This window comes from Drosophila bipectinata, chromosome 3R (genome assembly GCF_030179905.1).
Source record: "Drosophila bipectinata strain 14024-0381.07 chromosome 3R, DbipHiC1v2, whole genome shotgun sequence".
NCBI classification, from domain to species: Eukaryota; Metazoa; Arthropoda; class Insecta; order Diptera; family Drosophilidae; genus Drosophila; species Drosophila bipectinata.
In genome coordinates this window covers 10,755,752-11,018,049 of record NC_091739.1, presented here as the reverse complement: position 1 = coordinate 11,018,049, position 262,298 = coordinate 10,755,752, and the positions used below count along the sequence as shown (strand labels likewise).

General features: G+C 41.5%; 40 protein-coding genes and 3 long non-coding RNA genes across 57 annotated transcripts in view; 26 read left to right on the top strand and 17 right to left on the bottom strand.

Annotated features, from left to right (window-relative positions):
• Positions 1 to 18,579: 18,579 nt before the first annotated feature.
• On the top strand, positions 18,580 to 19,482 carry LOC108129429 (uncharacterized). Its single transcript, XM_017247411.3, has 2 exons — positions 18,580 to 18,771; positions 18,834 to 19,482. Exons 1-2 carry the CDS (start codon positions 18,654 to 18,656, stop codon positions 18,944 to 18,946), a joined length of 231 nt encoding a protein of 76 aa, XP_017102900.1. The 5' UTR covers positions 18,580 to 18,653; the 3' UTR covers positions 18,947 to 19,482.
• A 13,831-nt stretch (positions 19,483 to 33,313) lies between these two features.
• On the bottom strand, positions 33,314 to 75,980 carry Ino80 (chromatin-remodeling ATPase INO80). Of its 2 annotated transcripts, XM_017247811.3 has the most exons (14): positions 75,601 to 75,979; positions 75,348 to 75,541; positions 73,104 to 75,292; positions 72,914 to 73,054; positions 72,661 to 72,853; positions 72,258 to 72,598; positions 71,936 to 72,197; positions 71,710 to 71,877; positions 47,384 to 47,542; positions 46,770 to 46,872; positions 46,616 to 46,704; positions 44,434 to 44,728; positions 34,937 to 35,221; positions 33,314 to 33,643 (listed from the first exon to the last, which is right to left on the bottom strand). In XM_017247811.3, the coding sequence occupies exons 1-14, from the start codon at positions 75,887 to 75,889 to the stop codon at positions 33,381 to 33,383; spliced, it is 4,971 nt and encodes a 1,656-aa protein (XP_017103300.2). In that variant the 5' UTR covers positions 75,890 to 75,979; the 3' UTR covers positions 33,314 to 33,380. The 2 variants fall into 2 exon arrangements, with proteins under 2 accessions (XP_017103300.2, XP_070137084.1); XM_070280983.1 differs by lacking the exons at positions 33,314 to 33,643; positions 34,937 to 35,221; positions 44,434 to 44,728; ... (1 more) ...; positions 46,770 to 46,872; positions 47,384 to 47,542 and adding an exon at positions 71,510 to 71,647 and having other exon boundaries at positions 75,601 to 75,980.
• LOC108129652 (uncharacterized) lies at positions 37,466 to 38,490 on the bottom strand. Its single transcript, XM_017247820.3, has one exon. The coding sequence runs from the start codon at positions 38,309 to 38,311 to the stop codon at positions 37,550 to 37,552; it is 762 nt and encodes a 253-aa protein (XP_017103309.2). The 5' UTR covers positions 38,312 to 38,490; the 3' UTR covers positions 37,466 to 37,549.
• On the bottom strand, positions 38,644 to 39,637 carry LOC108129651 (uncharacterized). The gene has a single exon (XM_017247819.3). It carries the CDS (start codon positions 39,510 to 39,512, stop codon positions 38,718 to 38,720), a length of 795 nt encoding a protein of 264 aa, XP_017103308.2. The 5' UTR covers positions 39,513 to 39,637; the 3' UTR covers positions 38,644 to 38,717.
• LOC108129653 (uncharacterized) lies at positions 39,713 to 40,902 on the bottom strand. The gene is made up of 2 exons (XM_017247821.3): positions 40,464 to 40,902; positions 39,713 to 40,411 (listed from the first exon to the last, which is right to left on the bottom strand). The coding sequence occupies exons 1-2, from the start codon at positions 40,688 to 40,690 to the stop codon at positions 39,910 to 39,912; spliced, it is 729 nt and encodes a 242-aa protein (XP_017103310.2). The 5' UTR covers positions 40,691 to 40,902; the 3' UTR covers positions 39,713 to 39,909.
• On the top strand, positions 48,191 to 50,027 carry LOC138926694 (putative serine protease K12H4.7). Of its 3 annotated transcripts, XM_070281701.1 has the most exons (7): positions 48,191 to 48,335; positions 48,383 to 48,588; positions 48,641 to 48,867; positions 48,952 to 49,087; positions 49,142 to 49,356; positions 49,418 to 49,687; positions 49,748 to 50,027. In XM_070281701.1, the coding sequence occupies exons 1-7, from the start codon at positions 48,195 to 48,197 to the stop codon at positions 49,855 to 49,857; spliced, it is 1,305 nt and encodes a 434-aa protein (XP_070137802.1). In that variant the 5' UTR covers positions 48,191 to 48,194; the 3' UTR covers positions 49,858 to 50,027. The 3 variants fall into 3 exon arrangements, with proteins under 3 accessions (XP_070137802.1, XP_070137801.1, XP_070137800.1); XM_070281700.1 differs by having other exon boundaries at positions 48,644 to 49,087; XM_070281699.1 differs by having other exon boundaries at positions 48,641 to 49,087.
• Positions 50,150 to 52,236, top strand: LOC108129646 (putative serine protease K12H4.7). Its single transcript, XM_017247812.3, has 7 exons — positions 50,150 to 50,492; positions 50,640 to 50,821; positions 50,883 to 51,118; positions 51,178 to 51,409; positions 51,467 to 51,639; positions 51,700 to 51,990; positions 52,053 to 52,236. Exons 1-7 carry the CDS (start codon positions 50,226 to 50,228, stop codon positions 52,157 to 52,159), a joined length of 1,488 nt encoding a protein of 495 aa, XP_017103301.3. The 5' UTR covers positions 50,150 to 50,225; the 3' UTR covers positions 52,160 to 52,236.
• On the top strand, positions 52,681 to 54,452 carry LOC108129648 (thymus-specific serine protease). Its single transcript, XM_017247814.3, has 5 exons — positions 52,681 to 52,935; positions 52,997 to 53,178; positions 53,238 to 53,705; positions 53,759 to 53,925; positions 53,987 to 54,452. The coding sequence occupies exons 1-5, from the start codon at positions 52,708 to 52,710 to the stop codon at positions 54,382 to 54,384; spliced, it is 1,443 nt and encodes a 480-aa protein (XP_017103303.2). The 5' UTR covers positions 52,681 to 52,707; the 3' UTR covers positions 54,385 to 54,452.
• LOC122321592 (putative serine protease K12H4.7) lies at positions 56,701 to 58,521 on the top strand. Its single transcript, XM_043212163.2, has 5 exons — positions 56,701 to 56,950; positions 57,006 to 57,187; positions 57,258 to 57,725; positions 57,783 to 57,964; positions 58,018 to 58,521. The coding sequence occupies exons 1-5, from the start codon at positions 56,720 to 56,722 to the stop codon at positions 58,434 to 58,436; spliced, it is 1,482 nt and encodes a 493-aa protein (XP_043068098.1). The 5' UTR covers positions 56,701 to 56,719; the 3' UTR covers positions 58,437 to 58,521.
• On the top strand, positions 62,217 to 64,085 carry LOC108129650 (putative serine protease K12H4.7). The gene is made up of 5 exons (XM_070281947.1): positions 62,217 to 62,480; positions 62,536 to 62,717; positions 62,788 to 63,255; positions 63,313 to 63,494; positions 63,548 to 64,085. Exons 1-5 carry the CDS (start codon positions 62,250 to 62,252, stop codon positions 63,964 to 63,966), a joined length of 1,482 nt encoding a protein of 493 aa, XP_070138048.1. The 5' UTR covers positions 62,217 to 62,249; the 3' UTR covers positions 63,967 to 64,085.
• Positions 66,858 to 68,692, top strand: LOC108129647 (putative serine protease K12H4.7). The gene is made up of 5 exons (XM_017247813.3): positions 66,858 to 67,122; positions 67,181 to 67,362; positions 67,425 to 67,892; positions 67,955 to 68,136; positions 68,193 to 68,692. Exons 1-5 carry the CDS (start codon positions 66,892 to 66,894, stop codon positions 68,597 to 68,599), a joined length of 1,470 nt encoding a protein of 489 aa, XP_017103302.2. The 5' UTR covers positions 66,858 to 66,891; the 3' UTR covers positions 68,600 to 68,692.
• Positions 70,345 to 71,641, bottom strand: LOC108129649 (probable transcriptional regulatory protein LSEI_1022). 2 transcript variants are annotated; one of them, XM_070280984.1, is made up of 2 exons: positions 71,302 to 71,441; positions 70,345 to 71,248 (listed from the first exon to the last, which is right to left on the bottom strand). In XM_070280984.1, exon 2 carries the CDS (start codon positions 71,120 to 71,122, stop codon positions 70,559 to 70,561), a length of 564 nt encoding a protein of 187 aa, XP_070137085.1. In that variant the 5' UTR covers positions 71,123 to 71,248; positions 71,302 to 71,441; the 3' UTR covers positions 70,345 to 70,558. The 2 variants fall into 2 exon arrangements, with proteins under 2 accessions (XP_070137085.1, XP_017103305.2); XM_017247816.3 differs by having other exon boundaries at positions 70,345 to 71,641.
• Positions 75,981 to 76,183: 203 nt separating the features above from the next.
• Positions 76,184 to 78,406, bottom strand: LOC108129979 (uncharacterized). Its single transcript, XM_017248305.3, has 6 exons — positions 78,170 to 78,406; positions 78,013 to 78,113; positions 77,820 to 77,954; positions 76,976 to 77,460; positions 76,808 to 76,897; positions 76,184 to 76,741 (listed from the first exon to the last, which is right to left on the bottom strand). Exons 1-6 carry the CDS (start codon positions 78,262 to 78,264, stop codon positions 76,319 to 76,321), a joined length of 1,329 nt encoding a protein of 442 aa, XP_017103794.2. The 5' UTR covers positions 78,265 to 78,406; the 3' UTR covers positions 76,184 to 76,318.
• Positions 78,407 to 78,454: 48 nt separating this feature from the next.
• Aptx (aprataxin) lies at positions 78,455 to 81,389 on the top strand. 2 transcript variants are annotated; one of them, XM_070281696.1, is made up of 5 exons: positions 78,471 to 78,688; positions 78,746 to 78,971; positions 79,067 to 79,241; positions 79,349 to 79,538; positions 79,740 to 81,389. In XM_070281696.1, the coding sequence occupies exons 1-5, from the start codon at positions 78,536 to 78,538 to the stop codon at positions 81,057 to 81,059; spliced, it is 2,064 nt and encodes a 687-aa protein (XP_070137797.1). In that variant the 5' UTR covers positions 78,471 to 78,535; the 3' UTR covers positions 81,060 to 81,389. The 2 variants fall into 2 exon arrangements, with proteins under 2 accessions (XP_070137798.1, XP_070137797.1); XM_070281697.1 differs by lacking the exons at positions 79,067 to 79,241; positions 79,740 to 81,389 and having other exon boundaries at positions 78,455 to 78,688; positions 79,349 to 79,532.
• Positions 81,390 to 83,244: 1,855 nt separating this feature from the next.
• Rpn5 (regulatory particle non-ATPase 5) lies at positions 83,245 to 85,431 on the top strand. The gene is made up of 4 exons (XM_017247244.3): positions 83,245 to 83,544; positions 83,617 to 84,674; positions 84,742 to 84,898; positions 84,960 to 85,431. Exons 2-4 carry the CDS (start codon positions 83,623 to 83,625, stop codon positions 85,260 to 85,262), a joined length of 1,512 nt encoding a protein of 503 aa, XP_017102733.1. The 5' UTR covers positions 83,245 to 83,544; positions 83,617 to 83,622; the 3' UTR covers positions 85,263 to 85,431.
• A 344-nt stretch (positions 85,432 to 85,775) lies between these two features.
• Positions 85,776 to 87,281, top strand: Hpf1 (Histone PARylation factor 1). The gene has a single exon (XM_017248416.3). It carries the CDS (start codon positions 85,886 to 85,888, stop codon positions 87,209 to 87,211), a length of 1,326 nt encoding a protein of 441 aa, XP_017103905.2. The 5' UTR covers positions 85,776 to 85,885; the 3' UTR covers positions 87,212 to 87,281.
• On the bottom strand, positions 87,209 to 88,199 carry PSMG1 (Proteasome assembly chaperone 1). Its single transcript, XM_017248417.3, has 3 exons — positions 88,016 to 88,199; positions 87,537 to 87,964; positions 87,209 to 87,474 (listed from the first exon to the last, which is right to left on the bottom strand). The coding sequence occupies exons 1-3, from the start codon at positions 88,114 to 88,116 to the stop codon at positions 87,296 to 87,298; spliced, it is 708 nt and encodes a 235-aa protein (XP_017103906.2). The 5' UTR covers positions 88,117 to 88,199; the 3' UTR covers positions 87,209 to 87,295.
• Positions 88,200 to 88,331: 132 nt separating this feature from the next.
• Positions 88,332 to 92,487, top strand: LOC108129889 (zinc finger protein 800). Its single transcript, XM_017248179.3, has 5 exons — positions 88,332 to 88,778; positions 88,882 to 89,028; positions 89,112 to 89,574; positions 89,636 to 89,783; positions 90,107 to 92,487. Exons 1-5 carry the CDS (start codon positions 88,620 to 88,622, stop codon positions 92,139 to 92,141), a joined length of 2,952 nt encoding a protein of 983 aa, XP_017103668.2. The 5' UTR covers positions 88,332 to 88,619; the 3' UTR covers positions 92,142 to 92,487.
• A 3,856-nt stretch (positions 92,488 to 96,343) lies between these two features.
• On the top strand, positions 96,344 to 105,119 carry LOC108129916 (uncharacterized). 2 transcript variants are annotated; one of them, XM_017248224.3, is made up of 4 exons: positions 96,344 to 97,210; positions 102,547 to 102,594; positions 103,347 to 103,736; positions 103,897 to 105,119. In XM_017248224.3, the coding sequence occupies exons 1-4, from the start codon at positions 97,102 to 97,104 to the stop codon at positions 104,370 to 104,372; spliced, it is 1,023 nt and encodes a 340-aa protein (XP_017103713.2). In that variant the 5' UTR covers positions 96,344 to 97,101; the 3' UTR covers positions 104,373 to 105,119. The 2 variants fall into 2 exon arrangements, with proteins under 2 accessions (XP_017103713.2, XP_017103714.2); XM_017248225.3 differs by lacking the exons at positions 96,344 to 97,210; positions 102,547 to 102,594 and adding an exon at positions 103,006 to 103,147.
• On the top strand, positions 98,214 to 99,123 carry LOC138926681 (uncharacterized). The gene is made up of 4 exons (XM_070281647.1): positions 98,214 to 98,302; positions 98,625 to 98,729; positions 98,790 to 98,943; positions 99,005 to 99,123. The coding sequence occupies exons 2-4, from the start codon at positions 98,652 to 98,654 to the stop codon at positions 99,121 to 99,123; spliced, it is 351 nt and encodes a 116-aa protein (XP_070137748.1). The 5' UTR covers positions 98,214 to 98,302; positions 98,625 to 98,651.
• Positions 105,120 to 109,031: 3,912 nt separating the features above from the next.
• Positions 109,032 to 110,206, bottom strand: LOC138926503 (uncharacterized). Its single transcript, XR_011443059.1, has 2 exons — positions 109,383 to 110,206; positions 109,032 to 109,313 (listed from the first exon to the last, which is right to left on the bottom strand). It is a non-coding gene; the product is annotated as an uncharacterized lncRNA (long non-coding RNA).
• Positions 110,207 to 110,394: 188 nt separating this feature from the next.
• LOC108129888 (uncharacterized) lies at positions 110,395 to 114,701 on the top strand. Of its 2 annotated transcripts, none has more exons than XM_017248176.3 (5): positions 110,395 to 110,672; positions 110,777 to 111,168; positions 113,315 to 113,884; positions 113,979 to 114,014; positions 114,078 to 114,701. In XM_017248176.3, the coding sequence occupies exons 2-5, from the start codon at positions 111,115 to 111,117 to the stop codon at positions 114,597 to 114,599; spliced, it is 1,182 nt and encodes a 393-aa protein (XP_017103665.2). In that variant the 5' UTR covers positions 110,395 to 110,672; positions 110,777 to 111,114; the 3' UTR covers positions 114,600 to 114,701. The 2 variants fall into 2 exon arrangements, with proteins under 2 accessions (XP_017103665.2, XP_017103666.2); XM_017248177.3 differs by having other exon boundaries at positions 110,395 to 110,712.
• Positions 114,702 to 114,750: 49 nt separating this feature from the next.
• Hpr1 (THO complex 1-like protein Hpr1) lies at positions 114,751 to 117,213 on the bottom strand. The gene is made up of 5 exons (XM_017248175.3): positions 117,031 to 117,213; positions 116,288 to 116,971; positions 115,941 to 116,227; positions 115,580 to 115,882; positions 114,751 to 115,528 (listed from the first exon to the last, which is right to left on the bottom strand). The coding sequence occupies exons 1-5, from the start codon at positions 117,106 to 117,108 to the stop codon at positions 114,751 to 114,753; spliced, it is 2,130 nt and encodes a 709-aa protein (XP_017103664.2). The 5' UTR covers positions 117,109 to 117,213.
• Positions 117,214 to 117,420: 207 nt separating this feature from the next.
• Positions 117,421 to 118,922, bottom strand: Sec20 (vesicle transport protein Sec20). Of its 2 annotated transcripts, XM_070281372.1 has the most exons (3): positions 118,733 to 118,922; positions 118,035 to 118,676; positions 117,421 to 117,971 (listed from the first exon to the last, which is right to left on the bottom strand). In XM_070281372.1, exons 1-2 carry the CDS (start codon positions 118,811 to 118,813, stop codon positions 118,074 to 118,076), a joined length of 684 nt encoding a protein of 227 aa, XP_070137473.1. In that variant the 5' UTR covers positions 118,814 to 118,922; the 3' UTR covers positions 117,421 to 117,971; positions 118,035 to 118,073. The 2 variants fall into 2 exon arrangements, with proteins under 2 accessions (XP_070137473.1, XP_017103885.2); XM_017248396.3 differs by lacking the exon at positions 117,421 to 117,971 and having other exon boundaries at positions 117,987 to 118,676.
• Positions 118,923 to 118,972: 50 nt separating this feature from the next.
• LOC108130043 (uncharacterized) lies at positions 118,973 to 120,437 on the top strand. Its single transcript, XM_017248395.3, has 4 exons — positions 118,973 to 119,130; positions 119,199 to 119,529; positions 119,587 to 119,679; positions 119,744 to 120,437. Exons 1-4 carry the CDS (start codon positions 119,104 to 119,106, stop codon positions 120,187 to 120,189), a joined length of 897 nt encoding a protein of 298 aa, XP_017103884.2. The 5' UTR covers positions 118,973 to 119,103; the 3' UTR covers positions 120,190 to 120,437.
• A 468-nt stretch (positions 120,438 to 120,905) lies between these two features.
• dgrn (degringolade) lies at positions 120,906 to 122,036 on the top strand. Its single transcript, XM_017247415.3, has 4 exons — positions 120,906 to 121,161; positions 121,215 to 121,517; positions 121,599 to 121,718; positions 121,778 to 122,036. Exons 1-4 carry the CDS (start codon positions 121,050 to 121,052, stop codon positions 122,008 to 122,010), a joined length of 768 nt encoding a protein of 255 aa, XP_017102904.3. The 5' UTR covers positions 120,906 to 121,049; the 3' UTR covers positions 122,011 to 122,036.
• Positions 122,037 to 122,130: 94 nt separating this feature from the next.
• On the top strand, positions 122,131 to 123,052 carry glob2 (globin 2). Of its 2 annotated transcripts, none has more exons than XM_043211995.2 (3): positions 122,131 to 122,426; positions 122,486 to 122,708; positions 122,749 to 123,052. In XM_043211995.2, the coding sequence occupies exons 1-3, from the start codon at positions 122,197 to 122,199 to the stop codon at positions 122,809 to 122,811; spliced, it is 516 nt and encodes a 171-aa protein (XP_043067930.1). In that variant the 5' UTR covers positions 122,131 to 122,196; the 3' UTR covers positions 122,812 to 123,052. The 2 variants fall into 2 exon arrangements, with proteins under 2 accessions (XP_043067930.1, XP_017103739.2); XM_017248250.3 differs by having other exon boundaries at positions 122,133 to 122,426; positions 122,766 to 123,052.
• A 52-nt stretch (positions 123,053 to 123,104) lies between these two features.
• On the top strand, positions 123,105 to 124,607 carry glob3 (globin 3). Of its 2 annotated transcripts, none has more exons than XM_017248251.2 (3): positions 123,105 to 123,322; positions 123,380 to 123,584; positions 124,011 to 124,607. In XM_017248251.2, the coding sequence occupies exons 1-3, from the start codon at positions 123,105 to 123,107 to the stop codon at positions 124,209 to 124,211; spliced, it is 624 nt and encodes a 207-aa protein (XP_017103740.2). In that variant the 3' UTR covers positions 124,212 to 124,607. The 2 variants fall into 2 exon arrangements, with proteins under 2 accessions (XP_017103740.2, XP_070137321.1); XM_070281220.1 differs by having other exon boundaries at positions 123,196 to 123,322; positions 123,388 to 123,584.
• Positions 124,521 to 131,644, top strand: LOC108129933 (facilitated trehalose transporter Tret1-2 homolog). Of its 2 annotated transcripts, none has more exons than XM_070281219.1 (6): positions 124,521 to 124,661; positions 128,951 to 129,065; positions 129,126 to 129,326; positions 129,753 to 129,938; positions 129,995 to 130,239; positions 130,308 to 131,644. In XM_070281219.1, exons 1-6 carry the CDS (start codon positions 124,638 to 124,640, stop codon positions 131,076 to 131,078), a joined length of 1,542 nt encoding a protein of 513 aa, XP_070137320.1. In that variant the 5' UTR covers positions 124,521 to 124,637; the 3' UTR covers positions 131,079 to 131,644. The 2 variants fall into 2 exon arrangements, with proteins under 2 accessions (XP_070137320.1, XP_017103737.2); XM_017248248.3 differs by lacking the exon at positions 124,521 to 124,661 and adding an exon at positions 128,180 to 128,500.
• LOC108129936 (uncharacterized) lies at positions 128,546 to 129,259 on the bottom strand. Its single transcript, XR_001773587.3, has 2 exons — positions 129,124 to 129,259; positions 128,546 to 129,058 (listed from the first exon to the last, which is right to left on the bottom strand). It is a non-coding gene; the product is annotated as an uncharacterized lncRNA (long non-coding RNA).
• A 1,880-nt stretch (positions 131,645 to 133,524) lies between the features above and the next one.
• LOC108129930 (facilitated trehalose transporter Tret1) lies at positions 133,525 to 138,362 on the top strand. Of its 2 annotated transcripts, none has more exons than XM_070281199.1 (4): positions 133,525 to 133,719; positions 136,518 to 136,690; positions 136,803 to 137,216; positions 137,289 to 138,362. In XM_070281199.1, the coding sequence occupies exons 2-4, from the start codon at positions 136,546 to 136,548 to the stop codon at positions 138,203 to 138,205; spliced, it is 1,476 nt and encodes a 491-aa protein (XP_070137300.1). In that variant the 5' UTR covers positions 133,525 to 133,719; positions 136,518 to 136,545; the 3' UTR covers positions 138,206 to 138,362. The 2 variants fall into 2 exon arrangements, with proteins under 2 accessions (XP_070137300.1, XP_017103731.1); XM_017248242.3 differs by lacking the exon at positions 133,525 to 133,719 and adding an exon at positions 135,820 to 135,939.
• Positions 134,744 to 135,659, bottom strand: LOC138926574 (uncharacterized). Its single transcript, XR_011443135.1, has 3 exons — positions 135,403 to 135,659; positions 135,091 to 135,197; positions 134,744 to 135,015 (listed from the first exon to the last, which is right to left on the bottom strand). It is a non-coding gene; the product is annotated as an uncharacterized lncRNA (long non-coding RNA).
• Positions 138,363 to 138,448: 86 nt separating the features above from the next.
• LOC108129421 (uncharacterized) lies at positions 138,449 to 139,457 on the top strand. The gene has a single exon (XM_017247403.3). The coding sequence runs from the start codon at positions 138,568 to 138,570 to the stop codon at positions 139,303 to 139,305; it is 738 nt and encodes a 245-aa protein (XP_017102892.1). The 5' UTR covers positions 138,449 to 138,567; the 3' UTR covers positions 139,306 to 139,457.
• An 868-nt stretch (positions 139,458 to 140,325) lies between these two features.
• Positions 140,326 to 141,359, top strand: LOC108129247 (farnesol dehydrogenase-like). Its single transcript, XM_017247202.3, has 2 exons — positions 140,326 to 141,011; positions 141,104 to 141,359. Exons 1-2 carry the CDS (start codon positions 140,439 to 140,441, stop codon positions 141,281 to 141,283), a joined length of 753 nt encoding a protein of 250 aa, XP_017102691.2. The 5' UTR covers positions 140,326 to 140,438; the 3' UTR covers positions 141,284 to 141,359.
• A 1,203-nt stretch (positions 141,360 to 142,562) lies between these two features.
• Positions 142,563 to 143,698, top strand: LOC108129302 (farnesol dehydrogenase-like). Its single transcript, XM_043211913.2, has 2 exons — positions 142,563 to 143,181; positions 143,470 to 143,698. Exons 1-2 carry the CDS (start codon positions 142,609 to 142,611, stop codon positions 143,647 to 143,649), a joined length of 753 nt encoding a protein of 250 aa, XP_043067848.1. The 5' UTR covers positions 142,563 to 142,608; the 3' UTR covers positions 143,650 to 143,698.
• Positions 143,699 to 143,893: 195 nt separating this feature from the next.
• On the top strand, positions 143,894 to 144,586 carry LOC108129248 (uncharacterized). Its single transcript, XM_017247203.2, has one exon. The coding sequence runs from the start codon at positions 143,894 to 143,896 to the stop codon at positions 144,584 to 144,586; it is 693 nt and encodes a 230-aa protein (XP_017102692.2).
• Positions 144,587 to 145,810: 1,224 nt separating this feature from the next.
• Positions 145,811 to 151,983, bottom strand: disp (RND transporter family member dispatched). The gene is made up of 7 exons (XM_017248255.2): positions 151,426 to 151,983; positions 150,335 to 151,351; positions 150,097 to 150,188; positions 148,721 to 149,266; positions 148,019 to 148,657; positions 146,989 to 147,963; positions 145,811 to 146,928 (listed from the first exon to the last, which is right to left on the bottom strand). The coding sequence occupies exons 1-7, from the start codon at positions 151,579 to 151,581 to the stop codon at positions 146,691 to 146,693; spliced, it is 3,663 nt and encodes a 1,220-aa protein (XP_017103744.2). The 5' UTR covers positions 151,582 to 151,983; the 3' UTR covers positions 145,811 to 146,690.
• LOC108129941 (uncharacterized) lies at positions 149,287 to 150,099 on the top strand. The gene has a single exon (XM_017248257.3). The coding sequence runs from the start codon at positions 149,366 to 149,368 to the stop codon at positions 150,086 to 150,088; it is 723 nt and encodes a 240-aa protein (XP_017103746.2). The 5' UTR covers positions 149,287 to 149,365; the 3' UTR covers positions 150,089 to 150,099.
• Positions 151,984 to 152,233: 250 nt separating the features above from the next.
• On the top strand, positions 152,234 to 153,549 carry ECSIT (evolutionarily conserved signaling intermediate in Toll pathway, mitochondrial). Its single transcript, XM_017248174.3, has one exon. It carries the CDS (start codon positions 152,312 to 152,314, stop codon positions 153,530 to 153,532), a length of 1,221 nt encoding a protein of 406 aa, XP_017103663.2. The 5' UTR covers positions 152,234 to 152,311; the 3' UTR covers positions 153,533 to 153,549.
• Positions 153,550 to 153,552: 3 nt separating this feature from the next.
• LOC108129885 (GTP-binding protein 2) lies at positions 153,553 to 157,755 on the bottom strand. 2 transcript variants are annotated; one of them, XM_017248173.3, is made up of 4 exons: positions 157,491 to 157,755; positions 155,243 to 155,927; positions 154,308 to 155,185; positions 153,553 to 154,246 (listed from the first exon to the last, which is right to left on the bottom strand). In XM_017248173.3, the coding sequence occupies exons 2-4, from the start codon at positions 155,910 to 155,912 to the stop codon at positions 153,974 to 153,976; spliced, it is 1,821 nt and encodes a 606-aa protein (XP_017103662.2). In that variant the 5' UTR covers positions 155,913 to 155,927; positions 157,491 to 157,755; the 3' UTR covers positions 153,553 to 153,973. The 2 variants fall into 2 exon arrangements, with proteins under 2 accessions (XP_017103662.2, XP_070136948.1); XM_070280847.1 differs by lacking the exon at positions 157,491 to 157,755 and adding an exon at positions 156,501 to 156,518.
• Positions 157,756 to 159,970: 2,215 nt separating this feature from the next.
• Positions 159,971 to 247,215, bottom strand: side-III (sidestep III). 2 transcript variants are annotated; one of them, XM_070280845.1, is made up of 18 exons: positions 246,243 to 247,215; positions 228,125 to 228,796; positions 195,168 to 195,300; positions 185,311 to 185,449; positions 185,160 to 185,229; positions 184,814 to 184,924; positions 179,876 to 180,082; positions 179,665 to 179,810; positions 179,279 to 179,429; positions 177,590 to 177,720; positions 177,371 to 177,530; positions 172,022 to 172,270; positions 171,304 to 171,429; positions 169,027 to 171,165; positions 166,671 to 166,805; positions 161,436 to 161,594; positions 160,988 to 161,235; positions 159,971 to 160,837 (listed from the first exon to the last, which is right to left on the bottom strand). In XM_070280845.1, the coding sequence occupies exons 2-18, from the start codon at positions 228,285 to 228,287 to the stop codon at positions 160,226 to 160,228; spliced, it is 5,079 nt and encodes a 1,692-aa protein (XP_070136946.1). In that variant the 5' UTR covers positions 228,288 to 228,796; positions 246,243 to 247,215; the 3' UTR covers positions 159,971 to 160,225. The 2 variants fall into 2 exon arrangements, with proteins under 2 accessions (XP_070136946.1, XP_070136947.1); XM_070280846.1 differs by lacking the exons at positions 177,371 to 177,530; positions 177,590 to 177,720; positions 179,279 to 179,429; ... (6 more) ...; positions 228,125 to 228,796; positions 246,243 to 247,215 and adding an exon at positions 175,828 to 175,873 and having other exon boundaries at positions 159,972 to 160,837.
• A 799-nt stretch (positions 247,216 to 248,014) lies between these two features.
• On the bottom strand, positions 248,015 to 248,730 carry LOC108129452 (uncharacterized). The gene is made up of 3 exons (XM_017247431.3): positions 248,454 to 248,730; positions 248,222 to 248,272; positions 248,015 to 248,165 (listed from the first exon to the last, which is right to left on the bottom strand). Exons 1-2 carry the CDS (start codon positions 248,589 to 248,591, stop codon positions 248,249 to 248,251), a joined length of 162 nt encoding a protein of 53 aa, XP_017102920.1. The 5' UTR covers positions 248,592 to 248,730; the 3' UTR covers positions 248,015 to 248,165; positions 248,222 to 248,248.
• A 12,009-nt stretch (positions 248,731 to 260,739) lies between these two features.
• Obp83a (Odorant-binding protein 83a) overlaps positions 260,740 to 262,298 on the bottom strand; it is a 2,579-nt gene continuing 1,020 nt past the window's right edge. Inside the window, exons 2-5 of the mRNA XM_017247222.3 lie at positions 261,398 to 261,587; positions 261,259 to 261,334; positions 260,866 to 261,122; positions 260,740 to 260,813 (exon numbers count right to left, since the gene is read on the bottom strand). Coding sequence (XP_017102711.1) covers positions 260,796 to 260,813; positions 260,866 to 261,122; positions 261,259 to 261,334; positions 261,398 to 261,499 — 453 coding nt within the window. The 5' untranslated portion in view covers positions 261,500 to 261,587 and the 3' untranslated portion in view covers positions 260,740 to 260,795. The remainder of the gene's footprint in view (positions 260,814 to 260,865; positions 261,123 to 261,258; positions 261,335 to 261,397; positions 261,588 to 262,298) is intronic.

The following is a 262,298-nucleotide window of genomic DNA, read 5'->3' as shown; positions in this document are numbered from 1 at the left end:
TCCTTGGGCTGCCACTTTTTTCGATGTGATAAACAATGGAAGAGGAACAACAGTAAATACACCTGTTGACGGGCCGTCGAAGTGACTGACTTGTGGCTACGCAAGCGCAACAACAACTTGCGACTTCTCGACGATTCCGGACCTCAGCCGTGGGCGCAAGTGAGAGGTGGCGACTGTGAAAGCGAGATGGGCAAACGGAAGTTTATGGGCATAAACAGACACACCGGATGCAGCTTGCTTCCAGGACACTGACGAAAGTACGAAAAACGAAACTTTAGGCAACAAAAATTAATTTCAACTGCAACAGGTTGGAGTAAATTATTTTTTGTTTTCGGGCTCCCTCGTGGGGGAAACCCGTTTAGGCTTATCTCGCCGAACATCCCCGAAATTAAAGCGAGCGAAAATTTTTAATTTTGCTTAATCTTGCTTGAAAAACGGGGCAGCTGCAGCTTTACGACTCTTTTTGCAGATCCCCAGCGGCCACTTTCCTTGGACTTAATCTGTTTGATATTTTACCAAAACTGATTTTTCATTATCATAAATGACAAAATGCATTAAGTGCCGCCCGACTCGCCGATTCCCGATTCCCAGTGAAGGGAAATATTTTGATATATCATTTAATATTTTCTCAGCGGCATATCTGGGTCAGTGATTAAGATTTTTAAATGCCAATTATCTGAGCTGCCGATGCCGACGTGTTTTTTTTGCCCTAAAGAATTCCGCCTTCCGACAAGTCGCAAAATTATTTCAAAATATCTGCCCATCGAGAGAAAAAATATTGACAGAGCTCAACGGGCAGACAGTCAGCTCGTGCTAAGCTTTTGCCAAATGCCACAATAAATATTTGAATTTCTATATCGATGTGTCGACGTTCCGAGAAATATTGGGGTTAAGTTCAGTTTCGCCGCAAACGCTCAGGTAGCACCTCAAGTCGAACTCTGAAAAATCGGAAAACAAAATGCCAGGCACTGATAAGGCTGTCGGGCGAATAAGATAAGATAATGGATATGCAATCTAAGCAAATACAAACACAAATACAAATCGAATACGGAATGTTGAAAAGTTTAAGAGTTCCTCGTAAATACGAGGTTTTCGTACGTTATCAATCCTTCAGGCAGCTGTTCCCCAAAGATAAACTAAAAAGGCACGCGCTATACCCAGAACAGAACCATTCCATTACCAATATGTTTGCTCAGTAGTGCAATAAAAACTGTGCCATATCCTTCCGCCTGGCATCTGTCGCAAGGATACGATATGTGCCTTTTATGGCTGCCCAGTTTTATGGCTCTGATTATGCCATTTGAAACTAAGTTGCGCCTCATTAAGTGATCTTCCAGTTTTATTGGTTATGGATAGTTAAATTAAAATTATTTTTAAGACTTTTATGGCCCTAAAGGCAGTTGACAGCTAATTTAGAAGCGATCGTTTTGGAGTTTGTATTTTTATGGACCACCTTGAAGAGAACTCTATTTTTAGTTATTTTTTAATTATTGAAGAAAGTTTTTAATCTTTGGCAATTCTTCTCTTTGGCATTCTTTTCAGGAGCTCATCTGTATCAGATCTATTTCGCCTAAAGAGACCACAAAGATGACTGCAAGCTGTGTTTGATATTGATACCAAGTCAGTAGCCCAAACAAAGGCCCATAAACTCGGACAAAAGATCATTCCTGGATCATTCCCCCCCCAAACTCATTCCTGTCTTTGGCATCCTATATTCTTGAGCCTTTCTTTGATCCACCCCTGAGCAGATGAGCCGACGCCTCCGATCCTGTCGTCAATGGCAGCCCATCTTCTGATCGAGTTTACATCATCTTTTGTATCTGAAAAATGTTATACATTTCACATTAGATTTCTTTGGACGCATTGTGTCCGACTGACTGACTGACTGCCTGTCAATTTCTTGCCTTCTGTTTATTGCATTTTGTGGTCGATCACGGCAGGATAAGCCATTCTGGCTGTTCAGTAGTCCATCCATAATTACAAGGATAATCGCTTGATTGGTTATCCATCATGTAATATTTCAATATAAATTTCCATAGATAGCCGATCCAATGCTCGAGTGGTTGGCTAAGTGCTTGCATCTTGCATTTTGATATGGTTGGCCAGATAATAGCTTCGGGGTAAAAGTGCGATCAGCCAGGCAGCTGAGGTAACACGATGATCATACGCATATTTTATAGAAATTTGGGTCAAGTACAAAGGGAATATCGTTTAACATATTCCTTTAGTATCGAATTGAATATGACGTAAAATTCACAAGATGTGGATGAGGTATGGGAATCTTATAAATCCATTATTTTTGCAAGGGGCTCCATCAGATATAAAAGAAAAACAATTAATCGAAATTTTATTTTAAGAATTTAATGTAGAATAAGGGATGCCCTATTTACAAATCGTTTAAAGATTCCGCTCCAGGATCGGATAAAAATTGTCAAAGATATGGCTTGGGGCCATATATGACTATCCTGGTTTTGGCAGGGGCTTGATCAGGAAAATTATGAAAAAAATCGATCGAAAATTTGTATCCTAGATTTTGATGCAGATTGATGGAGGATCGATCCACGAATCGTTTAAGGTATTCCGCTCAAGGATCGGATAAAAATTGTCTAAGATATGGGTATGGCTTGGGGCCATATGTAACTATTTTGGTTTTGGCAGGGGCTTCATCAGAAAAATTATGAAAAAAATCGATCGAAAATTTGTATCCTAGATTTTAACGCTGATTAATGGAGAATCAATCCACAAATCGTTTAAGGTATTCCCGTCAAGGATCGGATAAAAATTGTCTAAGATATGGGTATGGCTTGGGGCCATATATAACTATTTTGGTTTTGGCAGGGGCTTCATCAGAAAAATTATGAAAAAAATCGATCGAAAATTTGTATCCTAGATTTTGATGCAGATTGATGGAGAATCAATCCACAAATCGTTTAAGGTATTCCGCTCAAGGATGGGATAAAAATTGTCAAAGATATGGGTGTGGTTTGTGGCCATATATGACTATTCTGGTTTTCGCTGTAGCTTCATCAGAAAAATTATAAAAAAAATCGATCGAAAATTTGTATCCTATATTTTGATGCAGATTGTAGAGAATCGAATCGGCTCAAGGATCGGATACAAATTGTCAAAGATATGGGCTTGACTTGGGGCCCTGGTACATCCAGGTTTTAGCAAAGGACCCCATCAGGAAAACTGGCAATTAAATTATGGTTATAAAAACCTTAAGAAGCAGTGAAGCCCCTGATGAATATTATATGCTTTGCCCTAAACTTAACTTAATAAATGACGAAGCCTTCGGAACACCTCAATTGAGGGAGGGCAATCTTCTTCACTCCAAATTACTTTACGGCTAATCGCTTGGCGCGCAACAAGGGGCGAGATAAACGGAAACCAAAAAAAAAAAAGTATTCTTATATAAAAATAAAACCAGTAAAAGAGTGAAAAATAGAACATATTGCTGAAAAGCTCGTAACAGGCGTAAAACGTTGCCGGCCGTTTCTCTGACCCCGAAGGCAACCCCAGCGGCAAGGCAACTCGGTTACCCAGAGATCCCCATCCCACAGCTACATCCATCCACATCCCGATCTCAGCCAGAAACAACAGTTGGTGTCTGACAGCAACCTGACTCTCTGATCACTCTGGGGTATGCGAACTAAAACCCAGACTCGGACTGTGTGAAATTGCCAATGCGCATGCGCGCAAACAATAACAACAATTTCCACATTTAATGATAATAATGACGGCGATAATAGTCCGAAATTAGTTAAACACGAATTATAACAAAACAAAACAAGAGGAGGGAATAGCAAAAGACACCGAAGCTTTAAACATCCTATCTTAGTATCTTAGTTCTTTGTAGCATCGGAATAACATGTATTATAAACCATAATAAGACCCTTATAGCAGTATGATTTAATAGTTCCCTTTAGTTTAATTTGTTCTAAAATTTTATTAAATTTGATTAAAAGAATTTAAGAAATACTAACATTACTCTAGTAATGGCTTAGACCATTTATTCAAGCTAATACCCTAACCACTTCTTTGTTAGAGTATAACCAGGAGAAAGATATTGTAGCTGGGACTTGTGATGGAAAAAGGGTGCTCTGGATCAACTATTTGAGGCCTTAAGTGCCGCCAGCTGTTGCCGAGAGCAGAAAACAGAAAAGCTTCGACCAGAAAGCAGAAAACACCGAACGGCGAGCGAGATTGCTTTAGCCGACTTTGGGCCCAACTTAATTTGGCTCAGGTGGCGCGCATTCATGGAACAAATTTATAACAATTTTCAGATCAGCATGAACAAAAACAACAACAAGAGCCAAATAAGGGTCTGAAAATGACTAAAGGGTTACTAGGCAATCCAGCAATATGTCCGTTCATTAGCGGAAGTATTCATCTGGAAAACAACATTCATTATAAGCGATAAGAGTTCTTACAATTGAAGGGTCTCGACTGGCGTGTATTTTTGTCACGTCGGAGTCAAGAATTTCCATTTAGCTACTTTATGACATACTTGCATTTACTCTGGGGATTTGAATTTACGATTGCATTTACGATTTGAATCCCCACCTTTTGACCTGTTCGGGGTTGACTATTTCAAACGGACTTTGAAGTGACCGCAAGTTGGGCTATTAATGGGGTTTTACTTTAACGATTCATACGTGATGTTCTGAGCCATGGCTATAAACGATCCATGGATGTTGGCCGTGTTCTTTGGGTTCATGTTAGTTCTATCCATTTATCTCAAAACTGACCACACGCACGCTACAATTATCAAAATTATATCGGGGACTCAATACTCGCTTTATTTTAGAGAAGGGGAATCTCCCACTGGGTGAAAGAGTAAAAGGTCTAAACGATCTGATTACTGATTTTCACGGAATAAGCTTAGGGCATCAAAATCTATTTTAAAATAGTCCAACTAATTCCTGGAGTTATGGGTCATGTGATAACTTAATTGCAACTACAAATGGAATAATTCTACAAATGTCCAGCTTCTGTTAAACATTCGATACCCAGCAAAAGAACATGTTGAACAATTGCAAACACATTATTGAAAAATAATACGAATCGAATGCGAAGAATGCATTTTTGCTAGGCCTAAAAAGAAAAGGACCTGAAACAAAGGAAGGACGAATGGACAGACGTTGAAACCGCAGAAATGACAAACGTAAACGGCACTGCAGGAGTCCTAGAACTAGTCAGGACCTTCAGGACACCAGACGCCCGGGTGGGTTGAGCCCAACAACACCCACAGTCGAACCGTGATTCGTGTCCTGTGCCTTTTGTTTGTGGCAAGGGTCCAGACACATGCGGCGTTGCAGGCGGCGCTGGTATAAGCCACTTGGAAGGTAGGTAGTATGGACCATGTCACTGATGCTTGACCAAAAAGTACACTGAGAAAAGGTCATTTTCCTACATAGTCCATTTTAGTCTCGTATTGTCTCTTTTATTAGTATATTTTGGTTCTTAGGAGTATTTTCGTTAAATATAATGTCTTATAGTTTTTTCTCAGTGTCTGGTCTTGGGTGACTAGTTAGTTCCGTTGAAAATCAGGCAATGTCCAGACTTATCCATATGTCAGCAACAGCAGTTGTTTGAGTTGTCCCGGCTACCGATATGGATATTGATATCTCTTCGCCTTCTGTCTCTAGCTGCTCCCTGGCCAATCTTTGTTAGTTTTCTTTGAGATCCTGCAATTGTTCAATTTACTGGCAACTTTTGGCAAATTGCAGCTACCAATACTACCAAGGACCAACCGACCGAATATATCTCGAACAATCTTAGCCAGAGATACTTTGTTAACCAAATTTACACGCGACAGGCGGCGGCTGCAACTTATCACTCGCAACTGATCGCCGAGGCAACCTGCAAAATGCCCAAAAACGAGACACTGTCGAAACCCTTCTAACCGCGCTCACAAATTCAATTTCGGGCCAGCTCCAAATCAAAGGTGTTGCTTGACCCTTCTGCGAAGGATACTTAGCCAGAAAAAGCAGAAAGGGTAGCCGTTCGAGAGCATCTGCCAATGAATGCGTAATGACCAACTGCCAAAAAGGAGTGAGGGACAGGGCCCAAAGCAGCAGCAACTAAAACTCGAGACGGCTAATGAACGACGATGTTGAAAATCTACAACGTGGCTAAAATAAAAACCGAAGCCCTTGCGCTTACAGATGCCAACGAATTATATGCCAACGGGTTGGACACGAGAAATTCAAAAAAAGGATCGACTGAAAAAACGAAATGAAAACAAAACAGTTGCCGAAGGGTTCGAGTCAAAGTCAGTCAAATGATGGCATGGCGCAATTATCGGGCCGGGTTAGGGATTTACCACCTGGAGTCCTCCTGGTCCTTGCTCTTGACCAGCCGGCTAGAGCCAGCAGCAGCAGCCGTTTTTCCTGCACTCCTAAAAATAATTATGGCCAAGCTTAATGAAGAAGGATCGTATTTTATTTACAATTATAATTTATGGCAAGGGGACCTTTTATAATAAAAACTTTATTGTAGTTTATAATAACTTAATAAGCCTCTATCTATATCCTTTCCATAACTTAATTTTCTCACAGTGTAAGACTACCAAAAAAAGGGTTTAGTCTTAAATTTAATTGAGCCGTATCTGAGAATCGATTCGAGTTGGCATCTGCGGCCATCTCCATCGCATTTCTAAGTGGAACAAATGTCTAGCGAAGGGCACGTGCCCGGCTTGACTTCGAAGATATTTGGACCTTGGCAGGCCGAGTCAACTGTACCAGGGATCGTCCTTGCAGCGGCTTCATTTCATTTTGGCCGTAAACAACAGTGACTGACACCAGGTGCTGGCTGGATGGCATTTTCTTGGTCTTATCACTAGGGCCTTAGTCCTTGGTCCTTTGTCCGGTTTCGAGTGCTTCGGCGCCCATTGTGCAGCTCTGTCGTCACCGTTTTTGTTCCTCGCAGCGTGCGTGTCCTTGCATCTTGGGCCATTGTTGTGATTCATTTTGTCAAATTTATATAAAATTTATTACAACTCACGCTACTCGGAGCGTACGCTGCTCGGCTAACCGAAAATCTTAGTTTAATGGTGTCAAAATATGGAATATCAGACATTTCTGGAAACTTTATGGGGGAAGAATCCATTGAATCTTATGCAATGCAAGGGATGCAGGATCACGGTTCACTGGTCAACGATAGAGCACAGGATGCAATAAAGAATTTACTATGCGGGAGATTCCATAATCTAGTTTGGAAGATGATGGAAGATGCAATTCAAAGAACATTCAATAAGGATTTTAAAGAAACGAAATAGTTGGTTCTTTTGTAGTCTAACCTACTTTTTGGAAAACATAATATATCATTAAGTTTTTGGTTTCATCATTTGGATCATAGTACTTTTCGTAAGAACTCTGCTTAATGGGTTTCTTAGTTTCCCATTAGTTTCAGTTTCTTATCGTAATCCACTGAATTTGTTATAATCCATAGCTAAGGAACAAGAAACAATATAAAGATTCTTGAAACCTTGTTCGATAAGAACAATTTTGCACTAAAACCCCCCAACTTCAAGGTTTAGATTTCCGATAACATCTAGTTGGTGCCTAATTACAGGAAAGGATCAACAGAAAAACACCCACGAAGAAGCGAAAACGTAAGCCAGACTCAAATATCCTGGCCAATATTTAAGCCAGGCAAAGGTCATTTTGGCCCACAAAAGCACGTGCCATTGTCGGAGCTCCGGGGCAGGTGAAGCGTATGATAACACCCACAGTGCGTGCTCGTATGCAAATATTTTCCAAGAGCCGGGCAGCTGCAAGGCGCTTAAAACTAAAGGAAGCAACAGGCAGGATCAAACAGGGTCGGATTTGAAACCAGGACAACGGCAAACAATGATGAAACGCACAGAACCTGCTGGCCAGGGATAATTTGCTTCTCTCGGCCTTCTCCCGGCTTGAGGTATTTGCATTCTGGCCAGCCGAGATGAAGCGGCCAGAACAGATGTATTTCCACATCTATTGAATAACAAGCGAGCGCTGAAGTTAATACCCGGAAAAACATTCACACATCTACCTTGTTTGCGTAAAAAATCACGCTCAAGTGTGAATCAGTCTATGATGTGGATTTATGGCTTTATAAAGAACTCTTCTCAGAAAGGATTTCGTCCAATATCACGTACCATCTGACAATACTTCACGGAAAACTCAATTCCGACTAGGCAGATGTCTTCTTTGACTCCATGTCTACAATCATGCCTACCAATTTGATTAAACAAACAGTCGGGACTCCTCCTGGTCTTTGAAAAATGTGACAAATCAATCTGGAGCATCGCAGCGAAAGGATTCAATTGAAAGAGTAAACATTTGCCCGTCATGTTTGCGTAAAATTCTGCCGGGCCGAACAATCGGAGAATGTCACAGACAAGCTGCAAAAATTACAATTGATCGATTGAATGATATATCCTCATATATGGGTAACTAGTGTAGGCAATTCTCGCCCTTGACAATAATGGGTTAATTCAGTTGCTATGCTCGCTGTTGGCAAACAATGTGGAGGCGCTAGATACAAGATACAAATACAGCTGTCTATGAATTCACGCAAATTTCTGAAATGGGGTAGGTTGTTCCCTGAATAAGTGGATCATTATATTGGGGTTTGCAAATACTTGATAACTTGATACATTATTTCAAGGGAGAAGTCATAGAAAATTAGGTCTTTCAGTGTTCAACATATATCAGAGTAGCTCCAGCTCTCCAATAATTAAGAATTTTTACTTCCTAGACATTTCACAATTTCTTATAAAAATACATTGCTTACTCATGGCTAAAAAACATCTGAATCTTGGCCAGCATTTGCTGCATAAACCTGAACTGAATACAAAATGAGAACCTCGAATGTTTTATTTTGAGAAGCCCTGAATCATCGGATGGCAAGCCGAAAAAGTAAAGTTCTTTCGAAGGCTTCGAAGACACCCGCACTATTCTGGAAGGATCTCCTGCTGGGAGAGGTCCTTCCTTTGGAGATGATTCCTTGATTCCTTTCAGCCGAAAGAGATTTTGCTTTTTTAAGAACTCGCACAAAAGGAAAAGAAGTCGGCCAGCATTGTGCGTTGTGCGTGGAGGACAATGCTCCAGGACTAAAAAAAAGGACGAAGGACATGAACTGATCATGCGTGGTGTTATGTACGCTGTTTGCAGCCTGTTGAGGAAACATCTGCCCCGCTCAATTTTTTCTCTCCTTATTTTTTTATGCTCCGTTTTTCTTGTGGCCCGTCTCCATCTTCTTGGTGTTGTTGCTGTACGCACACAGGACCTCTTGCAACAGGATACTTACAGAAAGTAAGAAGAAACTCTAAAAAAACAACTCTTCACTGAAGAAAATTCAGAGACTCAAGAATGAAATGGAAAAACGATACTCAAGCGAGAATATCTTTCAGGATTGGACACAATCTTTTAAAATTTCAAAAGACTCCCTTTTTTCTTTACGTGTATGAGAGAGTCGGAGGCAGGCTGTACATGCGCTCTACATAAAACACAGGCTCTGTACAGTCCTCGGCAAAGGACTTGCCTGTCATCTAGGAACAATGTCAAGGTCAAGCGGAGCGCGTGTCCTTCCCCGCCTACGACAATTTCCTCGCTGTTTTTTAATAGAAAAAATCTCTCAATTAAGCAAGGCCCACGCAGGATATGCGTATCCTGCTTTAGTTGCATGTGCGGCATGTGCTACTCGCCGGCAGCTGTCACTGGCAATGATCGTCCTGTCACTTCATCCTTGGAGCGTGCGTATCCACAAAAGGCGACTAACAACAAAAAATAAAGCCCGCAAGTGCAGGATACTGAGCGGGAGTGAGGAAAAAAATGATTTGATATTTTTTAGTCTATTTCCTGCGGCTCAGCTGCCGTACATTAGCATATTGTCCTGCACCCACATAAAGTTCTCGGCCAGCAGATGTCTGCTAGACCCCCTCCCGGCCCTTGAGCATCTTTTCAATTCAATTTTTGGGGACTATTTTGGCTTCTGCCAATCCTTTCAGGCTGCCAGGCGACAATTGCCAGCATTTGACGCAAAATTCATAGCACAATACCCGGATTATCCTCTAGTCCCATGCAATCCTTTCATTGTTGTATACATTTTGATACGCTGCTGTGTTTGCTCAATGGCCTTTGACAATTTTGCAACTGTTTGGATTTCGATTTAAAAGGGGACATGGTATTGGCAGATGGTTTTAGGAGACTATCTTAGGAAAGAGTTAAAGCCTTTTGAACGAAGAAGCCTTAAGCTCAACCCTTGATTATAGAAGTATCTAAAAATACTATATCCAATACAAAAATCAACAACATTCATTCTTCTACCAAGAATCACACGTTATCGCTATTAAAATAACATTTAACATCAAGATACAATCTTTTCAAGGGTCATAACTTATCAATTTTTATCAGAATATTCGAAAAATATTCCAATTAATTGAGTAAAAAATCAATTGTGACCCTCTGGGTTTCTCTGGAATTTGTAGAACAGACATTTGTTTTTCTTTTTTATGAAACACGCTCAGGTGATAGAGAAATATTTAGCGTGGCGATCCCCTGCGTCGCTTGACCATGTCATGGGCCTCGGCCTTGGCCATGTCCTAATCTCTAATCGGCCGTCACGCTGGCAAAAGAAAAGAAGACACTGCCAGGACTCATTTGAGACGCTTTAAACCAGCGATAAACATCGGCAGGTTCAAGCCGCCAGGGGCCAGGGGATAGAATCCAAGAAGGAGGAATAGCAGGTAGTCCTGACCCATTGTCCTGCTCACGATTTCGTCCTGGCCAGCAGCCGGTCGCTGGCAGCCGGCATTTAAAATGTTGCAATGTGCATTGTATAATTTATATCATAATTCTCCATGCATTGTGCCGGTGGTGTTGCGTTCTTTATGGTTGTCCTGCAGCTTTATCCTGTTGCTCGGGCTTATCTTGATTTCAATTGTTGCTTCCCAGGACATGCGAGCATTGCTGTTCGTGTTGGTTTTGGTTGTGTACCCCTTAAGGAGACTTAAATTAAGACATTTCAAGAAGTATATGATTATAGGAAGGTATATGGACTGAAGAAAGATAATTTTTGTATAAAAAATTATTATTAGTAAAAATATAGTTCTCGAAGTTTCTCCAAGACAGATCTCCAAAATTTTTCCTCATCGTTCCTTTGTTCTTTTGTGTTTTCTTAAAATCCTTGTAACTCCCATAATCCACACCTATCCAATTATAAGTCCTTTGAGAACCAAATGCTTCTGGGTGTCATCTTTCCATCTCAAATGAGCAAACTACTTCCTTCCGATCATGCAAATTTTCCGAAAGGAAATACTGGGAGACCTGTTCCGAGATCTCCTTGAACCTGTAACTGATAGGTTCCTGGGAAACTCTATGACCCGCCCCGTTGTAATTTGCCGAAATCCGTGATCCCCTAATGATTTCAGTTTGCCAAAGACACAAAAACTTCCGGTTTGGCAAAGTAAAAAAATAAATGGATGGAATACAAAAGCGGGAATAGGAAGCGCCCGCTGCGGATTCGGATGCGGATTCGCATCGACGGACAAAAGATGCGTAGGTATACAGCAGGAATACTGTGTACCTGTCACGATGAACGACAGATGCGTTTCAAGGATATTGAGGATGCGGAAGCAAGCCCGCAGAATCAAAACAAAACCTTAAAAATAAGAATGAGAATGCGAGAATCCCGAAAGCGGAAATAACAGCAGTCCCGATTCGAATCCAGTTCTGAGCAACAGTTGTCCCTGCACTCCCGAAATCACAACTGTTCACCGGCCTGTTTTGAATTTATTTCCATTTTTACTGCTGCCATTCGGGTCCAGCATGTGTGAAGAGCATTAAACATGGCCCAAAGATGAAAAAAAAAAACAAAAATCGAGGAGGAGAAGGATGCTGCGGTTTGATAATGTCAAACATGTGTCCACCAAACCGCTGTGCATGCCTAATGAGGATGCGATGGCTGGGAAATATGTTAAGTCCTAACGGCAATCCTTTCGTTTTGTGGGAAGATTTCCATTGTGATTGAAAGTAGTTTCTTTGGTGAACTAAAAATCAATAAAATCAAGCAGATGTTTGGAGATTACGATATAGCTTAACCGCTTTTTGGGAATGACTCACCCCACTGACAGCGCCACTTCATAGCCATTTAAAATCCACTCACAACTTGGTCATTTGCATTTTGTCCAAAACGCCAAAACGAAAATGGAGCAGTTCCACAGGGCCATGGGCATTGAAATGCCCGATGCGAATTTATTGCGCCAAAAACCCCGACTGCATGCCTGATTAAAGCCGAGTGCAGAAATTAAATGTAACATGCCGGGAGATATGCCATCAAATTATGCACAAGGAATAAATATAAATCGGCCAAAATAATGAGCCATATTTTGTCACAATCAAATGGAAAGACAAAGACGCGGATAATTCGAGGCTGGGAATCGATCCTGGGTGGGTGCGTGATGATTGTATTTTAATGAACAAATTAAAAATCAATGCCTGCCTGACGGAAGACAACACGTACATTGTACTTAAATTAACCAAATACTCATCATAGTGGCCAAGGAGGCGGTGTGGGCATGAGGGAGTCAGAAGGGAGCCGATAAAGAACTGTCGATCGAACACCGATCGTGAGAATGGAAATGGCGACAATGTCGAATGCCGCCGTCTTCGCCTGCCTCCTGAACCCCATAAATCTTCATAAGCTTGTCACGTTTCCAGTGCAACAGCTACTCGTAAATATCTGCCGGTCTAACCACTGACGAAGTTCTTCCACCCAAAATACAACAAAATAAAATAAATAATAAGCCCAACTGACCTTCAAAACGAATTTCAGATGCTCTTTGGGGAAGGCTTCTAGTTTAGGTTAAGATACTTTTACTTTAATTTCCGTATGGAAATAAATACAAGACACCGAAGAATCCCATTCTTTAAGAACCCTATAAAAGGGTCTCAATATAATAATAATATCTCCATAGAGACTGGAGACTTCAAACCTAATGATTTCAACATGGTGTTGATGGTACCTCTTTCGAAACTTTGGATATTATTACTCCTGTTCTTCCTTCGGCTACAAACACCCAATTCCACCTTATAGAGTATAAAGAAGCTACTGCTTGCCGGATTAACAATTATTTTGACATCAAATAGCCGCACGCCCGAATCAACCCAGCGTTTTGGAGCTGAAGAGGAGCTCGGTATTTTGGTATTGGTGTTGCTTTTGGCCACATTCAAGTTCGTGAGTATGGGTGTGAGTCGTTCGGGCCAAGATGCTTTCTGGACTACCGTTTTTTGTGGCCGGATTGACTCTGATTTGGCAGTCGGGACACGTGTGAGGGAGCCAACGTCTCGCCTCCTCAATTTGTGGCAACATTCAATGAAATTCGGTCGTAAAAGTTGTTGTTTATCATTAATGTTTTGCATTTCGGAAATGTTGAAGTTTAGAGGACAAGGGGAGGTTCTTGGGGGTAATGAGTGCAGGAGTTCAACAACTTTAAATGGTATTTCTGTTGATTCATAAAATAAATGAAATTCTTTAAAATATGAAAAAATTTCAATAACAAATAATCATATAATTAAATAATATGATTGACTTGTTGTCCAATTACCCTAGTTCTTACCACAAAAGATGCCGCAGCAAATAAATAACTTTCTTAACTCTCCCCTTTTGGTGTTGGATCGTCAGGAGAAAACTTTTCCCAGGCATGGCCCAAAAGGAAAAAAGTCGTCCCCCACCAAGTCGAACGGTGACAGCCCCAGTTAGTGGCAGAAGCCAATTGGTAAGCCAAACAAATGCCGACTCGGACGGTCCACTCGGCCACCAGATTGACATCTTCATCATAAATAAAAGTGAAAAACCTGCTGCTACAGTTTTCCCAAAGATCTCAATCTGAATGTGGCAAGTGAATGCCAATCAAGGAGACAAACAAACGGACAAGTTGGAGCTGCAATCATAACAATAACAATGCCATTGACATTACAATTACGATCGCTATTACAATCGCAATTACCATTTCAGCTGGCAATCGGGTCTAATGAAGACATGTTTGAGAGCAAAAAAACCAAGCAGGAGGACAACACATAATTACACCAAAATATTACGCCTGTCCGCTAATGGGAAAGCAAATAGAGCACAGCTTCACTAAGTCAGTTACACATAGAAAATGGTCTCTAAAACTATAAGGAAATATAACAATAGGTCCTCTTCAAGGATCATCACAATTTTGGATGTAATATTCTAGAAAACTTCATGGTAAATCCTGTATATGAATTTTCTCGGAGTGTATCTTTGACGTGACGCATACATAATTATTGGTAGATGGCGTGGCACGCCCGCCTCGTTTGGGCTAGGTGTTAACAAATTCATTTCACTTGGCAATCTGTAACTGGTTTGCCCAGCGTTTGCTCGGCTTCTTTCAGCTCCATCACGTATGTATGCTGCTGCCCCCGGAGCCTCCATCAGCAGTGTTCTCCTTCACGGTGGCTATATCACAGCCGCTTGGCTCTTAATCTTGTGCCAGATGGGCGGCAACATTATTTGCATGCTGATTAGCCTTCAATGTTGGACGGAGAGTCGCCCGACAGGTTGCACCTCACTTTCCCAGCCCCATCAGCTTGTCTATCTCCTGCTCCGATTTTCAACACTTTTGACGTGACTGTTAATTGATTTAGAGTGCCAGTGGCTGAGCCGGTGCGAGTACCAGGGCCCCCACCATGTAAGACTCCGACTTCAGCTCCATCTCGATCCCCATCTCCATGTTGGGTCCATGATTATAGAGCGCCACTTGCTCGTTATGGCCATCTTTGGCTCTGGCCACTGTAATGACTCTCTGCCGTTGCGACTGGTAATTGTTGGCCATTTTACTCTACGTGCTGTCTCAGGGGGGGTCGCCCCTGCTTTCGGCTTGAAAATGTTTGCTTAACTGCTCAATCGTGCAGAAATGACAACTTTATTAGCAGTTGGTGGGCGGCAACGACAACCAGCGATTAGATTTAGGATTTATTAAAAATAAAAGCCAGAAAAACGAGATAATTTTCCTACAAAAAATGAGTTAAATCTGTTATTGAAATGGAAAAGTTTCTAAGAAAAGTGTACTTCAGCAAAGTGCTAACTCGAAAGGAATCTCCTGGCAAAAATGGAAAATCCTTAACATATTGAAAAACCAAGTACTGTACTAACTTCTCTAAGGGTTCCCCTAAGTGGCAGCAACATGTGGTGGAAATTTCCTCCATTGAACATTCCGCGAAAACAGAAATCACTCCAAATGTTTAGAGAGATACTGAAGAACAGGGTCAGTGAAACACCTTGCCATCGTCATGGCATCAAATTCGGTTCGGCATTATTTTTTTACGCTCAACAGGAATAGGGATTCGAGATTCGGGGATTTGAGAATCAGAGACATGTGCAAGAGCAACAGATTGCCGAGGGGTTTCTGGTAGTAGGTAATTGGTAAACGTGCAACAAATGAAACGAATCTCTTAGGGCAGGCAGTTGGTGGCCACAGCAGGTACTTTGCTTAAATTCGACCCAAGGATCAGCTGGATGCTGGCAGTGCAACAGGCTGCACTGGCCCAAATGGATTCCTTTTTTAACATGCAGGAAAGATTTACTTTTGTGTTATTATTTTTTGTTTTGTTCAGGTCCTGGTGGCAGCTGCAGTTCCTCTGGGTTGTTGGTAGAGTCCTGCAAAATGGCAGCAATCACAACAGAGGCAGTTTAGAGGTCTCTTAGCTAGACAAACATCTGCATTTTAATTAATTTTGAAGACTAGAATTAAGTATTACTTGATAATGCTTAAATTCCATCACTTCACATCTTGGATTGAAATATTCCTGTAACAATCAGACGTTTTGGCCAACGCCCCATCGATTTAAAAGCGTTCAAATAACTACGTTGACCATTTGCAATTTCCAATGAATTTGTTAGGTACGATGATGGCTTGATTTGTATTCGTGTCTGGATTGTTTACAGGGTTTTTATGCAAAGCAGTTGATGTCTACTGGGGAAATGAGAAGTAACACACAGCCAATCGGAATGTCAAGCAGAGGTATGAAATGGCTTCCTAGAAAAACCAAAGAGGTTAAAATAATCAAGTCTATAGTTTGACAAAGAAGTTTCTCTTTAAAGAGGTTACAGATTTAACCAAACTTAAATCCCATTTTAATAATGACACACAATGTACTGGGATATTAAATTGAAGCACGGAAAACGGACATCATACTTAAGGATAACACTTTCTACCGTAATGCTTCATAAACATTAAAATAAATTATATAAATATTCAAAGAGAGCGGTGCCAGACAAGTTTTTAAAGGCGAGCTTAAATTTTATTGCCAAAAGTTATCGTGTGGAATGTTTGAGGCATGATGTCGCTCGTTTATGCCACACACGAAAACCTACAAAAAACTGAAGCAAGTGCAAAAAATCGAGGAGCATACGTGAAGTGAAGCCTGATGGTCGCCGGCTGCCACGAGAAGGTTTTGGTTTGGTTTACTTTTCCTTTGTTTAGGGCAGGCCGCGAAGCCAATCAAAATCTGGTCACCGGCAGCAGCAGGTTGAAAGTGGATTTTGGGGCAGGCAGCCATGCCTCGTACGCAAATAAGTGATCAGCGTGCAGCGGCGATCAGAGGGTGTGCGGTTTTTAATTACACCGGGCCGGGAGTTGACATTTCGGGCCATGGGCATATGGCACGCGTTGGAGAAGAGATGTATCTAGACTGGAGCAAAAAACCAGAGGTTAGTGAGAGTTTGTTGACACTGGAGCCAGCTGCTGTTGCAAAATGTTTGAACAGCTTAAAGTTTGCCGAGCTGCTGCGTGTTAACATTGCGCAAACATGCCACAAAGGACACACAGTTGCCCTGCTCTGTCTGCCCTGGCCGATGATTTCTGTATAAATGCACTTACTTCCTTTGTGGCATCTTTTTCCCCCTAAAAACAAGCCAAGAAGTCAAAGAAAAAGGAAATCATACTGTTTCTTATTCGCATTTCTTACTTCCACCCCAAACTGTGACGACTACTGTGTCCTTTGTCCTGGCTCCGTTTGTGCTGGAGTTCTCGTTTTCTTCATTTCTCTGACTGACATATTCCATACAATGGCCTGGCATTGTGTTGATTTTCCATGGCTGTTAAATTGATGGATTGCTGTGCGACTTTTGACACCGCACACAATTGCAATTCCCCATGCTGTCACACCCCCCGAAAGGAAACTCCTCAAGGATCTCCGGGGAAAATCTTAAGCAAGCATAAATAATGTCGGTGACAACTGCCGTTCCTTGGATCCCTCTTCGAATTATAAATGTGAGAAACTGACATTTACTACATTTTTTGTGGACATTTTTATAAAGGTCTAGTTACGGGGAGCTAATGAGTAAAGTATAAGGAATTGGGGCCATAAATCTATCAATCATAAATCGGAAAATCCAATAGGTTTCAATTTAAAAATAGTTGAAAAGTTTCTATCAAATATACGTAAGGATTTTGTATTTGAAACATCTGGCATTAGTCAACCCTTTATTCTAAGACGCACTTGTTTCACTTCAGACTAAGTGCAGATGTATCTATTACTTCCAGAGGTCTTGAGTTTCTCGGCCTGACTCGGTGGCAGATCGTCATCCTACTCATGAAGATGGAGCGGGATAGTATAGCCAGTAACAGAGAGAGACTGATGGTGAGGAAAGCCAAGAAAGCGGACGCAGCCACTTGAGAAATCCACCTGCACGACTGGAAACGATCTCCGATCTCCAACTATACATATACCCCTCCAACCTCAATGCCTGGAGTTTTAATTTTGGTTGCGTGGTTCTTCAGTTGACGCTATAGCTGCTGTATTCCCGACTTCGTAGCTGCTGTTTCTACTTGAGCACACTGCAGATTACCAAGTTGAGCCCTTAAGTGTGTTCCATATCAGGTTTATCATTCGCTGTCATTGCTCCGAGACAAGCATTCGCTTCACTGACCGAACGGATTAAATATATCATTTTAGTTCCCTTTTTAATGAAAGGGTTGAGCTGAATTCAGTTCGCTTGGCTGGCCAGTTGGCTGGAAGCTCTCGGCTAACACCTGAAAATTGCAGCTTACCCGAAAAAGGAGAACGGTTTATAAAAATATATGTACTCGTAAAACGGAAACTTTGTGTCGGGGACAACGCACTAAAAATGCATTATGAAGAAAGTCTTGGCACGGATATGGCTAAGGGGTTGGTAATATAGCCGAGCGTAATGATTGATATTGAGGAAGTTGCCCTGCGGTTAGATTACAAAATATCCTTTTTAAGGGCTGCACTGAGAAACTTTATTGAAAAAAGCAACATTGATTGCAATCCATTGAATTAATCTATTCGTAAATCGAAGAGTATGTAACATACATCTATATCTACACATCTATCTATAACACACTAATATAAACTACATAAATTTTAACTAAATGTATAAAAAATACATATATATATTAGCATAAATGCTATATATGGTATAATTTTAAATTTCTTTCAGTGTTTGATTCGTTTGCGTTATTTGGGCTAATAAAGTCCTTAGCAAAAAGTTAACAATTAAGCAAAGAAAGAGGACACTGAATAGGGTGCCCTTTTAAAACTTAGTAACCTCAAACACATTTTCATATTCTGAACAATTTTTATAAATATTCAAATAAAAGTTAGACACACATTATCATGCAAGTAGCTTGGAGGACCTTTCCCAAATTGATTGTTGTGCTTCCGTTGCTGCACTACATCCTGGCCCAATGTGTGAAGACCGAGTCGGAGGAATACACACGCCGTAAGGAGCTGGGTGAGTAAGCTATTGTTTTGAAAAATTCATAAAGATGCTTAATATGTATATAATTTTTTTAGAGAAAGAAAATCCTTCGACTGTTAATATAGCATGGCTTATGAGACAGCAAAGGTTGATGGAGGACGACTCGAAACAGGACACCCTGTTCGGAAGCTCAACGTCGAGGAAGTAAATGCCCACAAATTACCCAAAGCCTTGCCCCAAGAAACTTATCGACAAGCCTCGTTCGAACTGAAACGGAAGCAGAAAGTCAAGGTGCAAACCAAAAATCATTACACCTGTTCACGAACACAACAAACCATGGAAGATGTGAGTGTAGAAAGCAAAGAAATCGAACGGGCAGTGGAGAATAATGCGATGCACGTCAAGCCGAAAATTTAACGCTCGTAGTTCATCCGCAAGGGTTGAAGAAGTTCTTCACGGAGTTGGGGTTACTATAGGTTTATACGTACAAGTGTAGTTTTTTTATATCAATGTTGTCTGTTTTCGTTTTTTCGGGGAAAATTGGTCACGGTGCATGGATCGCCGCTTTCTGTTGCATGTGGCAGGCGACACAAATGCAAAGCAAACGAAATTTTCAAGTCTTGATATCAGAAATTAATAAATTTAATGAGCGGCCAGCGACAGATAGACATCTGCAACAGGTTCAGCTTTTGGCAGCTGCACAGCTCTCCTTGCCAAATGATTTTGCACGAAATTGCATTTTAATTGTTTCGTTAAACTTCATTTTTGGTTGTGGAAATTAGCGCTCTTTAGCAGCTGCCTTTCTTTATTTGGGAGAAGAGGAAAGGTGTGTTAGAAGAAAGGGTTCTTGTGTTAAAGGTATAAATTAAATTTCTTTTTGGACAGGTTTTTTTTTATAATTTATTATCTATTCATCAAAAGTTGGTTGCTCCAAAAGGGTTGAAGTTGCTCAACTGTGGCAGATGCAGTTTTATTAAATATATTATTATGCCTTAATAAATTCATATTCTTTATTTATATAGCCCCCTTTATATTTAAAGTAAATTTTGTATCATAAACTTAAAACTAGGCTGGTTAAGACCTTGCAATTAAAACTGAAAACAAAAAGCTGTAACAGCTCAATTCAGGGGCAACATAAAAGTTTCCCACCAGAAGGATCGACGTTAAGATCCTCTACGATATCCACCCTTTTTCAGTTAAGTATATAATTTGCATGCCTTATCGGCTGGAAACTCGTATTCCCCACGCTTATCAACTTTATTACGCAATACTATCGAAATTATGGAAAAAAAAACTCACTCGGCAACAAAACGAATTAAGCCTGGAAGTTCCTTTCAGATCCGAAGGAGGGCAGAAATTACGGCATTGGGATATTACTTAATCATACATTTGACTGGTCACTATAAATGCTATAGGCTGAACCGAGTCGAGAGCACCTTGCACCCGAAATGGGGGAAATTGAAATGACAGTTGAGTTTATGATGGGGCGAATACGAACCGAATGCGTATTTTTGGCAATGCGTCAGTTGCAATTACAACTGACAGGAGGATGCACCCGGAGAGGATATATCAGTGGGTGGGGAGGCATGGTAGAGGGGATCTGGTCGATGACAACCTGCAACTGTCAAAATGTCCGACAGTGGCAAAAACTGTCAGCGGATGGCGGAGGAGAGACAAATGTGACGCCATATAAAATCAATAAATTATGAAAGCCGAAGGGAGAACAACTCCCTATAAAGCACGGTAAAAAATGTGATAACTACTGAGTTCTGGAACTTTAAAAATAGTTCCAATATTTTATTACAGTATAAACTGCTTATAAAGCCTTTTGATGGCTAAACTTTACATAATTTTCCCTAGTTAACGTTTTAGAAATATTAAGTTTTTTGGCACAGTGCATCAACAGTTGCATAACTTATTCTAAGGACGCCAAAAAGGAGTGACGACAAACCGGTTGCAACTCCATCAGGCCGTGTCCTTAGGGAACCTTTTGATCGTCTGTATTTGGCGTTGATTGATTTAGTTAGTTGCAAAAAACACTCTTTGCTCTCTTCACTCGTTTTCCTTAATGAATTAATTAATGTAGGCTATAATTAAATTTGCACTTGGCCCGGCTCAGCACTCGGCCTGCAGTTATATGGTATGCGCTAATTTATGAGTTTTTAATTATTTTCGCAATTAATATTTTTTGTGCGCAAGCATTATTATTATTTCCCGAGAGCAGGATCAACAGGATATGCTGCTCATTTGTCAGTTGTGAAGCGTTAAATCGAGACCCCAAAAAACAAGCTTCCTTTATCCGAAAAAAACGAAAGACTCAGGCAACGAACTTGTTTTCAGTTTGGGGCGCCAAAATTTAATTTTTTTTCAGTTTTCGCTTTTTGCAGCTGCTTCTTCGTGTCTGCTTTGTATTTTTTTGGTAATTATTTAAAAAAGTATTATTTTCTCTGTGGCCCGGACAATAGAAAGAGCTGCGGGCTCAGGTGCAATGTCAGCTCTCGGCATTGTTCCAATTTCCAACTCCCATCAAGGAAAATTGTCATTTCGAAAACTCAATTGTTTGGAAATGCTTTTTGTGCGGCAGGTACTCATAGTTTCTTGCGTGGTTTTGATCTTCGTGTTCTATACACTTTTTTGGGGTTGAAACAACAGAGATCTTCTTTCCTTTATGGTTTTTGTGAGCAGTGTCTCTGCTGCAGGTGGGCAGCTCGAAATGTTCTCAGGCCAAAGTGAATGCCTCTTGTTTGGTACAGTTATAAAACTACTATAGATTTTCTTCTCTGCTGTTTTTTTTATATTTATTTGCAAAACGTGGGAACTGAGTTTTGCAACAACATCGAAAGTTGATGAATAGGTTTCAGTCGCACATCAAAGCCAGGTGAGGCTGGAACTATCTATATACAGCCGATGGGGGCAGCGATGAAATATTTTATGTGTTTTTTATTTTTCAAAACCAAAAACGCCTTTAATTCTGACAATTTTTTCCCATTTTCTTTTTAATGAAACTCTTAAACACTTTCCATTAAGACTGAAAAAGCAAATACTTTTCTTGGCATTACGGGTACGAAATATTCTCATAATTTGTAAATTTCCATTTATTTTCAGACACTAATTTCCATTTTTCCATTCACTCTTTCTTTCGATGTACAAATATTTATGTTATGCATTAAATGGAATGTTTTTTGTTTGCTCACCTCACTTTCCTAGCAATTTCACTCCGCCAGCAGCTGTCCAATCTCCGATCCGCAATCTGCAATCAAATGACTCGACAACTTTGCCAAAGATTTCATAGGATTTCAGTTTTCTTTTCCTGCCACAGCTTAATTGTTTGCAAATTAGCTAATTAGTTAATTAAGACGTGATTACAATGAAAATGGCAAGGGCATGTTGTATTCTGTGAGATTTCAGGGTTAGTAACCAGATTTGGGGCTTTATGAGATGGAAGTGCCGCGGTGGCCGCTTACAAATTTCCGCCATTTCATTGGAGATGAGATGATAAGCAAAACTAAAAACAAAGCAGCCATAACCATAAGAAAATTAAGCCGAAAATTTGAAAACAATGAGCTTGAACAACTTAATTGAGACATTGAAGCTGCAGGCCGACCAACGCCGCTTAAGCCCGGTCCCAGCTGGCTTCTTGTCATCGTTAAGGAGTTAATTTATTTATTATCCCCAGATTTTTACGGCTCCATTGTTTTTCGCTTATTTTGAGTCGGGGGCTGGACCCAAGAATAATAAAATATTAAACGGCAACAACAGCAGCCCAAAAAGACCGAAAGAACCGGCTTTGGCTAATTAGGAGCTTCGAGGAAAATATATGTAACACCGAAAACACACCATCTCCACTCGAAAATGTTTCTTTTTATGGATGCTCATCTCTGTGCATGTTTCTGTTGTCTCCAGTCAGTTTACTTCCCCCTGAACAGCGGCTGCTCCGTTGTATTTCCACTTTATGATGTCGAGAGATTTTGCACCTTATGAGAAAAATCTTAAGATTCGTCCGCCGAAGACGACGTCGCTGCCAATCTTGTTAAACTTGCCTCAAAGCCGCATTGACACTTTGTTGCGCTTACTCGTTACAATCCCAGAGTTTTCGAGCGGGAAGTCAGTCGTCCGGCTTTTTGGCTCTTTGCTTGTTTTTTTGTATTTTATTTTGCCTTTGGCTCCATGTGGTTGTATTTGAAAGTCCGTTTGGCTGTCAAAAGCGTTAATTTTTAAGTGCCTAGTGAGAGTTTTTTTCTCCCATCTGAGTTCAGCTTTAGTCTTGGCTAACAACGCCATTCAGGCCCGGCTTTCATCTCAGAAGCAGCTGCCGTATAATTGTGTGGGTAACTGTGTGAGGCTTAATGAGAGCACGGGTTCAAGTGGCAAGTGTCTTGTCTATTTTTTATTTGCAGCATTCTTTGGTCCAAAGTGAACTCATTAATTTGTTGCTCCGAATGGGTTGCCAACTTGACATTTTTCTCTTGAAGTTTTCCCACTAACTTGGCTATTGACCCAGCTTTTTTCCTTTGAAAATAAGTCAAAGTTAGTTATAATATAAGTTATAGTTATAATAAGTTAGTCAAAGTATTTAAGTTTGGAGTTTATATAGAAGCTTCAGCATATTAATAAATTCTACATTTTTTACACATTTAGAATCTGATATTAAAATGTATATTCTTGTATCCCCCAAAAACCGTGTTTGTAGATCACGTTCCCACCATAATTTTAATTCCATTCTTATAATATTTCCTACCCCCGATATCCAAAACCAACAAACCTGTAAGCAATTTACATATTTTATATGTTCTGCTCAGCTAATTGCAAATAAAATGTTGACCTAAAAATTAAACGAACAAGAGAGGTATTTCAAATTTCCGTGGCATGTGAGAACCGTCTTCAAGATGTGGCCAAAAAGAAATGTGGGCCTTCATATTTAATTATTTCAGAAATTGCATTTTCCTTAGTTTTTTTTATCATTTCACATTTATGTTGGTATGTACATATCCCGGTGAGTGAGTGTCATTAATTTGGCCAACAAATAAAGGGAAAGGGGTCGTTGGAGGGGGTGGTGGAGGAGGCCGAGCATGACAAGCGGAATGGAGACGGCTGAAGGAGAATTGGACAAGTTGTAAAGGAAATATTTTGATGTTACCGTTATTTCTGTGGCAAGGTAGCTGCTCTCGATGTCCGCACCGAATTTATATATATATGTATGATTATATATATAAATATTTTTATTTTTGTTGTTTCCCAGGCCACTGGGAAGAGGCTAATAAACTCAATTAAGCGGAGTGTAAGCGTGTCCAGAGCTCTGGACCCTGGTCAAGTCCTGATGGCTTGTGGACAGTACATGGCACTTAATTGACCAACTTTGAGTTGCGTTTTTAGCCAAGTGTCTTTGGTCGCAAAAAAAAATGTATATGTATTTATGGCGGTTAAAGGATCATAGCGAATGCAAATCCAAGACCAAAAAACCAAAATCGAACGCATTATCATCTCCATAATTCAAATACTGGCAAAGACGTTGCATGACTCAGTGTGATCAGATAAGGACCCAGCGAAAAATTGTTTTCCACACGAGCATAAAAAATGTGACACTGTAATAAATATAAAAGCCACATTATAAATAACAATATTAGTGCCAGAATATATTCAAAATTTAATAAAGTAAGGCTGAAAATGGTGAAGCGTCTGTTGGAGGCTCAGACTTTAAGGATGGTACCCAAATTTTTTTTCAGTGCCAAAATAAATATGAAGAAAGGCACAAATAAAGCTTTCCGTGGCCAACGTAGAACGGTAGCTGCCAAACGCTGTTGACACTTTTTCCAACAGCTTTCGGTAGATAACGCCATGCGATGCCCAGGAGCTCAGCGTGAGTCAGTGGCAATGCCTTCCCATCGTAGATCGTCGCAAACGGCGTGAAAACTGAAAACTGAATACTCGTAAGGCCAAACAAAAGCAACGCAATTTCTATCCATGACTATGTGGAAAATAGTTACATACGTCCGTCTGGCTGCAACTCACTGCACAGCATGCGCCAATTTCTCAAGAAACTCAAGTTGAGGGAGCCCCTGCCTGGCAGGGCTCGGTAAATATTTTGCCACTGTTTTGAATTTGGGTTTTTTTTGTTTATTTTTTTATTATTTCTGCTGGTATGTCTTTTGTTCTTGGCTTGACAATCCAACAAGCAGATGCCAACGGTTGTCGAGGGAGTTGGAAAAGTGGCAGAAAAGTTTAAGGGAAATGATCAGACAGTCTTGGTCTAAATATTTCCTGTTTATAAACCCCCTTGGGGGTCATAAATATACTTAGATTATAACAAAGATTAAAGGGAATATTTTCTCTTAGTTTTGGGCTAAGGTTCTTGTAACTTTGAAAGCTGTTTGTGGATTACAATTTTAGGTTCAAAACACACACAAGCACTTTAGGGCTTTAAACTACATAAAATGGGAATGTGAAAATATATAAATGTTGAACGGGCCATTAATTCTTCTTGATGAATTATCCTTTTCTGAGATGCCATTCTTTGGTATTTTTTTGACCGGTCCGCAATTAATCGATGTCGCAGTTATTCAGGGCGTTCATCACACGTTAACACTGGCAACGCCCCAAAAGCGGAACCTCTTCAGCGCGGCTCAATCGATTTTACAGCACTCTCTCTGACCAACAACACGCAACCCCCAACCCCCTGTTCCTCCGGCTAATGCAATCCTGGACATCATTCATGGCAACCCGAAGACAATGCGTTGACATTTGCGCCTCATGTAGCTCCTTGGGTCCAGAGCTGCTGCGGCTGTTGGCCCTAAATTATGACCAACAGGCAAAACAAACAGAAATCAATAAGGAGAAACGCGACAAAAGGCCCTGGCATTTTCTCCGCTGGCCTATTGTGCGTGTGTGCCTTCTGTTTACATTCGCATCGATTGTCCCCCGGTGGAGATGTAGTAGCGTGAAATATCGCAACAATGGCAACATATATTTTCCAAAAACTCCTCCATCTTTGTAATATTTGTGTGTCAGACCCGATGCCCCGATGATGCATGAGCGCCGCATCTAACGGTTAGCCAAAGCATGCGGCCTCGGCCCACGAAAAACAAAAGACTTAGGCAACAAACTTTGGTCAGGGCATGGCCACGGTTCGGGCAATCGATTAGGTGGTATCCTGCAAAACCCACCCAGAGATTGGGTCATTGCGATAAAGCAGAGAGTTCGGCTTGAATGCAAATAATCCTTTCTAAAACAGAAAATATTCTTGCTAGATTTTTTAAGTGTATTTTTCAATAGCCAACATTTTTATGTAAGAATTTGGTCTTGAATTTGGTTAACTGACTTTCAATTATAAGAAAAAGGTATTTTAAGAAATCTTTCAGCTGCCAAAGCCATGAAAGCATCAAGTCTAATTTTCCCGATGAGAAAAACTAACCTAAATCTTACCATCTGCCTGCTCTATCACTTTTCCTAAACCCCAGCTAACGTTCCCAAGATTCGAGCCCCAGTCCGAAACATTTCTACAGGCTGTCGACCCTTTCACTTCACGCCACTCAAAATTTAATGCGTACGTGCCTGACCACACAAAATATGGCTTTGAAAAAAAAGTGGCGGTACAAAAATCTCAACAAACAAAAATACTCAACAGAAAAAGATTTATTATATTAAATGCACGCATTTAGCGCCACTTAAGACGCCACTGTGCAACAGCAACAACAGCACTGGCAACAGTGGCGGCAGCCACATTTCAAGCGGAGCAGGAAGTCAACATAATTCTCATCAATATCAATAATAGTTTTTGTTCAGCTTTCGTTTTTGTTTTTCCCTCTGCTGCTTAGCCACTTGTAATGATTGTTATGTTTATATTTTTGTGGAGAACGACGTGAGAGCTTGGCAGTTGCAAGTTGCTGGTCACTAGTTGTTGGTTGTTGCTTGCTGGTTACTGGATTGCTGGAAGCGCCAGCGCCAAACTTCAAATGACATTGCCAGAGGGGCAGAAGCGAGCACATCAAATAATACTAATAATAACAATAATAATAACAACAAGCAATTTCATAAAATGCTCCACGTCTCTGGCCACGAATCGAAACAGCTTTGATGATGGTTGCATTTGCTGTGGCAGGCAATGCAACTTCAACATCGGCAAGCGAAGTCAATAACAAGAGCCATGACAATATCGAAAAAACCAGCAGGAGAACCAGAAACAGGCTACTGGCTTTAGACCAAGTTTCCTGGCTGCCTAGATAAAAGCAAAAGGCCAAGTTGAAGTCAGTAAAAAGTGATTTGAATCTGGAAGGAGGGAGAAGAACATAAAAATTAAATATAAATTATTTTTATGTACTGGATATGAATAGAAGCATACTTCACCAATAAATTCTACGTATAAGATTAGGTTTCAAATTTATAAAACTGAAGAATCTTTGAAATTACTTCCTTATGGCTTATTGAATCTCAAGTTTATGAAAGAGGCTAAAATAAATATTTGTATAAAAATAAATATTGGCACTAAAAATAGATATGGCAAAATTTTCGAATTAAGCAAATAATAAGCACTTTAAGCCATTTTAGCTAAAAATTGCCCTTTTCATTTTCCCTCGACAATTTGCTACGCTTTCCTTGCTGGACGGTCGCCATCAATGTTCAGTAGCTGATAATTATGTTTCCCTGCGGTTTCCCTTTCATGGGGCGTTTTCAATTTAATTTAGCCCCGGTCATCCTGCCGCGGACCTTTCACAATCTGCGCCTCGTCGTGTGACTTTTAACGCACATTTTCAGGCACTTTAACCCCGCCGACCATGGAACTGCAATGGAAGCTGGACCGAGGAGGGCAAAGGCGTCCAGCAAGGGGATCGCATTGACATAACACCTCATAATTTGCGCTACACGTTGAAGGCTGCAACCACGCCCCCTGCACACGCACAACTCAGGCAGCGACTTTCGCCTTGAGAATTCTCAAATTGCTGCCGGCCGGCAATGCACTGAAAAAAATGGTCCAAATAATGCGTAGAAGATTTCTCAAAAGAGGCTAGTATATCATTGGTATAGTATCGTTGGTATGGCTTCCCTCAAAAATATATCACTTTAAAAAAATATAGGACACTATTTTTCATGGTGCCCCCTTTCTGGAAGGTGGAAAAGAAAGTGTCGTCATCAGCGTCAACACTTGGGAATCGCCAGGGTGTCATTGTTGGCACCGCGATCCGCGGCGGCGACAGCAATATCCGCGGGATCTGTGGCACTCTGCCCTGGCCGGCGCTGGACCACGAATCCGCCACACCCCGAATCACTTTTACATGCCCCGAAGGCATCGCCAGGCTCTCGCACTTTCTTTTACGCGTGTCCAGCTGGGATCCGAGTGAGTTTTGTGATGTTCACACTTTAGGAAAGTTTGGTTTTGGCCCTCTGAGGCCGGGAGGTGCGAAAACATTGTCGCCCGAAGTGTGGCCATCATCATCATCATCGTCGACCTGGCTTCATCATCGTTAACAGCTTTCGGGTCTTGGTAGCAATTGCCTTTTGTTGTTGAACGTAAGTGTATATAATTTATATGGAAATTGCCTGGGCCGGTAATGTTATGCATTTAATGCTTAATTTATACAGATTTTGCAGATTTCTGTTTTATTTTCGTTCCCTGCGCAATTTTCGGGTTTTCGTGGTTAATACATTAAATATTTCGCAGAGTCTACATATAAACCTGAAATGACTGGCTTGGGAAATATTTAATGGTTCATAAATATTTTATCATACAAACTATGAATTTCATTTGGCATTCCCAGGGAAACTAATTTTTCAGCAAACTGCCAACAGTCATTAGCTGGAGACGCTCTAATAAGCACAAGCCAAACAATGCACACTAAACAATGTCTTAAATTCGTTTAAAAAATTAAATTTAAATTTAAGCTTTGATCAATAAATAAAGTACAAGTAGATACTTTTGATTTTGTTACAAAGAATTAATATTTTTAGGATAAACTCTGACTTAATCTAATAAGTTAACCCACTGTACCCAACTGTCATGCCCAAAAATGTTAATAAAATCATAATTAGTCGGCAAGAAGCTAGCTCTCCTAGATGGACACGCAAACATTTCACCCAAATGAAACCCGCTGAGGACAAACAAGCCCAAGACCCTCTACCAAAATCACTAATAATAAATGGTGGAGAGAAATTGCCTACATTATTGTATTGTCTTGTATTAGTTAGTTTTAATTATAATTCTGTGAAGGGAAATTGCATGGCATGTGGCCACGAATGGCGCCACTTTGACGTCTTCGACTTGGAGGACTTTGACAGACCTCCATATGAAACCTCCTCCCACAGCTACGTGCCCCGAATGGGGAATAAAGTTGCCAAAGATCCGAACGGTTTCAGGCGTAACTAATTACAAAAACATGGCCACAGGAAAGATGCCAAATAAATACTAATTGGTGGCTAACTCGATTGTTAGCTCTAAACTATTCTGTAAAAATGAATAATCGTGTTATGCTAAGCATTTGTGACAGACTTGGTTTAGGGGCTGCTTAATATGCAAATGATTTCTCTTCTATTTTTAACAACAGCGAAGCTCGATCATCGTTTGAGATAAAGCCGATAACCTGCCGAAAGGGCGTGGAACAAATTGAAATGTTTTATGGAAACTATGGTATCGCGATTCACACGCTTAAAATACACGCTTAGAGTAAATAAAATAAGAAATACGAAAAATTTTAATACAATTTAATTTGCTACCATTTCTTTAGTGCCCCTTGCCAGTTAACATTCACATTTTCATTTCGCGTAATTGCAGAGCCACCTGAGCCACAAAAAACCATCGAAGAGGGTCCCCGAATCGGGGTCGCACGACCAGCTCCTCCCTTTGCTGACTGAGCATGTCCATCCAATAGAGCACCTTGGGTATAATTAGACCTGAAAGCATATTTGTCAAGTTTCGGTTACAGTGTGGGGATCTGGGGATCGTCGTCCAGATCAACAGGATGAGATATGTTAATGACAAAAGAGTGGTCTGTAACTTTTTGGCTTGGGGAGTCTTTTGCGACAAACTCTGGGGGAGAGGAAAGGAGTTCCAAATTGAATTTCAGACAACTTAGTACTTCGAACATTTAGTGATTCCTAAGATACAGCAAACTCCTTTGATTTCCCACATTAAAAAAAGCAAAATGTTTGAAATCTCCAACAGGTTAATTGATTTTTTTACGATATTGAAAAAAAAAATGAAAACCAAACAAAGAAAAGGATTAACACTAAAAAGTCGATCATCCAAATACTTTAAAACGAAAAGTAATTGAATTTGTTTTGAAAGCCTTGATACAAATCTTATATACTAATAAACCAATTGTAGTTACTTAACAATCTTTAGTTTTATGTTTGAGTAAGTTTGTAGTGTATATGTCGATACCCCTAATACTCTTTAAAAAACCAACGTGACCACAACTAATCCAATAATGAACACATATCAATAAACTCACAGCGCTGCTGTGGAGAAGTGACTCGGCCTGGCTTTCAAAAACACTAATCACGAGCTTCCAAGATGCCCCGAGCAGGCAACAATTTGTGCAAAAAATAAACGTAGAAAAACAAACAGATCGCAGCATGTTGCCTGACAGGAGTAGCAGGAACAAAAAGCCACCAACAGCAGAAATAATTAAAAGAAAAAAGTTTAATTGATGCATTAAAGCTGGTAACGTGTTTTCCACTCCCGGGTTCCCGTGCAAGTTTTTGTTTTTTTTTTAACCTCCTCATCGACTTTCTGTTGGCAAGCTCTGTCTGCACTATTTTTAAATGACTAGGACCTCAACCTGAAGCAACCTGCGAATCAGGTTGAGGAGCAGATCTCATTATGTGAGTCCACTAGTCGTGGCATGTTGTTTCAAATATTTACATTAAAATAGTTTGCATTGCCTTGGCGAATATTCCTGCTGGGCGGCAGATCAGTTGGGTTTTATCTGAACATTTCTGAAATACTGATTTCCTTCCATAAAAACAAATGACTTAGGAAACGAACTTTTCTTGAGGGTAAATGATTTTTTGTTTGACAAAAAAATTATTGACTTGAAAAGCGACCTCTAAAAAAGTCTATATAAAACAAAAAAAATTAAATACGAAAATCACTGCATTAGGAGAGGATCTTAGAACTCAGATACCTTAAAGTTCTTTAATTTTCGCTGACGTAGACAACAGCCGCCTAAAAAACATTGAAAGGACATCTGCCACTCGAGTAAAAAGTTCCTTTATTCTATCCATTATGCGGAGTCTGACTTTGTCTAAGATAAATTGAATTAGAGACGCCAAACGCGCACATTCATCATCCATCCGGCCGTGGGGATGGGGACACATGATAGATAGTCGCTGGAGGGATGCGCAGGGACCATAAAAAAGCCGAAGACACGGCGAAACCGGGGCCGTACCCTCGCAGACAAATAGTAGGAGTAGACATTTTAATTTCCCAAAAATAGACTGCCAGATGAATGGAATCCCACTGCGTACCTAGCCTTCTTTTCTTTTCTGATCTTCTGTTGTTCTTAAGTGGCAGGGAAACTAGAGCAGCCTGCGATCCCTTCCTTTTTTTATTTTGTAAGGATGATGAGCTAAATGTAGAAGTCTAAGCCGCTCAGATGCGTAGGCAGAGTCTGAAAGGAGTGGAACTTGAATTTCCCCTTTTTTGTGGCTCGCTTTTGAAGAAAATCTAATCCTTTTGCTTATTTTTTCAAGGTGTGGCCACGCAATCTGCCCTGTGTTCTTCATTGTCCGTGGAACATCTTGGCCGGCTTAGATTGCTGGGGAAAGGATTCGAGTCAGGCTTCTTGCGGCTTATTAGTTGCGCTGGATTAAATCAAAAGAAGGGATTTGGAATGAGTTTCTTGGGTTGTGCCCGCTGCTCATATGGAAGCAGCTGCAAAAGGATTAACTTTCTAAGGTTTTTTGTTTAGAGAAAAAGTTTCTGGCAACACAGAGCACTGCTCTTAGATATACTACTAACTAGCCAGGTTAACTTTATCCAACTTATTAAACGACGCCAGTAAGACAGGCTAACCTGCAGCCGGCTTTTCAACAATTTTCTTTTCCTGCATCAACCACACTGGCCAGTGCAAGGCAGACGACAACGATTGCAATGCTGTTTGTGATTTTTAATTGAGTAAAGAACTGGAATTAAAGGACTCATCATGACACCGAAACTGCGGTTACTCTTTATATTAAAATAAAATAACAATTATTTATTATTAACTTATATTTAACATAGCTAATGTATTTAGTTAAGAATTTCATTTAACAATGTGAAGAGTTTACAAAACATCCATCTAGGGTGTCCATTGATAGGCTCTGGACTTTATGCCATGGGCCGCTAATTAATAAACGCACTGGTCCGCAGAGTGGTTGATGGGGGGCGGAGAAAAAGGAAGCCCGACTGGCTGCCCGACGCCGCCGCAGATGCCACTTGGCATAAATGCACACTTTTAGCATTTCTCGGATTCTCCAACTGCAGTGAGTACGAAAGAATCGTGCAGCTTTATGACAGTTCGCCAATGTCGCCAACTGGCCGCCGGCGACTCTAAAAAGCAGAAAAAAATAGCCACCGAAAGGAAAACAAGTTGCAGTTGGAATATTAAGAATTGTCATATTGAAAAGTCAAAGATGCCACGAGAGTCAATGCCAAGTTATAGAAAATCCGGTCTTAAGAAGTTCACGAAGACGTTATACTCTAATAGTGATTTAAAATTAAGTCAAATTTTCCAGAGACAAAAGGCAAAGAATACCTTAATTATTTGAGCATGTTTAAGAAATTTTAACAGAGCGTGTCTTACAAAATATAAATATTTTAAAATTTGTAACCCTTTTTTTTATTAATCAGTGCTGCCAACAATCAGTGCCATTATAGAGTATAGACTCAAATCCAGTCGAGCAAGTTCTGCCTGTTGGTATCTGTGTTGATTTTAGTATTTTTGAGTTATTGTTTGGCACAGAAGCGTGTCCTGTTTAATTTATAAGTCGGCTACCTTAACATAATTCCACCGTTATAAAAGAGTTTGTAAAATTTTAATAGAGAACATAAATGTCTGGCCAAGGAAATCTTTTGTACCGGGAATCGTGCTGCGTAACTAATTGCCCAAATATGACAATGATTTCACCACTCTTTCTCACCGAGGTTTTCTCATTTTGGTTAATTTAATTACGACTTTTATTTGGTTGGGCCGGATGGTTGCGCTAATTTCAGTTTCTCTCCTAGTGTTGATTACAACAGAAACAAATTTTAAGAAATTTTTATTACACCTCTCATTTGTAGGTGCTTTTGTTTCACGGTCTTCAATTATTTAGACGACTGATGCGTGAAGTTCTACCAAAAGTCTGGTACTACAAACTGGAAAAGGCCTAATGCGACAAGTGTCAACGGAAATGCTTTAACAGTTTTACAAGTTCATTAATTTATGATTACAACTGCCATAAAAAAGGAAGTTTCAATTTGAGTCGTTGATCATATGTATTCTGATGAATGATAACGTGGATTTTTGAACTGAAATTTAAGTAAATCCTAGCCACTTTTATGAAGTACCAATAATGGTCTATTAATGGTCTCTAATGGTCTATCGAGAAACTATTTTCTTTAGGATATTTTCCATCTTTATTAAACAATTTATAAAACTATTTTTTATTAACAAAATCTTGTTCTTTATTTCTTATTTTTCTTCAGGTCCAGTGGTTCCTTGAGAAGGACTTGGGGCTCGACTTGTGGCGGGACTACTGCCAGGAGGCGTGGCATCCGGACTACGACCCAAAGGAACGAGCAGCGGTCCCATGGGTCGACGGGCCCGAGGTGCTCCACGGGTGCCTCGGCTGATGGGTGTGGCAGTCTTGGAGCGGGGTCTTCCCGGTCCCCGCTTGGCAGCCATTCCAGGAGACTGTCCAGCAGGAGCAGGACTTACGCCGGGTGTGAAATCAGCTGAAATGAATAAAGATACATTATATTTTTTAAAACTTTTTTGTGCATTCCATTAGTTGAATGAAAAAGGGACTCTGGATATTGAATAAAGGATTGGCTACTTTCGTAGTAATTCCCTTGACATTTGCCTCCGCACGTTTGGACGAATCCTGGCTGTGGCAATGTGTGCAATTGTGGTTTTTTAATTGCCAAAAGTCCCCGGCACATTTAAGCCCAACTCCTCCTGGCCAAGTGTAATTTATGCAACGTTGCGTATTTGCCATTGCGATTATGTCTCCATTTTCGGACAACAGCAACGGAACGTGTTCCTGTCACGTGTTCCCCCTCGCTCCGCATCAGAAGTCTGGGATTTTAAGCGGATTTATTCAATTATCATTTGTCGTGAGCCCGAAAATACAACTGAAAATTGCCACATTGTTGCAGTCTTATGTGTCCTTTAAATCGAATTTGTTTGACTTTAAAATCGTTGAATACCCCATGTAACAGATGCGAATTACTTTTGAAAATTACGAATCACATTGGCGGCAGTCTGCTTGTAGTTACGTGTTCTTGGAAGTAGCCCAGGCATTAGGAATGACATTTTACGTATAAATTAGTGCCAATTTCCCCCCAAAACCAATTCAATTAACAGCAATGTGGAATGCGACACGAGGGGGAAAGATAATGCAGCCAGATGCAAATCTTTGAACAAATATTTGGCTTGACTTGCCGTCGCCTGAAAGGGGAGCACCCCAAGGGGTGTTTTATCTGAAAGTATTTTTCAGTGGAGAAATATTGAAAATGTTTGTTTAATTCCAAAACGCCGGGTACTGCGTTAAAATTGTCACGTACCACAAAGTGGCGGCATTATTCCTGCGGGCTGTAATCGAGACATTTAAAAAAAAAATGTGAATGCCACGAAGGGGGGCACTACCGGTAGATCAACCACAAAGTAAGGCAAAGATAATACCATGAATATGGGGAGAAAAGGAGTGATTACCAAAAAACAAAAAAAATACTTGTTCCGGAAAAGGCAGCGATAAACGTGATTATGACAAGCGATTAGCGACAAGTGACACTCGGCTCAACAGGAGGGGGAAATCCTTTCGGAGGGTTAGTTCTTACAAAGGGATGAGTTGGCAGGCGATACCAAGTAGCTTTTACAGAGAAAATAATATAAAATAGAAAAATTTAAAATAGGACAGATTCTTCCTTTTGAAACTAAAGATCAGCAAGGAAAGCTTCTTCAGTTTTTTCCAATTTCTTTAAAATTTTATCACAAATAGGGGTATTTTTTTGTACCAGTGTACTAACCTTCTTCGCCGGCGTTCTCGCCACCGCCGCTTACTTCCTGTTGTGGCAGGGGTGAAGACGCTACCGCTACCGCTCCGGTTCCCGCTTCTGCTGGCGCTGGCGTAGCTGCTACCGCTCCCGGTACCGATACCGATCCCGCTCCGGTCTGCGTCGGCGTTAGCACGCGCTGCATCGAGCCGTGTCCGCCGCCCCGCCGCGTGCTGCCCCTGGGACGACCGCGCTTGGTGCCGCGCGGGTGGTGACGTCGCCGCATCGGCGAAATGCCGCTCAGGTCGCCGAGGAAGTCTGCAAACGGAAATTTATAGGTGAGTCGTTATTGATTAATTGCGGTTAGTGCCGAGGCCGAATCCAGAAACATCTGGCCCAATATATAAACCCAAAAAACAAACATTAAAATTGGAGTTTCGTTACATTTGCCACAATTTTATGGCCAACCGACAACCTAAATGGCTAATTAATGGGGATGGTCTGGATGGGTTTCGGCCGGCTGGCAGTCGTGGATCCCTTCTTGGGTTTCCTGTGGCAGAGATCTCCATTTCGAGCACCCACTAGCCAGCAATCCACCGGCACACCATCGTTATTTGTGCCATGACCATATTGGTGCACTTAACGTGTTACTTTTTATGCCCCAGAGACAATGGCAACTGAAAACTAGTTCCTCGCCAAGACCAACCCAAATGCCAAAGCAAAAATATGCGAATTTAGATATTTCCATATTGTAATGCTTAACCCTTAGATAAGCTATGGGGTTTCATACTTTTCTCCTATGTTTTTCCTTATATTTATCTTTATATAGTTGACCAAAAGTTTAGCTATGAGCACATGGGTTAAACCTTTTCATTTCACTCAGTTATATGTCACTGACTTTAGCTTAACTGTAAATTGCATAAATAAAAACCGAGACTTCCACCAACAAACAATAAACAAGAGCCAGTTAAAAAAAGTTGCAATCAGCGGGCAGACGAACATTGTCAGACAACAATGTTGCTGTTCTACTGGTTCCATTTCTGCAGTTAGTTGTTTGGTATCTTGTCTGGTGTTTGGCGACACTGCCTGGCGCTTGGCTATTTTGGTATGCAGTACAACACACAAGTGCAGCCAGCCTCCGGCCATCGGATGATCAATGATCATCACCGCATCCCAATGCGATACCAAACTCATGATCGACATTGTCTAGTCAGTACAGTGATCATCACCATCGGCAGACGCCAGAGAAATTGTTACTAAGATACCTACCTACCTATAGGGAGTTCTTAAACTCTTCAATTTCATGTAAAACTAGCTATACTATTACATGCCCGAAAAATCAACTACAACAAGCTTTGCTATTGAACTGAACTTTGATTTTCAGCCATAAGTTTTATCAATAACATTCAATCCAAGGCAATTCACACAGCCCGAAGAGGTTTCTTGGCTTTTCGGCAATTTGTTCTTGTTTTGTAGCTGCCTTTGGCATGTATTTCGGTCAAACGTCGCGGCATTGCAGCAAAACATCAAACCCGAACAAAAGTTTCGCTTTTTAGCATATTTAAGCTGTCAGCGAGGGGAGGATACGGGTGGGGAAATTCCAAAGTCAATTGAAATGTTTGAATTTATATAGGTTAGGTTAGGTAGTGGGCTTAAGAATAAATAATAAAATATTACAAAGATTTCTAGACAGGTTAAATTTCTATAAAGCCTATAAGACCCTTCTCAACCCACTAGTACTTATCCAAAAATCCTTTCCTCAAACCATTGATTAACCTATTGTATAGGCCCTTTACCATCAATAATACGTACTCCCTTTGCTCTAGTTGCATTTATGATTGTAATAAATATTTCGCTTTTGCCTGAATTGCTGCTGTTTGTCGGGTAACATTCACTTTGGGCTTGGAACCTGGGGCTTGGGGCACATTCATATTGCCAATTGGCACGAAAGGCCGCAGATATATAACTGCAAGCAACAAAAAATGGAAAAATATGCAAAAAAGCGGGAAGTAAAAAATATATATACAACTGCCAACAAGGAGGTTCAGCAGCAGAGGAAGAATAAGAATCCGGCGAACATAATCGGATTTTACAAATCATTCATTCAATTATCTAATTGATTTGACTGATGATCATTTGTGAACCTTGATCCTAGCACTAGGGTCCCGGTGCCTGGTGCCCAGTGCCCGATGGCACAGCCAATGTGACGCATGTTTGCTACGCCTGATAATGAAATGAAAGAAGGGAATCTCAGCTCCGAGGAGCTCACCTTTGACTGTAATGCGCCGGCCATGACTAAGTGGCTCTTTGACTTCTTGCCGGGCCCTCAGTACGCGCTACCTCAGCTTGCCATCGCAGATTTGCAGGCTTAGATTACATTTTCTCCTCCGGTTCCTACCAGCGCTACTGTAAGCCATAAAAAGTCAAATAAATTTGCGATTCTTATCTGTGTGTGAAATTGTTCATTTTTTAACGGATTTGATGGCCAAGCCTGGCCAAGAACGGCAGTTGCTAGCTTTTTCCAAACTATAATGAGAAAACCCCAAGAATTTGTCGGCGATATTAGAGGGACAAGTCCATTTACTAGCAGCAAGGAAGCAAGCAAAATACCAACAAGAAGGGGCGTCTTATCCTTCAAGGATAAAACTACATATAAAAGTATTCATATTCAGGCCGCGTCACAGGCTTCGAGAGGTAGAGCAGGCGGATTTGGTGGAGACGCCAGCCCTGGGACGTGAACTTCTTGCGCGGCGGCGGCGGCACATCCAGCACATCGTAGACGTGCTCCGGAATGATGCAGTGGGGCGGATAGGGCGGCATGACCTTTGGCTTGGAAATGCTCAGGATACGGGGAGAGATCCTGGCCTTGAGGGCTGGCTTGCGGACGGCGAAACGCAGCTCGGCCCAAAACTTTCCTTCGATGTCCTCGTTGGGGAAGCACTTTGGCACCTTCGGAGGGTCGAAGGGTCGTCCCTTGTCGTGCAGCGGCGGTTGACCCCAGACGATTATGGGAGAGTAGGGGTGTACGGGGTAGACGTATTGGTGCTTCTCGCTGCGCTTCCGATCCAGAGGCGTTGACAGATATATCATTTTCTGGGCAAACTCGTCCCAATCGGGGGTCTTCGGCTTCCTGGCACAGGGTAAGTACTTCTTCAAGCACGGTATTTTCCTTGGCGGCGGCTCCGGCAGCTCTTTCGGCATAGCCCGTTTGCCGGCCCATTCGTAGAAGTACTTCCAGTCGGGTTTCTTCATCGGACCCGGTGTCTGCCATCGGGTGGGGACCACCCTTTCACGGACAATCCTAATGCATTTCGGCTTGGAATTTCGCTCACACCACTCCACCCAGCTGGGTGGTGGCTTCGGAGCGGCGAAGACGCTCGCAGGCCTCTCATCCGGCATGATACTCATCTTGACTTTTTTGGATTTTTCGGTTTTGCTTCGGGGTTTGTATTCCAGCTACTAACGACTACTCTATCACTTAGAATTTTGAAATAAAAACCAATCGGATCAACATATATTTTTAATATAAAATTAAAACTTTTAAATTTGAGGTCTGCGTAGTACGACTTGTAAAAATGGAATGGCATGTTAAAGGACTAGTCCACATTAGCTAAACTGATGGCTAAGGCAAGGGCTACTTGTGTAAAGAATTTCAAACCACTTTTCTTTGATTTGAAAACCAATCACAGATTTTTGAAAATTAAAACAAAGAGCTTAAATAAATTAAAATTCATTGTAAATAAAATTATTATTCCGAAAGAAAATATTCATAATTTGGCAAAAACATGATAGAACCAAAAGCAGCAACCTTGACTCACGCCATGTAGAAGTAGTCATAGGACGGCCTGGTGATCGGTTTGGCGAGGTACATCAGCCGAATCTGGTGGTGGCGCCATCCACTGCGGGTGAACTTCTTGCGCGGCGGCGGTGGCTCCTCCAAGGGAGCCAATGGTCTTTCCGGGATGAGACAGTGTGGAATAGGTGGGTACTCGCGTGGCTTGGCCAGACTAACGATTCGGGGGCTGGCCAAACCTAGGAGGGCAGCCGGACGAATGGGAAAACGCAACTGAGCCCAGAAATCGGCTTCGACCTCCTCGGTTGGGAAACATTCGGGAACGTAGGGAGGCTTGAATGGCCTTCCGGGGTCCCGGTGAGGCGGTCGACCCCACACAATCGCCGGGGAGTAGGCTGGAGGATTGTAGATCCTAGCATACTTCTCGGTGATGGTGCGGGGTGTGGATAGCGTTTCCAACTTTTCTTGGCGTTCGTCCGGATCCAAGGGTTTTCTTCCCCACTTGTAGCATGGCAGGTATTTGGCGGCACAGGGCAACGGAGTTGGCTCAACCTCAGCTCGCTCCCGGGGCATGGCCCGAGTTGCCGCCCAGGCGCTGAAGTGTTTCCAATCCTTCTTGCTCATCGGACCCCGCTTCTGCCATTTGGTGAGTTTCCGTGGGGTCGGGGACACCGCTCTGCATGTAGGCTTCGAGTTGCGTTCACACCATTCCACCCATGATGGCGGAGGGGCAGTTTTCGGCGCGGATTCAGATTCAATGGCGAAGCCATCTGAGATTATATCACCCTGGCCCTGCATCTGATCTGAGCTCTTCATTGGCCTCCAGTTCCAAAGGTGTCACTTGCAATTTTTTTTTGTATTTTTCTATTTACTTACTTCTGAAATTTTACTCAAGGCTGTGCCCTAAAGCTGATCTGGTTGGTTTTTGGAACCTTGTTATATAAAACATTTTTGTGGCCTACTGTAGGCCTACTATGACCCGGTCATAGGTCATACGACTTTTCCACGCTTTAAAATATCAACAAAATTATATTCTTTATTAAGCTAACAGATTATTAAGATTTCACAGAATTTCTTGAGTCTAATCAGAGTCATGTTTATGGTCAAATTATTAACACCAGACTACAGTTCCAATAACTAACCTAGATAGGAAGGGTTACCATCCAGCTTAGTTAGTGGTTCTGTAGCTCTGTGAGAATAATTTGTGCCACAATTAGATTTTGGTGCAATGGCAGCCCCCCAGGGCAGCCAAAACCCGTGCATTTGGCTTGGCTAGGAACTCCAGGCGCTGCCGATGGAGTCGCCACTGATGGGCCGTCATTTTGTTGCGACGGGGCACGAACATATCATCCGGTCTGAGGGGAATGGGACAATGCTGAGGTGGCGGATACTCCCTCGGCTTGGACAGCGCAAGTATCGACTGTCTAGGCACGGCTAAGAGGGCCTTCCGTGAAATGGGAAAACGGATATTTGACCAGAACTCGATCTCTAGATCCTTGTGCTGGAAACAGCAGGGCACTTTTGGTTTCCTCACGGGTCTGCCCTTTTCCGGCTGTGGAGGATGACGTCCCATGATATGCGGGCGGTATGGAAATACCTCTTTTTTTGGAGGAACGTGTTTCTTGCGCTGCCACCTAGGTTGGCTCAGGCGTTCAAAGACATTGCATGAATCGTTTCCTCTTGCTGGTGGTTCCGAGGCTTTTTTGTATACTGTCCTGGAGAAGTGTTATGGTCTGGTTTAAGGACTCCTTTATTTTGGTTGTTTACCTATTGGAGTTTACCCGGCCACCAGCTTGCTGTCGTGCCATTTCTATCCTCGAGCTACCCTGATACTGCTTGTGGAAGTTGGCCCAGTCATCCCGACCCATGGGTCCTGGTTTTTGCCAGCGAGTCGGATTCGGTCTCGTGAATGGAGTGTAGAACGGAGGCTTGGGCTTCGAGTTCCGTTCACACCACTCGCGCTGTGACGAACGGACTGATCGCGGATCCGCCATGGTGCTGCTTAAGGCCCAAGAATTTCAAAAAACTGGTACTCAGCCAAAGGGAATTTGGAAATTCTTGAAAAAAGTAGGATTTCGATAGAATTTGTAAGAACTTTTTTTTCTAATTTTTTCATTGAGCCTTTTAAAGATTTTTTTAAGAAACATCTTGGCAGACCGTTCACACTTCTCCATTTCGAAGCAACAATATTTGTGATTTGTTGGCATTGAATAGTTGACACAAAAACTGAAAGTTGGGGCAAAGAAAATCACATTTTCCTTTTTTCATTTTCACGTTTTTTCCAACGGCATTCAAATTTTCTAGCAAAATATATGTACATTCTTCAAAAGCCTGAAAAATGTTAAAGAAACTGGCTATATTTTAAAGCCGCATTGAACCCAAACGGCTCAATCACGAGCCCAGTTTCCTAGTGACTAGAAGCTGCTTTGTGGCATTGCCCGTGGCGACACGCATTCGAGGTCATAACCCAATTCCTTTCGTGGCTGGCCAACTGCAACTGTATTCCCCATTTGCGATGCGATCCTCGATCCTCTCCTGCAGCCAATTGAAATTCGGTGCGCATTGTTATCGATCGCACTTTTTGCCTGGTGATTGTCGTCTGCCGGTTTCCAGTGCCCACTCTTCTGGCCTTTCTAACTCTGTCGTCTACGCCTGGGCCCGGTTGGTAGTTGTGGTCTCTGTTGGCCATGTCGCCCATCTTCATCATCGTCTTCGACAGCGGCATTTGATGAGCAGCAGTTGTGTTGTCGGCGGTTTGTTCGCTGCCATTGTTTTGATTTGTTGTCGCCAGTTTTCCTGTTTTTCGGGCCGAAGCCCGAAAGTCATTAGCCGGACACTTCCTGGCCGGAACTGCAAAGGAGCTGACTATGGGCTGACTAAACCACAAAAAAATAAAAAGGAGTCTTCAATCTGGCAACCGCAAAGTGATCATAGCATGTGTGAAATTGACACCACAGATGGGACTCGAACTAACGGAAACGCCAACAATTTTACGCTACATTTGCTTGATGACCAAAAAACCTCGCTGGCAGATGGTCCTGCCCGGCCCTGTTTCCTTTAATATTTTTTGGTGGAGCCGGCGACTAAAAAATATACACACATCCCCTGGGCAACACCCCAAAGGATCGACTTAAAAGGGAACTAAAATTGGAAACATTAGGGGTTGAAATGTAATTGGAATGCACTTATGCTTGTGGTCTGATTATTTTGGAAACATCAACGAGTCTTTAACAAAACTTAGCAGCAGGAGTTTAAAGTATAAAATATTTCATTTTCAAAAAATTTCAAGAATTTAATTATTATTATCAAATCCTAAACAGCTTTAATTTGTATTTCAATCAATCAAAGTGGTCTTAATGTGGTTTTGATACCCCATTATTAAGTCAGGCATTTAAATCCAACCCACTCTGTCTAGCTGCGAATTCTTGAGCGAATTCGTTTCGTTTTCACATTGCAAATATGATTAACCAATTTGAGTCAAAACCACTTTAATTATAGAGTCTCAGGCCGGCTTGGACAAGTGGCCAACTGCAATTGGCCAAAAGGAAAAACAAGGCAGCGCTGCGATCCCCGGCACGTACTCACTATGGGCGCTATGGGGGCCAATAAGGTGTAAATTTATGCGCTAAAACTTCGGGCTAAAATCGACCGGGCCATTAGCAAACCGAGCCTATGTTGAATACTTCTATGCTATGCTTCTGAACGAAACGCACATTTTTCATATGCCTATGGATGATTGGCATTCGAGAATGATTTTTTAGGTTTTGTAATTACCTGGGTCTGTGTGAATTTTTGTGGCCAATCAAAGTTTTTGTTCGCAGTTTTGATTTGCTGCCAAGATCTCCGGCTTACGGCGTAATTGCAACTCATGGCTAACTTGTATTCTATGAGATACTTTTTTGCCGCTGTTCCCTGTGAGCTGCGAGTCAAAACAATACCGGTACGCACTCCGTACTATGGATATGTTAGACAAGTGTTTTCGCTTAATTATTTTCATGTCTCACAAGCTCCGCTGACAAAGTGGACAAGGATCTATGATCTAATGAATATTTAATTCGATTTCGTTGTATTCGCATTTTCTTTGGGGTGGAGTAATGGCATCGTTTAGTAATCCGCTCCGGTTGCATTTCGTTTGGACGACTTCATGTGAAAGTTGCGCATTTGGCACGTGTCCCAATTGAACGGCATGGCATCAATTAAGAAATTGTTGCACATTGTGTTTGTTACACAAGACGACAATTAAGTGGGCTTTGAGGAAAAGTGGTGCACGCACTGGCAGCAGCTTCATTTGAATGATGCCAACACACACAATTCCACAAAAATGTGGACAATTGGCCCGTCCTGCTGCATCAAATTCAACTCCCGCCATGGAATGCCGTCAAGTGAAACATTTCGCTCCAGTTGAGTCTGCAAGAAGTCAGCATTTCTTCGGAAAGAATTTCTAGACACAGTGCCCACCTCTTCGGATTCATGACAATGCCTCATTTCGCCCCGAGACAGCAATAAACGGCAAATAAATGTCGGTTAACATTACGAAATCAAAACAACAAAAGCAACCTGCTCGGATTGCCAATTTATGTAGCCACAACACGTGAGCTCATTGATTAAATTAGCCAAGTCTTTCGGACAAGCCCTGTGCACATAAAAAACAAAATATATTTATGAGCCGCGATTCAGTTCGTTTTTCTTACTGTCTTTTCCCCGGCATTGCTTTCCTTGCTTTTTTGTGGCATTTTAATGCTAAACAAAAACCGAATATCAAACAAAAACCAAACGACGAGTGACAAGCTAACCAAACATAATCAACTTCGGCCACAATCAATTGGGTTGCGTATGTCTTACAAGGCTGGGAAATACTGTAGAAGTTGGGCCTACTCGGAGTTGATTCTTTTTATAATTTTTACAAAAATAAATCGACAAACTAATTGGATAATATGAGCTCAAAAGTTTTATAAAAGCTAATATTTATATCTATTATTAATGGTAAAAAGTATCATTATTTTCGTGCAATCCACAGAAGAGCGGGAAGTATCAACATCGACAACAAGTCGTAATGAAAACGTAATCAAGCGACAGGCGAGCGTTTCCAGTAACGAGATGAAACCGGGACATAGGCAAAATTAGCTGCGTTCGCAGGCGAATTGCAGGCCAATCAGTGAGTGTGCCACAATTTGGCCAACCAAACAGGCAAACAAACTGGCAACAAACTGGTCAAGTCACAGATGCCATCGTAGCGTCTTGTTGCCACAGCCAGCAACTTGCAACTTGCAACTTGGAGCCAGCATCAACGATCTGCTGACGTCGCACTTGTCGCGATTTCACATCAGTTTTGTTTTTGCTGTTTTTCAGCCATTGCCTACTTTTCAACGTCTTGTACTTTCGATTGGTTAATTGTTAAACAAATTTGAAATGTCTGCGGCCTGTGCATTGCAGCACCTCATTTTCCTCCGCTTATCCTCTCGAATGCAAATAGCAAATCGCATGAGCTAACAAGCTGCAATCGTTGCACATCCCACATGAAACTGGCCCCTCATAACAGCCGACATGCTAGGCTGGTAGACCACATTTTCGGCTGCCTGTGCATTGGAGGCGATTACCAAATAATATGAGTTATTAATCACTAACTAGCCACATAAATATTTGAGTTTGAAATGCTAGGCGCCCACATTATGAGATCTTGTATGCGATTCCCAGAAAAGGATTGGTTTCCGATTGACATTCCTATTGATGTACTCACTCAGGGATTCATTTTGTCCCATTATTGTGGGACTATCGTTGTCAACCACGACGGCATCGTTGTCCGATTCGTTTTCCACACAGGTGGCTCCCGGCACATATGTCTCCTGGCTTTGGGTGGGATGGTTGCTGTCCGTGCCGACACTGGAGGCCGAGGAGGTGATACCCACGTCGATGAAGTCCTCCTCCGGGTCCAGTTTCGGGCGCTTGGCCGCCGAGCTGCAACTGGGCACATCGTCATCGGGTTCTCTGGCCACCACTGGGGCAGGGGTGGAGGTGCCACCCATATTTACATCCTAAGACAATAAAAACAAATATGATATAAAAAGGTTATGCCTTAATTCCCGAATGTAACAATCAAATCAATTAGCATTTTAATGGGCAACGGAAGTGAAACATCTTTGTTGTTCCTGCGATACAATCTTCGGGCCGGGCCCTTGTAGCTTCCTCCCCTTTGAGCCATTTATAATTTATGCCAAGTTATCTCCGCTCCCCCGCCACCGGCCAGGTGGCATAAAATCATTCATGCCAAACTTGGCCAGAACCAAGACCTGAGTTATGGGCCGGTCAACTCGCGGGGGTTAGTGTTAAAAATGGGCCGCATTCGGAGGGAGGGTATCTGGTAATTGCTATGCTTGAGGAAATTGTTCGGAAGTAGGGTAAAGAGTTTTGCATACATTTCGCCCAGATTTTGATGGCCAATTGCTGGGAAAACAGTAGCAATTTTCCAACATGCACTTAGCTGCTTGTTAAGTCGCTCAGAGATTAATGATATTAGGCTGTTAAAGTTTGAAATAGTTTGGCTGCTATGAGAGCTTCTTCCCCCTCACATATTCATATTATAAATGATTATTAAAATTCAATTAAAGCAAAACTTCTACCTTCGATCGCTTACCCTTACTCTACCAATAAAACCAACTGGGCATAAAGCCTTCTAGTAAATTACAAGTCATTATATCAGTAAAGAAAATAAACCGTTCTATAATATACAACTGCGACACATAAATCTGTTCCAATTGAATGCCCTCTCTTCGATCAAAGGAAAACCCTGCCAGCACTTAACCTGAAAACATGAAAAGTACTCTATTCGCATTCGCGCATTGGAAACTTGAACTTCCAACCGTAAATGAATTGACAAGACGTCCGAAAGAGGTGAGGAGGGGATAAAGCTGCGTGCCATTATGGTATTATGGTATAGTATCGCATTGTGTCGACTGCCGGTGGCATATGAACTTGAGTGGAGTACAACTGCAAGTCTGAGTGCCCAACTCACTAAATGGAGGAGCAAGCAGTGCCACAGAACCAAAAACGGAGAGAAGCCACCAAGACGGAGACTCAGACTTGGCCAAAAGGCAGAAAAGAAGCAACACCAGCACCAGACCATAATCAGTGTTCCATTGAACGCACAAAATCATTTAGCGAAACCAACAAAAACAAAAACAATAAGAAAGCACAAAGAAGAGTCAGGGCCCGAGTTTGGAGGTGGTTAGTAGCAGCAGTTTTGTCAGTGGTAGTAGAGCCTGCACCCCAAACAAAACCAAACCAAACCAATCCGATCCGATCCAAGCCAAAAGGCACTTCAAACTGTTTTTTAAAAGAGTCTCCGAGAGACTGCGACTGCGAGTCCAAGTAGGGTAAGGCAAAGTGTTTGCTTTGGAGAGTAGTAACTAGTGGGGAATATGGTTACACAGAGAGAAATACTAAAATATATAGGGGTAGACTAGGTATAGTTCTAAGAAGATTTTATTCTCTGTGCACTACACTTGGATGAATGAATACAGTGGGCTCATGGGCCATGGAGTAGGTTCAAAGCACGCTATGGTACCAGACCAAGACCAGCCAAGACGATGAGTTGAGTTTTGTAGCAAATTGAATTGTCTTTGTTGTTGCTTTGGTCGTATGTGTGTCTGATATTGCATGAATCACGTGACCATGACCACCACTGCAATGCCAGAGGCCAAGAACAACAGAGCCGGGCCTCTGTCTCTGTATATGGCCGGTATTCGCAATTTGAACCTCACTCAGAAGATCATTTACTTTCATTAGGAAGCGAAGACGAATCTTGTCGTGTAGCAAGTGCAAACTTGGTCTAATAAACGGCCATTAGGTAGGAAGTCGGCTTGGATAATGCATGAAATGACCAACACGATGTTCCTTCTATTTTTGGGACGAATCTTTCTCACCTTATTGGGATTTCGTCTTTTGCGTTCGCCTTGAGTGGCAGTGGCTCCTGGTAGCGGCGAGGACGAGTGTAGCTTGGCCTCCTGTCGATCTGTTTGAAGAATAAATAAATGTATATTAACGCCATCGGGTATTAATTTTATTTTCTAAACTCACACTTCATTTCGATTTCCTCGTCGTCCAACAGCAAGGAGACCACTTCCTTGGGTTTGAGGGTATCTGGTTTGAAATTGCCGCCACTTATGACCATGCGTTGTATCTGAAATCGGAAATAAAAAGTATTCAATATGCAATTGAATATCCAATTGAATAAAATTAGAAATTCAGGGCAGGAAGCGAAACGAAACACGTACGAAAATTCGGGGTTAGCGCCAAAGTGTACCCCGAATTTTCTCGTCTGGCGGCCCGAAATGCTTTTATATGATAATCAGGGACATTCTGGGTTTTGTTGGCTAAACCAATAAATGCACAAGAAAGCGGAAAATGCTCGTACTTATACAGAACCCAGGAGGCGTAACCGAAATGTCGCCTAACCAATTGTATAATTAATTTCCGGTGTTGGTTTACCATCTCAACTCATTCCAATCGCATCTGTGAACACTGGTAGTCGTGTTTCCTATTGGTAGCCTAAAGTACCTTAGGAGGGCCTTTTTTTTTGTAAGCCCAACAAAAGCACGTGCCTAATATGCGTTTAAACAAAAGGAAAACCGAGCGAACTTGAAGACTTTGCGGTTCGGTTTCAATGGGGCTTCCTGTAGGGGATCACTCACCTCGCTCTTCTCCCGGGCCCTCTGTAGGATCCGCTCCTCGATGGTTCCCTTGCAGATGAGCCGGTAGACGGTCACCTGTTTGGTCTGACCCAGACGATGGGCCCGGTCCATGGCCTGTTGATCGACTGTGGGATTCCAATCCGAGTCATAGAATATGACCTAGAAGTACAAGGATTTAAAATTATTTTTAAAGAGGTTCTTACAATGTTATTAGAGGAAAATATATTGAAGAATCTTCTAACCGAAATGCAAATCACTGCTGCACACGCACATCCTTTTGCCATTTCATTGATTATTTCGAGCCTGCATATTAAGTAGTGCTTCCTCGAATTCCTCTACTCTATAATCCACTTTGTAGGGCCACGAATTCTACGCCTTTCCTGTCTATTATCTGGAGTAGGAAAAACTTCCCCCACCAGGCATAACCCTTTGTTGTCCCAGTTGAACCGCCACTTGGTACGTGTTTGGTGTGCAAGTGTTCAGGAATTCCTGGTCGGTTCCTCAAGGGTTGTCAAGGGTAGTGGCATTTCCGGCCGATTGATGGGACTAATTAAAATCGAAAGAAAATCATAGGCATTGGATGTTTTTCTCTTTTTATGTGGAACACGTGTTGTAATTTCTATTCAGAAGTGACATAGGGAAGACTATCGATTGAAGTGGAAATTATATTAAAAGATAGCAAGAAGCGAGAGCAGTAACTTCATATTTCTAGCCATGAAAATTAAACCATTAAATTTTAATTCGATATGGCTTTTGTAAACCCTATAAAAGCAAATAAAGTATTAGACTCTCAACAGTAATATTTAAAATAATGGCTTCTGGAAAGCTATTTATATATTTATTAATATCATTTTTTATTGGCATTCAATCAATCATATCTCCCATTGAATTCAGATGGATAGAACAAAAGTTAGATCATTTCAACGACAGTATTCCGCAAACCTTTCAAATGGTGTGTGTTTTTTTTTTACTTCTTGAATTATTTTTTCTGTTTTTTAGAGATATATGGTTAAGGAGGACTACTTCAAGCCGAATAAGACTATTTTCTTTTTCATGGGCGGAGAAGGCACTATTCTCTCGCCAGCCACAAACGTTTCAAAGATTATTCTAACCGACAGTTACATGCACGATTTGGCAAAAGAGTTTAATGGATACCTTATCCACAGCGAACATCGTTACTACGGAGAAAGTAAACCCAAAATAAGGTAGAGGTACTGCAAGTTATTTTGACATTTAAATAATTTAATATTTAAATAGTAGAGACTTGACAGTGGAGAACCTCAAGTACCTCTCAGTTGCGCAGGCTTTAGCAGATGTTGCAACATTGATTAGGTTTCAAAAAGCCAATACCACCCACTTTGGAGATTCCAAAATATTTCTTGTGGGTGGATCGTATACTGGGTTCTTAGTGCCTTGGTTTGCCAAACTCTATCCAGAACTCATGGACTTGGGATGGGGTTCAAGTGCACCCTTCGAGTTTAAAGGTAATTTTAAAAGCTTTTTTGAAACTGTGTTTAAAATTATAGTAAAAATTGGTGGATCAAAGTGTCACGAGAAAATAATAAAAGGCTTTAAAGCTATTGATCTTCAGCATTCGGAATATTGTGTCCATTTGGAGGGAGAACATTGTAAAGACTCTTTGGAAAAACAAACTATATTTCAAAGATTTACCGTCTTGTTTGCATATTTAGTTCAAACTGGAAAGTAAGTAATTAAATGAATATTTTTTGTCCAATTTCTTATTATTTTTCGATTTAGCAAAACCACCATTCGAAAGGCCTGTAAGGATATATTGGAAACCCCTTTTATTTCGTTTTTAAGAAATCATTTAATTCACGACTTTAAGTGTACTTATCAACAAAATAGAAATCTTGAATATAAAAACCTGAGTTTTTTCGAGAAATTGGGAATAAATTATACCTGTTTAGACCTGACGAGGACTCTTAAGAATGAGAGCTATACGACGGATCCAGGTATGTTGGCATTATCTAGCTTCTATTTAATATTCGCTACAAAGTTAAACTTACTCTCTAGCTCGCCTTTGGTTTTATCAGCAATGTTATGAGCTTGGAAACTTCCAAACTACAGAATATGTTCCTCTCCAATTTTATTTAGATTATTGTAAAGACATTTTTCCAGCACTACCACAAGCATATATGTTTGAGAGAATACAAAATTCTGATATAGTTTTTGAAGATTTAGACGAAAACACCAAAGTTAGTGAAATATTTCTAACTCAAGCGGAATACGATCCTTGGTCCGGCACAAAAGTGAGGAATCACAAGCGGACTTATTATTTAAAAGGTAAGGGACCTTTAATATATGTATTGTTAACACCATTGATTGAATGATTGATTTACGCAGATGCATTCCACTGCGAGGATCTAAGAGCAAAAGCTGTGAATAATAATCCCTCTATAAAAAAGTTAAAGAGAGATATTTATAGAGAAGTTCAAAAGCTGCAATTAGTTTAAAATCATACATTCGATGGAAAATATTTAATAAATTTTAAAAAGTTGTTTTTTTTTAATGAAAGGGCATGTCAGACACCTCTTATACATGACAAGAACAAGTAGTACTTGTACTACAGCGTGTAAGCTCTTATCCGAGTAACTGTATTACCTACATTTGAAGTGCCCTCGACTAGAGTGAGTGAACCACAATGATTGATAATCAAATAGGTGGTGGTGTTCGATAAGACGCCGCATGGCGTTTAAGGCTAATAAGAAACAACATTAAAAGCCCAACAATCTATTTAGCCCAGTTGACTATTATTTACTGGCTTAACAAACAGCTAATTAAGTACCTCTTGGCGATAAGATTTGGCTTTTAGCTAACCTAAATGAATCAGTTTGCACAAAAACTGGTAGAGCTTGATCAGTTCCATTTCGAGTCTCGACGGTCAACGATGAAGTTCTGGTTGGGAATTGCTTTGGTCCTTCTGGTCTTTGCCCAGAGCAAGGCTTCCATATTCCAAAGGACCTTCAAGAGGCTACACGATGAGCCTCCACTGCCAAGCAACCAAAACAGGGCCGATATAGTGCAGACCCTATGGATCGAACAGAAATTGGATCATTTCGACGAAGCGGAAACGCGCACCTGGCAAATGGTAGGAGCGATAGGAGCTTATTACCTAATTCCAGACTAGAGATTAAGAAAATTATTACCACATTTGGAATGGGGCTCCTAATACGGATACATTCCAAATTCTTTGCTATCTGAACTGCTATTTCAACAATTTTTAAACACTTTTTAGCGTTACATGCTCAACGATGCCTTGTACCAATCGGGTGGACCCCTGTTTATTTATTTGGGAGGTGAATGGGAAATATCCTCCGGAAGGATAACTGGGGGCCATATTTATGACATGGCCAAGGAGCACAATGGACTTCTTGCCTATACCGAGCATCGCTATTATGGACAGAGTAAGCCTCTACCGTAAGTAATGTCTTCACAGATACCTTTTAATTATTAAAATATTTAAAACCCATTTTTTTAGCGATCTTTCCAATGAGAATATCCAATATCTGACTGTCAATCAGTCCCTGGCTGATCTGGCTCACTTCATAACCACCATCAAGGCAACCCATGAAGGGCTTTCCGAGTCAAAGGTTATCATTGTGGGTGGATCCTACTCTGCCACAATGGTCACCTGGTTCAAGAAGACCTACCCCGACCTAGTGGCCGGTGGCTGGGCCTCCAGTGCCCCACTGTTTGCCAAGGTGAACTTTGTAGGTGAGTGGATTAAAGATTGAATTTAAATTACTTTCTAACCACTTGATTCCTGATTTTAGAGTACAAGGAAATCACTGGACAATCCATTGAACTAATGGGTGGCTCAGCCTGTTATAAACGCATCGAAAATGGAATTGCCGAATTGGAGGACATGTTCGCCACCAAACGGGGAGGAGAGGTCAAGGCCCTGCTGAAACTATGCGAACCCTTTGATGTCTATAGCGATCTGGATATTTGGACCTTGTTCAGTGAGATTTCGGATATTTTTGCAGGTGTTGTGCAGACCCACAAGTGAGTTTCAATTGAAAATATTCTTAAGAATACTTTTCTTACCATCCCATCCCATAGCGCTGGTCAAATCGAAGGTGTTTGCCAACAAATAATGGCAGGATCCAGTGATCTTATTGGTGTGGCTAGTTTTCTTCTAGACGAATTCGCAGAAAGTGGTGGCAAGTGCTACGATTTGAGTTATGATGGTATTACCGGAGTGCTTCTAGATACTAACTACAATGGCAATATCAGTGAGTGATTTCGTTAAACTTTAATTTACAATCACTTAATCTCTTAATTTATGATTACAGTGCGTCAGTGGATTTTCCAAACATGCAATGAGTACGGTTGGTACCAGACCTCCGGCTCCAGGGATCAACCTTTTGGAACCAAGTTCCCAGTGACCTATTATACCACCATGTGTGCCGACCTGTACGGATCGAAATACAGCAACGAGTTTATCACCAACCAGGTGAGCACCACCAATGCATACTATGGCGGCCTGACCCCTGGCGTGGAGAATGTCTACCTCACTCACGGACAACTGGATCCCTGGAGGGCCATGGGAATTCAGGATGCAGACCAAGCTACCATCCTGCCAGGTGAGATTTTCAATATAGGAGTACCTGAAGTTAAAAATAACTAAGATCTTTTTCCTATTTAGAATATGCCCATTGCAAGGACTTTAATTCTATCAGCTCCAGCGATTCAGCTGAAATGAAGGCGTCCAAAGAACGCATTGCCGAGTTGGTTCGCGAGTGGGTCAAGTAAACGTGAAATTAAATAAATAAACAAATAAACGCAATGTAACTATTAATTAAGTAAATAAACATGTACACAACCTACAAGCCATTTATTAATCGAATGAGACGGAAAGATAAGATTAAATATACTTCCAATTAATAGTTTTTATTTCGAGTAGATGTTTTCCAATCACTTGTAGGAAAGGCCATTGAGATTGCCAAGTGGAGGTACTTTAAATAGTATACTTTGTCAAGGGTCTTCGAAAAATCTATCGATAAACGTGGAAATTAATTAAAAGCGTGTTTCGCGCGATTGTGATTTTGATTGGAGAATTATAAATTAGGATTCCCAGAAAATGACAGTAAAGGTTTGACTGGCTTCCGATCGATTTATGGTATTCTGAAAATACAGTTCCTAATCGCACTTTGGAGGCTATCATATCATGTCGCTGGTCACTTATCGGGTCTGAGAAATTTACAATCCTTATCGTGGCCGCAAATTACTACATAACTCTCCCGTCATAATGGCTAACTTAAAAGCCAAAAGCCAACTAGTCGGTTGGTTCATTTGTGAAAATGGCTGCGATTCGTTTGGTTTGCCTTGCCGTGGTCTTGGTCCTTGGACTTGGCCAAGCATTGGACTTCTCCAAGGTCAAGGATGTGCCTGTTCTGGTCAAGACTCTGAAGAACTTGAACCGCGGTCCACCACAGCAGGTGGTGACTAAGCGCGCCAATGTCGAGGAGAAATGGATCACCCAAAAGTTGGATAACTTTGACGATAGCAACACCGCAACCTATCAGATGGTACTTGGAGATTTATATCCTTAAAATATAAAATATTATATTATATACTTGTACTTTACAGCGTTACTTGATCAACGATGAGTTCCAAACGGAAGGCAGTCCCATTTTCATTTATTTGGGCGGCGAGTGGACCATCGAGTCGAGCATGGTCAGTGCCGGCCACTGGTATGACTTGGCCCAGGAGCACAAGGGAGTCCTGGTGTACACCGAGCATCGTTACTACGGCCAGAGTGTGCCAACCACGTGAGTAGCCTGGACATTAATCTTCCTTTCTATAACTTAAAGATTCATTTGATTTTCAGCACCATGTCCACTGAGAACCTGCAGTACTTGCACGTGAAACAGGCCTTGGCCGATGTGGCCAACTTCATCACCACCCTCAAGTCGGAGAACGCTCAGCTGGCCAACTCAAAGGTGGTGTTGGCCGGAGGTTCCTACTCGGCCACCATGGTGGTCTGGTTCAAGCGTCTCTACCCCGACCTCGTTGTCGGTGGCTGGGCCTCCAGCGCTCCTCTCCTGGCCAAGGTCGACTTCACCGAGTACAAGGAGGTGGTGGGCAGGGCCTTCCTCGAGCTGGGCGGCCAGCAGTGCTACGATCGCATCCAAAACGGCATCGCCGAGCTGGAGTCCTTGTTTGCCAACAAACGTGGCGCGGAGGCCAGGGCCATGTTGCGTTTGTGCAACAGCTTTGATGACCAGAACGACTTGGACCTGTGGTCCCTGTTCAGCAGCATCTCGAACATTTTCGCCGGTATCGCCCAGTACCAAAGGTAAGATAGCTAATTTGGTTCTTTTCCTTCACTTCATTCCTGTCCACCCACAGTGGTAATGACATCAACGATTACTGCGACTACCTACTGAGCTTCCGTGATGATGCCACGGCCATTGCCAACTTGGTTTACTGGGCCTTTGGTGTTCCCACTTGCATTGATGCCACCTACGCCAGCTCAGTGGAGTACTACTTGTGGAGCGTGGAAAACTTTGACGCTGGTAAGTCACTGAATAACTTAAAAGCCTAAAAAAAACTATACCAATCGCATAACCCCGACAGGTCGTCCTTGGTATTACCAGACCTGCAATGAGTACGGATGGTACCAGAGCTCCGGCTCCAGGAATCAGCCCTTCGGCACCAAGTTCCCCGCCACCCTGTACACCACCCTGTGTGGCGATGTCTTCCACTCGCGGTATGGCAACGAATTCATTAGCAGCAATGTGGCCCAGACCAACGTAGACTTCGGCGGCTTGGAGCCCGGAGTAGAGAATGTCTACATGACCCACGGAGCCCTTGATCCCTGGAATCCCATGGGTCACGGAGTGGCCGAGGGAGCCACAGTCATCGCCAACGCCTCCCATTGCTCGGACTTTGGATCGATCAGGTCCACGGATTCCGCAGAACTGAGAGCCTCTAAGGAAAAGCTCGCAGAGTTGGTGCGCGAATGGTTGGCTTAAATATTTTCAAAAAAATTTTACATTTTCAATTGATTAAAAACCAATAAATAAAAACAATATAAAACAAGAAAGGAAAGCTAACTTCGGGCGGAGCCGAAGTTTATATACCCTTGCAGCTAAAACCGGATATATATCGCAAACATCGGATATAGTTGGCCGATCCTTATGAAATTTGGTAGGATGGATCAAAATATAATCTGTACCAAGTTCCAGCTTTCTATCTTCAAAAACACAAAAGTTGGGTCATTTCCGATCGTTCAGTTATATGGCAGCTATAGGATATAGTCGGCCGATCCTAATGAAATTTGGTAGGTTGGATCAACTAACCAAAAATAGAGTCTGTACTAAATTCCAGCTTTCTATCTTCAAAAACACGAAAGTTGGGTCATTTCCGATCGTTGAGTTATATGGCAGCTATAGGATATAGTCGGCCGATCCTTATGAAATTTGGCATGTCGTATTATTTTGCCAAAAATAGCTCTCATGTCAAATTTGAACTCTCTAACTCCAAAAACACCAAAGTTATACCATTTCCGATCAATCAGTTATATGGCAGCTATAGGATATAGTCGGCCGATCCCGGCCGTTCCGACTTATATACTGCGTGCAAAGGAAAGAAGGGTGTGTGCAAAGTTTCAAGACGATAGCTTTAAAACTGAGAGACTAGTTTGCGTAGAAACAGACAGACGGACAGACGGACAGACAGACATGCTCATATCAACTCAGGAGGTGATCCTGATCAAGAATATATATACTTTATAGGGTCGGAGATGTCTCCTTCACTGCGTTGCACACTTTTGGACAAAATTATAATACCCTCTGCAAGGGTATAAAAAATTTAAATGGATAAAATAATGGGTATTATTGGGTAAAAATAATGTAAATAAGCATTTTGAGGCACAAGTTTTACTAAACATCTAAGAATACAAATCTATATATGATAATCGTATTAGATTGTAGATTGTATTATGATAATGATTTAGTTTTTGATTTTGTCCCAATAAGTGCTAAAGGGTAAACCTTCGACATCTTTATAGTTACCAGTCAACATGAAGAAATACTCTGTTCCATTAAAAGTAAATATTTTAAAGTCCTCAGACTGTAATGGCGAAAGTTCTAATATTCAAGCTTTTACACAGCGCCTTAGCGTATGCAATGAAAAATCTTTTATACTAAACACGAGCCTGCTTAGTAAGCAGGCTTACACAACTAATTTCAACTAGAAAATAAACTGTTAAGAAGTAAAGAGGACGTTTGTACTGATTTTATTATTAAATTATCATCTCAATTCGAACTTAAATATTTTTCATTAAAAAAAATATTTACAAAGACACAAGCCTATGAATAATTGTTCGGGGTTTTTAATTCTTTACAAACTTTAAGTATTATTTAATAAATTTATTAATTAATTTTTCCTTTCTCGCGAACTTTATAAAAAGTTCACTGTACTTGATAAGGCAACCGATGAACATGATAATTGATTACGTTTGTTGAGGTGGTTTTATGTCTAGATACCTCTCTCTTACATCATGATAACACCCCAGACTGTTGTCCAAGGAACGTAAACAAATATATATTTTTAAACAAAAAGTAGTATTGATTGTTTATAATGAGTTTAATAGGCCATTGAAGATGATAGCATTGGCTCGTGTAAAGTGTACACTGTCCAACGAGGTAACGATTGGGGCAGTCCACTTATTGGTTATATTTTTAAACAATTTCAGATTTATTTGAAACCATTTACAATATTTTTTGTTTAATAAAATCGATTACAATATTATTTGATATCTTCTGTTTTACCAGCTTTGTCGTCTATTTCTAACTAAGTACATTTTTTATAATTTTTCCAACTATGATAAAAAGTAAAACTCCACATAGAATTTTATGATTGAAAAAGCATTATCCATTTTTTATATCTAAACAAATTCTTAACTTGGGTCCTTTTTCTCCTGATTTCTCCAAATTACATAAGGAAAGTGAAGACTTTAATTGTACTTATTGGGAACCTCATTACCTATATTAAAATTTCTAAGATATAACTAATCTGACAAAAACAAGTCAATTAGTCTATTAAATAAGATGTTATTCAAACTATAACTAGGAATTTTAATGAACGTAGCCGCGGCAACGTGATGTAACACGTGAGCCAAACGAAGAACACTTGACTTTATCAGAGCCATATATTTTCCCATATTTGTTTGCCTTCCAATTAAGTCCCTTCAAAGGCCCTATCTTCAAATGACTAAAGCGCATTCCGGCAGCGAATATTTTTTGAATAAATAGTCCACCCATTCGATGAGGAAATCATTCGCAAACTTGTGAACTATCCAGCAATATGAAGTATTTTCTCGGAGCTTTAGCCATACTGGCTGTCCTGTCTCCCCCCACTGCAGCCGCCAGGTTGAGAGAACCAAAGCCCAAGGCCAATGCCTTTGTTAAAACCCTGAGGAACCTGCACAGAGGTCGTCCGCAAGAGCTAATAATGTCTAGAGCCAAGGCTCAAGAGCGCTGGATCACCCAGAAGTTGGACAACTTTGATGACAGCAACAATGCCACTTGGAAGGATGTAAGAATCCTAAGGATCTAAGGTATCCCTTAGATTTACCCGTTTTTTTTACCAGCGCATCCTGATCAACGAGAAGCACTTTGTCGAGGGATCGCCCATCTTCATCTACCTTGGCGGCGAATGGGAGATCCAACCCTGGGACATTACCTCCGGCCTCTTGGCGGACATTACCAAGAAACACACTGGTACCATCATCACTACCGAGCACCGATTCTTCGGCAAGAGCATTCCCATAACGTGAGTGTCTCCCATTAGATATCCCTGATTAATTTGAATTATCACTATATAAATAATCATTTTTAAACAGCCCACTTTCCACCGAAAACCTCCAAAAGTATCAAAGCGTCAACCAGGCTCTGGCCGACGTCATCAACGTTATCAACACCCTGAAAGAGGAGGACAAGTATAAAAAATCCAAGGTTTTGATCGCTGGCTGCTCCTACTCCGCCAGCATGGCCACCTGGATCCGTAAACTGTACCCTGACATTATTTTGGGCAGCTGGGCTTCTTCGGCTCCGATAGTGGCCAAGGTAGACTTCAAGGATTACTTCAAAGTGGTTGGTGAGTCGTACAAGACTCTTGGAGGACAGAGTTGCTACGATTTGATCAAGAACGCCACCTCCTACTATGAGGATCTCTTCGCAAACGGAAAGGGAGACCAGGCCAAGAAGGAGCTTAACTTGTGCGAAGAGTTCAATTCTGACAACAAAAGGGATCGTTGGCAAATATTCAGCACCATTGCCAACATTTTTGCAGGAATCGCCCAGTATCAAGTGTAAGTAGCACAACCACACCAGTACCTTCGACTTCTTAATTAAATAAAATCCCATAGTCCGGCGAATAAGGACATTTCCAACGCGTGCTCGAAGCTAAGGGGCTTCAGCGACGATGACGCTGAGGCGCTGTCCAAGTTCGTTAACTGGAAAGTTCATGAAGACACTGGCGAGTGCATCAGTGCCACCTTCGACGGAACTACAGGATACTATGAATGGTCCAAGGACAACTACGAAGATAGTAAGTATTGAAAGAAACATTCAGTTGAGACATTTTCTAATAAACAAAATCAGGCGACCTGCCCTGGTTCTTCCAGACCTGCAGCGAGTTTGGATGGTTCCAATCTTCCGGTAGCAGTCAGCAACCCTTCGGATCCTCCTTCCCGTCCAAGCTTTACGAAGACACCTGCAAAGTAGTCTTTGGCTCCAAGTACGACACTGCTGGAATAAACGCCAACGCCAAGGCAACCAACGCCGAGTTCGGAGGACTGGACATCGACGTCTCCAACGTATACTGGGTGCAGGGTGGACTCGATGGCTGGAAGAAGGTGGGAGCCGGAGTGCCGCAAGGTGCAACCATCATTCCACAGGCGGCTCACTGCTCCGACCTTGGTTCGATCTCCGCCAACGATAGTCCCGAACTGGTGGCCTCCAAGCAGAAGGTTATCGCTCTGTACGATGCGTGGTTGGCGGAAGCCGATCTTGAAATTTGAGAGTTTTCGTCTGAGAGATTTGAAAACTATCCTCTTTTACCTATTACGTACCTTTAAGCGGTCTCAAAAACCCTCAAGCATCTAATGTCTCAATAAAACAAATAATATAACTTTAATAAGAAATCTTTTAATTACCCTACAAAATTTCTGTCGCCCTTAGAGAAAAATGCATAAAATTTAAAGCATTCTATTATAGTTATACACGGGATTCTTATAACTACGGTTTCAGTAAAACATAAGACTTGAAAAGGATTGAAATTTATAAATTTAAATGAAAATTGAATTCATTATTTTTACACCGTTGCAGAATTGTTTATTTGTTTGAAATTATAGATCAATTTAAAAAAAAAAGTAAAGCCTAGCAAAAAAGAGTATGCGGTACTTTCTGCCTAGAAGGGCCTGGGATCCATGTGAATGGTGATATATATTTAGACCATTGTGTACAAAGTCATAGTCAGCGTCGCCATCTCAGTCGGTTCAGTCAGTCTTTCAGTTTTGAAGCTATCGGCTATCAACCTTGTACGAAAAGTTTTCTTTTTCTCCGCTGCACGGTTCAGTTGACTACAATCTACCTACATAAAATTGTCATATAATCGATCAAAAATTTCATAAATTTGGGGGGTTTTTAATTAAGAAATTGAAAAATTCTATGTATTTTTCTTTTGTTTTATTGATTCAACATCTTGTGCGGATCTTACATTTTATGTATATGGATTGGGCGACCATTTCCTAGAGCTGTCATATAACTGCAAGATCGGAAAAGTCTTTACTTTCATGATTGTGTGATAATATTTTACTGGTCATAATACCTATTAAATAGATCTTAAACTTCTTATTCTTAATAGAATCGACTCCCGATGTATGTATATTATATATGCGACTCGATTATACCATTTTCACACACATTTAACTGCAAGGGTACTTCGACGACTTTGGTTCCGCCCAAAATTAGTACTCCATTCTTGTTTGTTATACAGGGTGACAATAAACAACCCGGACAAACATTTTTGATCATAACTTTTTAAGGAACTGTATTTGAGAAAAAATGCAGATACACAACTATTAAATAGGTATTGTGTTAACTTATATTCAGCTGGTTTCGTAGTGGCTTCCTTGGGCTGCGATGCAGAGCCCTAAACGTTTCTGGAAATTTAGCGCAATGGGCCGCAGGAGGTTCTTCCGATAATCGATCCCATTCTCGGAGCAATGATTGCTTCAGCGCCTCCAAACTTATGTGGCATTAAGCACATGCCCTGGACTCCAAAATAGACCACACACTATAGTCCATCGGATTAAGATCTGGCGAGTAAGGTGACCGTTCACTGCATGTGATAAAGTCCGGGAAATTGGCTTTGCACCAGTCCTGAGTCAATTTGGCTCTATGGGCTGACGCTGAATCCTGTTGAAACGTCAACTCCGTATCACCGAAGTCATTCGTAAGAAGATGCATTTTTTGGAGCTTGTAGGGCTGGAGATTAAGTTCATTTTTTGCTATCTACCAAACACTTTCTCGATTCACTCCCATTTTACGGGCTATTTTTCTGACCGAGACTCTGCAATTCCGAGTGATCCGCGTCTTCACTATCTGGCGAATTCTGGAAGTGTTAGCGGTAAGTGTCTGCCTCGTCCGGGACGGTCACCTTCATGGCCAAGCTCATTAAATCGCCGGATAGCGTCAGAGACCGTTTGTTTTGGTATTCCAAGCAAACGAACAATGTCGCATTGGCGATTTCCTTGTTGAAACAGTTTTAAAATTTCACTACGATTTTTAGACATCCCGAAACAAATATCAAATTGATGGGAATCCCAAAAATGTAAATATATTTGTTTTAGAAAAGTACAAGCTATCGATAAATGCATTTTTTTAAGGTCTGCATCATAATACATTTATAATAGATTGCTTCAAAGTTTGTCCGGGTTATTTATTGTCACCCTGTATAGATTTTAAAAAGATTTATTTTGAAAAAAACGGCTTTAAACAATCATGGATCACCGCAAAGGTTATGGAAACATTAAATTTATGCATGGAGTAAAAATAAAAAGATTTCTTAAAGATTTTTATAATCCGTAGCAACCTAATCGAAAATTGCAAAACTTTTGGGATCTTGAAATGTGTAAATTTTTTTTTCCAAAGGCATATATTTTCCAGATATTTTGTATATATTCTGAATTTTATTGCATAAAATTTCTTTTATACATATGCTAAAACTATATTATTTACAATAGTAATAGAAATTGCTGTTACAAAACTTACTGCTTGGCTAGCAATTACTTAAGCACACTTTATTAAAAGTTCACTGTACTTGATAAGGAAATCGATGAAAAGATAATTTTATTACGTTTATTGAGGTGGCTTCATTTTGAGACACCCCTCTCTTACATCATGATAATACTTCAGGCTTTTGAACAAAGAAGGCAAATAAAAAGGTGTTTGTTTAATAAACGGTAGTAAGGATTGTTTATAACGGGCTTAATTGGCCATTGAAAAATGATTTCATTGGCGTGTGCACACTGTCCAACGAGGCATTGATTGGGGCAGTCCAGTTATTCAATAAGCATATGGCGGTTGAATAAAGGTCTCAAAAATAATTCAAAATATTGAAGTGTTTCAAAATATTATCTATAGGGAATAGATTCACTAATTTTTGATGGTGTTCCTCTAGAAAATCGGATCGATTTTAGCAAAGATGTGGGCATTGTTCCGCCTGATATATAAATATCCTACTTTTTGCAAGGGACTCCTCCATGGGAAAATCCGAAAAATATGGATCAAAAATATCGTTCAGAGGTTTTGATGCAGATTGATGGAGAATCGATCCACAAATCATTTGAGGTATTCCGTTAAAGGATCGGATGAAAATTAACCAAGATATGGGCATTGTTCTGCATCATATATGAATATACTACTTTTTGCAAGGGACTCCATAGGAAAATCCGAAAAATATGGATCAAAAATATCGTTCAGAGGTTTTGATGCAGATTGATGGAGAATCGATCCAAAAATTATTTGAGGTATTCCGTTAAAGGATCGGATGCGAATTAACCAAGATATGGGCATTGTTCTGCATCATATATGAATATACTACTTTTTGCAAGGGACTCCATAGGAAAATCCGAAAAATATGGATCAAAAATTTCGTTCAGAGGTTTTGATGCAGATTGATGGAGAATCGATCCAAAAATTATTTGAGGTATTCCGTTAAAGGATCGGATGCAAATTAACCAAGATATGGGCATTGTTCTGCCTCATATATGAATATACTACTTTTTGCAAGGGACTCCATAGGAAAATCCGAAAAATATGGATCAAAAATTCCGTTCAGAGGTTTTGATGCAGATTGGTGGAGAATCGTTCCACATATAATTTGATTTACGTATTCCGTAAAAGGATCGGATGAAAATTGAACAAGATATGAGCTTTGTTTGGCCTCATATACGAATATCATACTTTTTGCAAGGGACTCCAGTAGAAAAATCGGAAAAATATAGGTCGAAATTTTCGTTAAGAGGTTTGGGAACAAATCCCACAAACAAGATTAGACTATTAAATAAGAAGTTATACAAGTTTTTAACTGGAAACTCTTATGAACGTATGTAGGTTCGGCAACGTGATGTAACACGTGAGCCGACGAAGAACCCTTGACTTTATCAGAGCCATATATTTTCCCATATTTGTTTGCTTTCTAATTAAGTCCCTTCAAAGGCCCTATCTTCAAAAGACTAAAGCGCATTCGGGCAGCGAATATTTTTTGAATAAATAGTCCACCCATTCGATGGGGAAATCATTCGCAAACTTGTGAACTATCCAGCAATATGAAGTATTTTCTCGGAGCTCTAGCCATTCTGGCTGTCCTGTCGCCTCTCACTGCAGCCGCCAGGTTAGGGGAACCAAAGCCCAAGGCCAATGCCTTTATTAAAACCCTGAGGGACCTGCACCGAGGTCGTCCTCAAGAGCTTATAATGTCTAGAGCCAAGGCTCAAGAGCGCTGGATCACCCAGAAGTTGGACAACTTTGATGACAGCAACAATGCCACTTGGAAGGATGTAAGAATCCTAAGGATCTAAGGTATCCCTTAGATTTACCCGTTTTTTTTAACAGCGCATCCTGATCAACGAGAAGCACTTTGTCGAGGGATCGCCCATCTTCATCTACCTTGGCGGCGAATGGGAGATCCAACCCTGGGACATTACCTCCGGCCTCTTGGCGGACATTACCAAGAAACACACTGGTACCATCATCACTACCGAGCACCGATTCTTCGGCAAGAGCATTCCCATAACGTAAGTGTCTCCCATTAGATATCCCTGATTAATTTGAATTATCACTATATAAATAATCATTTTTAAACAGCCCACTTTCCACCGAAAACCTCCAAAAGTATCAAAGCGTCAACCAGGCTCTGGCAGACGTCATCAACGTTATCAACACCCTGAAAGAGGAGGACAAGTATAAGGACTCCAAGGTTTTGATCGCTGGCTGCTCCTACTCCGCCAGTATGGCCACCTGGATCCGTAAGCTATATCCTGACATTATTTTGGGCAGCTGGGCTTCTTCCGCTCCGATAGTGGCCAAGGTAGACTTCAAGGATTACTTCAAAGTGGTTGGTGAGTCGTACAAGACTCTTGGAGGACAGAGTTGCTACGATTTGATCAAGAACGCCACCTCCTACTACGAGGATCTTTTCGCAAACGGAAAGGGAGACCAGGCCAAGAAGGAGCTCAACTTATGCGAGGAGTTCAATTCTGACAACAAAAGGGATCGTTGGCAAATATTCAGCACCATTGCCAACATTTTTGCAGGAATCGCCCAGTATCAAGTGTAAGTAGCACAACCACACCAGTACCTTCGACTTCTTAATTAAATAAAATCCCATAGTCCGGCGAACAAGGACATTTCCAACGCATGCTCGAAGCTGAGGGGCTTCAGCGACGATGACGCTGAGGCGCTGTCCAAGTTCGTTAACTGGAAAGTTCATGAAGACACTGGCGAGTGCATCAGTGCTACCTTCGACGGAACTACGGGATACTATGAATGGTCCAAGGACAACTACGAAGATAGTAAGTATTCCAAGAAACATTCAATTGAGACATTTTCTAATAAACAAAATCAGGCGACCTGCCCTGGTTCTTCCAGACCTGCAGCGAGTTCGGATGGTTCCAGTCTTCCGGTAGCAGTCAGCAACCCTTCGGATCCTCCTTCCCGTCCAAGCTTTACGAAGACACCTGCAAAGTAGTTTTTGGCTCCAAGTACGACACTGCTGGAATAAACGCCAACGCCAAGGCAACCAACGCCGAGTTCGGAGGACTGGACATCGACGTCTCCAACGTATACTGGGTGCAGGGGGGACTCGATGGCTGGAAGAAGGTGGGAGCCGGAGTCCCGCAAGGAGCAACCATCATCCCACAGGCGGCTCACTGCTCCGACCTTGGTTCGATCTCCGCCAACGATAGTCCCGAACTGGTCGCCTCCAAGCAGAAGGTTATCGCTCTGTACGATGCGTGGTTGGCGGCAGCCAATCTTGAAATCTGAGAGTTTTCATCTTAAAAATTTGAAAACGATTCTCTCTTACTTTTTATGTTTCTTTAAAGTTTAAACGGTCTCAAAGACTAATGTTGGTCTCAATAAAACAAAAATTTACTATAATAGAACATCTTTTGATTATCCTGAAAATATTTCCATTGACTTTACAGAAAAAGTGCATACTTTTCTGCTGGCTTACTTACTTTTTGAGTACAAGGATATATTCCATTCCGTAGAATGTATGGTACAAGGGTACAGCAACGTTTTGGACTTCAAAAATTGAGTTTTGATTTATTTTGGTTAAAGGAGACGTACAACTTCGTTTAAAAAGGACATATTTTTTTATACAATATAAAAAGAAAAAGTTGTGACCCGAAATATATTATAAAAAGGATTTATGCCTTACATGTGCTTTGTCTAAAATTCGTCCCTTAAATGTTCAATTTTTTAAGTTTACTGTGAAGAGTTGAAGTTTAAAGTTTAAAAGAAAATAAAATTAATTTTTACCCTTACAAAGGGTATATCCATATTATGCTATTTATTTTGTTATTTGGTATTTGTAATTTTTAAAAATTTTAATTTTTTTTAAAAAAAAAAGATATGTATTTCTCAAACATCTCTAACGCTATTATAATAAACCTGACAAGATTTGTGATCTTTTAATGTATACTAAAAACTGTACAAAAGCTTTGGCGGTGAAGCCTCGGAGATTTATTTTATATATTTACCTTCTTTAGTATAAATTTCGATTTTTCTTTCTCTTTTTTAGCCATTACTCAAGCAAACTTTATTAAAAGTTCACTGTACTTGATAAGGAAATCAATGAAAAGATAATTTTATTACGTTTGTTGAGGTGGCTTCATTTCGAGACACCCCTTTCTTACATCATGATAATACTTCAGGCTTTTGAACAAAGAAGGCAAATAAAAAGGTGTTTGTTTAATAAATGGTAGGTAAGGATTGTTTATAACGGGCTTAATTAGCCATTGAAAAATGATTTCATTGGCGTGTGCACACTGTCCAACGAGGCATTGATTGGGGCAGTCCAGTTATTCAATAAGCATATGGCGGTTGAATAAAGGTCTCAGAATTAATCTAAAGCGATGAAGACAGTTTTTTTTTTCTTTCTTCCAAAAGTATTTCAAAATATGATCTATAGGGAATAGATCCATTAATTTTTTAAGGTAACCCCCTAGAAAATCGGATTGATTTTGGCAAAGATATGGGCTTTTCTCTGCCTCATATATATCCAGCTTTTTGCAAAAGAATCCATTAGGAAAATTCAGAAAAAAATATATACAACATTTCGTTTTCAGGTTTTGCTATAGTTACCAAGATATGGTTATGGTTTGCCGTTAACTATGAATATCCTGGATTTTAAAACGAAATATATCAAGAAAAATTGGAAATTTATCGACTCCATATTTTTTTTACAGGTATTTAAAGATTAGAGGAGAGGAATGGATCTCAAATCATTGGTACATTCAATCATTCTTTTTTCAGGACAAATTTGAATAAATTAGAGAAATATGTAAAATGAATCGATTACACTGCGCAGTTCTGTAGGGTAGAAATCAATAGTTCAAAATTTTTAGAGTTACTTTAGTAAATACACAACAAAGGGCGACAAAGGTCGATATAGCAGATTTTCTTCAATAAACCTTGTTATGAACCATTTCCTTTTGTTAAACTTTAATTTGAAGACATTTTTAAGATACCACATTAGTATTTTTATGGGCATACCAGTGTTTTTACATAACCGACTAACTAGTATGCTGAAAGCACCATTTTGGATCCCCGATTCAAAGGACGTGTATTTAAATCTAAAGAAGCGTACAAAAAATCAGTTCATAATTTAAAAACAAAATTGATATCCTTTTAATCGGCCGCTGCTCAGACTGAATCTGTTTTGATGGATAATGCGTGTCAAGTAAATCTGGAAGGATTATGACACAACTTTGCTAAAAGTCAGTAAGCATTCCAACTAGATAAATATCTAGCCGAGGAATACTTGTACATCATGCGAACAGATGATCCATTGGTCTGATGGGATCAGCGGGAATCCCAGTATTCGCTGTTATACGCATATATGATTAAACGGCCTTGTATAGTCGCCACATAGTAAGTATATATGTAGTAAGTAAGAAACTTGTATAGAAAGTTTAAAAATTAAACATGAAACATATATTATATTTTTGAAATTTCGTTGGCTTGATAATGCATTGACCAACCAGTGAGCAACTGAGCTTCTGATCAATGAGCAACTGAGCAATGTACAGTGAGCTCACTGAGCAATAGTTAGTAATGAATAGTAATAAATAGTTAGCAAGTGAGCAAGTGAGCAGTATGAGTTGGGGCAATTTATGAATGTCCTTTATTTTTATGAGAAATTTGAATAAATTAGAGAAATATGTAAAATAAATCGACTTCACTGCGTAGTCTTTAGGGTAGCAATCAATAGTTAAGACAGTTTAAGAGTTACTATAATAATTGCACAACAAAGGGCGTCAAAGGTCGATATAGCAGATTGTCTTCAATAAACCTTGTTATGAACCATTTCCTTTTGTGAAACTTTAATTTGAAGGCATTCTTAAGATACCACGGTAATATTTTTATGGGCATACCAGTGTTTTTACATAACCGACTAATTAGACCATTAAATAAGAAACTTATAAGACACTTATCCATGACTTTAACTAGGAAATCCAATGAACGTAGCTTCGGCAACGTGATGTAACACGTGAGCCGAACGAAGAACACTTGACTTTATCAGAGCCATATATTTTCTCATATTTGTTTGCCTTCCAATTAAGTCCCTTCAAAGGCCCTATCTTCAAATGACTAAAGCGCATTCCGGCAGCGAATATTTTTTGAATAAATAGTCCCCCCATTCGATGAGGAAATCATTCGCAAACTTGTGAACTATCTAGCAATATGAAGTATTTTCTCAGAGCTTTAGCCATCCTGGCTGTCCTGTCGTCTCTCACTGCAGCCGCAAGTTTGGGAGAACCGACGCCAGTAGCCAACGACTTTATCCGATCCTTCAATGACCTCCACAGAGGTCGTCCTGTCGAACCAACGATGACCCGTGCAAATGTTCAGGAACGGTGGATCACCCAGTGGTTGGACAACTTCGACGGGGACAACAACGCCACTTGGGACGATGTGAGTCACCCAAGATGCCATGGTAATTTCAACACTTATAAGCTTTCTTCCTTACCAGCGCATTCTGATCAACGAGGACTACTTCGTCGACGGGTCACCCATCTTCATCTACCTGGGCGGTGAGTGGAAGATCCAACCCGGTGACATTACCTCCGGACTCTGGGTAGACATTGCCAAGCAGCACAATGGTACGATCGTCACCACCGAGCACCGATTCTTTGGCGAAAGTCTTCCCATTACGTGAGTTTTTTCTTTTAAAATAGTTAGGACTTGAGTCCTAAATTCTAAAACGTTTCTTTTAGTCCGTTCTCGACCGAGAACCTCGAGAAATATCAAAGCGTAAATCAGGCCCTGGCCGATGTGATCAACATTATTGAGAACCTAAAGGAAGAGGACAAGTACAAGGACTCCAAGGTTGTTATTCATGGCTGCTCCTACTCTGCAACCATGGCTACCTGGATCCGTAAACTTCACCCAGACGTTATTGTGGGAAGCTGGGCTTCCTCGGCTCCGCTGTTGGCCAAGGTAGACTTTAAGGAATACTTCAAAGTTATCGGCGATTCGTACAGGATCCTTGGAGGACAGTATTGCTACGATTTGATCAACAATGCCACATCCTACTACGAGGATCTCTTCGCGAACGGAAAGGGAGACCAGGCCAAGAAGGAGCTCAACTTGTGCAGCAACTTCGATGTGGACAACAAAAGGGACCGTTGGCAAATATTTAGCACCATTGCCAATATTTTCGCCGGAATCGCTCAATACCAAAAGTAAGTAGCTCTGTTGTAGACAACCAACAAGGTTAAATTTTTACGATTGTCATGTTCATTAGTCCAGCGAATTATGACATCGCCCAGTACTGCTCGGTGCTGAGGAGCTTCAGTGATGATGACTCTGTGGCCCTTTCCAAGTTTATTAACTGGAGAATCCATGAACACACCGGCCAGTGCATCAGTGCCACCTTTAAAGGAACTACAGATTATTATGAATGGTCCAAGGATAACTACCAAGACAGTAAGCTCTTTGAATACAAAAACGTTGAACAACTTTTGACCAACCATCGATTTCAGGTACCCTTCCCTGGGTCTTCCAGACCTGCAGCGAGTTCGGCTGGTTCCAGTCTTCCGGTAGCAGGCAGCAACCCTTCGGATCCACCTTCCCATCCAAGCTTTACGAGGACACCTGCGAGGCAGTCTTTGGCTCCAAATACAACACTGCTGGAATTCGAGCCAATGCCAAGGCAACTAACGCTGAATTCGGAGGTATAGACATCGACGTCACCAATGTGTATTGGGTGCAGGGTCAGCTCGACGGTTGGAGAAAGGTGGGAGCCGGAGTCCCGCAAGGAGCAACCATCATCCCATACGCCTCCCACTGCCCGGATGGAGGATCCATCTCCGCCAGTGATAGTCCCGAATTGGTGGCTTCCAAGCAGAAGATTATCGCTCTGGTGGCTCAATGGCTGGAGGAAGCCTAATCCGATATAGTTTGATTTACATATATCTCAAAAGATTAGGTCAATTTTCCGTTTTTGGAAGTACGATATCCCTTATTCTTTAATGTATACCTAACCTACAAGCCTTTAAAAGATATAATCACAAACATTTGGTCTCAATAAAAAAAATAAGAAATATAAACCTTATCTTTTTAATATTAGCCAAGAGGTATTCCAGCATAACCCAGTTCTTCTCTATTCAAGATTCTTAATCAGCCTTTGTTATTTCCAAGCTCAAGGTATTTGCAAAAATGATGCAATAAAACTGAAAATTTATGTAGCCCACAAATCCATCAAAAATATTTGAAAAGGTGTGACCACTACGACAGCCCCTCACGGACCCGAAAAACGATGGGGTTGAGGGGGCCCGAGGGTTCTCCTACACCCAATGTATTGCACTAAATCCAGAAACGTGCTGGGCATATCAAGATCCCTAGACAGCCGGCTACTTAAAGACTTTGCAATGCTTTAGAAAATGTCATAAATCTTGGGAGCCGAATCCGAATCCGAATCGAGTCACGCATTATAATGACCTGACCAGACCAGGCCCCAACAGATCCCCAGTCTACTTGGCTTTCTTATAAATAGCATTAAGTACAATTAATTCGTGGGTCTCGTATCGTTTAAACTGTAACTGGTACAGTTCTTTTTCCGCTTTCAAAGGTTTGGTTTTTTTTTTAGAAAACCTTAAAGTCCAAGAAATGCCAAAGTGTTGAGTTGCTGGTCAAATTATTTTGGTATGCACCACGGACATGAACAGGAAATACTTTTGCCGATGTTGAGGACAAAAGGGGAATTTTTTCGTTGGTGTTTGAGAAATTATATTGAAACAGAAATAAAAATTCTTGCCATAATTTGAAAGTTTATCGAAATTGGCTTCCTTCTGAGATAAATTTGTATTATTTTTGCTGAGAATAGCAGCTATATTTTGTACAAAACAAGTTATATTTAAAATTTAGTAAGTTGGCTTAAATAATCTCTACAATTTCTAAATCATCCTCGAAGATCTTGATCTTCTTGGACCTCTTTCAAAGATCCGCTGGTGGAGAACAATCAAAGACGAAAAATACCAAGATTGAATTAGTCAGCACAAGCCATAAACCTGGGAGAACGAGATGAAAACAAAGGTCTGAGCCTGAGAACCTGGCAATAAAATGACAGAAGAGTAGGAGCCGAAACCAAATTACTCTCGACCAGGGTGCGCAAATAACAAATCAAAACCGGTGACAAAATGATTTAGGAACCGGGCAAAAACGTTCACACGGAGCTGCCGATGCCAGAGGATCATGGCCATAGCCGATGAAATCGAATGAGAGACGGGCTGGTGGCTGGTGGCTGGGGGAGCAACATGCAAAGATTCTGTTCGATATTGTATCCTTTTCGGGCTGAGCATTCCTCTACGTGGCTGCCGAACTTGGCCGGATTGGTGGGTCTCATTGTTAAGAAGCGATAAAGATCACAAGAGTAAATCATGGCCATCGAGCCCCTTGATCCCCCTGGCCAAGATTCAGCCTTGACTGCTGCAATGCATGAACAAGTAGTTGAGCAAATGGATACACGAACCACACAGGGTTTTTCCGTGTCGCAGTGGCTTTTCATTTTCAACCAACTCTTGGGTATGGGTAATGGCTTTCAATGTCAATGACGATGAGGAAGACTTAGTTCTCTCCCTCTGTCTATGAAGAAGACTCACTGGAATATGCTTTTTTTTTGCATCCTATCAAACCTCAAGTAATGAATGTTTATTTGAATGCATTTATACATGAAGTTTTCTATTGTAATCTATAATGTACATGTGTTAGATAAAAAATAGTTCCTTGAGAACAGATTTCAAATATTTTAAAAATTATTCTTAAGCAGATTAGCTGATTACTTTTAATTTAATCACTGTTACCAACTGTTCAATCACCTATCCTATCTGTTATCAACTCTAATTCTTTACTAAACACGCACATTGTCATAAACTCTTACAACATCATGGTCCTGCTGGAGCTGTTCGAGGAACTCCTTGTAGCGCTTCAGTTGTCGCTCGGGGAGCTGGACCAGCGCCTTTTTCGGGCTGTGCCCCAGCTCGGAGTGAGTGATCTTGTAGCCACAATCCCTGAGCTTGGCTTTAACCTCGCGCAGGTCCAGTGGAGCACACTGAAAGGTGACGGTGCCCTTCTCGTAGCTGTTTGTGGTGACACTCGTGGCCTTGCACCACAAGGCATCTGTTTGCAGGGTCTGATTGAAGTCCTCGAGGCTCAACAGCACCTTGTCCGGGAGAACGGCTTCTATGAAGCCAGCTTCTTTGAACAAATGGCGATTGACGAAGCGAGCTTTATGCTGCCTTAGTATGACTGACAATCGAAGCCTCAGGTCACTGAGATTATCAGTCCTGGCTTTGCAAATCAGCCCCACAGCCTGGCGGCCGTAGTCTATGGGCAGGATGTAGGTGGTCTGATTCCGCTCGTAAAGCTCGCACTCTCGCAGGATTCGCTGCACCCGGCTGTAGGGCAACTGCATAGGAGACAGGCGAACTCTCAGCTCTGAATTTCGCTCGGGATCGATGGAGCCACCACCACGATGAACAGCCAGACGCAGCTCATGGGCCAGTCGCACCTCGTCGGGGGTGTCCGCGTCGAATTGAATCTGTTTGGTGCTTCGTGGAGTGATATATGAGGCAGGTCTGTCTGTGAACTCACTCGAGCTCCTCGATCCGTATGTTGGAGCCCATCGCACCCGCTTCACGGCCATCTCGTACTCCTCCTCGGGCAGCTGGATATCCAGGCCATTGCGCTTGTCGTTCTCCAGCTTGGGAGAATCTGACCGCGTAAGTGTCGGCTTTGGGCGATATGGCGTCACACTTGCCCTCAGCTGTGGCAGCTTCGAGGACAAACGCTGATCCATTGGTTCTAGGCAGCGGTTTTTCGACATGATGCGCTTACTTTAAATTTAGATTACAAATGATTTCCCTGCGAGGTCAAATAGAATGCTAATGCACGAACGATTTTTATGATAGATATCTTCTAGAAAAAGCCTACCCTTTTCCTAATAAAGTAGCTACTAAAGTATGAAAAATTATAAAGAATATATCTGATCTGAGTACTTACCGTATCGGCTGCTGTTAAATTAATGCCAAGCCCTCCAGCTCGGGTAGACAGTAGGAACACAAAGATATCCGCTCGTGTCTGAAAATCGGCAACCATATCCCGACGAGCTGAGATCTTACTTGAGCCGTCCAATCGCATATAACGATGCTTTCGGTGCCACATGTATTCCTAAAAAAGAAGTAACGATTTTTAAACAAAATTTAAATAAATCTTTCATTAAGCTCACCTCCAGCAAGTCGATCATCTTAGTCATCTGTGAGTAGATGAGCACGCGGTGGCCATTAGCTTTAAGACGGGTTAGCAGTGTATCCAAAACGAAAAGCTTTCCGGCATCGGTGATCAACGTCTCCTTGTCCGGCACCACAATCGAGGACCAGCCACCATTTGGCTTACACAGAGCCAAGCCGCTGGAAAAGAGCTCCCTGCCATCACTGTTTTCGCACTGTTGGTGGCGGATCTGAGTCCAGGCGGCAGAACGACTTTCGCAACTGTGAAGTAAAGGATAGTTTTACACCAAAGACTACAAGACTTAAGCACAGAAATCTTACTACAAATGCCTGTTTACGGCGTGTACTTTTTGGCCCAAATCATAGAGAAGGCGCGGCATCGATAGAGGCTCGCACTTGTAGCTCCTCGGCTTTCGTGGTCGATGGGGAAATTCTGGCAGAAGCAGAAGCTTGGTCACCTTAACATCACTCTTGGTGTTGGATTTCGTTTGCACTTCCACCGATTCCATCTCGAGCTCCTGCTTGGAATCTTCGGAATACTTATCGATTAGACTTGTCCTTTGCGTTAGAACCTTGGAGCGAATCACCCGATGCTCAATGGTCTCCTGCATGTTGTAGGTGAAATAATTTCCAAAAGCATATACACTGCTTTCGTTAGCGGTCTACCAAGAGAGAATTGTGTTTTCAATATTTTTATTTCGAAAAAATAAAGTTCTACAATTACCATGGCTGTGAAAACAAAGTTTCGCAAGACACAGCTCGGAAGCATATAGTCGGGAATCAGTTTGTTTTCCAGCATCGGTTCCAGGAGTTGATATCTGGTTGTTATCCAGGAGCTAGCGCGGTTCTTTCTCCACCATTCCCGACGGTAAGCCAGAAGCGGATACTTCTCAAGGATAACACGGTAATGTAAAAGGCTGCAATCGAAATTAAAATAAAAATAGCAATAAAGAATGATTTATTGTCAAAATACTCACAAAGTAATCAGTCCATTGAGCGTGACATCCACCATATCTCCAACTGATAGATCACAGAAGCGTGTAAATCCAAAGGCGCTGTCCACATTGACGTCCTCCCAAAGAGACCTCTGCATGTACTCCGATTTAAAGATGTTGAAACTATAAAGAATTGAATAAATTTGCAAAATTTTAAATCGCATTCCCCTACCGATTGTACAGCAGGTGCCGTCGACTTGGCAGGGCTCTGTGGAGCAGTCCTTCCTCGTACACTAGTCTAGGTATTACATACTCCGAACATCGCATGAAGAACGGACTCCTTGCGTCCCTTCTCTCAAACAACTCCGGATGGTTGCACACTTTTCGGAACTGCATGACCAGGTTCATTAGGTTCGAAGCAGACGAGGAGGATGAGGGAGCGGAGGATCCGCTGGTCAAATGCAGGAGATCCTCAATCCTAATCTTTTGCTTCAGTGCCCTGTAGAGTAGCTTCTGGCGAATGGTCAGGGGGCAGTATACCATTATTTCAATCTTGTCCGACAACTCATTCTCCACGTCCTTCTTAATGCGCCGCAACATGAAGGGCTTGAGGATCATGTGCAGCCTAGAAATTTGCTTCTCATCGATACCCGTCTTGTTCTCAGCATGCGATTCAATATCTTTGGAGAACCACTCGTTGAACTCATCGTGCGAATCGAACAGGGTGGGCATGATGAAGTGCAGCAAAGCCCAGAGCTCAGCCATGCTGTTTTGGATGGGAGTGCCACTGAGAAGTAGTCGATTCCTACAGCTGAACCCAAGAAGTAACTTCCACCGCTGCGATGCCGCACTTTTGATGGCCTGTGCCTCGTCCAACACCATGTACTGCCACTTGATACGGTTGAAGTACTTGTAATCGCTAACCACCAGCTGGTAGGAAGTGATGACTACATGGAAGCTGGCGTCCCGAGTGTGCAGGTGTTTTTGGTCCCAAAACTGACGTAGAATTTTTCTTTCTCCCGGCGAACCCCAATAGGGCACCACATTGAAGTCAGGAACGAATCGGGACATCTCCTGCTGCCAGTTGTGGAGCGTGGAGGCGGGTGAGATCACCAGAAACGGCCCCCACACTCCGTAGTGTTCCGCTATGTGGCAAAGGAACGCTATGGATTGGACAGTCTTGCCCAAACCCATTTCATCTGCCAGAATGCCACTAATTCCCTGATCATAGATGTTGGCCAACCAAGTCATGCCTTTGATTTGATACCCCTTGAGGGTTCCTTTAAACATCTTTGGTTGTGGCAAATCTTTCATCTCCTGGCGGGGAGTGGCATTGGTTTTGTCCTCGCCTTCCTGCTCCTCCGGTTCTTCCGACTCTTCAGGCTCTTCATCCGGCTCTTCCTTCTTAACAACCACATCAAATGCTTTGGTTTTATCCAAATCCCTCTTCATGGCAGCCTCGGCATGCTCTTGGGCCAACAGCTTCATCTCCCCTGCATCGTAGTCATCTTGCACCGATAACCTGGCATTTGTCTCTTCGTCCAACTGACTAAGAATACGTAATTGATCTTCCTCGCTACCTTGACCCAATTTTTTCGACATGAAATGGGCATACAGTTCGGTTTGGGTGATCAGGAAGTTTAGCTTTCGCTGCTGACGCTTCACTTCGATTAGTTCCACGTCCTGTTTCCGCTGCTCCTCCGCTTCACGTTCCTGCTTGCGCCTCTGATCTCGCTCCACTCGCTCATACCGTTTCCAGTATGTAAGCATTTCCCTGGTGAGACGCTTTGCCCGCCACACAGTCTCCTTCATTATCCTTTGCGAGTTAAGGGCACGCTGCCGCACCACTTTAGCACACATTCCAGCTACCCTCTTGCAATTGGCCAGCATTTCTTTGTGGTTGTTGCTCTTGATGCGCTGGAGCCTACCAGATTCCTTCTTCGACATAATCTGCCAAATGCGACGACGGCGTGCGGCCAGTGCTGCGGGATTCTTCCGCTTGCGTCGCACTTTTGTCACCTGTCCCTCCACGCCTCCAACGACATCCACTTCCTCTTCGATTTCTTCTTCCTCTGGGTAATCTAGGGCCAAACTAGCGAGCTCCCGTTTATAGTCCACCTCACCGCCGTCTTCATCTTCGTCATCGTTAGTGGGCAGTGTGTCGCCGAAGGTATATCTTCCGAGTTCCGAGGGCGGAACCTCGCCGGATTCAGGCGATCCCAGAATGTCCCGCTTCTTGCGACCACGTCTTCTTTGTTTGGGCGGCTTGGGACCAGCCTGAGCTTCGGCCAGGCGAGCCATCAGGATCTCCTGCTTAGTGCGCCGTCGTCGCTTGCGCACCCCGGCAGTAGCTTGTTGGCGCTCGGCGAAGACGTCATGGTTAGACAACAGGCCACTGGAGTAGTAGGCGAACTGCGCGTTCTGTGGATAACACTTTGAAACTATCCTTAACGTTTCTTACTTTTAGTTTACTCACTGTGGCCTTTTTGTAGTAGTTCTTCCGCTGGCGCTGCTCCCTTATGTGCTCTCGGAGCATTTGATGGACATATTCATCCTCGGTTATGCTTGGATCATCGCTTTCGGTGTCACTCAGCAACAAGTCGTACAACCACTCCCGATCGCTGGTCAAATCGTTGAAGTTGTATAACTGAGCCTTAACACTTTGTCGCTCTGTAGAGTACAATGTCAATAGGGGCTTTATTCATTTCTGCATGAGATTCGGAACTCACCCTCCTTGCTTCCTAACAGATGCTTCTTGCTGCTATGCAACTGCCTCGTTTTGACAATTCCAACCATAGACGAGTCATCGGAATCTACCGGCTCCTCTTTTTTTATTTCCAACTCCTCGCCGCTGTCCTCGCTGCTCAAGGGTTTCCTTAAAGCTTGTTTGGCCATTTCCATGAAGGGTCGCATATTGAGAGCCGCTTCCAGCCGCTGTATGTGCAGAGGCTCCGCTATGGCCCGAGGACGTTGCCCGGGTACCGTCGCGTTTCCGGGCTTGGTGTCCATGCCGGCCATTCTGTTAAGCCCGTGTTAATCTGATTTTACACTATATTTTCACGTAATTGCAAATTCGTCCGGCACGCGTAAAGGTAAACAACAGTATGACCGTCGCTGGTGCACGCGGAAAATACCAGCATGGAAGCTTCAAATACCAAAGAAATACTAAACTAGAATGGAGGCTACAAAAACATAGAATTTGAAATTCTAGAAACATAGAAAGATTTGAATTTATTAAATCCGCTTTAAAATAAGGATGTTATGTATTACATAAATTAGTTAACATAATAATATCATAAAATAAATTAACTCTAAATCAGAATCGTTTGTTTTATTTGTGTCAAAAATAAAAAAGAATTCAATTTTTTAAACAAGGGAATAAAGATATACTTAATAGTATACACCTATAAAATATCATATTCCAACTATAGTTTAATTTTCGCTCCTTTATAAAGTGCAAACAGTGAAAATACCTTTGCAGACCTTGCACTTTTCACATGAGATCATTTTGTCGCTTGAGTTTAGAAGCAGAAATTGGCGCTTTACCTTCTGAAGAATTTGAAAATGATGTGCTTTTATAAATTCGTATGACTTTTCGCGATAGTCGGTCAAAACAATCATTAACAAACGGGTCAGCACAAATTCAGTGGAAATAAAGAATTTTACCGACTCTGGCAGCTCATTCAACATTTCGTTTAGAAAAGTTCCAGTCAGTTTCAAGATGAAATTAAAAAGTTTTGGAGTTGCAGTCTTTGAGAAGACGCGAACTTTCTCTGGGAATGACTCGGCATTGGCCACGTACTTGAAGATAGCATCCCCATAATCATTAAGATTGAAGGACGTCTTTTGCATTTCTCCGTCCATAGCATCCTGGAAAGCCAGAGACTCGTGAGTGGGTATGGGTATGAAATATAATGATTCATGAGATTAGCTTACAATTACAATGTCCACGATGCCATTTGCAACACGTGTACCGGAAAGTGCCATCGAAGTTATGGTTCTTCCCTTGTCCGTCCATTGGGAGAACTTTAAATATATGACATATAAAAGTAGTGTCAGTCTTAATGTCCATTTTTCAAAATAGTTGCATTGTTATTAACTCACGGCTTTTGTGATCCCGGCAGCAGCTATACCGACGATACCACATATTGCAGTCAACCAGTGCCTGCGTGCCTCTTGGTCGGTCAAATTGATCAACTGCTCGTGTGTGGAGCGATCCACTAGTGCCATAATTGACCGGGTCGTAGCATATGCGGCAATGGCAAGACTCACAAATCCGAAAATGCCCATCACTACAGCCGTGAAGGGAAAACCACACACTGCCACAATTGAGACTCCCGCACAGGCAAGCCCTCCAATCGCAAAACTCTTATCAAGGACTTGAAGAGTTTTGCTACCAGCGCTACCCGCCGGTGTTTGAAACTTGTCCAGGCGCAACTCTCCTCCCACCAACTGGTATATTCCGGATTTTGGGACCACCATGGTACCGGGAGGTAACACATTGGTATCCACATAATGTTTCCAATTTTGGTAGACGCGAGCGTTTTCGTCAACAAACAAATTGCAGCAGTTGGAGCTGCCTTTTCCACCTTGAAGAAAAAGGAATTTTATTAGCTTTACAAAATGGGAAAAATATTTTCACTATTAGGGTGAAGAATATCTGTTCATATCATACATTAAGTTAAATCAATGATAGAGTGTTAGAATTACGGCGGGTATGGAGAGAAAATAAAAATGTTAAGCGCCTAATCTACAAGTAGTCGAAGAATTCTCGGAATACATCGAAACTTTTATTTTCTCATTTGGAAGAATATCCGACTATGGAAGAATATCTGTTCAAATCATAAATTTAGTTAAAAAGTCAGTGGTAAATGGTTCTAACCATAAGGGCGGGTCCATAAATCGGAAATTGAGATAGAAAAGATTTGAGGAAAATAAATAAACTTACTCATGCAGCGGCGGGCTATGATCACTGGGTGACAGGAGAAATTCGTACTTTCCTCAGCGGCATCAAAATGTTCTTCCTCTGGGACCACAACCACACAAATTATGGCTGTCAGCGATTGTCCGTTTGTATATTTTCCTTAACATAAAATACATAAAGCTAATAATCAAATGATAAAAAAATTGCAAATTCTTACGTTGATTCCACACAGCTGAAAACATGGAGTCACGAATTTTTTGGACACTCGATAATTTTTCAATTTTTCTCTTCAGCAAATATGGTTGATCCTCAGGGACCCTTCATTTCGATGGAAAATATATTATACTTTTTAAAAACTTCGTTTTTATACTTACAAATCCCAGACTATTTCCTCCTTGTAGCCAAGAGATTTCGCAAAATAATTCTGCAATTCTTTAACGGTAATCCTTTCATTATGAATCAGGGCCATTTTGCAAAGAAATTGTTCAAAGCGTCAATTTTGTACTTTATTCTTAGAAGAAGCGCAAATGAAAGCGAATTCCGGGCAAATTGTCCAGTGTAACCAGGTACTGGGACGAATTTCGGTAAACTTGCACAGTGTGACCAGGTATGGAGAGAAATTCCGACAAAATTTCCCAGTGTGACCAGCTACTGGGGCATCAAAGATGCTACAATTTAATTCTTTTTGTGTTGGTGTTTTGTTATGATTTTTAATTTTTGTAATCTGTTTGCAATTTGTAATGTCGTGGTCAAAAAATTTGGTTAAAGAAATTGTAAACTCCAAGAAACACATTATTTGCACGGAACTAGCCGTAGTCATTGCGGACAAGTTCCCAAAGGCTCGCCATCATTATCTAGTGTTGCCATTGGCCGATATTCCCAGTATATTCGAAGTAAGGAAACCAATCACGCCCTATAAGAACTCTTATATGTAGATCCGTATGTTTCAGTTAAATCGAAGTCATTTGCCATTGTTGGAGGAACTTTTTCTTTTAGCCCACAACGTTGTGGAGGTAAAAGGCGCTCGCTGGGAGGATTTTAAAGTGGGATTTCACGCGGAGCCTAGCATGCAAAGGGTTCACTTGCATGTCATTTCAAAGGATTTTGACTCGCCCTCTTTGAAGACCAAGAAACATTGGAACAGCTTTAACACCGACCTCTTCGTTCCTTTCGAAAGTAAGTATTTTTGGATAAAGTCTTGCCTGACTTTTGCAATAGGAAGTTTTATAGGGTAATGAAAAGTAGCAATCTTCTAATTATTGCATTTTTAGAACTTTTTGCCCAAGTGGAGAAGGACAATTGTTTTACCCGCTTGCCAAAAAGCCTGAAAGATGAGCTGTTAGCCAAGCCGCTGCTTTGTAACCAGTGCCGATTTACACCTACAAATTTACCAACACTTAAAGAACATTTGGCGGAACATTACCAAGAAAAAAAAGCCCAGAACTAGTATGTAACACTGAACCAGTTCGATAAATTTTTTTTAGCAATTGACAGGTCTTCCTTTGCAATTCTTCATTCGTGTAATTCACAAAAAATATTTCGTTTTCTCTAAGCTATTTGGAGCAAGAAATGGGAAAAAACGATTCACTAGATTATTTTCGCGACGAACTGTCGCGAAAATTAAAGGATAAGAAAAATTTTATTATTGAAAGCGATCGAGCGGTGGTAATCAAGGCGGATTTTCCGAAGGCCCAGTATCACTTCCGAGTTGTGGCCAAAGACGAGCTAAGAGATGCTACTAAGGTGCGTTTCTTTTAAGATATAAAATATATATAATATTTGTAGTCTATCAACTAGTATTAATAGTCTTATAAAATTTAAAACACGTAATTTTTTATTATTTTGCGTACGCACAAAAGCCGGTATTCAAAAAAATTAATGAATGGAAAAAAATTACTTTTTGTCGAAAAATCTGAAAAGTATTTATCTATGTTCTCTTTCTAGTTAAATGCGGACCATTTGCCTTTGCTGGATCACTTAATGGACCTGGCCCATCAAATTATCGAGAAGCAGGACCATTTGGAACCGCACCACTTTCGCATTGGCTTTAAAGTTAATACATTCTGGAACCGCCTTAACTTACACGTCCTCTCAGATGACTTCTACTCGGTGGCCATGAAACGTGTTCGTCACTGGAATAGTTTCAACTCTGAGCTATTTATGCCCTTTCATGTGGCCCACATGATGCTAAGCTTGCAGGGCTCCATTGACCCCATTTCGGATGAGAAGTGCAAAGAGCTGCAGAATAAGTTACCATTGCACTGCAACCAATGCGAATTTGAAACCAATTTACTGCTGGATCTCAAGTTTCACCTATATCAGCATTGGCAGGCTAGAGAAAAGGACCGTGAACAAAAGAAAAGCCTCGACAAGATTTTAAGCATGTTGGAGACTTCCAGCATTAGTGATGCCGCATCTGGTAATACTTCTGAAATGGGAAAAGAATTGGTGGAAAGCCCAGATAGACCGTTACCAACGCCACTACGATGCCAAGCCAAGGAGCAGGCAGCTACTGGCTATGCTGAATATGTTGCCGGGCCCCCGGTAAACATGATGAACATTCAAAATCCCAACAACCCTTTCCGGAACACTCCACCGTTGAACATCAAACCATTGGATCCGCCACCACATAATCATTCAAGAAACCACATGACTCATGGTCCTAGGGGGTCCGGCTTTGTTCCACGCATGAATATGGCACGTGGACCTCGGCCCTTCAAAGCCTCTCGGGGTCCTCCAAATCAGGAACGTAACATGCAACCGAGATTCAGAGCACCAATGTACCAGCAGGGTCATCAGCCAAGGGGTCCCAACACCTTCCGGCCGCCACCACCAATAAACCAGCCGGACTATCATCTATTTAGTGGTGGACCTGTTCCAATGTTTGGGTCTCCACGGGGTCCCAACTCCCAACACACACCTACTCAAGCAGGTGCGGTTATCCAAGCTGCTTCTACTGGTCAACATCACGGGGCTAGACCAAAATGGACTCCAAATAGAGGAAATAATACGAATTCAAATCAGGGCAATCCAAGTCAGCAAAACCTTCAGAATTCGAATCGACCAACACGTCCATACAAAAATAATAATAACAACAATAAGAACTCAAATCAACAGCATCGCCAACATCCTAATCAACAATCGAACCAACAAAACCGTCAAATGCAGAACTCTAATAACAATCAACCTATCCAGTTTCAAGGAGCCTCTGGAGCTCAGGGTCAAACAACTTCAAGTCAATCGAATCAAACCAAAAGTGGCTAAAAAGTTGAATATTCTATTTTAATATTGCATTTAAATATAAAATATTTTTCTCAAGCTCTCTGAGCTAAACTTCCTACAACTTGAAACAATTTGGATAACACTAAGAGTTGATATAGTTTTCCATGACATGCAGAGCAGTAAATTTTCCTTAACTCTATAAATATCACATCCAAGAAGGCCAAGAATGTGTTATAAAGTAGTTAGGGTAATAACTACATAGGGAAAAATAATTTTGTTAAAATAAATAATACTAACATATATGAATTTATTATTTTATTTTAAAGAATGCATTTTCATGCATTAAAAATATATAGACATACCTTAACCTTACACTAGTATCATTTGATTTTAATTGGAAATTAATGGGCCTTGGAAATTAATCCCCTATACACGTCTTATCACAGTTATTTAAGGGGTTATATACAGTTGTGACAAATGAAAAAATCGATTTTTTTTTTATTACATATTCTTTAAGTATATTCTATTGGGAATACTCTCACAAAAATTCTTAACGATCGGAGCATTAAAACCGAAGCTGTAACTATTTATAGCGCACTATCTGCATATAAAACTTGAACAAACTTGAAACTTTAAACGCGATTATCTCAGAATCTTTTTTTTGGGAAATTACCTTTGCGGTGGACACGATTACTAAAAAACTACTAATCCGATCAACACCAAATTTTGACCACTTATTTATTATGATATTAGCTAGTCCGTGAACGAGGGATTTTCAATTTTTTTGAAAACTCCTTTTTTAAAGCACAAAAAACGAAAATCTTATACGTTGAAAAAGTACATTTTTTGTTAAAAACGTCGCCATTTTTTTTTTAATCAAAATTTTTAAAAATCCTTCGTTCACGGACTAGACAATACAATTTACTAACTAAACTTTTTTGAATTTTGGATTTCGGATGAACCGTTTTCGAGAAATCTTGTCCACCGCAAGACACCATCGAAAAAAGACGATCCGGGAATTCGGCTATAACATTTTTGTTATGTAATATTTTTTTATGAAAAAATTTAATTAAGTACCCAGAAACATGTACTAAACAACGTCGGTAAAACATTTTTCATAAATATTTTCTATGGTGTCAAAAAAAAATCGATAAAAATCCATATTTTTGCGCGGTACAACTGTATATAACCCCTTAAACAAACACCGAGCCACACATTTCACTGGAAAAAGGAACACCTGCGATACACCAGTAATGCCTCGATATCGTACTGCAAGCAGGCGTACGATTTCAATTACAATTATTTATTAAAAAACAGATTTATAAGTTTAGTTTTATGTACTAATGTACTATGTACTAACTAATGTAATTAGTTTATGTAATTAGATCATTATTTTACGGACATGTTCCTAACGCCATTTGTTTTAAAGGAAATTTGGGTAAAAACGAAAACAAAATTGCAAGCAAAATATATAATTATAAATTAAAAGAGTATAGAAATAGAAATCAACTTGTTTTAAAAGTTGGTTTGTCCTAATAATAAAAATTTAATTTTTTAATAAAAAATAATAATTTAAGAGAACAAAAATTATTCGAAAATTGTTGGGTTCGAAAATTTAAATTCTACATTAAGTTTTTTCGATATATATCCTTGCAATATCCGGTTTTCAGACAAAAATTTACTTTAATCCCAGATCCTTTTCGATGGCGTGCGAGCACATAGCAATCATCTGATCCTTGACGCTTATGAAATTGTGAACTGTTACGGGCTTAGCTTCTGGCCAACCGGCAAGGTCACTGTTGATGGGGCGACAGAACTTTATGCGGAAGTACTGAATTGAAGCACAATTATGTATCAAAATATTTTTTAGATTTTTTGTCCATTTTTGGTGATGGGATCCCTTGAAAACGGGGTTTTCCCCTATATGGCCCACTGTGATGGCTACATCTTCCCCAATTCTTATCCGATTCTTAAGCGGAGTACCTTAAACGATTTCTGGATCGATTCGCCACCATTCTGCATCAAAATCCTGAGAAAAAATATTTTAAAAGCTTCGCGCCATAACCCATCACTAATACCAATCATTCTAGAATGTATCGTATCGATATTATCGATAAACATTTTACAGCATGACCATATGGCTATACATAGTTGATTTATTTTTTAACAATCCCTTTTGAAATTTTCGTTTTATTTTCATATTTTATATGCTACAACAAAAGCTTAATTCTGTTCAATTTTTTTTGGTTGTGACATTTAAAATTCTATCTACATTTACATTTTAAAATCGCTCTGTCCCGCAAGCGTTTTCCAACACTCATACTCACTCGCGCAGCCAACTTAACAAGGCATTTGTAAGCAAAATTTGCGAAGGAATTATTTTTATAAAGAAAACCCGCTTTCGCAAGAAGAAACTTTAAGGGAGGCTTAAGAAGATTTAACCAGTTTGCAAAGAAGCCAGCTCGCAGTCTTTTGCCCAAGAGACCAAGTTGAATCTTATTGTGTACCGAAACGAGACAAATACAAGGTGAGTATAGAAAACTGCATAGTCATAGCGGCAAAAATAAAAAATACTTCTGGTTTATTTTTCTTATTTTAGATAATAATGGATACCTATTTGTTCGATGGCGGCCGCATCACCAAAATGGAGGTGGACTATGAACCGGCTTGCAATGAGAAAATCCCGCTGGCCAAGGAGTTGGCTAAGAAGAACCCCGATGCCTTCCACGAAGCCATCGAAATGATGTTGCAGTTGGAGAAACAGACGCGACTTGGCGCTGACATGGTCTCCTGCTCGCGCGTTCTTGTGGCCATTTGTCAGATTTGTCTTGATGCATCCAACTGGAATGCCCTGAATGAGTACGTTAGCCTGCTGGTGCGTCGGCGATCTCAACTCAAACAGGCCGTTGTAAAAATGATCCAGGAGTGTTGCACTTACGTGGAAAAAACGCCCGACAAAGAGACGAAGCTGAAGTTAATCGACACCCTTCGCTCGGTTACTGAAGGTAAGATCTACGTCGAGATCGAACGTGCACGACTCACTAAGATCTTGGCGGATATCAAGGAGGCCGATGGAGATATCGCCGGAGCGGCCACCGTCATGGAGGAACTCCAGGTGGAAACATACGGCTCGATGGATAAGCGAGAAAAGGTTGAACTCATTCTGGAACAGATGCGCCTGTGCTTGCTAAAGGAGGACTACGTGTCCACCCAAATAATTGCCAAGAAGATCAGCATTAAGTTCTTTGATGACCCAGCGCAACACGATCTCAAGCTTAAGTTCTACAACTTGATGATTCAACTGAACCGGGATACCTCTTTCCTGAATACCTCCCGTCATTACCAGGCCATTGCAGAGCCTCCGCGCAAAAAGACTGGTCTCACACCCGTCGATTCCTCGCTTTCCGCTGACGAGCAAAAGAAGAAACAGGAAGAGGATAAAAAGAAAAAGGAGGAGGACTTGAAAGAAAAGAAAGTGGAGCCCGTCGCTGAGCCTGAGGTGGAGATTGAGTTGACTGAGGCCCAGAAGAAGGAGTTGACGGAAAAGCTAGTCAGTGCCGTGTTGTACTGCGTTCTGGCGCCCTTCGACAATGAACAGAGTGATATGATGGCACATTTATCGAAAAACAAAAAGTTGGAAGATGTTCCAGTGTACAAGTAAGAAGCTTAACACCTACCCCAATCATTCATGGTATAATTATTCATTTTATTAATTAATTTACAGAGAAATTCTGCGTTTGTTTATGTCCAAGGAGCTTATAAACTTTGACACTTTTAACGCTGAATTCGGACAGGTCCTAGCTGAAAACGAGATGTTCAAGGACAGTACAAAGCACGGAAAGAAATGCATCACCGAACTGAAGGATCGTCTTATAGAACATGTAAGCAGATAAAGGAATTTTGCAATTTTTAAACAGTTAACTTGATTATTATTTCCTGCAGAACATTCGAATCATTGCAATGTATTACTCCCGCTTGCATTTGACGCGCATGAGCGAACTGCTTAATCTGCCCAGCAGCCGATGCGAGGAATATCTCTCGAAGCTAGCCAACAGTGACACCATACGGGTGAAGATCGATCGTCCAGCCGGCATAATTTACTTCACCCAAAAGAAGAGTGCATCGGACATTCTCAACAACTGGGCCACCGATGTGAACCAGTTGATGTCCCTGGTAAACAAGACTTGCCACCTAATCAACAAGGAGGAGTGCGTCTACTCGGTCATGTGCGCTGTTGAGGAATAGCCAACATAAGAAAATTTAGTTTTCCCTCTGAAACGCCTGCCTATTCATTCTGTAATTGTAATCGTACTAACCTCCCAAAAAACATAAATACTTCGATTCTCTTCACAAAGTTTGTATTCATTGAATGAACTACAATAATAAAAACAAACCCCGTAATATCCATTTAAAACTGCATTTTCGTAATGTTTTGATTTTTTCCAGCACTCTTCAGGGATTTTGCAACACTTGCAAGCGTTTGTTGCTTCTTCTTCCTCACGCTTGCTTTTCATGGGCGTAGTTTAATTAAATTGAAATAAGGGATGTTAAGAAGAACCATCTGAGGTAAAATGGCCTCATTATTAAAATATAAAGGCCACAAAAGTTTTTATTTAATGAAATATTAAAAAACATCGTTTTATCAAATTTTAAATTCATGAAATATTAAGAAGGCTTTTGTGATTGTTATATATTATATGAAAAATATTTATTAATTTTATTTAAAATAAATATAAACTCTCAAACCTTTTTAAAAAATATCGACATCATCCCTCTAAAATTTTTAACCACGCCACTGAAAGCTTGTTATTCATTGTAATTGTATCATACTGCATGTATTGAAATTGTAAATATTTAAAACTCGCAAAATGCCGAAACAAGACTGCAAATACTGGGAAAAGTGTTATCAGCGAAATCCAGACCATTTGTCAAAATATAATCATCCCCCAAAGGAAGAAAAGGAGGAAAACGGCTCGGATAGCAAAAAAGTGGCGCCAAAAAGAAGTGCATCCTCGCAGTCAGAGGAAAAAGATAAGCCAAACACCAGTAGCTCAAGTGCGGAGAGTGGAAACATAAAGGACATTCAAGAAGAGCCCCGGGGAAGCTATGAATCTGAAACCGCCGAGCTGCATAGAGAGGCCATGAACAATATTGCTGGCAAGAACTATATGGAAATTCTGGAGAAGCGCATCCGATTATCAGTCCAGCAAGAGTACGATAATCTCTGCCAGTCCAATGAATTTATCCGGCACAAGTTCTTGGTTGAAATGCCGCCCGACTTTTACGAATTCTGGAAATTTGTGGGCACCTTAAAGAACGACCAGTCCGAGAAAAACACAGCGGGTCTGGATCATCTGGAAAAAGTATTTCAGTTGCAGCTAGTGGGTCCCTTTGAATTCCTGGCCGGAAAATTTCATGGGGCCAAGATGGGAGAACCTGGAGACTACTTGCGACACTGGCGTTTTTATTACGATCCTCCAGAGTTCCAAACCATTTTCGTGCGCAAGAACACGGGAGTCCACTATGGTTACTGGAGAGATGTGCCACAGGATAAGGATAACCTGTTGATTGCCAGAAACGATTCCACACAAGGATGTGAATTTACGTTCATAGCTGGAAACATTTTCGATGCATTTTTATATTATTTGGAGAATGATTTTGTGGGTACACCGTTCACGGCAAACCAGGTTGCTGGAACAAAGAAATCGGTTCAAAAGTACTTGTCGGATCAGTCCCTCGAATTGCCACAACTGGATCGCCTTCAGAGGGATCGAAACAAGCGTGTGGTGGCCAAAACATTCCATAGAGCTGGAATTGTTGTGCCGCTCGATAAAAAATCCCAAATGGGGTACCGCCCGCTTTCCGTAAGCGATGCTGAATTAAAGAAAATGCTGGCTTTGCTCGAACGCAAGGACATCGATAATGGATCTGCCAAGCAGGCAGTGCTGGAGAAACTTCAGCCGATAGCCAATGCGGCCACCATTGCAGTAGACGAGTCGGATTTTGGAACCGCTCTAGAGTTCGGCATCGACATGTTTAGCAGTGGCCACAAGGAGTTGCACATGCTTGCCTCCTCCTTGTTGGTTCCTGCATATTCAATGCTCTCCCGGCCGCAGTTCATCGCAATAGCCAAGGCGCACATGGAGCAGCGGCGAAGGGAGCTGAACCTCAGCATATTTGAAGTACTAAAGTAATTATATTGAAATATATTTTTATTCCATAACCGCACCATTTTTAAATGAATTAAAGTTATATGGAAACACAGCCAAACCAGTTGTCTACATGTACAGATAAGAGTTCTCCTTTCGGGGCGGGATGTAACTGGATGTGCAGGCCACACCAACGCTCTGCAGAAGCTTAAGAACAGGCTGTGCAGCAGTCGAGTCCAAGGGGATCTTGTCAGTGTAAATAACAAAGGAGCTGATCGGCAGATCCTGCTGATCCCTCCAACTGGCAACTAAAACGATACATTTTTAATGGGCTATAATAAACGATGTATGCATAACTCGTAGGGCGTACCTCCAGCTGCCACACCGGCTATGAAATTTGGAGCTTCTAGTTCAGTTATGCCCTTCTCATTGGCACCCACACCTCTCACGATGGCAATGTCATCGCTGTACAACTGTATCTCCTCGCTTTTGAACTCGACCTTTGGTTTAAGCGTCAGGGTGACCACTTTCTTGGCCACCTTTGCAAAGGGAAGCAGTAGCTCTGTAACTTCTCCGCTCTGGGTAAGGTCATCCTCTAGGATGGCCAAAAGTTGTTTGTTTACAGGATTCCAGTGTAAAGAGGATGTCTTGGCGGGAATGCTGCACACACGTTTAGAATCCTTAGCCAGCACTGAGGTGCCAAAGTGAGAGATTTGAGAGCCTTCGATGACTACCAGAAGATCGCTTTCAAAAGCTGCTTTACTGCCAGCCCATTCGGCCTCGAAATTTAACTCCAATCTGCGAATCTGAGGGATTAATGTATTCAATAAACATTTTAAAATAACTTACTTCTCAGCCGGCGTAATGTTCTCAAATTCATCTTCGTCACAGTCGTCCCAAAAGGCGCGTGACGAAGGAATGTTTAATTCTCCAAATCCTGGACAGCTCATGGTGTTTGTTTTAAATAAATTTACAGGTGAAATTCAAATAAGATCTTGAATCCGGTCACTGTGTTTTGTTCAAGTCATCAAACGTCGGCTCTAGAGATGGTACCGATTTCGATAAATAAAATACGAACAATATTGGTATTTAAATACCATTTGAATGTAGGCAATGTTTTGATAAAATTATTAAATAAAATTATTAAAATTATGATGATCCTTTATTTTTGTCAAAGCGGTGAGATAATATGAAGAAACATCCTCGCGGTATAGCCGATCTGGGCCAGGAACCTTTTAAGGCGTTTCATACTTATTTTGGAAAATACGGTGGTCACACTTCGTCACCAATTCCTGCAACACACAAAAAATGCAAGATGCAGGCGTGAATTCGAATTGGAAAAAATTCTCTGATTACAGCCCCCTGATTAATTGAAAGCCACGCGTTGCCGAAACGGCAGCCCAAGTGCTCTGAGCGAGGATTGTGCCCAAAAACGCGTTCGGAAAGCAACGCCATGCGGAAGCGCAGCTCACGGTGTAACTCTGATACTTTCAAGGAGCACCAGATGGATTCCAACGGTGGTGACGACATCAGCCTGCTGCAGCGACCTTTGCGCACCGCCCACACGGGATTCGAGGAGGCCCGTCGTGCCTATGAGGATGGCACTAGTGAGGTTTGTAGTTTTCTTTAAGTGGAGTACGTGACTCAGCTTGGACCAGCAATGGCGAACGCTCCTTTGCTGGAACCTCTTAACAATTTCTTTCACCTTATTGCAGGTGCGCCAGTTACTCAGTATGGAGTGCAGCTTGATCTACGAGTGTAAGGTGTGCCGGAATATGTTTCGCAGCCTGGCCAATTTCATCAGCCATAAGCGTGTCTTTTGTTGCGTCAGCGCCCGCTTGGCGAATGGTAATGGATACACAGTGAGTGCGCAGTAAAGAACCCTTTTATCCTTATACCCAGCACCAAATGCATGTTTGAAACTCTAACTACACCGCCTTCCTAGGATCTAAACTCGACGATGATAATACAGCCCGGCAGCGGACCTTCTTCACAAGATATAGAAAACATGTTGCGCAGCAGGAGTACAGGTTGCTCGCCAGTGCCGCGTCCTATAAAGGGGGGAGGTGGAGGAATACGCGATCTCAGCGGCGTCATTGAACGTTTGCGTAGGGAGAAAGCTCCAAAGCAAGTTCGAAGAACTTCACCCACAGTCCTGCAACTGGAATCGGTGCCCACCTCCAGTCAGGCCGTTTATCAAACTGTCAAGGTTCAGGACCAGCACGACAGCATACGAACGGAACTGGACGAGGTGCATCGCATGCTTAATCCCAACGACACTGTAGTGGGACCCGATGGAAAAGCCATGAACCCAGTTAAAATAGAACGCCACACTGGCAGCGACTCTGGAGAAACTGGGGAACAGTCAATCAGTGACGAAACGGATACAGGAATCTTTTGCGAAAATTGTGAGTGTGACTATCCAAACAGGCTTTGACATTTGATTGGTGACTTGTCTATTTTTCGCAGGCAATCTGACGTTTCAGACGCACAAAACGCTCGAGCTGCATATTCAAAAGCATCATACGTCCTCAGCATTTGCGTTCCAGTGTCCGGCCTGTTCGCTGACTTTTTTGCAGGCTGCTGCTGTTATTCGACACCTATCCAAGGACCACAAGTATGTAAAGACATGATCGGAGACATTCCTTTTATTTGGGACTTTAAAGAATCAAAATCTTAGACAATAAAAGACATTCCTTTTTGGGAAAAATTTATAATTTTCAAAATTTATTTCTATTCCAAATTGTATTAATTCTTTTGAAAGAGTCTTGGTGTTTATGAAACCAAAACTCTTAACTCATGAAGCTATGAATCCGAGTCGTACTTATTTTTTTGTTGAAAGAACCACTTTTCTTTGAAACTATCTTGTTTATTTTTCATTTATGAATCATAGCCATGGAGTAAACAGAACTATTACTTAGATTCTCGTATTCTTTCTAGAAAACCAACCAGACGCATTCGCATGATGAGGAATACGATCCTCAAGCGCCGCGTTCAGCAAGGCGATGTTCAACCCAAAGGACCTTGCCGTGAACTGAAGCGGCTGAAAATGTCCGATGATGTGGTAGGCTACGAGCCAGAGCCATTAGGTGCTGGTGGTGAGAAGCGGAAAATCATGTCGCTGTGCATGTACTGCGAGAAATCCTTCGAGCGCCGCGCCGCTTTGTCGACCCACTTACTCAATTGCCGGGCGAAACAAGAAGCCAGGCTGGCCAAACCCATAGCCTGCGCGAAAAAGTTGAAAGAATCCAAGAGCAATGACTCCAGTTTGGATGCAGGCGACGAAGATCCCTCAGCCACCATGGATTTGCCTAAAATAGAGATGGATGCAGAAGAGCCTCCTATCGAGAAGTTTGAAAACTTAGCAGAGCCGGCTAATTCGTTTCCCTCTGGCCTGCATACAGTCTCATTGGACAAGCTGCAGATACCCAACGAAAGCGATTCAGCCAGCGATGAGGCCTCCAACAGTGAGGACGAACCGGAAGCCGATGCCGAAGCTCCAGCCGGCCCTGAATCTAATCCCGATGCTGACAATTCCAAGGTGAAGGGGAAAAAGAAGCGCAATGTTCCGGTGGAGAAGCAGTTGCGGTGTCGCTGCAAGATCTGTCACAAACAGTTCAATGCCCTCGGCAACCTGCGTCGTCACATATCCATGTTTCATTACCGCGCCCGCCGCTTCGGCTGCAATTTGTGCGAATATCGTGCTTTTCGGCGCTATGATATTGTAAATCACCTGGGTTTCACTCACAAAATCGAGGGCGATCGCGACAAGCTGACGGAACAGTATGTGTCCACGCACGAGTGCGAGTATTCCCGAGATGATGTCGACGGGGATATAATTCTACTGGATAAGGAGGAAAAAACCTCACCAGAGAACGAGGGCAAGTCTACCACAAAGGCGAACGAGACCAAGCCTCTCGTTAAAACATACGAAAAGCGCTTCAAGAGGGTCAAGACAATTACAGAACCTACTGGGGGAGAGGAAGGACGCATATCTCCTGCCATGGAAATTAAAGAAGAGCCCGTCGACCAGGAGCGGGTAGAACCGCCCCCCCAAGCTTCGAACAAGAAACGTCGCAAGTCGCGCAACCAAATATCGCCTGAATCTGGCGATCATCACCACCCAGAGAAGCGTCCCACCCGCAAACGGGTGAAGGCAGTTAACAAGGACTTTGTCTACGACATGGTTAGCTTCAAACCCGATGCTTCGGGTCAACTGAATCCAGCTGCCCAGGGCGTAGACTCCATGCGGGCCAAACTTCGTCGACACCCTCCCACGACGACGACAAGCGGAAATGAAGAGAACAAGCCCAAACAGTGGGAGGATTACATCACGGAGGCCAAGAGGCCGCTGGTGCTGGGCATCACGCGGCGTATCATGCTGGAGCTGGTGAGTCAAGGCCGCGCCGTGTCCGCCACTTTGCCGGAACTGCCCGCCGAGCGTCCGCAGATTCGGCCACGTCTAGTGTCGCACACCCGCAGCGACGGTGGCCAGCAGCCAGCCCAACCTGTGGAGGCTCCTGCTCCGGAAACAGAAAGCTTCATCGAGAAGATTGCCAAAAGAACGGCGGCAGCTAGCAAGGACTCGGCTGTTGTTAACAACCTGTGGAACAAGGTCAACACGGCGATTGCCCAACAGAATCAGAACCTAAAGGAGGAACCCGGCCAACTACCGAAACGGGAAGTGGAGAAGGAGCAGGTGGCGGAAAATAAACCTACCGAAGTAGAGAGACCAAAAAGCCCCCCGCCCTTGCCGACGCCTTCGCCCTCGCCAGCCCGCCATTGCCCCAACGAACCCATACCTGAAACGTTGGCAACCACTGGGATGGAATGCCTGGACGGCAAGGGCAGTCAAGCGGGAGCTCCGACAACGTTTCCGGCCCTGCCCAAGCCGCCATCCGTTCTGCAGGCAGCTGCCAATGGAACCATCCAGCTAACGCTGGACAGTCTGCTACGAGCTGCTCTGCAGAACTAAACTAAACGGAACCGGAAATGGAAGCCACCACAATCTCTGTCATCATTTTTCCAACGTTCGCCTTTTCCTTTCTAATGAATTTTCGTCGAACTTTTGGCTGGTTGGCTGGTCGCTTTCTGGTCTCCCGTTTGAAGGTAATTCACTAGTGTCCTTATTCTAGCTGTAAAACCAACTAAATAGGAACTAAATCAAACCAAGAATCCCTAGATGATAGAAACGCTTTTGAGTATTACGCGGTAAACAAAAACAACCAAAACAAATTGAAAAATCGTAGCATAATTTTCGGCTATTAGCAAATCTTTGTTGTTTGTGTGAATTGAGAAAAAAGTAATAAGATTTTTTAAAATGTTATAGTTAATAATACTGTATATGTACCTAATTTTATAAATCCACATAAAAATAAGTCGCAAGTGTATGCGGGGTTATATGCGGTATGTGCTGCAGACTGTACTGTCATCGAACAAGTATAGGGGTTACGACTATATTTAAATTCTAACAAAATAAGTTTGTTTTTTTTTTATAAACTACTCATTCCCATTTATTGTATAAAATTATTTAATATATTATTTTGTAATTCCTATGCTCGAATCATTCGCACTGGATTAGGCACACCCTCTATTTTAAGTATATGTATGGGTATATGTATAGATGGAGATGAGATGGGTCTTGGATATTACGTTTGTTGACGCCTAATCTTGCCATCTATCATACGAATCTATCGCACCCCCCACCTATCGTCCCACTACCATCTAATTAGCATTATTATATTCGGGAACACAACAGCTGAGTTTGAGCCAAGAACACATCCAACGACGGACGACTTCTGCATGATGCTGCATAAATTTGTTTTGGAAAATGTTAATTGCAAACTAAGCGAAAGTCAGCCGAAACTCAGCCGGGAGTACAAGACAGTCTGCTGTACATACCACCCCAACCCCATACCCCAGATACATGTTTGTATATGTATTTTATACATACGCACTGTTGACTTGGCAAATATTTTGCCAGAAAGCAACAGAAGCTACAAAAAAAATTAAGAACAAAAGGGAACGAAGCTCTCACACAAACATTCAAATAAAAAAAAAAAAAAAACAAAAAAAATGTAAGAGTCCTGATCTACTCAAGTAGTTCAATGTATTTATATATCATTGTATTGTACAAGGTAGAGCCTTAAATCAAATCACCAAATGATAATAAATCCTACCATAATCACCGACAAAAACAAGCTGAGAAAGTGTATTGATTACAGGCCAGGCCAACAAGTGTCCAATTTCCAGTGGCCAGGGCACCTGGTTTTTTGGGTGCCCCAGATGAGGAGCCAAGCAGTCCAGTGAATTGGAGCAGGTCTCAGATATGTACCCATAGGATGCCTCGGCCATTACTTGCTGCAGATGCTCGACAATAGAAATTGTGTCACGGTCAGGAGTCCACGCCCAGGACATGGGGATTTTGGACTGAGCGTAGGGATGGCTTTGAGGGCATAGGGTGTATGGTGTGGCACGGATGGTGGAAAACCGAAACCGGGCCACACTTTAAAGCTAAGCGTGTGCGTATCTGTGCGGGAATATAGAGAGCATGGTGGCCCAAAAGAGTGAGATGGGGCATGCGGATGGGGCAACCAGAGACAGAGAGAGAGCGAGTGCTGGCGAAGCGCAACTGTGTGTAATTGGAAACCGAAAGTGAAAACGCCCAGGCCTTGAAAGACTCAACTGGGGCCGCACAGATATGAACTCGAAATTTATTTATCAAGAGGTGCCATGCCACACCACCCTCAAGCCATGTAAACTCATTGCTTTTCAATTTGATGATTTTTATGGAAAAAGCAGGATGTTTTTGGGGGGAAAATTGTTCTTGTCCTTGTCCCAAAGTCCTTGTTAAATATATTTGAAGTTTATGCATGTCATAAGGATAAACTATCAATATAAAAGGTTCTTAAACCTTCAATTTCAACTTAAATTTAAATAAAATGTTTAGAAGAAAAAAGTCGAATTTATAGAAATTTCATTAGTGCTGAGGTCTGAACTGAAAGGACGCCATCAGCGACATCAAATTAATGCCACTTACAAAGGCATTACGTTCGAATAGAGCTCCGAGCACCCCCATAGCCGAAAGCGAGGGCGACGGCAATGTCAATACCAAGTCCTACACCAATACCTCTCTGTAGTGAGACCCAGACTCAGACCCAGGCCAAGCCCACTTTGCTGAGTAAATTTGTGCTGCATAAACTGATTAAGTGATTTTAGGTTCATGTCCAGGTTGTTGTTGATGTTGAGGTTCAGGTTCAGGCAGGAGGCACATGCAAAGGCGCTAGGCATCCGGCATCCACATTCAACTCCGAACATCAACAATACACCGCTGGGAACAGCCAGCTGACATGGAAGAGCAAGGGCTGGGTGATGGGGAGGAGGGACAAAAACACACACACACCATATAGTATATGCGTAAGTGGCAGGTGGTACTGGCACTGGGACTACTGTGTTGTAAAGAGATCCCTTTATGCAGGGTCATAAACGCGTTTTCCTCATAGAAAGTGCAATTGCAAAGGAAACCCGGGAAACGGGGAACTCGGAAATGGAGATGCCAGGAACTGAGATTGCTTTTAAGGAGCTTATGCCTTATGGTCAATAAAGACCAACTCACTCTCGTGCAAACAGCAGTTGCCATTTATTGTGCAACGCAAAATGATATGATTTTCTGTTCTTCCTGTACTGGGTACTGGCTGGGGATAGTGGTGGTGGTGCTGGTGGACAAAGTGATTTGCTGCTGGCGGTGCAAGCAAAAGTATCAGTAGTGCTATTGACAATTTAATTAAAAAATTAATTGACAATCCGGCGACTGTCATCCGGACCTCTTCATAGCCTCCAGTGATTTTCCATTGCCTCAAAAGCAGTCACCAAGTGTATCCTCTGTGCTTAAAGTGGTTCCTGGAAACGATAAATGTTGCATCGATTACATTAAATATTTAAAGTGGTATTCAAAAGGATTTCCAACCAACTTTAATAGCCATAATATCAATAACTCATCATAATATATCTAAAATTTTGAAACTATTTTGAAACAAAAATAACTCATACGCCCTGGGGACCACAGCAGCTCGACTCCCCATTGGGCGCTACTTAAAATCAAATTAAGTTAATTAAATCGACTTCGTGCAGCTCGGATATCTTTCAATTTGGGTCACACAGCCACTTGCATGGAGCAGCCAGCTACCCAAGGGATCGGATTGGAAGGAAATGTGGGGCTAAACAGGACGCCTCACAATTTTCCCACGAGTTTTCCAGTAGCAACAGCTGCGTCCTGTAAATTCTTTTCCTTCCTTCTGCTTTTTTTTTTTTTTTTGGGACTCAGCAAGTGTTCAAAGTGTACTAAGTACTGTTTATTTACTTGCCGCCCATTTGAATAGTGGCAGAGCGCATTATTACCGATTATCGCCGAGCTGGAGCAGATGCTGCCGGAGTCGCAGTGGGTTGCCAAATAAACATGGACAGCGATGACAGGGCGGGGAGGGAGGACGAAGCAAGGGCGAAGGATGGCTGATGGCTGGATCTGATGGGTGGGTAACCTACTAACACAGACAGCCATGAAGAGAGAAAGTAAGAAAAAAGCTCGGGAGAAAGTTGTGAAGATGAGTGAAAGCAGCCGCACTGGCTGTCATCTGTTGGCGGGTTCGTTTGCCGACGTTAGCGACCCGCGACGTGTTGTTGCCGTAGGACGTTGAAGGACACCAGTACCAGCATCATCAGCATTAGGACCAGCAGCAGTAGCAGTGACAGTATCAGGAACAGGAGCACCAGCAGCAGCAGCATCACCGAGTTGTTGTCCTAGTCCTGGCCGAAAGCTCTCGGCACTACGGTTTCGGTATTCGGCTCTCGATTACCAGCTCTCGGTATTGGTGAAGGCTTCTCGGCAGCCCGGAGCTTCGTCAGCTCAGTCAGTCGAGTTTCGGCCGTTTAACCCAGCAGAGGTGTGCAGCGGACAGCCAATATTCCACATCAACATCAGGAGCAGAAGCAGAAGCAGACAGAGCCGCACCAGTAGCAACATAAACTGAAAACGGAAACAGACACAGAAACAGAAACAGGAGAAATAGGACATAGTAACAGGGCATAGAAACAGAAACAGAAACAGGAGCAGACACAATAATTACGGCGACAAAAGAACAACTGCCTGACTGCCTGCCCGACCGCGTCTGCCTGCCTGCCCAGCCTGCTAGCCTACTTGCAACTTTATATCCGACAGATACAGGACCTCCTCAGCGGTATCTGCAACTGCCATGTTGAGCTGTCAGTGACTGACCTGCCACAGCAACCTATTGACAGACCAGACCATCCGTATTCATTCTACTTCGAATCGTATTCAACTGTCAGTTTCGCCGGATACGTTTGTGTGGCTCCGGTTTCAGTTCCATCATCATTAACCACAGCGCCGTAAAGTAGGCAACACGGACTGGAAATCTAATTAGCGACGTCAGTGTCAGGATCGGTAATCCATTAATTTCGTGGCATCAACAACTTTTTCGGGCCGAAAACAACGTACCACAAAAAAAAGGCGTTTCTCCTCTGACAACAACAACAAAATTCAGGAAAATCGGGAAAAAATTACACACAGAAAAAAAAGAGGGAAAGCGAACACTTTTGTTTCTGTGCGTCGGTGTTCGTGTTCCCGCGTTCGTGTATGTGAGCGCGTTTGTACGAGTGTGTTTGTACGAGTTTGTGTGTGTTTGCTGATAACGCGAGCCTGGTGCTGACATCACTTTCACTTCAAGCCAAGCCAAGCCAAAGCCAAAGGAATCCAATTCCCATCCTTAGTCTTGGCCCCAGGAAGAAGCTGCCAATCGAAACGCTGCACAGCAACAAAATCAATTAAACTACCAACTCAACTCAAGAAACAGCAACAACAAATCTGCCAATAGCCAATTATCGAGCAGGAAATCCTCCCAAGAAAAAAAGAAAAACTCAAGATGTTTTCCATGTGCAGCAAGGTAAAGTCGCGAAGTGCGGATATGGATGCGGATAGTTCGTTTATGCAGCAATCCCAGCAGATGCACTTGCAACAGCCCCAGGCGATGGGTAAGTGAATTTTTCGGCCGATTTGAAGAGATTTAAGTGAGGTGGGAAAGATGGGTTGAGAAAAGCGGAGAAAGTGAAACTGAAACTGTGAAACGGTGCCCTCATTTGGCGGAAAACCCTTGAACTCGTTTTGGCTGCCCCACCCCATTTCGAGTCCCTCACGGCTGCCTATTTTTCTCAATGAATTCACACACAGGCGCAGCTGCGCGTCTGTCTCCTACTTTCTCTTTCTTGTTCTCTCCTCCTCGCACACACTTTCTCCCCCTCCCGCTGCAGACTGACACACACACACAATTTATACACACTCTTCCACAACCGCCCACAGCTCGATTACTAAAGCGGAATCCAGAATGCGGTTTCATTATGCTGCAATTGTTGACAGTGCCACGCCCATTGGCCAGTTTATGCACTGGTCTGTGTGTGTGTGTGTGTATGTGTATTTGTATCTCTCAGATACCCTTCAGTACCAAAATTCCTTACCCCGACGATTCCTGGCGACATTGTCGAAAAACAAAAACAAATTGCATGGGCTTCGTTTACTCAAGTCCGAAACGAAAGGGGAAACGAAACTTCTACCTGCTTTTGGTTTTCGACGATGATTCTCGAGGCTTCTACGTCATAGTTTCGGAGCAGAGGCACGCGACAGAGAGACAATTAGAGAGATGTAGATGGAGGGAAGGGAGAGAAAAAAAATCTGTGCCGAAAACCAAATGAATGGAAGCGACGTCAGAATACCCTTTTTAAAATATGTTGAAATATTTTTATATATTTAAGATTATATTTAATACATTTTTCTTTTCTAATCATATGGTATATTGAAATGTATTAATAATTTGTGTTAGGCAAAGCCAATATGTTCATGTTTGATTATTAGCCTTGTGCGATTCTAATTACAAGGCATTGCTTTGGTCGACTATACCCTGGCACGCGCCAGAATTTTCGGTTGTCAATTTTCGGTTTCGTCTTGCCTCTCCCCTTCTCCTTTGCATTTGCTGTTCAATTTGCATCGGAATTACACGCGTTTGTTGCGTTTAAAGTTAAATTTTTCAAAAAACATTTACATAAGTGACCTAGTGATACTAACTAATTCTGGTGAGTAGTGCATATAATTAACTTATTTATTAAATACCGAGCGGCCGTTCAATATATGTATGTACATATGTACATATATTTATTAAACGGCATTAGCCGCTCGGAAATGTGTTAAATATTTATATACAGTATGTCAAGTAATTGTTTGCAAAATAAAAAATTTTAATTTTTGAATTAAATTAAATTAATTAAAAAATAATTTAAATTAAATTTTTGTGCCATTTGTATTTAGCAAACAATTACTTGAGAAACTGTATACATATATGTATATGTACATATATTTATTAAACGTTAAGGGAGTTAACGTTATTTCTTTGTTAAGGGAAAGGCCTCCAGCAATGCTGTCAACATGGAATTCCCGATTGCCACCGACGAGGCATTGGCAGCGTTGGAATTCGTCTTAGGCCGCGGCATGAAGGAAGAATGTGTAAGTATAATATTTATAAATTAAATATAAAAAAATTTTAATACCTATTAATTTTTGCAGACCACCGCAGTGACGAACTTATTGAAGCGCGGAGCCCTTACAAAGTCATTAAAATATATTTTCGCGGAGGACCTGATCGTCAATTACAATATTGACGGAGTAAGTGGTAAGAGGAGATTAAAGTCGTTTCCAAATTTTTATGGAATTTTGATTGGTATGTATTTTAATTACAAATAATGTAAGAGATATCTAATTTCTATTTATTTTATTTACAGATAGTATATCTATGGTGGATCCGGGGAAACCGCCGGAGAAATTGTTGGGGCACGCTTTGACGGCCATCAAAAATAATAATAATAAAAAAAAAATTAAAATAAGTAGTATAAATCTTTAGAATAAATAATAAATAATAATAGATTATAACAATGTATTATAATAATAACAATATAGATTATAACAATTCATAATTTCTTGTATTAATAAAATTTCAAATAAAATAATAATTTTGGTTGAAAAGGTTGGATGGAAAGGGGGGGGGGTGAAAATCCTTACAGTTCCTCAGTGAATCCCGTATGAATCCCACCTGAATTCCCGTAAGATTCCTCACGGTATACCTCAGGGATTCCTTGGGGTATTTCCTCAACGATTCCTCAGAGTATACCTCAGGGATTCCTTGGGGTATTTCCTCAACGATTCCTCAGAGTATACCTCAGGGATTCCCTGGGGTATTTCCTCAACGATTCCTCAGAGTATACCTCAGGGATTCCCTGGGGTATTTTGTTCGAAATCCTCTTCGAATACCTACAGGAATCCTGCAGTATTCCTTGAGTTGTTCGAATTCCTCGATGTGAGGAACTCTTCTATGGAAATTCCTTGATGGTTTGTATGAAACATACCTAGAGGATTCCTCGGGTGGCAATACTAGTACCTAGACGATTCCTTAAGGAATCCTTGAGGTATGGTACTGAAGGGTACTGTCAGTATGCCAGTGTGGGTGTGACAGTACTTGTACACTGCATTAAATCATTAAGCAGAGACAACACAACTATGTACATTAACATCAGATTCCGCTTTAGCTCCAGCACTCAAATTTCAGGATGGCAGGGCGGGATGGTGTACGGGGGGGTACTGTGTGGATTTGGATGTTTTCGAGCCCGGGAAAAGGGCGAAAATGAGTTAAAGCCCCGCTTCAGGTTACAGTTGCAATAGAAGCTCGGCCCTTGCATAAATCATGCAGCTGCACTGCAGGAAGTCGGGGGCTAGGTCCTGGATATTGAAGAGATTTTATTTCTCTTCTGTTTTTTAAGATCTGTACCTATATTTTATACATTTTTATCAAATAGATTTTACTTTAAAACAAATTAAACATGTATCTTAAAAGTGTATGTCTTTTATATTAAGTATACGCCCAATGGGCCGAGCATAGTTTTTTTATCCCTAACGAAACTCTTCTAGAAAAGATTTTATTTCCCTTCTTTTTTTTTAAGATTTATACATTTTTATTAAATATTTAGGTTTTACTTAAAAACAAACAGATATTTTAAAAGCGTATTTATTTAATATTAAGTATACGCCCCATAGGCTTAGCATAGTTTTCTCATTTGTGACGAAACTCTTCTCAGTGCACAAACATTTCTATGCACATACATAGCCAGGCCCTTTATCCACTCTCATATCTTAGCCAGGCCAGCAATTATGCCTGTACACGTTGTCGTTGCCGCTGTCGTTGTCTTCGACGCCCTTCGCGCCCGTCCTGCGTCCCGCACGGGTACGGGTCCGGGTACGTTGTCTGTGGCAGCCACTTGCAATTCTAGCTGATTTGTCATGTGCATGTGGATGTGCGGATGTAGATGCACCCATACCAGTGCATGCGGGGACGCGGATGTGAGTGGGCGTGGATGTGTGCGGTTGTATGCGTGCACTGAAGTGGCACACATGATGTCCGCTGCCTTGTCCCCATCCCTTGCATCTGCCATAGTAGCAGCGCTGTGTCCTTCGGCGGGCTCATCCGCCCACTACTCACCATTCCACCCAGTAACCCAACGGCCTTCTCCTCATCCTATGGTACGTCTCCACTTGGAGATGATCGTCTGTCGTTGTTGTCTACATTCCGTTTGGTCGCTAGCTACACAGAGAAAAATAAGGTCAAGTTTTTAAGGCTCTAGTGATTTATAGAGTTTCTCGCTTAACGATTTACTGAATTTCGTGAATTTTTCTCAGTGTTTTGAAAAGAGAAAAGAGCGTTTTGAGGGCAAGCAGTGTTTTTTAAGCGAGCCGTGCCGTGCCTCGAGCGATTTTCAGTGCCTGTGCCCATCCTGCCCATCCCATCACCATTCAGCATTCACCATTCCCAGCCAGAGCAAATTGTCGCAGGCCACTTTGGCCGTAATCAGTTTGCTGCAAAAGCAACTTTCTCGAGTGGTCGAGTGCGGCCAGAATGCCAAAGAGGTTCTTCAATCCCGAAAATGCAACTATTCTGGTCGGGGGACCTTTAATCGCTTATCAATTTCCAGAAATTGAATTCACTTTAATGGTTTTGTGAGAAATGCAATAATATGTCACAAATAATGAAGATGTTACTATATTACGTATACGCCCCATGGGTTAATCATAGTTTTTATGTTAATGAATATGATTAATTATGAATTATTAATTGATAATTCTACAAGTTTTGATCAAAACCATTGCAATTGTTTTCCTTTTTTCGGATTTTTGATAAATTCAAAGAAAATATCAGATATTAAGTATACGCCCCATGGCTTAACCAAAGTTTTTATGTTAATAAACATGATTAATTATGAATCGAATACTTATTTATTAAATAATTCTGGAAGTTCTGATCAAAACCATCGCAATAGTTTCTTTTTTTATGGCTTTGTGATAAAATCAAAGAAAATAGAAGATATAAAGTATACGCCCCCTGGGTTATTCAAAGTTTTCATTTTGATAAACATGATTAAACATAGTGATACTTGAATTGAAAATTTTAATTGCTTTTATTCGAAGCTCTACTCAAAATCGATCTCTATCAATTACCGAAGTTTAACTAAAAGCCCTAATGAATGCCCCAAGGTATTATGGTTACTTTAAACGTTTAAAACTTGAATTTTAAATGGAATTCCACCAACCGCCACCTGAAACCGGTATAGTAGTATAAACGTACAATGGTTTTTAAATTAAGTATACGAAGTAACCTGAAGCCCTTTGCCATCTTTATTGAAATAATTAATTCAGTCCACCGCAAGCGTCGTATTTGCCACTACCACTGGCCGAAACCCAGTATCCTGTAGCTGCTCCACGCCGCACTTTCTCCACGTCCTGGCAGCCGACATTCGACTCTCGGCTCTAGACCAAATAAATGGGATGCCTGTGGTAATGAATTTGAAATGAGAGACCAGGCGAACAGGGCAGCAGGGCAACTGCAACGGGGCAACGGAGCAACTGCATCGGGGCTGGCTGATTGAGTTGCTTTTGCTTTTACTGCAATTCCGAGGGAATAGCTAAATGAATTTTCGTGTTTCGCTTTAGCTATTTGTTACCTGTCCCCCATCCACTGCCACTTTTAACCCGCTTCTGGTTTCGGTTACATTTTAAACTCGCAGCTCCCATGGTCCAGGGATTCGGGCTTTCACTGTTTTCGGTGCGTGGGCGGCGAGAATTTAGTAATGGAGAGGAATCCTTGAACGGGAAATGGGAGCCAGTTGCTTCCATCTATTCAATTAGGGGCATCCTGTGACTGGACACCGAACAGCGGATGCAGATTGGATGGCATATCTGCGACTCACCCTAACTATATTTCTTGATTCTATTTTTGCAGGAACTGGCGGGAAACAAATCAAAGGCGGCTACCTATTGCGCTACAAAAGTGAGTATTTGTTTTTAAAAATCATAAAAATCATGCATAGAACTCATCAAACTATGCAAATATTCTTTGAAATACTCCATTATATTTAAATTTCCTGGGGAAAAAATAGTTTGAAACGGAAGCTTTACCTGCAGGAGGATTTTTTGTCAATGAAATGCAGGTTTTTTTAGTACAATGCAACGTCCTTGAAAGGACAGTCCAATTCAGACCTATTCGTAGGGCTGTCAGCACAGTTAGCAGGGTCCGTCCTGTCCAGGGACGAACCCTCGCAGTCGGCAGAGCTGAGACGACAATCTGTCAAATCAGCACAACATACCGCCACCCAACTCAAGCTCAACAGGATGACGCAGCAGGCATAGACGAGGTAGATGGTAGATGGATGAGGACCACATAACTGGGTGGGGTGTAATCATTTCGGGGTCACATTCAAGTGTAATTACTCATGATTTGGCAGCACAATGGATGCGTCATTGTCAAGTTCCCTCTGACAGTATTCGAAACAATTTCGTGCTCAGCTTTCGTTCAAATTAGTAAGGAAGAATACAAATATTTTGTAAGTAATTGTGGCTTGATTTTTGTTGCTTCATTTTTGTTTGGCAAATATGAAAAAAATAGGAGAGGAGACTGAAATTGTTTGCCTTTAATCTTCAAAAATGAGATGATATTCTAAAGCAATTTAGCAGAAGGGCTTTTAAAGGATAGGGAGGAGATCGTAATACCATTAAAACAAACTTTCTAATTTAACTTTCAAGAGCAAATGTTTTGGAACCGCTGGGCTGAGGAGTGGGTAGTCCTGTACGACGACTCGACCATGGCCTGGTTTACGGAGCCAGGACGGTCTTCACCATCTGGCAAGATCCTGGTTAAGGAGGCGCCCGAGATGCTGGCCATCGCCCACTGGACCGGCCAGATTCCGCGTCGCCCTCCACTCCCGGCCGGAGTTAGTGTCTCCCAGCTGATTGCCCTCGGATCGCAGCGAAAGCGCTCGAAAGTCTACTGGATGCTGGCCAAGTCCGAGCAGGAGGTGGGCGATTGGATCGATGCGATTACCAAGACCCTCCCGCCGCCCCCTCAAATCGAGCTGGTGGTGGACAAGCCGCATCTGATGAACGTGCTCCGGCGCCCGCTAGTGCGCATTAGACGTAAGTAAAGACTTTTAATCCTTTCTAAGTCCTTTTTGGATTATGGAATACTTCCCCAAAGCCTGAATTAAAATATTATCTTTTTTTGTGTTCGGGTGGAAGCTTAAAAACTGAATGAATAGTTTCTACTATAAATTTGTGTATCCATTTCTGCTTCCAGCTGCCACCCAGTCGGAGGTGAAGCAACGCAAGGTGTCGCATCACGGCAGTGGAGCGAGCAGCAGCAAAAGTCACCGATGCGGTAACGGCTCCGGAACTTCGTCGGCGGTGAGCACACGTCTGTACCGCCAGGTCCAGAATCCTTTGGTGAAGAGCGACGCAGCGGTGGCCATTCTCAGCAAGAAACCCGACTCGAAGGCATCCTTGGCTTGCGCCCTGCCTTGGGGTCACGGATGGGGATGGGCCACCCTGCCCAACGGGGTCTGGAGCGGAGGCCTGACATGGTCACAGTGCGAGGACACCTTCACCCTGCACGCCCTGCCCACCACCCACTGCACCAACCTGATCGACACCTCGTGCTCCGGAGCGGTCTACCACACGGACATCGGCGGCTTTGACTTCCACTCCTCCGGCGTGGACGACATCGGAGGCGAGGATTTTGACTATGCCATGGACTGTGGCGACTTCATATTTTAAACGTACCCCGTATTCGGCCAGCCAAACATCCACCCACCCGAGGGACAGGAGCCAGGGATCCTGGGCTCTTGCCCCGCAAAATTTTGTCTTCGATTGAAAGTGTAAAGTTAGGAATTAGAGTGTTTCCAAGGACTTACATAGATAGTATTTAGCTGTGCTTACGTTTACCCTCTGAGTGTTAGGTGTTGCAATAAGTTCGGACTAGGGCGGGGACATGCCGCGGGGGGCTGGCTGAAGAAGGACAAACAGTCACGTTGCGTATACGCCCCATTAGCACCGACATGTCCGTGTCCCGGGCCGGTTAACTATCTCGCTGTTCATGTTTTCGTGTTTAACTTTGTGTGCAGCACTAATTGCATTAAGCAGTTAAACAGCAACCCGCGTAGTGCGTTCTAGAATAACTATGATAGCAACAGGCCCGTGATTATCCTGTCCACGAACAGTTGCGGTCAAAGGATTACGTAAGCCCAGTTCTCTGGGGACTAGCTTTGAGGACTCTTGGAAATTCATATTCAAATATTTTTCTCCCTCATTTATTAATTTATGAATATTAATTTATTTCTTCTATCTCCATGACATTGAAATGAATTTCATTTAAGTGCCACCTTCGTTTTGACCGCAACTGTGGTCGTCTGACATCCCTGCGGCCGATAGATACATATGTATGTATGTATGTATGTATTTATACGAACTGTGTGTCTGCCAGTAGATAAGCATATTAAACCACACATTTGCCCCGCTTCCAGACACGTATGTAGACCTCTCGACTGCACCCAGTCCCGTGCCCCGTGAGGGTGTTGTTGCAACCACAAGCATTTGAAATGCGAAAATATTTTCGCATCGCGCATATAAGTAGGCTACAACATATTTTTGCACTCGACAAGCAAACAAATTACAATAAATAATGCAGACACGACGCATACGACCGACTAAATTAAAGTGAAAAACAACCAAAAAAAAACTGCATGAGATTGAAATACTTTTGTGTATTTTGAGACTTTTGAAATTTATATTGATGTTTGTGCAATTTGTAATGGAAACACTTTTTCAAATTGTTTTGCCATGATTTTCTAGAATTTTTGGAATCGATAGTATACAACCGCAAGCCACAAACCGAATACCAATTACCCAACGACCTCTCAAATCCTCCTCCCGTCTCCCAAGAGTACTATATAACGCCCTACTGTCCCCCTTCGAGCAGATCCATTTTTGTGTGTAAATTTTTGAAACATTTATACAGAAAGAACGCGCGCGTAATTAAGTCATCGGAAAAATCGATAAATGTTTAATATAATTGTCAACGCAAATTTTAAATTGGGGCATTGCAATTTTTATATAGCGTGTTGAACAAATACGACAGCAAACAGGAAAACCAGGTAAACAAAAATTAATTAATAAAGCGAACTCTAGATGTACAAAAAACCAAGTTAATCAACCACACACTCTCATGCAAAGTCATGTCTTTAGTGTTAGTGTTAGCACTTAAGCCATATGACATCCTTAAGACGAAATGTCAGTTAAGTTTACGAAACTAACTCACACAGATCGACATACCCACCCGAACTGATGTAAAGTTTATAAAACGAATCAATCAACATTAAACAAACAAGTTAGCAACCCAGGAAATAATCGCACCATATAAAAGCCAAAACACAAACAATTACTATTAATTAGCATATAAGAATGCACCCGAAGTCATACGACACGTGCCACACGCCTCATTCAACGTCAACAATCGCCACATGCCACATCGATTCGATTTTGAATTTGATTTTGAAGAACTTTCGCCAGAAAGGAAAACGCCGCTACGGACACCTTGAACAAAAAAAAAACCAGCCAGTTACCTTTAACGGTAACTGTAACTGTAGTTGTAACTGTATGTTTAGGCATATATAGATGGTATAGTGTGTATGTATAGGAAACTAGGATAAGTCGGAGATGCGCGAATTGCGGTTAAGCTCTATATGTATATGTATGTGCAGGTTTTCAAAATGTTGCATGCCACGCAAGTCGCTTAGAGATAAAACAAAAAACACAACGCGAAATATTATGTAAAATACGGGTAACAGGACACACACAGTGTCCCCAAAGCATCTGTTGCATGTCCTTGTCGGCGTGTCGAGTGTGTGCGAGAGGGCACAGCTGCAGCCGTATATATAGGTATATATATTTATGTACTGCGAGTAACGAGTATATATGTATATGTATTCATTGTATGTACAACAACAATAACCAAGAGCAAAGCTACACGAAACGGAAACCTTAAACCTGAGCCTACTACAGCCTTAGCTATCATAGACACATACAAACACATGGCCCACACATACGCAACTATATAGTATTTACATATGTATGCATGTATACAACACCTATAGCTATAGTCGAGAAACCCGAAACCGAAAACCGGATAAGAATAAAGTAACAGAACCGAGGGAAGTGACTCGCATCGGGCATCGGGAATCGGGAATCGGGAAATATATAATATATATAAAAACAAAAAAAAAAAAAGAAATAAATGTATATGTATACCCGCCTCGTAACGTAACGTAAATGAAATGTAGACTAAAAGACTTAAGCAATTGTCGTTTAGACGTTAAATTAGAGAGCATTGAATGTTGGCTTATGCTAGTTGTAGGCAAGGAGGCGAAGTGCGAGAGCGTTTAGGAACATATTTAAGGACATCCTCAGCAAGATGTTTTAGTCTGAAGCCTAGCCCGAATAAAATGAAACGAAAATTGTTAACTACCGGAGTAATAGAGTTTACAACACAAAAAGCAAATCGATTCCCAAAAGAACAAAAAACTTTAAACTAAACATAAACATAAACGTTAACGTAAATGTTAAATCAACCTTGGACAATCAGGCATAGGAAAAACGGATTAAATAATGTATGTAAATTGTTAAGCCTTGAGTCGGAAGCGATTAAAGAAGAACGGTAGCTTGTTTGGCATAGTCTTAGCACGTCCAGCATGGAGTCCGCTATGGACTCCGTGAAATCAACTAATCTATATAGACACAAGCACACGTACGTACACATTTAAATAAAGGATACGATTCGATTGAGGGCTCGAGCCCAGCCAAGCTTCAATTACGTGTCAATCCCCGCAATGCTCTTCTGTTTGAACCGAAAAGTATTTTTGTAATCTTTATTAACAAAACCCCGAAAACAAGATCGAAAAAACAACAAAAAAAATTAATGAATGTATACATAACATTTAATATAATAACTATGATAGACACGAATATGAATGTTTTAATAGCAAAAGTAAGCAAATGTAAAACAAAAGTATACTTTAGATGCAAATTTTTGTAGTATAATTGTACACGTAAACTGCATTTCCGATGTTAGCTGAATAACCGTATACACATGAAAACATTTATATAAATGTATACATATATAAAGATATATATGAATGCATATGAATGCGGTTAAACATAAAGTCGAGCGATACGCCCATTTTTATTGTGCTGAGCATTTTCAGCAAGCGGTTGAACTGTGAATAGTACCTTAGGTAGTACTGGCATCGCGTGTAAACCGCATTTGATGTTACGAATTATGAAATTTTAGTAAACCAAGGTGGATGCGAAATGATCCGCAAGCGAGAGAGGCATTGAGAGCGACAGGGGCCCAGTCATCGGTTGTAACCGGAAACGGAAGCAGGCTTCCAGTAATCCGGCCATCTTGGCAGTCACGTTACGCATACGACCTGTGGTCACCTGCCGGCTCGGTAATAGCTAACAATTAGGTTAGTAAGTTCGCGTTGTTAGTTACCAATCGTCAGTTGTCAGTTGTCGGTGTCGTTGATGTTGATGTTGAAATTGAAAATTGAAATAGCAATTGCCGTGTCATTGTTAAATGTATTGAAATTGTAATCCGGCTAGCTGCCGGCTAGAATGCAGTATTTGGTATTAGAGACGGTCGGTAGCAATGGTCGGCCCTCGACCTCAGCATATTATAAAGATTATACAAGCAAGCATATACATAAACAAGACATCGGTGTGCATAAATATATACATATACTCATTGGTGTAAAAAGCCCCCCAAACACACACAACACGTTGAATCGTACCAGGAAGTTTTAATCCACTTAACTATTTCGGGTCTTCCGAATTAGGCTCACCTTGCCAAGAAAAAACTCTTCCAAATCCCCTCGAGATTCATCTCAAATGTCACTCCCCAAAGGAAAACCAAAGAATAACTCGAACAGCCGAAAAGTAATTAGCAAAGTAACTACGTTATTCTATAGATGTGTATGTGTCTATAAATATATTCTGAGGAACTTCACTCACAAGACGCCGCTCAAGAAAAGCTCAAACTTAAACCAAGGAGGCTCAACAGCCCGCCGCAAGAGATCTTTTTAGGGGCTTTAGCCGGTTCATTTTCAATCAACTCCAGTCAAGAGCCAGTGCCGCTACTCTTTTGGCCAAAACCCCAGCTGTGGCTAAGAGAGCGAGCGTACGCTCTTCCATGGTTTCAAAACCGCAGCCCAAAACTAACGACGAACAATGAACGTTTGAATAATTGTTATGAAAACGATGAGCAAATAGACGCTAAGCGGCCAACAAAGAAGTCATCAAGTGAATCAGAAGGCAAAATAATAAAGATTTTTTAATACACTTTTTTAGTTGAAAAATGTACAATATTATTACGACAGAATATTGAAAGATTAAAGGCTATAAATTTATTTAAAAATTATTTAATAAGCAGATTATTATTATTTAAAATCTATGTATTATTAAGTCAGTATTCTCCAGCTCCTCTGAATTATGATTAATTGAGATTTGGCCATCGCACTGGCTAAAAATACACATTTGTCCACTTAAACTTGATTCGATGACTTCAGATGGGCTCGAGGAAGAACAGTGAATGGCGAAAAAACATCTGTGAAGCGTCTGAGTTGATAAATGTAAAACAAAGCAAATAAAGTTTAGCAACAACATCTGAGAGAAAGAAAACAAAAAACAGTCATTGAGCGATAAATACTTGTTTTTCATCGCATGCACGCATACCGAATACATGGATGTGTGTTCGGGGCTTCTGGGAAAGGGGCTGGCAATGATATATGAATGTACATACATATGTACATAACTATGGCAGGGGTGAGGGGCAACCGACACGCCATCATCCACAGATCAGTTGGCGGTGCAACGCTCGATGTCGCCAACTTCGCGACTTGTTCGGGCCCCGTCATCGCTGTGGTATCGGAATGGTTAGCGGAATGGAATCTTGTCTCAGTTAGCGCGCAAACTTCTAAGCAAACAGTCGCGGGGCTCCACGGAACTCAAAATCCAAAATAGCTGAGACACGCGGCGTATACGTAATTACCGTCCGTCCATCCAACAGCTGGCTAGTTGCCCACCAACGACCCCGCCGCCACATGCCCCGCCGTCCTGCGGTGACCCACTTTGAGCTCCAGTCCGGCTCTAAAGTTCAATCGTCGTTTAAGTGCCTCCTTTAGTGTGTCAATAAACTCGCGTGCCCAGTGTCCACTCCTCTGCCACCAGTCCTGGCTGCCACCAATTTTCCACTCCTGCCAAACTCAGCACACTTTCAAAGTCTGGACTCCGGAGGCTTCCCGGCTTCGTCGACCGACCCAGTTGGTAAGTTCACTTCGGTGTTATATGCAAATCGCAGCTCCAAACAAACAAACAAAGCCAGCGGAGAATTAGTCAGCGCGAAAAGACGTGTGCCAAAAAACCGAAAAAATACATAAATTAATGCTATTGTGAGCGAGCGAACGGAGCGGATCGAGTGGGTGTGAATGGTGGTAATTGTATGCCCTAAAATGAAGTTTTGAAAATTTAAAGGAGTTTTCTATAAAATAAAACCAGTGAACTTTCAAAGAAACAGAACAAACCATTATTTAAAAAACCTGCCAGCTGCTTTGTGAATTATGTTTTGAATAACTTGACTGAATAAACAATATACGATATAATATATGTATCTCACAATAAAATCCAATCTTATTAACATAAAAAATCACCGGTTTATTGAATACATTTTTAAAATATACCATATCAGTTGGCTTGGAAAATAATGTCAATACTAGAGGAGTTTGAAAATCAAAATTACATTTCAGATCCTAAGAAAACGTATTACACTTTTGGCCAAACATTGTATCTCAAGTATACCAAAAAATTTCAAACTTCTTCAATACTTTTTTTTTCGGTACTGAATCTTAGTTTTATAAAATAACCTTTCATCAATTTCATTTCGATTTGGGCGACTTGGAGTGAATTCAATTGAATTGGTTTGTTCATTGATCGCTCCGTATTTGGAGCGGACATCGGCCCACAATCGTAAGTCTGAGAGTCTGGGCTTGGGTCTGGATCTTGATCAGTTAGTTGGGCTTGATCAGTATATGATCAGTATATAAATATTGTACTTGTACTTCCACTTCCAGATTGGCACCCACATACATATCTGAGTTTCTACTAACGCCTCCTGGCGACAATTTGCGTGCCCCGCCTCTGTTGCTGCTGTCGCTGCTGCTGTTTTGTAGCATTTTTATTATTAATTTTTATTCGCCAACTCGCGTGACTCACTGGAGGTGCAAGTCTGAGCCGGGTCTACGGTAACCAAACACTCCAAGCCAAGCTCAATCGCGTCATTGCCTTGGCCGGTGCCCACACACGACCGAGATCTTCGCATCCAATCGCATCGAATTCGATCCGCTTAGCGTAGATCGACCTAAAATTGAATTGAGCCGGTGCCTCCGACAAAAGTTACCTGTGTTTGGAGATGGCGTCAGAGGGTTCCCGAGATCCCAGGACCTCAAGGTTGGCGCAAATGCAGGTAAGTGAGCCACAGTTTCTTAGGATTTATTAGCCATGTTTCTAACAAGTTGGATAATCTTGATTATTAGGCTTTCTATAATAAAAAGCTTAAGTATAATATTTATATAGGTATATTTAAAAGAAACCATATTTATGATAGAATGAATCACAAAGTTTGAAAGAACATATATATTAATTTATTTGCTGCTGCCTTTATTTGTCCAGCATTTAGTTTATCAGATCTCTGTTTTAATTTCCGTGATGCTCCATAAATGGACTGGGTCGAGTCGGGCTTTCTCGATTTTTGGGGAGTTCTATTTTCGGCCGCCAACACTGAAGTTTCCCAGCGAAAAACCAGCTAATTAAATTGTATTTGCTGGTGCTCATATTTGGTAATGGGAACTCTTGTCGCCCCCGCAACGAAACAAAAGGCGCTCCTTGAACCCCGCCATCTGTTAACGCCACACAGAGGCGCCGATATGTAGAAAAAGGGGTGGAACGATTCTCCCCAATTATAGGTGTAATTACAATAGATTCAACTACGCCGCTGGTTGAGTGGCTCGATAATCAAAAAGGGTTGACATTAAGAAAGCAAATAAACATTAGGGCACTGGGAAAAATATTTAATTGGGAGCTGAATAAAACATATAGGGATATACTATTATCATTAGAAAATAGCCGAATGTTAGTAAGAAGGATAAATATAAAGGGTTTCAACCTTAAAATTACTTTATTTTCACAAATAGGCTTTAAAAAAATGTAATCTTTAAAAGTTTGCAATGAAAATGATTTGTTTTAGTGTCGGGAGATTACTCTTAAAGGTTCTTCTGCTAATGCAAATTAATTTTATTGAATTGCATATTTATTTTTTCATTCCTAAATGGTGCAACATTTGTCATTTAAGTTTTGAATAAATTATTTTTCCCGGTGATCTCACAATTCATATTTTTCGCCCAACCACAATTCATCAATCAAAAATATTCAGCTGGGAAAAGAGTGGCGCGCGCGATTTTTATCGCCCATTGATTCGGGGGGGTGACGGGCAGAGAAAGGTAAAGGACAATGCGAAGGTCCTTTGTCACCTGGGCGCTGCTCGTCCTTTTGCGGCATTCAACAATTGCTTGAACCCCTACAGAGCCGAGGGTGTGTACGAGTGTGTTTCCCATGTGGCATGTGTCATGGCAACGTTGCAGCCATTGATTTTTTGTTGTTATTGGCATGCAGGGATAACAACAAAAACAAGCCATCCAGCAAAGGGAACAAAAGGACAGCCAGCTAGGATTTCTCAAGTGTCCGATATTCACAAAGAATTTCCATTTGTTTTTTTATTTTGCTCAACGGTTGACTTGCCAGGTGGCCATGGCTGAGTTCGAAGGCCACTACCAGGAAAACAGACGCCGAAGACAACCGCAATTACACGGCTAGGATAGAGGGACACTCACAGTGCGAGGGAGCATGCCCACTGCTACGCCCACACCCACTCGCACAGCCCATTCGACGGGATACTTTGCCCCGCCACCGGCACCGGCGAGGGGTCGACCGGACAAAGTTTCCTTCGCCCAGGCGGGTCGAGTGGCGAGGGGCTTTATGTACTGGCGGCACGTAAGTGGGCACGGATTTATTCGGAGGATATACTCGTAGGGGTTTTGGGCAGGGGTGCAAGTGGTGGGAGGTTCGCCACTACCTCATCGCCATAATAGACAAGTAAACAAAAAAACAAACACACACCCACACACACCTGTGAGTCCTGTGCACTTAATGACTCCACTCGGGCCAAATGGACGCGCTAATGTCCGGTTCCAGTTCACTCAGTTGACACGCGTTCTCCGCTCCGGAATGTTGCAGTCGCCGGACGTGGACGAAATCGAAATCGGTGGCCATCTCCACCACTACGACTTTGAGTCAGAGTTTGGCCAGGATCATATCCTGCCACTCAAGCTGAACGAGTCCTGGGCCGCCAGACGCCTCATGGAGGCACTGAGTCACCTGCCACCATGTGGCCCACCAAATAACAGCAATTCGGCTCCTGTAAGCTGGATAATGTGTGAAACTAAAAAGAATTTTAAAAAACTTATAGAATTAAATATTAATTTTAAATAAAATAATATTTTAAGACATATTTTTCATAAAAAATCTACTAATTTAAAAAATAAACTTCTTTTTAGATGCGTTTCCAGCAACGAACACAGCAGGAGCAGGAAGTGCGACGTCGGGAGCTTGTGGCAACCAAGACACATGCCGATGAACTGACACCCATAGGAGCACCCAGTGCTGCCACCAGCCGGCTCATCGGCAATGGAAAGGTGCGCCAGATGTTCGACGAGCGTCGCCGTGGTGCGGGCATTGATCGCAGCAATCCCCTAAAGCCAATTGGCACCCTGCCATCGCCCCCAGCCCAGACCCAGACCCAGACCAAAGCCCGGACACAACCGTCCGTGAATCGGCTGGCAAAGGGCATATCCACGATGAGTTTGAAGGAGCCGGGTACGATCCAAAGGCGTATCGTCAACGATAATAACAACAACAATAAGTACGGCACGCCCAGGAATGTGAATGCCAATCGCAACCTGAAGCCGGTGGTGACGCGGAAAACGCCACCTGTTCAGGAGCCCATGGGACGACGATCCGCCTCCTCGCCGCAGACAAGCGCCAGAGCGTCAAAATCAGTACGGGTGGTGGGTGGAGGAGTTAGTCCGCCGGCCGATAAACGAATGTCGCCGCCTATGAGTCGTCGGGTGAGTTTAGTGATCATAATGTCTTGGCGTTTTCCGTCCACTTCTAACCAGACAAAAATTTCCTGTTTCTCAATAAATGCACAAACCGGATCAGGCCGAACCCAAATCGCCAGCCAAACAAGTCAGGATGGTAGGTATCTGCAATAGTTGGATGACCAACACATCTAATATAATCCATGCATTTCGTCCACAGCAAGGACCATCAACAGCTCCTGAGGGAACTGCACTATGTCGGTTCTGTGCAAGACATTTCAACACCGACCGGTTGGCGAAGCACGAGGCGGTTTGCCAGAAAACCCTGAGTACCAAGCGAAAGATCTTCGATGCCTCCAAGCAGCGCGTTATGGGCACGGAAGCCGAGAAGTTCAATAAGAAGCCATCCAAGGGGATGCCTCGATCCCAGTCCTCGTATAGCAGTGCGGCCCAGCAGAAGGGTCTGACCACCGGCGTGAAGAAGAACAACTGGCGGAAGAAGCACGAAGAGTTCATCCAGTCGATACGGGCTGCCAAGCAGGTGCAGGCTCATTTAGCTCGTGGTGGGAAGCTCAGTGATCTGCCGCCGCCTCCACCGTCCGAGAACCCCGACTACATTCAGTGCCCGCACTGTAACAGACGGTTCAATCAGCAGGCCGCCGAGCGACACATACCCAAGTGTGCAACGATGATTCATAACAAGCCTCGACAGAATGGCCCGCCTGCTCCCAAGAAGCGCTGAGAGGTAATTGAAGATCGGTAACAGCTGATCTCTGGCTGGGTGAGAGAGTGATCATACCCATACTTTTACTTGTGATAAAGAAATTTGATGATTGGAACGAAACTAGTGCTGTCTTATTATTAACTAATGGGAGTTCTGGGAATTAGAGATCCTAGTCGGAGAGCACTTCCACGTCGTTGCCATCCGAGCTATCTACAAGGTTGGGCTCTGTCGCTGAACCAGACGACTTCTTTTCGCGCTCTATAATGGCCTTCACCGCTTCGGCGGCTGTGTTCATCTCCAGTCCCTCCAGCATGTACGCCCAGTTGTCCAAGGTAGCATCATCATCTTCCGATATCCAGTTGGTAAGCATCTGAACACAGGCTATTGTTGCTGTTGGATGTTCCATCTGGAAGTAAAGAAGCTCGTCGTTCTTGAAGCCAATCTTCTTGCCGACCTTCATCCAAGGCTCGCCAATCAATGGTGCCACTTCTTCGATGTGTTCGCGAGTAACCATCAGAGGCTTCTCATGGGACGGTGCCTCATCCGTCTCTTCTACTGGTTCAGTGTCCTCCACCTCGAGACCTTGCTCCGGTTCAAGTGCCACGGTCGCGTCCTGCTCGCTCTCAGGATGAGGATTTGTGGCTAGGCCATTGTTTTGGTCCGAGTTGGATGCTGTTGTCACAGTCTTGGGTTCCTTATCACGAACGAGCCGCTTGCGTACTTGTTCCAAATAGTCGGATATTTTGTTGGACGGCAGTGACAATGAAGTAAAGAAATGGGGTGTCTGGCGGGCCAGCAAACGCAGCGCTCGCCACTCAAATGCGGGATCAGTCTTGTCGTGCGGTGTCTCCAAGTATGTTTCCAGTAGGGGCAGAAAGTTGCGCTGCTCACTCTTGCAAGCCTGCAGATTGTCCGGTGAGTAGTTCCACAGTCGAGTCAGGTTCTCACTAAAAATGAACTTGTTGATTTGGCCTCCATTTTTAATTCGTGATACTTACTTTCCCAAGAAGAACTTGCCCTGACGAGCTGCATCTCGCAGTGAATCGCCCAACGGGCGTCTAGGTCTCTTCGCAGGTGGGGGCTTTAAGTCCTCGTCGCCGGTGGAAGGTTCCTCCGGCTTCTTGAATTCCTTGCAGCCCTCGTTCTTCCAATTGTTCCACATCTCCTCCCGCTGAAGCATATGACTGACCGTACGGGCAAACCTTCTGCCATAGGGAGGCGTTTCTTCCAACAACTTGTAGACACGTGTTTCAGTGTCTTTGATAAAGTCAGTCTGATCCGTTGTAAGGGTATACGAATCGCTGCAAGAGTTATTATTTAGATAGGTGTCTTAAAAGATTACAATTTAGTGATACTTACTTTTTGAACTTCACAGTAACTTGAAGGTATTGGAAAAGTATAAGAAACTGTACAAGGATTGCGCGTCGGAAATTTGAGTCAGACAATTGAAGCGCTAACAATTTCGGGTTTGTTAGAAACTTGGCAAAGAAGTGGTTGGCTTTGTTGACTGTGGAAACGGCCGTAGAGTCCACAGCTTCGTCGTCAATTTCCATTGCCTGGCCAGACTCACTGGCAGTGTCATTGGTACTTTGACGCAAATCCTCCAACTTGAAGCTGGCGAACGATTGGAGGATATTCTCAGTGTGCTGAAAGGGGATAGTTTTAAATTAGTGAATTAAGGGGTTGCATGTTTTTCATCCATTTACCATTTGAAACATTTTCCACTGTGCCTTGCTGTAGCACTGGTTGGGATTGCGGAAAAACTCCTGCAGCGACCAGAATTTGCAGTACAGGTCGTAGTCTATTTTCAGCGGAATGTCCTCGGCAGTGTCCTCCAGCTCCTTATTATCGTTGTCATCGTGGTCCTTGCTGTCTAACCCATATTCAGTGTAATTATCAAGGTTAAACTCTGACACTATATTAAGGCCCGAACGCTCGGAGAATGGAAAGAATTTGGAGAGGAAGAGCAGAATGCGGCCGCAAAACACAGTGTTCTGAGTACGCGACAAACGGCGCAGCAGGTCGTTGCACATTCGCAGAATGTTGTTCTTGCACGACGCAAAGAATATGTCCTCTTTCCAAACTTCGACGAGTTCCTCGACAATGCAAAAGATCTCCTGGCACTTGTCCAGGGTGACCAATTCAAAAGTGTCAACCAGGAGCACTACAGGATTGGTGTTTGACACAATCTCCGCCCGCGTGGCTTCCACAGAAAGACGCACCAGGTCGCCAATACTCTGCACATCGTCCTCCAGTCGCTTCATCAGCAACACCCGGAACGCATGGTCCATAGGAAGACGCTTATCGTTGTCTGAGTTGGATGCAAAGCTTTTGTAGGCTTGCACCAACAACTCTACGTTTTTGTCGGCAATGGCCTGCTCCAGCGTTTTCTGAAATTATTATTATTTCATGAGTTTTTTTTTGCCGGTTCAGTAGCAGTATTTCTTACCTCAAACGACGTCTGCAGCGCAAAGTAATTGAGCAACTTGCCAGCATCTTTGCTAGCCCCCTCAACAGCGGTGCTCATTTTCCTTAAAATTAGAAAAACCTTTGAAGAAAAGAAATAAACGGAGAAATTGATATTTTTATAAAACTAAACACAAATTGCTGGCGCTGCCAACTTATTTAATCCAGTGTTGAAAAATGTTTGCACATTAAATACCAAATATAAAATACCAGAAAATTATCAGGGCGGCTAAAAAATTTATATTTAAAAATAAATCCTAAAATAAATTGTGTTTATTTTTAATAAGTTTATTAGATTTTTATCTTTTGTAATATTTATTATATTTATTTACCCAAAATAAAAAACTTAAGCATATTTACATCGTCCAACATTTGAAACAAACAATGTCACACGAGTTTGCATTATAATTTTTCTGTGGACTGAGGTAGGCAATTCTGTTATCAGCTTCCCAAGCAAATCAGAATAGACTTGACCTGTCGTTTACTTTCCCACTCCGTACAAGGTCGCGGAAGTTTCATAAGTGGGGCAGATGAATACAATGCAAATCGCCTATCATGCTATGTTATTCGGAAGTTGAATCTTGGACAGAGTAGCCATGCGTAAAATAATTTATACTCTGGTGCTGTGCATTCTTGTACTTAGTCACGTCAGCTGTAGCACTGTGCTGCAAAAACTATTTCCTGGATTTGGTGGCTACTATTATCCAACTGCTCCAGCCCAGCCTTCATACCCGGCTTACTACGAAAGTGCTTATAGACAAACACCACGACCTCGACCTCAGGACCGTCAACGCTCTTACAAGGACATTTGCCGCGTGGTCAACACTAATGGCTTCACAAATCCGGGCGGAGTACCCAAGTGTCCCTTTTAGCTTGCTCTATATTTAGCATAAGCCATATTGAATGTACATCTTCGAAATATCACTAAATAAATATAAATACGAGCGGTTAGGTGCTTATAATTATGGTCATGTGCGCAGCACTTACTCTAAAGCTAATTCTTAGGCAACAAAAGGAATCGCTGGTCTAGAACAGACGCTTCTGCACAATGTAAAAGACACAAGCGAGGAATAGGGAGAAGGCAAAGAAAAGCAGCATTTTATCGGTGCACTCGCGGCGTCCATATTTTTTTAGAAGCTTTCCAGACATTGAAATGCTGCCGGCCGTGTTCTGCAGCTCATCGCTGGTGGCCTCCACATTTTGAGAAGAAGCCACTAATGTCTCCAGCGTAATGGCACTTTTCTGAGTCGTTTCCGACAGGTGTCGAGAAATAGCCAACATCTTTTCCGTAACGTCGTTTTCTTGCGACACCAACGTGCCTTGGTTGTGACGTGCCCGTGCCGTCGTCCTCTGGCGTAGCTCACTCTCTCCAGTTATAGCCATTAGTTCCTCGCGGTTGGCTTTCTCTATCTCCAGCATTGTGGATACGTTAGCCTTCCGGAACGCTTGCAGAGTTTTGGAGAACTGGTCGCGATGGTTGTCCACTTCCTTGGCTAGCAAAGCGTCTGCAGTGTCCCGTGCCCAGTCATCTAACCTCTCGATGCTCTTTCGAATGGCGGAAAGTTTGGCTCTACCTGCTTCGTTCAACTCCTCCAGTTCAGCGATCGAAGTGCGGCTGTTTAGTATATCCTGAAATTTGGAGCTTAGACTTTGAGTTCTTCGATGCTGCCGTCTTGTATATTAACCTGTATTATGGCCTTTGCCTGAAGATTGTTATCGATGAGGTTCTGCCGGATGGACTGCAGCGTAAAGGTGTCCTTGTCCATTGTTTTACTTACTTATGTACATTGGGATCGCGAAAATCAAAAATATTATTTATTTTGACTGGTGACGTGCCGGTAGTGTGACCGTGTTGCACCTGCAAAAATCCCCAAGACTTTCAGAATTATACTAGTTTTTGTTTTCAGAACCATACTAGTGTTATTCCCTGCTCGATTAGTTGGCTGTTATTAAAGTGTCATCACTAAAAGCAAGCCTCGTATGTCACCCCGCGATTTTGTGAATATTTCGTAAACTTACTAACAAAAATAAAAAATTATTTGGTAGAGGATATAAGATGTCTAATGCATCTTCTAATTGGTTGGTATGTTTTCGTTTTTGAGTGCTCGCTGTGCCAAGAGAATTTGTTGTAACCTTTGTTTTACTTAATAGGAACTGGAAATTGAAGACTCTTACGAAGTTGCCGGCATTCGCTATAGTCGTAGCTCCTCCAGAGCTAGCCAGAGCTCCTTCGCCGAAAGTGTAACTTCCAGTTCAAGTTCAAGCTCTTCAAGTTCCAGCAGTTCAAGCTCAAGCGATTCGTCCACAAGCTCTTCTTCCAGTTCAATAGCCTCAGCTTCAGGCTCCAACCCACTTAGATTTTCCTTTCAAGTTAACTCAATAAGACTTAGAATGGACAGTTCGTCTGAGGACTCACGTAACAGAGATTCAGTATCAAATTTGTCAATTGACGTAGCCCAAATGGAGGCTGAAATAGATCGCAGTATGTCCCTTCTCTGTTGATCATGTTATATTTTTTACTTCAGTTACCGATTTTCAGTTAACCGCTTTTGCGAGGATGTTATTGCCCAAGTTGAAATTGTGCCTTCCACCTCCACCCCAACGGCTGAGCGATCCGGTCGTCGTACATTCAGTAAGTACAATTGCAAGATTATCAACAAGGAAGAATTGACCTTTTCACTTTTTAAATGTTTTAGATATAACTTCACCAGTTGAGGTGATTGATTTATCTAATTTGGAATTGGCTCCACCACCACGCTCGGCTAGAAATCGTGTTCCTGACGCTGTAATCGATTTATGTACCCCAGATGGGCCCTCGGGCGGTCGCCGCACACGTCCAGCTACAGGTCCCACAGGAAATATGCGCCGCAGTCTTGATCAAGAAATTTCATGTGTGGAAGTCGTAGATGATGAGGGTATTTCGCCACCCAAGCGCCGGCAGCTTGATCAATCAAAGGAGGATGATACTTACAATTGTCCGGTCTGCTTGGATAGTGTTCGTCGCCGTGAACCGGTATCCACCAAATGCGGCCACGTTTTCTGCCGCGTGTGTATCGAGGGTGCCATACGCACAACTCATAAGTGTCCGATGTGTAACAAAAAGATCCCGTCAGTCCGTAATCTTTTCCGCCTATACCTATAAAATGTTTGCGTTAAAGCTCATCATTGTTGCATCTCTGTGAGACCAATTGAATTATTTAAAAAATATGTCATTAACTTTAACTTTAAGTTCTTTTGAATTGCGGTTCGCCAAATATACTTTTATACTCGTTACTTTTCGTAACTCCTTATCTAAAACAATAAGTTCATGTGTTCTGCAATTATAAGCATATTAAAAATTCAACATAAATAAAAATAAAAAAAACCTCCTATTACGATTAAGAAACTAAATATGTGTTTTTTATTTTAAAGAGGAAAATTCTACAATATGTACTTATTTATTATCAAATTATTTTTAATAATAAGGATAATTCCAAGAATAAGTTCTTTGGCTAATTCAAAACTTATCAGCAGAGCACTTTAAAGTTTTGCAAGTCATTGACCTACGACGTCATAGATTCGCCAATTCTGCTTAGATCGATGTTATATTATTCAACACTTTTTAGACGTTGTACTCAAAATAAAAAATGACAAAAAAAACCGAACATATCTTAGCCCTCCTAAAAAGCCCAAAAGGCCGGATGTTTCAAAAACAGTATTGGGTAACTCTTTAGAAGTTCTGTATTTGGTTGCCCTAGTCCTTTATATTTTCATGGCCACTTTATAAAAGTTTTCAGTAGAAAAACATTCTATTAGGTTTTGTTGTTGAAAAAAAAATTGCTTACGTAATTGTTTACAAAGACTTTTTTCAAAGCCTAAAGGCCTCCTAAAAGCACGCGGTAACAAAAACAGTGCTGGGTAACTCTAAAGAAATCAATACTACATTTAAGCAGCCCTGCTTTTTGTCTTTTCGGCTTCTTAGCTGTCAGTTAGAAACAAGCTTTGTAAATATAAAATATAAAAATGATTAATAATAACAATAACGAGCAATTAGATCGAAATCCAGGGGAAATTTCTGAAGACAATAACACTGGAAGCAACCAAAATAGTGTTCAAGTGTTTGCAATTGTTGAAGGTGCGAATCAGTGATAAATGGTTATGTGTTAAGGTTTTTTATTACTTTTCTAGGCGTAAATGAAGCTGAAATGCCGACTGGTAATGGAGAAAATCGTCCGGAAGCGGCATCAGCCGGTTCTACCACGTGTAATACGTGTGGCAGCCGCACTACCAACCCATCGGTCGCGAGTAATTTGCGCAACTGCAACGTTCTCAATGATCCAAACGAGGGCAACAACGTATCCATTTATATTTCGCGCTCCAGTCAGCCACCGGTCGGGGAATCATCATCTGTCGGACATCAGGCATCAGTGCCTCCAATTGAGATCAGTATAAATGTGTCCTATGCTCCACCAATTACCGTGGGCACATCTGGTTAGTATAAAACGGATCTACATACATATGTATACAAATTCAATCCTTTTAATTCGGTTCTTGGTTTCCTTAAAAATTTAGGTTTACCTGGAGGCTCGGCGGGCACTACTAATGCAAGGCCTATTCCTCCTCTAGCTCCGTTGAGCTCATCAAACCGCAGTCCTCAGAATGTCTACGTTCAGATACAAAATGGGCCCACAGGTAAATGTTTTTTTTTCACATTTTTATTTACTATACACAAAAAACCATTTTCTTATAAGCTGCAACATCGCCTTCACCTCCTCCATCGGATTTCTATTTGCCCACAAATTATGAAACACTCGTTCGATGCGCCATTTGCTTCCGTCCGGCGAATGTTAATCATCCGCGGGTTACCACCTGCGGCCACGTGTTCTGCGGCCCCTGCCTCGAGCAGGCTCTCAGAATTCGCTTCAACTGCCCCATTTGTGGGACTACTCAAGAGTTTCGCCACACTTTGCCAATTTATTTGTAACTTGATAAATACTAATAAAAGGATCTGATTAAAAAACGGTCTTATTTTAATACATTTTGAAGAAGAAAAGTTCCTTTCCATTTTTTTTTTCTCATTTTTATTGTTAACAACCTTAGCCTAAAATTTTCAGTCAAACGAAGCATTCAAACGATAACATTTTGTCGAAACAATTCTCGGTAAACAAAAATGAGTCGAATAACCCTAAAAAAAGATACAGTAATAGCAACATCGCATACAAGTCTTGTGGAAAGAAGGCATGTGGACTTGCCGGTTTATCCTAAACCGCTGCCGGAACGAGATGTATCATACAAGCTCGATGAGAATGGATTCACTTTGGTGGAAAAGGCGGCTTTGCGCAATGCATGGCGGTTCATTGAGCCCTTCCAGCGACGTTTCGGCAAGGATAACTTTTACAAGTACGTATTTTCTTCTAATTTCCTTGACTTCTACTGTTAATCCTGATCGTTTTTTTTAGCTTTCTCACCCAACACCAAGATTTAATCCACTACTTTAGGGCCGATTCCAGGTCTAGCGACTCCCAAATCAATCTGTCTAAGCTCCATGGTCATGCATTGGCTATGATGAAGCTAATATCAAGGCTGGTTCAAACATTGGATGTTAATTTACAATTTCGGTTGGCCCTCGATGAAAACTTGCCCACACATTTAAGGAAAGGAATCGATTCATCTTATATGAAGGTTCGTAAAAACATAAATAGCGTCTCTAAGTTTATCCTAGCTGCTGGAAATTTATAGATGCTGGCTACTGCCCTCAAGAGATACATATTGGAATCGGCGGTAATACAAAACCATTGTTCATTTACTTTAACTAATGCTTTGACACAATTGGTTGGAATAATTGGGGACTATGCTGTGGTCGAAGATGCCAGAAAACGTGCTATGTCCACGGCCTTAAGGACATCGACTTTTGTGGATACGAAATTTGATCTTTCGAAAGATTCCTTTGCTTGAAAAATGATTAAGTATGCTATGGAAAATATTGCAAGGCTAAAATAAAATTATATCGTTAATATTCATTGGAATTAGTTAGTTTTTGTTATATTTAGTTTTTTTTAAGATTTTGTTTTTTTGTAAATGGAATTATTGGGTCTAAGTTCATCTTCAAGATCAATCAACAAAGTTCGATATGGAAATTTGGCGAATGCTATATACCCCAAACGTATTCCAAAGATTAAGTATGGTCCTGTCATGGACGAATTGGGATTTACGCTTAGTGAGAGGTTGGCGCTAAGGCAAGCATGGAATATAATACGGCCTTTTTCCCGACGATACGGACAGGATGTGTTTTTTAAGTGAGTTTGCAACTAAAATTTAAATCGACTTTTAAAAAGTTACATAATTTGTTTCAGTTATCTAGGTGACGCCTATTTGGATATTCTTAAGTTCCAGCATAATGGGAAAATCAATCTACACGCTCTTCACAACCATGCTAGAGGTTTTTTGTTGTTTATTGGAAGCTTGATTGAAGAACAGGATCCTGTGATGTTTCAGTTGATGCTGAATGACAATAATATGACACACAGCAGGTGCAATGTAGGATCCGTTTTTATGGTGGTAAGTTGTGGGGACTTAAAATTAATGAAGAAAAAGTTATAAAATAAGTATACCTTTTTAATCATATAATAAATTAAAAGAAAGGTGCATTCCATTCCGGCTGGGAATAAATTAAATCATTACCTCTGCGTCACCAACTATTATTATTTTCTTCTGGCAGGTTTAAGGCACGAAATAATCATAATTTAAGATTAGAAAAAAAGTATTTGACAAACACATACTTTCAAGAGCAAGAAAAAACTGAAAATTCTATAAATAAAATCAACTGTTTGTGACGCAAAAAAAAGCACGAGAAAAAATTAGCGTAAAAAAAGAAGTCCAGACTATATATTGTATAATCGCCTTTTTTGTTGTCGAAAATCTAGTTGTGTGAATTGATATTCGTCTGTATAATATAATCTTTTTCTCATAATTCTAAAATTGCAGGAACTGGCTAAAGCCATGACGGATTATATTCTAAAGGTTTTCGAGAAGGTGAGCTCGGCATCGCTAGAAAGTGGATTTCGAAAGATTGTGGAAAAGTTCCAGGGCTACCAGGATATCCAACAATATCATACGGGAATGACCTACAATCGCGCCCGGACCAAGGCCAGTAGCAGAACATCTAGTAGTATCGCTTTGCATTGATAATCTAATATTTGGCTTTTCGAAAACCCCTACATTATCTGTGGATTTATGTTTTCGGCTCTCCAATGCTCCCCCGCAAATGGAAATTATGCCGCTGGTTCGGGAGCTGCCTCGGCCTCTGCCACTGCCATATAGTGCTCTCGTTTGATATGGGGTTAGCTCTGTCGCAGTCGCAGTCGTCGTGGACGTCGCCCTCGTAGCTCTGCCGCCATTGGTACCGCCGATTTCGTTTATTTGCTAAGCGAGTTTCCTTGGAGAAATTCAGTTTTGTCCGGGCGCTCATCGCGTCCATTTGTCGAAGTGCTGCCATTAATTTTGAACTGATCACGGCGGTTGTACTATAACATTAAATAAAAAACTCTTGGAAATCTCGCATTAGCGGGTGGAACATTTAAATAGTGTTGGTTTTTTTATCTATCGAAGAATATGGTGGCCACCGAGGAAATAAAGGTATGCAAAGTTCGAATCGGTAAGATAAGAAATGTGTATTACGTATACGCAGTGTTGTCCAAGAATTTTGGTAATGATGATTAGACAGTTGCGATTAATGTACAGTGGGGAATGTCTATAAACATTCAAAGACAACAATATATTTTTTTATTATCGTCTATAAAAACAGCAAGAATTTAGCAAAAATATTGTTTTAAAATATGTATTCTCATTGGTATAATTAAATCAAATAATTTTGGTTTTTTCAGTACTTAATGAGCTGTATATAATATTTTATTGAGCATTTTTGAATACATTAATGAACAAAAATAGGTTTCTTACAAAAATATGTTTTTCTTTTGTTTTAATATGTTTTTTTAATTGGAGTTACTAGGCACCTCCTAAGCGTAATCTCATGACTTCATATGGGTGTAATTAGTAACATTTGAGCTTGTAAAAGTTCTTGTCTTAAGGGTTTGCTTCCTCCACGCTTTAATCGGACCAATAAACTTAGAAATCGATCAGCTACTTTGTTTGGTTAATACCTGAAAATAAAAGTGTGCTACCATTTTAATTACCAAACACTTAAATTTGCATTTATGGTCGCAATCTTGCCTTCAATCAATGAACTAATTTATTAGGCACTAATTTCGAAACGCTTTCCAAGTGGCCTACACAAATATCTTATCAAAATTCTGCCCCTTGTGAAGAAGTTTACACAAAGTTCAAGATTTATACAAGCTACTCCGGCCTGAACAGTTTTGTTTACGATGCAGTTGGCCAGGTTGCCAAGCTATGTTGGTGCTATCAAGGGCCATAAACCAAAGATTAGAGCTGGCTTAGGCCATGGAGGGTGTGCAGCATCAAGAGTTTTGTACTTGGGGGTGCTGGAATTCGATATTACGAGTAGTGTATTGCCCTTGGCAGTGGGACAGACTAAGCACAATTTTGCGCCGATTGATTGATCGATTGCCCGGCCACTCGACAAGGCTCCGATCTGACTCCCTCAAGTGGCTCTTGGTGAATTACCAAACAAATCGATGGGACATTAGGCTATTGCTATTGCTAATTGAGCACGGGGCCAAATAGCTCTTATCGGAGAGTGTAGGCCATAAACACGGTCAAGATTTTGGGGGTAGCAGCAGCCTGCCAGGTGATCGGTGATCACTGATCCTAGCGTCGTTCACGCAGCCACTAACTGCTTTCGATAATGGCCAATTAGCTGATACCTTTGAGCATGACGTTGGCTTCTTTATTTCCAGATTTTAAAGACTTTCGTACGAGCATTTTCGCCTAAATGATTCATTTACCTGCGCTGATAAGCACTCGGAATTTTGGTTATTTTTATGCGGCTACTGTTCCATATTGCCTGCTGTATGTTTTATCACGTCGCAACAGTAAAATAATAATCGCTGTAGTTATATAGAAACTTGGTCGCGTGCCCATCACTGGGCGTTGTTTATGTTTCCGGACGTACATATATACGCCGAGTTTATCTGGCTTGTTCTGAAATGTCGGGCAATCTGCAGGGCAAAATAATATTTACATATCAATAAGTTGTGGCGTTTCATGGCCGTTTATATCCTGAAAAATGAGTTGATTTTACAAAAACAGCCATTTCCTAAAGTTCAAAGAGCACTGTTTACATGATTATGAATTTATTCTATACTATAAGGTACTAATAATCATCAGAAATGAATGTACTGTATATGACTGTGATGCTGTTTGTCACTTCTTGTTAGATTTCTTATATACATATTGTTTTGAAAAGCGATTTCTTTAATATCATTTCATATCATTGTGAGTAATTAACTAGTCAACTTTCAAGTGAGTAAGAGATTCTTACTAAGAGGGAAATTCTTGGGAATTGTTTTATTTATCATTTAATAGTTACTGAAACAATAAATAACCCTTTGTCCTTATTCATTAATTTCTCTAGTGTAATGTAAGCCTCTTAACAGTAACATTTATAGGTGTCTTTGCAAATTCCATAGTCTATATTTACGAGTATTTAAATAGGATAAGCGATTCACCTGCAACACACCTTGAACCAGAAGGAAAACAATCCCCCACAGAAGTATCGGTTTAATTACAGCATGGCCAATGGACTTGAGCAAATTAAGGGAATTGCCTCAATAAAAGATATTCTCTGTCGGGCGAGTGAGCTCCAATGGCACGGGCCGTAATAAAGACAAGGGAAATGTGGGCGTGTAAGCGGAAACATTGAACATGAAAGCCAAGCACCCTCCTCTCTAAATATGCATAAATCCACTAATACTTGGATATCTGATGGCAAGTGCATCGGAACAAGCCTCCTCGAGTCTGAAAACAAAAACAAATCGCACGAGGAGCACATGGCATAGGGGCTCGCTGAACTTGAAATCGGGAAAACAACAATCACTGAGCAAAAGCCATGTTAGTAGAGCAGTGCCAATAGTGCAAACTAATTAGGGAAAATATGCGGATAATTTAATCGGGAGTCTATAAAAAGAAACTGAAAGAAATACTTATAAATACTTATGTCCATACGTACAATAGTTTTGTAGAAGTTTAACTAAAAAAACCTAATAGAATTCATTTAGGAATAAATAAATTGAACTTTCTAGAATATGAAATATTTCAGCACAAAAGACTATTCGTAATACCTAAATTTATATGTAAATCTATATTTAAAAGATTTCTCTCAGTATAAGGTGGGTGTGTCTGCTCTTCAGACGGCTTGTTCTGACCCCCTTATAGCCATCTCTATTGCACGTTCTCTGCCTCTCGCTCGCTCTCCGAGGATTGACTTGTTTGGGTGTGAATCCGGCGACAGGTTTCTTTTGGCATGCACTTGATGCCATTAACATTTACGTGTTTCCATTTATAATTAGACATTCCAATTTAATAACATTTTAAACGGTCGTTTGCACTTTCATCAAGGAATCATTTTCGTAAGGAGTGATTCTATTGTCACTGTCGTCTAATCAGTAGCAGGTTTCTATTTATAGGCAGATAATACCTGATAGTTTCGGTTCCCGCTGCTGGCATTTGGCAACAGTATAGAAAACGCATCGAAATGCATTAAGCAATTTAATTTTAACCGGCGAGCGCAATCTCGGAAGTATTTTGTTTTTGCGTGGACTTTGTTCTGCTCAGGTGCGGTGGCGTATGCGTAATATCTTGTTGGATTCTCTTATAAAATCGATTTTAATAGGGCTCTATTAATATGACCATGCAGATTAGATCTACAAATATCGATCAAACTCGTTTATATACTTTTCTTTTTAAATGGAAAAATCCAAATATTCCAACAGGTTGTTTTTTGTTTGCAAAAATATTTGTTTGTGGGTGTATCGGAAAATTTCAAGACCAAATCTCTGACGTAAAACAAAAGACTTGGCTGCATCTGATGAGCGTAATCTTCTGGCAAACCATTGAAATGCCGAAACAAGCGCCAGATAATATAAAAGTTCTATGCACAATAAAAGAATTTTCGCAAAGATTCGAGAGGAAAATACGCTTTTTCGAAGAGTCAAATGTTTCAGTCGTCTCGAGGTGTTCGCACGAGACAAACCATCTCCGCCGAGTCTCTAACTAAAATTAGCGGAGAAATCAAAACAAAATAGATTTTCTCATATATATAAAAATTCGTTTTCCTAAGATAATTAATGACAAAAGATAAAAATAAGCAGAATACAAGCCCATATATACAAAGCATAACATAGTGTTTTTTTTAACGCAACCAGAGTGTCATTCATTTTGGCACTGTGCGTTGTTTTGCGAGATCTTCTTATATAAGGTATATTAGAACCCGGAAATCGGCCGAGTCTCGAATGGATTCGGAAAAAGTAGTTCGCGCAATGGCTCGCTGGTGGCAGGTAAAAAACTTATTATCAATATTGTGAATAAAACGATCACAAAAGTTCATTATTATGCAGTGAAGAATAGTTCATTTTTATTTTAGTTGGATTTTAGTTGAAAAATTAAACATTTTATAGTCCGTTTATGCAAGAAAACTGTTTATTTTGCAAAAATGTTTGTTAAACCTATCGCCAAAGTTATCATTTGAGCTTTTTTTTCAATATTTCTTTGGCCTTTCCAAGTGTCATATCATTATATTGAGCTTTCAAGTCGCTGTAGCTGGGAAACTTCTTAATAGCTCTTGCCACCTTCACTCCAGCATAAACAGATTTTATCACAGTCCAAGCGGCCATAATCGTAGTGCTAATTATCTTAAGTATTCCCCAAAGGAATAAATTCAAGGCTGTCAGGGAAATCATCGTAAAGTCCTTGGAAAGATTTTTAAAGTTATCCTATCTTATTTTTAGACTGTTAGTCAGGAGGATGGTGAGGGAAATGCCCACAATCCTATGCTCTACGATCCTCTGCAGGATGGAGTGGTGAAGACTTCCAAGGGACGTCAATATCTGGCTGCTCTGATAAGTAAGTAAAATTGTTTCTTATATCGAAAGACTTTAAATTAATTTGAATAAATATTTACAGTTTGTTTGGGTGCGGTTTCTGCCGGTACGGCCTTAGCCTGGACCAGTCCTGTGCTGCCTCAGATTACTCCAGACAAATCGAATAATTCAACAAATTCCAATTCCACAACTAACAACCTCTTGGGCAATTCTTCAATTGTCAATGCAATTGCAAATGGAACGGACTCTACTGACGATAGAATTATACTGAGTGTCAGTGAAGGTAAGTGCATTACGATTAGACATTATCTTTTGATAGACCAGGCCATCAAAGGGTTTGCGTTTAAGAAGGGTAACTTCAAGGAATATTAGACAATAGTTTAATGTTTACCAAAAAAAGAGTAGTGTTTCAGAAATTTGTCTCTGAGTAATTTATGGTGTTGCCTTATAATAATATCTGTGCAATTTTTAGTAAGCCCAGTAATGGGTATCCGCTGATTTTATTATTATAAGCTCTGGAACTAAAAATACTCAGATAAAAGAACAAGTACTGCGATTTACGTGACATGAGCGTTATAAAGATAACATAAGTTCAGACAATACGTCATTGATATAAGAAAAGCTCTCTCCCAAACTGTTCCATTGATTACCTATCTCTGATTAGTTATAATATAATATATTAGTTGTTAATAACCTTGTGCTTTTGCAGAAACATGGGTGAGCTCCCTATTGGCCATTGGCGCCTTTTTTGGGGCTTTGCCAACTGGATATATAGCCGACACGATCGGCCGGCGCTACACAGCCATGGTCATGGACGTGCCCTTCATTTTGGCCTGGATCTCACTTGGCTTTGCCCAATCAGTTGGCTGGTTGTATGTGGGTCGCTTCCTCATTGGTAAGTTATTGCTATAAAAGTGTACTATAAGTATTAATTTTTAAATGTTTTCTTAGGTGTTGCTACGGGTAGCTTCTGCGTGGTGGCTCCCATGTACATTTCGGAAATTGCGGAGACTAGCATTCGTGGAACCCTGGGAACATTGTTCCAACTTCTTCTTACCATCGGAATTTTGTTCATTTATTTGATTGGATCTCTAATCTCCTGGCACAATCTGAGCTTGCTCTGCCTCATCTTTCCCGTTCTTCTGCTGGCTGGACTTTTCATCCTGCCCGAGACTCCAGTCTATCTTTTGAAAAAGGTAAGACAATGAAGAAATAAAAACCATTACTTCTTAGTTGATTACAATATATTATATTTATCTTTTAGGGTCGTCGCTCTGAGGCTGCACTTTCCCTGAAGTGGTTGTGGGGTCGCTACTGCGATTCTCGTAGCGCCATCCAGATCATCCAGAACGACTTGGACCAGGCTGGCGACGATGCATCAATCTTGGACCTGTTCAGCAGCCGTGGCTCCCGCAACGGTCTTATTATCTCTGTTCTCCTGATGGTCTTCCAGCAATTCTCCGGCATTAACGCGGTGATCTTCTTCACGGAATCAATTTTCAAATCGTCGGGAAGTACCCTGGACTCCTCCGTCTGCTCCATTATTGTGGGCGTGGTTCAGGTGATCATGACCCTCTGCTCTTCCCTACTGATCGAACGGGCCGGACGCAAAATGCTGCTGCTTTTCAGCAGTACGGTGATGTGCATCTGCCTAGCCATTCTGGGGGCTTACTATAACATGTTGGAGAGTAAAAAAGACGTCTCATCCATTGGATGGCTTCCGCTGTTCTGTGTTGCCTTCTTCATCATCAGTTTCTCGGTAGGATACGGTCCAATTCCTTGGCTCATGATGGGCGAACTCTTCCTGCCGGACGCCAAGGGCAAGGCCGTCTCCCTGACCGTCATGTTTAACTGGGTCTGTGTTTTTGCCGTCACCAAGTGCTTTGCTTCGATGAACGCAAGCTTTGGATCAGATGTAACATTTTGGTTCTTTGCCACCTGCATGGCCGTGGCCACCCTTTACGTTGCCCTTGCAGTGCGTGAGACAAAGGGAAAGACTGCTGGCCAAATCCAGGACTGGCTAAGTGGACACTAGGAATATTCCCGAAGGTGCAATATGTTTTCCTTAGTTTAGATTAGTTAAAGTCCTAGAGAACTCGTAGGTGAATAAGCAGCCAATGCCAAAAAATAACAAACGAGATTCATGTCGATCACCAAATGGCCCGATATCTTTGCAAAAAAATTAAGGTCTTGATACATTTTTTTTCATTGGCCACCCTTTCCTTGTTGTTATTTGCTTAATATTTATTTTTTTTAATTTTTGCAAAGATATTTTAGTCATTGGTATCAAGGGACAATATTACGCAAAAGTTACAATTTAACTTATCGATGTTCCATAATGTTTGAATTGACTTTGAGGCTTACATTAAGTGTAGTTCAACTAGTTCCTAAGTACTCATGTATACAAAAGGCTTGGTAACGCCCCCCATTATTTCCAGATAGTTGGACGGGACTTGAGAATCGATGGTGTATATTTTTCTTTTTGTAGTATTTTTAACTATTCACTGTATATATTCTCCTTATAAAGACAAACATACTTACATGTGCTTATATATTTGATGTACATATATTTGATAATAAATGTAAACTGTGTGGAAAATCGTTATTGTGGAAATAGTGGATTGATAAGACATGATAACCCCTGGGGCGGGTACGCCCCTAAAAATGCTAAATTAGAGCACTATCAGTCCTATCAGACTGATGTTTATGGGCGACCGGCTGGTCAGACCACGCCCACATGTGGCGCCAGTGTCTCTTCTGCTTTCCATGGTCAGTGTGAAGGTCATCGGGCTTGATTGATTGATCGACATCGGAACACCGAAGTCGACGCACAAAATGCAAATTGAAATCGTGCCAGCAGCCCGGCATTTCTATGCAAATATTTGATGCAATTGCAGGAAGCCCATCCAACTCTGTATTTGCTTGGATGTTTGCTTGGATATTTGCTCACATGCTCAACAGGTTGTCGACAATCGGCTACATGTGTGCAAACGCCAAATGACAAATATGTTTTCCAGGGGACTGACGACTGACAGTGGGGGTGGTGCTGTCACTGGAGATCATTAGGTGTAGTTTATGGCCACTGCCGATAATTACAATTGTCGAGTGCCTGGCAAATAAAAAGGGGATTAGCTTGTAAAAATCAAGTGCCTAAATGACAATAATAAGGGTAATAACTATATTAAGTTGGCGGCTTAAGGTATCAGGGCAATAATTAATATATATTTTTTTTTCGCTGATTTATTTTCACTTTTATGAAAATTTTATTTTAGTTTAACCATATTTATAGTAAACAATATTCTACTATGCATATCGTAATAAATAATTAACAAATAAAGCATTTAAACGTGTTACAATATTGGCTATTCAGATAAAACTACAAGCTCTTTAATCGACTTTATTTGCTTTTTCTATAATTATCTTCATTTTGTTGAGATAAAAAACAAGCTGGAAAAATAATAAATATTTACATTATCACATCAAAAAAAGCGTTTTTGTATTGGGGTTATTTTTAGCTCTAATATAGCTCTTGTAATATTATTGCTTTTTAATATAAAAACAAATCAAATAAAACTGGCTGACAATTCGGTAAAATGCAAATTATTGTAAGCTCACATTTGCGAATAAATTTTGTAACCAGTTTATATCAAATTTAAAATGCACAGATATTGTTTCGGAAGGAAGTCAGGCCCCCGATAAAACTCACATTTATGATTTAAATTTAGCAGAACCTCATAAGTGAATGCATCGAGCTTTGTAAGTGGAATTCCCATGTATATCATACGGCCAGTTCCGGATGGTGTTAACCAGAATCCCCTAACCGATAAAAAACATTTAATGTGCGTACACCGGAGACATTTCAATTAGGAGGTGAATGCGGCACGCACATTAACCGACTAGCCGAGCGAATTAATTGAGTATGTACTAACTGTATCGTTAGGCCATCGAAATAAGTCAATCCCCTGGGCCGGATCGGGTCTGGTGCATGCTAATTAACTTCCTCAAAATCTGATTCACACTGTTACCGTCTGCCGGAGATACTGATCGGTTAAATTGCTCAAAAAAGTTTTCCACACACCATCCCCATCCACTGGCTGTCCGGAACTAGAGGTCTACGAACACCTTAATCGATTAAATGTGTTTATTGTTTATTTTGTCGGAGTGTCGAAATAGGCTGCGAGAATAGTGGCCAATTGTGCGATTACGGGCCAGACAAAGCGCTGATAAAAATCGCTAAAAATTCCGAGCTCAACTCTCTCGGCTGAGCTTAGTTCAACGGTCGCGTTTAATTCGATATGATAGTTGCTCATGTCTGCGATATGTCTGGGTTTCAGCCTATAGAATTCTCTCCATAGCTGGCAATGTGTGAGTTTCCTCCTATATAAATTTATATAAAAAATGTATTATCTAGCGACTAAGCAGAGTCTCTGGGTATAAAAGCGTCTGTCATAATTCCGCAGCTCAATTTTTTCATGCCCAATAAAAAAAGCGTCAAAACACTCGCGTTCCGGCATCATTCCAATTCCGGCAGTCAAACCAAACAGACACCTCTGCTTGATCTCTTTTCAGTGAGATACGGTTTTAATTTCCACATTACGTATCCGCCGCGTATTACCAGCATACCAGATACTGTTTCATTGATTGCGCGCTAATTGATAATTTCGGCTTCAAAATGGGTGAGTCGACCCACTTGATGGGCTATATCGAAAAAAAGTGCTTGGTTCTTTTTGCCTTTGATTTATATTTGTTGCCGCGCTGCCGAGTGCTGATAAATTGATCATCAAGTGTCGCCTTGAATTATTACAAATATCAAATATGATAATGACTAGCGATTTGATTAGGAGCCTAAATCGAAGCCATTATCGCTGGTTGGTTGATTTCCCAAAAATCTATAAGCTGCGTATATTATGCCTGCATTTAGTGAATTATTATAAGTTAGTGCGTTGAAGCGATCGGATCACTATATATCACTAATAGTGCTGTAAGTGCAGAAAGTATCCTTTAATCCTTATAAATATTAAACAGGTACTAAATAATATTATAAAAGTGCTTTTAATTAAAGATCTGGTAAGAACTTTTACTAAGTGCTGGTAAGAAAATAAATAAAAATATTTACGGGCTACACAGTGACGAAGTAACGAGCCTTGAAGATCGAAACCAAGTTACCTATTTATTTATCTATCAACAGCTGTTAGTCAACATAAAAAATTAACTTCTGTGTCTAATATAGATTTTTATCTGCAGATACTTGTATCTTGTTTACTTCCTCGAAGGAAAAAAAACAATACATTTTAGGCGCCCTCTTTCTTACCAAACTTGGTCTAATAGGATTTTGAGATAATCTTTCGATTGAAGCGATCTAAAAAAAAAAAATTCTTTTTTTTTGGCATTTATTTAAGTAATAGTACAAGTTACAATTAAAATAATATATTAAATCATACATTAATGTCCTGGTGGCAGAGTTGGCATAAAATATTTCCGATAACCTTCATAGGAAAAAGGTTATAAAACATTGTATATTCCCAACGAATTCTTTGAAGAGCTTATCGTAAAAATCCCAATCCGGTCACTTGACGGCTTCCAAAGATTAGGGAAATCTGTTTAAATTATTACCCGATCCCTAGCAAAGAAATATTTATTATAGTGCTCATAAATTAATGGCGCTATAAGTACCCTATGGAAATTCTTTTTGAATTAATGATAAACTTTAAAATAGTTATCACACCTATTAGAAATTACAAAATAACAATAAAGACAACTCATTGTGTAGGATCAATCTGAAGTATTTGATTTAGTTGGCCCAGGTGTTTCTTGGCCACCAACTTGTCGAGATTTCACGGCAGTTATGACAATCGGCGCCTTATTTGAGAGTATGTCACACCCCCTTCACGTGTCTCACCTTACTCACAGAAATTGTGTCAATAGTACCTTCGAACTGGAACTAACTAAATAAATATCGCCAGAATTTATCACTACAGAGGTGAAAACAATTATCGGAAATTACTCAAGAATTACCAATCAGAATCGAAGCTGAAAACTATACTTACGCAATTTGTTTTTTGTTTGGCCAATGTAGTTGGACTTTTTCAAGGGAAGAGACCACTTGAAGATTAGGGCCTTTATTTTCCTCTGAAGGGATATGGACAAAACTGTACTATACAGAGAAAAAAAAATTGTTTTTTATAAATGTATTGTTTCCTCATAATACATAATGATACAATACATATTTTGTGTTGATAATTATATTTTGGCTAGTAGAAGGAGCTGATTTTTATGAAAGGTTTTCAAGATTATTTTTAAAGGAGATTGTTAAGTTTTCTTTAATGTTGCTTAATACATTTTTTAATGTGCATATATACCAGAATTGAAGTGGGGCGGTCGCCCTTTTGCCAGCAGGTCGGAAAAGCAAACAAATTGAGATTGGGGCACAATTTTAGCTGCCCGCTCGCTTACAAATCCTTATCACGTTACATTTTGTGCGAATATGTGGTTCAAGTGCAAAAATGCACACAAATGGCGCAATTCCGACCAAAACACCCAGCTCAATCGGTACAACAAAATAATAAGATTCCGATCCGGTGGGAGAGCAGCTCCTATAGCTCCGATGATTCTACCCATATTGAGTACATGTACCTCCTATAGATGGGATTGCCGTGGAACGGGAGAAGGTGCTTCCCTGATAAGATATTGCACGCGTAAGAGCACTTGTCAATTCGAGTGTCGTTGAATATTATTGGATGTGTATTGAATTCACATATAACACGGAAAATCTTTAAATTCCCCCGATTCGGCGATCCGAACATCATTACAGTTCTCAAGTGAGCCGCCAGCGGTTTGGATTTTAATTACGCATCCTGTTCCCACTGGATTTACTTCGTTTTGAAGGATTTTTTTCTGTAAGGATGTGACGTAGATCTCTGCTTATTAATCCGAGGAATAATTAGTTATATTGTGTTACTAATCATTTCACCAATCTGTGAAAAGTGTCAACAGTGATTATATAAATGAAAAAAGTGAAATATCAGCACCATCGGCTGATATTATTTTAGTGCAATTAAAATAATTAGGAAATTTATAGCATTAAATAATAAAATACAAATTAAACTTCCGCATTTGGTTAATTTATTTATTTTTTAATACCATTAGCTCAGAATGATGAATTTAGATTTTTCCAACTAATGATTCGATAGCGTAATGATATTAAAATTATCCGATAATGTGACAAAATTTTAGTGACTAAAGTGAAATGTGAAATATTTTTTGGTTCCAATTATATAAGTTAAATATATTGTATATATCTTTACAACAAAATTAAATAAAATTATAACAGAAATGTAGGGCAGCAATTTCAACTTCTAGCCATTTGCGATTTTCAGACGATTGAATTTCAAATGGGGATAGAATCATTAATCCATGTCAAGTGAATTTTTAATGACAGACTTTCGTTTTTTTTTATACGGCTTCGCTCTTGCAGCTGCTCTTGTTTTAGCCACATCAGCCAGATGCCGTCAGTAAGCCGGGAAGAAGAGAGAGGTGGACAATATTCCTACACGGAAGTCAGTACGTTTCAGATAAGCGAAGGAAACACTCGAAATATGGCACCAGAGCCCGTCAAATCTGGCCGCATTTTTCTGGCGGCAGTTGCAGGTAAGCTTACTTATTTAATGAATGAATTTTAAAAATTAAATAATACAATATTTACTAGAATATTATTATTAATCACTTAGAATTAACAATAAAACTTTGATTTATTTTTTAGCCAATTTATCCGCCTTTGTGGTGGGAACTACCTTGGGATGGACTTCCCCCATCGGTCCCAAACTTAAAGCTGAGGATACCTCAGATTCCCCACTGAGCAGACCCATCACCTCTGATGAAGATGCCTGGATTTCGTCTCTGATCGCCATCGGAGCCCTAGTAGCTCCTTTTGCAGCCGGTCCTCTGGCTGATAAAATCGGAAGAAAGTGGGTGCTGCTGTCCAGTAGTTTGTTCTTTGTCCTCGCCTTTGGTCTGAACATGGTGGCTTCCGAGGTGTGGATCCTGTACCTGTCTCGCCTGATCCAAGGATTCGGTGTCGGCTTTGTGATGACAGTGCAACCAATGTATGTGGGCGAAATTTCCACGAACAACGTACGAGGTGCCACAGGATCGTTGATGCAGCTCTTTATTGTGGGTAAGTTTACTTGTTCCTGGATCCTGGGATTACTGTATACCCAGATGCGATGTAACACTATTTTATTTCCAGCTGGTATCCTTTATGTTTATGCCATTGGACCGTATGTCTCCTACCAGGCTCTCCAATGGTGCTGCATCGTGGTGCCCGTGGTGTTTGATGTAGTCTTCTACACGATGCCCGAAAGTCCGTATTACTTTGCTGGAAAAGGTCGCAAAACCGAGGCACTGCGTTCCTTGCAGTTCCTCCGCGGTCAGAGTGCCGACGGAGTTCACGACGAGATGACCGAAATCCAAGCCAGCGTTGAGGAGGCGATGGCCAATAAGGGCACCATGATGGATCTGTTCAAGAACGCCGGCAACCGAAGGGCTCTGTTTATCTGCGCCGGATTGATCTCCTTCCAGCAGCTGTCTGGTATTAACGTGGTCCTGTTCAACAGCCAATCGATTTTTGAGAGTGCGAACACAGGACTGGATCCTGCTATTGCCACCATTATCATTGGATGTGTCCAGGTGGCGTCTTCGGGACTCACGCCCCTGGTGGCCGATCGCCTTGGCAGGAAGGTAATGCTCCTCTGCTCCTCCAGTGTGATGAGCATTGGCCTGGCGGCCCTGGGATGGTTCTTCTACAAGCAGCTGGTCCATCACGACATCTCCAGCGTTGTCTGGATGCCTGTTCCTGCCTTGATCCTTTATAATATTGTCTACTGTACCGGATTCGGGCCACTGCCCTGGGCGGTGCTGGGAGAGATGTTTCCGGCCAACATCAAGTCTGCCGCTTCCTCCCTTGTGGCCAGCATCTGCTGGACCCTGGGCTTCCTGGTAACCTATTTGTACCCCAGCTTGGATGCCCTCGGCTCCTACTATGCTTTCTGGCTATTCGCCGGGTGTATGATTGTGGCCTTCTTCTTTGTCCTGTTTGTTGTGATGGAGACGAAGGGTCTTAGCCTGCAGGAGATCCAGGATCGACTCAACGGCAAACGCGACTAGCAAGGTGCAGTCCTGCAGATGTTATCTTCTGCTTATGTTTAAGGTCCTATATGCAAGTATTTTATTGATTAGTGTCTTAAGCCAAAACTCAATTGTTACATGCTTTGTATGTTTAATTAAACCAAACTATAGTCATAAATAAATGTTAATATAAATATATTATTTAACAAGAATTTATATTTATTGGTTGGCTGAAAGGTTCTGGAAATACAAAATTTTGTAAATACAAATTTCAAAATTCCAAAAATGGTTTCCTTTTAATACCATTGCCATTTTAATCAAAAAAGTTATATTCTTTTATTTACAAATAATACTCCTGTCTTCCTGTCAACAAGCTACATTTCCAGAAAATTCAATCAAAAATGGAGGGAAAAACGCGAGAGGAGATATTAGAGTCTATGGACCTGGTTTTTGTGGACGCAATTCTACCGAGGGTCCGTAAAGGACTCGACACCACCAATAGGGCCCACTACAAGGACCATACAGCTGAGATTAAACGAGCCAAGTCGGCATGGCGACCACAAACCGATCCCTCTCTCATATCTGGACATTTCGCGCACAATCTGAAGGTTAGTGGCCTGCAGATGAAAACCAGAACATGGCCCCGTTCCATGGATTGGCGTGAGGAGTATAAACAATTTGTAAAGCGCAACAAGTGGTGCAACCCTGAGATCTACAAGTTGTTTTTCGTATGTCCTCCCATCCGCTACGAAGACGTAGTGAACTACCTTAAGGATCTGCTGAAAACCACTTATATGTCTGATTACTCACCGAACGAGTACAAATCGCTTTTCAGTCAACATCGGGTCGTTATGGGTCCGGAGGATGGCAAAGATGGCATCGACTATCAGACTACCTATGGTAACTATTACAATCGGATTCAGGAGGAGAATCCTTTCAAGGATTCCCTTTACAAGGATCCAGAACTAATTGCAAAAAAGATGTCGGTCCCAGAATTTGCAAAGGCAATGCGAAAGCTCTTCACCAAATACAACCTGACAACGTATTACGAAGAAATATGCCTTCCGACGCTCATAAAGGCCAAGAATGGCATAATGCCGTCTGGACCCATCGATCGTTATACTCTTCGGAAGCAATAGACTTTCTGTAAATTTTTCGACTATTTTGTATCTTTACAAATGGTCTCCTGATAAAATTTTGAACAATTTTGCAAGTGTTCTGAAAGCTTAAAGAAAATACTATGAATTTGGCTAAAATGAATATACAGATAAAATAATGTTTTAATTTTGAAGTCTTAAGTTGTATTTTAAATTGTGGTTTTTAGCAGTAAGTTTAGCTCGTCACGTCGCACCATTTAAAAATGCCTAAAAGTATGTTCTAAAAAAACCTTACTATTTTTTAATTAAACGTAAAGGGGTTAACAAAATCAAACCACAAATAGCAAATAATTTTAAGGTATAACAGGAAATGTCTTAAGACCATTGAAGTTTAATGTTGTTAGCACTTAACTTACTTCTTCAACCCTCTAAAAATTATGAAAAACAGCTAGATATATTAGAAATCATATGTGATCTAATCATATTCAATAAGCGGATAAAGGATCGATAGAATAGCCTATTTAGATTCTAGAAACGTCGATACAATGACAAGCATTGATTAATAATACCTTCAGCAAATTAGATTTCTAAAGACTTCAAGATAACTAAAAAACGCAAGCACGTATGAAATGAAACGAATGATGAAATAAGTGCCCCAAAAACTAAATTACAAATTAACTTAAATTATTAAATTTTCGTATACACAACATCCCCAAAGATTATTAAAATTTAATTAAGCCATTAGGAAAAAGAAAATTCTTTTACCCTTTCAATAAAATTATTATTTATGGACTAAGTACCTAAAACAATGAATAAAAAAATAATCTAATAAATAACAATGACAAGCCTTTTTGTTTGGAAAAACTAAAAAGCCACAATGAAGAAGAGGTTGGCTCTCAGCATTATTTGAAGAATTGTTTGCAAGCTTTTTGAGACACAAAAGCTAGTCATGAGTATTCCGCATTAAGTTCAGCCATCCTGACGTATAACGATGACAAGCTGTTTCTCTTCGGATTTTTTAGCAATAGACTCTCTTCGAATTCATTAATTAATTGCTTGAAAGCTTGATATACGATTTCCAAAGCTTGAGGTGCCTATAAAAAATAGTTGTTTGGTAGAGGAAGATCAGTTACCCGGAAAAATTTTAACCGCGACTATTCAAAAATATATTCACTATGGATCGTTGGCAGAATCGCGTAGCTGTTGTTACTGGAGCCAGTTCGGGAATTGGAGAAGCCTGTTGCAAGGACTTGGTGGCCAAGGGCTTGATCGTTGTGGGACTAGCTCGTCGGGAGGAGCGCTTGACGCAGCTGAAGAAATCTCTACCGGCGGATCAACAGGCTCGCTTTCACATTCGCAAATGCGACGTCAGTGTGGAGCAGCAGGTGGTGGATACCTTCGCCTGGGTGGATGAGACTCTGGGTGGGGCAGACGTCCTTGTCAATAATGCCGGCATACTTCGAGAATCCGAAATTACTAAAGCTAACAACTCCGCTGATATGCGCGCCGTCCTTGACACCAATGTCCTAGGATTTGTCTGGTGCACCCGCGAAATATTTCTATCGCAGGAGAAGCGAAATGTCACCGATGGCCACGTGGTGGTCATTAATAGTATAGCGGGTCATAAAATTCCCATCGTTCCGGGTCTGAGCACGAATATGTATGCTCCATCAAAGTTTGCTGTCACAGCATTGGTTGAGGTCCTGCGCCAGGAATTTCTACAGAAGAAAACCCAGACTAAAATTACGGTATGTTCAAACACTTTTAATCTGCTAAAAACCCCGAAGACGAAAGTTTTGTTTATAAATATATTTGTTTTAATATATTTTGAAATTTTTAGAGCATTAGTCCCGGTGCCGTTGACACGGAGATCATCGATGACAAAATCAAAGCGAATCTTCCGGATTTACCCTTGTTGCGATCAGAGGATATTGCTGATGCCGTTTCCTATTGCATCCAGACTCCTCCAAACGTGCAGATCCATGAGTTGACCATAAAACCTGTAGGAGAAATGTTTTAATATATAAATTATAAAATGTAAAATATATTATGTTCTCTTTTATTCAAAAAATATATATGTAACGTAATATATTACGGTTCCTATAGAAACCCGTTTTTGTATTTTCTTTTACATATAAATGTGATTAAAAAAATCCAAGTAAATCTAAAATATATTAATCTACAGAAAATAAAGTATAAACATATTCCACTCGAGAGTCGGATGATTATTGGAAAACAATTGGGACCATTTTTGAAGATCTCCCATCCATGATCCATGCCTTTTCCCCATTTTTGAAGGCGACCCTCCAGAAAATTTGACAAAAAATCGAAAAAATAATTTCTTCCTAGATTTTGATGCAGATTGATGGAGAAACGACTTATAAATCGTTTAAGGTATTCCCCTGACGAATCGGATGATAATTCGTTGAGATATGGCCTTCGCAGGTGCCCATATTGTCGATCCATGCCTTTTCCCCATTTTTGTAGGGGATCCTCCAGAAAATTTGACAAAAAATCGAAAAAATAATTTCTTCCTAGATTTTGATGCTGATTGATGGAGAATCGACTTATAAATCGTTTAAGGTATTCCCCTGACGAATCGGATGATAATTCGCTGAGATATGGCCTTCTCAGGTGCCCATATTGTCGATCCATGCCTTTTCCCCATTTTTGTAGGGGATCCTTCAGAAAATTTGACAAAAAATCAAAAAAAATATATTTTTGTTCCTAGATTTTGATGCAGATTGATGGAGAATCGACACACAAATTGTTTAAGGTATTTTCCTGAAGAATTGGATGATTATTCGCTGATAAAGAATCGGATGTTTATTTGCTGAGATATGGTCTTCACAGGTGGCCATATTGTCGATCTATGCTTTTTCCCCATTTTTGAAGAGGTCAAGAAAATACATCTACAAATCGTTTATGTTATTCCGCTCATGAATCGGTTTATTACGATTATTGATTATTGGCACAGACATGGGCCCCTTCCATATCTCGTTTCAATAATTTTCCGAATTTGTAAGGGGATCCCCTAAGGGAATATTTCCAAAATATATTTCAAGCCCATTTAGTAATTGAAAAAGCTAATGAAATAGTTGTTTTGCATATTTAATTTAGTTGACCTTCTATACGAATAACGATGACAGGCCTCTTTTAGGGAAAATCTTAATCAAATGCTGAAACAATGAATGAGAAGAGTCTTCCAGAAGACTCTCTTAGCTAGCAATTGTTTTAGAGCTTTCTGAATCTAAAAGCTACTGGAGACCTATAAAAGCGAACGTCTTGCTAGAGGCAGATCAGTTGTCCGGCGGAATTCTTCGAAGTTTAAAAAACAAATACATAATGGATCGTTGGCAGAATCGCGTGGCTGTTGTTACTGGAGCCAGTTCGGGAATTGGAGAAGCCTGCTGCAAGGACTTGGTGGCCAAGGGCTTGATCGTTGTGGGACTAGCTCGTCGGGAGGAGCGCTTGAAGCAGCTGAAGGAATCTCTACCGGCGGATCAGCAGCCTCGCTTTCACATTCGCAAATGCGACGTCAGTGTGGAGCAGCAGGTGGTGGATGCCTTCGCCTGGGTGGATGAGACTTTGGGAGGCGCCGATGTCCTTGTAAACAACGCAGGCATTGCTAGAGATTCCCAAATTGTCAAAGCGGATAACTCCGCCGACATGCGTGCCATTCTGGACACCAACGTTCTGGGATTTGTCTGGTGCACCCGAGAGATATTCCGATCGCAGCAAAAGCGAAATGTTACCGACGGCCATGTGGTGGTCATCAATAGTATTGCGGGTCACAAAGTTCCAATTATGCCGAACTTTAGCTTCAATATGTATTCGCCATCGAAGTTTGCCGTGACAGCTTTGACAGAGGTCCTGCGCCAGGAGTTTTTACAGAAGAAAACCCAGACAAAGATTACGGTACGTTAACAAAAAAAATTAAATATAAAATAAAAGAATAAAAAACAAATTCATCCGAATCGTTAAAAATAATTTGTTATCAGTTCTGTTCAGTGAAGCATTGTAACAACCCTGATAAGATATGTATACTATATTTATCTATAAACAGTAGCAAAATAGCGATACATATAGCGATACAAATCATATAATAGTTTCGTTGTTAAAAAGAACATTCATAAAGTTATACGATTTGTATCAGGAGAAGGTGACCTTTTAGTAATGTACTGTATTTATTTGTTTAATTTATAGAGCATTAGTCCCGGTGCCGTTGATACGGAGATCATTGATGAAAGAGTTAGGGTGAATTTCCCTGAATTCCCCATGCTACGAGCGGAGGATGTTGCCGATGCCGTTTCCTATTGCATCCAGACTCCTCCAAATGTCCAGATTCATGAGTTGACCATTAAGCCTATAGGAGAAAACTTTTAATTTGATATTAATAGCTTGTAATATATATATATATATGTGATTAAAAAGAAAGAAAAAAAAATGTTGACAAGAATTTGTACTTATTTTTAGGGTACTATATTTCAAAAGTTTTTTAACTCATATTTCAGTCACACATAAAACACTAAAGGGTATACAAAAAACACAAAAACACTACACAAACAAAAAATAAAAAAAACCTAAAAATAATAAAAAAGAAAAACATAAAAAATATAAAAAACTTAAAATGGAATCTTATGTTATAAAGTGCCTTTTGCCACCTTGCATTCCATACGCGAGCATCAACAGAACGGATTACGTGGATCGCACAAAAGGCTTTGTCCGCACGCGGCCCATTCGGGCCATTCAAGAGGATCCATCTCTGATAACTGGTCACTATGCCCACAATCTGAAAGTTAACGGGATTGAAAGGAAGACAAGGACGTGGCCCACAGCCATGGATTGGCGCGAGGAATACCGACAGTTCCTCTTGCGTGCCAAATGGTGCAATGAGGAGCTCTTCGAGTTGTTTTTCGTACACCCTCCCGTGGATTATAAGGTCATGGTAGACTATCTGAGAGATAATCGAAAATCCATTTACATGCACGATTATTCGCCTGAAGACCATGTCGCTTTGGTAGAAAAGAAACGGATTCCTAGAGGATCCATTGGCAATTTGGGACCAGGCGACTATCAGACAACCTACGGGCACTTTCACAATCGTTTGCATGAAATGGAGCCGTTTCGCAGTCATTTGTATCCAAAGAAAGCTAAAAAGAACTTGTCCCTCGAAAAGTTCGCGGCTGACATGCGAAAACTCTTCACAAAGTATAGTGCCTCCACATATTTTGACGAATTATGCGTTCCAGCCCTGCTGAAGGCCAAAAATGGCATTATGCCGGCTGAACTAATCGATCGATATCAGTTTCGTAAATACTGAGTGAGAGTTTTCATTTAATTTGTCATCTTTTTCCATCCAGGAGAAAGATCTTTCAATCAAGGTTGTAATTGGCGCTTTAAACATTAAATAACTCATGCAAATACTAAAATATTTAAGTTGTTTCATTATATTCTCCATTCTCCATGTTTGTTTGAAACATATACTATATTTTGGTATCGCTTAAAGCTTATCTATTAAGCAAAATATTAGTTGTTGAACTCTGGTTTAATGAAAAAAATATAAATAATTCTATCCAGGGCCGTAGCTAGGGCCTCGGGGGCCCTGGGGCAACAAGTAAATTTGGGGCCCCCTATACGGAAGTCTTTTGCCCCGGCGGGGCCCCTTCCCTTCGGGGGCCCTGGGGCACCGCCCCACCTGCCCCATGCTAGCTACGGCCCTGATTCTATCTTTCATTTAAGAATTATCAATCGTATGTCTCTGGAACAGTGGTTCTTACTAAATATTAAAAAATTCCGAGTTCTATCTTAGACTCTTCTAGAAACGTACTTTTGTAGAATACTTACTACAATTATATAACAATTATATAATAAATTAATTGCAATACCTTTTTCAATTTTTTGAGACAAATAGATCAATAAAATATATAAATAATTATTGCCAATAAATCAATTCTCTAGGTACAATAACTGCAATCAATTTTATATTCTTAAGTTTCACTGTTCGACGACTATTATGTGAAAAAAACCAGATATCAGCGTGACTTGCTGGTTTTTGCAAGCAATTCAAAGCTTTTTTATATCTCTTTGATTTTCTTAAGAGAAAACTGAAAACAAAACATGTATCAGTTATTCTTATCAACACAAACATTAATTTATAAATATCGAAGTGTTTGTATCAAAACATTGACGGTGACAAGGCATGACGACGAAAAAAGATTATTTGAAGATTTAAGATTTCTTTTCAAGTATGAGAAGCTTTCCAAACGCAGTTAATATACTTTTAACTAGTATAGGAATATTGATATAACGCAGTTATATATATCTTAAAATACTCAAGATACTTTCAAATAGAAAATAAATACTTTGTATTCAGTTGTATCCAGGGTCCTTATTAAGGGCTCTTTTAAGAGTTACCCACCAAAGCCACCATCTACCAGAAAAACATTAAAAATTAAAATCACTCTCTCCTATTTAGCACTCCCAATCTTACCTCAAGGAATCTATTAATTACCACCACAATACACAAAATTAAACTTTTAGAGTATATTGTTATACAAGTAACATTTATTAAATCTCTTCAACACACAAGTTTAATGAAGGAAGTACAGTGTCATTTAGTTGCAGTTGCAGTTAATTAAAATACGTCGTTTTTTTTTTTTGGGGTATAACCCTTTGTCTCTATAAACACCGATTTCTTTGAGTTTCTCACCTTCTGTATCACAGTTACATGGTAATTACAAACGTGAGGGCGTGTATGTTTGTTTATGTTTTGAACGCATACAACTAGGATAGACAACAATATGCTTCAGCACACGCAACGTATTAATATATGCATACATTTGTGAGCATCTCTTGCAACTAGCATATAAAGTAACTACATCTTTGCTGGAGTCATCAAAGAGACCCAACTTAACATCTAATAAAAATCCATAGTATAAATAGTTTTGATTACAGTTAAGTACATAAACAGCTTTTGAAACGTTTTGGCTAAAAACTAATAATACCTTCGCATTATGCAGTCCCAGTACCTACGCTAATTGCTTCAGTTTACAAATTGTATTCACTTGGCTGGAGCATCAAACTTGCATTAACGAAAATAATAAAAGCATATTGCAACCGTCTGAAGTCTTTTGGAAATAGCACACTAAGGAGAAGTTTACAAGTTTTAGCATCGCTTAAGTCTACCAATTACACATATATCTAAACTCTAGAGTATATTAATGTAGAACACACTTAACTCACATGCTTACATGCAGCCAAGTACATATCTTTAATACTATATATGCCTACACTGGGCTTGTATATATATATATAAACGTTTTTCGGGACAGACTACAACGCCGCCGTACCCTGTATAAAAATGCAGTGCCATCTCTTAACTTTCCTGGCAACACAACCCACTCTGGCTGGAAATTGTAAACAACTCAATTGGATGCAGACGGATACGTTTGATATTTGGCCTCTGGCTGCGTTTGGAAGGAGTGTTCCGTATCCCGCATAAGGGAGGATAGTGCATGGCCGCTTTCCGTTCCGGAAATGGTCTTGATCAGGGTGTTAGAGTTCAGGGATTCAAGTTCGTGTGTCTCCGAGTTGACCAGCTCCACAATAGCCGAGCTAGTAGGGGTTAGTAGTTGTTCGCTGGCTATCACCTGGCTTGGTTTTCTAAATGAAAAAGGAAAGGTATTAGTTTAAAATAATCAGGGACCTATTTTCTTATCTCACCGTTCGTAAAATTTGTTGCTGGCACTGTTTCGTTTACTCCATTGTGGTCTTTTCAGTTCAAGGAAACCGTGCTGCGGTCCAGCCACTCGCAAAAGACTCATTAGGAAAAAAGTGGCATAGAACCAGCTCACAACCATCACCACGATCAGGAAGACTCCGATTTGAATATAGGGTAAAATGTTGGAAGCCATCATGATTCCACCAGCCATCCCCGTGGTTGTTGCCGCCATCACTGTGGGTCCAATTATTCGCGACAGCACAAACTGAGTGGCGGCTATGCGCTCTTTCACGGGAGACATTCGGTAGTGGATTCCGTAGTGGAGGCTGAAATCCACCGCAAGTCCGATAGCTGTACTAACGGCAATGCTTTCGAGGATGTTGAGTTGCCAGCCCAACAGGATAAGAACCGCCACAGTGTTGAAGATACTGAGGGATACTGTTAAAACAGCGTAAAAAGATATCAGTATATTGACCGTAAAACAAAGCAACACCGCCAGGGAGGCAGCCATGGCCAGGCAGATAGCAACTAGGGTGTCCTGCGATAGGGTGTCCTGCACATTGTAGAACTTTAGGTCGCTGGTAAACCAACCGCCCCGAAGTTCCGGGGGTGCTGACATCAGTTGTTGCTGAAACCAGGTCTCAACTGCCTCGTAAAACTCCTTGATATTAGCGTAAATTGTGCTATAGGCCACATTCGATTCAAATTCAATAATGATGGCTTTGGCCACTAGAGGTGTGATGGATGCAGTTAGTTCGACACTTTCGTTGCCCTCCAGACCACGGTAATCTTCCGACTCTATACGATGGGGATCTGCAAATTTGGGCCCAGCTAAGCCAGGTCGAAAAAACCATGTGTCGTACATGTTGGAGATGCCTATAGGAAGACACAGCTCGAATATGTGCGGATCGAAGGGAAACTGCGCCTCGCAGCAGGGTGAACGATCTTTCCGGGTGATATCCATGTCATCTACACATCTGTCAAATATATACATATTATTACATTGGTTTTAAAGAGATTTGTAAATGTTACCTTCTTTTCATAAAATTAATGAGGTTCTCGATGAAACAATTGGGCAACAACATGCCCATTGTCTCCTTGTAAAAGGGCTGCTGGCGCACACTCTGGCAGAAGTCGAGTATCCAGAGCTGGGCCGACTTGCTAGATATATTAAAATTATTGTCATAGTGCAAGTTGCCATAGGAGTTGGGATTTGTATAATCGCCATCGTCCACCGCCTCAATTCCCCACACAAAGTGCATGGGCATCTTAAAGTTATCGTACGCTTGGAGAGGTTTTTCAAACCAAAACTGCTGCTTCATAGTCGAGTACATCTCAAATGGATGCTGCGAGACGAATAGTTGAAAGTGTGACTTCTCCGGCAGCTGGAGTCCTGGATACCACAATACAATGACGGCACTCGATGCCCCCAAAGCGCCGAAGATTAACAGCCAGAGATAGGCATAGTTCATGATGCTATGAGTAATGAATTCCTCAAATATTTGACAAAATCTATTAATTGACTTTTTGGTGGCATGGATGAGTTTCTGAGCCAATGGCTGACGACAGGAAATGCGGCTGGCAAAGATACGTTCCATGACTGATACCGATGCGGGCAGCCAAGTGATCATAAGTACGTAGTTTGTTGCCACCACAGTTCCCGCAAAGATTCTGAAATTACGAAAAAATAATTAAATATAATTTTTCCAATTATTGCAGTAAAACTATACTTACCCGAAGCATTTAATGGCTGTTATGGAACTGCTGTAGGACGCGTAAAACGCTCCTGCTGTGGTCAGTGATGTTACAAACATGGAGGCAGCAGCGTGGCGCATGGTAAGTGCCATAATATTTTCCAAGGACTCTGTGTGATCAGAGTTCTCCAAGGGAGATGGTAGAGCACTTTGCGACTGAGTGCTTAAAGTACACCTTGTGCTGAACCTCTCAGCCAAAACGCATTGCCAGATTTTTACAAACAAGAACACATCGTCCGCTCCGATTCCAATGATAACCACAACGGCCAGTAGGTTCATGTAGGGAAAGAACTCAAACTCGAGAACAATGGCGTAAAAAAAGTATGCCAATCCCAACGAGAAGCAGATGGCAATGCACGACATTAGAGTGATGAATGCGGATCCCGTGAATAACCAGACGCTGGCCATGACGAAGGCGCCTCCGAGGGAAACCAGCCAGACATCGGTCAGCAGCAGTTCGTTGAAGAGCTCATTCTCCAGACCCAAATCCATGGCGATTACTTTTACCAGCTCGTTTTGGAGCTCCCTGCAAAAAATAGTAATATTTTTAAACTCATTCAATCAACACGAAAAAAATAAAGTATTTTCCAAAATTGAAAAAATATTTTGTATAAAAAGGAATAGAATGGATCCTAAGCGAGGTAACCGCGATTCGGTGACTCTTTTTATGAAGGAACTTTTCCCCAAGAGCAGGGTGCTGATAACTACAAACCAAGCCGATTATGTAAATCATACGGAAAAGCTTATCAAAAATCCCCCTGTTCGCCAGACCCAAGAGGATCCGTCTCTTATAACTGGGCACTATGTGGAGAACCTGAAAATTCCCGGTGTTGAACAAACGACGAGGACCTGGCCCAAAGCCATGGACTGGCGTGAGGATTACAAACAGTTCATCAAACGGGCCTCATGGTGCAATGAGAAGATCTACAAGTTAATTTTTGTCAATCCGCCCGTTGATGATAATATTCTCAAAAAGTATATACGGGATTTACGAAAATCGATCTACATGCAGGATTACTCGCCCCAGCATTATGTCTCTTTGTCGAGTCGGCGTAGAGTTTCCCACGTCAACGATCCATTTGAGTTCAAAGAGGACGACTATTTGACCAATTATGGTTGTTACTACGATCGCCTGCAGGAAACTGAACCGTTTAAAAGTGTCCTATATGAGCCCAAGCCCAGAAAAGACTTGACGCTGGAAAGCTTTGCGTCTGCAATGCGCAAGCTATTCACCAAGTACAATTGTACCACATATTTTGATGAAATCTGTGCTCCAGTTCTCTTAAAAGCCAAGGATGGTGTAATGCCTGCTGGTTTCATAGATCGGTATCAGTTCCGAAAATATTGAGTACTTACACGTCCTCCCATTCGTGGAATAGTGGTAATACCCGATTGGATTGAGCTACCGGAACGAATATCACGGCATATTTTAGGTATTCGCTGGAGTCCTACAAGAAAAAAAAACAATTAAAGAGTAAAGTACACTAAGTAAAGAGTATAACCATCTAAATCTATAAATAAAACTAAAAATCAGAAAATTGAAGTAATTGGTTTAAATGATGTAGATGGGTTTTGAGTGATTAGGACCACTTACATTTGGCTTAATAAAGTTCAAGTCGCTGAGATAGTTTAAAACGTTAAAGACAATATTGTGGCGCTGGCACTCTTCGGGAGCACGGCAGTGTGGGATCTCGTTGCAGCGGTTGTCCATCTTGAGATCGTGGAAGTATTCAAAGCAGTTGGTAAGAAGACTTTTGAATGCGGTAACGTCCTCGGAGGTAAGGTCAAAACAGGAACTCTTGTTGGCTAGCACGGCAGCGTAATTTGGCAACGACCACGGCCGACAGCACTCGGTGGTCTGCATCTCCGGTTCGCAAAAGGCTCGGTAACTGGGCACGTTGGTTATCTGATCCTGTAGCTGGCACATGGCCAGGAGACCGTTGAGGTCGAACAGCGAATCAGTGGCATTAGGTCCGATGCGCTTGACCACAAAATGTGAGTATTCCTTGCGCGGGGAAGAGTCACAAAAAAATCCTCCACTCGGCTGGTGTGGATGGGCATCCGCCCAGCTATCCGTGGGCATGGTGGCGGCCTGTTTTATTAAACGCCATGTGCTCTTCTTCGTCTGTACTCGCTCCCTGTGCTCTTCCTCATCCACAGACGTCGTATTGTGTCCATATTCAATTTTTTCGGTGTGTCCAGTGGGTTCCAAAGGCGAAGACACGTCTTTAGTTATTTCATAGTCCCGGAACACTCCAACACTGTCGCCCATCCAGACATCTCTGTCCAGATCGGTTACAGGAGGACTTGTGGCCTTCAGATGTTTTGTGAACGTTTCCAACATCATTTTCTGGGACACCTCCTGCTTATCCTGACTTTTAGGATCAACATTCTGTTCCTTTCGTCGTTTTTTGTTTTTCCTGTTTTTGTGTTTGTTTTTTCTTCTTCGCGGACTTGGAAAATTGGAATCTCCATTTCCGTGGTCCACTCGTCGCTTCTCCCATAAATCCGAGGGATTCGAAAAGAGTGCGCCATGATGGTCTGTTTCCTGGAGGAGATTGTGCCAGGCCGTAAGCCTTTTTCCTATCTTGGTGCCTCGAGTCTCAAAGCCCTGAAAGAAATTGAAAAATTAAAGTTAAAATTTAACAAAATAAATCAAAGATTAATATAAAACTTTAGAATTACCAGTGTGGGGTCACTGAAGTCGGGCAGCTTATTGAGCATAAAGGCCACAATGATGCAGGCGATGCTGTAGACGGCGACAGAAACGAGCACCAGATAAGGACGTCTGGCCAAGACATGATAGTACCAATTCATCTTCTCCGAGTCGAAACACAACATACTTGTGGAATGCAACTCCTACATTGGTTTTTTATCTCATTTTCATAACATTGTGGTATTTAGTCATAATGTTTCCCTTTCAGTGCATTCTGGCGGATGGAAAAGTCTCAAATAACCTTGGGCTTCCTGGGACAGGGCCAAATGCTATTGTTTTCTTTGTACTCTCTGTTTGTGTTATATACACTGCCTGGGGACCAGTTCTTGCAGGTGGAGTTGCACTTGTTGCATTGCTTGGCGTGGGGGAACTAACTGAGGGCTTGCAACTAACTAAAGCAACAAAAAAACAACCAAAAACTATGCGAATAAGGATAATGCAGAAGACGATGGAATAACAACAAAAAAACAGCACAAAGGATACACTGAAGTCTGGGCGCAAGTGCTGGAGAGTTCTTGGCCAGATCTGGCACTAAAAACCCAAACAGCTGTTCTTGGCGGGAAATTTAAATTAAGCTGCAGAAAAACTAAGAAGATACAATGAAGCGCACCTGAAAGATTAAACATAATATAGAAGATAATTTATGCTATTTAAAATTAACTCAATAGGTTGTTCAGGTATAAATAATTATAGCCAATTTAAATATTGTTAGCGGGAAATAGCTCACCTGCCAGCGCAGCCTTCAGAAACATATGTTTTCTACCCAGTGTTGGAAAATGCCATAAATCGTAAACTTGTGCAATGTTTTGTAATCGTATTTATCAAATGGTTTAAACTTATTTTTATAAATTAGAAATGCTGCGAAGAGTGCAGTGTTTGATCCGGTTGCATAGCAATGGACGTCCGGCACTCCAGTTTAGAAGCTTCGCTACGGATGGGTCCAACACCAAACAAAATCCCAATCCCAATCCCAAGGCTCAAAAACAGGGAAGCAAAAACCTGCCGGCTGTGAGGAATCCCTTTGCCACAGCTCAAGACAGAACCAAGGACTCGTATCTCACCATGGTCGAAATCTTTAACGAGCGCGACGTTCACCGACGCAACCATGTGGAGTTTATCTACGCCGCGCTTAAGAACATGGCAGACTTTGGAGTTGAGCGTGATCTGGAGGTTTATAAGGCTTTGATCAACGTGATGCCCAAGGGAAAGTTCATCCCCACCAATCTGTTCCAAGCTGAATTCATGCACTATCCCAAGCAGCAGCAGTGCATCATTGATCTCCTTGAACAAATGGAGGACCTGGGTGTAATGCCGGATTACGAGATGGAAGCAATGCTGCTGAACGTCTTCGGCCGACAAGGGCATCCCTTGCGCAAGTACTGGCGTATGATGTACTGGATGCCCAAGTTTAAGAACCTGTCCCCATGGCCTCTGCCTGATCCAGTTCCCGATGATACCCTAGAGATCGCACGCCTGGCGGTGGAGCGTATGTGCACGGTGGACTTGCGATCAAAAGTTACAGTTTTCGAGACCAAGGAGCTGAAAGATTCTATAGACGACACATGGATTGTAAGCGGAATGAGTGCTGAGCAGGAGAAGCTCTTGAGGGAGCACTCCCGTCAGAAGGCCCTGTACATAGAGGGACCTTTCCATATATGGCTCAGAAACCGTCGGATAAACTACTTCACCCTGCGCGCCGATCCGGACACCGAGTTCCTGGCCCAGTTGGATGAGCGACAGCTGGACGATGATGATGTGTCAAATATTGAAGTTCCGTTCTTTGGAAGAGCTCCACCACGGCGTCACAACCAGTTGGGCAAACTGCGTTCGGTCCATCAGCAAGATGATGGCACTATTCTGGCTATCTGCGCCACTGGCACCTCCACCAAGGACTCTCTACTCTCGTGGATTCGGTTTTTGGAGGCCAACGGTAATCCCTCCATTGGCGAGGTGCCCGTGCTCTTCCGGTTTACATCAACGATGCCCGCCAAAGCCAAGGAGATCGAGGGCTCTGCCAGTGTGCCGGCCACAAATGATAGCCGAAGTAGGGAAAATGGACAAAGTAGAAGTGAATAAATCAATTGTTGAAGAAACTCTCCAGGTGTGTTGGTTTTTATTTCATTTAAGTCCAAACTGGTCTCTTCTAAAAGCATTTTTTTAACAGAATTTCTTATATTTGGTTTGCTGCAGTTTTTAGTGGGCCATGCGCGCAGTATTAAGTCATAATCACTAGTGATTATGTAGGTGATATATTTAAATTTGTACCAAATATGCTTAAAATCATCTTTACAATTGAGTAATTTTTTAATTATGAGGAAAATTAAGGAGGATCCACACAATAATAGATTGTGAGCTGAGCTTAAACGAAAAATCACAGAACCCGAAACTAAGTGTACTGAAGATCTGCCTAGGATTTAACGCCTGTCTCTAACCGCTAGTTAAGTAATATATACATGTCAGATATATCGTAATATCGATGGAACTGTCCACCTGGCCAGTGTCTAGTTCAAAGCTTATCTACTTTGTGCCTGTCTTGTTAACGGGGAAAACTTGGGTGACCACACCAATGCCCTTGCTGGTGCCCTCGCGGAACAGGATGCGCATTCCCGGCCGGACGTATTCTGGGTGGCCCACGAACTCGAACATCACTGACGCGCAATCGTTCGTGCCCAGCCGTTCGCCACCCATGATTCCTCGGATCACCGCCGTCTGCCTGATGCTGCCAATGTGCACCGTAGTCTGGAAACCCACATAGATGGCCGTGGCATGGAACAGCACGGAAACTTTGGCCTGCAATTAATGTGGAAGATTATTAATTTTTGAAAAATAGTTTCTAATTATTTTTACAAACTTGAAAGAAATATGTTCCGTAGGGCTCGTCCAAGCCATTTCCAATGTCTCCAAGCAGCACCATGCCACTCCTGAGTGTAGGCAAATCCTGGTCAGGAGTAAAGGACAGCGATGCGCTCTGACCGGCTCGCACTACCCGACACGGCGCTTTATTCCTGTGAATTGTGTTCACATTCACGGGATGGAAACTTCCATCCGGCAGTGGACCAATTTTCATGGGCATATTTTCGGTGAGCACGCCCTGAACCAGCAGGCCACCCACCACAGGTCCCACGTCTGTGACCCGGAAAATCTCATCTACTTGGAACTCACAGGACTCCTGTTCGAGGCGATCCTTCTCGGCATTGCTGATGCCCGGCGACAGGACGTATAGAAACTTTGTGACTAGATTGAGACCCGTGCCGGTGACATTTGACACGCAGAATATGGGCACAATATTCTCGGAGACCTGGTTGGACCCAGCCGATATGGCCTCATCAGTATTGGTGACCACAAAGGGCACCTTGCGGCAGCCAATGGTGGTCAGCAGATTGCACAATTCCTGTACCGTGGCATCCGGTGATGTAATGTCAGTTTTGGTCACCAGAATGAAGAAGGGCATGTCCAGTGCCCGGACAATGGCCAAGTGCTCCTCGGTGGTGTCGTTGCAACCACTTCCGGCTGACACCACCAGCATAGCGTAGTGAGGTGAGTATCCACTCAGTGCCTGGACTGTGGTGCGCATGTAGCGTCGGTGGCCTGCCAGATCCATAAAGGTAACCAGCTTGCTGGAGCGGTCACTAATCTCCTCGGCCGTCATCATCTCATTATACTTGTAGTTCACCACGTTTCCAAGAGCATCAAAGCCGAGAGTCTCGTGGGAGATGCAGGAGGTGCGACCTAAGGTTAAAGGTTAAGTTAGTTTATTAAATAGTATTATTTATCAAATATTCTTACCCGACTGAATCTCGTGCATGTGCCGGAACATGTTAAGCCGCGCTCGTCCGTGTCCATTGTCCAACTCGTCCTGTGTGAGCACGCCCAGAAGTGTGGACTTTCCAGCATCGGCTCCTCCGAGCACCGCCACCCGCACCTCAATGTTGTGCTGGTCGTCGGGGATCTTCCTCACTAGAACCTCAGCCACAGCCCTCCGTGAAGCTATGGTCTTCCTTCGGAGCACAGAGGTGCTCGCTCCCAGGCGGTGTGCCATCTGTTTCAGGGTTGACAGCGATGCATTCATGTCCTTGTCGCTTAGGCCTAGCAGAAGACCGGCATCGGAGACCCCGATCTCGTAAATGGCCTCGCCATTACCCTCCCGTAGCCGCCACTTCATCTGGGTGACCAGGTGCTCGAAGCGCTGCTTTGAGGGATTCACCAGCTTTAGCTTGTACTCCACATTCCCAAGCTGTGGCTCTGGAGGCAGCATTCCCCTCTCGAAGTCAAAGATCAGGTCTCCACTCTCCGCGATGACTCCCTTTCCCATGCTTAGGGGACACTCATTGGCATTGGGATCTGTCTCGTAATCGCTAATACTGCTACCAGTTCCGCTGCTGTTTCCATTCAGCTCCGGCTCCTCGTCGAAGCCATCGTCCTGATTCGGATCGAAGAGGCTCAGAAAGGACTCCATGGTGTTTTTAGATGTCTACAACATAAATATACATATATATTTATTGTTAAATCTTCATTATGGCAGGCGATTTTTGCAGCCTCTAAACAAAGAAACGTTTTGTTTTCAAAAAGAACAACAAATTTTTTGGCCAATTGCGACATTGAAGGCATACGTAAGAACGTAAACAAGAGTCTTCCACAACTGTGTTCAAAATAATAGCTTTAAAGATTTGAAAAAAATATTTAAAATATTCATTTTTGAATATTAATTTGTAAAAAAATTTAAAATATTCATTTTGTGGAGAGTAACATGAAATAATTGTAACCATAACGTTAAAATGTATCACTTTATCTTACAGTAACTTGTGAAAAATCCATTAAAAATATAATATTTTATAACCACATAAAAAAAGATTAATATTTTTGAAAAAATCTATTTTTTTTTTAATTTTAAAATCGTATCTGATTTTTTTTTGGTCGTCCCCTTTGACTTGCAGCGACCTTGAAACTCTTGTTTATGTTTGCCTTTGTTTGGATACACAAAAAAGGGGGGTGCACAAAAAAAACAATGAAAATCGAATGCTGAGCGAATCACTTGACCTCTTACCGAATAAATAAAGTTTTTGCAGTGGGTTTAATTATTAAACTAACCCGTATAATTTATGTTTTTGAGCGGAAAACGATAATGGTTCCTGTTTGCGCGCGGGTCTGGCACAAATTATTGATTTTGGCAGCGCTTTTCATTTGCCCAGGTCGAAATCTGTTATTTGGCTATCTGGGCCTCTCGGTTCTGAATTCTCGGTTCTGTGTACTTGTGCTTTCTGTTTTTGGCTGCCTTTCGATTTTGTTTATAAACTGGCTCTGCTTTGTGCTCAACAGCAAATGGGAATGAATGTGTGCGAACTAAATACAGCCACAACTGGGGGGGTCCCAGTACACAGTACAAGTTTATAGAGAGCTTTTCGTAATACCCTACAGGTGGAGTAATGAAGTACTTCAATAAATATTGTATAGGATTTCAAATGGTACTTTTACTCATTTTAAAGAATGAATTCTTTAATTCTCTTAGTTAAGAATTTTTTATTATTTATTTCAAACTATTTATTTAGATAACATTTTTTAGAAAAATAAACTGTATTGTTTAATTTATTCTAAAATAACTATAATTTTCTCTTTAGTTTTTCAGAATTTTAACTTAAATTAAAAAAATAAATAACTATTAAACTTCCTGGAAAACGCACCTGCCAGTCGACCTGGCCCGAAGCTTATTGGCGCGTTTTTATGCCACAGCTTTTCGCGTCCCATCTTCCTCTCAGTTTGTTTCAATTCTGGTTCTACACAAGGTTTGTTTTGATCGGATCAGCTGGGAGGAAGGTGACGCTATATCTCAAAATTAATTAGAAGCGCCAAAAGCTTTGCTCGAATTACGGGGAAATACTAGTCTACGTGTCAATAATAAACAATTGAAAAATATTTTGCAAAGCGTGAGTGGAATTCACCAGACAAAGTGGGGAAAACTATGAGTGTTTACAAAGGGGATTCAGATTTCATCATCCAAACGCAATGTCAACGCACTCCTCCATACTCTTTTACTCACATTTCACAATTAGTGCAATGGGCCAGCTAAAAACAGGTTTCTGATGCAATAGCGACGCTTCCAAAGATCGTCTTCAGTTCACTTCTTTAATTCAAATATAATTCACACTGCCATGGCTATTGATGAATTTTTATGTCTAGTGCTGTGGACAGGCACTGGTTAATTTTGGTGGGCGCGATTGATAACTCGCGATTAAATAAACTTTACGCACATAAACAAATCCTCCTACATTTTCAATAAACACAAACAAACTAAGCATAGAGGTGGACCAACATTGAAACATCGATATACCGAAAGTTTTTAGAAATCGATAGATTAGAAGGGGGAGCTATAGACACAAATTAAAAGTTACAAAAGAAATGTAATACCTCTTTTTACTTTCAAATAGGATAAAATGTTGCCATAGTTATCTATATATGTGATGGAAATCTTAAGAACACAAATTACAACATTTAATATCGTGGAATTTAGCGCCAAACCGTTTGAACTTCTGTAGATGCTTACCAACACTACTTTGGAACTGCCAACTTGTGTCCAGCAGATACAAGAAGTATTAGCGGTCTATTTTTCTTTTATTTAAAAATGAAAGTTTTCTAATCTTTACGAAATTACTTCAATTTGGTATTTTTGAAATTTTAGTAAGAATTCCAAAGGGAATCAAGTAAAACAATTATATATCATTAATATGTTTACGTTTTATTTCTTACCATTAACATTATTACTTTATCACAAATATTTTAAGCATTTTTACATATGTAGTTAGTTACAATGATGTGTATATGTTTTTTAATGGGGTTGCCTTTATGCATGTAATTATTTACAACGTTTGCTCTCTTCGAGGCTCATAAAATACTTTTTGCTGACCGCGACATAAGGGCGTGATTCTACAGGTTTCGGTTCTTTTTAAAAATGTTTACTATTCGCACTCTTTTTTTAGATATCTACAGCGGGGACTTTTGCCTATAAATATGTATGTATAAACTTTGAGAAAGTTTACTATTTGCTTTTTGCCGGGAATGCTATAACTTTTACATTTAAACATTACATTGATCTCACTAGTCTCTATTGATGATTTCTGCTTAATATTTATTTCCATTACCAGTTTCGTTGGAAAGTCAAGACGTTATCGAAAGGAATGCTAAAATGATATGACAAACTTTTGAACACTTATAGTCGTTTAGCCCTTGTCTATGATATACAAATATTTATATTTACTTCCTCTAGCATTTTTATCTGCTGACTTTCAATATGAATTTATCTGATATGCTAATGCCTTGATAACAATTGCCAATGAAGAGTACAAGAATGGAAAGAGCCACAACCAACTATTTGAACTGCTCCCGAGTTCATAGCCCATAAATAATATGTACAAAATACTTTCGTTGTGAGTGTGTGGGTGTCTATAGGTCAACTGGTAATCAATGAGGTGTCGGCCAACTGCCAACTCCTCCGGAAGTGGCCAAGACGGGCTCATCAAATCGCCATCTCGTTGGGTGTTCGGTGTGCTTTTTATCCCGACTCGACCCGCATAAATCATTTTATTAGCTTATTAAAAACTTTTCCATTTATTGTCATCGTTTTGCGCTATCGTGCGCACAAATCCGTGCCCAGTTTTATTGTGTGCTCTATACCCATTCAATCGCTTGTGAGCTTATTACTGTGGCTGGGGTTTCTCGGTATCGTTTTCGGGTGGCTATCCCATATTTTTCTAAACTTTTCTTTATTGCTCACTTGTTGGCTGATGCTGCCTGCTAATAGCAGGGCAAAAAAAAAAAAAATAGGGCTTGCGGGGAGCGGCTGCTGTGACCATTAAATTCAAATCTGCTGCTGTTTTTGGCGCGTGTTTAAAAGTTAAATAATGACCAGCACTGGGCACGCAATGACGCAAGACGTGTCCAATATAACTTTTCCTCTTATTCGGGTCGGTTCTGGCTTTGATCTTGGGCTCTGCGTTGGCAGTTCAAATAGTTGTGGTTTTTTTCTGTCGGCTTAGGCAGGAGAGGATATGTTTTTGGGCATATATTTAAAGTTTTGTTTTTTTTGTTTTTATCCCGGACAAACAAATTCAACAACAAGTTTCGTTACGTAGTAAGAGCTTTCTACTTCCAGCATCTTGTGTAGTTCAGGGCTTGGAAGAATAGTTTCACCTTTTTGGGCAAGACCCCTTAAATTAAAAACTGAACTCGCTTCAAGACGCCGGAACATAGACTCCGATTTACACCAGTCAAAGTATATATAGTATACAATTACAGCTACGATTACACTTATCTTAAACATTTACAAACGAACAGAGACACAGACACACGCATTACATATTACATATTCATATTTTAGCTACTTTTCTAGGACTAAGAATTATTTCTAAGTGACGCCGCCGAACAGGAATTCCATGGAGTATTTTGGTCAAAATGAAAAGGTATTGAAATCGATTAACAGCAAGTAAAACTATAAAATCAAAAATAGAGTTTTCGAAAACATTGTTCGTTGTTTAAATACTGTTTTTTTTTAGATTTTTGACTAAGCCTTTAACCTAATAACCCAATAATTCCTAACAAGTTTCCAGAAATAAAGTTTAAATAATTAACACTAACAATTATTTTGACCACATCTCCATGTTTCTAGTTAGTAGTTCGCAGCCACTTTGATTCGGCTTTTATTTGGGGCTACTGCTGTGCGCCAGTCTTTTGGTTGGATGCCAGGATGCGACAGGATGCGCCCGACGGGCGGTCCCCCCTTTAAACGCAGCTCTCCGGCCCGGGCAGGGTGTCGGTGATTATGTGGTTGCGCCCTGCCGCCGACTTGTGCGTGATGGTATTCAGCTGCGACGGAGAGAGGCTGGTACCCGCGGCCATCACGGAGCTCGCGCCCATGCCAATGCCCATTCCCAGGCCCATGCCGAGACCCTTGGGTAGCGTCATGTGCGCAGCGGGCGGTGGCTTGTTCAGCCCGTAGTCTATCAGGCTGCTGGTGGTCAGGTAGTCAGCCAGGTTGAGCGGATCACGGTGCTGCTGATGCTGCTGCTGCTGCATGCTCCCACCCGGCTGCTGGGCCAGGTTGTGGGGCAGGGTGTGATGGAGGTAGCTCCCTCCCCCGGTGGACGGCCCATTGGCAGTCACTGTACTGCCGGCGGAGCTCAGCGTGCTGCTGCTTCCGCCAGTTCCCGCTGTGCCGGCTGCATAGCTGGCCATGCTTAGACCCAGTTGCTCGTAGCGACTTAGCGTGGGCATGGCATCGTACAGCAATGGGGGCGCTGTTCCGCCCCTCACCCCATTCGCTGCAGGATCACTGTCCAGTTTCAAAGTGCTCGACTGCGAGGGGGGGCTGCTCAGGTGCGGCGCATTAGAGTCCTGAAAATGATCATATGTTAGAATCGAATTGGTCTAGTTTGGTGAGTATTTGACTTTAAATATTAAAAGTACATTAAAAAAGGATAAATATTCATGCACAAAAAGAGGTCAGTTAGTTTGCAACGCCTACTCCTGGCTAGGGGCACTTACATAATCCCCGGCTTTGTGTCCTGAAACATTGCCGGCAATGGGAGCGGTCGATGCACCACCTCCGCCAGCGAACAATCCACTCGGCCGATTTCCCAACGGCGACGAGATGTCACCACCGTTAGTGGCACTCTTCTGGGCACTCAATATGTCCGGCTGCTTCTCGATTCCTTGCTTCAGGGTGTAGGCCACCACCAGTCGCTGGTGTCCAGCGCCTGTTTCCAGAGGCGCGGTTACCGTCACATCCATGCCTGTCAGGGGTTTGAAACATTAGTAACATGGCTGGGGGGATAGCTGCGTGAACACACGATTTGAATACCCTTGCAGATATATTCTATGCAGGAATATAGCTTAAATGCTTTATTCTAGCTTTATTCAATTTTATTTCTTACTAGCTGCAAGGGTATAAACTCAATCTGCAATGGATATCCAATATATAAGGAAAACTTACCCAGGTGCTTGTCTTTGTCATCACACATGTTGCGGGCACCTTGGCCCCTTCTCCGGCGAATGGCGATGACCACCACGGATAGAACTGCGATGCCCACTGTAAAGAGGGTGCCGGCAAGTAAAGCAGCCAGGGGCAAAATGGACAGACCCATGCGTCCATCTGAAAAAAATGGAGAATGAGATGATTTGTCAATAAAATAAAGTACTTAAAGGACTTTACAGCAAATAGTTTTATTTATTTAATATTCGATGATAAATGTCAATGATTAGCACTTAAAATACAATTTATGAAATAAAAAACACGTGCGTAAGTTATTTGCACGTTTATTTCCATGGTTTCTGACGATGAAAGCAATATCCCGGTTCTTTGTCCGACTGAATTCGATAAATAGCCATTGGTCGTTGAGGGTCCACTTGAATGCTGCTCGCGCAGCTCTTTTTCAGCCGAGCCAGCATCCATCCGACGCCCCTGTATGCGCTATACATCTCTATATGTACTACGTCCTCCAAACCCCTCGGATATATGTACACCTCACTCCTCTCACTCTCATATTTGCTGCTCCCATAAAACGCACGTCGCATGTCAAGTGGCTGCCACAGGCAGCGGCATTTCAGCGGCTGGCTCGCTTAGTTTGTTGTATTTGCGAGTGCTTTAACGTCGGCGCTAAGCATTTCAATTAAAATCCGTTTCCCAGCTGGATTTTCGGCCGATTCAGGGGGAAACGTAATTGAATATGCATTACAAGGCCGAACGCCACCCACACACACAGTGCGTATACGTAACCAAAACGATGAGACGCGACTTCCATCTTTGTACGTGTATGCATGTGTTGGTGTTTCAAATTCAACCAAATCGTGCGCGCCTGCGGATATGCAACACAGAATTTCAATAAGCAAACATAAGAGGCCGCCAATATTCGGAATACCAGGAACAGTAGCTATTACTTGTGAGAAACTGAGATATTTGCTTGGAATTTTGCAATAATTTAGCAATAGAATGGATTTCTGTTTCTAACAAAATGTTAAAAAAAAGGAAACTTTTTCAACCATATTTAACCTTTATTAAGATATCATTATTTAGCTTGTTAGTGCCGACTGTTTCAAATACCGGGCCTTGTCAGCCAAACGCCAAAGTTACAAATCAATAAATATTCTTTGGTGGATGCTGTTTCTACTGCTACTGTTTCCAAATGTTGACGAAACTGCGCCGCTGGCGAAATTGCTCATTTATGCATGGCTGCGTCTAAGCGAAAACATACATACGAATACAGGCACGACCGCAGTGTTGCAAATATATGTACATACATACATATATAGAATAAAACACCCACAGTAGCCATCGTTTATGTCCAATTTGTACGTGTGTTGTAATTGCTGGCACATGACTTTTAAAAAAAGGATAAACATGTATATTTCGCTCGTACAGCTCGATTCACAAAAGTTGTGCGGTGTTTCTATTTAGTTAGTTTATTTATGGCGTGTGCGTTTTAGATCAAAATTGTATTTTTCATGTTACTAAACCGTAAATATAGTAAATATTTAAAATGCTAATAAACTAGCCCCGTGGCTAGCACAGAAAGTGTGTTGTTGAAAGTGTTATGGTTAAATAGGATAGTTAGATTCAAACTTTGGCACCATGGTGTATTTAAATAAAGCGCCAAAGCACCAGAGGAGAAAATCACATGTAGGACAGCTAACAAGCTGACGTCCAACATTTTTAATTTTAATTAGATCAGGCTAAATGCCTGGCAATTGCATTTAACGAACGAGAAACGGGCCAGCGAATTCTGATTGGGAAAGCGGCGGCATCAATCATCAGAACTGTTTGCCTGGCCTGAATACAACGACCTTAACTAATTTCAAATTAGTGAGACTTTCCATTTAGTTACCCGCCATATATATACATATATGCACAACATAATACCGATTCGGAATTTATTTCTTAACGCTCATCCAAGCAGATAAATAATGTTTTATTTAATTTCGGGCTGTTCATGTAGCGTTTAAATGATTTATGAATCGATGCGCAGATTGGCGATGGAATGATTTAAATTAAATTCGAAATTTATTCGGTTTATTCAATGTCATGCCAAAGTGGAAATGATAATTCATTATAAATTCATCATTTCGTTTGATATTCGCCGTACACATGGCGGATACGTAATTTACTATCTCATTTGCGACAGAATGTGAAGAATTGGGCACTAAGACAGGCACGACCCAGCCTCCCCAACCACTCCCCCGTTCAAATTATCCACTTCGGCCCCCATCCGGCGACAAATCCCCAATCGCATCAGAAAACCCAACACAAAGGGCATAAAGGAATATAAAACCGAATCGAGCAATCGCTTGCCAAATAAAATGTATATTTGGCAACCAGGAAGAGGGCACTTGAAACCGAAACTGAACCGGAGAGCGACGACTCCAAGGACTACAAGGAGGACGACGGCACACAAGATGAGATGCCAAAAAGAAAAAGAAATTTAATTTAAATATAAGCACACTGGCGTAATGAAATTTTCACACTTGTGCAAATATTTACCAATAAAACCACCTGGAATGGTGTGCCAACGGAGCTTCCGGGCCACGATACTCTATGCACATGCCCCAACTTAAGCAGATAAGCCAGACAACCAACCAAAGAGCCATCGAGCGAGTCAGTTCGTGTGGGCATACCTGGTATACCGGGTTTACATTGGTCTGTCTGGTGTCTGGGTATATCGTACCGCATAACCACCAGGTCCGGAGCCAAGACCAAGCACCACTATGTGGTAGCAGCAGGATCCGCTTGAGCTGGAGCCGGAGCCGAAGCCGGAGTCCTGCGTGCCGCTCATAAGCCAATTGTTTGCATGGGTTTCATTTGGATGAGTGCAGGTCCTGGCTATCCTCCTTCCGGCTGCGTCTTCTCATAAGCTTAATTCGATTTAATGCTCCCGTTTGAGATATAAATGATTCGATGAGATGATGAAAAAGTGGATTGGTTAAAATGTATTGGGAATACTTCAAGCACTTGACAAAAATGGGGTGGACTTTTGAAGTGAAATTGAGTCCTAGGAGAAGCATTGTTGGTGTTCCTATGACTCCATAGTTTTAAAGAAAATTTCTCTCAGTGCCCGGCAACGTGCCCATGTGGGTTTTAAGAAGGGAATGCGTTTACACAAAGTAAGCATAAATAAAGAAAATGCTGTCTGCGTTTCAAGGAAACAACGTAGACAGCGGTGGAACAGAAAAAAATAAGAAGAATTGGGTGGGGCTGTCATCTATTGCAATGGCGGTCACATTTCCTTGCCGCCATCCTCCCTCAACCGCCCCTCACTCCAACCAAATTCGATCCGAGCTGTAACATATAATTTTATTTTATTTTACTTCACTTTCTGCACCGTTGTCTTTTGGGATATTGTATTCAGATAAGACATGTTTAATGTATTTTTTCTTGTCGTACAGTAATCGTTTATATTTTGTGCGCTTGGGCTTTGGGCTCAGAGCTCTACCTGTATCTGTATCTGTGTTTGTATCTGTATCCGTATCAGGGGCTCTTACAGTATCTGAGTATCTGAGAGAGGCTATAGCTCCGGAGCTCAGTGTCTGCCCGGTATCCGCCTTGAAGGTGTATGTGTGTGTTCGCATATAAACTGGTGTGGTATAATGTAACTCCTGGGGAATCTCTGTGTGTCAGTTTAGCATAACAAGATATTTCTTTTCTCTGTTGGGGTTTTACTTGCCATCGCTTTTTTTGGCTAAAACATGAAATTGATTATATTTACATTAATGTGGCATCAAGTGTTGCCATTGTAAAATATTTTGGTCTGCCCCCACCCCACACTTTTGTGCCAGAATTCTATATGGTTGTTGGCAGAAAAGCTTTTAGATTTACCAAAGGTGCAAATATTGACACTTGATGTAGGTGTACTGCATATATAGAGCATGTACTGCAAGTCTAAAAAATTAGGTCGCCCACATACGCATTGCCACTGGGAAGAAATATCTGAAGCCGGCATAGCTACTAGAGTTGTGGGATAAAACTCAAACTACTCATTTTTCCCAAGTGTAATCCCCATATCTGATAAGCTGGCCAGCATTCAATCTATCTCACACTCCTAAATAATGGCCATCTGCTGGAACCATCTCAATGGGCTGGATTGTGTGTCTGGAGCGCATTAAGGAGATGATTGAGTGGATTTGTTGTCCATGGTGATTGGCAACCGGACCGTTCAAATATGCAATTGTGCAGATAAACATTATTGGCTGACCAAGTGCGGACAGTATTTGGAGCCCAAGTAATATATATATAGCTCTCGATGCCGTCCAAATGCCTTCCATCATAATGACCATAATAATGATGTCGGTCAGGTAGTGTTGGCATTCGAATTGCACATGAAATAAATACTCGAAAGCTGCTCTATAATTTGCACATAATGATATTTGGTCCATTGAATGCCATAATTATTGTTGAATGCCAAATATTATAATATTCTCCACAAAGAAGAAAATTATTTCAGGTCTTACAATTGCCCGACAATCTTGGGAAAATTTGAGAAGATTATTTTGGTCTAATGTATTCTAATTAAATCCGATTCAAGAAAATGCTATTAAAATTTGATCAGATCAAAGTGTTTTGTATTTCAAATATGCCAACTGCTTTTATAGAGAAATATGGTGAATTTAAGACAATATATGGAGCACTCATTCTTGCAAAAAGTAATAGCATGTTTGGCATATTATTTTATCCAATACAAAAGGTAAAACAAGCTTCCCCCACAAACATACTCTTGAGAAACAAACACTTTTACACTTTTTACCTCAATTGTTGGATGAGAAGAAAAACTTTTAAAGAAAATTAGCGTCAAAGTTGAATAACAAAGCATGAATAAGAAATCTGTGTGTCACTACTTTGGCTACCTTGTAAAGGACGAAGGACGATGGAGGATGAGCTGGGCCAAAGTGGAGTTGCAGTGTCGCCCCAGCGTAAACAAAACTCGTTAAATAAAAGAGCAATTGTACTAACAGCGACAGCAACAACAACCGCACCAAAGAAATGAATGAAAGAAAGAAACTAAAACGGTTAAGCGGAATATGCAAATACTTGAATGACTTTTTAAAGGTGAAATGGCGCTTAAAAAGCAATGAATGCTCTGGTCCTTGGTCTAGGAGGGGGGCTAAGTTTCCATTCATTTTTTCACTGCCAGCTGGAAAAACTTTGGCGCAGTAGTTTCATTTTTTTTTAATATCCACCTACCTGAACGCTTGTCCGCCTCATTGATGGGCACATTCTCGAGGACAATCGGCTCGGAGCGTCCTTTCTGATTGACGCTGTAAACGAACAAGTGGAGGGCGGGATGGCCATCCGGATAGCTGTCCATGGGCATCAAATCTGGCGAGGAGAAAGATTGGCGGAAGGTTGATTAGATTGTCGGTCAATTCGTACACTTAATTTGCATAAATCGGATTATCGGCATTGCCGACATGACCTAATAAATTTTAAAATATTCCACTTCCGAGATTTTAGATTAATTGGGTTCGGAATCTCTGGCTTAATTAAAGAAAACAAATAAATCAATTTAATTTAATATTCTATCTAATATTCTGATGGCGAGGAGAGATAGTTGGACCCGGTTTTGATCATTAATTTCAAACTTGGTAGTACTGTGCCAACTTCATTAGGCAAACAGGCATTTAATTAGCACGTCGCGGTGCAAAAGTTCGGTCCCATAAAATGAAAAGTTCTTGACTGCGTGGATTTTTTTTTCGCCCCAGCCCTGGCCCCAGTCCTGACTCCTGATGCTTTCCCGATTCTGCTGTTTTTCCCTGTTTTTCCGTTTTCTGGTTTTTCTTAATGTGCGCATCAAAAGTTTTGTTTGTGGAAAGCTCATGCTCTCCTTGCACCGATAGCAGCTCATTAAAATGGCAACTACTGCAAAAGGGTGTGAGGCCGGGATGAGGCGGGGCTGAGCGCCAGGACTAATACGCATACATTGGCAAGCCGCAGGAACAAAAACAAATTCCCCCGATCCTTGCCCGACTTAGCCCCACTCTGCCCCCGCTCCAATCCATCCGACAGCGTCGTTAACACGCCTGTCTAACTAATCGTGACTTTACGCTTCGTTTGACTTTGCAAATATCGCTGAATACCAAACACCCACCCACTCACTGCCCTCCGTCACCCCTGAGTCATCGATATGGCACTAAGGCTTATAGTGGAAAAAGATGCCACTGCAGCTCAGGGGGCAAGGCGGCTAAAAGCCAACACCCAGGCCAGCAAGGATCAGATCTCCTTCGGCTGCTGCTCTTGCTCCTGGGAGGAGCTCGTTGCCAAGTTGCCAACTTTAATAATCCGAAATGTGGCTCATTAACTCGCCTCATACCCACCGAATCAAATGTAATATTATAATTTTCGGTTCCCTGTTGTTAACCTCCATGATAAATCTTGCTTTTTCAACAGCTCGATTCGAATTTTTGGCTCTGCTCTCTTTTTTGGTTTCGACGTTGGTATTGCCTTTGGGGTAAGCCACGCCTCCCCCGCCTCCAGATCCGCTGGAATCCTCTAGCTGGATGGCTGACTGGCTGGATGGCTGGCTGGCTGGCAGCATTCTATTTCATCCAATTCCCCACCTCAAAACGCCATTGGCATAAAAGTTTTGCTGACTAGCTAAAATTCATTACAACAAAACAGGCAGCAGCATGTGCCAGCAATGGTTCAGGGACATGAAATGTGGATGGAGCGGAGCGGGTATAAGGTCCTGGCAGCCTCAACTAATTAATCTGCGTAGTGCTGGCTGGCTAGCTGCACTGCTAAAAATAATGGTATTCTTTAAGTCGATTTAAACTTGTCTTACACATTAAAATAATAATGGTGTTAAGATGTTAGATAAAGTTCGGAAAGTTATTCAAGAAGTACTTTTGATACCTTATTTTCGTGAGCTTGAATCGAACATGGAATAATCAAAACTTGCTATAATGTCTAAGGACATAGAAAGTCATTCAATTTTATAATTTATTTTATATCGTATATAAGCCATTTTTTTCTTAGTGCAGACTTCCCCCAGACTTTCTTGTTGTCTTGAAGCCAACGCGCAATTTTGCCAGCTCAACTTTTTGCTCAGTTTGTTACTTTGATTTGTTTTTGTTTTTACTGTTGGTGCTACTGCCTCATGCCTCATGCTTCCTACCTCCCGGCACCTCTATAGTCCTGCCCCTTGTGCTTGCCCCTTGGATTGTTGTTGTTTTCTTGTTGCTTCTGGCCGCATAAAAGTCAAGTCTTTAGTTTGCGGCTTTCGCAGAGCACTGTAAATATTGTAGCGCCAACACCCTGGGCCTGGCCAGGTCCTGGGCCTCGTGATTTCTAAGCCAACCTCATTTAAATATAATAATGCATAAGCATCGTGTAATAAAACATTGCTTTGGGGGGCTGGAAATCTGCGGAAATATTGGATTTCCTTCAGCCATTAAAGTCCGAGCAATTGAGTTGCTGTCAGTGGAGCTTACTATTTAAATAAGTTGTTTAATGTTCACGGATTTTGTTAACAACAATTTAAAACAATTAATGCATTTAAAACTAAATAAAAACTCTCTTTAAAAATAGACTTTTCTGTTACCTGACAGATCTATTCGGAAGACTGGCACGTCCGCATAGGTGCTGGTCATGTTGAGTCTCAGCTTCCTCGATTGGGAGTCGTACGCCTCCAGGTAGAACTTCTGCTGCAGTCCACCGTCGTAGCCGGGCAAGCACTCCAGTTCCATCGTTGAGTAGATGATGTTGTCGTAGTTGTCGAAATTGATGGTTCCGCCCCCGTAGCCATCGTGCCCGCCTCCGGCCCCTGAACCACCACCACCTGAGCCACTGAGCAAGCTCTGGGTGACGACGCCATTACTAAAGCTGTACTCCATGCGTGAGTAGTCGAAATGCGGTTGCTGCCACTCGGCAGGTTCTGTGGTTCTTGTGCTAGTCCTGGTTTTCGTTTGTCCTGGCAGCGGAGTGGAAACTTTGATGGAGCTGGAGGAGGTCACCGCTGTTGCTGGCGTTGAGTCGCCGGCAGTGGAGAGAGCCACACTGGCCACAAAGTCATCATCGCTAACATTGTACATATCATCGACCTCGTCATCCTCCCCCTCCTCGGCTTCCTCCGCCTCCTCCACATTGTCCTCGAGTGACTCCAGATCCAGTTGCTGTTCCAGCGAGGACAACATGTCCTCGTGCGTCTGCCGTTTGCCATTCACCACCTCCACCGTCTCATATTCGCTCAAGTCGGCAGGGCCATCGGCCAAGTAATCGCCATCGGTGGCCAGCTGGGCAACATCTTCATCCAGGTCTGCATCGTCATCGCTGGGGTCTCCATCCGTGTCCGCATCCGCATCCATATCCTCGTCCTCATCCTCATCTTCGTCATCAGTATCCGTCTCGCCATCTGTCTCTGCCTCATCATCATCATTATCGTCGTCGTCGTCGTCGTCGTCACCGTTGTCGTCTTGCTCGTTTTTGGAGGACTCCTTGGAAGCAGTCGTCTCTGCAACAACTGCAGCAGCAACTGCTGATGTTGCTTCTGTTTCCTTGACATTGTTGCTACTAATTGCTGCTGCTGGCTGGTTGCTTATTTGTGGAGCATTCGGCGGCATCAACTGTTGCTCCTTCTGCTGCTGCTGAAGCATCTTTTGCTTCTCCTGTTTGTCACTGCTGGTTAAGGATTTGCGTGCTCGTTTAATGCTGCTTTTGCTGCCGCCACTACTTGCAACATCCTTCTCGATTTCCAGCGCCGTGGTGGCCGTGGCCATTGCTGCCAATGAGGTTGCGGACGAGGCAACTGATGATGTCGGGGAGGCTGCCGCTGCCACAGTCGCTAGAATGTCATTTGCTGCCTGCCGCTTTCTTCGCCTCAAAGTTGCATAATGATGGATTGTGTTGCCGTCGTGCTTCTTTGCTGGCTGCAGCTTCTTTTGCTGTTTGTGCATGTTTTTCTGTCGCTTATTAAAATACTTTTCTGGCACTTGGCCATTGTTGTTGGCTTTGCTTCTGCTGTTGCTCTTGCCATTGCTGTTGCCTACATGTGACATTGATAAATTTGATTTTGCTGGCTTTCGTTGGCTTGTTATTGATGCTCCTGGCTGGAGTAACTTCCTCTTGTTGTTGCTGTTGCTGGTGTGTGCATCCAGCTGATGTTGCTCCTTGTTTTTCTTAGGAATTGGCTGCTGTTGCTGCTGGCTGGCCCGTCGCATTCGCTGCTTCCCCGACTGTGCCACCTGCAATCCATCAGTTCTGCTATCACTGCCTTTGGACTTGCCAGCAGTGGCCTGTTGTTGCTGCTTCTGCTGATGTTGCTGCTTCTTCTGCTGTTGCTGCTGCTGGGACTGTTTCTTCTGACGTTGCCGTTCGATTGCCGCCAGTGTCTGTGACGGTGTGAATGATGTCCGCTTGTTGAGTCGCTGCAATTGCTGCTGGGTGAGTTTCTTATTATTAGATTTGACCTGGCCAGCACCCGGCTTGCCCCTCATATTTTTATTGGTGGCATTGTTTCGGGATGTGGCATTGTTGCTCCTCTGGCTGTTGCTGTTGCTGCCATTACTATTGGCATTATGGCGCTCACGTACGTACTCCATGTGCGGATAATTCGACTCGTGTCTGCCGTATTGTGTGGGCAGCATTTGATTGGCATGCATTGTCGTCTGATTCGATGAGTTCAGCGAGGCGGAGGTCACCACATACGGCCGGAGAGTACAGTTCCGTAATGCCCCTGGCTTAGCTACAATGATCGATGGAGGAAATAATACAGAAATAGTGTCAGTGTGTCTCGAGAGATTGCGGAAATGAGTTTATATTTTATATACAATTTCAAAGTTTAATTTCTTGGTTTAGCTTCTAATATCATTAGATTCCTTACCTGCTGGCACCACTTGAAAAACACACGGATCCGACTGCTTTCCAATAGCATTCCGGCCGTAACAGGCCAATGTTCCGTAGTCCCTCTCACCTTTTGGCGTGTAGATCAGCTCGCTGATGGTCTCCACTGTTGGGCGAAACAGAAATAAGAATACAGGTGTAAATTGCAATTCAGTTGTGGCTCTTATTATTACGTTAAATTGCCCTTTTCGGCAAAGTTAAATGAAATAAGTTCTGCTTGCCCAAGCAGCTCAGTCAAGCCAACTGGGACGATGGCAGATAATCCAATTTACGGCTGTGCGAGTACGAGAGTATGTGCATGATATTGATAAAAGTCCGTACACTTTAGGCCACCCGCCCACCTTCATTGTCTCCATTATGCTGTATGCTGTATGCTGTATGCTATATGTAGCAGCCACCTCTGGCCAAACTCTGGCCTTTGCGAAATGTTAATTTCTAATGCCTGCTCAAGCGCAAGCACATGCAAATGCCTCTCCACTGCCTATGCCGCAGAGATGCAGATGCTGCAAGCTCGCCTTCGGCTCTATGCACTATAAACCATGCCAAGTGGCAATGTATTTTAATTGAAAAAACTTCTCAACTCTTTTGAAAAAAAAATAAAACCAATTGAGCAATTTCTTTTATAAAATTAAAATATTTTAAAGTGATAAATAAATCTTAAATATTTTTTGAAATATTTTCGCAGTGCCTTTACTTACCATAGCTCTCGAAGTGCGTCTCATTGGACTCCACAACAGTGCGCCTCACATCGCTGGTGGTGGTCATGGTGGGATCCTGAATGGTGGCATAGTGGCCCGAGGGCACCTCAAAGTGTTCGCCACTGGAGGAGAAAGTCCATTCGAAATCAATTTCGGGCGGATCCGAGTTGACGCGGCAGGGAATGGGCACGGCCTCCTCCAAGGAGGCGCCAATCACGGTGATGGTGCTGCTGCTGCAGACGGGCGCATCTGTTGGCGACACAATTGAGAGATCGAATTTAGAAAGGACGAAGGACTACTGGAAGGATGGGAACTAGGGCCAGCAAAATGCAAAATAATGAGCAGCTGCAATTGTCCGATTGTCCTTTGTCTTATATCAAGTATTTATATTGCAAACATTGTGCTGACAGGCCAGAGGGATGGGGAGTTCCGGCCAAATTGACAGCTACGATTTTCAATTTAAGCCAAGCAGCTGACGTACAATATTGGCGCAGGTATGAGGTGACAACTTAAAGCTTTACAATTTAAATTTTTACAAAAGAAAACTCAAGGGGTTTGCAACTTGCCATTACTTTATAATTGATAAAAAGGCTTTCAGACACCGCAAATTAGCTTCAATTAGTCTGTTAAGCGGCTTAAAAAAATTAGTTGTGCTCACTCCACTTCCAATTTGAGACATCTTTAAGTTAAAGACTTTAGAAAATATCGATTCCCAACCTCATCCTAATCCGGTGCTTAAAAGTTTTTGTCATAGCTTGGAGAGACTCCCCCTACACGCGACTCATGATTTATTCAAAGTAAACTCATTTTGCGTTTTTGGCTACAAACGATTGAACTTGAAATTTTATGTTATACACGCGGCATGCCGAAAATGTCGCCCCTTTCCCCAACAACACACACGTGCTGGGGGTCGGCAAAAAAAAACTTTTGCTAGCAACTTTTCAAAACTGCGCCAAGTGTGCGATGTGCGACGCATTCTGTTTCTTGTTCGTCCTCCGGCAACGGAATTTCGCCATAAACAACCCAGCAACAAGACAACAACAGCAGGAGGAGCAACATCAGACAACACACGCCTCGCTCTAAGCACCTGAAGGCATTTATTACCAAAGCCGCAACACTTTTCGTTGCTTTTTTATTAAAAATTATTCGAAAAGTTAGTATGTGTCGCAGGCATAAGCCGAAAATCGTGTAATGAGTTTGTATACAAATATTTGAGCACTTTTCGGGAAAGTTATTCCAGGAACTACGAAGAAATATGTGATTAGCTGAAGGGGACATCTTAAACCCTTTTTAAAATGGATTCAAAAAAATAATCTATTAAAAAAGTGATACAGCAAAAGCAAGGCAAGGTCCCCTTCAAAAATAAGGATAATGCATTGAGCCCCGAAAAGGCCTCAAGCGATGGCCATATCTTTGACAATAATCATCCGAATCTTGAGCGGAATATCTTAAACAATTAGTGGAAGGATTCTCTATCAATCTGTATTAAAATCTACAAACGAAATATTTTTTCGATTTATCGTCAAATTTTCTGGATGGTCTCCTTCAAAAATGGGGAAAAGGCACTGAACCCAAAAATGGCCCCAAGCGATGGCCATATCTTTGCCAATAATTATCCGATTCCAAAGCGGTATATCTTAAACGATTTGTGGAAGGATTCTCTATAAATCGGCATTAAAATCTACAAACGAAATATTTTTTCAATTTTTTTTCAAATTTTCTGGATGGTCCCCTTTAAAAATGGGGAAAATGCACTGAACGCCGAAATGGCCCCAAGCGATGGCCATATCTTTGCCAATAAGTTTCCGATTCTTGAGCGGGATATCTTGAACGATTTGTGGAAGGATTCTCTATAAATCGGCATTAAAATCTACAAACGAAATATTTTTTCGATTTTTTGTCAAATTTCCTGGATGGTCCGCTTCAAAAATGGGGAAAATACACTGAACGCCGATATCTTTGCAAATAATTATCCGATTATTGAGCGAAACTCTTAAAAGATTTGTGCATCAAATCATGATTCATGGGCGAACTGACGTTTTTTTAACTGAGGACTTAAGTGGGCAGCTGACTGTTTATTTACTGCACACAAGGACCTTTGTGATTTGGGTTTTTGCTAACTAGATATCGTTATCCAGTAGTGTTGGGCACAACTGATTCTCTGCAACACTGGCAGCCCTGGATGGTGGAGGGCAATTCGCTGGATGAGCACGTCCAGGAACCACGAACTAAAAACCACTAAAAGTGCCAGACGCATTTTTAAGCAATTGTTATTAACTGAAGTTCAGGCCATAAATTTTTTCATGCAAATTGGAGTGAGTGCTATGAATCTGCGGCATAAGTACGCAATTTCGGATTATTATAAATATTGCGGGGGATAAAGCTGCAGTTGATTGCTCAGTTTTATGATCCCATGGACTAGCATGCAGTGAAATGAAGAATTGCCACCCCGAAAAACGCCGGAGTCTATCCGTATCCTTGAGCTCATAATAATATTTTTATGGGGGCGTCAATTTCACAATCGTAGAATGTCGATTTTAATGTTTGCTGATTAATTTCTGCCCAGATATGGGGCGACTGCCTTCTGCTATAAATCAATTTATCTCAATCAATGTGGCACAATAAAGAAGCCCCAGATCCGAATAAAAGGTAGGAGCCCCTCTATCCCACAACCCGTTTCCCATATACCATATCCGATAACCCATAAGCCATAACCCATATCCCTTCCCATTTCCAATCAACCATCAATCCATTCATTCCGCTGTATGTAAATGTTTACGTGGCGTATGCGCGATGCTCGTGTAAATAGCCAACGTTGTATTTGCACGGCAGTCGGTGGCGGTGTATCCTTATGCATTGTACTCGTATTTACTTTCAATTATCGTAATTATCAAAAAGGGTAACACGGGTATTGGATATTCGGTAATGGCAAGGCAATGCAAACGTTTGCTGATGTCTTCGGTTTTTCGTTGTTCGTGCAGTTTATTTTTTTTTTATTGGGGTTTGGTTTGCTTTTGTTGCCCGTTGTTTCTCATTCATTTTCGATTTCATATCCCCGTGCTGATGCTGCGAAAATTTTGTTTTCACTGAACTCAGCCAGTTGTAGCTACTTATTTGAGTTTCAAGTTCGGATTCCCATTCAATTCGATTTGCCATCTGTGCAGGGAGGCGTGCAAATTGCGAATAATTAGCATTCTTCATATTTTTATTGTAGCTTATTTAACTAACCATGCAAACAGGGTCTCATGGCATCAAAATATTCATTAGCCTGCCCAATTATTGAAATATAAATTTCTTAACGTGTTTTGCTTTCATGTGGCCTGCAGTGGTTTTTTATTTCGCTTTAAATATGCAAAATAAAAACCAAATTGAATCCCACAACTGGTGCATAAATTTTCCCGGGGGCTGTGGGAGTGTGTGTGAGGGAATACACCTGACCTGACCGTCCTGTGCTCGCTCACCTGACCTTACCCATAATTATAAATGGTTTAATAATGACTGTGAGTTTCAATAATAAAAGCAGATCATTCATTTTTATTACCCGCCCTCCCAGCTGACACGTTAAGTTCTGGGGCTAAACTTTTGGCCCCCGATGGAATGACCGGACCGGACGGATACTTTATGAAAACATATGCATATTTATGCACAAGCAAACACAAACATCCAAGGGTCACACACGCCCACACAACAACACACAACACACACTGACACCGTTTTGTATTTAAGCATCATTAATTATTTAGAAATACAGTCGGAAGTAAATGCTCTATAAAGGTAATTGAGACATTTTCAATATGTGTACGTACACAAAGGCTCCGAGCGGCGTTTATCGGTCATTTATTTTTCCACCACCGGGTCTGTCCACAAAATATAATTACATACTAGACTGCTGGGGCTTGAAAGTGTGAATGACGACGCCTGAATTGTCGGCAGTTCGCATTGTGGCATTAGACATGGCCATCAAATCCTAGTTGTGACAATTAGAAATCAATTGAGTTATCACTTGTTTGGTTTCAATTTACACTTGGCCCTGAAAGGCAGACTGTGAGGGTAATTGGACTCTCCGAAAAGTGTCAATTAAGTGGGATAAGGACATGGGAAATGTGGCAGGTGTTTAATATTCCAAGACGCCTTGCTAGTTAAGTACTAATGATTTAACAAATAATTTTAAGTTTCCTCACAAACTGTCCCATTTCCATTATGCAGGGTATCAAGTCAGTGCAATCTGTTCAAGTATTTTTAATTAAATGTTGTTATTTATATTGCCATAACTATGCCAAAATGTGGCCAAAGTACTTGTAAATGGATATCACCTTTTGAGCAAATAACACATGAAAAGCCCTGCAGCGTCAAATAATTTCAAATGACAACAATGCTCAAAATTTCAATTTGCATTTAAGGTCTGTTCTGGGATTTGATATTTGCTATGACAATTCAAAGGCTTGATAGTTTTACATTCAAAGCAAATGCTATTTTTCTTCTTTGAGAAGCTTTGAGGAGCTTGACATGAACCCTGGCCTCAGCTAGAGGCTTCGGACAAATTAATTAGCATACCTTTCACAGAGTATCGAACATTGCGGTCGAAAAATTAACATAATAATATTCACACAATGCATTGATGTTTTGTGTTTTTGGCATTCAAAAATTTGTAAAGTTCTGACGGCTTTGGTTTTTAGTACAACACATACTCAAAATGCACTCACGTACACGAAAAATATGCATTTTGAGCCGTAAACGGATGACAGCCGTTCGGCACAATATACGTACATTTTAGATGTGTAATGTTACGGCTTTTTGCACAAAATATTTTGTGTCATTTTATCATACTTTAGTTTGCTGGCCATCCTGTGTGGTCTTTTGGCCAACAAAAAAAAAATGGTATATATTGTGCGATTTTGTCAAGTGCACTGCCGTCGTGTTGTTGTTACTGTGGCTACCATTTTTGTATGTGGGTGTGGCTGCCATTGTGGAACGATATCGAAGGAATGTGTGAATATGTTTAGTTTCCTGCCTCTCTTTCACTTCATCTATTACCATCTCTCTCTTTTATGTGCGTGTCTATTTGCACAAAAATTTATGCATATGTATTTTTAATGCTCCGCTCCAATGATATCAACTGTCAGCATAATTTTAGCAATTTTTTGGGTATTTTAATATTTCCATTTTTGTTTCAGAAATATTACAATCTATTCTAAACTGGGCTTTGTCATTGCATTTATTTCATTTCGATTCTGTATCAAATATTCGATTTTGGTAACTAGTCTTTTTACTGAAAACTATCAAATTGCTTAACAACTATTTCAAACAAATTGAAATGCTAATTTTATAGTTTTTTTTATTTAAACTTACATCGAATCCTTAGATTGACTGGAGCAGACTGGGTTTCCCCTCTGTCGTTTGCCGCCGAACAGGCATAAAATCCAGAGTGGACCCTGCCCACCCGTTGCAAGACCAGAGATCGAGTGGATATGATGATGCCCCAAGACACATTCTGGGTGACCGGTTGACCCTGGTAGACCAGAAGATGGCTCATTATTTTTGAGCAATTAAATTTCGGTTAAAACTCACGTCGTGCGACCACATGATGCGGTGCTCCTTGGGATTGGACTTAATGTGGCACTCGAAGTAGACGTCGTCGCCCTCTTTAATGTCGTCCGGCCGCAGAGTGGAGCCCAGCGATAAGGTGACCTGTGGTGGATCTGAAAATGAGTAAAAAACACGCCCAGTTATTTTTAGTAAAGTATCCATTTTAATTGGTTTCGCTAATATGCTAATTTTGTTGTGCTGTGAGCGCTCTTTTGCTGTGTTGTATTTTTTAAAATTGAAGGCAACCGTGCGAGCGGCCTCATATAAAATCGAAAAATATTATTGCATAATAAAACGTCCTGCCGTTGTCGTCAATCTACAACGCCGCAGCGCGTCCCATAAAAGTTAACAACGCATCGCCGGAACCGCGCTGTAAACCCCTCTCCATGTTCGATCCCGTATCCGGAATCCGGGCGCCAAGAAGCAGCCACCCTGCCGCCCAATGAGTATGACAAAAATTTTTAAATTAAAATCGTTCCGCTGCCGCGAGTGACGCCCCAATATCAATGATGGATCATATAAAATATTTAGTGCTTTTCTTGCCATTATCCTTTCCATTTTTACAACATCATGATTGGACGTCAAAGAAGGTGCCTGAAAGCAGCAAATTGTAGCTGTTATGGTTGAAGAAAGTGCCTGAGAAAGGGTGAATCAGACTCCCAATAGTCAGACACAAGATTATATTATGAAAAAATAAATCGTCAAGGTGGCTTGTGTGCTTTTCACTTTCTTTACTTTACTTTCTATTCGAAAATATGGATCCATTAAAAGCATAATTCCCTAAAAGCTGCTTTCCCCATATGGTTATATTTTTGTCTATTCCATTCATTTGTATTTTTTTCTGTAACACGAAAAAAGGATGAAAGCCAAAGGAAAAGTTTCTCTTACTTCTAGTTGGAACCTTACGCGCTCTGACATACAATATTTATGGTAAAATTTGGCATATATAGCTGGGGATCTATGTACGATTTTAAAATTCAATAAATTTATGATTATCCTAAAGAAAGACCCAAGGCAAAACAAAGTGAAAACTAAGGGATACTTTAGTATGGGACAAACTTAAACCATATCTTTTTTCGCCACTTTGACCTTCAACTAAAGTTGAGACCTTGGAGAAGTGGGGGGTGTGACTTTGGGCGTTGATTTTAAATTGATAATCATATAAAGTAAAATTTATGGCATTCTGCTGGCGTTGGAGCAAATATGCGAAACGAGGCAAAACAACCAACAAATTTTTCGCCGGATTTTTTATGGCCACGCTAAAAGTCAACGGAATAAATATTGACATATGAGCGAACGGCTTCATACTGGGCCAGAATGGCAAATGCAAAAAAATATAGGGCAGTTCAGGGCAGGGCAGAGGCGAGAGGGCCCAGCATGTAAATAATGCCATATAATTTAGACTTATTTGCACAGGCGACTTTGATTTGTGCCCCAGCTGCATTTATGGTAATTCTAATCGATTTTGCAGAATGTAGTGGCACTGAAAATATTTTTAAAAGTTCCATTGGAATCGTTTTGTTAACACGGGATATAGTCTATAACCAAACCATACTATTGTACCATAAATGATAGTTCTTTATAATTATAGTGAAAAGTATCTGGTTGAATGATTTCCTCTTAATAAATAATTTTTTAAGTGCATTTATGGAGAGAAAACCTTCTACTTACAAATGACATTCATCATAAGCGAGTCCTCGATGGCCGAGTTCTGCAGCCGGGGATTGGAGCCTTCGCACTTGAGCATCGTGCCGTCGTCCTCAGGTTGTGGATAAAATGTCAATGTGGATATGACTCGACCATTGGCTTGGCTCGTTGACAGCTATGTGGGTGGAGGGGCGGCAGATAAAGTGAAATCGATTAGAAAAGTGCCCACCTCCGCATACTTCCTCCGCACTAAGGCAGAGAAAATTCATAAATAAGGTGAGGCTATAACACGATTGATTGCGAGATGGCACTTAGGAAAAATACTGACAAACTTATAAAAAGAGTAAAATCTTTACAACTCAAAGATGGAAATATGTAACAACATTTTTTCGAGTGCATTTAGACCTTACCATGCCACGTTTGAAGGGCCGATTATTTTGCGTCCATTTGATTTCCGTGTCCGGCACCGAACCAGCCACAATGCAGGTGAGATTGTACTGCGTGTTCGAGGCGAAGACCTTCAACTTATTGGTTAAATTGACTGATGTGGGTTTGACTGTGGATGGTTTAAGGGGATTAGCCGTGACTCGCAATATTGACTGGAGTTCGGTAGCCACTCACGTAACATTTCGATGCGAATGCTGCGCTCCACGGGCGCCACCAGTTTCGTGTTCGAGGCCTGACAGCGGTACGTGTTGTTCAGGGCGTTGCGCGAGATTTGGGCCACCTCCAGGCGGTTGACGGTCACATGGCGGCCCATGGACACCCCACTGCCCGCCTCCAGGGTGCGGGTTCCATTCAGCCAGGTCACCGTTGGCTCCGGGCGACCTGTTGATAAAAAAGGGCAACAAATTCACATTGATATTGGAGGGAAGGACTTTAAGTACTACGTGTTGTATTTGGTGGAGTTTAAAGCCTAAGTGGATACATTTTTGTTGAAGTTTTGTTAAAGATTAAAATTATCATCTAGATTTCAAGTCTGGATATTCCATTCCCGGCCATTAATATTTATAAAGAATGAGAGCCATAGTTCACTCTAAGCTCAAAGGGATATAATTTCAGAGTTTCTTGTCAAGTGCTCGCATTTCAAATTTAAATTTAGATTAATGTTTAATGCATAAATTAATTTTAAATTTTGTGCCAACTGTTTTTCGCTGCTAACAAACTTTTCCACTCATGCATTATTAACCCATCCGTCTAGCGAGAGTTTCCCGAGGTGGGTTTTCTAAACGGAAGCGGCGTGACCACAGGGCCGCGTTCGAAAATTTATGACCGAAAAATAACAAAAAAAAAATGAAAGAAACTTTCAACATTTTAATGATAATGCGCATTTAGCAGTGTGTACCCAAGGCTTTTAAAAAAGGCTTAGCCAGCTTAACTAGCAAAGTTGGGGCACTGCCCGAGAAGGCTGGCCGTGGAAGGACGAAAGACCAACGGGGGGCTTGGGAAATGGAAAATGGGAAAGGGACCGTCACGGGTTTCCCAACGAACGCATAAGCGTGAATATTGAATTAGTTGGTTTGGGAAGCGAATTGGGGGAGCTGCAGAAAGTTTTTTGGGGACAGCTGATGACCCTGAATGGGAAACAATACGGGCGGTGGGCACTAAGGACAAAAAAACCGAAACTGAGACGCAAATTTATTTCAACGTAAAGCCACACAACTGTGGATATTAATTAAAGTAAAATTCGCCATTTTTTTTTCGTCACATCTCTCACACAAAAATTTAAAATTGAGCCAATTATTTTAACAACTTGAAGGCATCTTTTCTTTATTAAGTTTTCTTAATTTGCCCAATCAATATTTATTTTTGGTTTTCAAGAAGAAAAATCAAGAATATCCCTTCATCGACGAGCTTAAATTTGATAAAAGTTTCTCCTTTTGAACAGAGTAGAAGAAAAAGGTATTTTCTGCATCAATATGCCACTCTACCTTCCTCCATTTACTCAATGAGCATAAATATTAAATTTTATAAAATATCACATGCCTATATGTTCAACAGACTATCGATTTACTCTTCAGAGTTGCAGACTCCCGATGCAGTTTCCCGATTCTGCAGTTTGGCATTTCAATTGAAATTCTGCAATCACTTTTTCGCTTTACTGGCATCTCTCAATGCTTTCTCTAAGAGATAGGGACAGTGCGAGAGCGAGAACGAGAAAGGAGAAAGTGGAGAGGGTGAAAGCATTTCACTCGCTCACATATCAAATGTACGAAAATATTTTTAATCCGTTTAAGTGCCCGAAAGCGCTTGGGTCCAGGTCCTGGGGGCGGCTTGCTTTTGCCATTGGGCTTGGTATGGTTTGGGCCATTAAGTGAGCCAAGTGAATGCGGCGGAAATGAGCAACAATAGCAACAAGCAGATGGGTAATGCCATTGGCATCTAGTGCTGCCAAGAAAAGTTGGCCAAAAAAGGGTTTCAGTGTATGAGTGTCTTACAATTTGTTCTTTTTACTTTTGTCAAGCAAATTGTTAGAACTTTAAGGCCTATTCAAGGATATTACTCTAAATCTAACATTATAATTTCTATATAATTCTTATTTAGCTAGAAAGTAGCTAAAGTATCAGCACCGATTGGCATTGGCATTGGTGGGTCCATAAAGACGAGCAGCAGATTGAGATTGGGGGGGTTAAAGTAGCTGATAGCTGAGTGTGGACTTGGGAATTTACTGCCACGGCTGAGCCAGAATGCTGGCTGATTGCAAAGGATACTTGGCGACAATAAGCCAGCAGGGATACACGCACACACACGGCTCGTCGCCGAAAAGTTGAGCAGGATGGGAATGCAGGGATAATAGACAAATAACAGTTTCCCTGCGGCATTTAGCTGGCCCGCTCCACTCCATTTCTTTTCTTTTCCACCCATCCGAGCACTTTTCCACCCATCCAGGCATCCCGGAGTCACCCCGGCGAACACCCACTTCCTTTGTGTAATGAAGACAGCGCGTTTGCCATTTGCTAAGCCATACTTACGCTTGTTGACAATTGCTTGCCGGACAATGCTCCGGAGTCCGGAGTCCGAAGTCCTCAGTCCTCAGTCCGGAGTTAAGGGGAAAATATGCAAAGGACTGGACAATGGATAACCCGGGCGGCCACTTTTATGGGGGAATGCTTAGACTAGCTTTTTATTGCCGGTATTAATTGCTATTAGTCGAAGTTAATAAAGTTGATAAAGCAATTTGGCATTTGGCGTTTATTGTGCCAGGGGCTATGATTAGTGGTGGGCCATAAAAATAGCGTCAGGATTTGCATTAGCTTTAATCAGGACCCCAGGACCCACCGACCCGTACACAATTCAACGTCAACCAGCAGCACAATGCCTCAGCATTGGTCCTGTCGACGGCATGTGGCGTTGAAATTGCGATATTAGTTAATTTGGCTTTGAGCCCTTTGCTGGATCCGAATGAAATACGAGCTTGCATTGCGGTCTTCCAAGGAGGTAGCCCATTACAGAGGAAATAAAAATGTTTTCTATAATTAGATACTCATTATTTTAATGGTTTAAAATCTTTAATTTTAAATATAAGGCTACAGATTCTGTCTCAGTTTTATTTAATCCCCCTTAATCCACATACATTCCATAAAAGTAAAAGTTTTTTCCGAGTGCATTGGGTGGTAGCTTGGGTTTGGGGCAAAATGTTGCATACAAATCAGAGGCGCCGCCAGTGCTGTGCCACCTGCCAAGAAGCGTGTCGCTCAGCAGGTGTCAAAAGCGAATGTTGTCGACGTCGTTGGAGTTCCACAAAACCCCCAACCCAGCTGAAAGCTGAAGACCTCCTGGGAGCCCGGAACCCCGAACCCAGAGCCCGGGCCATTGGATGTTTAGCTCATTCACATGCGGTTAGTCAAAGCACCGACGTGACGCATCACCGCCAAACCAAAGCAAAATGCCAAGGAGCAGGCGAAATCCTTCGCCAGCAGGTGTAGATATGGGACCAGCATGAGTGAATGCAGCTCCACACCATGCCGGAGCAACTGCTGCCAGTCAGGTGGCTGACATTCTAGAGGCGTGGCGAATAATGAGCACTCATTTGCCATGAAAGCCAAGGATCCTTCAGCAGAAATTGGGCCACTACTTTTTTAGCCTGATGGAGTCTGAAAAGTTCAAGACCAGTTTTAAAATGAACTCTTTGAGATTTCCCTCTGGAGTCGTGGAAACTTATGATACTAGCTTGGCTCCAGTTCAGATATTTTTAAAGCCTCGCTTATCTCCGTTGCCGTGATAAACAATTTCTCTTAAATATGACAAAGTTTAAAAGCCAATTCAAACAGTTCAATGAACTGTGCCCACAGACAAGCCTGTCGGTAATAATCAACTAATTCCACTATCAAAATGGACTTAAAACTTTTCAGAACTCCAGCAACAGTATCGCCACACCATCAGCTGCAATCTCGACTTTAAGCCATGCCAAAACCCATTTAGTATGGCCAAAAATAAAAATAAAGGAAAAAAGGAGGAAGAGTGAGCAGCTCGCAAATCGAGTTGGTAGTTGACATGGAAAATGTCTGGGGTGTATGCCGAAAATATTCTTGTCAGAAAGTTAATGATTTATAATGCTGATGCCGGGCATTCGTCGTTCATGCTTTTGGGGTTGAGTTCAGTTCGGTTCGGTTCCATTGGGTTCAGTCATGCAAGGAGAAGCAAGAACCCCTCAAGCTAGCCAGAGAGCCAGCGAAGCGAGCAACTTGTACAAAAATTTTCACACTTGCCAGCGATTGGAAAAGCGACTAAAAAGTTTAGAGGATGCGATGGTGTTCGCTTTTTTTTCTCCTTTTGCCTTCACCTTGGGGACCTCTTTAAAGATTTACGATGCCGCATATGCCTACAGGTCAAAGCTTGGCCAATGAATGTGGGGGGTACTCTGTACTTTGTGGTGTGGTGTGCACAACAAAAGCACGCCAGACGTGGAAATTTGTTGCATTTCGCTTTGAAAGCAAACTGGCAATGACAGCAGCCGCAGACACAGACGATCCAAGGATGTTGCTGGTGTCTGTGGAGCGGCAATGTCACCGCAGACTTTGACATACATTTATTTTTATTATTTACGATGACTTAGCCACCACTCACATACACCCCCCTCATACACACACATCATCTCGGTCATGGCTGGCGTCTATCTGGAGTCTTTCATCTTTAATTCTTTAAATGGACTGGTGGGGTCGAAGGGGAATGGCTGTAAACGAGGCCGAAACTGAGACTAAAGGCTGCACAGGAAAAACATCTTAAAAGATGGATGAAACTTGGGATATGAACAATAATTTCTGAAACCTCTAAGATGAAGTAATCTTTATACATTTAAATATTATAACAAACATGAATAAGTCCTTGAGCTTTTAACAATAATTTCTTTGTCTTTTGAAAGGGTTTTTGGAAGTTTTCATTTATTACAATATTTTAGGAAAGACACAGCTCAAGGTCTATTTCTCACAGTGCTAGGCTGGAATCAGTTGCGTTTTTGCCACAATCTTGCCCCAGCTTGATAGCCTTTTGTCTGAGTGGCACATTTATGTGGCCGAGTGTACGTGTATGCGTTGGTGTCGTTTATCATGATTTACTTACCGCCACGCACTTCACATGTCAACACAATATTATCGCCCTCGAGCAATGGACCCACAGCGCCGGCGACATCGCGGCCAGAGGCATCGTACACGAGTATTTGATGTGGAGGAACTGCAGAGTAGAGTAGAGAAAGGACAAGTTCGTAATGCACATAAAAAAATATATGTATTGTCTATATATATCTTTAAACCAAAAAAACAAATAGCTAGAATTAAGGATCGCTTAACAAGAGAGGCTTTGAAAAAGTTCCTTAATCAAATTTAAAATTATAAATAATCTAGAATTTCTTTTAGTGTATAGCCTAGAGCTCCCTTTAATGGCAGTGCACTGGCTTTTTTGTACTCACCAATAACCGTTAAGTTAATTCTATGATTACGCGTGGGCGAGTTCTGAAAGTCGACACGACAGCGGTAGACCTGTTGAAGAAATCCAATAAAAAAATAGACAATAGCACAGCGCACTTTTCGGACGGTAATGGTCCAGTTTGAGGCACTTACGCCCTCGTCATCCAGCTGAATATTGTCCACAGATAACTTGGCCGGCTGCTGCCCGGTAACGAAATACGCACGTGGCCCAAATGAGTTGGTATCTGACCAGTACAGTGCCTTTTCGAAGGCCCGCCCCCGCACATCGAAGCTGCAAAACAGGAAAAAAGCAAAACCGGAAATGTTAAAAGTTGCCTAAGTAGTTCCTCTTCTCTTATCTCTATCTCCATGGCCACAGGGGAAATGCAAACAAAAAATGGTATATATATGTGAATAAGTAAATAAAGGGAAATAAAACCAAAATATTGACGATAAGTTGTGTCAGCAATTGCCTCCCAGAGCATTTCAGATGTCGCAGCAAAGGTCGTAAATTTTAATGCGTTGTGGAAGTTTGCCAGGGGGTGGTGTAACCGCGGGAGGGTGGTCGACCTTATGTTTTGAGCATAAAAAATGGCTCTCCTTTTGCTGGGGGAAACATTTTTCAATTCAATGTTTTCATGCGGTCTACCAATGGTATATTTTTCTCTCTCCTCAGCCTCAGATTAAAGTCTGAATTTTAAGAATTCCTTTAAAGGATTATTTTTCATCAAAAGGTATTTGATTTTGAGTCTTTTTTTTTGATTTTATTATCCTTTAGTTCTTTAGAAATAAATTACTATTTAAAGTTTCCGAAAAATACTGAAGCTAAATCTAAGTCCTAAGTGAAACATTTGTGGCAAAATGGCATCAAACAGACATCTTTTGTATTTTCAAGCTCATGCGCCACTTTTTATGGTATTACTTAGAAAGTCACATAGCAGAAAAAAATTAAATAAAAGCTTAAAAAAAATGGAATAAACTAAAACCTGATAGTTAGCACAGAAGCTGAATTGAGTTAAGCTGTATAAAGTCTGAAATATGGACTCTATTTTCCTGCATTTTAAACAGGCGACTTTAAAAACCCCCGAGATGCTACTAAATAAAGAAAAAAACTTATTGGCCCGCTCGGTAAGTCTTTTCTCGCCCAAACCATAAATATTGAATGGGAAAATTGTAAAAACGACACGCTTGAAAGTGGCTTGGGCCTGAAATTTCACGCGTCTACGAAATGACCCTTTTCCTGTACGCGATGACCCAAGGACCAGCGGCTCGACAAAACGAACCCCGAGCATAAATTTGCACGCAACTAATTTCTTCCGTTTCGCATTATTTTCGCAGCCCAGAACAGAGACCACCAAACGTTTGCAATTTTGCGCATTAAAAAGCCTGACGTGCTATCTTTGGCGCTTTTATTGTATTTGTTAATGTCCGTCTGAAGGCTTTGGACGCTTTTTCAGGGTTTGGTGGCACGCCCCCAGCCCTATTTCGCCCTTTTGCGACACGCCGTAAATGACTTGGCGGTAGCAAGGCTTTCAAACAATTCTTTCTCAAGGCACTGAGAGTAAAGTTTGGTTTTTGTTAGAAAAGTATTTGGTACATAGTATTTAATTTAAGTAGTTTCTCAAAAAATATGGGGTTTCTCTCAAAAACAATTTGGAGATTATCATACCAAATGATCTTACGCACAATTTCGCATAAAAAAATAGCGTATACGCCATGTTGACCAACAATATTTAATATTACGTATACGACCTGGTGGCCACTCACCCATTTACTATTTATTTCTGATGATTATTTTTCCTAATAAATTAAAAAAAAAATAGTATTTAAAATTAAATTTTACTTAAAAGCAATAAAATTGCGTATACGACATGGTGTTTCATTAAAGTTATCTGAAAAGTAAGATAAAATTTTAAAAAAATTTCATTTGGATATAAAACTATATGAGTCTAAAGACTTCTGATTAACTGCAGACTTCATTTTCTCTCAGTGTGGTTTCTAGTGACCCACACGCCAGCACATCGTCTTTGCACAGTCATCGCAAGTTGTGTCCTTTTGTTGCTTCCGCCGTCGTCGTGCAGTCTGTGGCGCTATCTATGGATCCTGTCCCCCATACCGCCTACCACCTACCACCCATCGCCTTTTGCCTGGTTCTGCCAGTGGTTGTGGCCCTGGTTTTGGCCCCGTCTCTCAGTTGCGGTTAGCGAAGCGGTTTGTCATTGTGCCGGCTGCCAGGGGACAATTCGCGGCCTGCGACCGGCCTCCGCCGTATTGTTTGCGCCTTTAAGTGGTTTTTTATCATTTTGCCGCTGACACAATTTATATCCGGTGCTCATATTTCTTATGCTTATCACAGGGGCTTCTTCCTCCTTCCTCACCGCATTTTTCCACGGTTTCAGTTCTTCGTTTTCCGCTACCAGCCACCATCTACCCGCTATCCATTTCTTCCTTTTCTTGTGTGCTGTGTCATGTGTTTGGCCGTTCCTCTAATTGTGTTCAAAGTGCAGTAAGCCATGCGGCGAATAAATTACGGTTTCTAAGCCTTGCCCAAAGCCAGGGCACGTTCCCTAATTAGCCTAATTAAATATATGCGCGAAAATGTAAACATAACAGAGAGTGTGCGGAGTGCGAGAACTTCTTGAGAAATTTCCTTTTAAAAACTGCGTTTCAGGGTCCGTGGCTCTTAGTCGCTTTTCTCGCTTTTAATTTTGCGCATTTGCAAACAATAGAGAAACGCCGAATAGTCAACAAAGGCAAAGGAGCCAAAGGACGAGAAGGAGGAAGGAGTCGCAATAGCGATAAGGCAAGGTGGACGAAATGAATTCCAGTTTCCCAGCAGGTTTCCTCCTTTCCTTTAAACACAGAACCGAATTTCAGAAAAGTTATCTTATCATTTTAATCCTATCTTTTGTAATTAAAATATTTTTCTAATAACTATTTTGCTAGGCCTTCTTCTATTTATCTCTTTGGGCCTTAAAATTTGTCTTAGTGTAACAAATTTGGGCAAAATATCCTGGTCTTAGCCCAGCTTGCCCTCTGTTGACGTTGTGTTTTCCTCTTGTTGGCCTTAGGAAACAATAATGCCAAGTTTGCACAATGAGCACAGCAGCGAAGGAACTGTTAAGGGATAGGAAGGGAGCCCGGCCAAAGGACAGAAAAACAGAAAAATAAACGCCAAATGCTCGGGCAGTAAAAATTGTAAAGCAGAAAAACAGAAAGCAAGAACAGCTAGCGAGTGGCAAGAAGCAAAATAAAAGTGGGCCAGGCCAAGAAAAGAAGACAACATTGTGGCAGTTGCAGAAATGTTGACTGTCGTCGAGGAGCAGGATAAGAGAGAAAGCGCCGAAGAGAAGCAGACTGGCCAGCTTTTGGAGAAAGGGCAGCAGAAGAAAGAAGGCATAGGAGACAAGTGGACGCGACCACGCGACGTCCGCTTGAAGAGTTTGCTTTGCACTCGAAAAAAAGTAGCTTAGTCTAACTATACCATATTAAAAATATTAAATCTTTAAAAAATAGTTCTTTTTGCAAATTATACAATTTTTAAAGGTTTTCTTTTAAAAGGTTATAAATTGAAAATTGTACCTTAATGTCTTAAAATATAAAGTTTTAGTGCATTTCTTTTCCATTCACATTGGCTTTCTTCCGCCCACTCATCCGCTTACTTTCCCTTTGTCTATGGCCTGCTTTTTTCCAACAATTAGTTGAGTTTTATTTATTTTGCGTTAATTGGTAGCACTTTATCTTCGGGCCTGAATGAATGAGCTGCGTCCTTTAAACAAATCCCCGAACGAGACAGACCTTGAACTGGTCTTTGCATGGGCTTGGTAATTACGTTTTTGGGGTATTTTTTTTTTCGCTAACTTGGTCATAAACTTTCGGCTCCTGTACGCCGCGTAGTCTTCCGTTGCCACTCAGGACGCGCAACCTGCTGCCCCGTTTCCCGCCCCGAAATCCAATATCAAAGCCAACTCCTCATATTGTCATTTAATGTTTCTCCTTTTTGTTCGGTCTTCAGTTTGTAACGCTTACAAAATCCTATTCAAAAAGATTGCAAAAGGGCTAAGCGGGGTAGGGACACAGCAGAGTTCGCCCAAAAAAAAATGGAATAAAATATAAAAAAGGGCCAAAAACTTTTGCACTCACAATATCCATTGAATAATTTTATGACAATATGTGTCAGAGCGTGTCGGTAGGTCGGGTGTGAGTGGGTGTGCGGTTCTGCCGGAATTTTCTGACAGTTTAAACAGATGCTGCCATCGTGGGAACACTTTTGGCCAGAATCTCGACTGGCTTATACTCATTTCAATTGATTGGCTAATTATGTTTTTGCTTTTATAGAAGGCTAATTTATGGAGTTTGCCAGATATATAAATCTTTAGAGGATAAATAGATAGTTTTGTTATTTCAACATATTGATATTTTTTCTTAAGTACTTCAGAGTTCTTGCTTTTATTTATTTTTTAGATCTATTTCAAATCAGTTTGTATTTTCCATCTCTACAGGGTACATAAGTGGCTAGATCCAACACAAGTAGTGCCTGACAAAAGGCAATAAACTATATGGGCATGAGGGTCTGATCTGCAAACGACCCGCTTTGGGCGTTTTATGCACGGACAAAATTAGACAGGTGAGAATAGGTGCTCTCTCGTAGCATACAATGTACACTAGGATATATTGTCTGGCAGCCCGTATCAAATTATGCATAAAGAAACCCTATCACAGGGACGAAATACAGGACAGCCAGCAACAATATTCACGCAGAAGCGCCAAAAAGTATGCTCCGTAACTCGACAAAACTGGCAACAAATTTAAAATTGGTTTCAACACACACACTAACAGAGTTACAGTCGTGCAAACAAAAGAAGCACAGCACTGCGAGAAATATGAAACAATAATAGCACCAAAAAAAGGGGCTGTTTACACGCCCCCATCTATATGGAGGCGCACATACACTTGCAAACATACACACACACACACACACAAGGACGCAGACAAAAGTATGCAAATGATTTTACTGCCCCTTTGTTTTTTCTTTATTTTTGCTTTTTGTTTTGCCGATGCCCAGCTCGTCCCTCTTTGTGTGCGGGTATTGGTGTTATTATGGAGCCATGCTGTGTAATATCTGTAAATTTCTTTTGTTATTGCCAACAACAGTTTTCCCACCACCATCACCACCACCCCGTCGCCTTTTGCAAGCCCCCTTGCCCCATTCCACCGAGCGGTGTTGACATTTGTTGGCATCGTTCCACACATTGTTGCCGCTGGTGTTGCTTTTTGTTTGGTTTTCGCTTCATCTTCTTCTTAACTTTTACTATATAATTTGTAGCATATGAATATATGAAGGACCTCCATTCCTAGACCGGGGGGAAAAAAAACGATGAGTGGAGGGGGGTCGAAGGGGTCCGCAAAAACAAAGAAACATAAACATCGTCGCCGTTGTGCTCGGTGGCCAAGTTCAAATTTATGCAGTGTCGCCCAATAAATTCCGCAATAAATTCAAAATAAAACTTTCATCTTGGGTGGCCTATTCGGTTGTTTTTGGTTATTCCTGAGAGTTGCCTCAGGTTGGGGTTTCAAGAGCGAAAAGCTATTTATTTATGGAGATAGAGCTATAAGAGGAGATATTTAAAAATATTAAAAATTATATTCAGGCCGGTCTTTAAAGCTTTATTGTATTCGAACAGATTACTCTTAATTTCAAGCATTTTCCAATTAGGACGAGTTCCTTCCGTCCAATTACCAAAATCAAAGTCATTAAAAGTTAATAATGACGTGGCAGTTGGAGGGAGCCGTCGCTTTCGAATGCAAAATTAGTGGGAAGATTGCAGCTGAAACCATTTCCGATTGGGTCCAAGTGGCGAGCCGACAAAGAAAATCCCAACGTTAGCATTTCTCAGTCGTCAGGGGAAACCAGAGCTTAGTGGTGGCGAAATCGATTTGCATGCGCCACTTGCATTTCCGCTATTACACACGCACACACCCCCACATTTAGTCGTCCGCCCACACAACTGCATATATACATACATTTGAAACTTAATTACAGTTTTAAATATCCCATCTAACCTGAAATTCGCGCAAAGTGCCGCTCTACAGCCGCTTTGCAGTCGTAAAAAGCCCCGAAAATGCACTCGACTTAATTGCCTTTGGCCGACGACTTTTGGGTGTCCTTCTCAGTGCACTGAGAGAAAAAGGATCTTTCTTATATATGAATTAAATACTAATACTTTATAATATCATATAAGGTTTTAAAACAATTGGTTCCTCATAATAAATGGAGATTTTAATCTAAACATCCTCTGTTAATTTTTTTAATTTTTTTAATTTTTAGTGTAATTCTATCCAGTTCCTTGCCGTGATTCCGCCATCTTCAGTTTCCGCTGGCGTTGGCCTTTATTGCCAACCATTTTGAATACCATTTTGTGGTTTATTACTTTTGTGGCAGACCAATGCCGGCTCTCAAGCAGCCACACTCACACGAGGCTCAACCTCTGCAAAGTGAATGCACTTTCGATTGCCAACCGTTTGGCCATTGCTCTTGATTTTCCCCACTTTACCCTCTCGCCCGGTGGATCTGTATTTATAGCGCGGTGGCCGCGGGCCGGCGATTATGGCATTTAGCTGGCACGGGGATTATCCCGCTTTTGACAGACGCTTCCAGACCAGCTCCCAGCACGGAAACGAACAGAACACTTCTGGACAGACCAATCCAATCCGACCCGATGCTCGCAGCGAATTTCATTATTCATGACGCGGATCCTTGGCAGGCAGGCAGCCAGTCAGGTGAGCTTTAAAAATCAATTAACCTTGATTGTGGCCCAGGCCCAAAGCCCATTGTAGGCACTTCAATATTAAAGCAAGGTGTATCCAGGGGCGTATTCGCTCTCGATAGACCAAGCAGAGATTAAGGAAAGCACTTACAGTTTCGACAATCAATAAATACACAATTTTTAGTGGAGGATAATCCCAGTAAATCAAAGAGACTTGAAGTTGGAGGCTACGTACATATGTTAGTCTTAAAATAACTATTGAAATTGAATCACTTGAATCTGTAAGGTCTTTAATAATTGCAAAAGTATCTTAATAACCTTAAAGTTTTCTTGATGAAGTTGTTTTAAGTTTCTTGTTTATTTTTCATATTAATATTGCTTCATCTTCGGAGATTCCCAGCGTGATTCCCAGTCGCTAGAGATATTGCGACTGCACTTTTCTTATTTGCTTTTTTGTATCGATTCTGCCATTGCCGATGCCAATGCCATTTCCTTTTGCTTTTTGTTTATTATGTAGGCTTTGCGGGCAGCATCGATGGGTGGCAGGTGGGCGGTGGGTGGCTTGGGCGGTATAGGTTGACTGCCATGGTTGCCATTGCCATTGATGGCCTGCAATATTGAACGTGACAGTTGGCCCGTCGACCCGGGGAGCTCATATTGTCCCTGTCTTTCCCAGAATTTTTTTTTTTTTTTTTGCCTCGTTACAGGTGGCTGTCATGGCAAATGTTAATTTTAATAATGGAGGGCCAAGCAACCTTCGAAGCCCCGCCGACCCAACGCCGACCCGCTTTTGTCTTTATATCGTGCACGATTCATAACAAATAAATGTATAAAAATCTTATGAAAATCGCATTTCAAGGGTCAAAGTCAGCAGAAACAAATCCCAGCGAGCAATCCGAGCCATAAAAATGAACCCGAAAACCCGACCCAGAAATAGCCTAACCCTAGCAACAACAAGAATATATGTACAAATACAAAAACTGTCCGATTTGGGGCGGTCAAACAACAAAGCAAAAGTTAACATTATAATTTTTAATATTTTTGCTTTTAGCCTCCTGGGCAGGACATCGTTTTGTTGCCCCTTCAGCTTATTCGGTTGCCGTTGGTGTTGGCTATAGCGATGGCGTTAGCGTTGGCGTTGGCGTTGGCGAAGCTTTTGCCTTTGTAACTGGGTGTAAAGCTGTCAAATGCAGGAGAGCTCCTAGACAGGACTTTACACAGGATGTTTGTGTATTTTTTTCGGTGTGTGTGTGTATAAGAGTGTGTGTTTGTGTGTAAGGACTTGTGTGAGTTTAGGTGAGACTGCCAGCTGTGACGTGCCTTTGGAAATGTTGCAAAGCCTGCCTCACAAAAAAGGATAAAGACACTAAGCCAAAAGACCTTGATTATAGCATGATTTTAAAAAAGAATTTTTAATTAAATAAATTCTGCAAGTTTTCCAACAAATTTATTAAGATTTTTTATATATTTCAAGGAGAATAAGTAGAATACACTTTTTGATTTTTAAGTTAATTTTTTCCTGTGCAGGCATAACTATGAAGGACCTTGGGGGATCCCTTTTTGTGTCCCCTTGGCCTCAATGTCTCCCTTTCCGTCCTTCACATGCTGCTTTCAATTTCGGCGCCTTTTCGGTTTTAGCTTTTGGTTTTGATTCTTTTCTAAGCCCCATTCTGCTCTAAAACCCCCAGTTCTCCCGCTTCATATCCTTCGATTTCACGCAGCGCTGGCAATTTTACGCCAGAGTCCTGGCTTGAGCTTTTCCCATAGTATCCTGGTATCCTGCCAGCCTGTTGTGCAGCTGTTGCTGTTGTTCTTGCTTCCACTCTTGTTATTTATTTGCTTAAAGTCTGTAGCAATTCTTATTTTTCGTACTTGTGTTCGGTGAATTGTCCCCAGAACGGAAATCGAATTCGAATCACTTTCGGATATATTTGGTTATAAAGTCGGAAATTTTGGCAGCATTATTGTTTTTCACATTTTTCTAGTTTTCCGTCCAAACACACACTCACCTCCTTTTCCGCTTTTCCGTTTTTTCCCTCTCTAGTTCTATCGGTTTCCTCCTCATCTTTTTCTCCTTTGTCTGGCCTGAAATTTATTGCTTCCAATTGAGTGCACGAAACGGCAACAACAACATCAACAAGGATCAGAGTCCTGCCAGTGGGACTCGTGAGCATTTCGCGCTCGCCCTTGAGATACACGTGCGTTCGTATCCATGTCCTGTCGTTGTCTATGTCCGTATGCCCCCGAAAATCACCCATCCCTGCTGCCACATTCGTCCACCCGCTGGTAACATATTGAAAAGGAAGCACATGTAAGCAAAATTGACAAGGCTAAAGGATATCGATGTCTGCTTATAATGTGCAACATATTAAACCTAAGCACACGTTCGCCGAGCCCGCTCTATAAATAACAGCAGCAGGACTTTCACGATATTAGGGAGGAGTAGCGGAGAACTGTCTCCCCATCCGCCTGTCCCGCAGCTTTGGCCCATAATCAAAGTTGCCGCCAAAACAGTTTTCACTTTGGATGCCATTATTTTGCTGCCCCCGACTCTCGCCTCTCGCCAGCCCGGATGTCCTTTGCCTCGAGCCCTGCGGCTAATATATGAGTCCATGTCGCCCTGTTTGGCCTGCCTGGCATGCCGTTGCTTTGTTTTGCTTTGACCTAGTCCTGGAGCATGTCCTGGGCCAAGTTCCAGGACTAGGCATATGCGACAACTACACGTTTAATAAAAATGTAATTTTTTATTGAATATTTGTTCTTTCTTAAAGTAATTAAGACCGAAGACCTTTTAAAGCATTTTTTAACCAGAATCATGTTTTTGACTGACAATTAAATTTAATTAGAATCTTTATCTAGGCATTGATTTTTCTTTGAGTGTACTTTCTACTCGAACCCACTACAGTTGAGTTGATATTGATGATGTTATTAAAATAATAAATTATTTGAAAATTATGAACTGCTGCCATTTCTCATGAAGCTGTCGGGTCGAATGAGTGGAGTGGTGGAAGGAGTTGCCACTGGAGGTGCTTATAAATCAAAAGGTGGCCAAAAGGACCTCGGTGGGTTGGTCTCTCAATAGTAGGGCGGAACTTCTGTCAACCGCACAAAAGCACATGCATATACACACGGACAGATTCACATTCTCGAGACCGAAATCTCAAAGAGACTATAAAATTAGCAAGTGCCAGCTAACCTGAATTCAAATTTGGTTGCTTTGGAAAAAGGGGCCAGCATGCTTACCTGTATAGTGGCTTTCCGGCACTTTCGCGGAACCAGAGCACCATGTACACCCGATCGTCCTTCGCCTCCGGCTCGATGTCGCATGGCAAGGATGCGGTACGTCCCAAAACGGCTTCTACGGCTACTGTGGAAACTGGAAAAAAAAATTAAGAAATTTTAATCAAAAATTGTTTAGGGAATTTATGGTTTTATCTGTTTTTTTTTTTTTAATTTTATTAAAAATTCATTGAATTCATCACAATATTTTAAGAATCAATCCTGATCCCTTTTATCTCAAATTAAAAACCTCCTGAAATAAAGAAAAGTCCTTTTTCCCTTGGTGTGTCATTACCATTACCACGTAATGCAATTGAATAAAACGACAGGTGGGGGCTTTTTTGAAATGTCATGACAAAACTATTGCCAAAGTCATTAACACAATATGAAAATGTCCTTTTTGCTCTGGGCCGGGCTGAGCTTTTAGGGTGTTGCCGCAATTACTTGAACTCGGCTCCGCTGAATCCTTCGACTTCGTTGACTCCTTCGTCGATTTTCTACAAATGTCAACAAAACGGTGCCTTTTAAGTGTCACGTTGAGTTCAGTTGAGCTGAGTTTCTCGGCCCAGAACGCGGAGCACGCAAGGCAACAACCGCACGACAGGCAGCCAACCAAACACCCACTCAGCCGTTGAGCCACCCGGCCAAGTGGAACAAACCACCCACGGCTCACACAACCCCGGTCACACAACCCCACCCAGATCCTTCTAACCGCAATAGCCGCTGACGTTCATCGTTGTAGTCGCATAATCACAACCAAGTACGTGAGTGGGAATATTAATGCCAAATTGAAGGCAACGACAACGATGACGTCGACAATGGCTATGGCTATGAAGACGAGAATGAGGACGAGGATGGCCGGCTGCGATTTCACGGCGGCCTCATCTTTTGCATTTAAACTGCCAATTGATGTCACTGGAAATAGATAAATGCTAAGGGCGGCGCCGTTGCTTCCGGGTGGCTAAAAATCATTCCCATTTTCGTTTATTTTTGTTATTCCCAATCGAGTCCAATCCAAAGTTTCCCCTCCATCCAATCCAATCCAGGCAAATGACAATAGATTAAAGTTGGCTGGCCGGCTTCCGTCTTGTCAGAGTGGCGTTAAAGCCCCTAATTGTCCTTTGGCGTGAGGAGGATCCAAGGGTCTGCGATGGGGGCGGGGTGTTTGCTCAGTTTTGTCGTCACAAGTCGTAAATTAGTGAGAGAAACATGAACTGTAAATGCATATCCATCAGTCTCTCCAATGAATAATACATTAATGGCCTTCAAAGTGTTGTGAATGTTTAAATAGACCTCCAGGAAGTGTGACGAACTTGAGGGCTTGAGATTATGAATGACGAAACATAAAATGTTGAAAATCTTCGCACCTAATGTGCTGGTTTATGACCAATAAAATATTTTGCATACCTCTCAAAAAACGGTTGCATAAATTTAAATATCCAACGAATTCCCCAAGCAAATCAAGAAATAAGAAATGTTTGCCACCGATTGACGTTTGCGAATCAATTTCCATGTGTGTGCCTGAGTGAGTTGGTGGTTGGGCGTGTTCGATAAAAATTGAAAATTCAATTGCTCACCTGTCCAGCTGTCAAAACCCTGAAACTCGAACACATCCATCATGAACCTATTTTACAGCCTGATGCTCATTAATACCCAAAAGGGAGCCTCACAATCATGTTACGCGTAATTTAATTTCTGCAGCCGGCAAACGAGGGAAAATCGAGTGAAAGGAATAAAAATGTGCGCGGGGGTGGCTAGAGGGCGGTAGGGCTTTTCTCAGCTTGCAGACGATGCCAAAAATTGTTGACATTTATTTAATATGCGCACGTTTTATAGAAAAGCAATTCCCAGTCGGATAATTTATGGCACACTACAGAAATTTGCACATGAAAACGCTGGCCCCCCTTAGGAGCTTCCCTCTCATCTCATCCAAATATGCGCCCACGCCGAAGGACTGACAAACAGACAGAGCGGACAGACTGGCGGACAGACGGACAATCAAACTCACAAATATATACATCGTGTATATGTGTCGGGCTACATGCCGCCATTGTATTGGTGTGTGGGCTGTCGCCGAACATGGTAGCAATTTTCGTGCGTTTGTAATTCCCATGTAAGATGTCAAATGCTCGACGAGCAGACAGAGTTAGGCCCTCTATCAGTTGGCTGAAGGCTGCTCTACACAGGGAGAAAATTGGGTCATAATAGGATTAGTATAAAATGGCTAGACGACTAGTATTATCAGACTAGACTAGAAGACTTATGGCTGTCAAAGTATTTAAGAAAAAGGTAAAAAAGCAATGTAATTGTTATTTCCGTTTTAATGTTTTTTAAATTAACTTTGAAATTAATATTAAAATTTGAATACTATTTTCAGTAGTATAATATAAAGATTAAAGTATGAGGAATATAAATTATTAAAAAATATAAAAATAGGTATGCAGAATTCTAGGAATATTTATTTATTCAATTTATTTAAAAATGTTCTTCCCTGTGCTCTAGTCCTGTTCCTGTCACTGACAGTAAGTCCCAGAGGCGGGCGGGATGCTGCAGCAAATTGACATAATTTGCGATATGCGCCTCCAGCACCGCCTCCCTCATCTCGGAGACCTCTCCCGAGCCCCCAAATCCTAGGCAGCTCGTCAGCGTCGCGCAAGCGTAAGTGTGTAATGAGTGATTTGCCCGTGGGGCACACATGGGAATCGAGGGCAGATGGATAGAACGGCTAGCAGGATGGGCTGGGTGCTTCCACCATTCAAAGGCCACGGAATCAGGCAGCCAAAACCAACTGGCTGTCCTGGATTTTGGACAGAGTGGCGCGTGCTGCGGCTTAGGTGGCAAGCTGCTTCTGAGGTCACCGCTTTGGGTAGCCACAAGCGGCAACAGTTCAGTTCAGATAGACAAATGTCACTCCATTCACTCGCGTGTATCTGTGTATCTGTGGATGCGTATCTGCAAATGTTGAGCGAGTGTGCTCGTGCATACGGGAAAATGGGTCAACTTGGGATTATTAGTGCTAATCGAAGGTAATCACTGCTTTTTTGAAACTGCCTCAAGAGACAGGTGGATTTTAATCCCTTTTGTTTATCTGAGATGACAATTTATTCTCTTGACTTGATTGTCAAGGGAAATTAATAAGCTTATGCAAACACACTTGAAGGATAATCAATGACAGTAACTGAAGTAGCGTACAGAAAACTATTTGTTAAAATATAATTGGCTATAATACCCATAAGATGCCTGAAGCCAAATGGCAAATGCAATGTCCTAGATGTCAATAAATGTCTATTTAATTTTATGAAACACAAACCTATTTGTAACCTGTATTAAATTTTCATGTACATTTTCGTCAAAACTAAGAGTACTTGTCAAATGAGAAAAATAGCTTTCTAATGGCTCTTTTTTCCTACTCATGCTGATCCAATATTTTTTGCCATTCTGCAACCTTTACCTACTTTAACGACATTGCACGCACACGAGCATGCTGAAAGCAAAACACCAAAGCAAACATATTAGCCAGGGAATGGGTATTTCCTGCTGATTTCCGCTGGATTCTATATGGTACGGTTGCGTTTTTTTCCTGCGTTACCCAGTGTCATTTTACTTTTTATGCTGGCTAAAGTAGAAAACAAACACAAATTTCATTCTGCTGCAGGCTCCATTTCCCTTCCTTCCCGTCTCTACACTTTTTTTTTATGAAAATTGCCAACAGCTAGGCAACACATACTTAGCACGCACCAAGGCAAACACACAGATACTTTGAAACAGAGATACAGCCACACGCTGGCACACTTACACACACTGGCGCCGGTCTGGCAGGACGCGTCGTTCAGCGCACTTGGGTTATGCACATAGTATAGTATTTATATTTATATAGAAAAGTCGCCGTTGCCATCTTTCCTATAAAAACGAAAGAAGCTGTGAAACTTATGCAAATTGCATTTCAGTGTCTGTGCAAAAGCTCGACACAAAACACAGCGAAGCGAAGAGGCGTGAGGAGTGGGGCAGCTCCAGCGCCTAAAAGTATGCAATGCTAACGCGCCGCGCTCCAAAAAGTTGTAGAAAATGCGCATAATGAAATCCATGGCAGCGACAGCATCTCTGCACTTGGATAAATGAAACAGTACAAAAAATATTAAAATTAAAATAAAGGGAAGCAAGTGCCAAAGATTTTTTTGAAAAATTAGAAGCCTAGTTTATTAATTTTTTTTAATAGGAAGGAAGTTAGATATCTTTGATTGGTTTCTCTTGAAATACTACAGGAAGAAGAAATATTTCAAACCTTATACGATTATTAAAATAAGATAATTTTCAAGTGTAGAAGAGGCAGCTTCTTAGCTTAACTTGACTTGGACTTGCTTGCCTTTTTTCACGTTCCACTTTCGCGGAAACGCTTTTGCTTTGGCTTATACATCTCCTTCGTCCTTTACTTGTATTCGCGGGTGTGTGTGAGTGTGTATGACTAAGTGAGTGTATTTGTTGTTCTTGTTGTTGTTTAAGGGAGCGCCAAAGTTTTTCTTCTCGTTTCACGCTACAACCGCAAGGATGCCAACGACAACGACTCCTGAGCATGGTAATTTCTGCAGGTCCTGGCCGGGCTGCGAGTGTGTGACTGTGTGTGTGTGCACTTAACTGTAGACACTTGTAAAAATAGTGTGCTCCTGCAAAGGCAGCCACTGGAGATGTCGACCCTGGCCGAAAGCTAAAGCTGAAGCTAAAGCAGGTCACGTGTGGCATAAACGTGCCATTGCGTCAGTCGCTGCTGCTGCGGCTGCTTTTGCCTCTGCTGTTGCATTGTTATTGTTGTCTTGGGTGTAGGAAAATTCCTTAAATAAATACATATGACGTGTCTTTGCATCTGTGTATGTGTGTTCGCGTCTTTCACGGTACTCGCTCGTATGTGTTTGTGTAATTGAGATGAAAGTTAATGGGCAGCATAGCATACTTTCGAGCGCCCAAATCGCAAGCTAACAAAATGCCAGACAATGCCAATGTATATATGTGTGTGTGTGGATATGTATATGAGAGTGTATCTGTATGTTTGTGAAAGTGAATGCCACTAAAAGCAACAAGAACAGCACAGTGGCATTGTTGTTGCCACTGCTGTAGTGCCTAAGTGGCACAAGGTAAAGTCGCATTGCCGCAGCCTCAGATTTCAGCCTCAGGTGAGCGGCGCCAGTGCCACGCCCTCGTTTTGTTTGCGGGCCTCCTCGCTTACGATTGCGTGTGTGTGTTTGTTTGTGTGTGTGTGCATCTGGGTGTTTGCACTATTTGCACTAATTTAGTTGAAAAACAAACAAAGTCCTTTGTTCAATTTTCGCCTTTCAGATTGAAGTAGTGCTGAGAATGGCGGAGAGAAAAAGATACTCACACTTCTAAAAATAAGGATTCCTTTCAAAGGCCATAATTTAAAAATTATTTTTTCAATTACGATAGATAAATAACCATCATGACAAATTTTATTAAAATATTTCATCAATTTTATTATAAAATATCTAATATACATATGTTAATTGCAGTGCATTTGAGTGTCGACTATAAGATTCTTGGCCAAAGGCAGCATTTGTGATTCAACTTAGTGAACTGAAAAAAAAACACGCCTTATAACAAGAACAGCAGCCCAGTGGCAAGTGTTAACCTATTTTTCGCTTACATTTTACAAACACTTTCATTCCGTAATTAGCAAAGTAATCTTGCTGTGCTTAAATGTAGCATGCTTTGCAATCATGTGCGCTTCATTGACCGAATATGTATGTTTCTTTTTGCAAAAGTAGCATGGCAATTAGCATGTCAATTGACGGAGCTAAATCAACAAACAGAAATTCAATTTCGTCATGATAAATAAAATACCAGGGCCAAGACCAATCGTGACAGTCATGATAGCAGTCACAAGCAAAAACATTCGCTACTAAAAGTGGGGCAATATCAAATACTGTTTGTATCCAGTAATAGAAATTTTATGGAGTGTTTAATGTTGGAAGGAAACTAAACTAGACCTGTCTTAATACTACTTAATTTCATCTGAATACTTCGGCTTTCATTCTAAAACCCTACTTAAAATCGTAGCTGTTTTTTAGACATGTTTTTTATAAAACAATATCAGTAATAGCAACTCTCCCAGGGTATCCCTATGTTGATGCCACTATGCCTTCACTCATAGACAATAGAACTCTTAGTTTTGTTTCTTTGTGGCCCCGTAAAACAACGAAAGAAATAACAAACTGACAAGTAGGCACGCTGCCTGTCTCCATTATGGTATTATTGACCTTCGGCCTGGTTGACTGGCATTGTCGCAGATGAGTGGGCGATGGGTTATTGATTTCCCTTGCCAGCACTCAGCAATCGATATTTGAATATGGGTGGGTGTAAGTGCTTAAAGCCCTAGGTGGCTCAGTGTCTTTAAAGGAAAAGAAATTTCCCACCGTTCGTTTCTGGTTTCGCATTACACAGGATGCCAGGCTCGGTGGTCGAAAGGTCGAGGGCTAACCTGAGGCATGTGAATCAACTGGCAGGAGTTCGGATGCTGACCACATCTGAACAGTGACCTCTCAGTTGGACTCGACTCGACTCTATCCCCTTTGGCCCCTGGCCTTGTGTAGTCTGATGCCTTGGATGCCAGGGATTACATCAATTACTGTGCCGGCATTTCTTCAAACCGACCTGACCGAAAAAGTAAGAATAACGAGCCGACCGAACGGGACCTTGTGGCCGCCTTACAATGGCCCAGTTTCCCCTTGCCACGCCCATGCCCCATGCATCGTGCCGCATGTACTCGTCGCCGTTGTCGACGTTCCACTCGTTCGCACTGTGCACATTTGACCCGAAGTGCATTGGTCATCACGTGTGGCCATGTGTCTGCATTTGAGTGCACTTTGGTCAGCAATTATTTTACGTTGAGGTCGCATTAGAGGTGTGCGCCCTCGCTGCCAACAAAGTTTCCTTGGCCAGGATGTTCAGGACGACTCGGTGAACCAGGACAAGTGCGAAAGCGAGGGTTAATTGTAGAAAACGTTTGTAGTAGAGCCTTTAAAGGAAATTCTAAGTAAACAGACTAATAAATATTTCTGTGGGTTTTAAATGCCTAACATTATATAGTATCCCAATTATTCGACCCTTTTTCTAGTTTTTGGTTTTTATTTTCTTAACAAGTTCCTGGTTTCTCACAAACATTTTTATCCAACCTCGCTGGAAGCAGTGGCTGAAAAAGAGACTCTCCAGCAGGACTAGTCAAGGCATAAAGTACAGGAGAGCTCGCCCAGATCTGCCATCCCATCTAATGGTAGTTTCGTACACAAGGGATCGAAGGGCAAAAAGCGGGAGCAAAAAAAAGGAGCAAAGCGGAAGTTGGCAGCCCGCAGGAGCATGAAGGAGGAAGCAGTCCGGCCAGTGGCAATGGCAATGGCACAACTACTAGAGCTTCCACTACGAACATGGCCAGTGGCATGGCACTCTGGCTCTGGCTGGCAGCATATTGAAGTGCTGTTCGACGCCAGCATTTTGCAGCTGCATTGTCATGTCAACCGATAAATTCACACATACGTGCCCGCATACCAGCAAACAATTGGCACCTTTGGCTATTTCCACTATTTTTTACCCCGTTTTTGGCCCCTTCGATTTCCAGCCACGTCCCAGTTGCAAGCTGAAGTTTTGGTGAATTGGAGCAGCTGCTCCAAGACCCCAAATCCCGAGTCGGAGCAAAGTGTGTGCACTGAACTGTTAGTTATGTTTGTTGGCAGGCAGCAAGCAGCCGGCAGACGGCATTCGGCCCACGGGTCGCATACGTAACGTAATGCTTTCTTCTATCAACTCAATATGCCATCTCCTTCAAGGGCTCTGTGTGTGCGTACATTCGCGACAACAATGATAAAATGATAATAGCGGCAATTGACAGTCCTGCCCCAACTGTGTGAGCCGCATAATTTAGTGGCTTCATAAAAACTGCGATTGTCGTCCCGCAAAAAAAAGGATGCAGGCTACAAAAAAAAATGAGTTGAAAATCCAAGGGATGACAATGGGGGAGCTGTACCAGCTTAATTATACTGTTTGCAGAAAAACAATTCAGTGGAAAGTGTATTGTTAACATGGCCACTTTATGCCCTATTTTAATTGCAAATTAAACATCAGATGTGTATAAAAGTAATTGCAAAAATAGTTTAGGAAATTGCGGCTCATTTTCTACATTTATATTATTAAAGTAAAATACTAATTATTTTTTTTGTTATTTATTTGTATTTTTTTTAGCAGTCTTTGTTTATTTATATGGAGCACCAATTATGCTATTCATAAGTCAACAGTTGTCGAAGCTTGTTATTATTTTAAGTCGTTATATATGCACCATTAATTTGTAGAAAGTTTTTGTTGAACGGGAAAACTTCATATTATTTAATTATTTATTAACGAATATACCCAAATTGTTAAATTGAATTTTCTGCTACAATAATCCAAGAGCACAAGTGGGATGTTTGATTTAACAGCAAAAAGTATCCCGTAATCGTCCACCAAAGTCCTATATCGGGACATAAAAACAATGATTGCTGTGGACAAAAAGTGTGTCTGATTCCAGTTGCACTAATTGAAGCCATCCGAATGCGAATTATATTGGCATTATTCCATTCATGGCGGATTTCAGCTGTTGTTAATCAGTTTTAATTACTCCGCCTTCCACTTTGTAATGCATACGCATTTTTGTCCTCATATGAGGGGGGCTTGATGGGTGGGCGTGTCATAGATTACAATGTGTGCAATTTGGAAAACCGCATGCACTGCGGCCATATAAAAAGCCGCAGCATACTTATGCCAGAGCTTCAGAAAGTTTGGCCAAAATGCCTATGGCAAACATTTTGGTAAAGATTTTCGCAAAGCTCTGCGATTTGCAGACAGTTAGACAAGGCAAAAGTTTTCCTCCTTCCCAGGCTTCTTTTGTGGGTTAGTGTGGGCTAGCCTGGGTGTGTGTGGGCTTTGTTCAAAAAGTAAGTGGGTGTGTGTGTGTTGCAGTGGAATTTGCAATTATTGCCGCTTAGCACAAAAATTCCATGCATGCCTGCGTGCCCACATCGAAAGTAGCAACTTGGCAAAATTATTGTCAAGAGTTTTTAGACACACACACTCCCTTTTTCACTCGCACATAACAGCCATGAATGACAAAAATGAATTTTAATAAAGTTGAGCAAATATTTGCATATTTGCATGGACGCTAAAAACTTTCATTGACTAACTTTTCCCTTCGCCACGGCGACAGACAATAAACCAATTTGATTTCAGTTGGAATTTCGATTTAAATGTTGCCAACTTTTGATGCGGGTCGCTCTAATTAGCTTTCGGCTTCGAAAAACCAGAAGTACCAAAGTCAATATTATGCATACCCCAAAGTAAATATTTTCCAGGTTGCCAGTTCCCTGGATCAACGCAATCTCTTTAAGTTTTTTTTCAGCTTTTTTTTTAGGAAAATCAATTTTCCTGCCGGTGGACACGTAGCAGGGCGTAATAACTTTAAACTGTTTCAAAACTCGGCGCGAAAAATTTCATTACCTTTTGTTTGGCGGCCGAAATGGGGTGGAATGGTTTTGGAATGGCCAGCCTTTTTGCTTGTTTTCTGCCTCTCTTTCAAAGTAAATATTTGACAAACAACAATAACAGCAACGACCATCAACAGAGTCGCCTTGGTTGTCCTTGCCGAAGCACTTAAAACCTAATTAAATTTGCATTACAATTTTTTTCGGTTCTTATTCCTTTTGCGTTGTTGCTGCCTTTAATTTTGTTTTGAAAAACAGCCACGGGCATGCACTGAAGGCATAACTTTGAGACCCGCAGACCCGCAGAGACAAAGGATACAATACCGCCCGGTATAGCTGGCTGGCCGGCCGGTTGACAAACAGGATATACCGGAGCTAGCTGGTCAGCGGGACAGAAATTCTAAAAAAAGCAGCGGAAAGGTGCGGAAAAAGCATCAAAGCTGGGGCATATTTTTAAATTAAAATATTTTATAATTTTTCTTTGATCTCACTTCCTCTAGAAAGAAATGCGGGAAAAGTATACAACCAATAGATGACAAAAGTTAGAGGCAATTTTTAAAATAAATATTATACTTTAATAATTTTAATGAGTAAAAGATTGTATTGATTTTTTATAACTACTTGACAGACTCCATAATGATCCCATTGAAGTTGGATCCCAAAACAAGTGCCTCTCTACGGTTCGACACCTTTAGAAACTTCAATTTTATAAAAGTTTAGTCAAAAAGTGGAATGACTGTTCGCAATTGTTGGAATCCTTTTGACAAGTGTCGTTACCACTGCGACTCTCAACTTGAATAGGCCAAGGAATTTATTCTTTCCGGTAAGAGAGAAAAAAAAATAAAACCGAAAGCAGACAGCATGAATATGTATATGCATAGACGATGCCGTCAACATGGTTGCATTTTTTATCCTCCATTCTAAAGAAACATTTAAACTCGACTTTCCTGTTTCGTCTGCGATTTCTGTGTACTTTTTGTTGGTTTCCCGTGTACCTTCTGTACTTTCGCTTATTTTTTTTTAGCCATGCACCAAAAGGTCCTTTTTACAGCGACCAAGAACGTATTGAATGCAACTGCAGCAGAAGCAGATGCTGTATCCGAAATTGTGTATTTATAAAGGATCTTTCACTGCCTGGCAGGACTTGAATACTTAGTTGCTGAGCAGTTACTAAGACCGGGCTTGAGCCTCCAAAGCTGGCTCGTAAACACGTAGAATATTGGCCATTAAGTGGTGTCAGAAAGGGGGATGAACGGGCCATAGATCAAGCCCTTTTTGAGGCCACCCAGGAAATCATTTAAAAGACATTAAAATTTATTTGAGGGCTCGTTAAAATGTCCGCGGACCCAGTACGTACACCCAATAAGCAATAAAAAGTGCGTGCGTCAGTCCACAAAAGGTGGTACTACTAACTGTAGATTATGTAAATGCTGGCGGAGAAAACACGTGTTTCTGAAAGCGAAGGCTTAATGGCCCAGACCCGTACTTTCCCACGTCAAACCTGGCGTATACGCAATAAGTTAGCTGAGGCTGCCAGCCAAGAACAGCCGGTAGAGGGATGGCATACGGGGGGCGAGGCATATAGAGCCGGACAACTGCAATAAAGTAAAAACTCAAAGATTTATTTCTTCGCTGAAGCTGCTGCTCCTGGCTGCACACCCATTGCCAGATATGTACGTCTGTATAAACATAGATAGTGAGTTTGTCTGGAGCGCAGTCCATATGTTGCGTGCAAATCACAGTGCAGTTGGGTTGGATTGGCCTGGTGTGCCAGCCATCTTCCTTCATCCCCCTCCATCTGTCCGCCCCCGATGGCTACTAAAGACGTTTGCCAACAGGAAGTTTGCAAACCAAAAACGGAAGCGCCAAGATTTATTATAAAAATGCTCATAGCTCAGGCAGGCAAGCGGCAGCATATTACGTTAAAAGTGCCCAACGCACACATAGACATGGAAACTTTGTAAGCCCACACACACAAACATACGCTGCGAGAAAATATAATGAAATATACATCAATTTAAAATAATTAATCACTTTAATAGTTAATAGTAGTGGCTTTAAAAAATTTTCTATAATATCAATAAAGTCTCTTTCAGAGAACTCAGTTGCTTGGTTAATGAAGCCTTTACTATAGTACTACCTATTATTATTATATAATTTTTTCCTCAGTGTTTGCATATAGCCATAAGTATTTATGTGGCCCCGTGGTATGGGTAAAAGTTGGCAGCAAATTGTGCGGTCCAAACACTAAGGCGAGCAGCTCTTAATTGCACATTTATTTAGGTTCGCCGAGGCAGTCCGGGCACTCAGCTCTCCACTGGTCTGCTCCTCCTCCAGCTCCAGCTGCTACCCTTGGTCATGGTTTTGCTTTTCTACTGCTGCTTAGTAGTTTATCATTCGCTGTACTTAAATTACTCCACCCCAGAAATCGCACACACACAAACATATGAGCCGAAGGAAAAACTTTGTTCCCAATCCTCTGTTGGGTGTGCAGTGTTTCCTTTTTTTTTTTCTTTGGACTTCCAGGAAGCCGATGCCTGCAAAAGTTTTCGCCCCTTGACGCAAAACGGAAATCTGTATATTAAATGACTAATTATAGACATTTTATTACCTTGAGCAAGATAAATGGCCAACATGTGAGTAGGGCCAAGTGAACTGGTGAGCCCAACTTCGGTTTATGGCTTTTATACAGAGTGAAAAAAAATATCGAACAATAAAGCGGATCTTAATCTTTATTGAAGGATAGATAAGTTATTACTAAGAGTATTTAATAAGAACTGAAATTAATTTGCCTCCTAAGAATTATTTAAAATTTTTAATGCAAAAGTTTGTACTGTAAATCAAGCTTTAATTAAACAAGCCAGATAGTTAACTATTTTCCGTATTTCCATTTTTCGGTTGTATATTTGGCGAAAGTGGCAGTATCAGTAACAGCTTGTCAGTTGGCTGTTGCCAGAACATTTTCAATTAAAAACCAGCCTAACCTTGAGCAAAGGAGAACGAGCAAAAGACACTGCCATGAAATGAAAATGGAAAAATCCGCAAAATTAAAATGACAAAAGCGAGGCGCTTACTTTAAAATGCATTCTCGCACAGTGGCGGCGGCGGAGGCGTTGTCGTTGGCGGAGATCCTGGCGCCGGCAATTTCCACGTTACGTTTCGTTTCATTTCAGTTAGTGTGCCACAGATGCTCCGGCGCCCATGTGAGACCCCTTTTCTATTTTCTCACCGCCCACTTCACACTTGCACCCCGCCACCAAAAACTGAATGCAATTTTTTTTTGCAAATTCTGCAAATGAATTTTTTTCCTTGCCACTGTCGCTGGCTGATGTTGCCGTTGCATTTAGTGGCATCATGAGATGCTATTGCAATTTCCTTGCTTGTCGCACATACTAATTCGCACACAGTCCGGATAGACAGCCATTCTAGATATACATATATATTTTTATATTTATTTGTTTGTGCTATATACATATATAGTTTGGGGCATAAGCTGAAGGGGAACAACAGTAAACACAACCACAAACCAGCGTTAAGGCAAAGTGAGTGCGCTCAAATGCTTTGCATAAACTGAAAGTAATAATTTAACGCAAAATTTCCTTTTGCTGATGCTGCTTCGGCGTTTCAGCTCCTGTTTCTTACGCTTCAATGGATCCCTCTTGCAAAATGTATATGTATGTATATACAAAAATTTATATATACTTATGTGAGTGGGTGGGAAATGCCTTTGCCGCTATTGCGCAAATTGAACTTTTAACTGTGGCACGAGCTTCCCCGGGCATCCGGTGCCAGCTGCGTGTGTAGCCAACTGATGTTGCTCTTGTTGTAAGTTGCTGTTGCCACTTCTGGCCCTGCTGTTGCCGGAGGAAACGACAACATGACCTTCGGGCTGTTGCCTGCTTTAAATTTGCTTAGCGTCTTCCGCTATGTGGCAAGGGCCTCAAGATGCATATCATTCAATTGCAAAAGTTTCACCGAACTTAAAACCACCCATGGGTATAGCTATAATACTGGCAATAAGCAAATAGTTTATTAAGTTCTTAAAGTGCTTTTTATTCCTTCTAGTTTCTGCTGAACAACATAGTCTACCATTCCTGACCAAAGGATTGTATGTTTGAAGTTAAATCTTTTCTAAATGCCATAACACGTGCCCCCTATTTGTGTACCGCTTCTACTGTTTTCTATTTTTTTTTTATTTTTACTGAATGGCAAACAATTCTCCATCTTTTTGGGGAAACTGTTTCACTTTGCTTGAAATGCATGTTTACACTTGAGGCCGACGAATGTGGAAAACGCATGGGCGTAGATATGCAAAGGTAAATTGGAAATTAGCCGTTGCATCTTCTGAGGTAAGAGGTTTTACCCGGACTGGAGGAGAAAAAAAGGATTGAGCGAAAATTAATTCGACTTTTAGAGGATTTTCGGGATAGGACTCCTCGGGGATCCTCTCTCAGCGCCACTGACAAATGCAAATTCCATTTTCATGCTAGGCTAAATCGACTGCGAGGAAGACGAACTGAAAAAAAAAAAATAGGAGCGGAACTCGGTACCGCAAGCAACTCCCAAGAAGATTTCAACATGTCCAAACATGCAAATTTTCCAGTCTGTCGCTGCCTCCGTGTTCTTCCCCCTTAAGCCCCGTTGGTTGCTTTTTTTTCCTTCCCGGTTTTTCCCCTGCCGGGCTGTTGTTTTTCCCAAGCGCCGGCAAGGAAAATAAGTGGGAGAGGAAGCAGGAAAAATAGCAAACCCGGCAACCGGAAAAACGGAAGCAACGTGCGTGCATGCGTGACACAATTGAAGCGCCTAAAACGCCAAAAGCTCCGGCCAAAGTCGCAGCTGAAGACCAACAGCTACCAGCAACCCAAAAAGCACCTACACTGCTCTGCTTGGTTTAAATATTTTCCAGAAACTCATTTTAAAAATATTAAATTTATATGATTTAATTTTTTTTAGATAAGATTAAAACATACAATTTTGTATTTATTAAGGTAATTTTTTTATATAGAAGCACCACTTTCAAACTAAACTAAGTTGAGGTGAGAGTAAAGGCTTATCTCGTTGGAGAGTACGCCGTAGTGGAGCTATCGGACCCGGAGGAATCGTTAGCCTGCCATTTTGGTCGCATTGCACTGAAGGATAAGCAAAACAAAAACAAAACTCAGGAAACAGTCTAAGCACTGCCAACAATAGACTGAAGGAAAACAAGTTAGATAGTTGAAGTTGGAACTTTGGACTGTCAGATACCCGTTACGAGTGATAGGTTGATAAAATTTATAAAAAAAAAAGATTTTTATAATAAACCTTCTTTAGTGAGCTGGAAAAGAAACGACAACTGGGCGTATGAGTGATATTTCATATGAGCCCCTAAAGTATGCAACATTTTTAACATTGAAGGTTGTCCCTAATTGTTTGTAACAGTGCGTATGAGTAATATTTTTTTGTAAGCAATTTATGTTTCTAAGAGCTTATATTCTAGATTAGTCATTGTCTGAATCACCTTTTTGTACCCTCTACCCTTGTTATCCATGAGTACCGATTGTTGGGAACAACGAAAAAAAATCTGCAGAATGATGGCGACGAAGGAGAACGCACTCAAGTGATTTGACGATTGATTTTGCTGTGCTTTTGATTTGCCTGTTTTTTTTCTTGTCCTTTAGCCGAGGCACGGTAAAGGGTGTGCACGGGTTATTCAACAAAACAATGCTGAATAGAGTTTGGGGATAGTAGCTGGAAAAGAGCATTGCCCGCAGCCGGCGACAAGTGCATAAAAATACACAATCGAATGGGGAAGGCAGCAGTAAAATTGTTTGGAAAATTGATTTTTCTTACATTTAACCGAGCATTCAATTGCTTATTTTCATTGGGTCGCAGCCGCACATCAGAGAAGGAACAGAGAAAAACAGGCAAAAGGAAAGCAAGACAGACAAAAAGTGGCAAGAGTGCAAACAAAGCGAACCATCAAGTGAAGTGGAAATATTGAATTATTTATATTCGTTGCATTGCGTTATACTCTTCCGTTCCTTGCCCGATTTCTTTCTTGCCATTTCCGTTTCCTCCATTTTGGGTGTATGGGTTTTCCTTTTTTTCAAAAGATTGTTTTTGCTGGAAGCTTCCTTGCTGTTTGCTAATTTCTTTGATTGCTTTACCAGTTGGAGGGGCCGCCTTTTTCCCATTTGTTTGCCAATGCGCTATTTACTTTTCACGCACAAAGACAAAGGCCAAGGGTCCCGGGCGTACTTGAAAATTGTCTCAAATATTTATATACGAAGCAAGCTTCGTTAGGTTACCTGCGGTTATTTGGCTGCCATCCGCTCATCCTGCTACGAGCCTACCTTGCTACCAGTCACTTGCCCCCCCACCAGCCACCAGCTAATCATGAAGTATTCATAACACGGCAACTCAATTAATTAAGTAGAAATAAGGAGCGCTGTCAGAGCAGAACTAACCTCTCGGCCCATTGTGATATGAGTGGTGCAAATGCCACAGCATAATGCTAATTATTTTACATCGGTGACACCACCACTCCAGCAGCAGATGTTGGGGCGGCAGAATGAAAGGACCCCGAACCGAATGGAAGGGAAGTTTCAATTACAAGTTTAGACAACAAGCAATGGGCGGACGCCTCTTGACATGGCTAATGTGTTGCCAGCGGCAAAATGAATAATTATTATGAGGGGAACTGGCAAACATCAGAGGATATGCGTATGAACTCAATTAATGAAACCCCATCACCCAGCAGAACTATACATTTCACCTGTGAATCGAGTGGGACGTTAAGACATTTCCAAAGAAATTTAAATCAAACAGTTGTCTAATTTTAGTCTTCATTATAAACATTATTTTTGTCTCTTCCGGTCAAAACCATCCCCATGAATCAAAAAATTAGTGTTTTCAACTCCTGGCAATAAAAAATGTTGGCACAATGTAAAAATCCGATAATCACAAGAGTTTCTCCTTTGAAAAGTGTCGTCTTACACCTTTCGCTGCCATTTGGCAACAACTCATAATGGGCAGCACCTTTTGGCCACCTTTTGGCTAAACCCCATGAAACCAGTATTGATGCTGTGCTTGATAAATTCAAAGCGACACTGTCCGTTGCCAAGGAGCGATGAGAAAACCGCGCAACTTATTAAAGGACCATGCTGGGAGGACTTTGTCGTTGGACCGGTTTCTTTGTTGTTGTCACTGCTTTGTTTTTAGCAACATTATTAATTTTAATAGAAAACTTTGCATCACTGGCAGGGGACAGAGGGACTGAGAAACGGTGTAACTCTCGGACAGGGCCGCTCGGGGGTCTTGGGGTCTAAAAATTAATGAGGGTTGTCCACTTGGCGCTTGTTGAATTTGTAATTTGTTGCCGGGCCCGTTCCCATAGGAATAAGCGATGCTTTGTAGTTGCCTGGCGTTGGTCCTGTTCGTCCTGTTGGTCCTGTAAATGTTGCTGTTGTAAATGTTGCCCCGAGATAAGCGCCATCGTAGCGACAAAGTGTAAGCGTGGCAATTATTTGGTGATTTCTCAATGCGTTCACAGCCGCAGGGCGAAATTTCGAGATGAGACAAAAGGCTTGGCCCTATCGCGGTACTAAACTTAATTTAATAGCCGCAATCGCAGCAGCCAAAGCTGACTTCGACGGTGCGAAGGTGTAAGCCCCAAGTACGCATCAATTTTAAGGCCGCACATCTTGCCCCGTCGAGCAATCTAGCCAAGTGTTCGCCCATCAAATCACATAAATAAGCGTAATAACTAATGTAAACAGGACCTGCATTTGCATTTGAGCGCGAGAAATTGCCGCAATAAATTGCGCCGTAAAAACACATCGACGGGCAGGGACTTGAGTTCTCCTCAGTTCATCTCAGTTCAGTTGAGTGAAGTGAACTGAAGATTTTAGCCGGCTTGGGGCCAAAGTCGAACTGACACGACGCCGCATTAAAGGCAAAGTGCACACACAATTACAATGAGTGGGCGCTGCTGTAAAAATTGAACCGTCGAAGTGAAATAAATGTGAAAACTTCAAAAAGCGCTCAAGGTAATGCCGAGGCAAAGCCAAAGGCAAGGGCTACAAATGTGGCCAATATAAATTCTCAATAGCTGAAGCTCACCTCTGATTTCCACCTCCGTTCCCCATGTCGCCCAATTTTCCTCCATCCGGAACTCTACGGTTTTGAGGTTTCCCCTCGGCGAGCACACAGCGTGCCCGGGACTTGGAATGTGTATGTTTGATTTTTATTACGCTGACAAATGGCGTGGCGCATTTAAGCCGAAACCCCTTTTTGCGTTTGGTTCCCGTTTGGCAGTGAAAAAATTTGAATTTCAGCTTACCAAACAGCCAAACATATGCGGCGGCGACTTAGTCGATGGTGCTGGGTTTAATGCACTTGGAAAAATATTGTTAACTAATCTAAATTTCAGGGCTTGGCTTCTGAAAAGTATATAATGTTCATGCTTTAGTTAAGCACAATATTCTTAACTTACCTATAGCTTAAAATTTTATTTTTTGAGCTTCTAGTTAAACTCTAGGAAATATTTTTTTGCCTGCACTACTGCTGCAGCTTATGTAGCATACTTTTGAGCTTAGCGTGTAAGGCGCATAAATCGTGCAGCATTTGCCTTGCCAAGCCGCGACATGACAGCTCCAGTTTTTCGTATCTCACCCGTATCCTGAAAACCTCCCTCTCACCGAAAATCCATTTATTAGACCTGGCCGGGGAAAAATTGAATAAATCGTAGCTCACGTCACCCACCTAGGCTCAATTGATTTTTCGCCGAAAAATTTCGCCAACTTCAAGGTTGCTTTAACCGAATCAGTTAGCCGAGATACACCCACTTGACTTTTGTTTAATTTGGCGTAAGACAAAGAGCCAGACAAGAGCACCATAATGGGGTGGGCCGGAGCGTTTCCATGCATCAAATTTTAAATAGCAATCTACGCGGGCCATGTAAATACAAACCACGCGCTTGAGATTACGCTTTATGATACGTGATAACGCATTGCGTAACCTTTTCGCAGATAATCCTGTTAGACGGCCTACGCACTTATCCTGCGAGACTGTGTCAATGTCAGAAAGTGCCTTAGACGTTTTGGGAAAGGTGAAAAAGGATACAAGGGCGTGGGGGTCGACAGGATGGCAAGAGACCCTATTAGTCTTTGAGTATCGTTGACTTTGTCGAGTTGTTTGCAACTCATACAGCATCGGGATAAGTGGCAACATTTTGGTAGAACTACTTGTAGAAAAGTTATATGGGCTCTAAGATTATTGGGATAAGCAATGGGAGTCTATTAATAGCCTTATTTTTTTTGAGGAATATTCTATGAATAAGTTTAAGAACCGCTTTTATTCTTTCAAGAATATCTTTATCGTTTTAAGCGTATTGAAAAATTCGCATGCCAGACAAGCTGGAGACTTTTCCCTTTTTTCGCTGACATCTTAACACTTGCCGCTTAAGCATGCCACGCCGCATTTGGCAACGGTGACAGGTGCCTTTAGTTGGGTCTGCCAGGGCATATGGCATAAAGCCCTGATGTCATCAAAAATGTCACTCAAAAATTTATGAAAAGAGAAAAATGTGCCAGAACGCATAGACGAGGCGCCAGACTAGATGCTTCCCATCCTTTTTCTTTAATATGTTGCCGTCTCCTTTTCTTTCTATCCATGTTACATCGAGCCTGGGTGTCTGTGTGGCAAGGCAGCGTGGGAATGCGAACACAGGATCCTAGAGCTATTTCTATCGCATATAAACTCATTTAATGCGAGTGCATATTGATAAGAGACAAGGACGCGACAGAGCAGATACTGTCGACTGGTAGAGTCTGGAGGCGATGGAGGAAGGTGGGGTGGTGGATGGGCGGGTTACTCATATCAGCAACAGCTGCAGGAAGTGCGCTTAAATGTGTCGCCTGTGCCGGATAAAACGTTAAGCCTTTGCAAGGACAACGAACGCATGTGGCTATGAATTATTATTGTTTGTCCCAAACGAGCAGTCGCAGTCACGTTTACTTGCTAGCTATATCGATTACCATTTTCCACCATCCCATGGCCCAGAAATCAATTTGATGGGCTCTCAATAAGCCGATGGCATCACCATTTCCTGATTATCGCCATTGCCATTGCCGTAGCCTCTGCTGCTGCTGCTGCTGCCGCCTCACGCTTGCCGTCTCCTCTATTGTTGTCACCCGTTGCGTATACGCGATATTTTGCATACGCCCACGAAAATATATATTTTTTATTCTTAACCTGATCCACATCCTGTGCCCCGTGTGTTTTCCGTTCGGCTCGTGCACGTGCCTCATCGCAATGAGGTGGATGAGTTGTCGTCCCATCTGGCTGTTGTCATGCAAATGAATCGCTCTTTGTGATTTCTTTTCGATGGCAGCCACAATCAAATTATGGCCAACGCCGCCAGTTGGCACAGGCCATAAAAAAGTTTCCGCTGCCTAATTGCCAGCACTCGTATCTCAAGGCGAGCAGTCGAAACAACAGCCATGTGTGCCATTGCCTTCCGCTCGGTTGATAAGAAACTTTTAAAGCCAATCCCGGCCCAGTCTGCCATTTCCCAGCGCAACTTTTGCCCCAGGATTATCCTATATTTTTCATAAGTGCTACGTGACTCCATTATTGGCTCGATGGTTGAACTTTGAGAATTTCACAGAAAAATTATATCATGACCTATTTCTTTCAATTTGCCAGATTCATACATTGTAAACTATGTTCCAACCTTATATAGCATTTTTTGTATAAACTGTTCTGTTTTATAATTTATAATTTACAAATTTAAAGGGATCCAAAATATTAATTCCTGATATCAGAAAGAGTACACATTGTTATAATTGGACTTAACACTCAATTATTTCGTAGCATTTGACCCAATTGTATATCCAGACTGAGGGCAGTTCAACTTTGGGGAGAAAAAGCCGTTACCTGAAAATTGTCCTGTACTTTAATTCCTTCCCGGAGTTGGCAAACAAAAATATTTATATGATGTAGCCACAACCAAGCCCAAAAGTGACCCAAAAACAGGCTGAGGAATATGCAAGGTCTAATGCGTTTGCCTTATTGCGTTTTTGTCTAATTTTTTGTGTTTTTTGTGTGTGGGTGTAGCCCGGAGCCCAGAAATTTGTAACCAGAGAGAGGAGTGGCCCGGGGTTAATGGCCCGAGCCATCATCTGTGTTTGCGGCGCACATGCATGCCAAATTACTGAATATACAATTACAAAATACACTTTTCTAATTGTAATTGTAATTGTAATGCAGCGTCCAAACAGGAGGCACAACAAACAAGAGACGCCCACAGCCCGCAGCCAGGAACAATAATGCAAACAGTTTAAGGGGCCCCCGAGTCGGAAGGTGAAATTATATGCCTATGCACACAGAGACACACATACACAGACCCACCCACAGACTCAGACACAGAAACATAAAGCTCAAGTGCTCATGTGTGTTGACATATTGTCCCGGTCCTGCTCCATTCCCAGTCGCAGGCTCAGTCCTGTTTCCATGTTTATTTGTTTGCCAAGTTAGTGTTAACTTTAGTCATTCAGCCAGATATCCGTCGGTGGCACTTCAGACGGCCTCCATTTGAGTTGCTGCTGCTGCTCATACCACGGCGGCCACTGCCACAGCTGCCCCTGCTGCACGTCGTCATTATTATAACGTGCCCGCCCAACCAAGTGACAGTCGCAACAGCAACAACTGTACCTGGGCCAACAATGACTATGAACTACTTATGGATCGCTATGGCTGACTGCACTCGGAAAAATTATAATATGATTAACATAGTCAAGTGGTTTTCAAAAGACTCTCCAAATTGTGCCACAAAAATATAGTCTTTATTAACTTTGGATAAAGCCACCAAGGCTGACTGACAAGTGAGACTTTGGTTTGTGGCTTTGTAACTTTTATTTGACAGGATCTCTCGCTGTGTGTATGACAGGATATGTCGTATCCGTCAATGGCTCTTACACATGACCTCATTAGCCATTGAAACGTGACTTGTTATTTGACTTGTTTCGCGAGCTGCAGTCACTTAGCCGGAGGAAACGAGAGTTCCAGTGTATTTGCGATGTGCATCTCGCAGACGCGGAGGCATGCACTCCACCTACGAACACATTTGTTTGCGGGTCCGCTCAAACTCTAATTAAATTTGTTGCTGGTGCAATTTAGCTGAGCTCCACCACAGAACCGCGCATATGTTAGCGAAAAATGTCATTTCCAGCTAACGAATTCGAATCCGAGCCCGAATCCAAATCGCAAATGCCGAATTCCAAACTCCGAATGGTAACCGGAGCCAAACAATTTTCAGGCATTTCCGGATGACAGCAGCGGTTGGCTGACCTCAACGTTTTCCCTGCTGCAGGTTGGACGATGCTGGTAGCTGGTTGCAGTTTTCAGGTTGCAGGTTACAGCGGGGATTAAGCGCACTGAGGCACAGCAATTTGCATTGCAAACAAAGTGAAAACAATCAATTTTATTGCAGTTGCATTTAGTTAATTAACACCAATGCGCATCGGACAGGGCAGGGCTTACGGTTGCCCCCGGAATGAATTTCGGCCAAATGGCAGGGGATTCGAGCAGATTTGGTTGCTCGTAAATTAGCCGGAATTAATTAATGCTCATTAATCAAGGGCAAAGACACACACCAGCTCAGCAGTCCGGCAGTCCAGCAGTTCGGCAATGCAAGATCACACAAAAGACAAGGCAGTAAAATTCAGCCCTCGGAATTTATTTATTTTTACGTTTTTTTCGCTAGTCAGCGCTGTCTTTTTTGGTACAAACTGAATGAATGCCGCACACAGAGTCCACCAAAAATCTGAACTTCAACGCTTGCCACAACTAATTATGCCACTAATTGAATTTTCGCATTAAGCGCTGACCGAGGGGACCCCATTCTCGTCTTTCCTGATGGACAATAGTGGGATGGATGTTGGCCATTTCGCAGGCTCTGGACTCGCTCCGCACGAGTTCCGCACTTAATTCAGTTGCCCGGCTATTGATTATTTCCTTTTTTCTGGGCACCCGACTTTAATTACAATATTCACCGGCATCCAGGGCCATAGAAGCGCCGGAAGGCCGATGGCCTTTGTATAGCGTTATGTTGACTGAAATAGCTGCGAGGGGACTTAATTGCTAAATACAGATGCCTTAACTCATTAATTCAATTAAATTAGACTGATTTTTTAAATTATTTTTCAAATCTAACTTAGTTTTATATAATATTTGTTTACTATATTCTATGCGACAGCCCTGGAAACCAAGTTACATAGATTATTGCATTAATTTCAATTGGTTAAACCTAATCAACAGCAAATTGAAATTAAATATTAAATCACTATGATATGCAATATGGTTGCAATTAAAATTCAATTGCTTGGGCCATGGCGGGTTAAGCTGGAAACCAACTCAAACACATGGCCAATTCAAACGTTTGTCAAAGTCCATCGGCCCGACCTGACATTATTTACAAAACGAAACCCGGCTCGGCGGCAGAGCAAATGTTTGAATTTATGTAGCGGTTTCAAATATTGAATTGAATATTATGGGGAATATCTGGAAGTGCTGGTGGCTGGTGGCTGCTGCCGGTGGTCAGTTCGTTCAGCTGATGCTGAACCCGGCCATTGTGTTTGCTTGGGGCCGACCGGTAGTTTTCTGTTTGCCGGGTCATGTTTAATTGCAATGGCATAAAATAAGTAACCGGCACAGGAATAGCTTTTACTAAAACTCGCCTGATTTTACGCCCCTAATCCGAGCGTCATGCAGAGTTGTTACATTAATTGAAAATCCTGATGCAGTCAGTGTGAGACACACACCCACTAAGATCACAAATCAACAAGGCAAACACAAATGCACTTTTATGTCCTGCGCACACATACACATAGATATTTGTATGTGAAATGGATGTATGTGTTATGGGCTAACCGAACTGCCCACATTTTGGCCTGGCCATGTCTGTCTGTCGGACTTTGTTTGAATTTTCCTTTGCTGTTGGCCAGACTCCTCGATTTTGTCGCTGGCCAGGCGGCATTCATTTCCGTATGACTTGGAAATTTTGCGGCTTTTCACTTTGCGGTTATCCCCAAGCACAAACCGCAAATGTAAAACTAATGGCATTCCCAAATTTATGAATGCAATGTGCGACTGTGCATTTGTGTGGCTTTTTCGAAGGGCGACAGTGGCTGGGCCAGTGGTGAGGCCGAGGAGTATGGGTTCTTGAGTGGCTCTCGCTGTGATAATTATTTTGCCATTAGAATCCGATTAGTTGGAAAATGTTCACTACTCCACATGTGCTCTTTCTCTCTCGGTGCACACTTGATTCATTTCCGCTGTCATGTGCGGCAACGAAAAACATTCACAACTTGGCCGCAATCGTCTGGCTGCAGTTTCTGGCTTAAAAATTTAACGCCCGTAAGCGCGATTATCGCTGGCATTATGAGCTGCCTGATGAAGTACAAACAGCCAAAAATAAATAAGTTGCCATGCTGCCCGTTATCCTCTATCCGGTCTATCTGGTCTATCCCGCATTGGCAGCTTAAATATTTTCAACGTCAATACGCTCGCAATTTCACCCATTTGGCATCAATAAACTATAAAAGCGGACTGCTTGCGGCCCTGTCTGCGATGTTTACACACAGCTAAAGACTGGGTGAAATCCGGAGAAACAACCGGGCCAGCGGGGGCTGAACGGGTAGAGATGCTGGATGCTGCGGGCTGTAGTAAATATAAAAGTAAACGCCAAGTACATAGACAAACACAGTCAGTGCAAGTCAATGGCAATGCCTTGGCGAAGGCAGCCGCCGCCAATGTAGTGTAAAATTTATGACTTGAGCGCATTCCACAAAACATTTGCGCCTTGCTAGGCACTGAAAAAAATATACCCAAAAATCATGCAACGAAATAATGGGCTGAGAACTGAAATTTGCACCACTTTAGCATATTTTTCTCTCTGTATTTAGCAGTAAAGGCAAAAAGTATAGTTTAAGACTAAGACCCACGGACAGACGAGCGTGGTAAAGTTTACTGCGGTGATAGAGTGCGGGGGTAGCTTATATTCCAGGTCCTTCATATCCTTCTGCTGATGCTGCAGCTTGCATTTAATGTTCTGTTGGCCGCATAACTTGGGGCATAAATAATGAGGTCTGGCCGTAACAATAACCAGATATTGGTTACGGCTTTAACTTCATAGGCTTAACAGAAAAGTAGAGGAAAGATGCGAAAACAAGTAAGTTATTTCACTCCCAATTACTCTATTAATTATTAAAGAGGGGAAATTATTTACCTACTTTTGGAACTTGAATTGTGAAGATTAGTAACACATACACTGCGATCTAACCAATAGCTTTAATCGCCTTCGATTTAAGGTTTTGTGTCCCTCTTTTATTGCTCAATATTAGTTTAAATGCCCCGAAAATTACAAAGACCGTCTGAATGCTGGTTTTTATCGAGACAGGCTAATTTGGCAGGTCAATCAATCTCGAATTACCCAAGCGCACTGATTACAATGGGATGCGTCATTAGTCTGTCTAGTAAGTATTCTTCTTGGATGCCGGGGCGCCTTTGGAAATACTTGAAAATTTATCGAATTAAATGCAGACGTTATGTGTAAATACTCGGTTTCAACTTGAGCATACAACTGCCCATTCACTTGATAAAAGTTTTGTCAAACTGCTTGTGCCTTGGATTTAAATACTAATTATAAGTTGTTTTTGCAGACAAAGCTGAACTTTATCCGAAAGTTTATCCGAACTGGATATGCATGGTCCAAGTAAACAAATGCATTCAGTAGCGAGAATATTTGTGTGTAAGTCCAATAGAAAAATTACTGAATGTTTAATTCAAAAAGCATATGAAAAGTTTATCCTTTGGACAAGAACATGATGTCTCTTAATAACTTTTTGCTGCCATTTTGTTTGCTATTTTCTCGTTTTTGTTTGGCTCCTTCTTGTTAGCCTGCCGACACACTCCACCCGCACACACCATATACAAACACACACTAGCTACTGCCCTCTGAGCAGAGAACATGGAAATAGGGCCTCCGGCCGTGTCTACTTCGAGATGGCCATGGTTCCACTTGTGCCATGGTTCCAAGCATGCCTGCTCCTTCGTCGCCGGCCAATATTCTGTGCAAATTAACTTGTTTCAATTAATAATCCCCCAGCAAATATGTCAACCACATGGGCCCCGTGGCCAGGATCTGGCCCTTGGGCGGCTGCTGAAAGTCAAAAACTATGCAAACTTTTAGCTGACTTTGACATTTATGGTTTTCCCCGGGGTTGGCAAAACTTTTTGCCCCGGCCACCGTCTCTTTTTCATTTGATTTTCCGATCCGATCAGAACGGCAAACTGGAAAAGCGGCCAACCTGCAAGCCGGCAGCCTCCATGTTGACTGTTGAAAGTTTTTCGGCAATAGGTTTAGTTTTTGGCTTCATTTGGCTAATGAGTTGACCCGGCCAGCTCAACGGGGCCGGAGGATCAGCTTAAAATCCTCTCCTGGCGTCACGTGCACTACCCGAAAATTGTACACATTAACAAATATTTTGCAGCGGCGCCCCCAACCTAAAAGGGTTGTTGGCCAGTTGGGCAGAAATGGGATTGGAAACAGGGCAGCCTGGCAGCTGAAATATAGAAACCAAGCTGGCAAGTTGTGTGACATTGCCTTGGCCCTTTGGACGCGCTGGTGCCATCTTTCTGGTTTAATCCAATTTATGTTGCTTGCAAAAGTTTTGTTGAACAACTTAAAAGTTTTGCGCTTAAATAGCATCAAGTCAAATCGAAAAAAACAAAGTATGAAAATTACTTTACTTGAACACGGAGAGAAAATTACATTTTTTAAAAAAGAAAGTTCTCCAGGGTGAAATTTACAATTTATTATACATCTAGAAAGAGTAGTTCAACATTTTCTAAACACTTTTGTAAGCAAAATGTAAATTTGTAAATCAAAGAAAATAATTCATCTAATTCTAGATTTTTTTCTAATTTAAGAAAAAAGTAAAATGTAAAGGATGGAACCCTAAGATGGTAGAAGATGTGTGTTGAGAATTAAATAAATTGCGCATTTTGACACATTTTGCCACGTTGACTTATTCGCAACTCATCCGGCTGCTGGCCCTAAAAGAGAATACCCATCCGCCCTGTTGGCCAGCATCCTCGTTAACCCAGCAGCAATAGAAGCAGTAGAAGCTTCTCTTTTACTTTTTTCGCCCCTTTTTCCAATGCCGACGACAACACGAATCAGCTATAAAATAGTTTTTGACGCTGACGCATGCCGCATAGCAATTTCAACGCTGGGGCTCCAATGCTGGGCTGGGCAACAAACTTGCCTTTTATTTATTTGTTTAGAATTTTTCGCACGCCTCTCCAAAGGGAAACCCTTTTGCCTTTCGCCATTGCAAACGCCTTCGCCTTTTGCTTTTCGCACGGGTCACTCGATTCCGGGCCAGGGCTAATAAAGTTGTCAGAAAAAATTGTTTAACCATAATGATATGCTTTGGGGACAAGTGTTGTAATCCTTTTGTGGCATAACCCGTTTAATATGTATTGAAATTCACAAAAGAAACCCCCATTAAGTGGTGTCCTGTCCCCGGACCCAAGTCTTTTCTGATCACTTTGATAAGTTGTAAAGCTTAACAACGGTTGACGGCACAAATTGCTTCACGGAAAGAGCCAAAGTCAAATATGCAAAAGTCAAATGGTTGCCATTGATGCTGGTTACTGTTTCAGTTTCTGCTTCTGCTGTGTCTGTTGGTATTGCTCTTTTGTTGGCCTGGTTAGACGGTTGCTCGGTTAGTTGGTTTGTTGGTGGTCGAGTAGCAATCATGCTACAAATTTGCAATGGCCAGCTGCTTCATCCACATCTACAATTTGTATACACATGTCCGGCGCTTTTCGCTGTGCTTAGGGACTGTTTCTAGCTGCACGTGCCAAAGAGTTTGTTGTGTTCTGTTTTTTCAGCTTTTTTTTTTGCGTGTTTGCCATCCCAGCAATTGGAAAAATGCTGCACAAAGTGCACGCCACACCCAGTCCCAAGTTCCAAAACCCCACTTCGCAGTTCCACTTCCAGTTACAGTAACAGTTCGTCTTTCAGTCCGGTGGTGGCGATTAATCAAAAATTGTTTACTCCAAGTGATGAATGTGCAACATGGTTTTGACTTTCAACCGAGCGTGCCCCGGCGAAGCAGCCAGCAACCAGTCAGGAGCTAAGCAGCAAGGCACATTTTTGGCATTCCCTTGGCGAAGATAACGTGTCCGCAACCGGGGGTATTGGGGCATTTCCCTTTAGATTTTAAAGAATGAAAATTCCCTCAAAATAAAGCAAAGCGATTGTGCAAATTAAGAAACAACAGACTTATAGCTCTGCTTTAAATTTAAGCTATGAAAACACTCTTAAATAAGCCGAATATTGCAGAGGATGAGTAAAGTGATATATGGGAAATCCTATACTATATATACAAACCTACAACCTTGATTTGCAGAGCTATCATTTTAGTTGGCGCTGGCATGGCCGTAGTAGGGCTTTCATATTTACATGTGATATATAGAAAATGTTGCAGTGGCAGGCTCTCGCCTAACATCGTTGCATTTCCCATCCAGCTGCAGCTGGGATAGCAGTTTCTCTTCTGTCTTATCCTTTTTCAGACTTTCAGTTTTTTTTTTTACCAGTTTTTGAGCTGTCAGGGAATGGGTGGTGGTACGGCAGCACCAACTGTTTGACCATTTGTTCTGGCTCAGAACTAGACAGAGCGTGCAAGAGGCGGGAAATGCGAAAAGCGACTAGAGACTTAGTACACGACGGGCTTCGTTTTCATTTTTCCATGTCATGTGTCAGCGCAGCGTCTTTCGCCCAGCGGCAATCACAGGCACTGGTTCTATGCAAATGCGAGTATAAATGGATAACTCCATCATCACAATTCATGCCACTAGCCGCTGTAGCTGCCGTAACTGGTGTAACGCAACTGAAACTGCCGCACTTTTACACTAAAAAGTATTTCTCTAGTTTTCGTTAGTACTCATAGTCAAGTTAGAATTGAATATTCTTATATTAATATTAATATTAAGAAATACCAATTTCTGTGCCCTAAAAACCCTTATTTCTCTCAGTGTATTAGGACTGGCACTTGAAATTGCATTCGCCATTGTGTTAGTAAGTAGCAGTCGAGCCATGACCGCGAAGAGACAGTCGCAATCGCAGCAATTGTATTTGCCTTGGTCGTCCTCGACCATCCTTCGTATCCTGCAACGCCTCTTCCTACAGCCCTTCCTTCTTTGCCCCTCCTCGCTCCCCACTGACTGGTGCAATTTGGCCAACAGCAGAAATTATGCAAAGCGAAAAAAATGGCATGCAAACTTGGCATAAATCAATAGAAAATTTATACGTTTCGCCAAAGTGAACAGTTTTAGCGTGTCTGCTACGCGACAGTTGGACCTAGAGGTCTAGGATTTCGCGTGTTCTACCAGCTTTATTTCTCCTTTCGTTTTTTTTTATATTTTTTATTTTTCTTCGTTTTTTTTTACTTCTTTCATTTTTACATGACATTCGGAATGATATCCCTTTTGTCAGGGAAAAATGCCCCGCTGAACTAAGTCGGCTAAATCACTGGATAAGCACATTGATGTTGTCAACGGCAAGGATTCTCAAGAGTATGCAAATCGGTATATTATTGATTGCATGTTTGAGTGTCTGAAATAAAGGTATCCACATTAAATATATAAAAAGAACTTCTTAAAGTATCACAATTCAATATTATTTACCTTCACATTTGTAGTTATTCTGAGTACTTTACGTAAATAGGAAATCCTTTAGTCGATATGTATTTGGGGAAGGTAATTAATCATCTATTGATTTCCCAATAGGATTTACGAACTTGGCTCTTACCAGAGCCCAAAGGATAGACAGACAGAGAGGGAAACTGGCAGAGATACAGGCAGGCAAAGTCAACCATTACATGGTCGGGAGGAATGGAGACACCGTGCCATTAGACGGCTTAGCTAATTATTAACTGCATTAGATTCTGACAAATGACAAATTGCGTTGCCATACACCTTGTGGTTCCTTGTTTGGCTTGTCACACACTCGCAGAAACATACATTTGCGTTAACGTTGCTGCGGCTAAGTATTTTTGACACCAAATTAGTAACACGGCTTTCTAGCAACAGTGGAACGACGCCAGAATGTGGCAAGGGGAACAAAAACACGCCCCCCAAACACCAGTAGGGCAAAATATTCGGCATAAGCTCCGAAAAATTCCACAAACACTTCGGGCCAGGTCATTTATCATTAAAAATAACCACACGACGAAAAAGCGAAATGCGTAATTATCGGGGCTGCGGCCATGCCGGGCGAATGATTGAATGTGTTTCATCAAATATGTAACATGAATTATAATTTTTACATATTCGCGGTCTCCACTGTCTCACTCCTGGATTCGACTTTTCTCACATGCCACATGGTTGAGGAAAGGCAAGGGGAAATGGAAATCTATTGCGTGTTTCTAGCAAATCCAACATTTTCCAGCGCCTGGCGAACGACAGCCAAATGAGCTATAGAAAGCGCGTCAGAAGTGCCGATTTGTGGTCTGACTTCAAGAGGGCTCTGCGGCACATGTATGTATATGTATAAGGGAGGTCGGAAATATATATTTCTTTTAAAGCTTAAATTCAGTAAAAAGTATACTCCTTAGTAAATAACATAGCTGAAAAAGTATAACCCTATTGTTAATTAAAAATTTATATACTTTTACAACTCGATTCACTGCGAACTTGGGGTGACTATAAGTGGCACCTATCTGCATATATTGTGTAATATGGGGGAGATCTAAAGTAGGCACTCTTGTGGCAAACTGGGGCATAACGCACTCAACACGGCATAAATTAAAATTTTTATGTCCAACGCGTTCGCTCTTCTTTCCCAGGACTTTTCACCCACAACCCCCCGGTTCTGTGGGTGTGTGATGGCTATAGCAATTCACAGCTCACATGGCGGATTGTGGATTGCGGATTGAGGATTGCGTGTGGCAAGTGAAACTAAACACGCACGAGACAAAGTCAAACACTCGAAATGCGATTTTTAGTGGCCCGACGCGCGAGTCACGTTATTATTTGCCAGACGGCCTAGGCCTCGGCCTAAAGGCCCAAAGAATCAAGCCACAGGCCAGCAATCCCGGCCACAGGCTCGGGCGGCATTCATTTGCTAATCAAAACAAATGAAAACAACATGAATTATGGCTGGCAAAAGCAAAAGGCTAATAGGGTTAAAGCCGCAGAGCTGAGCAAATGAAATAGCCCGAAAAGCGTCCCACATATGTGGCTCATTTTTAATGAAACTGTTCGAATGTGGTTTTCGTTTCGGCCCCTTACAACATTCTCAGTAAGGGGGGTACATGTGACACACTCGTAATTTGAATATATGGCACTGGGTTTCGGTTCCGGCCACAGGTCAAAGCTGCTCTGAATGCGGTCTGGGGGTAAAAAACTATTTCGTTTTCGTTTGACGCTCTCAAGTCACCCGGTTTGATAAATAATGAAGTCATATGTCTAAAGTTAAATTTTATACTATCACGCAATTGCCAGGACCTAAAATTTCGGTAGGGATCCACAACCAAAAAAAGATGGAAGCCGATGTCTAGGACGATGGCGGCGACGTACATTGTAAGCGACGCCCACATTTTCGCAACTTTTTATGTAATCGTAAAAATATTTTTATGATTTCATAATTTTACAGTGTTGGCGGGGCCGAGAAGAGTGTCGGTTGTTTATGGCCATAGCCACATTGCCCTCTGCCAGTGTCTTTGCAGTAAGAAAAATATTTTATATAAATTTTTGTATAAAAATATCTATTGCCATAGATTTTCTAAAGATTTATAATTAAACAACAAGAATGTAGGCATAAGAATTTATTTAAAGACTTATTCTTGAATTCCCAGAGGTTTATGAATCGGTTACTAATCTTTATTTCTTCCTCTGTAAGCTTCTTGCAAATTTGTGGCATTTTTATTTTCCCTCCTTGGATTAATTTTTGTAATTTTCCACTGCCGCATCTGCAACATTCCGGACAAAACGGTGCTTTAAGATCATGCCTGGCTAATCTTAGCCTTGACTCATATCGCAGCATTTATTCGCCATTTTATGCAAAAACATATTCCCAAACTGTAAAAAGTTGCTAGCTAACGTTTATGTATATATGTATATTTGGTAGCTGTGTTAGCTGGTTGCTTTTGGCCCGGCCGAAATGGAATCACAGCGGGTGGCTTGTGCTGTCTGCTTCTATTTCCATCCAAGATACACACAGGACGACGTGCGATGGGGGAATAGAAACACACACGCAGGTACGACGGGTATTTGTGTATTTGTTTAAGGCTCGGCTACCTTGCAACAAGGACAACACACCGCTCGCAGCTCTCAGCGCACAGCTCACAGCTTGAAAAATGTTTGTTGTCAACATTTTCAGTTTGCATCGTTAGCTTAAAAGCGTGCGCCACCGAGGTCCTCGCACAATGGGGCGAAAATCGATAAATGAGACAAACCGTGTGATTTAGCCCCCTCCGGGGCACAAAGGACTTTCATTTTGATCGCAAAATAGAAAAGTGTGGAGGTTACAAGGCCATCCATCCATCCATTCATCCTTCCGTCCAACAGTCCATCGATGGGTGTGGCCCAAGTGCCGTGAAAGCGTTTTCCTCAAACCGAAATTAATTATTCCGATGATTTTGATTCGGTGGGAGGTGGAGAAGGAAGTGAAGAAAAAAAAAATTGAAAGTGGAAACTCTAACAAAAGTTTATGAATATTTTTGCTAATGGCTTGGCCGAAGATTGAACATTTCGCCCACAGCTGCTGCTGCTGCCACACAGGCAACAACAATTGCTGGAAATAAATAAATTAAAATATGTGTCCAACAGGTATCCGGGACAAAGCCTCAGAGCGGTTCCTTTGCCTTGGACCGACAACAGGATTTATCCTCTTCTAAAAATATTCTCCTCGGCGATGCCAAAGTTAAGGCAAACTCTTGCAATTAAACTGTCAGACTTATGAATTCATTAAATATTTTAATTGTAGCTTTTGAATAATTAAAATTCCATTTATTTAGCACACCAGTACACATACCTCAAGCCATAAATCTGCGATTAATTAAAAGCTCCACTCCCCTTTTCGGCTCGGCAACCCGTCATCTCTGTCCCTACCACCCATTACCCAATGCCGAACACTGGGCGTATACGTGATGGCAATTAAACTTGATTACGAAAACATAACCAAATCGCAATTGGAAAACGCTTCAGAGAGTATCTGTTACGACTGTCTGGGTTCTCAACTTATTGAGCTGTCGCATATTTATGCAAATCACCATGAGGAGTGGCGAGGATTGGCATGATTCGGATCGGATTGTTTTGCCTAACTTTGCATTCTAATCACATTTTGTAGTCACTCACCTGGATCGTCGTCGTCGTCCCAATCGATTTGACCGGAAGTTATGCTGACGTGGGCCGCGAATAGGAAGAGCGTGAATAAAGCCCAATAGCATCGCTTGATATTGGCGCAGCAGGAAGTTGATACGTGCATGCTCGAAGTCCTTGGCTCCTCTGGCAAATCCATTGTGTAAAGTGTAACAATTTATATGCAGGCCCAGCTCGTATATTAGAGTGTTTACTTCTACGCTTCGCTTCGCTTTTCCCTCCTCTACTTTGTTGTTTTCAATTTAATTTTCTCGCAAAAAAAATTGCAGCCACTCTCACTCACACGCGAACACTGTTGCCCGGGCTAAAGCTCCTCTTAGCATTTTCCACCGTGGGCGAAAAATATTTCCGAAAATTCGCTGTAATGCCCAAATGCTTACTTCCACTTCCTTCGGATGGTCTGATTCTGATTCCGTTTCTGATTCTGATTCTGATCCGGATTCGGGCTGCGATTCTGATTCCGAATTCAGAGAGTGCGCGGCTTTTTGCTCTCGACTCCTACAACTACTAATTAAGTTGTTTCATTTTCTGTTTTTGCCCGGAGCATAACTTTTGTGCTTCTGTTGCGGATGTTTTTGCTCCTGCTGATTTGGCATTGAGGTGTGCGAAGCCCTCCGATTGTTGCATTGTTTTTCAAAATCCAGCTCTCTGCAAAACACAACAAGAGATGGAGTAAGTAGTTGAAAAATAGAGGGATAATTAAAGGGATTATAATTTTAGTTTCGCCCGGGGGAAAGCGCTAAATCATGTTCAACCGCATTAGTTAACTAACCAATTGCATGAGCCCTAATGAGAACTAAATTTAGATGAAAAGGGAAGACAAGCTCCACTATTTGAAAAGGGTTTCAGATTTGATATAGAGTAGATACTTTTAATATATTTATTACAATTTATAAAAAGCTTTCCAGTTGAAGAGCCTCTTTCTCTATTAAACTTATTAAGAACAAGTTCCTCAGTTTTGTCTGACTATAAACTCGAACACTTGTTCTTTGACCCAGTTTCGTAAAACTTGTATCCACGTAAAAACGGAAATTAGTTTCACTTTCGAAAGCTAACAAGCAGCGCAATGATGACGGGCTCATTGAACCCTCAGTCGCCAGTCTCTCCTCTATAGAGCACTTCGCACTTGCTTTGCAGCCGAAATCCCCTTTCCGAAAAATAGTTGCCTACATTTTGGGGCACTATCTGCAGTGCCTAATTTGGCATGGTTTGGGGCCTGCTGGGTGCTTTCTGCTTTCTGGTTGCTGCCTGGCTTATTATGCGCACTTCAAACTTTAGACAACGCGGCAGCACCAGAGGCACCAACAAATACACATTGTTGTACATGTTGGCAAACATCTCACGCCACGGTTGCCTGCACATCCAAGCCAGCCAGCCAGCCAAAAAAGCCAAACCAGCACATGGCGAAAAATAGTGAATAGTGAAGTTTTTAGAAACCTAAAATTAACTTAATTAGAAGACTGACTATTTTCTTTAATTTCGTATTAGAGAACAAGCTAATTTCTTCGAAAGTGTAGAGTCCTTCCCATCCCTTGATAGATGCTTTTCGAAAAGGTACAAGTTTTTCTCTCTCTGGAGGCACTGCTCAGCCTGCAGCCATTCGCCGTTGGCGGTGCTTCTTTATGCAGGCAGCCACTCACTCAAATTTCGAGTGCAGCAACGCCGCTGCAGCGAATTTTGTATACATTTCGTTTAATTTGGCCCGCTGCCGAGGGCCTAGCTACCCCTCAAAGCCCCGGGAAAACTTCAGCGACACTGTTTTGGATAGGGGAAATGTAATACAGTGAAAACAAAACAGAACCCCAAAAAAGCACAAAAAGTAAGTACGAGCAGAAAAAAAATGGTGAAAAAGTTGTCTTCCGAAATCAACGCCACTTTCGCCACAAGCATTAAGCGTTGCATGCAAAATTACCAGCGAGTGGTTTGTATTTCCACTCTGATTGCTGTTTAACATGGTTACATTGTCCTTGGAACTGAAACTGAAACTGAATCTGAGTCCTGAATCCTGAATACCGTTGTTCCGTTTCACCCGTGCCCGTTTTTTATTCGTTTTTGACGGTTGTTTCGGTAACGAAGCATGTTGTGCATCAACATCTATGGTGACCGTGCATCATGACATGCTCTAGTTGTGAAACTTTTCTATTTTTTGTTGTCGTCCCCACTCATTTGACTGTTTGGGAGCATTTTTTTATCGCTTTATTTATATGCATATGGGACAAGTGGTGCAAGCCCCAAATCTAAAAAAAAAAAATTAAAAGGAAAAAAGAACAACTCCGAACACGAGTTTGCTGTTGAACAATTCTAAACTTTGGCCCATAAACATGGGCCTGGCCGGACAAACTAATTTGTGCCCAGACATCGGGAGAAGCGGAACAAAAGTTGCCGCCTAAACACTCACTTGAGGTGAAACCGGTTTTAAGGGGGTATAAGCTGCACGTATGCCACAGACACACACACGCCACACACACGACAAGAGGAAAACGACAAACATGTGCGGTTACTTCATCAACATTTCACGCTCGAGTTGGCCGAACCGGCCCGGCAAAAAGAAAGTAGTGGTGGTCCTACAAAAACTGGGAAAGCAAGGCACGCAGCAAAAATGTATGCAATGCCGGCTGCTGCTGCTGCTTCTGGTGCTCTCCTCCATTCATCCACCTACCTTCTCTCACCTGGCCGGCAAAATAAACTCGACTCAAATGTTGGAAATCAACTAGCTCCTGGCTGCTACCTTTCTGAGAACAAAGTTTGCCTTTAGCTTAGCATTCGTTTTCCTCTTTTTTTTTTGGGTGGAAGTCGTTCCCTTTGGCCAGTGCAAATACTTGGAAGCGAATGTGCTCCATGGCCTGTACATATATTCATACGAGTATTTGACCAGGTTGGAGTTCATGTAAGCATTTATTGGTCAGGACTTGTCAGTGAATCAAATCCCCTTTTCAGGTTTATTTTTAAAGAATGGTTAAGCAAGGAAATGGAAATTTTCAACCTAATTTGTTCAGACTGAAACCCAAAATCTATCAGATTGAATGAGACATCATTTATTTACTTAATTTGGTTATGTTTGGAAAGGAACCTCAAAAAGACCAAAAACAACGCTCAAACTTGTCAAATCGAAATATTTAAAATAGCTTTTATTTCCTTGGCCCCCTTCAGTTCCAAGTAAGAAATAGTTTACTTCTTTTATGGCTGTTTTGCCCTTGCAGGTATTTTATTCGCCCTACCCGCCATCGATTTGGCAAGACGTTTTGTGGCTTAGCCACTTCACAGCACTCTTCGTGCTTGGGTTCTCAGTGTTTCTCAGTTTACTGGTTTCGTGCAGATATTCGGACAACGAGCTAAAGTGTTTCGCCACGCACTTCAATAAAAACACCTCCACGTACACACAGCCAGCTGGTAAGGAGCTAGTTTCGTGAGGGGCCACTACCACGATACGCATACGCAATGTGGGCCAGTCGTTGAAATAAAGTGGCGCAGTCTGTTCACGGCGTATATTTTGTGTGTGCACAGGAGGAGGTTTTCGAGTATTTTGTCTGTCTGGCGAAAGTTTTCGCCTTTCTCATCCTGACGGCGCCATATGTTCGAGTGCTTAATAACTAAATGCCAAGTGCCCCGATAGTCGAATCCAATAAAATATTCGGGCAATCGGGATGGTGGCTGCTGGTCCACCGAATCCCCTTTTTCCGGAAATTAACGCGTTAGTCACACACTGTTGGCTTGCGGTGGTCTCCATTTAATACAAATTGCATTCATTCAAAGATAATTAAAAACCGATAGCCCAGCCACTCCGCCCTCGGGCTACTTAAATAATAAGCTCTTCTGAGCCATTTAATCGTAGTTCCATTTCGGGGATAAATGGGTAAAATACTGGGGCGGCTTACACAGCTCAAAAAGCTTGAAAACACGATAGGACTTACCGCCTTTTATTCATTTTAAAACCCTAAAAAAATATATATGGGAAGCTCTGTGTTAATTTTTTAACAATTGAAACAAGAATGGAAAGCAAATTTTGGCTGAAGGATAAGTTAATATATATACCCTTGCGGTTAAGATCTGATATTTGTCCTGCACCATTTTTTTGACCATTTTTCGTGATGGGATCTTAAATGGGGTTTTCCCCTATATGGCCCACAGTGATGGCTATATCTTCCCCAATTCTCATCAGATTATCAAGCGGAGTACCTCAAACGATTTCTTGATCGATTCTCCACCATTCTGCATCAAAATCCTGAGACAAAATATTTTTTAGATTTTTTGCCCATTTTTGGTGATGGGATCTCTTGAAATGGGGTTTTCCCCTATATGGCCCACAGTGATGGCTATATCTTCCCCAATTCTCATCAGATTATCAAGCGGAGTACCTTAAATGATTTCTGGATCGATTTTCCACCATTCTGCATCAAAATCCTGAGACAAAATTTTTTTTAGATTTTTTGTCCATTTTTCGTGACGGGGTCTCTTGAAAATAGGGCTTTTGCCTATATAGCCCACAGTGATTGCTATATCTTCCCCAATTTTCTTCCGATTCTCAAGAGGAGTATCTTAAACGATTTCTACATCGATTTCCTAGCATTCTGCATTCGATTTCCCCCCATTTTGCATCAAAATCTTGAGGCAAAATATTTTTTAGATATTTTGTCCATTTTTCGCGATGGGGTCCCTTGAAAATGGGCTTTTTCCAATATGGTCCTTTGTGATTGCTATAGCTTCCCCAATTCTGATCCGATTCTCAAGAGGGTACCTTATACGATTTCTGGATCGATTGCCCACCATTCTGCATCAAAATCCTGAGACCAAATATTTTTTCGATTTTTTTCGCGATGGGATCCCTTGATCCCTTTTCACTATGGCCCACAGGTATATAATACCCTCTGCAAGGGTATAAAAAAAATGTGTATGTTAAGTGATTCCAAAGCCAGAAAACAAACTTTTTTAGACTTTAATTGGAAAATTCTGTCTGCAGTTTAGCTATTTGCCAATTCGAACTTATATAACACTAATGGAATCACCGGCATCATGATAAAATATTTAAAATTGCGTTTTGTTCATTTTCAACATTGGTAAGTGCTTTCAGCCGTTGAGGTGTCAATGTCGTAACCCCTGCCTCCTAATTACCAAAAGAAGCCAAGGCCAAATAAGCCAGCGCGCGGGTTGGCAATTTCCAGATGTGTATGGCCAGAAGCAGATATCCACATACCGAGTGACACACCAACCAGAGTAGGCAGGAGATACTGGCCCGAAAACAGGCAAGCTGAAGTAGCAAATTGGCGGTGACATTGACAGGGGGAGGGCAGTGTAGGAATGTGTGGGAGGACAACCAGGCCACAGTGGCGCTCGTACTCAGACTCCAGGACCCGGCTACAAAGTACACAAAAAGTTTTCTAATTATTTTGTCATTAAACGCACACAGAGACATTTCCACACATCCTCAGATACACAGACAAACACACAGAAGTGGCAGGCTGGTTGGCTTGTTTACAAGCATACACATGTTTGCCGAGCTATAAAAAGGGTTGGGCCATGATATCCGAAAACCCTCCGGAAAGGAATGGAACGGCAAGGAGGAACTGGAAGCGAAAGGGTCCTTGGCACAAGGCAACTTTTTCTCCTAATTGTTTCATTTCATGAAATGGAGGTAAGATATTTCGGCAGCTGTGCGTGTGTATTGCCTCAGGATCTCTCACACAAGCAATGCATTAAAACAAGACATCGCCCGAAACCCTCCTACGACTCGGTCCCTCCGCTGCCTCCGCTGCATATAAAGCGATTAACACGAGGAACGCTCGAAAGGATCGGGACGCGGGGTGTCGCGTGACTGTGGCTGTCGCTCCTTGTTAAACAACAATTTGTTGAATTATTATCATACAACAACACCCTCTCCCGCACAAGGGCCAAATCCTTCAGCATCCACACAGTGTTGCTAACTCCTAGATCCAAGCAAATGATAGATAGAAGGGTATGAGTTATATAATTATAATTAAGGAAATCGTAATATACATTCTATGATACATCTCAGGTTCACATATCCTTATTGGTTTTTTCTTGATCTTAAATAATTTCTTATAAAAACTCTTGAGTTAAGTATACCTGCTTCTATTGAATATATTTTTAAGTTTTAAAATATTCAAAGCAATATCTTGATGCTCTACCCTTATCCATTAATCTTTTCCATGACAATCCCTTTAATTTAAATCTCCATTGTTAGTACGAACCGCCATTGTTGGCCACAAAAAAGCCGAAGTTGCGCCACTGCTGACAACAAGAACGTATATCCCTGAGTGTGTGTGTTCTTTGCTCACTTCGACGGTAAGTCAAATATGTTTAATAGCTAACTCCCTGTATTTGTGTGTGTCAGCATTTCCTCCTCAAACACTCGGAGCAAATACAGCCAGTACGTGGGTGTTCTAATTTCAGCTGCCTTGGCTTCTAAATCCCCAGTTGGGCGGCGACTAAAGTTTAAGTAATGGAATGTTCTGGGGCCAAATAGGGTTTCGAACAGCTCATCTGTTAAAATGCTATTAAATTATAATTGCATCGCTTGATAAATGTATTTGTTCAGCATGAGATATTTTACGCTAATTACCGGTTTACCAAAAGCATTGAAAATATCTATTAATGCCTTCATTGAATAACTCTTTTGTCACATTCATAAATCCATATGACAGTTGTATTAATTGAATATTGAAAACAATACATTTATATATACTTAGTAATAAAACAACTATTGTTATTTCCTGTAAAAATAAAACAAAAATATTTGAAAGCCTTTTAGATAAAATACTGTAAAGGGTAATTTAATACAGTTTCTCTTGGCCCTCTGCTGTCCATCAGTTTTCTTTTTGGCTTTCGGCAACAATTACCGCAGAGGTATCTAATTTCCCTTTTCAATTTTAAATTCATTATTCCACTTAGAAGTTTGAATTCTTTGGGAATCTCGCGAGGCTTTGTTTAGGTCTCAGCTCATCCAGTTAAATTTAGATTCTTTCTCGTGAATATTTAATATCTTCACCGTATTCCCAGTCCAGGCTTTTGAATATACAAAATTGCGCGTTTCTAAGTGAAAAGGCCGTGCGATTACTCAAGAGAGCATATTCCGGATTCAACTGCAACAACTGCTGTCAAAATGTCATAAATTGAAGCGCAACTACACTCGGCAGGAAAAAACACACAGCTAAGCCCTAAGGATGCCATTGCAGAACTCACCCATATACATATATGGACACACAACTGCGAGTAAAATAGTAGCAACTCTAAACAATAGCTTATGATTAACTTCAGAAAAAAATCTTTTTAAATAAGAATATTTCCTTTCTTCAAAATGCTGTCGTTTTCTTAAATCCCTTAATTTAATTCATCATCAGTTCACTGACCACAACTGTTTGCCGCACACACTTTGGGGCAGACAATTAAAAAGCCCAGGAGCGTCTGTCGACTGTTCGAGTGTATTTGCTGTACTTGCAGATCCCCGGGGAACGGCGTATGATTTTAGGCTTTCTGCCTGGCAAGGCAATGGAAGCCTACGCCATGATATGGAAGTTATTGTTAGTTTTCATTGTCGCGCAATGGCTGCCAGACGCAATATATCGAAACATTGCCGTTCGGGCTTCAAGTGGATCGGCTGGCATTTTGCACCGCAGCAACTTTACTCAATTACGTGCCTTGCTGGCTACTTCCTGGTCCCAGGATCCCCACGTGGCCCAGGAGAAGCACCAGAAGCCCCGAACTCGCCCGACCTCCGAACTCCTCCTTCCGTCGATTCACGTCAACTACTTTGGCAGACTTTCTGAACGAGTTGAGCTCACCTCTCAGCTATGAAATCAACGACTTTAGTGCAAACTTTCAACAATTTGCGTTTTGGCCACGGCCTGGCACCGGAATGGGAACTGGCAGCACCAAATCGAAAGCGAAAACTTTCTGCGACTAAAGGCCCCAAACCGCCAGGTGAGCCCAGGTGGACAGAAATGAGGGGGGAGGCAGTGGCCCAGGGAGAGTGATGTTGGTAAGCAGTCGGAGCAAAGTTTACCAAAGCTCCAGCCCAAATACCCAATGGGCTGTTTGATAAAAGTAAGTCCCAGGGGCTACCCGTTTACATCTACATTAGCGGCGACGTTGGCTTCGACAACGATACCTTCCTATAAATATAGTTCGATACACTAAAAAAAATACAATAATTTGAATTTATTTAATAATCCCTATGAAATTTAAATATTCTGAAACTAAGGAGGAATGGTGGTCAGGAATATTTGCAATGCTTTTAGGATTTATTTATAGTAAACCATCTAGTTAGACTTCGTTACTTTTCTCTAGTGTATCGATTCCGAGTTTGATGAACTGTTGTAATAATATAGCGTCCGAAATGTCGTCTAGAGTTAAGGTGGGTGGGTGACTGGGCCCAGCCCAGTAGAAGCCGTTGCTGCCGAACTGCCAACATGCGATATTGTGCAAACAGTTGGGGAAAGTTTTAAAGTTTCCGACAGCCACCATCGATTGCAGGCGAGCGAAGGTGGTAACTAAATTATTTCGAATTCGAACCAGTAACCAGTAACCAGGAAGGTGGTGGATGCCACCTCCTCATCCTGCCCCATAGCCCCAGATGACTTTGTATAAATTCTGCGCTGAAAAGTTAAGTCGCAACTTGAAGTGCGTGATGAGACCCAGAGGCGTGGGACGGAATGGGGACGCGCGAATGTTAATTAGTGGCAAAGTTCAATATCTCAGAGGGTAATGAAAGGGATTACTCGTTGCTGTTGGATGAACAGCTTGAACTGGTCAAGGACGAGCGGGAATCTATAGTGGAATCATAAATCAATATTCGATCGGATATGCTATTTAATTAATGAAGTTTCAAGCCAAGCAAATTGTTGATTTACCAAAGAAATACAAAAAGAACTTGCATTCAATAAACAAACAAACAAATAGTCTTTGGAAACTCTCAACTTTTGTTGCCCCCATGCCAGGGCCTCATGCCATATTTCATTTGACTGAAGGGGGCCCCCCAGACAAATAATAACATTTCTATTAGTTGGGAAAGTTTCATTTCATTTCAACTTTGTTTCCGTTCGCATCGCAAGGCGGGTTTTGATGGACTTCCAGCCAATTTCACCGATTTCATTGTTGACAGACTCGGGGAGTTAGAGAGTTGGGAATCGGGGGATACTGGAGTCGGCGAAAAAGGCCAAGAGTAGCAAGTAAATTGCCCACTTTTGACACTTGCTAAATTGGTTTTTGCAGCCCCGCATGGCACACTGCAGGGTGTCAAGATATTTTGGCCCGCATTTCGTTTGCCATAATTAATTGGCCCTCCGATTATACTAATCATGCCATAGACGCCCAGGCACTCAGTTATACTTATATTCCTCCTATACCTGGAGTGCAATAAAACGTTTGTGTTGATAATCACCCAAACTATTGAGCCACAAAAGACGCTTTTGGTGGCGATGGCGATGGCATAAATTAACGCCACAATAAAACGCAGGAATCCTTGGATGGGCCTGGTCTTGGCTTATCAAGTGCCATCGATCTTCCCAATTGAGTTATTACTGACAGCCTAATACGGTGTATCAACTTCATTGTTCCAAGCTAGGTGTCTGGTGAATGGTGAATGGAAATCAAAGGCAAACAATGGCCAGCCACCATTGCGTGTTTTCAATAAAAATCACTCCTGTCCAAACACCGAGATGGGCAGCTAGCGATTCGATAAGGACTCTTTCGGGCCGTAATTCATAGTTGTTGTGCTGCAATAAAAATCCTCTAATGCCTGATTTTGATTTGTATCAATGAACTCGAATGTCATGCAACACCTCAATAAGGCACCAAGGGGTTAGGCCAGGACTAACAGCTCCCCCAAACAGCTTCTGGTCGCTGTCAGTCATTTGTTTACATTTTATTGTTATTGTTGTCGTTGATGGGATTAATAAATTTTCCATTATCAAGATTTTCTGCTCTAAGCTGCGCAACTGCTAGATAAGTCGCCGTTCTCCGGATTGGGTGCGGGACTGGGCCCAAGTAGGACCGGGACCATTTGTCTATTTGGGCATTATTTTCTGGCTGGTTAAATTTATATACAAAGGAACAATACATGCTAACGAGCGTTTTGTAGTCGACTTGAGTGCCACTTTTTATCAGCACATAAATTATCGCGTTGAGCGCTGCCCAAGCTGGCCAAGGGCTGCGAAATCATTTGATTTCTCAATTTTTTAACAGCATCATTCTTCTGCATTAAGCTCAACGTCGCGACTAATCACATAAATCACTTAACAGGCCGCCCAACGAAACAGAAACTCCAGCTCGGAAGTAGTTATGGTGGAGTGCCGTCCTGAAGTTCTGTCAGCAAAATACAAAATAAATAAAAATAAAAAATAGTACTAGAAGTTATCTAACATAGAAAGAAAATATTCTATTTTAATGAAATAGGTTTTATATTTTTATATTTTTATTTAGAGTGGAAGTTCAAATTTAATATAGCCAAAGTAGAGCCAAACTGGTTAACACTAAAATGGCAGAACGAAAAAAGCAGCCAGCGGATCCGCCGACCAGCCGCTAATAGTTTTTAAGTATAATGCAATAAGGATGAAAATCCAAATCATGCTTCATCAACATCAACGTCAACAATATAATCAACCCCCCGCAGAGCGACAGCGACTTTTCGCTGGAGTTGCGAGTTAAAAGTTGGGGCTTTGGGGGATTAGGGGAGAGGTCGGCTCTGGCCGTCTGTCCCTCTGTCGTCCTGTCCGTCAAGGGCTGCTGCGTAGCTCCTGGTTGACAATTCAATGTCCTGCTCAATTTGTCCGCATGAAAAGTGGGCGGCAGTCGGCAGCACCTCTCCCACTGGCCCGTGCTTATTTGTCAACTGTGGATGCGGGAGCGGCTCCTGAGGCGCAGCTGCTGCCCAGTGAGCTGATGCAGCTTAGTCGCCCAAGTGCACAGCAAAGCGACGGACGGAAGGGCGGCTTTGTCTGATGTGCACTGCGAGAAAATATGTTAGCTATGACACAAATCTCTTAATAAGAAGGTTTGCAAGGCTTTTGTGTTAGGTTACCCTATTAATTAACAATAATACTTTAAAGCGTGTGTTATTATTTTGTTTTAGTTGAAATATTAAATATTTCATTAGCTAAAAAATATAATTTGTTTCTCTCAATGGTGATGCTCATGTAAAAAGCGCAGCCAGAGGCTCTGGCGTGGCCTGTCCCCTGTTTTCTGGCCTCTTGCTGGAGCCTTTCTGTTCCGTTCTGGCCTGGTGAACCGCTTCGCCTTCTTCGTCCTTTCGGCCCCGTCGGGGTGTCGGTCTGTCTGCCTGTCCTTCCGTCTGGCGGTGTCATCGTCCATGCTGACAAACAAAAGTGCCGACAACGAGCTCAAGGGAAGTGAGTGACTGCGACTGACCCGGAAAACATTAAAGGCCCTGCCTTGCTGGCCTGGTTGCTTGGCTTTGGCTTGGGCTAGGCATAAGACTACGGCTATGGCCTGGTGCGTTGTTTGTGTCGGATTCTAGTGGTAAGCATCTAACTCGGCTCAGAGCGGAAGTTCAGTTAAACTAAATACCCTTAGCTGGCCGACTGCTCAGCTCAGAGTAGAATAATAAAGCTGCATAAATATTTATGGCTGAAAATTAATCAAAATCATAAAAAGCACTCTGCGAGCAGCCAAATGAAATGAGCCAAATGCAAAACTAGTTAATTAGTTTTTCTCACGCACACACACAAACACTCTCCTACACTTACATACATACATACATCGCACACTAGCAAGAACATGGAGAATGGCACTGCAGTTACATTTGAATATTTGTGGATATGTGGCAGCAGGAAATTGGCTGGCAGCTGCCATGATGTAGCCATTCGGCCCTGAATCCGAATGTGGCCAAAGCTCTCTGGCCCCGAGACCGACGGAATGTAGTGGCCATTACTGAATTATTAACAAACTCAATTAAAACGAGTACTAATTTCAGGAACGGTCTGTATGCCAGGACATGCCTACGCACACTCTGCGGGTCTTTTTAAAATGCCTGTATGTGTGAAAGCGATGTAATTGAGAATGCGAATTGGCTAAAGGCTCACCCAAAATATCTTCACTGCCAATTTATGGCTTCAATAAATTAATGAAATTTAATTTGAATTTAAAACAAATGACCGCAAGAATATTTACAACAAAATTAAATTATTATTCCAAGACGAAGGAAGATGCGAAAACTAGAGGGCTGCAGATGAAATTGAATTTGGCCAAGCAAATGTTTGTGCCGCAAACGCATATATGAATAGTTTAGTGGGCATCTTGGCCAAGTCGACAAGTTTTCCTGCTAGCCGGCCAACCAGCCAGGCCGGCAGCCAGTCTGTCCTGCGTTGCCATAACATTTGTTGACTCTGATAATCCTTCAAGTTTGTTGACAATGTGGCTGCGACTTGTGCCCTCAAAAATATTGCGCATACGCCCCGAGGAGCAAAAAACGCCACACTCTTGCATATACTTAGGACCGAAAGTAGAGAAAAGTGCTACCATGCAGCCCAGGCCCATACTCATTTACCGCAGAGAGGGAACCACTTAATAATTACTTGAGCATTTTGTGATGTAGTCATCAGCCTGAGACTTTGTCTGGCAGATACTTCTCCAAGGCTCTGCTAGGACTGCTCGTGCCCTGCTCGTGCATATGTGTTTGTGTTGTAAACACGTGTTTGTCTTGGTGTTAAGTGAGCGGCCCAGAACTTGTTTGTCAATTTTCCATGGCTTCGAGTCTCATGTGTGCCGTTGCAGGCGCTCTTAGAAAGCCAGCCAGAATTACATTCTTGACTGCCACTTAAAATTAAACACAACGTGGGGATAGTGAAAATTAAAGCTGCTCTAGGCTAGTGTTCGTGCATAATTAGCGAGGAGAATGGACAATTTATTTGAGCTCCTGCAGCTTCAGCGGTTTCTCACCTATGGGAGCCAAGAAGTTGCCTGTGGCAAATGCTTTTAGCGCTTCGGTTTATTTATTTTTGCTGGAGTCACATTATGCTCATGCTCTTGTTCGTAAGCCGCATGTGTAAGAGTTGAAAACACAAAAAATTATACACATATATATGCTGCACAACAAAACATCGAAGGCAAAAACTTTTTGTGGATGTGGATGCTGTTCCAGCTATCTCTGGGATGCACTTTTAAAAATTGTTTTCTTCTCAAGAACTTTTAATAAATTAGAACATCAATAAAGTTGATGGGGACGTTTCCTTGAAATTCTAGTAGTAGGCACAAGCTTCTCAATTTCTATTTATTTTTAAATTATAAGCCAGAAAAGAAAAACTTCAAAACTTTTTTTAGGTGTGATAGGGCCGAGTATGCTTGTCGGTAAACTTATTTCTTTTTTTTCGTTCTATTTAGTTTGGTTTGCTTGCTGCTGAATAAAACATTTTCACGGTTTGTAGACCGAAAGTAACCCGCGAGCTACCTTCATATCAAATGTGTTGATCCCCACTCTCACACATCCCGCACCACCGGGCGTATACTTGATGTGTTTTAAAAGTGTGTGTTTATGCCCAACCCAATGGCCGAATGTCCTTGTGTGTAAGTGTGTGGGTGTGCAGGGTAGTGCTTCCTTGTGTGAGTTTTTCCTTGACTAGTGTGTATGATATATGCATGCACACGCCTCCAACGGAATGCTCGGCGGTAGTAAAAACCCTTTTCATTGTTGTTTACAGATCATTGACGTTGATTGTTTAAATGAAATGTTTGCTGTGCATTATTTGCTTTTACTTTTATTTGTACTGCAAAATTTAGAGGGGAACTTTGGCTTGTTGTTTTCTGCCGTTTGCGGCCACATAAAGCCTCGGGAATAAGCTAAATTTAACCTCAGAGGCTAATGGTTTGCAGCTTGAACTGATGACCTGAAATCCCGCCTTCCCCAATGTTTTATTGATGGGAATTGGACGAGGGCAGCCAGGTTAGATGATATGGCAGCTATTATTAGAAGTTCGCTCGGCGCCGATAAGTCTGCCAGGATTTTTCCATAAAACCATAAAACTGTTCTCCACCTCCAAAAACACACCTGCCCCGAGATCTATTTTCCACAGTCCACTTGGACCCTTTTTTTTTTAGCTCGTCTCCACCTCGACTTCGACTTGAGTTATACTTAACCCGCGGCACGCCTCCGGGCCATCGCCTTCACTTAGTGTTTTTCGTTAGCTTACACCTTGCCGCGTTATTAGAGCTTGAAATTATAATTTTCCTCGAATTCCTTGCTTTGTGCTCTTAGCCATGCAATTATGAGAACAACCTTCACAGGCGAATACAAAGGTTTAATTGCTTTTTTTTGCATTTCCACACAAAAAGGCGTGCAATTAGCCAACCAAAAAAAATGCAGAGCTCAAAAGAAACTAATTTCAAACATGGAATCAAAAAAATACATCTGGGGCGATGCTTCTGAGCTTAAACTTTTAGAAGCAAGTTTTGTTACCAGAATTTAATATATATGTACTTTAAAACCCAATTACATCTCTTATTATACCCATTATTAAGGTATATATAATTATAATGATAGTTAGGTTATTCCTGTGCCAAACTGGCCATCTCACATTATTTGCCATTTACATCGACATTATTGTTCAGAAAGAATCCTTCTTTTTTGCATTTCAACTGCTGACTGTTGCGAGTAAATTTTCGTTTGTCGGACACGTGCAGGAGCAGCAAAAACTTTTCATTGTACACACATTAATTTCCATATAAGCTTAATTTCCATCTGGCCTTTTCATCTCCGCAGCTGTAAATATATTTTCTGCAGCAACACGAAATTTTATTTGCTTCTGTGACGTGTGTTCTTTCGTCCTGCAATGCTTTTGTTTTTTTCGTTTCGTTTCGCTTCGACTCGGCTCGGTTTGGTTTGGTTTGTTTTTTGAGTTTTTGTATTTTTGGTTCTTCCAACGTACAGATGCAAATACAAACAAAAGAATTCATTATTATACTGTTGTGCATTTAAATTTGATACAATACACGCCATTTCTACACAAGCTAACACAAACACATTCGCACTTTCATTACAGACATGGATGGCCTCATGCATCGTATTTTCCGAGAGCGTTTTTTTTTTTTTGTTTAAAGGGAACGCCTGGCCCGTTACTCCCGTTTGTTTTTTTGAGTTTTGCATAAATTTTCGTCCTTTTCGTCCTGTTTGCTTTGGCCTGGTTTTGCGCACGGGCTTATTCCCACCAGCTTGTGTGCTCTTCCGTCTCCTTTAGAGTCCAGCGCTCGTCGGCGCTTTGTACGAGCATTTTTCGGCACTCATTAAAATAGGTAAACAAAATCGCATAAAATTTCCTGATAGACAACAGATAAGAGTTAAAACTTTGGGCAAACTCCAACCGGCCGGCCGGACGGCTTTTGTTGGCCAGTTTGGTTTGGCAAATGAAGTGTTATTCCCAACGAGAGTGAACCGCTCGAAACGTTCTCCTCGAGCTTATTGGGAGTTAACTGTTCGAGTGCCTCAATTACAGGTTAACTTCAGACTCGATAAGGGTTAAGTGCTGCCATTAAGCTACTTTTTGTTTATTTTCAGCTTAACAACTTTTTCACTTCGAATTCTTAATCATTTGAATTTATTTAAAGCTATTTATTAAAGCTGGTCAAGACAAGAAATATGAAAAAAGTGAACGCTTTTCATTTACTTTATAACAAAACAGCAATTTCATCAATAAATTGTTATTCTATAGCAAGAATTTTTATTGAATTTTTTTTGGCCAAACTAAATTCATACCAATTTCTGAAAATAACTACTCTCCTGGACTATATAAACGCAGTAAACTCACTAACGTTTTAGATGCTAGACCATCAACTAAAATGAAATTCCCCGAGTTTACCCGAATGGAATTTGTTAGACTAAATTTATAGGTGAAGAGAGTACCAAGTACCAGCCACATTCCTCCACTGACCCTTCCTCTCACAAAAAAAAACTCTGCCATGTAAGCCAGGATTTTACGAGGCAACCCAATAATTTGGTCTGCGATATGCAACGTCTTTGCCCCAACTCCCATCACTTTACCTCCGAGACTTTAAAGCTTTCAATGGGAAATCCTAAATCAGCCTTACGGCCATAAAACTTCCATTCTTCGTTCGGAGTAACCTTTTTTTTTGTGTGCTCTTGCTTTTGGCAATGCAAGCTTACTAGGTCAACACAAATCAGCATAAGCTACACAACTCCACATCGGACAATAACATTTTTATGTGTTAAGCTTTATGACAAAAGGCCAACAAGAAACAAGAAGGCGAGCGAGTGCACAGGGAAATACTAGTACGTTGAAGTTGCTGCTGCAAGTTGGCATAGAAAGTTTTCCGATTTGTTTTGGCCATAATAAATTTGGACAGCTGTAAGCAAGCAACAAATGGGGAATAAGCAAAACAAACGGCGTCGGTCACTGCAATAGTTCAAAGTAAAAGTCAAGGACCATGGGAATCGTTTCGGTTTTGATTACGTAATGTTGTTTCTCTTGTTGTTGTTGTGTTTTGCGTAACAGCGGAGGATCAATCTTTTTTTTGCTCAACACAGCTGCTCCACATGTTCCTCCCTGGCTGCGAGTGGCTCTGTCAAAAATGTTGAGCTTGTGTAAACAAGCAAACAGGCAAGTGGGCGTTGAGTTGTTTCTGCTAAGCAAGCTGCCACCCACTCACATTTAACCCATTGCATATCAAAGGTTTAAGAGAAAACAAATTTAAAAATTTAAAAACAAAATTCAAATAAAAACTAAGACTATATTTTATAAGTATTGTCTTGCTAATAAATGAAAGAGTTTTCTTAGAGTTAAGCACTGGTATTTTTTGTTTATCCTTTCTTCTTCATAAAAATTCAATATTAAAATTGCTAAAAATAAAAATAAATCCTTTTCTGTTCCTTTGGGTTAATTCCATTTTATCTCATCTGAACTCAACCATCTCGTGCGTATTTTCAGCCTGCACTTGTTTGCCTTCCTTGCCTTGTTTTTATTTAGCTGTTGGAGCATCTGTTGCCCGACTTCTGTTTTCCCTGTTAGCTCAGTCGGCTGTAAGCTGTGTGTTTGCCTCTGTCCCTGCCAAGCAAAATAATTTTAAATGTAATTTTCTGATGCGCCTACCACACGGATATGCAATCCGAATCCTCTGGCCCTCTTCAGTCTGGAGTGTTACTTTTGGCAAATGTCAGAGTGCCTCTACACACACTCCAAATCAACGTTGTCTGTTGGGTTTTATTTTTTTTCTCGTTCAGCCGTCTACATCCTCCAATGAGTGCACATCTCCTGTTGGCAAGGACATGCATAAATATTATAAAACGTGCTCTGCCGCAGATAGGTGAGTGCAGACCCCAAACTGTCTGGCCAAAAAGCTTACCCCTGGCTTTTATAAATAAGCCCACTTGCTGATTGTCTGCCCCCTGTCTTTTGGGCCTATCTCAGCTTCGTCCCAGGCTCCTGAATCTCCGTAAGGAGCTTTTATGCCTGGACTAACTGGCTTCAAACGCTCTTGCTTAAAAATATGCCATAAATTTCTGCATAATAATTCTTCGGCCACATATTTGCCTCTTTTGAGCCAATGGAATTTTTCTTTTGTTAAAGAAAAACTATATTTATAATAAAATGCCTTTAGACTGTTGTATTTGAAATTCAATATGATTTTCATATTTTTAAAAATATTTATCTAAAATATTTTAAATTTATTCAGTATCATTGCCTTAAAGAATTTTCCATTGTTCAACATAAGTCTCTGCATCTTTGTTTATGTTTGGGTTGTGGTATTTGCCTACAAATATGATTGGGCGATCTAATAAATTGAAATCGAATCCGAAAATATTTCAATAAGCTGCAGAGAACATGAAATCCTTGGACCCCCTGGTCGGTTGTGAACAAACAAAATAGCAAGCAATCATAAGGCTTGGCTCAAAGGCAATTAATTGCCAGTTAAATGCAATTAAGTGCAGCAAGCGGAAAGATTTCATGAATTTATTTACGCCCACAGCAGCATGAGATGCCCATTTTAATCGAGAACAAGGCGAAAAACATTAAAGATTACCAAGCAGGTATTATTAATTAAAGTTGTTTCCCGTTTGCATAAGCCGGGATTTGTCATATGCACATCAGACTTAATTAACTTGAATATTTATACGCACTTTTCGTGGTCGTGATTGGATGATGGTTGTAGGTTGCAGGTTATAGGTTGTAGGTGGTAAAGTGGCAAAATGGCAGTGCCAAAGTGGCCAACTGGTTAACTGGCAAGCTGGCAAATTGGTAAGCGCGCTCCGTGCAGTAATCGCGATAAGAGTAGGAAATGTGGAGCGACTGCGAAATGTATTTACGAAAGTCCACAAACAATGTGTAAAAACACGCGCCTCGTATGTACTCTCTCGATGGGGGATTTAAAATTTTAATAAAGTCATATACACGCACACCCGGCACAATGTTGTTTCTGTTGCTGTTGATCTTGATGTTGATGTTGATGGCCAAGAAGATGCCCACCCAGTAAGTGTGCGGGGCCCAGGCGAAAGAATCGAGGGCAACGTCGGCTCAGTCGGACTTATCCGGGAGCAAGACTGTGGCCGAAATTCAAGCGAGTACATTAATTTTTAACATCTATTTAACATTTCAATCAACGGTCGAGCACTTTTATCGCACAACCGCTGCATTCGCCAGCGCGTATTCGACTCGCATGCAAAAATTTAATTAATATTTAATTTTTCATTTATTGTATTTCTGTGTTTTGCCTGCAATTTTCATGACGCATCGCGGCCCGCTAATAAAATTAAACGGCCCCAAAAAACACTCACACAGACACACTATACCGGCGCGATATGGCATACAAGCACCCACAAGCACACTCTAGAAATCTGACAGTGTCAGAGTTGTGCCTTATTTTCCTTATTTATTTTTTTTTTTCCTTGGTTGTGTGTTCCACGCGCCGCGTTTTGCTTCTCCAGCGGATTTTTCGCGTATCCTTGAGCAGACCGTTGCGCCACGTTCCGACACGAATCCGAAACTGAGCCACGGCATTGGCAAAAACGTTCCCGAGCACCAAAATGTCCTTTGGCCCGCTCGGTCGATGCCAGCTCGGGGATTTTTTCGCTCGTGCCAGGCCCATCGTCCTTAGCTCGTTTCCACTCAATCCCGAATGAAAGTAAAAATTTAACCGAGCCAGGGAGCGTTTCGGCAGTTTGAGTTTGTTTTGGTTTAAATTGCAATGACTTGATGGCGCTTGAGATGAAGAACTGCTGAAGTGGGCCTATCCCAAGCTTTTTTTTATTCAGGTCATAACGAAGGATGCAACACATTTGTTCGCCGCATTAATTAAATATCTAAGTAACCCTTTATTCTCATAAAGTCATAAATTCTCATAAAGAAGAAACCATTCTACAAACACCTTTTACTATTCTATTTCTTTCTTACTAGTTAAATGTCTTTTAACATTTAAATCCTCTTTGCCAGCAAACATGAAGGTTTTCTCCTTAATATCAAGCCCAAAGCTTCTCTCATTATTTTAATAATCTAGATTGTAGATAATAACCAAAGGCAACTACTTAACAAGCACTATAATACCTTTTACTATTCTATTTCTTTCTTACTAGTTAAATGTCTTTTAACATTTAAATCCTCTTTGCCAGCAAACATGAAGGTTTTCTCCTTAATATCAAGCCCAAAGCTTCTCTCATTATTTTAATAATCTAGATTGTAGATAATAACCAAAGGCAACTACTTAACAAGCACTATAATCCTCTTATAGAAAAATAATGCCAGTTGAGACCCTTAAGTTAAAAAATGTTAGCACAGCTTCAGCAAGTCAGGTTAATAAGAGAAAATGTCCTTTCCCATTTGAAAGTCCCTCAAAACTCTTCAAAATCAACGCAAGCGCATTTTCCGACTTCCAGTCAGCCAGACTGGGAAATATAAGAGTTTATTTTTTCGAGGGAGGTTTTCTCTTTATTCAGCTTTATTCACAACTAACTTAATTTAATTCTAAGGCATTTTTTTGTAAAACCATTAAATATTAGATAAGCTAAGTCAGATAAGATAAGTCTTTTGCTTTATGATCATAAAATAATCTGAAATTAAATAAAAATCTTTTTATTAAGAAAAAAATTCCATTTTGATATTTTACCTGCCCAAATTAAAAATTTGACCTTAGTTACATCTTCATTATTTTCCAAATCTGAAAAATATATGACAAATTTTTGAATAAATTAAATAATTAGGTATCTACAACATTTAACAAATTAAAAATGGTTTTAATAATTGAATAGGTCTAGTTCTACATTAGGAGATTAAATCATTAATCATTCAATTAGCCATTATGCATATTTAATAATGATATTCAATTTAGAATTAATTACCCTATCATGTTGGGTTGGCAATGGAGGACGAGCTACTCCGGGCCTATTGGGCTTGATGGTGACCAGTGGCTTGGTACCTGGCTTTGCAGATGGCTTTGAAGATGACTTTGCCGATGGCCTCGGTGTATTTTCGGGCATTTTGTATTAGCAATAGAATCCTTTTGACAAATTTTTTTTAAAAGAATTTTTTTTCGAAGGATCCGAAAATTATTTGGCGTACACTAAACGAATTTAAAGTGGTCGCCCACTAGGTTAAGAAGAAATTTATTCAAATTCACATGACGAGTGTCAGAAGTGTAAAGAATATTTGTCTGTCATCGAGTCTGACTTCCAGACAGAGGCCAAAGGCCAGTCAGTCATTTGTCAGTCGTCCTGGCAACTCTCACATCTGGCTGCCGTGTGCCTATTCATAAATATATACACTTTTGTATGTTTGAGGTAATATATCATAAATGTCAGCGCCTGAAATTATGTACGTATAAAGCACAAAGCCATATAAATGAGTCTACTTTAAGACGCACTATATTTGTGTACTTTTCCGCGAAAAGTGTGGCACTCGCGAGAAATATGTCCGCGTCCATAGATGGCTGTTTATGGCTCTTATTTTTTATAAATTAATTTGCATAAATTATGGCATATGAGGGAGTCCAACTCGAGGCTAGGCCAAGCGCTGCTATTTATCAAAGGCAGCACACCGCACCGCAAATGCCTCTAAATGTCTGGCTCAAAGCAACAATCACTCACTCATTCATTCCATCATTCGCCGCGGCGGTGTCCCGGCCCCCTCACTACATTCCGCCACTCGCAATTTGCATTTTTCGCACGGGCATTGTCCGCCCAGTAAACGGTACTTCAGTCACCCCTTGGGGAGGGTGGCCTTCCTTATTTGGGGTGGCGGCAGCAACAATGTTGATTGTCTGCTAAAGAGCATAAAGTCGTATGGGAGTGAAGGCAGATAAACATAAAAATAGCATAGAATTGTGGGCACACAAAGGCGAAGACGATTCAGACTACAGAAAGTACAGAAAGCCAAACTCGCCAGAATGGAAAATGCACGCGTACACTCAAATGTTATGGCCAATCACTTTATTTCACTTGTTTTCAATTTTCCCCACAGCTTAAAGTTCCACCCCGCAGCCTCTTTTTATATGTCGGTACTATAGGGTCTGTGAGTATATATTTTTTTCACCCTCTCCCTCGCCCCATTTGTGGGGGTGGCATCACGTAGAGGTCATGCTAATCAGTGCGACAACTGCCAAAATGGTTTCGTCTTCATTTGAGGCAATGAGGGATTACACTGCGAAAGAAAGAGTATTGCGAATTAAATTACCCGAAAAAGAATTGCAATTAGAGTCGCTTTAATACTAAGATTAAGCTAAAATAGAAATCAACTCAAGAAGTAAGCTTGACAAGACAGACAGTTATAGTTATAGTGTTTATTTTTAGGTAATTATTTCACCATATTATGATTTCCAGGAATTCTATTGAGACTTTCATAAAGAAACTTTTCCCTCCATGTAACCAAAAACCCCATTCCCACAGAATAACCAACAGCCTAGCCACAAAAACCATCGAATAATTGAGTCATCAAATGTTTGACGCACCCTTTTACTTTTGGCTGCCTAGCCGTCCCAGCACGGCTTTGACAATTAACCGAACTATAAAATGTTTAAGTTTGAACACCTGGCTGGTGGAAAAAGTTGGTCCCTTTCCATCATATAATTGGTAGGAAGCTCACATGCCAAAATATTCAAGCATAGACACCCACACATATGTATATAGAACGGTACGCATACATTTAAGCCAATTAGCATTTATGTGCGGCGTTGCACTATGGGGAATTTGCCCGATTTCATGGTATTTAGTCATTTTATCAAAGTTTAAATATTTGGGTTTTTTTTATGTAAACATATTAAAAACATATGGCTCCATATGACTCCATACCAAAAATATTAATAAACAGTGCACTTTTAAAGCTTTGCACTGTTAAAGTCAGCTGTTGCAGCCCAAAGGCACGTGTTTGAGAAGAGGCAGTTTTTGGTTAGCTACTTTGAAAGTGCGATACTTAAAAGTTAAACAAGTTATTAATTCAATTTATGATGGAAAACAATCATACTGGCTTGTATTAAATGTTTTGTGTACTAATATTTTGCTATGTGCCTGTCTTAATAATATTTAGTCAATTTTAAAACAGGTTTAAAAGGTAATTTTTTGAAAAAAAAAATTAACTTTACGTAGACTTACAAAAAAAACATATCGTTGCAACAGTGTAAGTTTAATATATGTCGTAGAGCCATTAATTATGAATAAAAGGAAATTTGTCTCAATGTGCAAAAATGCGCACAATCTGCGTAATTTCGTTTTTTGTCAGGTGTCTTCGAGTTTTCGAACGCGGAGCTTTTTGAAGTATGGCGTACGAAGACGAAGAACTCAAACCAAGAAAGATCAATTCTTGATTTTATTTCGAGCAAAATAAGTAGAAACATGGATGTTGTAAAACACAAAAACAATTTGAAAAAGAATAGCTTATTTTGCCTAAATATAAATGGTAACTGGAAGATATGCAAGAGAAAAAAAAAATTTTTTGAGAAGAAGTTTGCCAATTGCCTGCAAATTCGGAACTTAAGAGTTATATTCATTTTCTTGTCTTGTCAACTGCCAATTGATTTGGAGAAATTTGAACAATTTTGTTTTAAAACTGGGGAACAAATTGTGGATTGTTATCCATGGTTGCCAATGACGGCAACTGTTCACAAAATTATTGTCCACTCAAGGCAAATTATGGAAAATACAATACTTCCCGTTGGCTGTTTCGGAGAAGAAGCGTCGGAAGCACGCGAAAAAAGTTATAAAAAAGATAGACTGCATAACCCACGGAAGCATAGTCGTGTTAATAATTTCATGGATGTTTTCAACAGAGCCTTAGATACTTCTGATCCTGTTATTTCTTCAACAAACCCTATGAAGCGAATTCGGAAGCATAAAAGTATGGAACTTCCTTAAGAAGTTTTAAGCCTTTTATTGTGCAATTTTGAAGGCCAGGATCAAATTGAGAAAATTGGAGATGAAATTGACGATTTTTATTTTATGTCTGACGAAGACCTTGAAAATGAAAATATTTGATAAACTTATTAGTGTATTATTTGGTTTTCACTTTATCAATTTTTCTATTTGAAATAAAAAAAAATTGTTTCTAGTCCTGGGAGGGCGAATAATAAAAAAAAACCGTTTTGACAAATCTTATTTGTTTAAAAAGTTATTAATTAATTTATCCAAATGGGAGGGCGGAACCACGCCCATTTTACCAAAAAATATTTCCAACGATCTTCATAAGCCTAATGCAAAAAACCGTTTCGAAAAATCTTGTTTAGTTTAATAGTTAATAAATAATATTTCGTCAGGGAAGGGGCGGAGCCACGCCCATTTTTCTAAAAACATTCCTATCGGTGTCTATAACAATAATAAAAAAACCGTTTCGAAAAATTTTACTTAGTTTAAAAGTTATTAATTAATACCATGAAATCGGCCAAATTCCCCATAGTGCGTTGGCCTCCTCCGCGCCGGAGCAAAATGCGTTACATTTTCATCAAACGCACGACACTTTGTTTTAATTTGAGCAACCGCACGCACACAAACCCAGAAACGGGAACAGTAACAGAAACAGTAACACCCACGAATCAGGACACAAACACACACACATGGTCCTGGTTTCGGTCTCGTCACGGTTTACAGATTTCCGTTTGTTTGCTGCGAGTCCCCAAAGGACCTTGCACGGGATATTACATTATTTTGGGCAATTCGCTTTTACTGTGATTAATTTAAATGCACCACCCTCCCATCCTGCTTTCAAATTCCGCTGCTTCCCTTTTTTATTTCGGTCGGGACATCACGTGTTTGGGATTCATAAATATATCCTTGAAGCCCAGAGCCGCAATTTTAAATCGAATTGCCCATAGAAAAGCCGGTCTGGTAACGAGACAATTAGCTCCCGATGGCAGACAACGCCTAGAGTTTCCGTGCTAATGAGGAATACCCTTGGGATTAACTGTAAGGAAACGGAATCATTGTGCGTCTGGAATTTATATGGGAATTGTAATCATATATGAATTTTATGGGCGCAATGGTGGGTAATGGGTAAAGTCAAAGGGAGGGAACCCAAAGCACACACGTTCATAAACTATGATTATAGTTGAAAGTTCGGGCATTCCAAGTTCTACATTTTACATCTTAATTAGGCAGGCAAAGTAGACATATTTTGAGAGTGAAGTATGGATACTAATTATGCCTTCTTTGTTCATGAATAAATTGAATTTATAAAAAGCTTATAGAAATACCATTAAGATTTTGGTTTATGATTGAACCCTGAATGAAAACGATTGAATATGCTTGATATACTTCATAAGGCGGCTTTACAGGCCTCACTGATCACTTTATCCTACTATTGCTTTGTGCAATTAACAAAATGCATTTGAGACCCCACCTGAGGTGTAAATCAATTCCATTTTTGGGCGTATGGACGTGTGCACATGTCCAGATAGCATTACCTATCTGTTCCAGTAGGTGCGTGTGGGGTTTTGGATTTCTAGTGTGCGTGCAGCAAGCTATATGATCATGCATCATAATCCAGAACCCAAGGCTCACGCACTCGTACACCACACCACACCAGCCAGACACTCACACACAGATACACATCAGTTGCTTTGTAATTAATTACTTCACACATTGACGCCGGCCAGATTCGGGGCGGGTATTCCCAACAACAGCAGCTCCAATGTAAACTTTACTCTCTGACTATGTTCCTAGTGCACTGGAAGAAAAGGTGGCCTTGTTAAAATTAAAGTAATTTTAAGGACCTTGAAGAAGTATTTGTATTTATCCTCTATGCCTGTAACTATTATTGCCAATTTTTTTAGACTTTTTGAAAACCTTTTCGAACAGTGTTTGTTTGTTGTTGTTGGCGCTCCTGCTAACTAATATTGTTACCAGCTTTTTGGATAGTTAGCTGCATGTTTGGTTAGCTGCTTCTGTTGCTTCTTGCCCCTCTACTGTTCGTATCGTAAATTATGTTCCATTTATGCGGCATTGGCTTGAAATGGAAATTTGTCCCATTTGTTGCTCGACAACGGAACGACGAAGGCGAGACACTTGAGTATTCATATGGGAGCTCCCGGCCTGTTGTTTGGCATTGATTTATGTGACCGAGTAAATTTGGCTAAATATTAAATGAAACGTTAAGCCCGAATGGCTTTTCCGTGTGTGTGAACCCAGAGATGCATCTTGGCGAGAGTCATCTTTAATTTGACTTATAATTAGGAATTACCCTCCGACTTTTGAACTTCAGATTCGAGGGCATTCGCTTGGCCTGCTCCCTTAGCCGAATAATGATGCCCTCAATTAGGCCAACAAAACTTTCTGCCAACAACTCGTCACAGCCGGCTGCAATTATGCTCGCTGGCAAATTAAGTTACCGCCTCCAACTTGAGCTGCAATCCCATGCATTTGACTCGGTCCAAGAAATTATATAAAATATTCTGGGCTCCAGCAGTTGTGTAAGGTGAGAGCGGTTTGTTTGTTTGTTGGCTTGTTGCTGTTATTTTTAATGAGCGGGAGTTGGCTTGAGAGAAAAAGCCTGATTACGGGCAGCTGCCAAGCAAGAAAGCTGCCAACTTGCAAGTGGCTTAATTATGAGTTCAAATTAGTTTTGCCTTAAATTCAGTTTACCTTATTACATTTGCAACTCACATTTCATATTCCACGCAGTACTCAGTACTCAGTACTCTGGGCGCATTACGCATACGCCCTGTGAACCAACGAGTTTTAAGTGCTGCCCATGCTAGATTTCTAATTAAACTTTCATGTGGCTGAATATTTCCCCTAAAAGTTGCACATTTGATTATGCTCCTGACCAATAAGTGCAATCATGTATGTTGCCCCAACACCAACAGCAATTAACAAACGGTCGGATTTCATTTGAAAAAAGCGAGGGTCTGGGAACGAGTTGGCTAGCTGACCAGTAAACAAACTGTTGGCTTAAACTCAAAAGCGGCAACAATTTATGCGGGTAACGGGCAACGAGCATGGGGCAATACCAACACCAACAAAACATTTGGCGAATTGCGCGGCCAACAAAACAGGAAAACAGCTAAACAAAACGACAACATAAACAACTCGCATATGAGCATTTGGCCAGCTCGCTGTCCCATCGCCACTTCACGTACATTGCGGTTGCCACTTTGCAACCGAAACAGCCAACAAATAGTGAACTTTTTGTGCTCGGCAGCGGTTTGTAGCTGCAAAAACCTTTTCATGTTGGTACTTTGTGGTATGCAAGCACTTTGAACAAATAGTTAACTAATATTTCGAATCATTCTGCCAGATAGATACTACTTTTCATAATTTCCCTATTCATCTGTTAGGTTTTCATGTTTATAGGTTAATAAAGGTCCTGCTACATACTAACTAAGTATCATATACCAAGAAAGTAAATTGCTTTTAAATTTATTAACAACACCTGCAATTAGGAAGCCTCCCCAGCTACTGGTACGCTCCGATGATTCCACATCTTTAAAAGGCAAACATGAATCTGCTCTTCTCTTTTGCGGCCAGCTGTCTTCAAATGTTCCACTAGAAGTATTTTCACACAGCAATTTTCAGAGTAGTACAAGTGCCAAGCAGCAGCATCAGCCGCATCAGGCGCTGAGAAAAAAATGAAAACAAAATATTATGTAATTTTACATTCAAGTAAGCGGAAAATATAAATAAGCAGCAGGTGCTCATTTCCTGTTCCGCAGCAAACACGGTACAGTCGGCACACAAGCACTCGCCCAGCTGCCCACCATGTCCTGGCCCAAAACGAGAGACGAGCTGGCCGAGACCAGAACCGGGGCAGGAAGCAGGAGGGCCGGGGCTGAGTGGCAAGACGCAACGCATGCACGTGAACTATGGCCAAAAGCACACACACAGACACTTGAAAAAAATGGCAAAAATATGTTTAGGTATTGTTGAATGATTTTTTTTATTAAATTTATTGGAGTATTACGGTTCTTGAAGAGTTCTTATAGGGATAATTATTGTTTATCATTGATGAAAAGGTAAATTTGGTATTTTAAAGTTTTCAGTGATGGTTTATCAGTATAATATGAACATAATTTTAAAGAATACTTTAGTTTTCAGTGTATAAGCCCGATGCCCGGACCCTGTTTGTGTTGCTACAGTGGGACGCTGCGACTGCGACGAGTTCATTTATATAAATGCCTCGACGTGGGCGTAAGGGCGTCGGAGGGCCCGAGCCACGCCCACGTTGTAATGAGCCTGGAGCAAAAACTAAACAACTTCAAAGTGGACAAAGGCAATTACTTTGCCAGGTGTCAAATGTGTTGGTGCGTACGAGTGTGTGTATGTATGTGTGTTCTTAGGATGACGACAGGTGAGTCCGTTGAGTACCTGTACCCGGTCAAAGTCTATAATTAACAAATGATTAATTATGCATGACTTTGGCGCCTTCGCTCGTTATCAACACGCCCACATCACTTTCGGACCCCCTCATCTCGTGCCCCCACCAGCGTCGTCTTTCCAGTCGACGTGTGTTTCCTGTCCCACCTTTGTAGTTTTCCACAAAACTTTTCGTAGCCTTTGATTCATTAACATTTTGGCCATATGACTCTGCAGGCTTTTCTCTATATAAAGCTCCAACTCAGGTCCAATATGTAATAGGCCTAATGGCCTGGCCTGGTTTACGATTGCGTCTTGTTTTGCATTTGGTGGTCGTCTTATTTACATAGAACATGAGAGCTGGCATAATTTGCATACAATTGCAACAAGTCTTAGGAGTTGGCCAACAAGTATTAGAGATGGAACTCTGTTTAATGTAATGAATATAAATACAAGATTGTACTAATGGAAATCTGCCCCAGTAAGCTCCATCACGTTCTTACTTTGGTCTTTTAAATAATGTCTGGGCCTTTATAGAGATATAATATAAAGTGTTATCCATTTTTTTGTAGACCTATTCTAGCTAACAAAGCTTTAAAAGCAAGACTAGTAGAAAATCACGATCACATTCCCATCTCCATGCCTATTGCGAAGACCCTTGAGAAAGACATAATCAACGTGCCACTGGGAAATACGCTGCATGCGGTTTGGGCCAAGTTGACACTACTATGTCAGCCCGTTCCGTTGCAAGTCGGGCATGCAGGCATTAGACTATGGAGGTTAATTTGACTGGGGCCCGCCGTTTGTGTTCTCTTCTGTACTATTCCACCGCCGTTTTCTCCAGCAGATGAATCGCCGCGGGCTGTCTCGGACACAATGGCGAGCACATTGCTCTAATGCTACAATGGTGCAACAAAAGACAAAGGATAAGGCTGAAGTATATTTGTTCCTGCGGCTGAATGCATGTTTTCAAATCTTACAAGCCAAGTCTGGGGACTGTTTTGTATTCCTATCCTCATTCTGAGCCATGCAGTGTATATCGGGCAATAAAACGTCTTCCACTTGTAAGTTCCAGTTCGTTCGCTTTAAGGGGCAACGTTGCGTATGCGCAATTATTAAATGCAGCATAAGGCCATTTGGCTGGAGAAACACGATGCAAGTGAACTTAATTGCTGACAGTGATTTCATTTTCCAGTACTTTAAATGTTGTGTCAATGTACATTGATTTTTCATTACTATTAACATTTACTTGTGTCACTAAAAAAGCAAATGAACTATGCAAAAAATCGAAAAAAGTGGAATTGGGGAATTTTCCGCAGCTCCCTTTTTAAATATTTTTTAAACCATTTATTTCTTACCAACCTCAAATTAGTGTGATGCACGTTGCACTGCCAGATCGATAAAAGCGTACTATTTGAAAATCTTTTCACTCTTCATTAGTGGCAACTATAGTCTTAGCCGGCAGCTAAATCTTTTATGGCCGGCCACCGCAAAACAAGTTTCGGCTCGTTTTTAAACAATTTTTCGGCTTCTTGCCCAACATTTATCGGGGCATGCAAATCCGATAACAGCCAAAATAAAAAACCAGAGGGAGATGTAAAGAGGATAATAAAAATCGACAGCATGCGGCGCAACAACGGTCAGTCCACAACATCACCGGATGCACTAAAATGGGGAAGGGTTTCGATGGGTAGGGATCGGTTTTTGGGGTTTAAGCTAAGGGTTGATTGCTGCCGGGCCCTGTGACTGAAACAAACCGATGTTATCCCCATTTCCCCCTTGTCCACGATGTCTCAATTCAGTTACTTTACTGGTGTTGCTGTCGCCATTCAAGTCCATGTCGATGTCTATATAGGTATGTGTATTCCTTTAAAAAAAATGCACTTTAAAAAATGATTATGGAAAGTCATTTCTTCTTAGTTAATATTATAACCAACCTTTTTCTATTAAATAAGTAAATATTATTTTAAAAATCTTCAAAATACTGAGTATTTTAAAACAGAAACCCTTGAGCAAAAATATAATATTTTTATTAGTGCAGTTGTCGCGGAATTTCTGGATGGTTCACTAATTTGATTTTTTGTACAAATCGCCAAAGAGAGTTGGCTTTTATTTCGTTATCGAGTTTTGTTTGTTAACGCTTAGCTTTGCAAATTTTACGCCACAGCTAAACCCATTCCTTCGCTTACATCGAAAACAATTTTGATCGCTTCTGCAGTAACAGTGCGACAAAAAAATTTGCATTCAATGTCAATTTATGCAAATCTCATTGCCCAACCTCGCGGATGCACTGACTGCCGAAAGACAAGACAAAACTGTGGCCAATTGTCGGGTTATATGCTAATTATGCCGCCATTGCATCTAACGAAAATACTCGGAAATAAGCCGTGGCGGGCATAGAAAAATTTAATTCTATTTGAATTACTTTTCGGTGGGCCGGGAAACGACAGGAATAAGTTGTGAGAGCGAAGGGGAAAAAAATTACAGGAAAATATGAATGGGTCGACCGGTCAGGCCGAGAAAGTGAGTGCTCTCTGCTCTGGACGTGGCCAACAAAACGAACAATAGAGCGTAAAATAAGTGCAAAGGCAGCGGGTAGTGGGCAGCAGCCAGCAGGCAGGAGGCAGGAGGCATCGTTTAGTGAAGAAAAAAAACTTTGCCAACGCGCAGAAAATTCAACGAAATGAAAAATGAACAAAGTGCCCTAATGGCAAGGCACACGGCCGCTTGTACTCATTTCAAAAGAGTGCAAAAAAAAATATATAAAAATAAAAAAAAGGGATTTCCCCCTTCTCGGAATGAAAGAAAACGGCAGCCAAGAGCTTCAACTGAACAGTTAAACTTCCATTAATTGTACGCCCGGTCAGAGCCACGTGGCCAGACTCCTTCCGTTGGCAATCCAATCGCATTTCGCTGCCACTCGCACTGTGCCAACTGTGTCAGTTTCAAATTACAAATGCACGAACTGCTTGCCCAAACAGGTCAGCCAGCCTGCAAATTCGCGGTGAATTGTGAACTGGAACGAAACTTGAAAGTCAAGAGGGAAGCGGTGCTGGGCCGAAACGGCAGAGCCAACTGGCAAATCAATTAGATGATTGTATCATTAGGAACAAAAACATGCGCCCAGCAGGAAATTAACCAACATTTGGGCAGCTAATTGGCTGCCTAAATGGCTCAAGCTGCTCGTGTGGAAATCCATTGAGAAGCCCGGCTCACAATCCCGGCTCCAATGAAGCGCACAGCGTAAAGTGTCCTCGGCCACACTTCATTGAAGGCTGTCAAAAAATTTTCAATTTACCAAATTAGTTGGGACCTCCGGACCGAGCCTACCCAACAGATGTGTGTGCTCAGAAATGGGGAAGATCCTGGGATCCAGGAAAAGAAATTAGTATTAAGTGAAATGTAATGATGACAACGCCAACTGAGAATCGCCAGCTGACAATAATGAGCTATCCTGGCCGGCACAAAAGATTCCGTTCCCTAATCCCCTTCCGACAATTACAGAAAATTTCGAGTAGGCGAGATGGGGGAGAAATCGTTGGCGCAGCTAAGCGCATTTTTTAAAGCAAACTTTTCACTCAGGCGGCAGAGAAAAATGAAAATGGAAACCAATACGCATAAATAATAAAAAGAGCATTAAAGGAGGGCGCAAGTGAAAACATAAATCATTGACTCTGAAATGAAAAGCTTTGCGCAACAAGTCGTCGAAACAATAAAAAACCAAAGTCCCACCCCTAAAAAATAAACCTCAACCTCGAGCGCCAGAAACCCAACACTGTCGGTTCCAAAGGTGGCGGCGAACATTTGACCGACAGCAATGAAATATATGTTAAATTGAAAAAAAATTAGAATTAATGGCTCTGGAAATATAACGCCAGCGGAAGGGATTCCGGGCAACTGGCAAAATGAAACTTAAAGCCGCAACAATAAGAGGAAAATACATCATAATGAATTAGTATTTGTATGGGCCCTGCAAGGCTTAACTTTTAATAAAATAATTCCTAAAATAAATAAAGAAAAACAATTATTTATTTTACTAACATATATGAAAAAAGTGATTGATAAATCGGAAATATAAATAAAAACGCATAATAAATAGAGCTGATCCGCTTTAGCAATCAGGAGCATCTCTAAGCTTTTAACACATTAAAATATATATTTTTATAACCTTTTATTTTATTATCTTCTTGAAGGGATTTGCTCACTTTATTCAGTAAAAGCGCTTTAATAATACTTGTTTAAAAAAAAAAACACATTAAATTTGTGTCAATTTGGTTTATTTCTATAAAAGATGTTTATGCCAAATTCAAAGTGATTGATGTCCAATAAAGGCATTAATTTTTGAACACCGAAACGTGACATTTTTTGTACATTCTCAGGTCGAAACTAATGACTCTTTTAGTCCCCGACCACTTTAAACATTTATTTTAAATGTTTTTGTTCCATGGGACTGCACTCTTTGACCTGCAAATGGAAAGCAAAAAGCGCAAAAAGGCAGCTTGCATGTTAATGTTGCGATGTAACACGCTTGTCGGCGGCGTCAACAAGCTTGGCGAAGTTTACGCATAATTTTATTTACACGCGGTCACAGCCACACAGCCGTACACACCTTTACAATGAATATAAACTATGTCACAGCCGAGCTCTGTGTGCCGTGCGTATGTGTGTGGGTGGCGACTTTTTGTGGCCCGGTTTTTACTTTTTTGCAGCACACTTTTCAGCGCATTGAGCGTTTCCCTTTTGCCAGTCGACAAATAATTGAAAGCCCAGCTTGCATGCACAACTCGTCTACGTTTATTATTATTATTACTCGACAGCTATTGAAAAACTGTGAAAAACTGAGCTACCACATATACATAAATAGTGCGGGGTCAGCGACGGGTTAATCAGAGAACGGGTTCAGCCAGGCGTTCAAGGCAAGAAGTAGTGCTGCAAAGAAAGGATGCATTTTTGGTGGGCAGTTCTTTTGAGGTAAGCTCACCTTGGGATCGGCCTTTTTCCAGCACTGATGGAACCACCAGGCCTTGTGGCACAACGTGTCGCCTTCGGGATGAACGCAGTTCTGCGACATTTCCATCAATTTCTCTCGCATCATGCGAGGCACTGTCTCAAAGAGTTTCTCCAGGTGAACATCTCCATTTTCGTCCACGACTTCGATTTCGTGGAAGAAACAGTTCATGTAGCACTTGAGCTTCTCGTCCTCATGAATCTCGCCTTCGCTGAATTCCTTGATGGCCTCTAAGAACGATGTACAGAAGAAGAATATTAATTTTAAATAAATCAACTGTTTAAAACTCATTTTAAATATATGTCTGGTAGTCGATATTCATTCGATATCTGCAATTATGGCGGCCATCAGTCGTGTAATACCCACCCTCGGTAACGCCTGTTTTCTCCACACACGAGTCATGGAAGGGTTTGGCCATTTTCAGGATGCCCGGCGGTGGATACTGCAATTAAAAATTGTTGCTTAAGTGGGCGTGGCAGTGCAGCCGGGCACTTCATTAACCCACGTTCTCGTCACGCTGCGCGACAGCCGGCGGCAGGATCAGCGCTCCGCTGAGCAGCGACAAGGCGATTAAAAGGACAGACCGACCAAAGCCATTCAAAGCCATTTTAATGTGGCTCGCTCCGTTCCCTTTTGGGCTGTCTGCGGGAAACAGCAAAAATGGTCCAACGAATGTTCGGCGTTGTTTGCAAGTTCTGAATAAAAAACAAAAAAAAAATAACCGGAAAAAAATACGAGAAACGTGAAACAAAAGCGACGATGCATAACAGAGTACACGGTCCAGGACGGGTACAAGCCTCGGAAGGACAAGAATGAGAAGCTCAACAAGGAGGCGGATGCAGATGCTCTTGACGACGATGTGCCACGCGTGACAGCTGGACAATAACAATGTGTGTGTGGATGTTTGTGAGTGCAGTGAAAAAAATTAGATATGGTTTGTTTTATGGCATTTAGGTTATATAATATTAATTATTAATATTTTTATTGATGTAAAAGCTACTCGGGACTCTTTACAAGTCACGAAAGTGCAAGAAGTTATATTTTAAAAGTTATATTCGAATAAAATCAAGGAATCCTGGAGTTTTCATCACCCAAATTTTTATTCAAGTGTTCAGAGTATGTATGGGTTTTTTTCTAGGCCCTAACATTTTTCCTTCCTATACCATTTTTTTGTTAAATATTTTTTTGTTTTGTATTTTTGGAATCCGTGAGGAAACGAACAAAAAATCATTTGTTTCTTGCCAGCTCAGCGCACGCTAAATTAATTCCTACCGCTGATGGCCGAACAAAAAGCGACCGCCAAAACGGAAGCGGAACTGTGCCCGAGATGTCAGCGAAGTCGTCACAAGTCTACAATTGTCGTGTTACGTCTGACAAACACATGCCCACGTGGCATGCCCCACGCC

Bases quoted from the DNA above. Each gene is read 5' to 3' on its own strand.
- LOC108129429 (XM_017247411.3), top strand. From the start codon at position 18,654: ATGCAAGTAGCTTGGAGGACCTTTCCCAAATTGATTGTTGTGCTTCCG. The intron at 18,772-18,833 runs GTGAGTAAGCTA...TAATTTTTTTAG, and splicing joins CACACGCCGTAAGGAGCTGG to AGAAAGAAAATCCTTCGACT.
- LOC108129652 (XM_017247820.3), bottom strand. From the start codon at position 38,311: ATGAGTATCATGCCGGATGAGAGGCCTGCGAGCGTCTTCGCCGCTCCG.
- LOC108129651 (XM_017247819.3), bottom strand. From the start codon at position 39,512: ATGAAGAGCTCAGATCAGATGCAGGGCCAGGGTGATATAATCTCAGAT.
- LOC108129653 (XM_017247821.3), bottom strand. From the start codon at position 40,690: ATGGCGGATCCGCGATCAGTCCGTTCGTCACAGCGCGAGTGGTGTGAA. The intron at 40,412-40,463 runs GTAAACAACCAA...ACACTTCTCCAG, and splicing joins GGCCGGGTAAACTCCAATAG to GACAGTATACAAAAAAGCCT.
- LOC138926694 (XM_070281699.1), top strand. From the start codon at position 48,195: ATGGCTTCTGGAAAGCTATTTATATATTTATTAATATCATTTTTTATT. The intron at 49,357-49,417 runs GTATGTTGGCAT...CTTACTCTCTAG, and splicing joins GAGCTATACGACGGATCCAG to CTCGCCTTTGGTTTTATCAG. The intron at 49,688-49,747 runs GTAAGGGACCTT...TGATTTACGCAG, and splicing joins GCGGACTTATTATTTAAAAG to ATGCATTCCACTGCGAGGAT.
- LOC108129646 (XM_017247812.3), top strand. From the start codon at position 50,226: ATGAATCAGTTTGCACAAAAACTGGTAGAGCTTGATCAGTTCCATTTC. The intron at 50,493-50,639 runs GTAGGAGCGATA...AACACTTTTTAG, and splicing joins AAACGCGCACCTGGCAAATG to CGTTACATGCTCAACGATGC. The intron at 50,822-50,882 runs GTAAGTAATGTC...CCATTTTTTTAG, and splicing joins GGACAGAGTAAGCCTCTACC to CGATCTTTCCAATGAGAATA.
- LOC108129648 (XM_017247814.3), top strand. From the start codon at position 52,708: ATGGCTGCGATTCGTTTGGTTTGCCTTGCCGTGGTCTTGGTCCTTGGA. The intron at 52,936-52,996 runs GTACTTGGAGAT...TGTACTTTACAG, and splicing joins ACACCGCAACCTATCAGATG to CGTTACTTGATCAACGATGA. The intron at 53,706-53,758 runs GTAAGATAGCTA...GTCCACCCACAG, and splicing joins GGTATCGCCCAGTACCAAAG to TGGTAATGACATCAACGATT.
- LOC122321592 (XM_043212163.2), top strand. From the start codon at position 56,720: ATGAAGTATTTTCTCGGAGCTTTAGCCATACTGGCTGTCCTGTCTCCC. The intron at 57,726-57,782 runs GTAAGTAGCACA...AAAATCCCATAG, and splicing joins GGAATCGCCCAGTATCAAGT to TCCGGCGAATAAGGACATTT. The intron at 57,965-58,017 runs GTAAGTATTGAA...AAACAAAATCAG, and splicing joins CAAGGACAACTACGAAGATA to GCGACCTGCCCTGGTTCTTC.
- LOC108129650 (XM_070281947.1), top strand. From the start codon at position 62,250: ATGAAGTATTTTCTCGGAGCTCTAGCCATTCTGGCTGTCCTGTCGCCT. The intron at 62,481-62,535 runs GTAAGAATCCTA...TTTTTTTAACAG, and splicing joins ACAATGCCACTTGGAAGGAT to CGCATCCTGATCAACGAGAA. The intron at 63,495-63,547 runs GTAAGTATTCCA...AAACAAAATCAG, and splicing joins CAAGGACAACTACGAAGATA to GCGACCTGCCCTGGTTCTTC.
- LOC108129647 (XM_017247813.3), top strand. From the start codon at position 66,892: ATGAAGTATTTTCTCAGAGCTTTAGCCATCCTGGCTGTCCTGTCGTCT. The intron at 67,123-67,180 runs GTGAGTCACCCA...CTTCCTTACCAG, and splicing joins ACAACGCCACTTGGGACGAT to CGCATTCTGATCAACGAGGA. The intron at 68,137-68,192 runs GTAAGCTCTTTG...CATCGATTTCAG, and splicing joins CAAGGATAACTACCAAGACA to GTACCCTTCCCTGGGTCTTC.
- LOC108129649 (XM_017247816.3), bottom strand. From the start codon at position 71,533: ATGTCGAAAAACCGCTGCCTAGAACCAATGGATCAGCGTTTGTCCTCG.
- Ino80 (XM_017247811.3), bottom strand. From the start codon at position 75,889: ATGGCCGGCATGGACACCAAGCCCGGAAACGCGACGGTACCCGGGCAA. The intron at 47,543-71,709 runs GTAAGTACTCAG...TTGTACTTCTAG, and splicing joins ATTTAACAGCAGCCGATACG to GTCATATTCTATGACTCGGA. The intron at 46,873-47,383 runs GTGAGTGATCCC...TTCCGATTTCAG, and splicing joins GGGCCCGGGAGAAGAGCGAG to ATACAACGCATGGTCATAAG.
- LOC108129979 (XM_017248305.3), bottom strand. From the start codon at position 78,264: ATGGCCCTGATTCATAATGAAAGGATTACCGTTAAAGAATTGCAGAAT. The intron at 77,955-78,012 runs GTAAGAATTTGC...TTTTATGTTAAG, and splicing joins TTCAGCTGTGTGGAATCAAC to GAAAATATACAAACGGACAA. The intron at 76,742-76,807 runs GTAAGCTAATCT...CTGGCTTTCCAG, and splicing joins GCATCGTGGACATTGTAATT to GATGCTATGGACGGAGAAAT.
- Aptx (XM_070281696.1), top strand. From the start codon at position 78,536: ATGTCGTGGTCAAAAAATTTGGTTAAAGAAATTGTAAACTCCAAGAAA. The intron at 78,689-78,745 runs GTAAGGAAACCA...CGTATGTTTCAG, and splicing joins ATATTCCCAGTATATTCGAA to TTAAATCGAAGTCATTTGCC. The intron at 78,972-79,066 runs GTAAGTATTTTT...TTGCATTTTTAG, and splicing joins CCTCTTCGTTCCTTTCGAAA to AACTTTTTGCCCAAGTGGAG.
- Rpn5 (XM_017247244.3), top strand. From the start codon at position 83,623: ATGGATACCTATTTGTTCGATGGCGGCCGCATCACCAAAATGGAGGTG. The intron at 84,675-84,741 runs GTAAGAAGCTTA...ATTAATTTACAG, and splicing joins GAAGATGTTCCAGTGTACAA to AGAAATTCTGCGTTTGTTTA. The intron at 84,899-84,959 runs GTAAGCAGATAA...TATTTCCTGCAG, and splicing joins AGGATCGTCTTATAGAACAT to AACATTCGAATCATTGCAAT.
- Hpf1 (XM_017248416.3), top strand. From the start codon at position 85,886: ATGCCGAAACAAGACTGCAAATACTGGGAAAAGTGTTATCAGCGAAAT.
- PSMG1 (XM_017248417.3), bottom strand. From the start codon at position 88,116: ATGAGCTGTCCAGGATTTGGAGAATTAAACATTCCTTCGTCACGCGCC. The intron at 87,965-88,015 runs GTAAGTTATTTT...TCAGATTCGCAG, and splicing joins AACATTACGCCGGCTGAGAA to ATTGGAGTTAAATTTCGAGG. The intron at 87,475-87,536 runs GTACGCCCTACG...GTATCGTTTTAG, and splicing joins AGCCGGTGTGGCAGCTGGAG to TTGCCAGTTGGAGGGATCAG.
- LOC108129889 (XM_017248179.3), top strand. From the start codon at position 88,620: ATGCGGAAGCGCAGCTCACGGTGTAACTCTGATACTTTCAAGGAGCAC. The intron at 89,029-89,111 runs GTGAGTGCGCAG...CCGCCTTCCTAG, and splicing joins CGAATGGTAATGGATACACA to GATCTAAACTCGACGATGAT. The intron at 89,575-89,635 runs GTGAGTGTGACT...TATTTTTCGCAG, and splicing joins AGGAATCTTTTGCGAAAATT to GCAATCTGACGTTTCAGACG.
- LOC108129916 (XM_017248224.3), top strand. From the start codon at position 97,102: ATGTTTTCCATGTGCAGCAAGGTAAAGTCGCGAAGTGCGGATATGGAT. The intron at 97,211-102,546 runs GTAAGTGAATTT...CTATTTTTGCAG, and splicing joins GCAACAGCCCCAGGCGATGG to GAACTGGCGGGAAACAAATC. The intron at 102,595-103,346 runs GTGAGTATTTGT...TTAACTTTCAAG, and splicing joins CTACCTATTGCGCTACAAAA to AGCAAATGTTTTGGAACCGC.
- LOC138926681 (XM_070281647.1), top strand. From the start codon at position 98,652: ATGGAATTCCCGATTGCCACCGACGAGGCATTGGCAGCGTTGGAATTC. The intron at 98,730-98,789 runs GTAAGTATAATA...TAATTTTTGCAG, and splicing joins GCGGCATGAAGGAAGAATGT to ACCACCGCAGTGACGAACTT. The intron at 98,944-99,004 runs GTATGTATTTTA...TTTTATTTACAG, and splicing joins TTTTTATGGAATTTTGATTG to ATAGTATATCTATGGTGGAT.
- LOC108129888 (XM_017248176.3), top strand. From the start codon at position 111,115: ATGGCGTCAGAGGGTTCCCGAGATCCCAGGACCTCAAGGTTGGCGCAA. The intron at 111,169-113,314 runs GTAAGTGAGCCA...ACTTCTTTTTAG, and splicing joins CAAGGTTGGCGCAAATGCAG to ATGCGTTTCCAGCAACGAAC. The intron at 114,015-114,077 runs GTAGGTATCTGC...TTTCGTCCACAG, and splicing joins CAGCCAAACAAGTCAGGATG to CAAGGACCATCAACAGCTCC.
- Hpr1 (XM_017248175.3), bottom strand. From the start codon at position 117,108: ATGAGCACCGCTGTTGAGGGGGCTAGCAAAGATGCTGGCAAGTTGCTC. The intron at 115,883-115,940 runs GTAAGTATCACT...TAACTCTTGCAG, and splicing joins GTTACTGTGAAGTTCAAAAA to CGATTCGTATACCCTTACAA. The intron at 115,529-115,579 runs GTAAGTATCACG...GTTCATTTTTAG, and splicing joins GGCAAGTTCTTCTTGGGAAA to TGAGAACCTGACTCGACTGT.
- Sec20 (XM_070281372.1), bottom strand. From the start codon at position 118,813: ATGGACAAGGACACCTTTACGCTGCAGTCCATCCGGCAGAACCTCATC. The intron at 118,677-118,732 runs GTTAATATACAA...TCCAAATTTCAG, and splicing joins AGGCAAAGGCCATAATACAG to GATATACTAAACAGCCGCAC.
- LOC108130043 (XM_017248395.3), top strand. From the start codon at position 119,104: ATGTCTAATGCATCTTCTAATTGGTTG. The intron at 119,131-119,198 runs GTATGTTTTCGT...TTTACTTAATAG, and splicing joins ATGCATCTTCTAATTGGTTG to GAACTGGAAATTGAAGACTC. The intron at 119,530-119,586 runs GTATGTCCCTTC...ACCGATTTTCAG, and splicing joins GGAGGCTGAAATAGATCGCA to TTAACCGCTTTTGCGAGGAT.
- dgrn (XM_017247415.3), top strand. From the start codon at position 121,050: ATGATTAATAATAACAATAACGAGCAATTAGATCGAAATCCAGGGGAA. The intron at 121,162-121,214 runs GTGCGAATCAGT...TTACTTTTCTAG, and splicing joins AGTGTTTGCAATTGTTGAAG to GCGTAAATGAAGCTGAAATG. The intron at 121,518-121,598 runs GTTAGTATAAAA...TTAAAAATTTAG, and splicing joins AATTACCGTGGGCACATCTG to GTTTACCTGGAGGCTCGGCG.
- glob2 (XM_017248250.3), top strand. From the start codon at position 122,197: ATGAGTCGAATAACCCTAAAAAAAGATACAGTAATAGCAACATCGCAT. The intron at 122,427-122,485 runs GTACGTATTTTC...CGTTTTTTTTAG, and splicing joins GGCAAGGATAACTTTTACAA to CTTTCTCACCCAACACCAAG. The intron at 122,709-122,765 runs GTTCGTAAAAAC...GGAAATTTATAG, and splicing joins TCGATTCATCTTATATGAAG to ATGCTGGCTACTGCCCTCAA.
- glob3 (XM_017248251.2), top strand. From the start codon at position 123,105: ATGGAATTATTGGGTCTAAGTTCATCTTCAAGATCAATCAACAAAGTT. The intron at 123,323-123,379 runs GTGAGTTTGCAA...AATTTGTTTCAG, and splicing joins GGACAGGATGTGTTTTTTAA to TTATCTAGGTGACGCCTATT. The intron at 123,585-124,010 runs GTAAGTTGTGGG...CTAAAATTGCAG, and splicing joins TAGGATCCGTTTTTATGGTG to GAACTGGCTAAAGCCATGAC.
- LOC108129933 (XM_017248248.3), top strand. From the start codon at position 128,456: ATGGATTCGGAAAAAGTAGTTCGCGCAATGGCTCGCTGGTGGCAG. The intron at 129,939-129,994 runs GTAAGTTATTGC...ATGTTTTCTTAG, and splicing joins TGTGGGTCGCTTCCTCATTG to GTGTTGCTACGGGTAGCTTC. The intron at 130,240-130,307 runs GTAAGACAATGA...TTTATCTTTTAG, and splicing joins CAGTCTATCTTTTGAAAAAG to GGTCGTCGCTCTGAGGCTGC.
- LOC108129930 (XM_070281199.1), top strand. From the start codon at position 136,546: ATGCCGTCAGTAAGCCGGGAAGAAGAGAGAGGTGGACAATATTCCTAC. The intron at 136,691-136,802 runs GTAAGCTTACTT...TTTATTTTTTAG, and splicing joins TTTTCTGGCGGCAGTTGCAG to CCAATTTATCCGCCTTTGTG. The intron at 137,217-137,288 runs GTAAGTTTACTT...TTTTATTTCCAG, and splicing joins GATGCAGCTCTTTATTGTGG to CTGGTATCCTTTATGTTTAT.
- LOC108129421 (XM_017247403.3), top strand. From the start codon at position 138,568: ATGGAGGGAAAAACGCGAGAGGAGATATTAGAGTCTATGGACCTGGTT.
- LOC108129247 (XM_017247202.3), top strand. From the start codon at position 140,439: ATGGATCGTTGGCAGAATCGCGTAGCTGTTGTTACTGGAGCCAGTTCG. The intron at 141,012-141,103 runs GTATGTTCAAAC...TGAAATTTTTAG, and splicing joins AAACCCAGACTAAAATTACG to AGCATTAGTCCCGGTGCCGT.
- LOC108129302 (XM_043211913.2), top strand. From the start codon at position 142,609: ATGGATCGTTGGCAGAATCGCGTGGCTGTTGTTACTGGAGCCAGTTCG. The intron at 143,182-143,469 runs GTACGTTAACAA...TTTAATTTATAG, and splicing joins AAACCCAGACAAAGATTACG to AGCATTAGTCCCGGTGCCGT.
- LOC108129248 (XM_017247203.2), top strand. From the start codon at position 143,894: ATGGAATCTTATGTTATAAAGTGCCTTTTGCCACCTTGCATTCCATAC.
- LOC108129941 (XM_017248257.3), top strand. From the start codon at position 149,366: ATGGATCCTAAGCGAGGTAACCGCGATTCGGTGACTCTTTTTATGAAG.
- disp (XM_017248255.2), bottom strand. From the start codon at position 151,581: ATGTTGTGTTTCGACTCGGAGAAGATGAATTGGTACTATCATGTCTTG. The intron at 150,189-150,334 runs GTAAGTGGTCCT...TTTTTCTTGTAG, and splicing joins TGAACTTTATTAAGCCAAAT to GACTCCAGCGAATACCTAAA. The intron at 148,658-148,720 runs GTAAGTATAGTT...TCGTAATTTCAG, and splicing joins ACAGCCATTAAATGCTTCGG to AATCTTTGCGGGAACTGTGG.
- ECSIT (XM_017248174.3), top strand. From the start codon at position 152,312: ATGCTGCGAAGAGTGCAGTGTTTGATCCGGTTGCATAGCAATGGACGT.
- LOC108129885 (XM_017248173.3), bottom strand. From the start codon at position 155,912: ATGGAGTCCTTTCTGAGCCTCTTCGATCCGAATCAGGACGATGGCTTC. The intron at 155,186-155,242 runs GTAAGAATATTT...CTTTAACCTTAG, and splicing joins CATGCACGAGATTCAGTCGG to GTCGCACCTCCTGCATCTCC. The intron at 154,247-154,307 runs GTTTGTAAAAAT...CATTAATTGCAG, and splicing joins ACGGAACATATTTCTTTCAA to GCCAAAGTTTCCGTGCTGTT.
- side-III (XM_070280845.1), bottom strand. From the start codon at position 228,287: ATGGATTTGCCAGAGGAGCCAAGGACTTCGAGCATGCACGTATCAACT. The intron at 179,811-179,875 runs GTGAGTGGCTAC...AACCATCCACAG, and splicing joins CATTCGCATCGAAATGTTAC to TCAAACCCACATCAGTCAAT. The intron at 179,430-179,664 runs GTAAGGTCTAAA...CCACCCACATAG, and splicing joins GGCCCTTCAAACGTGGCATG to CTGTCAACGAGCCAAGCCAA.
- LOC108129452 (XM_017247431.3), bottom strand. From the start codon at position 248,591: ATGCCCGAAAATACACCGAGGCCATCGGCAAAGTCATCTTCAAAGCCA. The intron at 248,273-248,453 runs GTAATTAATTCT...TATATTTTTCAG, and splicing joins TGCCAACCCAACATGATAGG to ATTTGGAAAATAATGAAGAT.